The following is a 268828-nucleotide window of genomic DNA, read 5'->3' as shown; positions in this document are numbered from 1 at the left end:
AAAGTATACAAGACGACACGAACTTTCTTATAAGCAAAGTTGCTTTATTCGCAAAGTTGTCGTGACGCATCAAGTTTTTTAATATTCTAAATTAACTTTGTTCTAGACAAGGTAGAATTTTTCCAGGTAGATTTTGATCTTATAAGAGCTGAAACTTACATTGGCTTTCCTGAAATAAAATTCCCTCTTTGAATTTCTATTTTCAGGTTTGGATTTTGCAAATTCCCTATATTTTATCTAAGTAAAAAGTCTTAGCTTCGAAGCTAGACTTTTTGGAAATCAAATAACTTTGAACACATGCAGAACTTTATTTTATCTATTTGAAAACCTAAGCAAAATTTTTGTATCTTTCGTTAATTTTTGAGAATAATACCGTAAATCCTGATTTCGAAACACAGAAGTTCCGATTTTTTTCTAAAATTAAAACCTGTACTGTTTTATATCTGATTAGGAACTGTGCAATAAGCTTTTTACTTAAACTTAGTCAAAACAAACTATGTGCATGCAGATTGTCAAAAGGGCGTATTTCAAGAATAGATTTGGGTATTAAGATGGAACTTTCAGAGAATCAATTGACAAAAAGGTAATATGTGCATGCCACTACTACCACTGCTAGTTTTACTAATACTACTACTACTACTAGTAATGCTGTTACTAAACTACTCTAACTACTACTCCAATTGCAACAACTTGTAAGGCTTAGAGTATTAAGATGAAAAGGGTGTCAAACGGGGGTCAAAACGGCACATCAGCAATATTTTTGGAACGGCTTACCGTATCAAGGCAAAACTTCCGGGTTATCCTGAGGGGGATGTTCAACTGACCAAAAATCAACATGTACATGCTACTACTGTTATTAATACTGCTGTTACTACTTCTATTAATACAACATTAATACTGCTTCTACTTCTACTACCACCACAACTACTGCGATACTAGTACTATTAAGTCTAAGTCTATGAAGGTGAAAATTTGAGAGAACACTGAGAGCAAATTTGAAATAAGTCAAAAGGCACTATGCACATTCAGATGGTCAAAAGGGCGTGTACCAAGAATGGATTTGGGTGTTAATTTGGAGCTTTCGGAGAATGGTGAAATGGGAAGATCAATTGACCAAATGGCGATATGCGCACGCTACTGCTAATACTACTACCACTGCTACATTTACTAGTTCTACTACTGCTTTTACTATTGCTCCAGTTCTAGCTGTAAGATTAAGAGCATTAAGATGAAAATTTCAAGAAGCATGTGAATATACAGGTTATCAAAAGGACATATCGACAATGTCGTAGCAACGGCAAATTGTATTAAGTTGAAACTTCCAGGATATGATGAAAGGGATCTTCAACTGACCAAAAGGCAATATGTTAATACTGCTGCTGCTCTTAATACTATTGCTATTAATACTACTACTAGTACTGCTAATACTAATACTACTAGTGTGACTACTATTACAACTATGCCTAAGAGTATTAAGGTGAAATTTTCAGAGAATTTTTAGAGGGAAGGGTAAACTGATACACAAGACGCCGTCTGTATGCAGATTGTCAAAATGGCATATCAGCAATATCTTAGGAGTAGTTATGTGTGTGAAGCTGAAACTTACAGGGCTTGTTGCTAGGGATGATAAACTAACCAAAAGATAATATTTGCATCCTAATGCTACTGCTTCTGCTCATACTACTGTCAGTATTATTGCTACAGCTACTAAAGCTAAGGCTACTACTTCTATTACTACCGGTGCTGCTACTACTGCTACTAAAGCTAAGATTATTAAGGCAAATATTTCGGGCAATATTAAAACTGTATTGAACTGAATCGAAACACATTATGTCCACACTGTCAATAGGACATATCGGCAATGCCTCAGGAACGGTTGATGGTAGTAAGTTGAAACTTTGATCGTGCGTTGAAGGGGATGTAGAAGAAAGCCAAAGGTGCTATGTGCATACTGCTACTGCAACTATTGCTTCTACACAAGCTAAAGGTATTAAGTTGAAGCTTTCAAGGAATATTTAGGCGGATGTCGAACTAAATCCTAACGAACTACGAGCATGTAGATTGTCAAAGGTTTGACAAAGGAATTTAACAAGAACGGCTTACATTATTAAGTTAGACCTCTCAGGGTAAGTTAAACGAAAAGACTGCATGCATACAGGTTTTCAAAAGGCCATATAAACTATATCATAGTAAGTGCTGCTCTATCATAGCTAGTAATATCAGTGAAAATTTTAAAGGAGCTAATTCGATTAAAAATTAAAAGTTCTAGTTCTTTCGTTAAGAGTCAAAAGGGATTGGAGGGCAAGCAACCCACCTCCTTAGCCCATAATTTTGTAAGCACTTCCTGTCAAAATTTTGAGACAACCATTTTGTTCAGTATAATTGAACAATCCAGTAACTATGTCTCTAGGGATATTGGGTATATCAACCCCTACAGTTATGTAATTTGCCCATTATGTTTTAAAAGTAAATGTTGCTTTAAATTCAAATCAAAAGGCACTGTGTGTATACAGGTTGCCAACAAGACATCTCAGCAATATCCCAAGAACGAGTGAGGGTATTAAGTTGACAATTAAACTAAATTAAAAGAATGTAAGCGTATCAAGGTTGTCAAAGAGCATAGACAGAATTTTTGGAGAATGGTATTAAGTTTTATGTTTGAGGTCTACTAGAGGAGGTATAAAACTAAATTAAACAATTCTATTTGTTTCAAGGTTTTCAAAAGGGTGTATTTTGTTAAAAATTATTGAAAAGTTTTTCCAACATACAAATAGTAAACCAAACTATGGATTCTTACATAAAAAAAAACAAAAAATGTAAAATATTATTTCTTTTTCCATGAAAAAGACCATGTCAATAAAAACAAACCGAAATTAATTTTAAAACTTTCCACAAATAAGTTTTTCAAAGAAAATTAAAGAAACTACATTGAACCAAAAACGAGCAGAAATAAAATCAAATAATTTTTCAAGCATAAAGTTACCATAATTTAATAAATAAATGAAACCCAAAACGATCAGAAATTACAATAAATAAGTCGATTTAAACTCAAAAGGAGCAGAAATAAAGAGGAGTAGGGCTGACGCCCCCCTGTCATTTTTAAAGACTAAAACATAATTTGCACTTTACTGAAAACGGTCCTTATTTCAAGCTATTTGTTTTTTATTTCTATTATATCGAAAGAAAAAAAAAAAAAAATCACCATTATAACCAAGAATGTGAATTAAAAACAATTGAATGTTTATTGGCAGTTTAATATATATATATATATATATATATATATATATATATATATATATATATATATATATATATATATATATATATATATATATATATATATATATATATATATATATATATATATATATATATATATATATATATATATATATATATATATATATATATACTAATATTCATTGCCGAAAGTCTTAGTAATGTTTGATCTATTAAATTTATTTTGTTTTCAGTAAAGTGTAAATTATATTTTCTTCTTTTTAACTAGATTTTTGCCTTTTTTTAAGAGAGGGGCTTGACTCACCGATATTGGGGTTATCTGCTATGCTGAATTAGTCTAGGCGCCAGGTGTTAAAAATGTGAAACATACCACAACAGAATGGAGCAGGAACGAGAATTAGCCTACCCCTCCCCCTAAATCGACCATGCTGATTCGTAAAATACCAATGACACTTGCCTGCGAGGGGTGGAACACTCTGGAACTTGACCTTTTATCATAATTTGGTGTTTCATGCAAGAAAATGCATCTTCCAAAAAGTTTGAGGTGCAGTTTTCCGCTTAAATACAAGATGGAAATGTCTAGAGGCTATAGAATATCTTCATAACAAACTAACACGATTAGTTAGAAAAAATCGCAGCAATGACGCAGGTAAAGAAACTAAACAAAGTCAGAATTAACAGTATTTATTTAATGCTCACATTCCCAAATTCATTACGGTTTTTTCCTAGTATCCCTCCATTTCAAGTCACGCACAATTATTCCTCGTCTGAATCAGCCTCGGCCTCGCAGCACTTCCCAAAACAAGAGCATAAAATACCGCAACACCTTTCTGCACATGGACATTTTTGTCCACTAGGTTTATAAGTGCAACATGGTAAATTTTTCTTAATAGTGAATGGCCAAGCATGAGTGGCTGATTTAATAGATACTATGCAATATGTCCTCCATCTCCTATACTAAATTAAGCGGAGGAAGGTACAAGGGGCGAGGCATAAGACCATGCAGCAGAATGGACAACTGGTAAATGCGCCTTTTCAAATGGAGGACAAAGAAGTCGTCAGTTGGAGACAGGTTCTTCAGTTTTATTCGGCGATGGAACAAGTGAACGCGGAGGTCATTCAAACACGAAAATTCCTCTGATTTTCTGTATGAGGCGATCAAAATCTCGCAACATAACTTCATAACATCATCCTCAAGTTCAACTACTCGGCCGATTTGTTCCAATATCTGTTCAGTGAGAGGAGATATTCGAGGTAACCACGGCACGACTACTCGAAGGATAGTACTTTTTCCTCTGGAGAAAATGAAGTTCACTGTATCAAATCATGTCACACAGTGTAAAAACGCAATTGCATCGACCAGAGACGGTGGGAGTCTATTTGCAAGTTTAATCGTCTTAAAAGACTGACACAAGATGACCACAATGTCTGTGTCATTTGCTTCCACGATTACATCCGTGCACCCCGTCCTGGCACAGATACCCATGAGAAGAGTGAAGCTGGTATCCGCTTCTTCATGTAGACTGCTTAGTTCATTGGCAAATCTTTCGCAGTCCTGATAGGTACACTGGAAAAGCAAGGACTTTGCAGTCAGTACCGGTCCAAAGGTCAAACATGCATTCTATAAGCTTTGCTTTACTTTCGATATCAAGCAGGATAGAGTCCCAGCTGTCGAGAACCATATTCGGTCGAATTGAAGAGGATTTTCCAGGCTTGTTTCCACGCCGTTCCTGGCAACCACTACTGTCTTCAAAGAAACGACTCCACAACCCTCAATGTCTTTAAATAGTCCATCATAATGGTCTGCTACAAGATGCAGCTGGGTTGTTTGTTTGGGAAGTTTCCCTATAAGAGTCGCAAAAGTCCTTTTAGCAAAGTCTACTAAAATTTCATTCCTCCTAGGAGTTTGGCCTCTTATAAAGAATATAAAATCAACAACAACTCCCACACTTGCTGCCTCTTGGAAACTCAGTACTTCAGCTGGCCACTTTTCAATGGTAAGAGAGTCGAAATTGTAATAAAGCACACTTACTGCCAGTTCTTAAGACAGTGCTTCCACTTTGCGTAACCTTAAACAGTGCCGGTGGATATGAAACAAGTTCATGACTTAATTATTTCTGCAACATATCGGTGCCTGAGCCCTGGTCAGTGCCAAAAGCGACCATAATCCGTTTGTACACATCTAATTCTGTGTTTGGGGCCAGGCTACAAGGTTGTGGGTGGGGTGGCTTAGGCCCCAAATTCTGAGAAAGCTGAAAATTAGAACGACATCAGGCATTTTAAATTCCGGTAACTTAAAATTCCAGAATTTTCTAAATCGTGTGAAACGATTATTGTATTCAGATGGAGGATTAAATTATGAATCACATAGTCTGTTTATTTCATATCTATCACGCTATCGCCTGACTGGATGCAATCCATGCAGTGTATAGGAAAATCCTTTCAACTGAGATTCATGACCAACTTTGTCACCTTTGTGTCAGTTCTGATGCCTGGCAAGCAAGTGCCAAAAATGTAGCTATTGGTTTGCCAATCAAAATGGTTTGGACATAGATTAAAAGAGCAAGAGCAAACTGACATGATATGAACCTTAAACATAGAGAACTGTAATATCAGCTTCAGAGGAATACTGTTTCACTCAATACTTTTTGGTTAATAAGGAAATTACCCAATGAGACCATGTGATGACATACAAAAAAGGTCTTACTCACAAATGAAGTCACAAGCTATGCAGCCTCCACTGAATTAGCCAAAAACTATCGCCAGGAACTTCTTTCTCCAGTTCTGTTGTCTTGATTCGATTTTGATACTAAAACTACAGCAGTCAAGCCAACACCAATCTTGTTTTTTTCTTCTAAAGGACACCGGAAAATGACGTCTAAAACCGGCGTTCGCGGCTTTTGCTCGCTATATAGCGCTTTTCGGGAAATCTGAAGTTCAGATCCAAATTTAACAGATCCCCCCCTTGTTTTAAAGTGCCGTTTCTATTTTCGGTATCTGCGTTTTTAGGCTATCTTTTGGTATATCTTTCATAATAACCCCATTCCGTCGTAACCCCTTCTTGAAATAAGGGAGATAGCCGAGCTCGGCGCCCTGATTAAATTTGATTTTGGGAATTTGTTTCTAAATGAATGTTTCGGTTCTACATTTAAGAGTCGCTTTCACCATAACATATATAAATATAAAATAAGACTTGAAATAAAATATGTGACCATCAAACTTGACTGAAAAATAAACACGAAACAAAGCAATTCATTCAGATAAAAAAAAAACAAATCAGGAGCATGTTTTTAACGCAATTCTTGCTTTTTTTGCAGCTAAGCAGAAGGGCTTTTTATTAAAAGCTTATCGGCATTAGCTACTGGTTTTGCAATGTAATATATTAAATCATTTTTAATTAAATTAGCGTAAAATGAGTTAAGTAAATACTCTCCCGAATTTATATTTAAATAAGTGCTATTATTTACCTTTAATTTCTGCGCACGTAACGAATTTGAAGCTACCGCAGCCGAATAGGACACTAAGCGATTTTGCAAGCGTAACTTATCAATTTTATGCTCTGTTGCCAATGCTTTCAGATAAATTGTAATAGTTTTCCGACTAAAATTGTGTATAGCCATATTAAATCTGATAGTTAAGGCTCTTATGCAACTTTTTTCTTCAAAAACAGTACAAGCTGCTTATCAGTTACCGTAATCAATGGTCATTCTGTTTATAGTTAACATTGATAACTAAGATGCAATGCAAATAGTGTGAGACTTGGAGCCTGTAACCTTCATGTTGAAAAGTTATACGACAGTAATCGTTATCTACGTTAATTTACGTTATTACCTTGAGAGTTTGAAGCATTCTAAAAGACCCAAAGCAAAATATCAACAATTATGATAGGTTGAACCGTTTCAACAAATATCTAAATTAGACGCACTAAATAATGCAGACACAGAAGACATTAATTTTTTTTAAGGTGTCCCAAATTTGGCTAAAATCCTGTGTTCTGCTCTTTAACATAAGACATTCCCATCTTCAAAGACCAAACTTTAGCCTTGTGAGCTTATAGTGGAAAACTAATATTTGTTTATCCTAAAGTTGAATGTGTAAAACTAAAGCTAAAAATTTGAACACGTCATTTTGACGAAAAGACGTTTATGGAGTGATAAGCACAGCAATAGATCCAGAGACGTTAAATTCGTAAAACCTCTAAAAGCTCATTCATTTTGCCCACACTTTCATCCAGGATGCTTAAACCATCAGTATAATCTAAGCCCAGAAAATTGTTCCTCATTTGATTCCATGTTCTCCCATTGCCTTTGCTGTCCATCAGAATGATCCATATAAATGGGGATAGAACGCAACCCTGCTTAACTCGCAATTTAATACGAAACCACGCATTAACCTCATTTTCTACCTTAACTGCAGTTGTGTTATTCTCGTATGTAGCGCTGATCACTTTAATGTATTTGTCTTGTATCATCGGCAGCGCGCTAGCGCTGCCTAAGTAAAGAACGATGTGGGCACAATGTGTTGTTTTTTTTTTTTTGTTTTTCTCCATACGCGGGCACTTCGTATCGAAGGAGTCGTCACAGAAACTTCGAAAAGGGCTCATTCAATTGGAAATTGGAGTGGCTAGTGTCCTTTTCAATAGTCGAAAGTGATTGGAGGGCAACTAGCCCCCCCCACGCCAATCATTCCCCCAAACACATCAAATCAAAATTTTGAGATAGCCAATTTGTTCAGCGTAGTTGATTTCCAGATAGAAAATATGTTTTTAAGAAGCAAACTCCCCCACAACCCTCAGGGCAACGGTTTTAAGCTATGCCCTGAGGACCTATAATGTTTTTACAGAAGGCGTTGTCATAGAAACTTCAAAACAGGCTCATTTGTTTGGAAATTTAAAGGGCTAGCACCCTTTTTAATAGTCGAAAGTGATTGGAGGGCAACTAGCCCCCCCACGCCCTTCATTCCCTCAAATACATCCAATCAAAATTTTGAGATAGCCACTTTGTTCAGTTTTTTTCCAGATAGAAAATATGTTTTTGAGGAGGACACGCCCCACAACCGTCAGGGCAAGGGTTTTGAGTTATGCCTTGAGGGCATATATAAGGTTTCTATAGAAGGCGCTGTCGTAGAAACTTCAAAACTGGCCCATTCGACTGGAAATTCAAAGGGATAGTGCCCTTTTTAATAGTCGAAAGTGATTGGACCGCAACTAGCGCCCCCCACGCCCATCATTCCCCCAGACACATCCAATCTAAATTTTGAGATAGCCATTTAGTTAAGCGTACTTGATTTCCAGATAGAAAATATGTTTTTGAGGAGGACACTCCCCCACAACCATCAGGGCAAGGGTTTTAAGTTATGTCCTGGGGGCATATAAGGTTTTTTTTATAGAAGGCGTTGTCGTAGAAACTTCAAAACAGGCTCCTTCGATTGGAAATTCAAAGGGCTAGTACCCTTTTAATTAGTCGAAAGTGATTGGAGGGCAACTAGCCCCCCCCCCCCACGCCCTTCATTCAGAAATTAAAAGGTTATCTTTTCAAGCTGTTCTTTCAACTGATCTAGAAAAACTAATTGCATCTTAATTTATACTGAAAAAACATGTTTTAAAGGCCTCCGGGCCAAAACTAGTATCCTAGGCAGCGCCCTAGCGCTGCCTAAGTAAAGAACGATGTGGGCACAATGTGTTTTTTTTCTCCATACCCGTGCACTTCGTACCGTAGGAGTTGTCGTAGAAAGTTCGAAAAGGGCTAATTCGATCGCAAATTGTAGTGGCTAATGCCCTTTTTAATAGTCGAAAGTTATTGGAGGGCAACTAGCCCCCCACCACGCCAATCATTCCCCCAAACTCATCCAATCAAAATTTTGAGATAGCCATTTTGTTCAGCGTAGTTGATTTCCTCATAGAAAATATCTTTTTGACGAGGACACTCCCCCACAACCCTCGGGGCAAGAGTTTTAAGTTATGCCCTGGGGGCATACAAAGGTTTTATAGAAGGCGTTGTAGTAGAAACTTCAAAAAGGGCTCATTCAATTGGAATTTCAAAGGGTTAGTGTCCTTTTTAATATTCGGAAGAGATTTGAGGGCAACTAGCCCCCTCCCCCACGCCTAGCCTTCCCCCCAACACAACCCATCAAAATTTTCAGATATCCATTTTGTTCAGCGTAGTTGATTTGTAGATAAAAAGTATCTTTTTGATGAGGACACTCCCCCACAACCCACGGGGCAAGGGTTTTAAGTTATGCCCTGGGGGCATATAAGGTTTTTATAGAAGGCATTGTCGTAGAAACTTCAAAAAAGGCTCTATCGATTGGAAAATCGAAGGGCTAGTGCCCGTTTTAATAGTCGAAAGGGATCGGAGGGCAACTAGCCCCCCCCCCGCGCCCATCATTCCCCCAAACACATCCAATCAAAATTTTGAGATATCCATTTTTTTCAGCGTAGTGGATTACCAGTTAGAAATTATAGTTTTGAGGAGGACACTCCCCCACAACCCCTGGGGCCATGGCTTTTATTTGTGCCCTAGGTGTAAGTAAGATTTTTTATAGTCGGATTTGCTACAGACACTTCGAAAAAGGCTGATTTGATTGTAAATTCAAAGGGCTATTGTCCTTTTTAATAGTCCAAAGTGACTAGAGGGCAACTAGCCCCCCCCTCGCCCATCATTTCCCCAAACACATCCAATCAAAATTTTGAGATAGCCATTTTGTTCAGCGTAGTTGATTTCCAATAAGAAAATATGTTTTTGAGGAGGACACTCCCCCACAAACCTCGGGGCAAGGGTTGTAAGCTATGCCCTGGGGGCATATAAGGTTTTTATAGAAGGCGTTGTCATAGAAACTTTAAAAAAGGATCGTTCCATTGGAAATTAAAAGGGCTACAGCCCTTTTTAATATCCGAAAGGAACTAAAGGACAAAAAATCCTCCACTCATACCTACTATTTCTCCAAGCATATCCAATCAAAATCCTGATATAACCATTTTGCTGTACGTAGTTTAAAGTACTAAAGATTAGGTCTTTGAGGAAGACAACCCCCCCACAGCCTTCAGGGCAAGGATTATAAACTAGGTCCTGGGGGCATTTAAGGTTTTTATTGAAAACATCGCCACAGGAACTTCAAAAATGGCTCGTGCTCTTTTTAATAGTCGAAAGTAATTGGAAGGCAACTAACACCCCTTCCACGCCCACGATTTCCCCAAACACATCCAATCAAAATTTTGAAATAGCCATTTTGTTCCACACAGTTAAAGCTCAGGAAATTATAACTTTGAGCAGGATACTCCTCCCACAGTCTTCGGGGCAAGGGTTATTAGTTATGCCCTGGGGGCATATAAGTTTTTATTGAAATCTTTGTTGTAGAAACTTGAAAAAGGGTTCATTCGATTGGAAATTCAAAGGTCTAGTGCCCTTTTTAATAGTCGAAAGTGATTTTAGGGCAACTAGCCCCCTTCTCTCGCCCACCTTTTCCCCAAACACATCCAATCAAAATTTTTAGATAGCCATTTTGTTCAGTGTTGTGGATTTCCAGATATAAATTATGTTTTTGAGGAGGACACTCCCCCACAGGGCAAGGGTTGTAAGTTATGCCCTGGGGGCTTAGAAGGTTTTTACTGAACGCATTGTCGTAGAAACTTCAAAAAGGGCTCATTCGATTAGAAATTCAAATGGCTAGTGCCCTTTTTAATAATCAAAAGTGATTGGAAGGCAACTAACACCCCTTCCACGCCCATTATTTCCCCAAACATATCCAATCAAAATTTTAGATAGTCATTTTGTTCCACTCAGTTTAAAGTTCAGGAAATTATACCTTTGAGCTGGACAATCCCCCCCAAAGTCTTCACGGCAAGTGTTATAAGTTATGCCCTGAGGGCATATAGTTTTTATTGAAATGTTTGTCGTAGAAACTTGAAAAAGGGCTCATTCGATTGGAAATTCAAAGGGCTAGTGCCCTTTTTAATAGTCAAAAGTGATTTGAGGGCAACTAACCCCCTCTCATGCCCACCTTTCCCCCAAACATATCCAATCAAAAGTTTTAGATATCCATTTTATTCAACGCAGTTGAAAATTTTGGAAATTAGGTATTTAAGGATGACAACCCATCCCCCCCACACCCCTCAGAGCAAGGGTTTTAAGTTATGCCCTGGTAGCATATAAGGTGTTTATTGAAATTGATGCTGTAAAAACATTCAAAATGGCTCACTCAATTGAAATCTGAAAGAGCTATTGTCCTTTTAATAGTCGAAAGTGATTGAAGGGCAACTAACCCCCCTCTCACGCCTACCATTACCCCAAGCCCATCCAATCAAAATTTTGAGATATCCATTTTGTTCAACGTATTTGAAAGATCTTGAAATTAGGTCTTTTAGGATGATAACCCCATCAGAGCTTTCAGTGCAAGAGTTGCAAGTTATGCCCTGGGGGCATATAAGGTTTATATAGAAAGTTGCTGTGGAAATTTCAAAAAGGGCTCATTTCATTGGAAATTGAAATTGCCCTTTTTAATAGTTGAAAGTGAGTGGAGAGTAATTAACCCCCCTCTTACGCCCTCCATTTCCCCGAAAACATGCAATGAAAGTTTAGAGATAGCCATTTTGTTCAACATAGTTGAAAGTTCTGAAAATTATGTATTTAAGGATGACACACTCCCCAGAATCCCCTGGGTGAAGTTGTAAGTTATGTCCTGGGGGCATATAAGTTTTTTAATGATAGAGACTCTATGATAAAAACTTCAAAAGGGGCTCATTCAATTGGAAATTGAGAGGGCTAGTGCCCTTTTTAATAGTCGAAACTGATTGGAGGGCAACTAGCCCCCCCCCCCACGCCCACCATTCCCCCAAACACATCCAATCAAAATTTTGAGATATCCATTTTGTTCAACGTATTTGAAAGATCTTGAAATTAGGTCTTTTAGGATGATAACCCCATCAGAGCTTTCAGTGCAAGAGTTGTAAGTTATGCCCTGGGGGCATATAAGGTTTATATAGAAAGTTGTCGTAGAAATTTCATAAAGGGCTCATTTGATTGGAAATTGAAATTGCCCTTTCTAATAGTTGAAAGTGAGTGGAGAGTAATTAACCCCCCTCTTACGCCCTCCATTTCCCCAAACACATTCCATCAAAGTTTAGAGACAGCCATTTTGTTCAACGTAGTTGAAAGTTCTGGAAATTATGTATTTAAGGATGACAAACCTCCCAGAGTCCCCAGGGTGAAGGTTGTAAGTTATGTCCTGGGGGCATATAAGGTTTTTAATGATAGAGACTCTATGATAAAAACTTCAAAAGGGGCTCATTCAATTGGAAATTGAGAGGGCTAGTGCCCTTTTTAATAGTCGAAACTGATTGGAGGGCAACTAGCCCCCCCCCCTACGCCCACCATTCCCCCAAACACATCCAATCAAAATTTTGAGATATCCATTTTGTTCAACGTATTCGAAAGTTAGATCTTTTAGGGTGATTACCCCATCAGAGCTTTCAGTGCAAGAGTTGTAAGTTATGCCCTGGGGGCATATAAGGTTTATATAGAAAGTTGCTGTAGAAATTTCAAAAGGGGCTCATTTCATTGGAAATTGAAATTGCCCTTTTTAATAGTTGAAAGTGAGTGGAGAGTAATTAACCCCCCTTTTACGCTCACCGTTTCCCCAAACCCATTCCATAAAAGCTTAGAGATAGCGATTTTGTTCAACGTAGTTGAAAGTTCTGGAAATTATGTATTTGAGGATGACAAACCCCCAGAGTCCCAATGGTGACGGTTGAAAGTTATGTCCTGGGGGCATATAAGGTTTTTAATGATAGAGACTCTATGATAAAAACTTCAAAAGGGGCTCATTCAATTGGAAATTGAGAGGGCTAGTGCCCTTTTTAATAGTCGAAACTGATTGGAGGGCAACTAGCCCCCCCCTACGCCCACCATTCCCCCAAACACATCCCATCAAAATTTTCAGATAGCCATTTTGTCCAACGTAGTAGAAATTTCTGGAAATTTGGTCTATGAGGATGACAACCCCCCCCCCCAGCCCTCAGGACGAGGGTTGTAAGTTATCTCCTGCGGACATATAAGGTTTTTATTGAAAGCGCTGTCGTATAAACTTCAAAAGGGCTCATTTGATTGGAAATTGAAAGGGCTAGTGCCTCTTTTAATAGTTGAAAATGATTAGAGAAAGACTAACACCGACCATTTTCCCAGACTCATCCAATCAAAATTTTGAGATAGCCATTTTGTTTAACGTAGTTGAAAGTTCAGGAAATTAGGTCTTAGAGGATGACAACCACCCTCACAGCCCTTAGGGTAAGAGTTGTAATCTATACCCTGGGGGCATATAAGGTGTTTATAGGAAGTGTTGTCGTAGAAACTCAAAAAGGGCTCATTGGATTGGAAATCCAAAGGCCTAGTGCCCTTTTTAATAGTCGAAAGTGATTGGAAGGCTTGACATTTTTATAGTAAAGATCGATGTGGGTATAATGTATTATTTTTTTTTGTTGTTGTTGTTTAGACCCGGGCACTTTGTATCGAAGGAGTGTGTCACTTCGAAAAGGGCTCATTCGATTGAAAATAGAAAGGGCTGATGCCCTTTTTAATAGTCGAAAGTGATTGGAGGGAAACTAATCCCCCTCCCACGCCCACCCTCTCATTTGACTTTATGTTTAAAAACTAAATATTGCCACAAGATTAAATCAAAAGGCACTGTGTTAATGTTGATTCCCAATAGGGCTTCTCAGCAGTATCCCAAGAACGACAGAGGGTTTTATTTTCAAACCTTTGGGGCTGCTTCTGCTATTAATATTGAACCAAATCAAAATAGCGTAAGTGTATCCATGCTATCAAAGAAAGTATACAGAATTTTTTGCGAATGGTATCAAGTTTTCCATTTCAGGTCAACTAGACGAAGTATGAAACTAAATTAAACGCTTCTATTTTTGTCCAGATTTTTAAGAGGGTGTATTTTGTTAAAAATTTCTGACAATTTTTCTCCAGCATACAAATAGCAGGCCAAACTATAAATCTTTTAAAAAACGAAAAGGTTTAAAGTATTATTTTCTTTTTCTCTGAAAAGACTTTGTCAATATAAAACGAACAGAAATTAATTAAAAAAACTTTTTCCACAAAATAAGCATTTCAGAGAAAAGTAAAGAACTCCACTAAACAAAAAATGAGCAAAAATAAAATAAAATAATCTACCAAGCGTCAAATTACCACAAATCAGCATTGATTAATAAATGAAACTCAAAACGAACAGAAATTACAAAAAATAACCGAGTCAAACTCAAAACGAGCAGAAATTAACATAAGTTGGGCTCAAAAGCTCTATGCCTTCCCAGGGCCAGAACATAATTTGCACTTTACTGAAAAAAAATACAAATGAATGTGTATTGTCAGTTTAAATACGTATACTTATATTTAGTAATCAAAATATCAATATTATTTGATTTATTGAACTTATAAAACTAAAAAAATTATATTTTTTCAGTAAAGTGCAAATTTTGTTCTGGCCGTGGGAAGGCATAGGGGTTTTGAGCCCAACTTAAGTTAATTTTTGCTCGTTTTGAGTTTGACTTGATTAATTATTGTAATTTATGTACGTTTTCGGATTCATTTATTTACCAATGCTGATTCGTGGTTGTTTCACGGTTGGTAGATTATTTGATTTTATTTTTGCTCATTTTTTGTTTAATGGAGTTCTTTACTTTTCTTTTAAAAACTTATTTTGTGGAAAAAGTTTTTTTTTAATTAATACCATACAAGGATAAGACTTTACTAAAGCTCTTCTATCAGTAAAATCGACCGCTTTTTTATAATCTATAAAACTGAGGACTAAAGATGTTTGATTACTCACGCACTTCTCAATTATTAACCTAAGAGTGAACATTTGGTCGACACATCCTCTACCCTTCCTAAAACCGTTCTGTTCTTCTCTTAAAACTTTGTCAACAGCTTCTCTAAGTCTAAAAAGAATTATAATATTAAGGAGTTTGCTACCTGCAGAAACTAGGATCATGTTTTTAAAATTAACTTACTCACTATTATCACCTATCTTATACAGGGTTTTAATTACAGTTGGCCTAAAATTGCTAGATACTTCATCTTTTTCAAAATCATATTCATAATCTCCAGCAACTTATTTCTAACCTTATAGCCACAATATTTAAGAAACTCCTTTATCAAACTATCAGCACCTGGGGCCTTATTATTTTTTAATCATTTGGTACTGTCACTAATTCTTCCTCACAAAATAAAATCTTCTTTCACATCCAAGAAGTCACAAACTTTTTCATTTTCCTCTATTTCTTTTCCTGTAACTCTATCCCGGGTCAGCACATTCTCAAAGCGTTCTATCCATCTCGCTTTAACTCTTTCCTTATCACTAATTTTGACCCTACTCTTATTTATATGTAGTAAAAATTCTAATTCAATGCTCCATCTCGTTTAGCTGACATTCCAGTACAATATTTTACTATTATGCCGTCTAGCTGCATCCCCCCGGCAATTTTATCCATGGTCTCCAGTTCAGACCTCCTCAGTTCATATTTTAATGCTTTCTCCACTATCTTTGCAATTATATTATTTTCATATTATCGATCATGGGCGCCCATAGACTGAATTTCAGGGGGGGGGGCTTACCTGGTCTAATCAACACTCCCAATGCTGTATAACATGGGCGCCCATATGGGGGGCAGGGGGGGCTCTTGCCCCCCCCCTGGCTGAATGATGCTGCCTTATTTTTATATTTTTGTTCTGAGATTTCTATTACGAGTATATAGCATTAAAAGTAGCAATTAGTCGAAGTTTGCCCCCCCCTGGAATTCAGCTTATGGGCGCCCATGCTGTATAATAGGAATCTCAAAATAAAATATGATAGGCAGCATGATAGTGTTGCCTAAGTAAAGAGCGATTTGGCCGCAATATATTATTTATTTTGATTTTTTAGACTGGGCACTTCTTATAGGAAGAAATGTCACAGAAATTTCAAAAAGAGCTCATGGAGGGCACCCAGTCCCCCCCCCACCTCAATCATTTCCCCAAACACATCCAATCGCAATTTTGAGAAATCCATCTTGTTCTGCGTAGTTTAAAGGTCTGGAAATTATGAGTTTGAGAATGGCAACCCTCCGGGCAAGGGTTATAAGTTAGGCCCTGGGAGGATGTAAGGTTTTAATAGAAAGAGTTGTCGTATAAACCTCGGAGGGGGCTCATTTGATCGGTAATCAGAAGTTCTACTAACCTTTTTAACAGTCAAAACTGATTGGAGGTCAACCAGCCCCACCCCCCTCTGCACCAATCATTTTCCCAAACAAATCCAATCAGAATTTTCAAGATAGCCAGTTTGTTCAGCGTAGTTGAAAGGTCCAGAAATTATGTCTTTGAGGATAATCCCCCCCCAATAGCCCTCAGGGCAAGGGTTGTAAGTTACGCCCTGGGGGCATATAATGTTCTTATTGAAATGGTGGTCGTATTGGTAATCCTAAGTTATAGTACTCTTTTCAAGAGTCAAAGTGATCAGAGCCAGATACACCTCTTCCCCCCCCCCCCAACACGCACACGCGTCGTATTTTCCCGAAACACATCTGATAGAAATTTTAAGATGGCCATTTGTTGCTGTAGAAACTTCGAAAAGAGCTCATTCGGTTTGAAATTGAAAGGTACCCTCTTTAATAGTCAAAGGTGACTAGAGGGCAACTATCCCCCCTCACGCCCATCATTTCCCCAAATACTTCCAATCGAAATTTCGAGATAGTTATTCAGTTTGACGTAGTTTAAAGTTCAGAAATTATGTCTTTGAGGATGAGACCCCCTCCCTACAGTCCTCAGGGCAAGGATTGTACGTTATGCCCCGAGGGCATATAAGATTTTCATGGAAACGGTGGTCGTATAAACTTCGGACGGGGCTCATTGGATTGGAAATCTGAAGTTTAAGTGCCATTTTAAGAGTAAAATTTACAGGAGGGTAGCTATACCCCCCCCCCCCCCACGTCATATTCTCCCCAAATACATCCGATAGAAGTTTTGACATAGCCATTTGTTCAAAAATCTTCCAAAGATCTCATAACATGACCTTTGGAGTTGACACAACCCCCCAGAATATGGGGGTAAGGGTAGTAAGTTAGTAGAAAGGCCCCTATTGATCGTGACCCCACACCATATATGGGCATAGAATCCCTCGAGGGGAGAGAATTTCTGAGAAATTGATTGCGTAATCGAAGGGGAAGTGAATTTCTGAGAACTTGATTACATAATCGGTAGAACCCTATCAGGAGGTCGTGACGGGAGTCCATATATGGGCATAGAATGACGTAATCGACTAGGACAAATGAATTTCTGAGAAACTGATTACATAATCGGTAGAACCCTATCAAGAGGTCGTGACGGGAGTCCATATATGGGCATAGAATGACGTAATCGAATAGGACAAATGGATTTCTGAGAAATTGATTGCATAATCGGTAGAACCCTATCAGGAGGTCGTGACGGGAGTCCATATATGGGCATAGAATCCCTCGAGGGGAGAGGATTTCTGAGAAATTGATTGCGTAATCGAAGGGGAAGCGAATTTCTGAGAAATTGATTACATAATCGGTAGAACCCTATCAGGAGGTCGTGACGGGAGTCAATATATGGGCATAGAATGACGTAATCGACTAGGACAAATGGATTTCTGAGAAATTGATTACATAATCGGTAGAACCCTGTCAGGAGGTCGTGATGGGAGTCCATATATGGGCAAAGAATCCCTCGAGGGGAGAGGATTTCCGAGAAATTGATTGCGTAATTGAAGGGGAAGCGAATTTCTGAGAACTTGATTACTTAATCAGTAGAACCCTATCAGGAGGTCGTGACGGGAGTCCATATATGGGCATAGAATGACGTAATCGACTAGGGCAAATGGATTTCTGAGAAATCCATTGCCCTAGGGCATGGAATGGCATAGGCATAGAATACGTAATTGACTAGGACAAATGGATTTCTGAGAAATCGATTACATAATCGGCAGAACCCTATCAGGAGGTCGTGACGGGAGTCCATATATGGGTATAGAATGACGTAATTGACTAGGACAAATGGATTTATGAGAAATTGATTACATAATCGGTAGAACCCTATCACAAGGTCCGAACGGGAGTCCAAATATGGGCATAGAATCCCTCGAGGGGAGAGAATTTCCGAGAAATTGATTAAGTAATCGAAGGGGAAGTGAATTTCTGAGAACTTGCTTACATAATCGGTAGAACCATATCAGGAGGTCGTGACGGGAGTCCATATATAGGCATAGAATGACGCAATCGACTGGGAAAAATGGATTTCTGAGAAATTGACTACATAATCGGTAGAACCCTATCAGGAGGTCGTGACGGGAGTCCATATATGGGCATAGAATGACGTAATCGACTAGGAAAAATGGATTTCTGAGAAATTGATTACATAATAGGTAGAACCCTATCAGGAGGTCGTCACGAGAGTCCATATATGGGCATGGAATGACGTAATCGACTAAGACAAATGGATTTTTGAGAAATTGATTACATAATCGATAGAACCCTATCAGGAGGTCGTGACGGGAGTCCATATATGGCCATAGAATACTGACAGGACATAATTTATTCAAGGATTATCGATCAAGTCTAATGAGGTCAAGGTCAATTGATTTGTTGTTGTTTGTCCAAGTGTAATGACACTGGGGTGATTTACATAATCAGTGTGGAATGTATTGATATAGGACAAGTGAATTTCCGAGAAATTGATTGCGTAATCGACTAGAACAAATGGATTTCTGAGAAATTGATTTCATAATTGGTGGGGAATGTATTGATCTGGGACTCGACTAGGACAAATGAATTTCCGAGAAATTTATTTCCGAGAATACTTAATCGGTGGGGAATGTATTGATCTGGGACTCGACTAGGACAAGTGAATTTCCGAGAAATTGAATTACATAATCGGTCGGGAATGTGTTCATCTAGGTTTGAATGTCTAAAGTGTCTGTCTTTCTCTGTTTGTGTGTCTGATTCTATTTGTTTGCATGTCTGGGTTAGTGTTTGCAAGACCAAGTATTTGTCTTTTTTGGTTCGAATGTCTAAAGTGTCTGTCTTTTTCTGTTTGTGTGTCTGATTCTATTTGTTTGCATGTCTGGGTTGGTGTTTGCAAGTCCAAGTATTTGTCTTTGCTGGTTTGAATGCCTAAAGTGTCTGTCTTTCTCTGTTTGTGTGCCCGAATCTATTTGTTTGCATGGCTGAATTGGTGTTTACATGCCCAAGTATTTGTCTTTGTTGGTTTGAATGTCTAAAGTGTCTGCCTTTCTCTGTTTGTGTGTCTGATTCTACTTGTTTGAATGTCTGGGTCGGTGTTTGCAAGTCCAAGAATTTGTCTTTGTTGGTTTGAATGTCTAAAGTGTATGTCTTTCTCTGTTTGTGTGTCTGATTCTATTTGTTTGCATGTCTGGGTTGATGTTTGCAAGTCCAATAATTTGTCTTTGTTGGTTTGAATGTCTAAAGTGTCTGTCTTTCTCTGTTTGTGCGTCTGATTCTATTGGTTTGCATGTCAGGGTTGATGTTTGCAAGTCCAAGAATTTGTTTTTGTTGGTTTGAATGTCTAAAATGTATGTCTTTCTCTGTTTGTGTGTCTGATTCTATTTGTTTGCATGTCTGGGTTGATGTTTGCGAGTCCAAGAATTTGTCTTTGTTGGTTTGAATGCCTAAAGTGACTGTCTTTCTCTGTTTGTGTGTCTGATTCTATTTTTTTGCATGTCTGGGTTGATGTTTGCAAGCCCAAGAATCTGTCTTTGTTGGTTTGAGTGTCTAAAGTGTCTGTCTCTCTCTGTTTGGTTGTTTAATTCTATTTGTTTGCATGTCTGGTCTGGTGTTTGCAAGTCCAAGTATTTGTATTTTATAGTTTGAATGTCTAAAGTATCTTTCATTCTCTGTTTATGTGTCTGAATCTAATTGTTTTCATGTCGGTGTTAGTGGTTGCAAGTCCAAGAATATGTCTTTGTTTGTTTGAATGCCAACAGTGTCTGTGTTTCTCTGCTTGTGTGTCTGATTCTATTTGTTGGCATGTCAGGGTTGGTGTTTGCAAGTCCAAGTATTTGTCTTTGTTGATTTGAATGTCTAAAGTGTCTGTCTTTCTCTGTTTGTGTGTCTGATTCTATTTGTTTGCAAGTCAGGGTTGATGTTTGCAAGTCCAAGAATTTGTTTTTGTTGGTTTGAATGTCTAAAGTGTATGTCTTTCTCTGTTTGTGTGTCTGATTCTATTTGTTTGCATGTCTGAGTTGGTGTTTGCAAGTCCAAAAATTTGTCTTTGTTGGTTTGAATGTCTGTCTTTCTCTGTTTGCGTGTCTGATTCTATTTGTTGGCGTGTCTGGGTTGGTGTTTGCAAGTCCAAGAATTTGTCTTTGATGGTTTGAATGTCTAAAGTGTCTTCCTTTCTCTGTTTGTGTGTCTGATTCTATTTGTTGGCATGTCAGGGTTGGTGTTTGCAAGTCCAAGAATTTGTCTTTGTTGGTTTGAATGTCTAAAGTGTCTGTCTTTCTCTGTTTTTGTGTCTGATTCTATTGGTTTGCACGTCAGGGTTGATGTTTGCAAGTCCAAGAATTTGTCTTTGTTGGTTTGAATGTCTAAAATGTATGTCTTTCTCTGTTTGTGTGTCTGATTCTATTATTTTGCATGTCTGGGTTGATGTTTGCAAGTCCAAAAATTTGTCTCTGTTGGTTTGAATGCCTAAAGTTACTGTCTTTCTCTGTTTGTGTGTCTGATTCTATTTTTTTGCTTGTCTGGGTTGATGTTTGCAAGCCCAAGAATCTGTCTTTGTTTGTTTAAGTGCCTAAAGTGTCTGTCTCTCTCTGTTTGGGTGTTTGATTCTATTTGTTCGAATGTCTAGGTTGTTGTTTGCAAGTCCAAGAATTTTTCTTTGTTTGTTTGAATGTCTAAAGTATCTGTCATTCTCTGTTTGTGTGTCTGATTCTATTTGTTTGCATGTCTGTGTTGATGTTTGCAAGTCCAAGAATATACCTTTTTTGGTTTGAATTCCTTAAATGTCTGTGTTTTTCTGTTTAGGTGTCTGATTCTATTTGTTTGCATGTCTGGGTTGATGTTTGCAAGTCCAAGTATTTGTCTTTTTGGTTTGAATGTCTAAAGTGTCTGTCTTTCTCTGTTTGTGGGTCTGATTCTGTTTGTTTGCATATCTGAGTTGGTGTTTGCAAGTCCAAGAATGTGTCTTTGTTGGTTTGAATGTCTAAAGTGTCTGTCTTTCTCTGTTTGTGTGTCTAGTAGAAAGGCCCGCATTGATCGTGACCCCACACCATATATGGGCATAGAATCCCTCGAGGGGAGAGAGATTTCCGAGAAATTGAATGCGTAATCGAAGGAGAAGTGAATTTCTGAGAACTTGATTACATAATCGGTAGAACCCTATCAGGAGGTCGTGACGGGAGTCCATATATGGGCATAGAATGACGTAATCGGCTAGGATAAATGGATTTCTGAGAAACTGATTACATAATCGGTAGAACCCTATCAGGAGGTCGTGACGGGAGTCCATATATGGGCATAGAATGACGCAATCGACTAGGAAAAATGGATTTCTGAGAAATTGATTGCATAATCGGTAGAACCCTATCAGGAGGTCGTGAAGGGAGTCCATATATGGGCAAAGAATCCCTAGAGGGGAGAGGATTTCAGAGAAATTGGTTGCATAATCGAAGGGGAAGCGAATTTCTGAGAAATTGATTACATAATCGGTAGAACCCTATCAGGAGGTCGTGACGGGAGTCAATATATGGGCATAGAATGACGTAATCGACTAGGACAAATGGATTTCTGAGAAATTGATTGCATAATCGGTAGAACCCTGTCAGGAGGTCGTGACGGGAGTCCATATATGGGCAAAGAATCCCTCGAGGGGAGAGGATTTCCGAGAAATTGATTGCTTAATTGAAGGGATGGTGAATTTCTGAGAACTTGATTACGTAATCGGTAGAACCCTATCAGGAGGTCGTGACGGGAGTCCATATATGGGCATAGAATGACGTAATCGACTAGGGCAAATGGATTTCTGAGAACTTGATTACGTAATCGGTAGAACCCTATCAGGAGGCCGTGACGGGAGTCCATATATGGGCATAGAATGACGTAATCGACTAGGACAAATGGATTTATGAGAAATTCATTACATAATCGGTAGAACCCTATCATAAGGTCCGAACGGGAGTCCATATATGGGTATAGAATCCCTCGAGGGGAGAGGATTTCCGAGAAAATGATTGCGTAATCGAAGGGGAAGTGTATTTCTGAGAAATTGATTACATAATTAGTAGAACCCTATAAGGAGGTCGTGACGGGAGTCCATATATGGGCATAGAATGACGTAATCGACTAGGACAAATGGATTTCTGAGAAATTGATTACATAATCGGTAGAACCCTATCAGGAGGTCGTGACGGGAGTCCATATATGGGCATTGAATGACGTAATCGACTAGGACAAATGGATTTCTGAGAACTTGATTACATAATCGGTAGAACCATATCAGGAGGTCGTGACGGGAGTCCATATATGGGCATAGAATGACGTAATCGACTAGGACAAATGGATTTCTGAGAAATTGATTACATAATCGGTAGAACCCTATCAGGAGGTCGTGACGGGAGTCAATATATGGGCATAGAATGACGTAATTGACTAGGGCAAATGGATTTCTGAGAAATTGATTACATAATCGGTAGATTTCTATCAGGAGGCCGTGACGGGAGTCCATATATGGGCATAGAATGACGTAATCGACTAGGACAAATGGATTTATGAGAAATTCATTACATAATCGGTAGAACCCTATCATAAGGTCCGAACGGGAGTCCATATATGGGCATAGAATCCCTCGAGGGGAGAGGATTTCCGAGAAAATGATTGCGTAATCGAAGGGGAAATGAATTTCTAAGAAATTGATTACATAATCGGTAGAACCATATCAGGAGGTCGTGACGGGAGTCCATATATGGGCATAGAATGACGTAATCGACTAGGACACATGGATTTCTGAGAAATTGATTACATAATCGGTAGAACCCTATCAGGAGTTCGTGACGGGAGTCCATATATGGGCATAGAATGACGTAATCGACTAGGACAAATGGATTTCTGAGAAATGGATTACATAATCGGTAGAACCCTATCAGGAGAGGTCCTGACGGGAGTCCATATATGGGCATAGAATGATGTAATCGACTAGGACAAATGGATTTCTGAGAAATTGATTTCATAATCGGTGGGGAATGTATTGATCTCGGACTCGACTAGGACAAATGAATTTCCGAGAAATTGATTTCCGAGAAATTGATTGCGTAATCGACTAGAACAAATGGATTTCTGAGACATTGATTACATAATCGGTAGGGAATGTGTTGATCTAGATCTCGACTAGGACAAGTGAATTTCCGAGAAATGGAATTACATAATCGGTGGGGAATGTATTGATCTAGGTTTGAATGTCTAAAGCGTCTGTCTTTATCTGTTTGTGTGTCTGATTCTATTTGTTTGCATGTCTGGGTTGGTGTTTGCAAGTCCAAAAATTTGTCTTTGTTGGTTTGAATGTCTAAAGTGTCTGTCTTTCTTTGTTTGTGTGTCTGATTCTATTTGTTTGCATGTCTGAGCTGGTGTTTGCAAGTCCAATTATTTGTCTTTGTTGGTTTGAATGTCTAAAGTGTTTGTCTTTCTTTGTTTGTGTGTCTGATTCTATTTGTTTACATGTCTGGGTTGGTGTTTGCAAGTCCAAGGATTTGTCTTTGTTGGTTTGAATGTCTAAAGTGTTCCTTTCTCTGTTTGTGTGTCTGATTCTATTTGTTTGCATGTTTGTTTCGGTGTTTGCAAGTCCAAGAATTTGTCTTTGTTGGTTTGAATGTCTAAAGTGTCTGTCTTTCTCTGTTTGTGTGTCTGGTTCTATTTCCATGCATGTCTGGGTTGATGTTTGCAAGTCCAAAAATTTGTCTTTGTTGGTTTGAATGCCTAAAGTGACTGTCTTTCTTTGTTTGTGTGTCTGATTCTATTTGTTGGCATGTCTGAGTTGGTATTTGCAAGTCCAAGAATTTGTCTTTGTTGATTTGAATGTCTAAAGTGTCTGTCATTCTCTGTTTGTTTGTTTGATTCTATTTGTTTCCATGTCTGGGTTGGTGTTTGCAAGTCCAAGAATTTGTCTTTGTTGGTTTGAATGTCTAAAGTGTCTGTCTTTCTCTGTTTGTGTGTCTGAATCTATTTGTTTGCACGTCTGGGATGGTGTTTGCAATTCCAAGAATTTGTCTTTGATGGTTTGAAAGTCTAAAGTGTCTGTCTTTCTCTGTTTGTGTGTCTGATTCTATTTGTTGGCATGTTTGAGTTGGTGTTTGCAAGTCCAAGTATTTGTCTTTGGGGGTTTGAATGTCTAAAGTGTCTTTCTTTCTCTGCGTGTGTGTCTGATTTTCTTTGTTTGCATGTCAGGGTTGGTGTTTGCAAGTCCAAGTATTTGTCTTTGTTGATTTGAATGTCTAAAGTGTCTGTCTTTCTCTGTTTGTGTGTCTGATTCTATTTGTTTGCACGTCTGGGTTGATGTTTGCAAGTCCAAGAATTTGTTTTTGTTGGTTTGAATGTCTAAAGTGTCTTTCTTTCTCTGTTTGTGTGTCTGATTCTATTTGTTTGCATGTCTGGGTTGGTGTTAGCAAGTCCAAGAATTTGTCTTTGTTGGTTTGAATGTCTAAAGTTTCTGTCTTTCTCTGTTTTCGTGTCTGATTCTATTTGTTGGCATGTCTGGGTTGGTGTTTGCAAGTCCAAGAATTTGTCTTTGATGGTTTGAATGTCTAAAGTGTCTTCCTTTCTCTGTTTGTGTGTCTGATTCTATTTGTTGGCATGTCAGGGTTGGTGTTTGCAAGTCCAAGAATTTGTCTTTGTTGGTTTGAATGTCTAAAGTGTCTGTCTTTCTCTGTTTGTGTGTCTGATTTTATTTGTTTGCATGTCAGGGTTGAGGTTTGCAAGTCCAAGAATTTGTTTTTGTTGGTTTGAATGTCTAAAGTATATGTCTTTCTCTGTTTGTGTGTCTGATTCTATTTGTTTGCATGTCTGGGTTGATGTTTGCAAGTCCAAGAATATGTCTTTGGTGGTTTGAATGCCTAAAGTGACTGTCTTTCTCTATTTGTGTGTCTGATTGTATTTGTTGGCATGTCTGGGCTGATGTTTGCAAGCCCAAGAATCTGTCTTTATTGGTTTGAATGCCTAAAGTATCCGTCATTCTCTGTTTTTGTGTCTGATTCTATTTGTTTGCATGTCTGAGTTGGTGTTTGCAAGTCCAAGTATTTGTCTTTGTTGGTTTGAATGTCTAAAGTGTCAGTCATTCTCTGTTTGTCTGTCTGATTCTATTTGTTTGCATGTCTGGGTTGATGTTTGCAAGTCCAAGTATTTGTCTTTTTGGTTTGAATGTCTAAAGTGTCTGTCTTTCTCTGTTTGTGTGTCTGATTCTATTTGTTTGCATGTCTGGGTTGATGTTTGCAAGTCTAAAAATTTGTCTTTATTGGTTGGAATGTCTAAAGTGTCTGCCTTTCTCTGTTTGTGTGTCTGATTCTATTTGTTTGCATGTCTGGGTTGGTCTTTGCAAGTCCAAGACTTTGTCTTTGTTGGTTTGAATGTCTAGAGTGTCTGTCTTTCTCTGTTTGTGTGTCTGATTCTATTTGTTTGCATGTCTGGATTGATGTTTGCAAGTCCAAGAATTTGTCTTTATTGGTTTGAATATCTAAAGTGTCTGTCTTTAACTGTTTGTGTGTCTGATTCTATTTGTTTGCATGTCTGGGTGGTGTTTGCAAGTCCAAGAATTTGTCCTTGTTGGTTTGAATGTCTAAACTGTCTGTCTTTCTCTGTTTGTGTGTCTGATTCTATTTGTTTGCATGTCTGGGTTGATGTTTACAAGTCCAAGAATTTATCTTTATTGGTTGGAATATCTAAAGCGTCTGTCTTTAACTGTTTGTGTGTCTGATTCTATTTGTTTGCATGTCTGGGTTGGTGTTTGCAAGTCCAAGAATTTGTCTTTGTTGGTTCAAATGTCTAAAGTGTCTGTCTTTCTCTGTTTGTGTGTCTGATTCTATTTGTTTGCAAGTCTGGGTTGGTGTTTGCCTGTCCAAGTATTTGTCTTTGTTGGTTTGAATGTCTAAAGTGTCTGTCATTCTCTGTTTGTGTATCTGATTCTATTTGTTTGCATGTCTGGGTTGGTGTTTGCAAGTCCAAGAATTTGTCATTGTTGGTTTGAATGTCTAAAGTGTCTGTCTTTCTCTGTTTGTGTGCCTGATTCTATTTGTTTGGATGTCTGGTTTGGTGTTTGCAAGTCCAAGAATTTGCCTTTGTTGTTAAGGTAAGGTTAGGTGTTTGGTAAGGTTAGGTTAGGCTAAGTTAGGTTAGGTTAGCTAAGTTAGACTAGGTTAGCTAGTAAACATTTCTCCATGTTTAATTTAGGTTAGGTTGGGCTAGATTAAGTTAGGTTAGGTTAAGTTAGGTTAGGACACACAAACAGAGAAGGACAGACACTTTAGATATTCAAACATCAAAGACAAATTCATGGACTTGTAAACACCAACCCAGACATGCAAGCAAATAGAATCAGACACATAAACAGAGAAAGACAGACACTTTAGACATTCAAACCAACAAAGACAAATACTTGGACTTGCAAACACCAACCAAGACATGCAAACAAATACAATCAGATACACAAACAGAGAAATACAGACACTTTATACATTAAAAACACAAAACGACAAATTCTTGGACTTGCAAACACCAACCCAGACATGCAAACAAATAGAATCAAACACAAAAACAGTGAAAGACAAACACTTTAGACATTCAAACCAACAAAGACAAATATTTGGACTTGCAAACACTAACCCAAGCATGCCAACAAATAGAATCAGAAACACAAACAGAGAAAGACAGACACTTTAGACATTCAAACCAATAAAGACAAATTCTTGGACTTGCAAACATCAACCCAGATATGTAAACAAATAGAATCATACACACAAACAGAGAAAGACAGACACTTTAGACATTCAAACCATCAAAGACAAATTCTTGGACTTGTAAACACCAGCCCAGACATGCAAACAAATAGAATCAGACACACAAACAGAGAAAGACAGACACATTAGACATTCCAACCAATAAAGAAAAATTCTTGGACTTGCAAACACCAACCCAGAAATGCAAACAAATAGAATCAGACACACAAACAGAGAAAGACTAAAACTTAAGACATTCAAACCAACAAAGCCAAATTCTTGGACTTGCAAACACCAACCCAGACATTCAAACAAATAGAATCACAAACAAAAAAAGTGAAGGACAAACACTTTAGACATTCAAACCGACAAAGACAAATTATTGGACTTGCAAACATCAACTCAGACATGTAAACAAATAGAATCAGACACACAAACAGAGAAAGACAGACACTTTAGACATTCAAACCACAAAAGGACAAATTCTTGGACTTGCAAACACCAACCCAGACATGCAAACAAATAGAATCAAACACAAAAACAGTGAAAGACAAACACTTTAGACATTCAAACCAACAAAGACAAATATTTGGACTTGCAAAAACCAACCCAGACATGCAAACAAATAGAATCAGACAAACAAACAGAGAAAGACTGACACTTCAGACATTCAAACAAAAAAAGACAAATTCTTGGACTTGCAAACATCAACCCAGACATGCAAACAAATAGAATCAGACACACAAGTAGAGAAAGACAGACACTTTAGACATTCAAACCAAAAAAGACAAATTCTTGGACATTCAAACACCATCCGAGACATTAATACAAATAGAAGCTGGCACATATACAGAGAATGACAGACACTTAAGATATTCAAACCAACAAAGACAAATACTTAGACATGCAAAAACCAACCAAGACATGCAAACAAATTGAATCAGACACAAAAACAGATAAAGACAGATACTTTAGACAATAAAACCAAGAGACAAATTCTTGGACTTTCAAACACCAACCCAGACATGCAAACAAATATAATAAAACAACCAAACAGAGAAAGACAGACACTTTAGACATACAAACCAACAAAGCCAGATTCTTGGGCTTGCAAACACCAACCCAGACATGCCAACAAATAGAAACAGACCCACAAACAGGGTTAGGGTTAGTGTTTGCAAGTCCAAATATTTGTCTTTGTTCGTTTGAATATCTAAAGTGTTTGTCTTTCACTGTTTATGTGTGTGATTCTATTTGTTTGCATGTCTGGGTTGGTGTTTGCAAGTCCAAGAATTTGTCATTTGTTGGATTCAATGTCTAAAGTTTATGTCTTTCTCTGTTTGTGTGTCTGATTCTATTTGTTTGCATGTCTGGGTTGGTGTTTGCAAGTCCAAGTATTTGTCTTTGTTGGTTTGAATGTCTAAAATGTCTGACTTTCTCTGTATGTTTGTCTGATTCTATTTGTTTGCATGTCTGGGTTGGTGTTTGCAAGTCCAAGAATTTGTCTTTGTTGGTTTGAATGTCTAAAGTGTCTGTCTTTCTCTGTTTGTGTGTCTGATTCTATTGTTTGCATGTCTGGGTTGATGTTTGCAGGTCCAAGAATTTGTCTTTGTTGGTTTGAAAGCCTAAAGTGTCTGTCTTTCTCTGTTTGTGTGTCTGTTTCTATTTGTTGGCATGTCTGGGTTGTTGTTTGCAAGCCCAAGAATCTGTCTTTGTTGGTTTGAATGTCTAAAGTGTCTGTCTTTCTCTGTTTGGATGTTTGATTCTATTTGTTTGCATGTCTGGGTTGGTGTTTGCAAGTCCAAGAATTTGTCTGTTGGTTTGAATGCCTAAAGTGTGTTTCATTCTCTGTTTGTGTGTCTGATTCTATTTGTTTGCATGTCTTGGTTGGTTTTTGCAAGTCAAAGAATTTGTGTTTTTTGGTTTGAATGTCTAAAGTGTCTGTCTTTCTCTGTTTGTTTGTCTGTTTCTATTTGCTTAAATGTCTGGGTTGGTGTTTACATGTCTAAGAATTTGTCTTCGTTGGTTTGAATGTCTAAAGTGTCTGTCTTTCTCTACTTGCGTGTCTGATTCTATTTGTTTCCATGTCTGGGTTGATGTTTGCAAGTCTAAGAATTTGTCTTTATTGGTTTGAATGTCTGAAGTGTATGTCATTCTCGGTTTGTATGTCTGAATCTATTTGTTTGCATGTCTGGGTTGGTGTTTGCAAGTCCAAATATTTGTATTTGTTGGTTTGAATGTCTAAAGTGTTTGAATGTCTGATGTTGGTTTGATTCTATTTGTTTGCATGTATGGGTTGGTGTTTGGAAGTCCATGAATTTTTCTTTGTTGGTTTGAATGTCTAAAGTGTCTGTCTTTCTCTGTTTGTGTCTCTGATTCTATCTGTTGACATGTCTGGGCTGGTGTTTGCAAGTCCAAGAATTTGTCTTTGTTGGTTTGAATGTCTAAATTGTCTGTCTTTCTCTGTGTGGGTGTTTGATTCTATTTGTTTGCATGTCTGGGTTGGTGTTTGCAAGTCCAAGAATTTGTCTTTGTTGGTTTGAATGTCTGAAGTGTGTGTCTTTCTCTGTTTGTGTGTCTGATTCTATTTGTTTGCATGTCTGGGTTGCTGTTTGCAAGTCCAAGAATTTGTCTTTATTGGTAGGAATGTCTAAAGTGTCTGTCTTTCTCTGTTTGGGTGTTTGATTCTATTTGTTTGCATGTCTGGGCTGGTGTTTACAAGTCCAAGAATTTGTCTTTGTTGGTTTGAATGTCTAAAATGTCTGTCTTTCTCTGTTTGTGTGTCTGATTCTATTTGTTTGCATGTCTTGGTTGATGTTTGCAGGTCCAAAAATTTGTCTTTATTGGTTGGAATGTCTAAAGTGTCTGTCTTTCTCTGTTTGTGTGTCTGATTCTATTTGTTGGCATGCTTGGGTTGGTGTTTGCAAGTCCAAATATTTGTCTTTGTTGGTTTGAATATCTAAAGTGTTTGTCTTTCACTGTTTATGTGTTTGATTCTATTTGTTTGCATGTCTGGGTTGGTGTTTGCAAGTCCAAGAATTTGTCATTTTTTGGTTTGAATGTCTAAAGTGTCTGTCTTTCTCTGTTTGTGTGTCTGATTTTATTTGTTTGCATGTCTTGGTTGGTGTTTGCAAGTCCAAGTATTTGTCTTTCTTGATTTGAATGACTATAGTGTCTGTCTTTCTCAGTTTATGTGTCTGATTCTATTTGTTTGCATGTCTGGGTTGGTGTTTACAAGTCCATGAATTTGTCTTTGATGTTTGAATATCTAAAGTGTCTGTCCTTCTCTGTTTGTGTGTCCTAACCTAACTTAACCTAACCTAACTTAATCTAGCCCAACCTAACCTAAATTAAACATGGAGAAATGTTTACTAGCTAACCTAGTCTAACTTAGCTAACCTAACCTAACTTAGCCTAACCTAACCTTACCAAACACCTAACCTTACCTTAACAACAAAGGCAAATTCTTGGACTTGCAAACACCAAACCAGACATGCAAACAAATAGAATCAGGCACACAAACAGAGAAAGACAGACACTTTAGACATTCAAACCAACAAAGACAAATTCTTGGACTTGCAAACACCAACCCAGACATGCAAACAAATAGAATCAGGTACACAAACAGAGAATGACAGACACTTTAGACATTCAAACCAACAAAGACAAATACTTGGACAGGCAAACACCAACCCAGACGTGCAAACAAATAGAATCAGATACACAAACAGAGAAGGACAGACACTTTAGACTTTCAAACCATCAAAGACAAATTCTTGGACTTGCAAACACCAGCCCAGACATGCAAACAAATAGAATATAACACACAAACAGAGAGAGATAGACACTTTAGGCATTCATACCAATAAAGACAAATTCTTGGACTTGCAAACATCAACCCAGACATGCCAACAAATAGAATCAGACACACAAACAGAGAAAGACATACACTTCAGACATTCAAACCAACAAAGCCAAATTCTTGGACTTGCAAACACCAACCCAGACATGCAAACAAATAGAATCAAACACCCAAACAGAGAAAGACAGACACTTTAGACATTCAAACCAACAAAGACAAATTCTTGGACTTGCAAACACCAGCCCAGACATGTCAACAAATAGAATCAGATACACAAACAGACAAAGACAGACACTTTAGACATTCAAAACACCAAAGGACAAATTCTTGGACTTCCAAACACCAACCCAGACATGCAAACAAATAGAATCAAACCAACATAAACAGTGAAAGACAAACAATTTAGACATTCAAACCAACAAAGACAAATATTTGGACTTGCAAACACCAACCCAGACATGCAAACAAATAGAATCAGACACACAAACAGAGAAAGACTGACACTTTAGACATTCAAACAAATAAAGACAAATTCTTGGAGTTGCAAACACCAACCTAGAAATGCAAACAAATAGAATCAGACACACAAATAGAGAAAGACAGACACTTTAGACATTCAAACCAACAAAGACAAATTCTTAGACTTGCAAACACCAGCCCAGACATGCAAACAAATAGAATCAGACACACAAACAGAGAAAGACAGACACTTTAGACATTCAAACCAACAAAGACAAATACTTGGACTTGCAAAAACCAACCAAGACATGCAAACAAATAGAATCAGACACACAAACAGAGAAAGACAGACTCTTTAGGCATTCAAACCAAGAGACAAATTCTTTGACTTGCAAACACCAACCCAGACATGCAAACAAATAGAATCAAACATCCAAACAGAGAAAGACAGACACTTTAGACATTCAAACCAACAAAGACAGATTCTTGGGCTTGCAAACAACAACCCAGACATGCCAACAAATAGAAACAGACCCACAAACAGAGAAAGACAGTCACTTTAGGCTTTCAAACCAACAAAGACAAATTCTTGGACCTGCAAACATCAACCCAGACATGCAAACAATAGAATCAGACACACAAACAGAGAAAGACAGACACTTTAGACATTCAAACCAACAAAGCCAAATTCTTGGACTTGCAAACACCAACTCAGACATGCAAACAAATAGAATCAGACACACAAACAGAGAATGGCAGACACTTTAGACATTCAAACCAACAAAGACAAATACTTGGACATGCAAACACCAACCCAGACATGCAAACAAATAGAATCAGACACACAAACAGAGAAAGACAGACACTTTAGACATTCAAGCCACCAAAGGACAAATTCTTGGACTTGCAAACACCAACCCAGACATGCAAACAAATAGAATCAAACACATAAACAGTGAAAGACAAACACTTTAGATATTCAAACGAACAAAGACAAATATTTGGACTTGCAAACACTAACCCAAGCATGCCAACAAATAGAATCAGAAACACAAACAGAGAAAGACAGACACTTTAGACATTCAAACCAATAAAGACAAATTCTTGGACTTGCAAACATCAACCCAGACATGAAAACAAATAGAATCATACACAAAAGCAGAGAAAGATAGACATTATAGACATTCAAACCAACAAAGACAAATTCTTTGGCTTGTAAATACCAGCCCACACATGCAAAAAAACAGATTCAGACACGCAAACGGAGAAAGACCGACAATTTAGACATTCAAACCAATAAAGACAAATTCTTGGAATTGCAAACAACAACCCAGAAATGCAAACAAATAGAATCAGACACACAAACAGAGAAAGACACACACTTAAGACATTCAAACCAACAAAGCCAAATTCTTGGACTTGCAAACACCAACCCAGACATGCAAACAAATAGAATCATACACCCAAACAGAGAAAGACAGACAATTTAGACATTCAAACCAACAAAGACAAATTCTTGGACTTGCAAACACCAACCCAGACATGTCAACAAATAGAATCAGATACACAAACAGAGAAAGACAGACACTTTAGACATTCAAACCACAAAAAGACAAATTCTTGGACTTCCAAACACCAACCCATACATGCAAACAAATAGAATCAAACCAACATAAACATTGAAAGACAAACACTTTAGACATTCAAACCAACAAAGACAAATATTTGGACTTGCAAACACCAACCCAGACATGCAAACAAATAGAATCAGACAAACAAACAGAGAAAGACTGACACTTTAGACATTCAAACCAATAAAGAAAAATTCTTGGAGTTGCAAACATCAACCCAGACATGCAAACAAATAGAATCAGACACACAAGTAGAGAAAGACAGACACTTTAGACATTCAAACCAACAAAGACAAATTCTTAGACTTGCAAACACCAGCCGAGACATGTCAACAAATAGAATCAGACACACAAACAGAGAGAGACAGACACTTTAGGCATTCAAACCAACAAAGAGAGATTCTTGGGCTTGCAAACACCAACCAAGACATGCAAACAAATAGAATCAGACACTGAAACAGAGAAAGACAGACAATTTAGGCATTCAAACCAAGAGACAAATTCTTGGACTTGCAAACAACAACCCAGACATGCAAACAAATAGAATCAAACATCCAAACAGAGAAAGACAGACACTTTAGACATTCAAACCAACAAAGACAGATTCTTGGTCTTGCAAACAACAACCCAGACATGCCAACAAATAGAAACAGACCCACAAACAGAGAAAGACAGTCACTTTAGGCTTTCAAACCAACAAAGACAAATTCTTGGACATGCAAACATCAACCCAGACATGCAAACAATAGAATCAGACACACAAACAGAGAAAGACAGACACTTTAGACATTCAAACCAACAAAGCCAAATTCTTGGACTTGCAAACACCAACTCAGACATGCAAACAAATAGAATCAGACACACAAACAAAGAAAGACAGACACGTTAGACATTCAAACCCAAAAACACAAATACTTGGACTTGCAAATATCAACCCAGACATGCAAACAAATAGAATAAGACACACAAACAGAGAAATACAGACACTTTAGACATTCAAACCAACAAAGACAAATACTTGGACTTGCAAACACCAACTCAGACATGCAAACAGATAGAATCAGACACACAAACAGAGACACAAACATAGAAAGGCACAAACAAATAGAATAAGACACACAAACAGAGAAAGACAGACACTTTAGACATTCAAACCAACAAAGACAAATACTTGGACTTGCAAACACCAACCCAGACATGCAAACAAATAGAATCAAACAACCAAACAGAGAAAGAGAGACCCTTTAGACATTCAAACCAACAAAGACAAATTCTTGGGCTTGCAAACATCAACCCGGACATGCCAACAAATAGAATCAGACACACAAACAGAGAAAGATAGTCACTTCAGTCATTCAAACCAACAAAGACAAATTTTTGAACTTGAAAACATCTACCCAGAAATGCAAACCAATAGAATCAGACACAAGCGCAGAGAAATACATATACTATAGAAATTCAAACAAACAAAGACAAATTCTTGGACTTGCAAACACCAGCTCAGAGATGCAAACAAATAGAATCAGACACACAAACAGAGAATGGCAGAAACTTTAGGCATTCAAACCAACAAAGACAAATTCTTGGAATTGCAAACACCAACCCAGACATGTAAACAAATAGAATCAAACACCCAAACAGAGAGAGATAGACACTTTAGTCATTCAAACAAACAAAGACAGATTCTTGGGCTTGAAAACATCGACCCAGACATGCAAACAGATAGAATCAGACACATAAACAGAGAAAGACAGTCACTTTAGTCATTTAAACCAACAAATACAGATTCTTGGACTTGCAAACATCAACCCAGACATGCAAAAAAATAGAATCAGACACACAAACAGAGAAAGACAGACACTTTAGACATTCAAACCAACAAAGTCAAATTCTTGGACTTGCAAACACCAACCCAGACATGCAAATAAATTGAATCGGACACACAAACAGTGAAAGACATGCACTTTAAATATTCAAACCATCAAAGGCAAATTCTCGGACTTGCAAACATTAACCTAGACGTGCAAACAAATAGAATCAGAAACAAAAACAGAGAAAGACAGCCACTTTAGACATTCAAACCAACAAAGATAAATACTTGGAATTGCAAAAACCAACCCAGACATGCAAACAAATAGAATCAGACACAAACAGAGAAAGACAGACACTTTAGACATTCAAACCAGCAAAGACAAATACTTGGACTTGCAAACACCAGCTCAGACATGTAAACAAATAGATTCAGGCATACAAACAGAGAAAGACATATACTTTAGACATTCAAACCAACAAAGACAAATTTTTGGACTTGCAAAAATCAACCCTGACATGCAAACAAATAGAATCAGACACACAAACCGAGAAAGACAGTCACTTTGGGCAGTCAAACCAACAAAGACAAATTTTTGGACTTGCAAACATCAACCCAGACATGCAAACAAATAGAATCAGACACACAAACAGAGAAAGACAGACACTTTAGACATTCAAACCAACAAAGACAAATACTTGGACTTGCAAACACCAGCTCAGACATGCAAACAAATAGAATCAGACACGCAAACAGAGAAAGGCAGACACTTTAGAAATTCCAACCAATAAAGACAAATGCTTGGACTTGCAAACACCAATCCAGAAATGCAAACAAATAGAATCAAACACCCAAAAAGAGAGAGACAGACACTTTAGGCATTCAAACCAACAAAGACAGATTCTTGGGCTTGCGAACATCAACCCAGACATGCAGACAAATAGAATCAGACACACAAACAGAGAAAGACAGTCACTTTAGGCATTCAAACCAACAAAGACAAATTCTTGGACTTGCAAACATCAACCCAGACATGCAAACAAATAGAATCAGACACACAAACAGAGAAAGACATATACTTTAGACATTCAAACCAACAAAGGCAAATTCTTGGACTTGCAAACATCAACCCTGACATGCAAACAAATAGAATCAGACACACAAACAGAGAAAGACAGACACTTTAGACATTCAAACGAACAAAGACAAATACTTGGACTTGCAAAAACCAACCAAGACATGCAAACAAATAGAATCAGACACACAAACAGAGAATGAAAGACACTTTAGGCATTCAAACCAACAGACAAATTCTTGGACTTGCAAACACCAACCGAGACATGCAAACAAATAGAATCAAACATCCAAACAGAGAAAGACAGACACTTTAGACATTCAAACCAACAAAGACAGATTCTTGGGCTTGCAAACATCAACCCAGACATGCCAACAAATAGAAACAGACCCACAAACAGAGAAAGACAGTGACTTTAGGCTTTCAAACCAACAAAGACAAATTCTTGGACTTGCAAACATCAACCCAGACATGCAAACAATAGAATCAGACACACAAACAGAGAAAGACAGACACTTTAGACATTCAAACCAACCAAGACAATTTCTTGGACTTGTAAACACCAACTCAGACATGCAAACAAATAGAATGAGACACACAAACAAAGAAAGACAGACACAAAGAAAAACAAAAAAAAGACAGACATTCAAACCATAAAACACAAATACTTGGACTTGCAAACATCAACCCTGACCTGCAAACAAATAGAATAAGACACACAAACAGAGAAAGACACACACTTTAGACATTCAAACCAACAAAAACAAATTCTTGGATTTGCAAACATCAACCCAGACATGCAAACAAATAGAATCAGACACACAAACAGAGAAAGACAGACACTTTAGACATTCAAACCAACAAAGACAAATACTTGGACTTGCAAACACCAACCCAGACATGCAAACAAATAGAATCAGACATGCAAACAGAGAAAGACAGACACTTTAGGCATTCAAACCAACAAATACAAATACTTGGACTTGCAAACACCAATCCAGAAATGCAAACAAATAGAATCAAACACCCAAACAGAGAGAGATAGACACTTTAGGCATTCAAACCAACAAAGACAGATTCTTGGGCTTGCAAACGTCGACCCAGACATGCAAACAAATAGAATCAGACACACAAACAGAGAGTGACAGACACTTTAGGTATTCAAAACAACAAAGACAAATTCTTGGACTTGCAAACATCAACCCAGACATGCAAACAAATAGAATCAGACACACAAACAGAGAAAGACAGACACTTTAGACATTCAAACCACCAAAGAAAAATTCTTGGACTTGCAAACACTAACCCAGACATTCAAACAAATAGAATCAGACACACAAACAGAGAATGACAGACACTTTAGACATTCAAATCAACAAAGACAAATTCTTGGACTTGCAAACATCAACTCAGACATGCCAACAAATAGAATCAGACACACAAACAGAGAAAGACAGTCACTTTAGGCATTCAAACCAACAAAGACGAATTCTTGGACTTGCAAACATCAACCCAGACATGCATACAAATAGAATCAGACACACAAACAGAGAAAGACAGACACTATAGACATTCAAACCAACAAAGACAAATTCTTGGACTTGCAAACACAGACCCAAACATACAAACAAATAGAATCAGACTCTCAAACAGAGAAAGGCAGACACTTAGACATTCAAACCAACAAAGACAAATTCTTGGAATTGCAAACACCAACCCAGACATGTAAACAAATAGAATCAGACACAAAAACAAAGAAAGACCGACACTTTAGACATTCAAACCAACAAAGATAAATACTTGGACTTGCAAACACCAACCCAGACATGCAAACAAAAAGAATCAGACACACAAACAGAGAAAGACAGACACTTTAGACATTCAAACCAACAAAGACAAATACTTGAACTTGCAATCACCAAACCAGACATGCAAACAAATAGATTCAGAAACACAAACAGAGAAAGACAGACACTTTAAACATTCAAACCAACAAAGACAAATAGTTGGACTTGCAAACACCAACTCAGACATGCAAACAAATAGAATCAGACAAGCGAACAGAGAAAGACAGAAACCTTAGACCTTCAAACTATCAAAAACAAATTCTTGGAATTGCAAACACCATCCCAGACATGCAAACAAATAGAATCAGACACACAAACAGAGAAAAAAAGACACTTTAGACATTCAAACCAACAAAGATAAATTCTTGGACTTGCAAACACCAACCCAGACATGCAAACAAATAGAATTTGACGCACGAACAGAGAATGACAGACACTTTAGACATTCAAATCAACAAACACAAATTCTTGGACTTGCAAACACCAACTCAGACATGCCAACAAATAGAATCAGACACACAAACAGAGAATGACAGTCACTTTAGGCATTCAAACAAACAAAGACAAATTCTTGGACTTGCAAACATCAACCCAGACATGCAAACAAATAGAATCAGACACACAAACAGAGAAAGACAGACACTTTAGTCATTCAAACCAACAAAGACAAATACTTGGACTTGCAAACACCGATCCAAACATGCAAACAAATAGAATCAGACACACAAACAGAGAAAGGCAGACACTTTAGACATTCAAACTAACAAACACAAATACTTGGACTTGCAAACACCAACTCAGACATGCAAACAAATAGAATCAGACACACAAAAAGAGAATGACAGAAACTTTAGACATTAAAACCAACAAAGACAAATTCTTGGACTTGCAATCACCAACCCAGACATCTAAACAAATAGAATCAGACACACAAACAGAGAAAGACAGACACTTTATACATTCAAACTAACAAACACAAATACTTGGACTTGCAAACACCAACTCAGACATGAAAACAAATAGAATCAGACACACAAATGGAGAATGACAGATACTTTAGACATTCAAAACAACAAAGACAAATACTTGGACTTGCAATTACCAACCCAGACATCTAAACAAATAGAATCAGACACACAAATAGAGAAAGAAAGACACTTTAGGCATTCAAACCAACAAAGACAAATAGTTGGACTTGCAAACAGCAACCCAGACATGCAAACAAATAGAATCAGACACACAAACAGAGAAAGGCAGACACTTTAGACATTCAAACTAACAAACACAAATACTTGGACTTGCAAACACCAACTCAGACATGCAAACAAATAGAATCAGACACACAAACAGAGAATAACAGAAACTTTAGACATTAAAACCAACAAAGACAAAGTCTTGGACTTGCAATCACCAACCCAGACATCAAAACAAATAGAATCAGACACACAAACAGAGAAAGACAGACTCTTTAAACATTCAAACTAACAAACACAAATACTTGGACTTGCAAACACCAACTCAGACATGCAAACAAATAGAATCAGACACACAAATGGAGAATGACAGATACTTTAGACATTCAAAACAACAAAGACAAATACTTGGACTTGCAATTACCAACCCAGACATCTAAACAAATAGAATCAGACACACAAATAGAGAAAGAAAGACACTTTAGGCATTCAAACCAACAAAGACAAATAGTTGGACTTGCAAACAGCAACCCAGACATGCAAACAAATAGAATCAGACACACAAACAGAGAAAGACAGACACTTTAGACATTCAAACCTAGATCAATACATTCCCTACCGATTATATAATTCAATTTCTCGGAAATTCACTTGGCCTAGTCGAGTCCCAGATCAATTCATCACCCACCGATTATGTAATAAATTTCTCAGAAATCCATTTGTCCTAGTCGATTAAGCAATCAATTTCTCGGAAATTCATTTGTCCTAGTCGAGTCTCAGATCAATACATTCCCCACCGATTATGTAATCAATTTCTCAAAAACCCATTTGTCCTAGTCGATTACGCAATCAGTTTCTCGGAAATCTAGTTCCCAGTCGATTACGCAATCAATTTCTTGGAAATTCACTTGTCCTAGATCAATACATTCCACACTGATTATGTAAATCACCCCAGTGTCATTACACCTGGACAAAAAACAACAAATCAATTGACCTTGACCTCATTAGACTCGATCGATAATCCTTGAATAAATTATGTCCTGTCAGTATTCTATGCCCATATATGGACTCCCGTCACGACCTCCTGATAGGGCTCTACCGATTATGTAATCAATTTCTCAGAAATCCTTTTGTCCTAGTCGATTACGTCATTCTATGCCCATATATGGACTCCCGTCAGGACCTTCTGATACGGTTCTACCGATTATGTAATCAATTTCTCAGAAATTCATTTGTCCTAGTCGATTACGTCATTCTATGCCCATATATGGACTCCCGTCACGACCTCCTGATAGGGTTCTACCGATTATGTAATTAATTTCTCAGAAATCCATTTGTACTAGATGATTACGTCATTCTTTGCCCATATATGGACTCCCGTCACGACCTCCTGATATGGTTATACCAATTATGTAATCAAGTTCTCAGAAATTCACTTCCCCTTCGATTACGCAATCAATTTCTCGGAATTCCTCTCCCCTCGAGGGATTCTATGCCTATATATGGACTCCCATTCGGACCTCATGATAGGGTTCTACCGATTATGCAATCAATTTCTCAGAAATCCATTTGTCCTTGTCGATTACTTCATTCTATGCCCATATATGGACTCCCTTCACGACCTCCTGATAGGGTTCTACCGGTTATGTAATCAATTTCTCGGAAGTCCATTTGTCCTAGTCGATTAGGTCATTCTAAGCCCATATATGGACTTTCGTCACGACCTCCTGATAGGGTTCTACCGATTATGTAATCAATTTCTCAGAAATCCATTTGTCCTAGTCGATTACGTCATTCTATGCCCATATATGGACTCCCCTCACAACCTCATGACAGGGTTCTACCGATTATGTAACCAATTTCTCAGAAATCCATTTGTCCTAGTCGATTACGTTATTTTATGCCCATATATGGACTCCCGTCACGACCTCCTGATAGGGTTCTACCGATTATGTAATCAAGTTCTCAGAAATTCACTTCCCCTTCGATTATGCAAACAATTGCTCGGAAATCCGCTCCCCTCGAGGGATTCTATGCCCATATATGGACTCCCGTCACGACCTCCTGATAGGGTTCTACCGATTATGTAATCAATTTCTCAGAAATCCATTTGTCCTAGTCGATTACGTCATTCTATGCCCATATATGGACTCCCGTCACGACCTCCTGATATGGGTCTACCAATTATGTAATCAAGTTCTCAGAAATTCACTTCCCCTTCGATTACGCAATCAATTTCTCGGAAATCCTCTCCCCTCGAGAGATTCTATGCCCATATATGGACTCCCATTCGGACCTCATGATAGGGTTCTACCGATTATGCAATCAATTTCTCAGAAATCCATTTGTCCTAGTCGATTACGTCATTCCATGCCCATATATGGACTCCCTTCACGACCTCCTGATAGGGTTCTACCGGTTATGTAATCATTTTCTCAGAAATCCATTTGTCCTAGTCGATTAGGTCATTCTAAGCCCATATATGGACTCCCGTCACGACCTCCTGATAGGGTTCTACCGATTATGTAATAAATTTCTCAGAAATCCATTTGTCCTAGTCGATTACGTCATTCTATGCTCATATATGGACTCCCATCACAACCTCCTGATAGGGTTCTACCGATTATGTAACCAATTTCTCAGAAATCCATTTGTCCTAGTTAATTACGTTATTCTATGCCCATATATGGACTCCCGTCACGACCTCCTGATAGGGTTCTACCGATTATGTAATCAAGTTCTCAGAAATTCACTTCCCCTTCGATTATGCAAACAATTGCTCGGAAATCCGCTCCAATCGAGGGATTCTATGCCCATATATGGACTCCCGTCACGACCTCCTGATAGGGTTCTACCGTTTATGTAATCAATTTCTCAGAAATCCATTTGTCCTAGTCGATTACGTCATTGTATGCCCATATATGGACTCCCGTCACGACCTCCTGATAGGGTTCTACCGATTATGTAATCAATTTCTCAGAAATCCATTTGTCCTAGTCGATTACGTCTTTCTATGCCCATATATGGACTCTCGTCACGACCTCCTGATAGGGTTCTACCGATTATGTAATCAAGTTCTCAGAAATTCACTTCCCCTTCGATTACGCAATCAATTCCTCGGAAATCCTCTCCCCTCGAGGGATTCTAAGCCCATATATGATGTGGGGTCACGATCAATTCTACTTAAGTTACGCCTCGGGGGAATGTAGGGTTTTTATGAAGGGGTGGTCTTGTGAACTCTACAGGACACTCATTTGATTGGAAATATATAGTCCTAGTTCTATTTTAAGAGTCAAGCATGATGGAGAGAAAAAAGCCCACCCCCTCCCTGATATCCTCCTTTCCCCAAACACATTCGATCGAAATTGTTAGATAGCCATTTTGTAACCAATAGTCCAAAGAGAATATCTTTCTTTCCTAAGATGCAACTCTTAGGAAGTGTTTAGGGGGAGTTCCAGTTAAACGAAAAAACTCTATGCATGCAGGTTTTCAAAAAGACATATAAGCAATATCGTAGACAGCATTACTCTATAACAGCTAGAAATATCATTGAAACATTTAAAGAAGCTAATTCGATTCAAAATTAAGAGTTCTAGTGTCCTTTCTAAGAGTAAAATGAGATTAGAGGGTAATCAGGCCATCTCTGAAGCCGATTTATTTCGCAAACACATCCAGTCAAAATTTTGAGACAACTATTTTGTTCAACATAATAGAAAGGTCCAGCAACTATATCTTTAGGGGTATTGGGCATGTCAACCCCCCCCCCCAATTATACAATTGACCCATTATGCTATATAAATACTCGTAAATGCTTCTTTAAAACTAAATTAAAAGGCATTTTGTTTGCGGTTTCCAATAAGACACTTCAGCAATATATCGAAAACGGCTTGGGGTATCAGGTTTAAGCTTTCGGGGCTACTACTATTACTACTTCTGCTCTTACAATTTAAATTTATGTGAAGAGTGCAAGCGTTTCCAGGATGTTAAATAGCCTAGAAAGAAACTTTTGGGACTCATTTTAAGTTTTATTTTTTCAGGCCAACTTAAGAGGCTATAAAATTAAATTAAGAAATACTATTTGTATCAGGATTAAAAATTGTTAAAAAAGTTTCTCCCAGGATACAAATAGCAAGCCAAACTATGGATTCTTATAGAAAAAAAAACAAAAATATATAAAATGTTAACTTTTTTTCATGAAAATAACTATGTCAGTAAAAACGAACAGAAATTAATTAAAAAAAAATTTTTCCACAAAACAAGTTTTCCAAGGAAAGTAAAGAGCTTTATTAAGCCAAAAATGGGCAGAAATGAAGTCAAGTAATCGTCCAAGTGTAAAACTACCACAAATCACTATTAATAAATAAATGAAACTCCAAACAAACAGAAATTAGAATAAATAGCCGAGTCAGTCTCACAACGAACAAAAATCAACATTAGTAGGGCTGATAATCCCCATGCCTTCTCAAGACTAGAACATAATCTGCGCTTTACTGATAACAAAATACATTTAAATGCTTTTACTTTTTGTACTTAAATAAATACCATTAATTTAAGACTTTAAGGAATAAATATCAGTATGGGTATATTAAACTGACAATCCACATTCATTTGTTGTTGTTTTTTTTCAGTAAAGCGTAAATTATTTTCTGGTCTTGAGAAGCCATATGGGTGTTGTCAACACTAGTAATGCTAATTTTTGCTTGTTTCGAGTTTGACTCAGCTATTTATTCTAATTTCTGTTCGTTTTGAGTTTCATTTATTTGTTGATAGTGATTTGTGTTTTTTTATGCTTGGAAGATTATTTGACTTTATTTCTGCCAATTTTTGGCATAATGGAGCTCTTTACTTTTCTTTGAAAAACTTATTCTGAGGAAAAAGCTTTTTTAAATTAATACAAATATAAGTAGCATCATTCAGCCAGAGGGGGGGGTGTCTGGAGCACCCTGCCCCCCCTCCCCCCATTATGGGCGCCCATGTTATCGATCACTCAGATAATTCTTGTTCAAGCCCTTCTTCTCTCTATTCAATATAAAGCCTTTTTCATTAATATTCCTAGCTAACATTCGCAAGCCTTCTATCCTGATATCAGTAGTAATCTATGTGCTGGTTCAGGACGAACAGCGGGACGAACATGTCTTATCACGGGCAGGCATCTCTATATCTGACAAGTGATTGCGTAATATGCCTTACCACGGTCATTCATCTATTAGCACGACCGGTATATGCCTTAGTAGACGGGTTTCTGGGCCAACACTCATTTTTTGGGCCAATCAGAGATGTATAAGGAATTACACTAGAATACGTGTATAGTTTCACGGGTTCATGCCCTACCATGGTTATCTATATATTTCACAACTATATGTCTTGTCAGAAACGTTTTTCTGGGTTCAACAGTCAAAATTAAACTTCCTCATATTATGTATTCAAAGATGGTCTCTTTTTTAAAATACTGGTTTCACCTGGAGGGCATATACTCATGCTTTTTCAGTATAAATAAAGATGGAATTAGTCTTTCTGGATCAGTTGAAAAAAAACTTAGCCCTTTTATCGTTAAATTTAGTCATTTTCAATGGAAAATTCTAAACGGTTCTTGATGGTAAGTAAATATATATTATTCTTGAATTATCATAAAAAACAGACCTTTTTTCGTATAGTTACATTTAACTATCATATCATACTGATTTTCGGATTGACAACAGGCTACATGACCAATACATAATTCAAGTGCTTTGTGCCAGCTGTTCTGGTATTTTGACTAAAAGGGTTCTTAACTAGCTTGCAAAATATCCCATACGTTCGTAATTGAAAAAACATCATTTTTCTTTTATCCTGTGTTGGGCTTTGATATTGTGGAGTGAGGGAACGGGGACTCCCCATTTCTATTCTGAATAAATAACAAACGGACCTAATAATCAAAATTGTGTTTTTTTTATGCATCGTATTTAAAATATATCTGGCTTAGGCTCCACCTAGGACTGTCGTTCCTTTTTAAGAGTTTAAGCAGACTTAAATTTTAGCCTATAAAATTTAAAACCGTGACATACATATTTGAAAAAGACGTACATTTTTCTTTTATCCTGTTGGGTTTTGATATTGTGGAGTGAGGGAACGGGGACTCCCCATTAATATTCTGAATAAATAAAAAACGGACTAAATAATCAAAATTGTGTTATTTTTTTATGCATTGTATTTAAAATATATCTAGCTTAGGCTCAATCTTTTTTACTTTTATGCATCGTATTTTAAAATATAGATACTTTAAGCTCCAAGTATGAATGGCGTTCTTTTTTTTATGTGTTTTAAGATGATTGTAAATTCAAGCCTATAAGGTTATAAGTTACCTAGCGAAAAAAAACAGAAAATTAATTTTTATTCTAGGACATTGATGGTCAAAGTCCCAAGCAAAAGTGATGAAAGTTAGATGCCGGCTCTGACAACACTGACAGGGATCTAATACGATCGTTGAACTTGATGAGGCAAAGTGTGATCTGTTACGCTCCACATTCAGATGGACAAGGGATTTCTAGTGAACTACCTGCAATTTCTAGCGTAAGTGCATTTATCAAATAATCCCATTTTTTATTTAGTTTATCACTCACTTAAAATTTTGCAAATTCCTTTTTTAAACAAGTTGTATATTGTTTAAATTTCAAGCCTTGATTAATCATAGATGGCCTACATGTGACAAAGTTAAAAAATAATACTAAAACCAAATTAACGCTTCTTTTTGGCCTAATCAAATACAGAATGCTTCAAGGTATAACTCTTTTTAATTGTTCAGGTGGTGGGACAAAGGTTTTTTATTTTAAACGGTACGGTAGGAATTGATGACAGCTTTTGTTTCTTTTAATTGTTAAGGTGGTGGGACAAAAACTTCTTCCTTTGCCTCGGCTTGTCTTTTGTCATTATGAAAGACATACCGCCGTAACTTTGTTTCTTTTAATTATTCAGGTGGTGGGACAAAAACTTCTTTTTTTTTCAACGATTCTTTTAGCCCAGGTCTTTTATTTTAAAAGGTATGGTAGGAATTGATGACCTCATTTGTTTAGTTTAATTGTTCAGGTGGTGGGACAAAAACTTCTTCTTTTTGTCTTTTGTCATTATGAAAGTCATATCGCCTTAACTTTGTTTCTTTTAATTGTTCAGGCAGTGGGACAAAAAAACTTCTTTTTCTTCCAACGATTTATTCAGTCCAGTTCTTTTATTTTAAAAGGTATGGTTTTAATTGATGACCACTTTTGTTTCTTTTAATTGTTCTGGTGGTGGGACAAAAACTTCTTCTTTTACCTCGGCTTTTCTTTTGTCATTATGAAAGACATATTGCCGTAATTTTGTTTCTTTTAATTGTTCAGAGGGTGGCGCAAAAACTTCTTTTTCTTCCAACGATTTATTTAGTCCAGTTCTTTTATTTTAAAAGGTATGGTAGGAATTGATGACCACTTTTGTTTCTTTTAATTGTTCAGGTGGTGGGACAAAAAATTCTTCTTTCACATCGGCTTTTCTTTTGTCATTATGAAAGACATATCGCCGTAATTTTGTTTCTTTTAATCTTTCAGGTGGTGGCACAAATACTTCTTTTTCTTCCAACGATTTATTTAGTCTAGGTTTGTTATTTTAAAAAGTATGGTAGGAATTGATGAGCACATTTGTTTCCTTTAATTGTTCAGGTAGTGGGACAAAAAATTCTTCTTTTACCCCGGTTTTTCTTTTGTCATTATGAAAGACATATCGCTATAACTTTGTTTGTTTTAATTGTTCAGGTGGTGGGACAAAAACTTCTTTTTCTTCCAACGATTTATTTAGTCCAGGTTTTTTATTTTAAAAGGTATGGCAGGAATTGATGACCTATTTTGTTTATTTTAATTGTTCAGATGGTGAGACAAAACTTCTCCTTTTGCCTCGGCTTGTCTTATGTCATTATGAAAGACATATCGCCGTAACTTTGTTTTTGAAATTGTTCTTGTGGTGGGACAAAAACTTCTTTTTCTTACAACGATTTATTTAGTCCAGGTTTACTGCCACCACCACCACCATACCCTTCAAGCCTCAGAAAAAATACGAATAGTTGAATTAAAAACACCTACACCAGTATCCGATGTATGGGCTACCTCACCACTAACCGAGGCTGAAGAGGTGCGTTTCATAGATCATACGACTTCAGTTGAAAGATGGCATAGTTTCATTGAGAGTTGGGACCACCAGGCACAATGTTTTGAGTTAGATCCCTATTATGCCTTTTCATTTTAAATCTTGTTCTTGATCTGAGTAAAACCAATACCGTTATACATCATTTTTTTGTTCTAACTTAAGTTGTAAGAATAAGGCTTCTAAAATAAGGTTAAAAGAATAAGGCTTCATTTCCCTGACTAAACCATTTTATTCAACTCTACAAAAGCTTCTTCTTTCGCCTCGGGTTTTCTTTTGTCATTATGAAAGACATATCGCCATAACTTTGTTTCTTTTAATTGTTCAGGTGGTGGGGCAAAAACCTCTTTTTCTTCCAACAATTTGTTTAGTCCAGGTCTTTTATTTTAAAGGGTATGGCAGCAATTGATGACCTCTTTTTGTTTCTTTTAATTGTTCAGGTGGTGGGACAAAAACTTATTTTTCTTCCAACGATTTATTTAGTCCAGGTCTACCTTGGCTTGTCTTTCTTCATTATGAAATACATTTTGCCAAAAATTTTCTTAAACAAAGGAATGGTAGGCATTGATGTCTCTTTGGCTACTTTATATTATTGAAGTGTGCAAGTATTTAGCCAATATAATGCTAGGAGGGAAATTAAGTTTTTACGGGGAGGAGAATTGGCATAGTTTTTGACTTTATAAAATAGTGGATATTTCAAATGGAAAATAAACCCTGTTTTTTATAGATTAAGATCAGTGAATTACCACCCCCACCGTCAGCTCAAGAAGCACTTATTTGCAGTGAGCCTACGGCAATCATTACACAGCCAATGGACTTTAGGGATGATGATACTTCAGTTCTTTATAATATGGAATGACAGAGGGGGTTTTTAAATAAATGTTTGACTTTACACCACGGGCAACTAATGCAATTGAACAGACTGGGGTGGTGCTATTGACGACTCTATGCCACCCCCACCATTGAGGTTGACGAAAGTAGTAGTAGTAGTGAAACATTACCCACACCAACATTTACACTTCCAGATTTTTTCCTTTCTAACTCTGCCTTGCACCATACAAATTTTACTGCGCAAAATTCGGTGACCTTTTTAACTCTTTAATGTCGGGGGATATAATAACACATCCCCTGGATATTACTCATTCCTATGTTAACAAGATTCGAGCCCTTCTTGAACAGCAGATGGGGGTGTGGAGAGGGAGGGACAGTTTAAAAGCATCAATAGCACTAAAATATTTTTTTAAATGAAAATGCGAGCGAGCTCTATTCAAAATACTTGCATACAGAGATGTTAGAAATTCGCCCGCATTTATCAAATTTCGATTTTTTTTAGATTGGGTAAGCAGTATTGTAACGAAACTAGACAATTATAACGAGGGGGTAGTGGGTCAGTTGTTTTACTTATTGAAAGTATAAAAATTAACATCTGAAGATTTAAAAAAGATTTTATTTTAAGAGCTGGGGCTGGGGGAGTAGGGTCGCGTTCTATAGTTATAAAAGACCATTCAGATTTAGAGGGTAGTAAAGGAATACAACGAATCTGTTTCGACGCGAGGCTACAGTGTTTCAAGTATGCATTTTTAATTGCCGCCTTTAGACCCCTATTGAAGGATGCCTCCAAGAAAAATTTGGACGAATTAGCAGTTAATAAGGATGGGTCAAAGTTTCCTAAAGTAGATTTTAATTGTTTAAATGGTCAACTTCCCGTAACATTAAGGGGGATAGACATTTTTGAGCGGGCTAATGCACATTTAAAGATTGGTGTTACGGTGTTACAGTATGAAACAGAATTTGAGGAGGGCCAGCCTTCAGATAAAAAGGGGATTTTATTTCCAGTGAGTGCTCCGTCCATTGAGTCAGTGGAGCATTGGGTCTGGCTTCTATACACACCACCCTCAGAGCCTGATTCAATAGGACATTTCAATCCAATTAAGGATATTAGTAGGGTTTTAAGTGAGGGTAAAAACCATTGAGGTACGTTATTATTGTCCAACATATCTGTCCCGATTTTGGACTACTTTAAAGTTAAAGCATCACATGAGACACTGTAAACGTCATGGATAGCATGCTGTGGAAACGGTAAGTGGAGGTGAGCGACCTTACGTTTTAAGAACTTCCAGAACACGCTCCTGCAGAGCAATAAGATCGCTTTGGATTGCGAAGCGAAACTCACAGACGTGTACTATTCGTCAAATCCAAATCGTGTTAAAATACTGTAAGCCATAGGGGTCTCTTACGCTCAAGCACAACAAGATTCCAGTAATACCATGCAAGTGTTGGATGTAGTTGAGTCGTTGGGGGGTGAAGACTTCATGCGCTCGGAATTGACAAGTCTAATTAAAACAGCAAATGCTGCAATTTCACGCCTTCGCTACATAAACTATCCTATGCCCCTATCCCCAGATGACAGATTGGCTATTAAAAATCGTAAAATATGTTGGGTTTGCAAGGGAGAATTTGATGATAATGTTGGGAATGGGGGAAGGAGAAAAGTGATCGACCATGACCATTTATGGCAGGAAATTACATCTGGAGGGAGTAGCCTTAGAGGGGTTGCACATCAATCGTGCAATTTAAACGTTAGATAGCAATATTTCGTACCTGTTTTTATGCACAATTCCAATTACGATTTAAATTTTATTTTACCGGCGTTGGCCCGCATTGCCAAGGGAGAAGTTGCAGATAATGCATAGATAGATGGTTCTTTTTCATATAATATCATACCCAAATCATCAGAGAAGCTACTGCAGCTAGGATTTACGTGGTAAACAGTTGACAAGGGTAACACGTGCCTGAATAAGATCCATTTCTTATACTCATTTAGTTTCTTCCCCAAGTTCTTAAGTCAATTGATTTAGATACAGAAGAGCGAGAATTTTGAAAGTTTCCCTCTACTTAAAGAGCGCTTCTCCGATGATGAAATGTATGATTTATTAACATTTAAGGGCATATATGCATATGATTACTACAAATCTGCCCCGAGGCTAGATGAGGTGTCATTACGGCCAATCGAAGCTTTTTACAATTCTCTTACTGAGAGTCAGTGCACCACTAGCGACTATGAATTTGCTAAGAGGGTTTGGGCAAAGAGTGGGTGTAAAAATGGGTGGGATTACTGTAAACTATACTCGGCCAGTGATGTACTGACTTTTCTGGACACTGTGCAAAAATACGGATAAAATCTATGGGGACTTTGGGTTGGATTTAGGGTATTATGCCGACATGCATCAGCATCTGTTTGTAGAGAGATCAATGAGGGGTGGGTATGTTTTTCACGGGGACCGTATCATGAAAACTGATCTGACCGGACAGCACACCGATGAAAAGTCAGACGCAGTTTTTTGGATATGAATTCCCTTTATTCATCGGATATGTCTCACTACTGTTTGCCGTGTGGGAATTATAAATGGCTTAACAATCCATGTGCTTCGAATTTCCCCAACATTGCTACCGTTGAAGAGAATGGGGCACAGGGATGGTTTTTTGAAATTGACGGTGAAATACCCATGGAAGTCTATGACTCGGTAAAAGAATTTGTTTTCCCGTTCATAAATAGGCCTGTGGGTAGGGACTCTCTGAGTCCCTATAATTTTGCTTTAGTAGAGGAAGGGAGTATGCAGTGGGTGCCTTCAAAGCAAAAAATTATTGCCAACCTCAACCCGAAACAGAATATCGTTGTACATCACGTGCTATTGAAATGGATGGTATCCAATGGTTTCAAAGTCATAAAGATTCATAGAGCCCTCCGATTTGACCAAAAGCCTTACATGAAAGCGTTTATTGACACCTTTGTCAGTAAACGTTCACAAGCGAAAACGAAGGATAAGAAGGAAATCTATAAACTCATTTTAGACTCAGCCTTCGGTAAAATGTGTGAAAGTGTACGAAACAGGAGTCGATGTGACGTTGTGACCAACCCCAAAGATTGTGCTCGAATCATTGCGGATCCAAACTTCACATCGTTCACAATCATAGACTCTGATATGCTGCTCCTAAATCGTAAGAAAAAACATCATTAATAAAAATATTTCAGGCGGGAGTGCAATAACAGAAATATAAAAAAAACTCATTTTGTCATTTCATTATAATGTATGCAAGGTACAATAGCCGATTGAGGAGCAAGTCAAGTATATTACGGGGACACTGATTCACTCCTGTTAAAGTTTAAAATTGAAAATTTGTTGAATGATTTGGAAAATGGAGAGTACATTAGCTAACCAATGGACTACACCAACTGGAATGAATTCCTCTACCCATAGCTAGTGAAACGCCAGGGCCCAAACCAATTGTTAATGTTAAAATCTGAAACGGGAAGTGATCTGATTTCGAGTGGTGTGTTTTCTGGGCCGAAGGTATGCTGTGTGAAAACGCAAAAGAAGGATATCAAACAAGTTTGCAAGTCGGTGCCTACACACTTTGTAAAAAAATTTCGATATGAGTGTCTATAGAAACTTGGTGGAACGTAGTTTAGTCCAAAGAGGGAAAGTCATGGCGATTCACTCATTACAATTTAAAAACTACACAGGTAGAGTTGAGAGAAACGCCATGTCGGCCATATCAGACAAAGTTTATGTACTTGAGGATGGTGTGAAGGTACTACCACACGGTCACTATCTAATCTCAGACTGAGTTTAATGTGTAGAGTATAGAAAACAGCTCGGTCTGAAAAAATTAACTTAAATTCTTTAATAGTACAAGGTGGGTGGTGGGTGTTTAAATTTTTTTTAATCAAAATTAATAAATTTTCAATATGTGTGCAAGGCAGAGCAGATACTTCTTCATAATTCCACTATACATTGTTATTTAATGCCCCCTCCGACCCCGGCCCGGCTCACCGCAGTGGGCCCGCCGCGCTTCCCGGCCTTTGCAGTGGCCGCCTCGGCCTTCGGCCACCGCAGAGGACGCCCCTGGGGGGGCGGGGGGACCCCATTTAAAATAAAAAATGCTGAAAATAAAAAATACAATATTTTTTTAAGTGTTTTTTTCCTAGTGCCTATTTAAAATAAATGTTGTATTTTTTGTTATAAATAAAAAAAGAAGTGTATTTATTAAATATAAAGTTCTTTTTTTTCCTAGTGCTTATTTAAAATAAATGTTTATGTTTATGTTTTTCTTTATTTTCACTTTTTTCATTTTGACTTTATTGAATATGAACACACCAATAAAACACAATTCCAGGGACTGATCAATGATCCCTAGGGCCTAAATATAGTCCCTGGAGAACTCGAATAATCACACAAATACTATCACTAATTATTGAAAAACAGCAAATTGACAAACAAATAAACTTTGAAAAAAAAGACTGATCAATGATCTCTAGGGCCTAGGTGTAATCCCTGGAGAACTCGAATATTCATACAAATACTATCACTAATTATTGACAAGCAACAAATTGACAAACAAATCAACTTTGAAAAAAAAAAAAAGACACTATACACAACATGAAAACCAGAGAATCCTCCTAAATACTATTTATTTGTAATAGTTGAATGAATATATTTATTATAATTATATTTAAATGATGGAACTGAAATAGAATCTTTTATTTCCAGCGTATACTGTTCCATAATTTTACTCCAACGTATTTGATAGAAAAAGCGGCTCTTTGCGTGTGACAAATATCCAAGATAAGAGAAAAATGTGTAGATGACGACGTTGGATAAGCATTATAATATGACGATAAATGAAAAAGGAAAAGTTGTGTTAGTCCTGGGAGTGCTATATTATTCAAGTATTTATACATGAAAACAGCAGTTTGCAGCTGAAAAATTTGTCTCACTGTTAGCAACTGAGATTTAAGAAAAACTTCTTTAGTATTAAGTCTATCAAAATAAATTGACATTGCAGCTCTATTTTGTAAAATTTGAAATCTCTTTAAGTTATAACAAAAAGAATTAGCCCAAACGTAACAACAGTAATGCATATAAGGATAAACAAGAGTAAAATAAAGGGTTCGCAAAACTTTTCGTGGAAGCAAATTTTTAAGTCTATACAAAATCCCAGCTCTTATAAATAAATAAAAAAAATCTTAAGTGTATTTTTCTTGTTTAATGTGCTTTTTCTAATTGCATTATTTATAATTGCTGCTACTTTTATGTTTATAATAAAAGAAAATATAATTCGTTATTGATTTTGTCCTTCTTCTCATTATTCTTGAACGGAGTAGTAATAGGGAAACTATTTAGTCATTAGACATCTATAGTCTACAGTTAGTTATAAGTGAGCTGTTGAAGGGAATAGCAATATGTATTAATTTAAAACACCATTCAGATCGTTTCTGTGTGGTCCATCAATGTCAAGCAAAACGACACTCTTAAATAAAATAATAAAAAATTGTGATAAAATGCATATGGAAAAGCCGAAAAAAATTTACTATTGTTACAGTATTTGGCAGGAGTCATATGATAAAATAAAAGTAATTGCTATATCTGGCGTGCAGATACAATTCATGCAGGGACTAGATATTTTCGACATTATTAAACCAAATCCTTGGCTGATTATTGATGATTAGCTGAATCCATTGCACATTGGTCCCAAAAAAAACTACAATTGTGCAATCTTTGCTGACGTCATGAATGTCTCTTCTCTACTCTGGGTTTGTAAAAGATCGTTCATCAAAGAAAATGTATGCTAACACTTGCTTTGAACTGTACCTGCTATATCATCTACAGAGTTTTTCGTGATTCTAGCTCGCTAATAACTCTCAATAAACAAATATACCCTGGCGCCCCCAAATTTCTACTTTCAGCGTACAATCAGGCAACTAATACACCCTACGGCTACATCCTATTGGATCTTAATCAAAATACACCCGAGGATTTATATGTAGTCACAGATACTTTTGACAATGGAATTGCAGTATATCTCCCCGTGAACAGTAAAAAAGGCTATTAGTTGCCATCATGACATTGAAGAAACTACATGAAAATAGAAATATATTTTCCATTCTAGGTACTTCGAACCCCCCACTTAGGAAAGCCGCACTTAAACATGGTATTGACAACGATTTCATTATTCTAATATCTGAAGTTTGTTTAAATTTAACCGAGGGCAATGTTCAACTGCCAGAAGTAGTTAAGCATTAGGCAAAGCAACATCGTTCCATTGTACTTGCATTGGCCTGTAAAAAGAAAGGAAAGAATTTTAAAAGAAAACGTCTTCTTCAAGCGGGCACTAGCTTTTTTTACACTTTTACTGCCAATAATTGCGAGACTTGTAAACATTTTTCTCTAAATGGCTAAACCCTATAGAGTGACCCCAATATAACTGGCTCTTTCACCCGTGGAACACTTTGAGGACAATCTGAGTAAATTCATTGACAATGAGAATATTGACGATGATAAAAAATTACTTTTACTTCAAGATGCACTTCGCAGAGTGGACAAACATAAGCCCTATCGTGCGAGAGCCAGTGGCAATGTGAGTGCCATTGATCACAAAAAAGAACCATCTCCTCAGGATTCTACTGCTGCTGCTGCTGCTGCTGCTGCTGCAATACAATTAAAGACGGTGTAATTGGATTAAATTTTGTCTAGCTGTGTAAATATAATGCCGCACTCATATCGTGAACAAAGTAAACGACTCTTAACATACCTCATAGAAAGTGGCCAAGATAATATTAAAGTTGATAGCAACGGGAAAGGCAACTTATAATTCAAAGGAAAAGCTACAATCTACTTGATATAATTTATTACATGGTTAGAAATCGTAAAGGACTTTTATCATTTGACAGTCATCTAGACAACTTTCTAGATACATTAAAGTTCCCCAAAAGCCTTATTAGCCATAGGCAAATTCTAAAAAAATTAAATGAACATGGTCCCTCATCGTCAAAAACATTAAAACACGAAGAAGAAGAAGCTTTTAAATCAATCTTGTTTAATACTAGCACGCCTAGTAGAAACATTAATTTGACAACGAGAAAGCGGAGCACACCACTGATAGTTAGACAAAAGCGAAGACATATCAAGTCAACGTCACCACCATCATCACCCAGTAGTATACAAAAGGTTAGTGGACATTACACTACCTGTTTACGTTCAAAATTGTTGAAGTTCTGAAACGTGTTTATGAAAATATTGGTGAAGTGGGAAATTTAAGTTCCCCCGCCACTCTTTCCAAAGTCACTTGTGTTGACATTAAAAGTGTACAAGACCATCTACAAAATTAATCAAGTTACAATCTACATCGAAATCATAGGGTTCGTTCTAATCATTATCGAAAAACTAAAGCATTTTTTCCCCTACATATAATGCAAGCAGATCTCTTAACTCTAGATGAGATTCAAAGGCATATCAATACACCCTACAAATATATTCTACATGCAATTAGTGTCTTTAGTCGTTGTGCATTTGCTATTATATTGCGGTCAAAGAGAGGTGTTGAAGTTGCTCAGGCTATAGAAAGTATTCTCGAACAAGATTCATATAAAAAAGTTCAAACAGATCGCGGTAATAAATTTGTTAATCCACATGTTGAAAAAGTCCTATAAAGGCTGCATTGGCCGAACGATTGATAAGAACTATTCAACTTTTTCAGTTCAGTTCAGTTCATTTTATTTAACATCAAAATACATTTAACAAATATGCCAATACCCGCCCCAAGAAAGATACCAAAAAGCACTTGCGACTGGGCGGGTACATACAACTCATTTAATAATTAATGATTAACTATAAAAAAAAAACTTAATAATAATAAAAAAACAAAAAACACTAAAAAACTAAAAAATCAATCTCTCATCAATTCATTTAATAATAATAATAATAATAATAAAGAAAAAAAAACTATGAACCTTGACCTAACAAATATTTTTTCAAATTATTTTTAAATAACCCCAGGTGCTCAGCCACCCGAATGCTCTCGGGAATAGAGTTCCACACATTAGGTCCTGAAAATCTAGTATGGAAGCCGGCCCTGGTTCCACTTCTATTCGGAACAATGAAATCACTAGCATGACCAGTTTCATAATGGTGCAAAGACCTATTGTCATTAAAATAATCACGAAAAACCTCTGGACTAACATCATTCCAGCATTGATAAGCAAAAATTCCAACTTGGTAGTCTCGTAGCTGTCCTACATTCAACACTTGCAACTTGTTGAAGCAAGCTGAAGTGTTATTTACACCTTCAACATACCCACCAATAAGACGCATCGCTCTGTTTTGAAGAGTCTGAACACGTTGAAAATTCTCATAAAAATTACTTGCCATAACATACAGCCATACGAAGCATATGGGTGGATCAAAGCATGGTATAAAAGCAATAAAACTCTCTGAGGTAGGAAATTTTTAAAACGACGAATCGCTCCAAGGCCACGTGCAACCTTTGTGGCAACAACATCACTGTGACGTTTCCACGAAAAATTACAATCAATGTAAAAACCTAAGTGCCGGATTTCTTGAACTTGAACTACAGGCTTAATATTAAACAGAATTCTACCATCAATATCACTGGGCTTACCTATTCTAGAATATACAACAAAATTAGTCTTAGTAACAATTACTGATAACAAACTCAAACTAGTAAAAACATGGAAATTTCTCAAAACACAATTCACTTTCGACACAAGACTATCCAAACAACGACTAGAAAATGTAACAGCAGTGTCATCAGCGAATGACGTTAAGCAACAATCTGGAAGATAAAACCTCATGCTATCTACATAAACCAGGATACAGAAGTGGACCAAGGACCGATCCCTGTGGCACACCACACGACACTTGATAAGGGGAAGAAAAAGCATCATCAATCATCACTTTAATAGACCTCCCACACAAATAACTTTCAAACCACTTCAAACTCACTCCTTTAACACCTAAGCATTCTAATCTTTGCAATAAAATTTTAAAATCTACCGTGTCAAATGCTTTCCTAAAATCAAAAAATACTTTTAGGGGGATTTCACCTTTTACTAAACAATTATTTACAAAATCAACAAGATAAATGGCAGTATGGCTAGTGGAATGACCTTTTCGGAACCCGAATTGGGTGTCACTGAGTAGGCTATGTTTCGAGACATGGTCATATAGACGGCGATGAATCACTGTTTCTAAAATTTTTTACAATAAAGGGAGCATCGATATTGGTCTCCAGTTACCGGCATCTGACCTGGCACCCCCTCTGTAAAGCGGGATAACTTTAGCTTGCTTCAACGCTTCTGGAAAGGTACCCGTTTCCATAGATAAATTAATAATATGGAGAATACATGGTAGTATAAACATTAACACAGCTTTAAAACTTCTCAGATTCACGCCATCTATCCCAGCAGAATTCGATTTTATATTTTTCACTATTTTAATCACTTCATCACTTGTACACTTTTCAAACTGGAACTCAACAGTATCTCCACGAGAGTCCACAAATTCCTCGCTAAGAAAATTTTCCCTGTCACACCTTACACTCTCTTGAACAGACGAGCCAACCTGAGAAAAAAACTGGCCAAAATGATTCGCGACTACATTTTTATCACTCACATAACTTCCGTTTATATCAATGCAAGGCGACTGACTACTTTTCTGATTTCCCATAAACTCATTAATAACCTGCCATGTGGCTTTGGTATCTCCCTTACTATCAGAAAACATTTTTTCAAAATACTTCTTCTTTGCTTGCCTTCTCATAGTGGTCACCGTATTTCTAACTCGCTTGAACTCTGCAAAATCTGCGTCATCCTGTATATTAAGATATTCCTCATATAACAAGTTCCTTTTTTTTATCATGTCTATTATTGCCTCCGTAATCCACGGCTTGCGGGGATCGTCCCTCTTTTGTTTGGTCAAGCGCAAGGGGCATGTTTTCTCATAAATCGGTTGGAAAATATACATGAACTGATTGTACGCTAGAGAAGATTCACCAGAAATCCCCAGGACCGAGTCCCACTTGATACAGCTCAACTCCTCGGCAAAGCTATTCAAATTTTGCTTTTTCAGCTCACGTGTCAGTATTTTTTTAGCTGGGATACGTCGTTTTCTAAGACACGTCACATGAGCAATTACCGGAAGATGATCTGAGCCTGGATATACTATCACATCTGAAAAGCTTTGACTCAAATAGCCAGGTCCCCCGATAACTTTATCAATTAAAGTCGCAGAATGAGTAGAGATTCGGGTAGGTACACAAGTTAAAGGGTAAAGGTCACTTGAAACCATATAATTAAAAAAATCAAAATTATCACCTGAAAGATCTAAAAGATTATAGTTAAAATCACCCATACAAAAAAAAATTCATGCTTGTAGACGAAACAAACCTCATAAACTCCTCAAAACCTGCTGCAAATTCATCCAGGTGAGTACTGTGGTGCTCATACACCACACTAATTAAGAATTTCCTTTTTCCAATTTCTAATTCTAGACAAAAACTTTCAATATTACCTTCTATCCATACACCCAAATCCTCCCTCACCATATACTTCATATTTTTTTTAATCGAAAATCCCAGGCCTCCTCGGTTCATAGTTGATCGGTTCCTTACCTCAAAATCATATCCTAGAAAAGACAAAAGCCGAGAGAGATTGGTCAGAACTCAAAAAAGTTTCACAAATACCCATTATATCAAATTTTGAAGAAGATATCTCAATCATCTGCAGAACATCTAAATATGCCGTAGTAAGGTGGCAATTCCACCTGCAAAGACACAGCGACATGTCTCCACTAATTTGCGACGGCAATATATAAGAACTCTCACGAAGAGGCTTTGAATTAATAATAGGCAAATCATCACTTCCAATTTGAGCCTCTAAATGATCTTCAATACGGAGCGGATAAATCTATTCAATGAAGAAAAATCCTTCAACATAAGTAAGGAAATAAAATAGTTTCTCTTTTCTAAAAAAAAAAAAAAAAAAAAAAAAAAAAAAAAAAAAAGAAAAAAGAGTAAAAAAAGAAAGAAAAAACAAATAAAACAAACAAAAAACACAAATAATTAACTTTTACTAAAACACTAAAGAGTGTCAACAAGTGAGCAGATTCGTGTTGGGTGGCTATCACCCTGCTCACGTTTGTAAACACGGCGACGATCAGACCACACGTTTTTTACACCATATCTGTTTCTCGCACCTTCAAAAATCGCTTTTTGCATTTTCGTAAGATATTCAGTGACGAACACACCTGATTTCGCCAGCTTTGATTTCGCTCTGAAAATATTATACGCCGTATCTTTAGTTGCAAATTTAACGAGAACTGGCGCAACAGTCGTAGGTGTCTGGATATTCCGGGCAGCGTTCGGAAGTCTAAAACGGTTCACAGACAACAACTGTTCTTTCTGGACATTTACACTCATTATCTTCACTATATCAAGAACAGCAGTACCCAGGTCGTTTCCGGGGTCCTGCTTCACTCCGAAAAAAAAACAAAGAATCAAGAAAACGCTCCTGTTCGTAATCGTCCAGATTTTCATCAATATTAGCCACTCGAAGCTCTAATGACTGAATCTGGCTATCCAGCGATGAAAACAGTTTTTCTATTTTCTCAAACTTTACGTTGTATTCTAGCGTGATCGAATCATATATTTCCGAAACAATCAGTTCAGGGTTCAGAGCAGCTTGTTGCGATGAGCCTGCTACTCCTGTCACGGAAACAACTTTTTCCTGAACTTTTTTCTCTATTTTTTAACTAGGCCAAATTTAAGCTTTGTAACTTCATCTTGTGCTAAAGTAAGCTGATTTAGGATTGCACATGTTTCGCTCGAAGCAGTTAAATCAGCACCCGTGCCTTTCGCAGTTTTCTTTTTCAGAAACTGATAGTAAAGATCAGGAGAAGATTCACACTCACGGAAAGCATGATTTACGCCCTTAGCCGTTTTTTTCGAAGCTTCCGCATAATTTCCACTACATGAAAGAAGATTCGCTTCTACCACGGTCTGAAAGTCATGGGACCCGTAGCAAAAAACAATGAATTTTGGCGTAGACTCTTTTTGGTTAGTTATGTTAACAATCCGGACTGGCCAGAGTGGATATCCCTTGAACTGAGCTACCGCCAAGTCTCCCTTCTGAAACTGTACCACGATGAAAATAATAATCCAATAAATCGAAAGTTGACTTATCTTTAGTGGACACGATCTTCCAAAACTATTATGTTAAAAATTAAGAGCAGGAAAGCTAAAAATTACTCGCAAGGGGGCAATTAAATCCCACCCGCTTTCCAACAATGTCTTGCAATAATCACGTCCGCCAATGCCATAATTATGAAGTGATATCCAATTAAAAAGTCACTTGTAACTTTAATCCTTTACAGTATTGTGACACTTCCGTAATCACTGAGTTAATGATATTTTCAAGCTCAAAGAAACCAGTTCAAATATGTGTTCACGCTTTGAAATCCAGATAGCAACTTTTAATTCCAAGATATTGTACATTGAAAAATACACCTGCTTTTATTAATGATTTAGATAAAATTATGTTGATTTATAATCAACGACCCCATCGATCATTATCAAAGTCAATCCCAACGGTAGTTCGTCATTCTGATCATAATACATTTGATACTTTACTTAAACAATTTTCCATTGAAACAATTGTGAAGAAAAAATTCAATTTTGGTGGTACTGTTTGAATTAATACAACAACGAATGTTTTTAAAAGGGGAATTATTTGTGGTCCACTGAACTTTTTAAATTGGCAGAAATCCTAGACACCAAACCCATAACTTATCGTCTGCAAGATACCAAACATGAAGAGATTCTCGGGGGTTTTTATGACTAAGAACTACAAAAAGTTAAAAATAATAGTGAAATCTATCAAATTGAAAATATATTAAAGACTCGTACTCGCAAGGGTAAGAAATAGATGCTTGTTCGGTGGCTATGACACAACTCTGATTTTGATTCTTGGATCAGTGTTAATGATATTGACAATGCCCAATGATTTCTATGTAACGTTTATGTCCAACGTCCCCGATTCTCTCTACAATGATTTGAATAAAACAAGTGATTTTTGGACGAAACCCTCCCCAGCCATCAAATTTGATGAAGGAAAGTGTGAAGTTGCTCTTGTCAACTATATTCTCAAAAATATATATGATATCCTGAGAAAGGATCGTGTGTATGATATAAAAGTTATTCCATTTGACTGGCCACACTTTTTCGAGTATGAATGGGTTGAAGCACTTAAATCTAGTGAATATCCCCATGTCACATTGAAGAATAAAGAATACAATTCTATGAAGGATTTGTGTCGCGCAATCAATAGAAAAAGCTTTTATTGTCGTATTAATTCATTCTAATTCAATAATATAGTAGAACACGATTGGGTACTAATCATCTAATCTATTGAAAATGGAATGAAACATACTAAATATAATCAGATAGATTATCTCTGCTTCAAAGAGAATAAGATCAGTGGTAAAAACGCTGGCATTCGTAGTGGGATGGATCATGCTATTTTTGCTGATTATCCACCTGGTTTCGCCTCGGACTCTTGCATATTTCTTTATGCATCCTCTGTGGAAACATCGAGAGTTGGTAATTCAAATGCCCCCCTCCTACGTATTCTTGAACGAAAAACAACCCATGAACATGTTCATCACTGTAATATAAAGCATCTTCAGTATGTTCCTGTAAACACTTCGTATTTGGAACTCTGTCAGTTAACACTAAGAAGTGAATTGAGTGATCCTCTAGCAATAACAAAAGGTTTAGCTGTGATTACATGTCATTTTCGACCCATCGTCACTGCCTAAAATGAACAATAGAAGAAATGCATTTTCTGTCCTGATATTGACTACTGTGTTGGTGCTCTGAGTCCTCATAAAATAGGTCATGGGTTGGACTAATACAAAGGGCTTACAAAAATGTCTGGCTGTGGTCTTGGTAGCTGGTTTGGTTGGATATTTCGTTCTGCACTACCCCTTCCCAGAAAATATCTTGTACCTGCTGCATCAAATTTTGCTGCATCTACACTACAGGACTGGGGGTCGGGTAAAAATTTCAATGAGAGTGTTAAAGAAAATATTAGATCTTCACCAAGAGCCGTTGATGAGCAATTAAAATCTCGGCAAAATGGGAAGGGGTTAAAAAGGGTGCGTGGACATCATTCACTCATCAGTCTCTACCCAGGCGGGAAGCGAAGTACATCAACAACGACTTTGAGGAATGAAACAAAGAATACCAATAAGCAGAAGAAGAAGAAAGATATTTTAAGATCAAAGAAGGATTTCTTCTCTTAATATGACCTATCTCCCCCACAAAGAATCGTATCCATAAATCAGCTCCTCATTTAATCTATTCAATACTGAAAATGTTGATGTCAGTGTCAGATATGGCTACTATGAACAATTTCATCCTCAACAACCCCTCTTGGAAAATATACACTTTCAGATATTTTCCAATGAAGACTATTTCATTGATTTATCATAAAAATTTATTGATTTAAATGTTGCGGCGAAGAAAAAGTCAGACAATGCAACTGCAACTGCTGCTGATGGTCTGTCCTGTGAATTTACACGGGTTGCATAATCTTCACTTTTCATCAGACTCATCAATCATTGTACAATTTTCACATGATTACCAGCTGCCCAGTGTATACATGCATAGTGGACATGTATGGAACATTTTTTCATGTGTTGACACTCTCACCGCCAAAATGAAACTGAGCTACGATCAACAAATTGAGTGGGATAGATAGGGAGGAGTAAATCCTCCTTGAACAACATCTTTCTCGTGAAAAAAATCTTCAATTTCTAAGCTAGTGTGTGTTTAAAAGCATATCCACTATGTAATTTTGTCCTGTCGTGATTAATATGTCAATAGATTGTGTAAATGCCTTTTGACCACGACGTAAAAGCTTCATGCAATAGTCGAATGACGGAGAATCAGTTTTCATTATATTGATAAGTATTCCTCGTGAAAATATCTTCGTTTGAACTGATAGCTCTAGAAAATCATCATCTAGAATCAAACGTTTTTTCATAAACACAATATTCCCTATGATTTTCTCTTTCTCATATATATCCATGTTTAGAGTCCTAACACTCTCACAACCAACTTCAGACTAACGAGGATTCTTTTTTTACTCTAAAAAATATACGCTAACCTACTATAGAAAAAAATGACGGAGAATCAGTTTTCATTATATTGATAAGTATTCCTCGTGAAAGTATCTTCGTTTGAACTGATAGCTCTAGAAAATCATCATCTAGAATCAAACATTTTTCCATAAACACAAGATTCCCTGTGATTTTCTCTTTCTCAAATATATCCGTGTTTAGAGTCCTAACACTCTCACAACCAACTTCAGACTAACGAGGATTCTTTTTCTACTCTAAAAAAATATATGGTAACCTACTATAGAAAAAAAATCTTCGACTTAGAAACAATATTATTGAATATAATTACAACAATAATAATCACTGATTCAATTTATTTTCCTCAATATATTCCAATAGTACATCTTATGCAGCTTGAAGTCTATTTATATGCACAATGTTCAGTTTCACTGCAAAGCATAATTGCTCCTCCAATTTAAAATTGCTCAAAGATATCACATATCTAGCATACATACTGTCCCATTCAAGGCTTAGTCTACATACTCGTGTTATTTCCACTGCCACGTTTGATACTCTCACCTTTGTATCATTGCTGCTGCTACCTGCCCCACCATCAACCTCGAATAGTGTAAACTTACCAGTCATTTTCTTTAGTAATATCGTCTCAAATAAACTCCTCTCTCTGAATTCAATTCTCTTACTAATATGAACCATAATGAAAATCACTCCTTATATTTGAATCCGATTACTAATCAAGTTACCGATATGGAGTACCCTCTGTATCCGCTCTCTCTGATTGGCCCAGAAAATGGATGTTGGCCCAGAAACCTGTCTGCTAAGGCATATACCGGTCGTGGTAATAGATGAATGACCGTGGTAAGGCATATTACGCAATCACTTGTCGGATATATAGATGCCTGTCCGTGGTAAGACATGTTCGTCCCACTGTTCGTCCTGGACCAGCATATAGATTACTACTGATATCACATAACCTTCACACGGTTCTTTGGACTTCGGATGATCGTCATTTCCTTTCAGCATTACTTTTTATTTCAATTTTCCAACCCTGGAGCTGCCAACCCCTTATTCGCTATTGGCTTATGCCTATCCCATTCTATTTTAAATTTTCTTTCCTGACTTTCTTTCCTAAGCTACCATCAGCAACTTAACAAATTATTTTCCTAAAATTATTCCATCTATCGTTTACATTGTCAAATTGTGAACTCTCCATTTTAGCATTGTACTGTTCCTGGAAAGGTTCTCTGAAATTCTCATCCTGGGTTCTACCAACGTCGTAACTTTCATAAAGGTAGTTACCCTTCCGATATTTCAGCTTTAAATTTACCCTAGACACTACTAGATTGTGATCTTTACTTTTAACGCCAATAACAGCACTTCTATATACTCTAGTATCTTTTATTGATTCTGACGGTCTTCGGTTTACAATAACATAATCAATAAGGTTAGCTGTCTTGCCATCATGTGAATACCATGTTAACCTATGGGTCATTCTATGAAGAAATACTGTATTGGTTATAACTAGAGTGTTATACCTACAAAATTGCAACAGTCTGATGGAATTACTGTTTTCTTTTACTACACCAATTTATCTAGGTTAGGACAACATCTATTCAGGAGTGCATCCAGGATTTTTTTTTTTTTGGGGGGGGGATGGCTTACAAAAAAAAACTTAAAAAGCATATCAAAAATTTTTTTATATTCATTTTTGCTACGCTTTAATGAGTCAAACAAACATTCGGGGGGGGGGGGGGTAAATACCCTTCCCACCCCCTGGACACGGGCTTGCTCCATCCCTATTTCTACCGACTTGGGCGTTAAAGTCTCCTAATAAAAACACCATATTTCTACCTGGGACCCAATCTATCTGCTCCTGTAACTGTAAGTAAAATTCATCCTAGTCACTACCATCTACGTCAGTCGGTTCTACGGGGGCAATTACTACTATGACTGATACCATGCACTTTTTAGTCATAAAATGAGCGATTAGTATTCTATTATTAATACCTTCCCAGCCTAAACAAGACTTAGCAGCTTCCTTATTCATCATGAACCATTCTCCCTGCCTATGTACCCTATCCTTAATTCCTGAGTAAATAATTTCTATTTCACCTAATTTCATTGCTATATCACCTAATTTGTTATATTACCTAATGTTATATCACCTAATTAGATTGTTACAGCTAAAAAAAAATTGCCGCTGTCTGTAGCCATTAATATTGTACTATTACTTTGAAGCCATTACTATTACTATTGTAGCCATTGACCTTTTTTGTAGGGGATTAATCCATGCTCAAAGACATAGTCATTAGATTTTTTGACTATGCTGAACAAAATGACTATCTCAAAATTTTGATCGGGTGACTTTGACGAAAAAATGAACGCGGCAGGGGGCCTAGTTACCCTCCAATTTTTTTGTCACTTAAAAATGGTACTAGAACCTTTAATTTTCGTTTCAATGAGCCCTCTCGCGATATTCTAAGACCACTGGGTCGATACAATCACCCCTGGGAAAAAAACAAACACGCATCCGTGGTCTTTTCTCTGGCAAAAAATGCAAAATTCCACATTTTTGCAGACAGGAGCTTGCAACCTCTACAGTAGGGTTCTCTAATATGCTGAATCTGATGATGTGATTGTAATTAAGATTCTATGACTTTTAGGGGGTGTTTTTCCCTTTTTTCGAAAATAAGGCACATTTTCTCAGGCTCTTAACTTTTAATGGGTATGACTAAACTTGATGAAACTTATTTATTTGAAATCAGCATAAAATCCAATTCTTTTGATATAGGCTATCTATTGGTATCAAAACTTTGTTTTTAGACTTTCGGTTACTATTGAGCCGGGTCGCTTGTTTCTTACAGTTCGTTACCACCACAGTATATATAATAATCATATTATATATAATATAATTATATAAACTGTAACCTAATTATATAAACTGTGGTTACCACGAACTGTTTGATTTACAACTTGCTGGAAGCCCAGCAATAGGTTGATTAGTTAAGGAGCTCGTTCCAGGTCAATTTTGAAATTGAACTTGCTCAGAGCCCAATTTAAGTTGTTCCTGTGCTCTAACTTATTCAAATGCCTATTTCGCAAAATTATTAAAATTCAACTTAAAAAATTAATTTAGCTGTGAAAAATAAGATAGAAGAGAAGGTTTACCAATCATCAGATTCATCACCAGAGTGTGATTTTCTTAGGTACAAAACTGAATTGTAAACTGCACCCTTATTTTTCAACTTTTCAGGGTTACAGTCCCCTCCCTCAAACGTAAAAACGAAGCCGATCATCTCACGACACAAAATAATACAAATAAATAGAGCATAGAACATAAATATGCGTTTTGTAAACAACGCCTAAGCATAGCATCAATTAAAGTTCCATCCATTTTTCAGAATTTTTATCTATGCATTGGCATTTATATTTGTTTTAAATCTATAAGTTGATAAACAAAGAACTCTAACATATAAGCATTTTCTTTTAATGCGACCCCCTTGCTTATGGAACCCTGATCTCAAAGGTTGTTAAACCCTGGCCTAAACAATCTACATATTTTTGTCATTAACACTATCACAACAAGTTTTATGCTATTTATGTTTACATGCACCATAATATTAATCTAAAACAACATGTAGGCCTACACGGGTTAGAGTGTTTCCACTTCAACCTTTTCAAAATCCCTATAACCCAAGTAAAAAAATCCTAGAAAATCTCATTTTCATTACCAAATCCCTAAAAGCCCCCATTTTCTGAATTCTTTCCAAATCGTTAATAAACACTCGCTATGCAGAATTTAAAAATCATAATTCAAGACAACTTATTCCTAACTTGAAAACCAGTTACTTGAGCCAAAGTATCTTGACATTTTAAACAATTCTTTTAATTGACGACTGGTTTTAACTGGGCTTGATTGATAGATTCCTGCGCCATACTCCAGAATCTGGATCATATGAAGGTGAGTGATTTGTTCATAGATCTGTCAAAATGGAACAGAAAATATGAACTTTAAGAATAAAAGTTGCTTGAGGTGTCAATCTAACAATCAATGACAAGATGGCTTGAAAAAACTAATGAAAATAAACTGAATATTTAATATAAAATTATATTAATGCCTATCAATTTTAGCAATTCAAGATGTTATTTAACTCCAATGCTTGAAACCTCTAGCTTGAAACCTCTACAGTAGGGTTTTCTGATGCGGTGAATATGAAGGTTTGATTTTCATTAAGATTCTATCACTTTTAGGGGGATTTTCTCCCTTTTTTTAAAAATAAGGCAATTTTTTTCAGGCTCGTAACTTTTGATGGGTAATACTAAACTTGATGAAACTAAATCCGCATAAAAATCTCATTATTTTGATGTGTCTACTGGTATCAAAATTCCGTTTTTTAGAGTGTTGGTTACTATTGAGCCGGATCACTCCTTACTTACAGTTCGTTACCACGAACTGTTTTATTAACGCATGTAAAAACCTTGTGCAATCACCACAGGAGACGTATTTTTGAAATGCGCCACAATATTCTCTTTTTATAAAAGTTAATTCCTTTTCCTATGGTTGATTCTTTTATTTCGGAAACAGTCCAGTTCTTGGAGTATGCGTCTTTTAAAACAACAAAATATGATTTAGAGGTTTTAGCGCTAGAACAGGGAAAGGGGAGGTAGAAGACATTTAGTTTCCTTCATTTGAGTTTTGAATTTAAGTTTAAATTATAGATATTTATTGGTCTTGAGTTTAAGTACCGAGAGCACGGACTTCGAAAGTCTGGTATGAATTCGATTCCTGCTTCCTGTTAATGCATCAAAGAATCATCAATTTTACAGGATTTGCTTTCCTCTGGGACTGAACCTCTTCTTAATGTCATGGCGCCACCATAGGCTCGATACAACCACCCAGGGAAAAATACAAATTCTTCCTCAAAGTTGTGACCTATTTAGAACGTTTTTGTGGCCAGATATGTCAACATGCCGGTAAAAAAAAAAATATGTAGCTGATTTTGAGGCCGGGCACTCGGCCACGGCTGGATTGGCTTGTGCATATTGGTTCTCGTTGTCCCTTGTCTTCTAACTGCCGACAATGTGAACTTCTTCTTGATATCATGGCTTTAGGTTAGGTTCGATGCAACCACCCAAGGAGAAATGCTAAAAAGGTATATAATTCTAACAAAACGATGTTTTAAATAAATGCACAGCTGCTCATTTAAAGGGATTAGATATACATTCCTTATTCTTTGGTTTTAAGTCATAAGGTGTTAAATAAGAAGTAACAATTAAGTCATGAGGTGTGATACAATTGAACTAAGATTCCTGCTTTCTGTTAATACATCATGCATCAAAGAATCATCTATTTTATAGGATTTGTTTTCTTCTGGGACTGAGCCTCTTCTTGATGTCATGACGTTCCCATAGATTCGATGCAAACACCCTGGGAAAAATATGAATTCTCTCTTAAATATGTGACCTATTTAGATCGTTTTTATGGCCAGAAATGTCAAAATGCCAGTTTTAAGAAAAAAGTAAAGTTTACTTTATAAACATCTTTTGAGAGATAAGTTCTGATATTGCAATTTACATTCCATTGAATGCCTAAACTCAAAACAATAAAGACAATTTTGAATTTAGTTCAACAGCCTTTGAAAGTTTCCTTCCAATAAGTCCATTCAATCTTGAAATATCATTTGTAAATTTCTAATGGCTGTGTCTTCTTTGGGTTCACAGTAATCTAAATTTCGAATCATTGCAACAGTGTAAATTTTCAACTGGTCTGAAGCATTCAAAACCAAATAACAGGTACCTCCAGGAGCAATAGATGCCAACCCCTTGCCCCCAATGATGACTAAGGGATGAGAACGGATTGAAAAGTAATAAATATTGACTTTGTTATTAGTTTCAGTCCCTCAAAGATAAGGTGCAGTAACAGTGATATTATTTGTAAATTTGTTTATTAATAAATGTTTGTGCGAACAAAAAACAGTTAAAATGTATATAATGAACAGTAACAAGTAAACCAATTAAGAAGAAGTATAAGCCAGTCACTATCATAGCCGAATGTCATTTTTAAAACTTTGAAATTGTCAAAGACTTTAAATTCAAATTCTTTCTTTTAATGTCTGTGTCAAAACTGAAGTTGTGAGCCCCTCAAATCGAAATATTACCATTGCTACTACTAAGATGTCACTGCAGCACAAAGCTTCCTGAAACCAGTACAACTATGCATCCTCTTCCACAATCCATAATGTCACTGCTACATAGCTATCCTAATTTGGCCTATTTTTCGTACCATTTGAACTGATGAACAGTTGATACCGTGGATGTTATTATTATTTGAGATTTTTTTTTTGCCTGTGTTCTTGTTGTTGAAGTATTGGGACCTCTTTTATTATTAAAATTTTGCTTGTTATTTCCTGTTTTGTTCACTATCTAATATGGATTTTTTCCTGTTTTCTACTTTTTCATTTGTTCAATTTGTATTTCGCTTTCGATTTGTGGGTTTCTTCCGGTAGAACCAACATTGGTTTAAGAGACCCGTTTCAAACACTCAAACATCGCATATACAGATAAGTTTGAAAGCCAAAAACTGCTCACGTCTCGCATAAAGAGAGATGTGACTGATGCCGTGTGGGTATACCTTGTACAATACGAACTCAATTGATGCACATCTCAAATTTATTACTTCCATAGGTAAATATTCTCCAACAGTATTTTGAAATATATCAGCACATTTTTTCAATTTTGTTTCTTTTACTCGTATATCCTAAATCCCCATTTAAAACATACAGAAAATGTATTGCAATTAGAGTTTTTATTCTGGAAAGTTGGAATTTTTCGAAGATATGCATACGAGAACCGTGGAGTGAATATTGAAATAGATTTGGGTGGAGGAGTGTTCAGTTGTGCTAGTAGAAAGCTATCTTATAGTCCGATCCCTCACCCCTGCGACCATCAGCGACCTTTTTAATAGTCCATTCCATTGCCCTGTTGTCGTGGGCCAAGAGTATTAACATAGCAGTCAATATCAGGACAAGTGAATACCACTTTTTTATTAGACATCTTGTTGTTGTTGTTGAACGATGGGCCAAAAAAGGCATGTAATCACAGCCAAACCTTTTGAAATTGCTATGGGATCACCCAATTCAGTTCGTAGTGTTAACTGACAGAGTTCCAAATAGGAAGTGTTTACAGGAATATAATGAAGATGCTTTATATTTTAGTGGTGAATATGTTCTCGATTGGTTTTTCGTTCAAGAACTCGTAGGAGGGGTTTCTGGCACTTTTACCGTTGATTATATTGAGCTTAAAGCCAAGAACATCCTTTAGGTCATCATTGAGAATAACCTTTTTATTGGCAATAGGTGAACTAATATAGATCTTGCCCTCCTCCTTTGAATAATTGAAATGAAAAGCTCCTTTTTTACGAGCGGAAATTCTTTTATTAATAGAACGACATAAATCATTCATACAGGTGAGTTCCTCGTAGGGTAATTCAATATATGGATAATCAATCTAATTGATTTTTTGAATTTGATATTGATCACCTGAGGGTGGTGGAGGCCAATCATAGGGTCTAATTTTTATTTCATATTTACAATCCTTTCTCAGGATGTCGTAGGTATTTTTGAGAATACAGTCGACAAGAGCCACTTCATACGCGCCCTCAAATTTGATGGTGGGGGAGAGTTTCGTCCAAAAATCACTTGTTCTATTCAAGTCATTGTAAAGAGGATCAGAAACATTGGACTTGAAAGTCATATAGAAATAATTGGGCATTGTTAATATCTTCAGCACTGACCCAAGAATCAAAATCTGAGTTGTATCCTAGCCAGCAAACAAGCAACTGTCTCTTGCCCCTATGAGTACGACTCTTTAATATCTTTTCAATTTGATAAATTTCACTAGTGCTTCTAACTTTTTGCAATTCATATTCATAAAAACCGACGAGAATCTCATCATCTTTGGTGTCTCGCAGTCGATATGTTGTGGGTTCGGTGTCCAGGATTTTGGACACTTTAAAAAGTTCAGCGCTCCATAGATAATTCCCATTTTCAAAAATATTGGTGGTTCTATTAATTCAAACAGTATCACCAACATTGAATTTCTTCTTCACATTTTTTTTTCTTTTTCACCATTGGAGTATTGCTTTAGAAAATCACCAAATGTATTTTCACTGTAATGAACTTCCCGAGGGCTTGAGTTGGACAGAGATCGATGTGGTCGATTGTTGTATATCCGCATAATTGTATCTAAATCATGAATAAAAGTAGATGTGTTTTTCAGTGTACAATATCTTGAAATTAATAGACGAATCGTTCTTATTAATCGTTCAGCCAATGCAGCCTTTATCGGACTGTGACTATGATAAAGTGTTGTATTATATTTCAATAGAACCTTTTGCACATGGGGATTAACAAATTCACTACCACGATCCGATTAAATTTTTCTATAGCAATTCTGTTCAAGAATACTTTCAATGGCCTGAGCAACTTAAACACCTCTCTTTGACCGTAATGAAATGGCATAGGCATAGTGACTAAAGACACTGATCGCCACCAGAATATATTTGTTGGGTGCATTGTGATGCCGTTGAACTGCGTCCAAAGTTAAAAAATCCGTTTGCATTATATGCAGAGGGAAAAAGGCTTTAGTTTGTCTATATTGTTTGCCTCGAAGCCTGTGATTCCGATGCAGTGTGTAACTCGGTTCATTCTCTAGATACTCTTTTGATTTTTTTAATATGCTGCCAGAGGCATCTTTAAAAAGTGTTTTGGTAGAACTTAAACTTCCTGCTTCTCCAATATTTTCATGGACGCCTCTCAGAACTTCATCTATTTTTAGCGCAAACACGTAGTGTGATATCTACCCCCCTTTTGCGCACTGGAGGGTGAATCAATTCGTCTTCGCTTTTGACTAGCAGCCAAAGGTGTTGTAACATCATTGCTGCTGCTGCTGCTGCTGCTGCTGCTGCTGCTGCTGCTGCTGCTGCTGCTGCTGCTAGTATTTTCAAATATTGAATCTTCTTCTTCTTTTTTAAATGGTGTTGGTGTTGGCGCTGGTGTTGTTGGAGGACTATATTCTCTTAGTTTCTTAAGAATTTACTTATTGCCAATAATACTTTTGGGAAAGTTTGATACACTTAGAAAGGTGCATAGATTATTGTCAAATGATAAAAGTCCTTTACGATTTGTCACCATATCACAAATTAAATCAACTAGATTATAACTTTTTCCCTGAATTATAATTCGTTTCCCTGTGCTGTCGACTTGAACTTGATGATCACCACCAGTTTCGAACATGAGATATGATAATACTCTTTTACTCTTTTCTCGATAGGTCATTGGCAATAAATTTCCAATTTTCAATACAATTGAATTCAATTCCTTCTCCTTTGATTGCACTGCTGCTGCAGAATCTTGAGGAGATGATTCTCTTTTGGTGGGATCTGTGATAGTGACAGCGGTTGGTTTTTCACGATAAAGTTTACGTTTTGCCACACGTTGCAATGCATCTTGAAGTAAAAGTAGTTTTTTTTTAACAACAATATTCTTATCATTAATGAAATTTCTCAGATTATCTTCAAAAGGTTCGACGGGCGAGAGGACAAATTCAAATGGTGTCAATCTATAGGGTTTAGCCATACTCTAGAGAAAACTTTTTACAAGTCCTTCCATTATTGGTAGTAAAAGTGTAAAAAAGCTACCGCCTGTATGAGGAAGATATTTTCTTCGTAAATAGTTTTCCATGTTTTTAAATTACAAGGTTTGTAAAGCGCAGATATGTTACTTCGTCTGTTGTCTAACACCTTCTGGTAGTTCAACATCACCCTCGGTCAAATTTAAACACAGCTCAGATATTAGATTAATGAAATTATTGTCAGCACAATGTCAGGATATGGCTTTTCTGCGTCGAGGTTTAGAAGTGCTTAAAACAGAAAATAAATGCCGTTGTTCCTGTATTTTCTTCTGTTTCATAACGCCAACTTAGAACCTTTTCTACTCTTCACCAGAAGATATACTGTAATTTCTTTGTTGAAAATGTCTGTGACTACACTCAGATCCTCGGGCGTGCTCTGATTAAGATCCAGCAAAATGTAACCATAGGTTTTATTAGTCACCTGATTGTATGCTGAGAACAGAAATTTAGGAGCGGCTGGGTATATCTGTTTATTGACAGTTATTAGCGAGCTAGAATCACGAACGACTCGATATATAATATAGATGGTGCAATTCAATGCAAGGGTTCGCATACATTTGCTCTGATGAAACAGATTGTGCAGAACTAGGGTTATGGAAATGTGTTCATGATGGGAGCGAACGGTGAGCAGCTGTAGCATTTCCTGTGAGAACTGTTCAACGGATTCAGCCAAATCATCAATAATCAGCCACGAGTTCGGTTCAATACTATTGAAAACATCAAGTCCTCGTATGAATTGTATTGGTATGGTTGCGGCAATAGCCTTTATTTGATCGTAGGACTCCTGCCAAATACTATAGCAATAATAATTTTTTTTTGGTATTTCCGAAAACATTTTCTGACAATTTTGAATTATTTTAGTTAAAAGTGTGCTTTCCCCGACATTGATGGACCACACAAAAACTATCTGAAGGGTGTTTTACATCGATATATGCTACTGCTGCTGCTGTTGATAAATGTAGGACTACAACTAACTGTAAATCATACGTGTCCAGAGAATAAGTAGTAATAATAATTTTCCCATTGATCTATCCAGTACAAGAACAACAAAAACATATTTTCATGGTCATTTATCCAACATGAAAACTCTATTTGTTCAACATGAACAACAACATAAGATCAACACTTGTGCAACAAGAACAACAATAGTTCATGGTCATTTATTCAACATGAAAACTCTATTTGTTCAACATGAACAACAACATAAAAATGTTGTACTTTACGTACAACATAAATAAAAAACAATTTTTTACATGAACATGAACAGCAAGAATAACTACAACAACACTTATTCTCTTAAAAAAACACTTTTTGTCCAGCAAGAGCACTTTATGTACATTAGCACAGTAGCACACTTTTTTCACAACAGCACTTGAAAACAACAACAAAAAAAACACTTGGAACATGAACTAGCAAAGTTGAACATTATGAATTTAATGGGCCCCCCCGGGGGCCGCGGGGCCGAAGGCCGGCCGCGGGGGGGGGGACCCCCCACCCCCCGGGAGTGGCCGCGGGAAGGGCCCTCTACCCCCCGGGGCCGTGGAGGCGAAACAGTACAATAGTTGTCGTCACTGCTGCAGGTTAGGTTGGGTTGGGTCAGTGGTTAGTTGAGGTTGGGTTAGGTTAGTTAATTTATGAAAGGTTAGTGGTTGGGTTAGTTAATTTATGAAAGGTTGGTGGTGGTTAGGTTAGGTTAGGTTAGGTTAATTTATCCAGACCAAGTTGATTGCGATAGTCTATGCATTCAAATCGGTCTTAAAAGAGATTGTGGTCATGTGGCAGTAGACTTACACCATTCTCGAACATATAGGCTTTGTCAGATATACACGACATTGCATTCTTTTCCACTCTTACAGTATAATTTTTTATACTGTAGAGAGCGAATTGCAAGCACTTGTGCTCTCGGCACTAGGATACTTTTTACACAGTCTTTGTACACGCTCATTTTGAAATTGCTCTTTAAAAAATGTGTTGGCACCCCTTTACAAGCCTGCATTACATCCCTATTAGGTGTTTCAACGGAATAGTCTTTGGTGCCCGGGAACACCTCCCATGAGATCACTTGAGTCTCCGCCTCTGATTTTAGCATTAGTACTCGGCCGAGGGACCGATATTCCAACCACTCGGGATAGAAGGATAGCGTTCATTTGGTAAAATTTATCTACAAGCTGATATACTCTTTATTTTCTAGATCACGCAATAAATCTTTGGTTTTTACCTTTAGCAGAAGAGAATTTGTATCCCCATAGTAAACTTGAACCTCCCCGTCCTGTGGCCATTGCACCTTGCACACATTTTAAAAAAACGACAACATGAGCTTTTTGGAAATTTCAATTACTGAACTACCTCCTGCTATATTCTTGTTCAGTACCACATTTCGCTTTTTCCTGTGTAGAAGAACCATGCAAGCCTCTATGCTCGTGAACGATGTAAAATTAGGGTTGAAAATAATCGATGCAAACTCTAGAGGGTCAGTCACGACGTCGCACCGAGATCTGTTGCGTATGCTTTCACACATTTTGCCAAACGCTGAATTTAGAATGAGTTTGTACATTTCCTTCTCTACTTTGGAGTTTGCCCTAGAGCGTTTATCAACAAAAGGGTCGATAAACGTTTTCAAATATGGTTTCTGATTGAATTGCAGGACCCTATGTATTTTGGTGATCTTGAAACCATTGTTCACCATCCAGTGCAAAAGCACATGGTGAACAACGATATTCTCCTTAGGGTCCAAATCAGCAATCAGTTTTTTTTTAGAGGGGGTCCAGTGCATCCCCATATCCTCAATCAATGATCGATTGTAGGGGCTCAGTGAGTCCCTGCTCACGGGTTGATTGATACAGGGAAAAACAAATCTCTGACTGAATCATGAAGCGTCAGTGGAATATGCCCGTCAATTTCAAAGAACCATCCTTGTGGCCCATTGTCCTCGATGGTAGTAATGTCGGGGAACTCACAAGGATTCTAAAGCCATTGATAGTTCCCACACGGCAAAGAGTAGTGAGACATTGCCGAGGGGTACAACGAGTTCATGTCCAAGAACCCTGCATTTGACTTTGCACCGGTGTTGCTGTTTATTCCGTTCGGATCGGTTGACAAGACGTGATCCCCATGAAAAATATACCCTACCCTCATTGAAAGCTCTACAAAAAGGTGCTTATCTACATCGGTGATTAGGCCTATTTCCTCCCTACTAATTTTAAAAATCAAGTCCATCACCAAATGTGGTGTGGAAAAATAATAGCCTATATGTAGCCCGAACTCTGAATAGATTTGGTCTGTGTTCTTGCAGACTATGTCTAACAGAGTTAAAACGTCTATGGCCAAGTACAGTCTTCAATAATCCCACCCATTTTTACAATTTCCCTTAGCAAAAACCTTCTTGGAAAACTCAAAGCTCTTGGCTGATTATTAACTGCTGGCAATTGAAATGTAGAAATCATTAAATGGAGATAGTTACTTCTCGCTTAAGAAAACGTCAGAAGTTCAATAATTGTAAGAATTGCACCTTTGCTTGTCAATAGGTCATGCATTTCACTGCCTGGAAAGTACTGTATAAGCAAAGGAAAACTATCAAAATTGTCGCTTTTCTGCACTTGAAACAATTGACTCAATGCCTTGGGAAAAAAACTAAAGGAATCTAAAAACCTGATTTTATTCCAACACTTATGCCCATTATTTACTACCTGCCATTTCAGCTCGAGAAGCAACAGCTTCACGGCCGATTTGGGAATGATGTTATAGGTAAATGAATTATTTACCCATGGACTGTATACTCCCCCTCCCTCTATTTGCATACGTGCCAGTGTCGGTAAAATAAATTTTAAATCATAATTTGAGTTGTGGATAAAAACTGGGATAAAAAACTGCTGACTCACATTTAAGTTACACGATTGATTCGGTACCCGTCTAAAATTCCTACCCCCCGACGCTATTTCCTGCCACAGGTGATTATGGTCTCTGACGTTTCCCTTCCCCCCTCTTTTCCCGCTAGTCCCTTTCCCCTTATCCTCCTCTTCAAACTCCCCCGTACAAACCCAGCATATTTTTGATTTTTAATCGCGAGACAATCCTCTGCAGACAACACCATTGGATAATGCGTATTTCTCAAACGAAAAATAGCGCCATTAGCTGTGCTAATTAATTTAATCAGTGCCTTGATCATGCACTCTCCCTCATCCAATGTTTCTACTATTTCTAACAACCGCTTTATGTTAGAACTGCCTCTCTGGGCGTGGAGAAACGACACTACCATAACTTAATATTCCTTTACTTGAATTGGATATTGAAGATCGTTCACAACCACCAGTCTCGCTTCACAATTTAAAGATATTTTGTTGAACTGGAGGAGGGTATTTTGAAAATTTTTGAAACGTAAAATGGCCCTATCCCCTGAAACCGTTTCCACTGACTGAAAACCATGCCGTCTACAGTGCTTCATATGATTTTGCAACTTTAATTCTGTCCAAAATCTAGACAGGCATGTCGGACAGTAGAAAAGTACCCCCTTATTCTTACCCTCCCCCAGAACTCTACTGATGTCTGTGATTGGATTAAAATGGCCAATTGAATTGGCAAGGTCACTAGATGGTGGTGTGTACAACAACCAAACCCAGTGTTTAACCAAATCAATCGACGGGCCCCTTACAGGGAAAACCACCCCCTTCTTTTTTGAACGAACCCCATCTTCAAATTCAGTTTCATACTGAACCACAGTGACGCCGATATTTAAATGGACATTGGCCCTTTCAAAAATATTAATGGATCTAAGCGTTACTGGGTATTTTGCCTCTAAACAAGTGAAATATATAATGGGAAAATTGGACCCCTCCTTCCCATGTACAGCCAAATTGTCTAAATTTGTCTTGGTAGCGTCACGTGCTAGAGGCTCGAATGCTGATATGAGGAAAACGTGCTTGAAACATTTATGATCTGTTTCAAAACAGATCCGTTGGACACCTTGACAACCCTCTAAATCTGAATTATATTTTTAAACTGTATCCCTATCATACCCCCCACCTGCCCCCCTCTTAAAATAAAATCTTTCTTAAATTTACAAATGTTAACACTTAAATTTTCGACATAAAGAACTACCGACCCACTTCCGTTTTCGTTATAATTCTCGAGATTCGCAATAATATGACCTATCCAGTCGGAAAAGGCACCCTCAAAATTCTCTAAATTTGGATAGATCACACGCATCTCGGTATGTACATAATGGTGGTAAACTTCACTTTTCCCCTCATTTAAATAAAACACCTGTAAAACAATAGAAACCTTAATTGAATCCCTCCCCTCCCTATAATTGAATTTGGTTCTCCAGCAGTGCACGAATTCTATCTACATAGTCATGCACAATTTCTACGGGGTCAAACACAAAATTACCATACAAAAGTGAATTAAATGGGTCACCAAAGCTTGCAGTGTAGACAACTATTGCATTTAAAATTGTATTTGATAGCTGAAATTCAGGGAATGATGTAAATTGGTTATTACCCCCCTCCTCTCCTTCCCCCTCTTGTATATTATTAACACCCTCTCCCCCTCCGCATTGTTCAATAATAGGGGTATGGGAAGCCACTTCATTCGATTGAAGTGGAAGTAGGTTATTGGGGGCTAGAGGAGGAGGATTCCCTGTTAATTCCCGGGTAAAATCATCTAAAAGCTGTTTGGGCTCAGCAAAGGTAAGTCCCCCTGCCCAACTGTACTATTATCAACATTAAAAAAATCACCTAAAAACTCATCAATATTATCTGGAATATCGTTAATGATACCGTCCCATGTTGAATTGTTGAGGAAGTCCACAGGCGTGTCCTCTCCGTCTCCAACTGACGAGCAGGGGGGAGATGGTGAATATGGGACCAAAGCAACCTATAAATGAAAAATAGCTTATTATCAAAGTCTCTAAATCACCCCTACTTTTTTTTTTTAATTGGATTATTATTTAAAACAAGCTTAATAGCAGTAGCATATACGCTACTCAATATCTTCTGAAAGTTCCAACTTAACTAAAATCTAAAACATGACATAGAAGGTTTTGATTTTGTTCAAACAACTCCCCCCCCCCCTCAATTTCCATTATTTAATGCTCCCCTCCGAGCCGGCCCAGCGGGCCACCGCAGCACTTCCGGGACCCCTGCGGCGCTCCCCGACCCACGGCGCTTCCCGGACCCACTGGCGCTTCCCTGACACCACAGCGACCGCCCCCCCTGTATACGATAAACTATAATATTCAATTGCGAAAAACAGCATTTTGAGATAAAAAGAATTAGTTCTATCAGTAATTCAGGCTAGAACTTAAAGAAAAATATTATTAATAGATAACGAAGAGATAGCGAAAATGCCTACAGTGGGAACAGAGAAAATTGGAAAGATTACAAAAAAAGAGTGGTTTTCTTTGACAAAGCAACAACAAAAAAAAATATATTATATTTAGATATCTCTCAGGGAGGGGGGGAGCAGAGAAATTTAAAACATTGGTTGGGGCGGGGGGTTAATATTTTAATATCTCTGAGACACACACACACTTATACACCGCGATGAAAAATGGGTTTGTTTAGATATTTCTATAAGTTATGTAAAAAAAAATGCTCACATTTTTATATCCCGGCTGCAGTTGGGTGCCTGAAGGCCCAGGTGAAGAATGCTGGAGTACCACCTCCTGACCTTGTGTAGATGGGGCAGCTCTTGAAGGGAACGCATGATGGAGAGTGAACGGGCCGACGGCGTTACATTCTTGCTCCGATGTGTCAGCAGGATTCTCCAACCAGTGGCTGGCGTGCTGTGGGGCCACCTCACCCTCCCTTGCTCTATTTACAGGTGGAGGGGCAATATATTCTTCATAATTTGCCTTCAAAGAAGAGAAAAAGTTAGTATTGAAATAATTTTCCCCTTTTTCACAGAAGGAAAATTATTACGCCCATAACCTAACATAGCCATAATTTTTCCTAAAAAACATTTATCACAATGAAGTCCCCCTCCCCCCTTTTCAGCATGTCCTAAAAATATATTGTTTGCAATTATTTTTGGGAAATAACTCGTTTCACTCCTCCAAATACAGGTTGCGTAGGCCTGCGCTTCGTGGCCGCCACAGCGGTCGCCCCCCTGTATACGATAAACTATAATATTCTAGCGAAAAACAGCATTTTGAGATAAAAGAATCTAGTTCTATAAATAAATGACCAGAACTTAAAAAAAAATATTATTATTAGATATCGAAGAGATATCGAAAATGCCTACAGTGGGGCTAGAGAAGATTGCAAAGATTAGAAAAAAAGAGTGGTTTTCTTTGAAAAAGCAAAAACAAAAAAAAACATTATATTTAGATATCTCTCAGTGAGGGGGGGGGCAGAGAAATTTAAAGCAATGGTTGGGGCGGGGGGTTAATATTTTAATATCTCGGAGACACACACACACTTTTACAGCACGATGAAAAATGGGTTTGTTTAGATATTTCTATAAGTTATGTAAAAAAAAATGCTCACATTTTTATATCCCGGCTGCAGTTGGGTGCTTGAAGGCCCAGGTGAAGCATGCTGGAGTGCCACCTCCTAACCTTGTGGGGCAGCTCTTGAAGGCAACGCATGATGGAGAGTGAACGGGCCGACGGCGTTACATTCTTGCTCCGATGTGGCAGCAGGGTTCTCCAACCAGTGGCTGGCGTGCTGTGGGGCCGCCTCACCCTCCCTTGCTCTCTTTACAGGTGGAGAGGCAATATATTCTTCATAATTTGCCTTCAAAGAAGAGAAAAAAGTTAGTATTGAAATAATTTTCCCCTTTTTCACAGAAGGAAAATTATTACACCCATAACCTAACATAGCCATAATTTTTTCTAAAAAACATTTATCACAATGAAGTCCCCCTCCCCCCTTTTCAGCAATGTCCTAAAAATATGTTGTTAGCAATTATATTTGGAAAATAACTCGTTTCACTCCTCCAAATACAGGTTGCGTAGGCCTGCGCTTCCTGGCCGCCACAGCGGTCGCCCCCCTGTATACGATAAACTATAATATTCTAGCGAAAAATAGCATTTTGAGATAAAAAGAATCTAGTTCTATAAGTAATTGACTAGAAATTAACGAAAAATATTATTAATAGATATCGAAGAGATAGCGAAAATGCCTACAGTGGGGCCAGAGAAAATAGGAAAGATTAGAAAAAAAAGAGTGGTTTTCTTTGACAAAGCAAAAACAAAAAAATTACATTATATTTAGATATCTCTCAGGGAGGGGGGGAGCAGAGAAATTAAAAACAATGGCTGGGGCGGGGGGTTAATATTTTAATATTTCTGAGACACACACACACAATTTACAGTGTTGAAAAAAAGCGAAAAGAAAAGGCCTAAAAAGATGGAAGAAATAGGTAGAAACTAGAGGTGAAAATGCTCACATTTGCAAATTCCGGGTGTATTTGGGTACCGAATGGTCCTGGCATAGCATGCTGGACCCCCTGACCTAGCGTAGGTGGGGCAGCTTTTAAAGGTCCATGGAGAGCAGCCATCCACTCGCTCTTTAATTTTCTACCTGGCTGCATTGGAGCCTGCGTGGATGGGACTTGGACAGTCAACACTTGTTTGGAGGGCTTCGACCCGTTACCATATTGCTTAACTGTCACCTTCGCAGGGGCTGCCTCGTCCTCTCTTGCTCTCTTTACAGGTGGAGGGGTAATACATTCTTCACAATTTGACTTAAAAGAAGAGAAAAAATTTAGCATTGTACTAATTTCCCCCTTCTTTACAGAATGAAAATTAGTACGCCCATAACCAAACCTAGCCATAATTTTGTCTAAAAAGCACTTATCACAATGAAGTCCCCCCCTTTTCAGCAATGTCATAAAAATATTTGTTAGCAATTATTTTTGAAAATAACTCGTTTCTCTCCTCCAAATACAGGTTGTTTAGGCCTAGCTTAATTAACAGTAATATCTTTCTGCGTGAAACTGTTTTAATTTGACGGAGAAAAACAATCCCTTTGACTAAACTGCTATTGTAAACTCACAGGAAAAGGGAGGCCAAACTAATTATAACCTTGTGCGGAGCTTTATGTCAAAACAGAGCGGCTTAAGGACAACAGAGCGACGGATGTCAGTTGTCTCTTTTGCTAGGATACAGAAAGGTGCATTGAAAATGCAGACAGGTGAAAAAGTCACCTTTTTTGAGAAATAGAATTATTTCTATTGCGAGAATTACAGTCATAAACAGAGGGGGGTTTAGGTGGTAAAAAGAACATATTTTACGTTTTCTAGTGAGTATAAAGATAACATAGTGGAGTTTGTATTAGAGTGGGAGGGGGGAGGGGATTTACCTGAATATACTGGAGGATGACCAAGGAAAATAATTTTATTTTGAGAATAAAAATGAAAATGTACTCACATTGTTAATCATTGTAGACGAAGTTTCCTTATCAATAATATTCATTGATGTATCCATTGTGTCACAATACTTTCTCATAATTTAATCACAATGCATGTCCGTTATATATGAAATCTCAAGGGCGAATTGCGATGTAATGGGGAAAACCAAAATGTAACCAGCCTTCTGATTGGCTTAGAAGGAGACACGTGATCCTGTTTCCTATTCCTGGATCATAACATTCTCCCTAGCGTGCACCTGGACGAACAACAACAACAAATCAATTGATCCTGAAAGAGGTGTTATTGACCCTGTCCCCGTTAGACTCAATAATCCAGCAATTGTTGATGTGAACTCTTGTTGGCATCCAAGAAAACATAGGATAGGTTACGCAATCAATTTCACGGAAACCTGTTCTCCCTGGGGATTCCATGCCCATATATGGTGTGGGATCGGGACTGACAGCACAGGTGTTCTCCCTAGGGACTCTATGCCCATATATGGATCCCCGTCGGCATTAAACTAAATTGTAGATGGCAGCGGGGGTGAGGGATCGGACTATAGGATAGCTTTCTACTTGTGCTGACCTCAGGGGGCTTGCTGTTGCACTGGGTTGTTACACGGGTGGATCTACAGCAAAATTTTTGGCAGGGGGGCAATGAAGCAAGGGCGCCAATAAGCAAAATATTTGGGGAGGGCAATTTGACGAGGGCGCCAATAATCGATCAAGCTGACAAATTCATTTAAAAAACAGTGAAAAACAGAAAAACAAAGGAAATGAGGACACCAGAAAAAATGAGGGCACTAGAAAAAGTTTTTTATTGTTTAAAAAGAAAATAAGATTTGTGAGAAAGTCAATCTTTAGCGTAAAGAGCAAGGCGTTGAGGAGGGGACAGCCCCTTTAATATACAGAATAATTTCTGTTCGTTTTAAGTTTTAACGTCGTTCCTTACTTTCAGTTAAAAAACTTGTGTTTTTTTATTTAATTTTTGAACGTTTTTGAATTAATGCAGGTTTTGATTTTGGCTCACCGTACATGAATAATTAAAACAAAATTTGCATATCAATTTTACTTTTATTTGGTTAAATGGCTTTCTCGAAACTTGTTTAATTTTATTTACGAACGTTTGTATTAGTAATAAATATACGTAACTTACGAATTAACTTACGTAACAAACTTCTATATTCATATATTTTTAATACGTATATTAGGGAGTTAGCCCCCTATTCAATACCTCGCTCTTTAAGCTTAAGTTCGAATTTCGTTCCAATTCTCCAAAAATGACCTATTATTCATAAAGGCCGCTATTTAGAATAAATAGCTCTTATGAGAGCAACAAGAAATATTTGGCTTAAATAGCGAGGTATTGACTAGGGGGTGAACCCAATCATACTCGTAATATTTTTTGTTCGTTTTAAGTTTTGATGTTACCCCTTATTTTCAGTTGGAAAACTTGTTTTTGTTATATTTAATTTCTGATCCTTTTTTAAATAATGCTGGGAAATCCGGCGCCCCCTTCTTAGCAATGTCCCTTCCCGCATGAAAACTTCCTTCATGGAAAGATCTTCCCACATAACCCCCGACCCACCCACCCCCCTACTACCAGAAAAAACTCCCCCTGAAAACGTCTGTATACTTCCTAATAACCAATCCTATATGTTAACATTGGGTAAAGTCCAGAACTTTCAGCCCTCCCCCCCGGCGACTTTAGGGGATTAAGTCATCCTAAGAGACATAGTTACCATATTTTCAACCCTGCTGAACAAAATGGCTATCTCAAAATTTTGATAAGGTGAGTTTGGGAAAAAATACCGTGGGAGGGGGCCTAGTTGCCCTCCATGTTTTTGGTCACTTAAAAAGGGCACTAGAACTTTTAATTTCCGTTCCAATGAGTCCTCCCACGATATTCTAGGATCACTGGGTCGATACGATCACACCTGGAAAAAAAAAATTAATAAATAAATAAACACGCATCCGTGATCCTTCTTCTGGCAAAAAATACAAAATTCCCCAATTTTGTAGACAGGAGCTTGAAACCTCTACAGTAGGTTTTTCTGATATGCTGAATCTGATGGTGGGATTTTCATTAAGGTTCTATCACTTTTAGGGGGTGTTTCCCCCTTTTTTCGAAAATCAGCCAAGTTTTCTCAGGCGCATAACTTTTCATGGGTAGGACTAAACTTGATGAAAGTTATATATTTTAATTCAGCATTGAAATCTAATTCTTTTGATGTATCTATTGGTATCAAAAACCCGTTTTCTACAGTTTCGCTTACCATTGAGCCGGGTCGCTCCTTACTTACAGTTCGTTACCACGAACTGTTTGAAGAAAATAGTCAGTGCACTTTTTGAAAGTGGTGGGGCTATAGGGTCAAGGATTTAGGAGTTTACCATCGATTTCTGAAAGATCTTCTGTAATAACAAAGGATGAACATTTTGCCTAGCCCATTCGGGTCGAACATACTTCAAACTATGGTGAATTAATTACCGCAGGAATGTATTTTTTCAAAAAAATGATACGAATATATGTTTGCATATATTTATTTATTTTCACCTAAATCGGTAAGCATATTGTGTGAAAAAAGTACAAGGAGGTTCCAAAGAGGTTCAAAGGGGAAATATCTTTTCCCCTTTGTTATCTTTTCCCCAGGCAATATTTCCCAAATTCAGGGTGAAATGGTCATACAGTAATGATGATAAAATAATAAGAATTTAAACTAAAACAGTAAACAAGATTAGTTTATGATTTAGTGATAAGAAATCCTTCAAATTCCCTATCTCTTATCTAAATATTTAAATAATGTATTTTAATCGCTTATCAAATTTTAGTTTAATGACGGCTACTGGTAGTTAAGTTAAAACCTGTTGAATATCTGTTAAGCCTTAACTGGAGTCATTTTCCAATTTTTTTTTACTTGTGAGTGAAAGTGTTGAAAAGCATTCTGAGGAAGGCATAACAAAACAGCGAAACAATGCTAGGATTGTTTGATTCAGCAAAATCATCTTTGCTCAAACTAGAAACAGTAACAACTGACAATCCTGTTTTTCGCTTACATTACAAGGTGACATTCGCTATACTCGTAACTTTTACGATTCTTGTTACGTCAAAACAGTATATTGGGGATCCAATTGATTGCATCGTCGAAGGAATAAGTCCTGATATAATGGACACATATTGCTGGATTCACTCAACGTTCACGGTCCCTGAAGCTACTAAAGTTGGACAAGCAGTTGCTCACCCTGGTAAGGAACTTTTAAACCCTTACCGTTATTGTCCACACCCTCTAAGATAAGATAAGATAACGTGTATTTCAAGCCAAAATGTGGCCATGTACACAAATAACATACAAGATTAACAAATTACAGCACTCGTCACAATAATAAAGAAAAAAAAATATAAGCTACTCTCTTCTTTTTGCAAAATTCTCATCAAGATATCTTCGCACTAGACAAATAAAGTGTGCCGACGTACTTTTCAAGACATCAGGAAGCAGCACTCCATCATTCCTAAATAAATTTTCCCTTGCCACGAAAAGACCTCGACAACGACTCAGACAAGGCTCCAAATTTTCCTCCTCTTCTTGGCAAAGAGGGCAAGCAACCCTACCGTCCGGGATACTTTTCTCCTTTGAAAAACGTTCAATCTTGAAAAAATCGGATGGCAATTAGATTGTAGCTGCATTCAATATGTAAGGTATCTGGACGGTAAATTTAACTTAAAGTAAAATTCCTGACCAAAAATAATATTAACCTCATTAAAATACCTTAAAGTTGCCATATTGTTAATTTCCTCACCCCAGTTCTGCATCGTCTGGTCCTCCAGCACTCGCTTAATTTCCTTGTCCAACTGTAATTGTTGACTAGTTGGTCCAAGGCCATCATTCCATGCGAAAGAAAAACCTGTCTTATCCAATACCTCTTTAACTTTAAAAGGCTAAGATCTTTTCCTATTTAGCTGAAGTAACTCATCATATGCAGCCTTCAGTAACCTATCACTGGGTAACTGTACAACCCTTAGCCAAAATTTTATCATTTGGACTGTCCTATAACTTTTAAGAGACCACAGTCCAAGGTCTCCTTTAAGAAACTGGGTATGGGTCATTCTCTGCAACCCGTACAATCTCTTAAAATAACCCAGCTGAATACTTTCTAACTCGGCAGCGTTCTCAAGTCCCCAAATTTATGCCCCATAATGGAGAATCGTCATAATCTTAGATAAAAAAAAAAACCTCCTATATATAGACAAATTATTTATTCCACTAATTTTAGTCCGGAGAAGTGAAAATTCTGCAGCTTTTCCTTTTTTAACACTTTTTCAGTATGAGAATTCAATCCACCATTACTTTGGAAGATATAACCAAGATACTTTATTTTTCTAACTACTTCTAATTGTTGTCCTCCAAATACAAATATATTATCTATTTTTTCATTCCTTTTACTGAAAACAACCACTTTAGTTTTCATAACGTTCAGCTGTAACTTTTTCATTTGTAAGTATTCCTCAATTAAACCCAGTAACATCTGAAGCTCCCTTGCCGACTTCGCCACCAATTCAGTGTCATCTGCAAATAATAACACTGAAAAATTAGTTTTTCCAAGACACAGCTTTGGAGCCCATTTTTTTCCAGAAACACCATATCATTCAAAAACAAACCGAACAGTCTCGGGGACATGGCGCTGCCCTGCTTAACTCCTTTCTTAAGGTCAAATAACCTGGAAAATCCCGAACCTGCAACCCTGACCATAGATTTAGTCCCAGAATACATACCAACAAATAAACGAATAAAACTTAAAGATAGACCTACATCTCTTAAACACTCTTCAAGGAGAGCTCTATCTACATTGTCGAATGCCTTTCTTAAGTCTAGAAACGCAACATACAGCTTTTCAAACATTGTCGAATGCCTTTCTTAAGTCTAGAAACGCAACATACAGCTTTTCAACAGGGTTCAAACCGGGTAACCCCCCCCTGGATACGGCCTTGAATAGAGGTACCATAATCGATACTTTCCATAGGGAAGGCCATACACCACTACTTATAATTCTATTAAAAATATTCACTAAAACTAGCAAAAAAACATCAAGAAACCTCTTTAACAAAACTGCTGGTATACCATCTATTCCTGGCCCTGATCCTCCCTTCATCTTCTTAACTACTTTCCTAACTTCATCTGAGGTCCTTCACTATCCTTCACTAACTCATAATCTTTTTCTTTCATCGGAAACTGTGGAGCAACCCTTGATTCTTCACTATCAAGGCAACTAGAATCTTCATCTATACTCTCAAGAAAACTAGGCCAAGTATCGGCTTCAGGGATTTGTAATTGGCGTTTTCGTTGTTTATTCTCCTGCGTTATTCCTGCCCGAAATTGCTTTGTATCCCCTACCATAAAAGCCTTCTATATCTCTTTCTGGTCAACTTTAATGTTCTACCGTTTTTTTCTCTGTTTTAGACTATTATATTCCCTTCTCCTTTCCTTAAACCGTAAAAACAAACTCTGCCTTTATTTCTCTACAGAGCAAGCATTTACCAAATCTAATAACTCCTCCAACTCCTTTTTAAAGGAACTACATTCATCATCAAAAAAAAATATTTTTCCTTTTTGTATTTGGTTTCTCTAACACACGAGCACACTCATAAATCACAAAACCCAAATCTTCCAAAATTTCATCTATGTCTCTTGTTTCATCATGCAGACTCTCAACTTTCTCAATTATTTCAGGCCTCAAAAACCCCTCTTTCACCAACTCCAGCTCCTCTTTACTTCATCCACTCTTCAAGAACTTCCCTGAAAAACAAAGATCTTTGTAACCCTCCTAGTAGGACTATCACCTTTTTTATTCCTTGGAACTCCTCTTCCAAGGCAAAGCTTAATCTCAACTGGTAAGTGGTTACGGCCTACGACCTTAAGAACCTATACTTCGACTTTCAGGTTCACGAGCTTATTACCAACCTAAATATAATCAATTACTCTAGGGTTTTTCATCGACAGACAGGTAAACTCACCCTCCTCCCCATCCTTCCCAAATCTTCCATTTCCAATCACTAATGCATTGTCTGAACACAGCATTGTCTGAACACAGTCTTATAAATATCAGGTATCAGGTCCGGCGTATCAACAAAAGAAACTTGATTAATCTCCTTACATATTCCCGTATAAGCATTTAAGTCCCCCACCACCAAAATAATCCTTATCAAAACGTGATCGCAATTGCCTAAGCTCCTCCTCTCATAAATCCCATGTCACTTCTACTACATACGAACTATTCTGGGGGGCAATATACACGTTACCTAAAAACAAACTTTTACCACTAACAAGATGAATCCGAACCCATATAATATTCTCCGATACACTAGAAATTCGAGAATGTTTACGGAAACGACCTTGCTTAATTAACAAAAAAATACCTCCATAATGTCTCATATTCTTTGCTGGTTTATGCGCCACATTTTCTACCCAGTATCCTTCAAAATAAGGCACTGCATAGTCACTATGCCACGACTCCAAAAGAGCAATAATATCAAAAACCCCTAGGTCCTTCAGTACTTGTTCAATCTTATTTCTCATACCCTGGACATTCCATATGATTACTCGCATAGGGTGAACAGGGCCACACTGTCCCTTTTCCCTTAGAAGAAGCTGGTCATGTGTCGGCAGGACAAAGGGCGTTTCTGGCTTATTAGGTAAGCATGAAAGTCTATGATAATCTTTTGATGACGCAGCTCTGATGCTCCTCGACTGACCTCTATAGTTAGCTCTTCCGCCGCCAGATCTAGAGTTCTTTCTTGCAACATTACGGGCATCAATACGATTTTGATCATCCGGGATTATGACCTCCCAGGCTTTTCGCTTTTCAGTATTTTTCGCAGCTATTGGAGAATTCCGGACAGGACGCGGAGCCCCTTTCGAGAAATTCGGTTTCGGATCACGTATATTAAATTTGATCATCGTCTCGATATCACTCTCGGCTTGACTATCACTCTCAGAGCTTTCAGACACCACTCTGCCAGCGACGGAAATGTTCGTTTTTTCGCTAGCAGGTTCTTTAGATAGTTCGACTTCTCTTGTTTCTGCTAACCTGTCTCGAGGAGGCCCCTGTTTGTTCATTTCACTGGAGATGGTGGTTACTTCCTTAACAGATTCCGAAGGAAAGTCATAAACAAACACTCTGCCGTCGATGTATAACTTTTCACCCCTAAGCCTATCTTGGTGGTGTTTCGACAAAGCGTACTCTAAGACCGGTTTAAGGTTTTTACGGGCTTCTCTTTGCCTGGCACTATAATCAGGGGCAGCCGACAACCCATTCCTCTTCAAAAGGGGATTAGACTTAAGAATTATCCCGCGAAATTCAACAGAGTTCATCTTTAGAAAGACTGGTCCCGCACGCATTCTGAACACGTCTTTGACGTCACAAAGGTTCAGATTTAAATCTAGTATAAACTTGTAAAGAAACATATTTATTTCTTGCTTCAGTGTACATATATCAGGATTAATAGGTTCGAAGTTATATAAGACAACGTTGCATCTTCTCAGTTCTTCCTTAAATGCATAATCCTGCATGATAACTGTTCGTAAATTCTTCCAAAATGTCTCAATTTCTCCTTTCATCTCTTCAAAAGCTTTGACATTTTCAGATAGTTTTTGGTTCAAAGAAGAAAACTAGTTTTCAACTGATGTAACCTTCACTAAAACGTCCGGCAAAGTCTTTTCAGTAGCCTCAATTAATCGTGGTATCAGATCTAGCTTTAAATTAATTTCCCGTAAAAACTGAGCACTGGCTGTACCCACGGGTATAGCCTCAGTTGAGGCTATAGTCGCTCCGCTTGAGTTATTCATTTTTCGAAAATTTCAATCCTCCCACACACTGCTTACGTATTCCTGCTTCAGTAATCCAAATCACGATCAATAATCATACATAAATAACAGTCCAGAGATATTATCACAAGAGTTTAAATTCTATTTCGTGTTTCACTTGCAAGCAACGCTGAATGAAAACAGATTTTCATTCAGAGAAATGATTCATACTTATTTCCGAAATGTCACATTAAATACCAATTGCATAGTTAAGTATCTGGTTTCAAGGTTATCCGTATGAAAAATATATATATAAAAATCCTCAATTACTGATTTAAATTTCAAGACATATACACACTGCTTACGTATTCCTGCTTCAGTAATCCAAATCACGATCAATAATCATATATAAATAACAGTCCTGAGATATTATCACAAGAGTCTAAATTCTATTTCGTATTTCACTTGCAAGCAAAGCTCACCGAGGCGATGTTCATCAGACGAGCGCTGAATGAAAACTGCCCTCTTTACTTGAGACCCGCTTTATTAAGAAAACCCCCGAAAGGTTTGTTTGATTCGCGAAAACGTAATAAAAACGCATCAAAACACCTTTGCGTTTTTTAAAGTTTTTTTTGTATCCCCCCCCCCGGAAAGAATCCTGGGTACGGCCCTGTTGTTAAATTTAGTCAACCATAAGAGAACATCCAATTTATTTTGTTTAGATTTATCAAGGAACGATTCCTACCTTATCCAACCAAAATGAAGAATTGTAAAAACTTGATACAGTCCCAAGTTCATATCTTTCCTCAACTTAGACAGGGAAAGAATCATTCTTTAATAAAACATGGGAAGTCTGCCAATTCCTTTCTGTTTAACTAAAGTACTCATCATTCCCTAATCAAGCATGGAAACAATGGTAAGTGAAGAATGAACTGGAATAACGTTTTCTTAATAAAACAGATCTTTGGTATTTGTGAAAGATGCGTCAAATAAACTATGGAACGGCGTTGCTAAGCGACTTGTAACAATAGTTTCTTATAACAGTACTTCAGGTAGCAGCTAATCTTCACTAAAAAAATAAAAATAAAATAAAAATAAAAATTGCCATAGTAGGATTCAGTCGGGTTGCAGAATAAAACTAATGCTTTATTTTCTTTTTGTCTGTGGTTCAGTAACTGTGAGATCGAAGCATTTAGAGCATTCAATTGAAATCCGAAAATCAGACTGTAATGGGGACCGTCAAGCGGAAAAAAATATTTCATCTAAGTTTGTGAAAACCTACAGCAACCTTTAAGGAAAAAAGTTCTGAGCTCTAGTGAGACCTATTCACGAAAATTTATGTTCCCCTTCAAATGACACTGTTACTAACCTCCAGGGACAAGGCCACAAATAATGCAAATTGCCAATTGCTAATAGATTTGAAATTGGGAGGACGGGGGGGAGGCTGTTTGATTTTGGGTGTCCGTTTGGCTCAAATTTTTCAGGGACTATTCTTTAGGCCAAGGGGATCATGGGCTCTGGAAAGGTCAAAGAAACCTTTTGTTCTTGGTCAGTTTGTAACTTACAGCAGCAAGTCCTTGGCCCAAGAGGTGCCTTATGTACAAAACAGGAAGAGACCCCTAAGTCTAGGACCCAAAAACTATTTTTATGATCTATTTGAAGCTTGCATCCTTAAATCCTGGTCTAGGGAAGCCCAAGTCCAGAAGGAAAAATAGGCAAAATACTGGTGCCCCTGAAAATGGGGCCTAAAAAGGGCCAAAAAGGACAAAACAGTTTTTTCCGGAGCGTCTTGAAATTTCAAATGTAAGTTCCTAGAGCCGATAGGACTCAAATATACCAAAAAATTTAATGTTGGACTCCGTCCCAAGAATGTATCCCTGATTTTGTTTCGGGGGGGGGGAGTTAAAAAAAACGTATCAAAAATGCATTTATATTCATTTTTGTTACGTTTATTCGAGTCGAATAAATATTTTTTGTTTACCAACCCCCTGGATATGGCCTTGGTCCCGGCCCTGCCAAAATATCGTTCAAAAGAGCAAATTCCTCCCGTTTGACTTGAAACTTGTCTCCTTTAGTCTTTGGGCCACGGGAACTCAAAAACAAAAGAAAAACATTGAAAAGAAAAACAGGTCCCCCCAAAAAATAGGGTTTGAAGAAGCGGTAAATCCCTGGACCAAGAGAATCTCTATCTAAAAAAATTAGTACTGGGGTACAATCTTCTCCAAATATAGAATCCAAAAATGACCTAAGACTTGTTTTTCTGATCGGCACGAAACGTATACTCTCAAGTCCATGGATCAAAAGGACATCAATACCCAACAAAAAGAGTAACGTTCATATTAACTCCCTGGAAAAAGGTAGAAACTTTGTTTTCTCCGAATGGCTTTAAACTTACGCCCGTCAATTTCTGGGCCAAGGTATCTTTTGCGCACAAAAATAACTTAGGCTGGAGCACTGATCCCCTAAACTAAGGCTAGAAAATGTTTATTCGACTGGCTTGGAACATATCTAAAATCCCTCGGATGAAAATCCCTCGGATGAAAAGAAATTTTGATTTGCCTGTCAATGTGGTCTTAAACGAGTTTCTAGCAAAACAGTTTTCCCAAGCTATCACCTCATGGGCATCCATCAAATGTCAAATCATTGAATTATTAAATGACTTTAAGGATTTTCCTAAGCACATAAATTAGTTATCTGAGTATCCAATTTTAGATGCAAGCTTTGAATTTCTTGAGCACCGAAGCTAAGGGAAGTCCATAGAGACCTGGCCCTGGTACCAAAGTATTGGCTTTAGTTTTACTGAAATTTGTCAGTTTCGCAGTGTACTTTCAGGCAAATAATTTTTTATGAATTGGGGGTTCCCATTACCCAAGAAAATTCAGATATAAGATTCAAGCCAATCGAAAAAATAGTTTGTTGTCCCAGACTAAGTTTCAAGCTGGAACTGGACCAAGGGGACCCTACTGTAAATAAAAATTGAAGGCACTGGCCGACTAAAAATAGGCCAAAAAATAACTTTCTTTGATTGGCTTGAAACTTATATCTAAAATTTTCTAATTTCAAAGCTTATATCTGAAACCTGGCCGGCAATTTTGAATTTTGGAAATTGATTTAAAAGTATCTACGATTGAAGATTCTGACTGCTCAGGGAAATCCTTAAAATAGTGTTTATAACATGATAGTACTTCTGGTGGGTACCGAAGAGATCATTAATTGAGAAAACTGTTTTTCTAGGCAAACATAAGTCAATTATTCAGATCGAAGAAAAAGGGAAAAACATGTCAATTTATTTAATACCTTCACCAGTCTACCCAAAGAGTCAAAAATGTAAAGCCAAGAGAATAAAATATTTATGCATGCATGAAAGTATCTGTGGCTGCTCCAAATAAGGAACAAATCGGCCCATCCCTTGGAACTCAATTAGAAAAATTACCAGAACTGAAATCAGATTTATTGAATATCTTAGGGTAACGGAATTGGTAAGATCCATATCCCAACTTTCGAAAGTTTTGGGTCCCGGAATTAACAAACTGTACACCAACTTCAAATCCCAAACATCAATGACCCTGCTACCGGAGACATGATCAAACAGTTCGTGGTAACCAACTGTAAGTAAGGAGCGACCCAGCTAAATAGTAACCGAAACTCTAAAAAACGGAATTTTGATACTAATAGATACATCAAAAGAATCAGTTTTTAATATTGATTTAAAATATATAAATTTCATCAAGTTTAATCTTATACATCAAAAGTTACATCCCTTAGAAAATTTGCCTGATTTTCGAAAAAAGGGAGAAACACCCCCTAAAAGCAATAGAACCTTAATGAAAATCACACCATTAGATGGTGTGATTTTCGTAGAGGTTGTAGAGGTTTCTAGCTCCTATCTGCAAAAATGTGGGATTTTGTATTTTTTGCCAGAAGAAAGATCCCGGATGCATGTTTATTTGTTTTTTTTTTTTTTCTACATTAAACCAGTGGTCCTAACATTAAACCAGTGGTCCTAACATATCGTTTGAGGGTTCATTTGAACGGTGCCTTTTATAAGGGGTTCATTTAAAAGTTCTAGTGCCCTTTTTAAGTGACCAAAAAATAGAGGGCAACTAGGCCCCCTCCCACGCTCTTTTTTCCCAAATTCACCCCATCAAAATTTTGAGATAGCCATTTTGTTCAGCATGATCGAAAATATAGTAAATATGTCTTTTAGGATGACTTAATCCCCCAAAGTCCCTGGGGGAGGGCTGAAAGTTATGAACTTTACCCAATGTTTACATATAGTATTGGTTATTGGGAAGTATACAGACTTTCGCAGGGGGAATTTTCCTGATAGCGGGGGGGAGGTTGGGGGTTAGATGGGAGGATCTTTCCTCGGAAGGAGTTTTCATGGGGGAAGGGACATTCCTATGAAGGGAGCGCAGGATTTCCCAGCATTATTTAAAATACGATCAGAAATTAAATATAAAACAAGTTTTTCAACTGAAAATAAGGAGCAATATTAAAAATTAAAAAGAACAGAAATTATTACATATATGATTGGGTTCACCCCCTAGTCAATACATCGCACTTTACGCTAAAGATTTTTTAGTACTTTATAAGAGCTATTTATTCTAATTAACGGCCTTTGTGATTAAGTGGTCATTTTTAAAGAATTGGAACAAAATTCGAACTTTAGCGTAAAGAGCGAGGTATTGACTAGGGGCGATCCCCTAATATGCGTACTAAAAATATATGAATATAGAAGTTTGTTACGTAAGTTAATTCCTAAGTTACGTATATTTATTACTAATGAAAACGTTCGTAAATAAAATTAAACAACTTCTGAGGAAGCCATTTAACCAAATAAATGTAAAATTAGTATGCAAATTGTGTTTTAATTATTCATTTACGGTGAGCCAAAATCAAAACTTGTACTAATTCAAAACGTTCAAAAATTAAATTTAAAAAAAACAAGTTTTTTTTAACTGAAAGTAAAGAGCAACATTAAAACTTAAAACGAATAGAAATTATTCCGTGGATGAAAGGGGCTGTCCCCTCCTCAACGCCTCTCTTCTTACGCTAAAGTTTTTTATTGGTCTAAAAAATAAAGTTGTGAGATAGAGTCAAACTTTAGCGTAAAGCGCGAGGCGTTGTGGAGGTGACAGCCCCTTTCATATACGGAATAATTTCTGTTCGTTTTAAGTTTTAATGTTGCTCCTTACTTTCAGTAAAAAAAACTTGTTTTTCTTTATTTAATTCCAGATAGAGCTAACAAGCTTGCTTGTGCGTGAGTCCTCTCCTTTCCTCCTATAATTCAGAATAGTTTCCCGGCATTACTATAACTAATCGTCAATTATTTTTCATCCCAAAGAGTTGCCTTGGCAGAGAGCAATTTCGTCAATAATTTTTTATATTTCTTTTAGGAGTCAAGCAACACGATGAGGAGGAGGTGGTATATCACAAGTACTATCAATGGGTAGTTTTCATGTTGTTCTTCCAAGCAATGATGTTCTACGTACCACGTTATATCTGGAAGACTGCCGAAAAGGGACGTTTAAGCATTATGACGTTTTCTTTGACGGTACCAATTGTCGATGAAAAGACTAAAACTGAGCGCCTAAAGCTACTACGGGAATACTATGTAGGCAATTTGGGGAAATACAATATGTATGGGTTAAAATTTGCTTTCTGCGAATTCTTAAATTTTGCTAATGTTGTTTTTCAAATTTATTTTACGGATGTATTTCTCGGTGGGCATTTTAGAAACTACGCACCATATGTATTCTCATTCCAAAGGAATGAAACAGATTATAATCATTTTGCAAAAATTTTCCCAATAGTTAGCAAATGCACTTTCCATAGATTTGGGGCTTCTGGTACAATTCAGCGTATTGATGGGCTTTGTGTTCTTCCAGTGAATATATTGAACGAAAAGATATACTTGTTTCTGTGGATCTGGTTTGTAACACTCTCAATAATATCTGGGCTGGCTTTAATTTATAGATTAATAACACTGATATCCCCAGGAGTGCGCTTGTCTATTTTGCAGGCAATAGCCCCATTGGCAGATAAAAAGGAGCTACGCGGAATTAACCAACGTTGCCAATTTGGAGATTGGTTCATCCTAAACAGATTAGCAAAAAATTTAGATTCCCATATTTACAGAGAGTTTGTTTCAAATTTATATGAGCAAATTATTGGGATTAAAGCTTGAAAATTACATTCATGATTTCAAAATGCGTGTCAGACATTAACACCGAATTTTGATTTATTATAACAGTAAAAAGGCTAAGTATAAAGAACATAGACCTTTAAATTTACACATCAATTAAACACGAACTGTGTATATGAGTTAGAAATTTTAGTTTTGTCTTTTTCTAAGCGTTATACTGATTGTTCCTCAATATTATTAGTCCCTTCCCCTCCCGCTGTAAAGACATAATTTCTATGGAAAACCAGCTTCACGGGGCTAAGAAGTTTGAGCCACTCGTTCCTTTATTAAGGCATCCCTAGCATTGATAACACAAAACATGTAAAATGAACTTAGAACCATTTATTAAAATTACTCAAGTATGTCATTAGTCAGTCATAATATTTCATGCATTTGGTCTTAAAAACTTCACTTATTTTTTCTATCTTTTATTAAAACTATAGACGCACAGCCCTGAGATAATACAATTAACAAATGTTTTGGGCACTGGAAGTTCATCAGGGGGTACATATTTGGAAGTCATACCTGCATGGGACTATGCTTGTCAAGAAATGGGGGGGGGGGGGTTAAAAGTATTAAAAACATATTGACCCTCCCTGCCAATGCGCAATAAATTCAACAATTGATCATTTTACTGTTAGTATTAGTTTTGTAGGATTATTGAAGCAACTAGAGCTATTAGAAAGAAAACAACTTTCTTTAGTCCATTCCAAATAACTGTGTCTAACTAGTTGTGTCTATTTGAACTTTATGTTAAATGTTTTTCTTCTTTTATGAATAAATGAACTTGTTTTATTATTTACTTTTTAGTTAAGGATATAAAAGAAATAGGAGAGTTATTTTATACTTACAGCCTCTAGTTGGGTCGTGAACGAACTGGTTCAACCCATTCATAGGAAAATAAAAACATATCTTAAGTTTCTTGGGCATGCCCTCTGGACGGAAAAAGACAGTCAACATAATAGCGAAGAAGAAGGTTGAAATATGGCCAGGCCCTCAAGTTAGATTGGAATAAGAACAAAAATAATTATTTGAAATCGTTGGTAATTTTTCGGAAGGTGGCTAACACAAAAATATTGAAGAGATATTGATTAGAATATTCTGCAGGGAGGAGTATTCTCTCTTAGGCAAGTTAGTACTCTAAGTATGTTTCTTTTAATAGGCAGTGTATGTTTCAGAGTTCAGAGTTTCGGAGTTTTTATTCCACAATACATACACAATCCAATCACAACACTCCCAATCCCCCTCGAAAGGCTCCATGGCCAGGGATACAAGGGGGAATGAGAAAAAAATACAATATATCCAAACAACCATAAAAAAGAAATCAATCGCCAAACAACATATAAAATTAAAAAGAGACCATACCTGAGGCCTGGCAGTCATAGCGCAGAGAAGACCACCATATAACAAAACTTTTCTCTTCAAAGTGGCCCAATTACTAAACATACTATTGTTGACATATTTTCTTCTAATAACAGCCCTTAAGGGTTATGAAACCCTTTTTGGAAGCCCTTCAGTTTCAAACACAGACTGACAATACTTATTACCATACTGTTTGTCAGCAGAACTTTGTTCAATAGTCAGTCTTCAACGGGGGGTGGTGTTCAATGGGGGGTGGCGGCTATTTAAGAGAAAATAGAACGTAATGTTCATAAAAACCCCTAGAGTATGGACTTCAAGTTTCTTTTAGGTCGTGACGTTAACTATGTAGCTCAGATTAAAGGCATATCTAAAGCTGAATTTTACGAGCACTTGGACTCAACCCACTCCAAATCATCGTATTAGCTGAGGGTAGAAACCAGATTTAAGCGTCTGATTTGGGAATTAGTCAATGCCCTATATTTTTTCACAACCTCGGAAAATATCAACCAATGAAAATTTCCTGAAGAACATTCTTATTAATCAGCCTAAGATAGGCTTAAGTCAATCTGACTTCGGCTTTAGCTAATTCTTCCTCAAACCCTGTCGTGAATGGGTTTGGATTCGCCTATTTTAAAAAACTAGCATCAGCTTAATCCTGACGCTAGCAAAATCCCATTGCCAGCGCTGCCAGTTGACGAGTAAGTAAGCAAGTAGGTTTATTGACCAATAAATATAGATTTAAAATGCAATACTTTTATTACCCCTCGAGAGGCTCCATGGCCAGGGATACAACTACAACAGTGACAAAAGCAAAATAAGGAACAACTGAAAAAAACTATACGCTGACAAAACAATAGGTTTACCTAAAAAAATTATTTTTGCCTTATATAACGATAATGTGACTTATAATTTACGTCAATTTCAGAAGTACTAGTTTATAATACACGCTCTAAAAGTCTCAAAAGTTTATCAATTCTACTTAAATAGTTTTGCCATCTAATATCAAAATCAAATCGAAGTAACACATTTTATGAAAGTTGGATACATGTTATATGCTTTAATGAATATCAATGAATACCAAATGAATGCCAAAATCAACGGTAAATTACACATAAAAATCACAAATACTTCAATATGCTCTCCCCCGTAAGGCTCTATGACCAGGAAAAAAAGGGGAGAAACAAAACTAAAAAAAAAACAAATATTCATCCAACATTTTCAAAATAATAAATTCATATCACCAAACCAAACAGTACCCCCCCCACCCCAAAAAAAAAATCCGAGCTAGGCATGTAATACATGAATCCACCCTCAAGAATAAATTACAGAATCAATCCAGAGACATCAACTCATCGGATAACGGGAAAAAATTAATTGTTTGCAAGAAAATCTCTAACATACTTTTGAAGATACCAAACGAGTGGTTCCAAATCATATTACAAGCTATCAGAGGGTTAAAGTCAGACTGCATTGACGGAGTATAAGGTATTTGCAAGCTATTGGAAGTGCGGAAATAGGGCAGCAGGAAGCTGACCATGTAACCTAAAAAAAATTAAAAGAAAAAGAGATCTGAAGTCAAGGAAGGGAACAGTAGTATCAAGGGGGGAACAGTTAGTATCATGTATAAGAGACCTTGCTTTATAATAGTTTTGAAAGTGGCTTCAGTGATGAGAGAAAAATTGACATCCAGATAATAGAACAGTATGAAACATAAGGCTAAGCTAGGCTGTAGAATGAGAGTCTAAGTATTGACCCTGGAAAAATGTGTTTCAATTTTTGAAGGATCCCGAGGCTTCTGGAGACTCTCATTTTAATGAGGTAAATATGAGGCTTGAAGGAGGGATTTTAATCAAGCAAGACGCCTAGAAATCGAACATAACGATCCTTAGACCCATTAAGGGAACCCCTCGATGCACGTATTTCATTTAAACCAGAACAAGCCCTTGAAACTCTTGAGAAAAGAAGAAAACATGACTTTCCAACATTTAACGCAAGATAATTAACATCAAACCACTGAGTAACTCTTTCAAGAAAGGGCAATCATGTTTGAACCGAGATCAGACTCAGTCCTACCAGCTGTGCCAAGAGTACTCTCATCCGCAAAGGCTATAACTGTATTAGAGAAGGACGAACACTTGTCACAATTATTGACAGTTGCAGGTTTACAATGAGGACAGCAAGTGGTAGGTTTTAGATTTTTAACCGCATTTATAAGGACATTAACATAAATTAAAAAGTGTATCGGCCCTATCACAAATCCTTGTTGAACACCAAACTCTATTTCAGACGGGTTGGAAAGAGAGATGATCAACCGAAATAACTCGACGAGATAAATATGATAGAAACCAAGAATAGGTACTCCATATGATACCAATATGGGATAGTTTTCAAAAAAGAATCTTGTGTGTTATTGAATCAAATGCTTTTCGTTCAGCGAGAAAAAGAGCAGCAAGTATTAGACCAGAGTCGAGAAATGTATGTATATAATTCAAAAGATTCACACATGCATGCATAGTTGCACTCAACTGAGGGCAAAGCCAAACCAGGGAATCATGAAAAAAATGTTTAGAATTAAGAAAATCAAGAAGTCGAGAAAGCTTTGCTTTCTCCCTCGCACTTCCTCGTATTCCAATATGGGACAGTTTCCAAAGAAGAATCTTGTGTTTTATTGAATCAAATGCTTTCATGCTCATTTGATTGCTTTGCCCTAAAGCTAAACTAGGAATCATGAAAAAAATGTTTGGAATTAAGAAAATCAAGAAGTTGAGAAAGCAGAGTTTTTTCAAAAATTTAAATAAACGCTGATTAGAGATATATAAGACGATAACAAGCAGAGTCGTTCCATGATCCAAACTTAAAAAGTATAATAACACGAGCATGCTTTAAAGCACTTGGGAATACACCCTTTTCAAAAGACATATTGACAAGTCTCGTAAGAGCAGAAACGATGACAGGAAGAATGAACTTGACTACCTTAGTAGAAGTACAGTCTGGATCAAAAGATGAAGAACCCTTCAAATCATTAACAATTCTGGCTATTTCAACTTCATAGATAGGCTCCAAATCCATTGATTTAAGACAAGGAGACCTAAAATCAATTTAAGGAGACGAAGGACCAACAGAAGAGGCTCTAATTTTCTCGACATTAGGAAAGTAATAAGTAAGTGCGTCTTGCACTCTTAAATCCCCCTCAACGATTTTACCATCAATCAAAACACTTGAAAGGACAGAAGGGGAGCGAAAAGATGGCCTGTATCAGAATTGTTTACTTGCCAAGTTTTCTTAATGTCATTGCCCGCATCCAGAGAATTTACTATGGTAAAATGACGATTTGGCCCTCCGGCTAACCGAATTATAAACCCTTCTATAAGCTTTAAAAATTTGAAATCGATAATCGCGCGAAGATGGCTTAGAGGACCTGTAAGCCTTCCAAAGATGTTTTTTTCCTCCAACTTCTAATAAGTCCAGGAGTCATCTGAGGATTCAAAGGGGTTGTTTTCTTCGATCCCAGATTAAACCGGAACGCATAACAATCATTCAATATAATATTTTCAAAGAGTCATAAATAGAATTAAAAAGCGAATCTACATCACATTCATTTTCAAAAATACCCCACGAATGATCTGCCAACCGCTATCTAAGAAGACCCAACTCCTGATCATTAAATTTTAAAGATAAAAAACCAGCTCCCTGGTGCCTCCTAGGTAAGGAGTCAGAAAAATTATACACGGAAGAAATAGGTAAATGGTTCGAGATATCACTCATCAATACAGAATTTTGCACCAAAGTCAACGATGAAAGAATATTATCAAGCAAAGAAGCAGCAGTATCAGTTATGCGAGCTGGAATACATGCTGAAGGTAATGTGCCATTAGGAATCATGTCTGAGAGAAAATCCAAGGAAGAAGATGACCTCCGATCACACAAATTAATATTGAAGTCACCCATAATGACAAGTTCCCATGAATGTTGCTGGATTGTTTCCAAAACCTCATAAAGAATCTGAAGGAAAGAGGGAACAGACCCACTAGGAGACCGGTGCATATTACCATCAATCAGGGATTTAGTTTGGGTTTTAATCTCAGTAAACATGGATTCAAAAATCCCTTCTTCATTTCTTGACAGGTCATGTCAAACAGTGTACTGAAGATAATCCGAAACATAAACAGCAAGGCCCTTGCTGTTTATGTTTCGTTCTGACCCTTGTTTATGTTCTGACCCTTAGCCATCCTATTACGGTTCAAATACTCCTTCTTATAACCAGGAATATGCAATAGAGATTCAGTTTTCGAATCGAGGTCTCACATAGACCAAGGTCTCACGAAGACCAATAAAATCGGGGTGGCCACTACGTACTATTTGTTTTAACTCATGAAATGAAGAGCAAATACCTTGAACATTTAGCTGAATTACAGAAAAGCTACCACTTCGTTTGGTAACTTCATCTAAATTAAAAATATACTTACTAACAGCTGAAGAATGGGGATTTGATGTATATTTATTATACCGACCAATTGAATTATTTATTAAACTAAGAACATTAATTGTATTTTTTTGAAGCTGAAGTAGTCGCTCACCCAAGGAGAGGATGTCACCGGAGCTAAAGTGAAACAAATTTAAATTACCATCAAAGTAGGAGTCATCACGCATACTCGCATACTACTACGATTACGGGAATAGAAAGAATACCCTTAAACTTCAAAAAAAATATAGGAGATACATCAGTTATAAAAGTTTCTGTCAAGCCTATTATGTCAAAAGTAAAATTTGACTCGATTAGCGTTTTGTAAACAGACTGTCCATAGCTGTTTCTAGCTCTTGAATATTGTAATTGTCAATTGTTTGCGTATTGGGCCATTTTGCGACGCGGATATCACTGGGTTTCACGTACTTGATTTCTTGGGATTTAAAACTCAAATGCAAATGTCCATTTTCGTTGCGCACCTCATTGCATAGACTGGGAATATTCAAACTCGATAGGTTAAGAAACTGCGACTCTGGTTGTTTAAGTCTATCCATTTTTAATTTTAAAGCAGCACTATGATCAGAACCTTTATCCTATCATGTTGACGCTAGGAACCGCAAAAGATCAGGGTAGCAATAGTACTTGGGCCAAATTTCCAACTAGCATAACATTTTCACTTATCTTCACAAAAACACAGCATTGGCTAGACCAAGCATTTCTGGTTCCAACAGTATCGTTTGAGGCCTGTAACATTGCTTGACGTCGCTTTGTTAAACTTTCTGTTACTAAGTACGCGTGTCGCGAAGTTTTGACCGGTTTTTTTATTATTTCCCTGGCATGTGAGGGGATTTTGAAGGTTACTTCGACCGGAGGAATATAATCACCATTCGGCTTCCCAGGCATTTTAACACTGGTGGCATCAGCTTGTCCTATTTGAGCCCCAAGCTGCCTCGTAGCAAGATTTAAAACACCCTCAGTTAGAGTTTGGTTTGAGGTCTGGTTGTTCACTTTTAGCCCATGTAAGTTATAGATGATGACAGACGAAGATTATTATTTTGTTTGATTAGATCGATTTCCTCCTTTTCTTTTTGCAATTCCGCTTTTTAGGAATTCATTTTTTTCGAGAGCACTAAGACGACAAATTACTTTATCCAGAACTACCTTAACTTCTTGCATAACCGATGAATAAACAGTCTGAGTAATATTTTCAAGTTCAGTCTGAGTTTGCTTTACTTTCGAAAGTTCTTTTGCGATGTTACTTTTGACTAAAGCGCTGGTTGATCCGCTTATAGATTGTATGTCGCTTCTAAGGGTTCCATTTCAACCATTATTTCAGGTTATAAACCGAGAGTTACCGCAGTCTGTTTGAAACGACCCGGACTGTTAACAAGATCTGTCATAGCCCGTTTTATAGACGGATGTTTGTTTGCACGGATGTGTGCGAACGTAAAATCACCTTCTTTCATTCTCCAAATTGCCTCGACCAAAGCCACCAGACCAAAAACTCATTTTAGGTACAGTTTTTTTTTCTATATCTCTTTTTCCTTCAAAATTGTCAATTAAAATTCAAATTAAGTCCTTTATTAACTTATCCGTTTATGAAGCAAACCAGTCAGACAAGTTTTATTTAAAACTGCCAACTATAAAAGATAATCCGTTTGTAAATGAAAAACTCTGAATAAATTATATCCTTACTGAAAGTATGCTCTTAGGCAATAGTTTAATGTGAAACAATATATCTAATTTAATCAAGATGTTTGCCCATCGAACTCTGATCTGAATCAATACTGACGACGCCAGGGTTGCCACCCGACTGAAATTCAGTTAACTAAAATCGGAAACTTTTTTTTTACTAAATTTTACTAAGTCTCCCAAAATAACTAAATTTCTAGTTCCCGGATTTTTGAATTTCTTCTGTGATAGTACGATTGAAAATCTCGGAAACATATAAATTCAAAAATCCCTTTTTTCGGATTAAGTGAATGTACTATTGGATAGGCTTTATATTCCAGATGAGGTGTGTGCAAGACGTCAAACAAAAGTCTGGAAGTCTGGATTCTGGAAATTCTGGTGGTGAAGCCTGGCTTTAAATTTGTCAATAGTCTTCAGGTCGTAAAATTCAGATATACTGAAAAAGTAAAAAACAATCAACAAAAAAAAGTTTTGAGGTATGTCCGAATGTGACTGCTTTTGAAATTTGTCACCCAGTTTCCGTCTGTAGGTTTGAAATCTATACTCTTCAATATTGCATTCTTAAGTGGAAATTCGATGTCAGTTTTGAAACACGAATATTAATCTTGAAAAAAATTGGATTTCTTTCAGTACAATGCACTGAAAAAAGCTAGCAAGTGTCCAATAAAGCTTAATGTCTAATATAAACTGCACTGGTTGTTTTGGTAACAACCCCTATAGGTGCTTATAGACTGGAAACGTGAGCACTCTTGAGTTGTTGAAATAAGATAATTTTGTGCTTTTTAGTGCTTTAATAAAGCTTTTTGTTCCAATTGAAGGGCCATTATGTTTCATCAGTCGTTCCTAAAAAATTGGGACAAAATGTCAAACTTTAACTTAAACATCAAGGGGCTGAAATAGGGACAGCCCCAACTCCAAATATACGAAATAATTTCTGTTTCTTTTAGTTTTAATATTGCTCTTTTCTTTCAGTTAATTAAACTGTTGTTTTTTTTATTCAATTATCTGATTATTTTTCAAATCATACCTGGACATTAATCCCTCCCTGGAAAACCATCCCCTGGAAAATCTCCCCACCTGAAGATTCACCCCCATGGAGCGTTCCCCTCCCTCAGAAAATTACTTATCCACTGAAAATTCTCACCGAACAATTCCTCCGAAAAAGTTTCCCCTCGTATGTAAAATTGAGGAGCTAAAGATAAAGTAAGACAAATAAAAAGCAAGGCATTTCCCATGGAAAATTCACTAATACCACGAAAAACTCTACCTCTCCATAAAATATTCCAACCACAACAATTCCCCACTGGGAAATTTTCCTTACATGTAAAATTGAGCAACTAAAGAGACAGTAAGACAAATAAAAATAATTCTATATGAATTGAGAAAATATATATATATATATATATATATATATATATATATATATATATATATATATATATATATATATATATATATATATATATATATATATATATATATATATATATATATATATATATATATATATATATATATATATATATATATATATATATATATATATATATATATCGTTCTTTACTTTCATTTGAAAAAAAATTTAATTATTAAAGTATAAATCATCTAAAATGGGCACATTAAATGGCTTCATTAAACGGCAATTGCCTGAATAAGGGGTTTTCTGTTATACCCTCGTTTTGCTTGAAATGGAGGCCGTCGGGAGTCAATAAAATGGGTTTTTCAATAACAACAAGCATGCCACTTAGAAATTAGTGAAAATAAACTTGAATCGTATGGATCACTTCAAGACTAGATTAACTTATTTAAGAATTTATTACCAACAATATGCTGTCGTGTCCCAGGAACATGTGGTAGACGGCACAATTAAAATTCGAACTAAGAAAATTTGGCTTGATTTTTCTAAAGCACTTTAGACTTAGACATGTAGAGTAGTGGATACTAAGCATGAGGAAATGACAATCCATTTATCATTAATTTATTTTATAATAGCAGCAAATATGCAGACAGTGTTCATGATTGATGTATATTACTGCAAAGAGATAGCCCGAGGTTAACGAACAAAGTATGACTCAAGAAAGATTGCTAAGAAAAGGGAGAAAACATCCGTTTAAGATAACAAAAGCAAATGACATTTGCTCTGAAGTTCTTTCACATTGAATGACATCATGATAGTTCAGTGCACCAAAAAGAATATACTCAAAAGGAGCCGTAAAAAGATCAATGGCATTTGCTCCGAAGTTCTTTCACATTGAATGACATCATGATAGGTAAGTGCACCAAAAAAAATATACTAAAAAGGAACCGTAAAAAGATCAATGACATTTGCTCCGAAGTTCTTTCACATTGAATGACATCATGATAGTTAAGTGAACCAAAAAGAATATACTAAAAATGAGCCGTAAAAAGATCAACAAGAATCGTCTCATCCTTTTTTCCTCTTTTTCCTGGGTGACCGTATTTAGCCGATGGTTTTAGGAATTTATATCTTTTTGCGACTCTGTAGTCTCTGACTAGTTTCGCAGTTGTTTTTTTTTTTTTTTACACCCAGATTAACCGTTTTCTGGTGGATGAGAGGACAGAGATTGCATGTTGGGACAACAATTTTAGAAACTTTGGAAGTGTGGTGAACAATACGTCATTGTGGTGCAAGGTTCACAGCAAGAACGCCAGCTGGAGTTCAAAACACCAGGGACCGGTTTAAAAAATCCTCCCGCTAGTCCACCAGAGGGCTGCCAAAGCAAGAGAGTATTTCCAGCAGCTCTATGTGGCGAATTATCCACAGTCATTGAATCCATATCTGTACAAAGTTCATATTCTTCAAGCGCAATATCAAGCCAACAGAACGGAACGCTACGAGTTTGGCGAAACGATAAACGAGCGTACTGAGAGCAGGCAATACTTTGCAGGTGACCTATTAATCTCAAAAGGGAGGGAAAAATCATGACCAGCCCATGCCCCAGATCCGTATCTGCTAAACTACTTGCTCCAGGAATACCTAGAGGAGAGTTTACGAGGGCAATCCTCAAGACGCAACTGATAGGTAGAAAGAAAACATAAAGAGAGAAAAGGTAGGATAATTCCAGAGGCATGTAGGGAGAGTTTTGAATTCCCTAATGGCCAAATGGTGAACGCCATTCAGCAACAAGGTTCCTGGATCAAGCTTGTGATCAGTCAGCTATCACAGTGTCTAAACTTTTATCAACTGAAAAAATAACAACTTTTTTTTACAAGTATACTTTTGTTCTTCTTTTTGTACCCCACTCGGTATGTCAAGATATGTCACCATTTGCTTTAAAACAGTACCAAAAATCATATACAACCTCTTTGAATATATTTTCAGATTTATTTCTACATGGGGGGGGGGGGATAAAATTTGGAAAAATTGCTTTTCCAGGCAACCATCTTTCAGTTTCTCCAGGGGAAATTATTCAATTCTTCTATCTCAGGGGGAATCATTAGTAGACCTTACTCAGGGCAGAAATGTTCTTCAATAGTCAGTGTTGCTTGTTTCAGAAGAGAGGTCATTGCAGGTAAAATGAAACACTTTAATAAAAATCTTCAGTAAGTCTGTATCAAATTTACCAAGTGCTATTTGAGTAATTTTTTAGAACAGCTCTCACCTTAAAATGATACTTAACTGGTTGCACCTACCCACCATATTTAGGTGATTGTCCTCCTTCAGAGGAAAGGATGAAAGATCTTGCAATTCAACGACAATTTAAGAGCAACAGATGGTGCTTAAAAAATTGTTTTTGCAAATACTCACTGGCACAGGTAAATGACTTTGGTCATACATTAGAATAAGGGATGCAAAATAATAATAATAAAAAATGGAAAAGGCAAAAGTACAGGCAAAGGAATAACCAAAAACTGAACTGTGTCAAGAAATACGGTGATAACCAACTGAAAACAATATACAATGTCATCCAAATCTGATTTGTTAGCGATAAGGAAAATAAAACAATGGAGGAAAACATGACTAGCAATTTATTTCAGTCCATTCCCTTCCTATGCCCACAAACACCTATATCTATTAATATTTCGGCGCATGATTATGGATGGAAGTATTATATAGATATGGTATGTACTATATAATAAAATTGGCAACTACTGTGTTATCTTTCATCAAGGTTGACCAAAATATCCGTTGGCGTGGTCCTCGTCCGTTGGGTGTTCCTCTGTCACATGGGACCGGTCACTTTTGAAAATCTATTTGGTGGGCCCCGTCACGTCATGAACAACCATTGTACCATCATTATTTTATGTTCGTCTCTTAATAGGTTCCTTTCACAGTTTTTTAGTCTCGTTTATTATCAATTCTACTATTGATTAGACATCAACACTTTGACAATGTTTCCCAATTTTCGGCTTCCGTCCATTTTATCGTTTGTTTATAGTCTGTTGAAAAGGTTCTGAATTTACCTTGCAGGAATTTATGGTTTAAGTCAATTTTGCCTTACTTGACGCTTTCACATTTTAACTATTTTCTTTTTAGTTTTGTGGTCTCTTTTTTGTAAATATTTTTTTCTAGTGTCTGTTATACGAGTTTTAATTTTATTTTATTACTACACTGTTATTTCAGACCTAAAAATACAATTTAGCCTATCAGGCTTCGTAATATATTCATTTTGTTTACCTGTTTTAAGATTGTTTTATGCATGTACTTAGCCTCTGCAATCAACACAACATAATTGACAAATCGACATAGATTACCATAATAAACTAAAAACCTTATGGAGGCGGTTCCAGATGGATTTACAGAACCAAACAAGGGTATTTTCAAACACCCTTTCCCAGAGCCCCTCCCCACCCCCTAGGTAATATGAGCTGCCTCTCTGCCAACGTTTTTGTCTATCCTACTATCCTACGTTTTGTCTCACGCGTCACGTCAGCCTCTCTTTCATTTCTAGACTCAAGTTAGAGCTAAAACAAACAGCGGTGCCAATTCATGAAAATTTTGCTGGGTGGGAACAAAATGTATTTTTCAGAATCTAGGGGGAGAGGTTTTTTTTTATTTTTTACAATTAAAATACCAGAAGAGGTATTATTAAATCAAAACACATTTTTTAAACCTAGGGGGGAGGGAACAAAATTGGTAGTATTTCCTCCTGCCCCCACCAGTCGACGAAGTGAAACTGCTTACGATTACGCTATCATGAAAATTTCAACCCTGTTTAAGCCACCATTTAATCAAAAAGTACGAATATGTATTTTTTTTATAGTAAAACTGTTCCCCAGGCGGGAGGGGGGGGGGGTAGACCATTCATTCTCACTCTAAACCAATGTCTATATAATTGTAATGATATTAATCACATTTTAAGATTGCGTCGATCACAGGTAGCCTTCTCGAAAGGAAAAGCTGCTGAAGTTTTGATTAGGATATGTAAACAAAGATAAAGGTCATTTATCATTACAAGGATAATTTATTAATTGCTAAACTCTTATTGAATTTGCCAAAATTCCAAAGTTTATACTATGAAAAAATAACAAAGATAAGCGACAGTGGTAGGCATCAAATAATGAGACAAAAACGACTAACATAATATTCAGACAAATTTACTAGAATATCAAAAATTAACATGACTGTAGTTCTATTTCTATCAAACAGTTGGTGGTAACAAACTGTAAGTAAGGAGTGACCCGGCTCAATGGTAACCGAAACTCTAAAAAACGGAATTTTGATACCAATAGATACATCAAAAGAATCAGATTTCAACGTTGATTTCTAATATATAAGTTTCATCAAGTTTATTCTTACCCATCAAAAGTTACGCGCCTGAGAAAATATGGCTGATTTTCAAAAAAGGGGGGAAACACACCCTAAAAGCTATAGAACCTTAATAAAAATCACACCATCATATTCTGCGTATAAGAGAACCCTACTGTAGAGGTTTCAAGCACCTATCTACGAAAATGCGGAATTTTGCATTTTTTGCCAGAAGAAAGATCACGGATGAGTGTTTGTTTTTTTGTTTTTTTTTTCCAGGGGTGATCGTATCGACCCAGTGGTCTTAGAATATCGTGGGAGAGCTTATTGGAACGGAAATTAAAAGTTCTAGTGCCCTTTTTAAGTGACCAAAAAAATGGAGGGTAACTAGGCCCCCTCCAACGCTCATTTTTTTTCCAAAGTCACCCGATCGAAATTTTGAGATAGCCATTTTGTTCAGCATGGGCGAAAATATTATAAGTATGTCTTTTAGTATGTCTTAATCCCCCGAAATTCCCGGAGGGAGGGCTGAAAGTTATGAACTTCACCCAATGTTAACATCACAGTATATATAATTATCCAGTAGGATCATTCCCTATCTCACCCATTATAAAAACCCGGACCATGCGAGTGCTCCAGAGAACGTTTTTGCAGATAGAAACATAAGCGGAATCAGATATTTTCACAGGTAGACAATTCAGACTGTGATCTAATCGGAAACAAGTGGAAACCCGCTATTACGAATAATACACTTTGTTGAAAACAATCGGAAACAGACTAACCCGCTAATGCAGAAAGAAGTGGGAGGAGCTTTTTGTTCGTACCGAGAATGAAGACCCAAAATGATCTGCGATAAACTTACTGGATAATTATATAAACTGTGGTTAACATATAGTATTGGTTATTAGTAAGTATACAGACGTTTTCAGTGGGGTAGATAATTTCGGAGACCACACTGCCTTTCCATGACGATAAATAAAAGTTCAAATAGGGATAAAAATCCTTTTAATAGACAGTGATGATGATAACAGTGATAGAAATTCACAAAAATACCAGATATTTCGGTCACATATACAGTGGCCGTCCAAGCCAAAGATTTTTTAGTACTTTCGTAAGAGCTATTAATTCTAATTAACGGCCTTTGTGGTTAAGGGGTCATTTTTAAAGAATTGGAACAAAATTCGAACTTTAGCTTAAAGAGCAAGGTATTGACTAGGGGGTGAACCCCCTAATATACATATTGAAAATCTATGAATATAGAAGTTCGTTACGTAAGTTAATTAGTAAGTTACGTATATTTATTACAAATAAAAACGTTCGTAAATAAAATTAAACAAGTTTCGAGAAAGCCATTTAACCAAATAAAAGTAAAGCTAATATGCAATTTTTTTAATTATTCATGTACGGTAAGCCAAAATCAAAACCTCCATTAATTCAAAAACGTTCAAAAATTAAATTAAAAAAAACAAGTTTTTTTTAACTGAAAGTAAGGAACGACGTTAAAACTTAAAACGAACAAAAATTATTCCTTATATGAAAGGGGCTGTCCCCTCCTCAACGCCTCGCTCTTTACGCTAAAGTTTAACCTTCTCACAACTCTATTTTCTTATACAATAAAAAACTTTAGCGTAAAGAGCGAGGCGTTGAGGAGGGGACAGCCCCTTTCATATACGGAATACTTTCTGTTCATTTTAAGTTTTAACGTCGTTCCTTACTTTCAGTAAAAAAAAACTTTTTTTTTTATTTAATTACTGACAAAGAAGCGATATGAACATTACAGTAGAAGAAACCTTATGTAGCCCGGAGTCAAGCCATCTGAGGCCAATCCATATGTGCATGGACTTCATTCGCCTCAATCCTTATATCTTTTATGAAGCTCATATTCCCTTTTGAATATTTTTCCTGTGACATACTTCCGTCCAATTCAAAGACATGGGGCGTTTTATTGAGCCCCAGATGGATTGGCGAACGGACGATTTATAAAAACCTACCTCGTATCATTCTTCATTCATAAAACGTGACATAGCCGTCTTAAACTTTCTTTCATTATAACCCTAGTCAGCAGGATTCAATTATATTTTCCCTATGCTTGTTTTCAGAAGCATTTTTAGGGACGGGGTGGGGGGGGGTAAAGGGGTACTTGCCCAGGGAGCAGAAATTTTAGGGACACAAATTTCAAATAAACAATCTAACAGTTATAATCATTTTGTAATCTTAAGAATTATATTTTTATTAAAATAAAGTAGAGGGTGCAGCTAATAAATTATTAACTAATTAAAAAATAAAACGTAATAAAATAATAATAATTAAATAATTTAAGCAACAGATTAAAAAACAATAAAAATTAATTAACGAATAAATTGAAAATAATTTTGTTAATAACTGAAAATAATTTTAAATTTTGGCCGTAAAATATTGTAAGAAACACAGGGTGGAGGTGCTAATCAAGATTTTTCCCCGGGCGCAAGCGTGACCAGAACTGCTACTGCTTGTTTGACACACAAACGCTGAAAGTGGCTAAGACTTTCCTCAGCCAATTCATCCAAGAAACATCAAGCATATTCTCCTCTACTTTTCCAAGCACCCACATTTCAGAAGAGTACTACACAACTTCCTTAACCGTAGATTCTAACATCCTAATGTTAGTTCTGAGACTTGTCAATCCAGTACATTCTAACTTTTTTCCGACTAAAGCAAAGTGTCCTGTGCCTTGGCTAAACTCTATGCTATCTATCTATCGCATCCTTCACAGTGGCGCCGATTCACGAAAATGTAGGGGGGAAGGGCAAGGATGTTTTTCTCTTTTTATATGAAGGAAAAAAAACAGAACAGAGTTGAGCAAATGTACCTAGAATAGGGGGTAACGATAGACCTTAATTCTCTTAATTAGTAGCTACCGCGGCATCCAGGATTTACTAGGTTGCAGCTACCGCTGCAACAACGATTAGGTACTATCCCATTTTGCGGGCCTCTTCAAAAAGTCAAGTTTGGTTAATGCTGATGAAATAAAATAAAATGGGATGACTATATAATAGTTTAGAAACAAATTTGGGCTATATACTTGCACAACAGGGGTGTGGGGGGTGTGTTGGCAAAGCAGTGCATATATTAAATACGTAACCTAACCTAGGTACCTTTTTCCCCATTTAAACTCCAAAAACAGCACTTTAAATTCTTAAAACCACGCTATACAATGTATTTCTCTCAGTAGTGTCTTGAATCATCTTGTAAAAACGGGTTTTTCAAAGGGTCTCTTCCGTTTGACTGTAGCATCTCTTGCTGGACTTCTTTAGAGAGGCCCGCAAAATGGGATTGTACCAACGATTACAATTATTTCTAAAAAATAATCTTTGTTGATTACAAAAGGCACTATATGTAGCAATTTCCTCATAAAATAAGCTATTAAACAGCTCTCTATGATGTTTTAGTGCCCCGCTAGCTGCGGAGAAGTAGAAACAGAAAAGAAGATGCTTTCGATGCAGAATATCGTGGTTGCACCCACTTTCCTTGTTGTTTAAGTCAAGGGACTATAAGTTTCCACTAAAGGGTTTTCGGACAAGGCGGTTCTAATAGCGTTCTTTGTGTTTCGATCTCACACCATCTTGGGAATTTTAGGAGTACAGTGCTATTTAATAGCTGTGAAAATAAAAGAAGTACAGGGGTGACAAATAAAAACGACCAGTTAGCCAATCTCGCTATGGCACATAGCTAAAATAGAAAAAAGCTATGAAGTAGAAATAAGAAGGTATTTTTCAAAGTCTAGGGGGTATCCCCCCTAATTGACGCACCTGATCCTTCATCCTTACTAGCAATGCTATTTAGGTAGGTGAAGCAACCCTTTTTATTATTAATTAAAAAACACTTTCCGAAAAAGATGTTTTTCAAAGAAAAGTAAAAGGCCATTTTAAACTTAAGATCAGCAGATACAAATACCTATTAAAATTAAAACTCAAAATGACCAGATATTGCTATTAAAGAATAAATTAAACCCAAAACGAACAGAAATTAAATAAACAATCATACCAAAAAAATATACAACAAGTAATAATATAGATGAATAAATAAATCTTAGATCGAGTACTTCTTAAATTGAATATGCAAATAAAGCTTAAAACGAAAAAAAAATATTTTGCTATTGAAGTATAAATAAAACCCAAAACGAACAAAATTAAATAAACAGTCAACGCAAATAAACATACAATAGATACTAATGTAAATGAATAAATAAATCTTAAAACGAGTGAAACTTATATTTAATGTGCAAATCAAGCTGGAAACGAACAAAAATCGCTACAAACAAGAGTTTGGGTATCGTCCCCTTCTCTCACTGTAAAAGTCTAAAACCTACTGCGTCATTGGTGCTTTACTGAAAATGAATTGTATTACAAATATTTTTTTGTACTTAATATTGAAAATAAACATTAAAATTACAGTAAAATTTTGAACTGATGAGCTTTCAGCAATTAATATCATTATACATTAAATATTCAGTTTAATTTATTAGCCCTTTCAAAAATTGGTTAAGAGTTTGGATACTGAACCCTTCCTTAACTGTAAAACCTAAAGCCTACTGCGTCATTTAGCACTTCACTGAAAACGAATTATATTACAAATATTTACTTTTCCATTTCTTACAGGATTGAAAATGAAAATAAAATTACAGTGAAATAATATATTGAACTGATGGATCGTTTAATAATTAATATCATTATATATCAAATATTCAATTGGATTTTGTTTATAATTTCCAAGACTGTTCAAGACACATATAGTTTTTTTGGACACCGGAGTTTTTGTTATCTGACCTTTGAACTATTTCTAACAAAAGGGCTATCAGAAAATTTTTATTGGTTGCATTTGAGCGAAAAGGGCCGTGGCGGGGGGATAGTTGCCCTTTGATCTCTTTCGACTCTTAAAAACTGATCTAGAACTTTCAATTTCCAATCAAATGAGCCCTCTCTCAAGCCTATACGATCATCTTTTCCAAAACAACTATATATGACCCCCGGGCATAACTTAAAACGCTTAACCCGGGCCCTGAAGTATTGTGTCGACCCTGGAGTTTTTGTTATATGATCTTTGAACCATTTTGAAAAATGGCTCTCTCAGAGTTCTTATGGGATGGTTTTGAGGAAAATAGGACGTTGAGGGAGGGAGGGAGGCTAAATGCCCTCTGATCTCTTTTTACTCCTAAAAAGTGAACGAGAACATCCATTTTCCAATCAAATTAGGCCCTCTCAGAAGTTTACACAAGCATCCCTTCCATAAGAACGATATATGCCCCCAGTGCATTACTTAAAATGCCTGCCCCCGGGCCCTGGGGTGTTGTATCAATAAAAGAGTTTTTCTTATCTGACCTTTGAACTATTTTTAACGAAATGGTTGTCTCAAAATTTTTTGGGCGAATAAAGGGTGTGTGTGTGGGGGGGGCTATTTGCCCTCGGATATCTTTTGACTCTTAAAAAGTGAGCTAGAACTTTCAATTTCCAATCAAATGAGCCCCCTCCAAAGTTTATGCGATGACCCCTTTCATATGAAGCGCCTCTAGAAAAAAAAACACGTTGGAGCCGTATGGCTATTACTATAGCCAACGCTATGGCGTTGACTCTGATATTAATTTCTAATTTGTACATTTCAATTTCCTCAAAATATTTGTTTTATACCTCTTCGTGCACGTTAGACGATTAAAAATTTTAAAATTAATGTGTTTCATGGACACCTACCTAACGGGGATAAGAGATAACCACGCTTAGCTCCTGATTCCATCCCGGATCAACTAATAAACAAATACCAGTTCATAATCAACACAACTCAGGGCTAAAGCGGTTTGATTCAGGAGCTTCCAAATTTTAATTTAAGAAAGCGCACCCTCTCCCTTCCCAAAGCCTGATAAGTATAATGATGCTAAGCAGTTTACTTTTTACTGAAATCAAACTAAAACTTCGAATAATTGCTTCACTCACTCTTATCAGCTTTATTATAAAGGGGTTTAAATAAATTTGTCGCTTTAATTGGGATGAGTAAAACAGTCCCATGGAAAGCGTTTTATAGAGACATCCGGCTCCTCCAGTTTAAGGAAAACACTATTCTATTTCACAAAGCAATTACACCAACATACACCTTACACTCGCAGCATTGTTATACGAAAAATAAAATTCATTAATAAGAAGGAGGAAGGGGTTAAGTAAGACAGTATTCCCCTTATATTTAGGATGGTCCTATATATGATACAAAAGCAAACAGATATTGTCCTACTTCAAATCGTGGTTGTCCTTTATGGGCAACTTAGTAAAGAACGAACTCTAGCTCAGAGTAACCAAAAATTTAAAAAATCGTTTTGCAAAACAAATACAAAAAAAACTATGAAGTGAGGAAGAGTCACCGTTTGAAACTGAATTAGGAATGGCAACAATGATATCAATCAATTTTAACGGTTTAAGTTAATCGCGAAAGTAAATCTATGAGAATTTTAAAAAACAGCCCCCCCCCAAAAAAAATGGTGTTAAATCGAGATGAAAACTGTACCATAGAAATCTCCATAACCAAAAACCTCAATTAGCAGCAGTAGACTCCTGCATCTTCAATAACAAGGAAAAATCGCTATTTCGCATGGGAAATGTCTCTTTTTTATTTTCTTGCTTCTTCTTCGTTTTTTTAGTCGCTGCTGGTGGGGCGCTGAAACGTCATAAAGAGATGCTTAAGGACTTATTTGAAAGAAAATTACTATGTCGTTGCTATACCTACGTTTTAAAAGTAACATGAAGGTAAAGGCCTTCATGTTTTTTTCCTCCATAAAAGATATCCGAGCTCCCCTCTCAGCGTATTTTCAGTATTTGAGATTTTTACTTTATTTGTCACCATGGTATAATAATAGAAAATTGGGCACAATTTTAATGCTCCAGATAGAAGGTGAAAAGTGGCCCTGTTACATGAAGAGGTGTCCGAGTGTGCTATTTCAAAGTTTCAGGTATTTCATGGTATTATCCCATATTTTTGTTCTAGTTGACTTTATTTTGGCCTCTTTTGTTTCTTTTGTAATTCATTACCCCACTTTTGTCTTGTTGTTTATAGTGGGTTAAAAATAAATTATTATTAAAACCTGATATGAGAAAATATCAATCTATAGGGGGAACTTCAATTTACCCCTCCCAACCCTTTACGTTAAACGTTGATGTTTTTATCTCACAGGTTCAAAAATGAATGCTTTGGTCAAACAACAACATGATTTTTTTTTTTTTAAATAAAATACTCCAAGAATGAAAGCACTTGTTTAGTAGTATTTGTTTCAAACAATAAAATATTTGTCCAAATTTTTTTGCAAGGCATTAATAATAATATTATTAGGGCTTATTAACAAATAATAGGGATTTGAATCAACTTCGTTTTTATTTGTCACCCCTGTGCTTCTTTTTTTCACAGCTATTAAATAGCATGGTACTCCTAAAAATTGGTGTCAGATCAAAACCCAAAGAACATCATTAGAACCGCCTCGTCCGAACGGTGGCTATAACGGAAACCTAAAGTCCTTTGGGCTGAACAACAATGAAATTTCATTGGCTTGAAAAACAAGGGAAGTGGCTGAAACCACGATATTCCGCATCGGAAGCATCTCTTTTTTTCCAGTTTTCCTTCTCTGCAGCTATCGGGGCACTGAAACATCATAGAGCTGCTTAATAGCTCATTTTAAAGGAAATTGCTACATACAGTGCCTTTTGTAATTAACAAAAATTAATTTTTAGAAATAATTTTAACTTTTGCTGCAGCGGTAGCTGCAATCTAGTAAATCCTAGTTGCTGCGGTAGCTACTAATTAAGAGAATTAAGATGTACTCCCTGTTTTAAGTATATTTGCTCATTGTTGTTCTATTTTTGTCTTTATAAAAAAAAAGAAAAAAATCCTCGCTCCCCCCCTCTACATTTTCTTGAATCAGCGTCACTGTGAAATATGCGGTGGATAACATAGTTTAGCCAAGGCACAGGGCACTTTACTTAAGTTGGAAAAAAGTTAGAACCTATTGGATAGACAAGTCTTAGAAGAAACATTAGGAAAAATTGTTAGCGCTCGGTAGAAAAAAAAAGTTTTTGTTTTTAGTAAAAATTCTTATAAGAATCCAAAGTTAAGAGTCAGTGAAGCGCTTAGACCAAAATATAAAAAAAATTAAAAGTTTTGATCATTTTGTCATTTTTGTTTCTGACCAGCTCGTATCAGTTAGGAAAAGTGGGAGAACCCAAAAAAGTCAAACTTTCAGACGAAGAAAGCCTTTTGGATTATTGATGAGAAAAATTAGTATCGGATGTTGTCTTACTCAGTCATAAAAGAAGACAACATTTACATTAAAACTAAAACTTATAAATTAAATTGATTAAGGTTTATGCTCCCTGTAGACGTTTTGGGTATTTATTTTTTCTGCAGTCCTACGGTGGGTAATTTGTTACCATCCGATAACTGAAAGTAAGTTCAATCTCCTTACCAAATTACACTTTTCAAATTTGTTTTGCATATATTATTATATTAAAAAATAGGTTGAAAAGGCATAAAAAATATACAAAATTTGAACGTTTCCCCACTTTGCGAGCTAGTTGCAAGAATAATTCTCTATAAAAAAGTATCTTTCTCGCTCAGCGAATGGATCGATTTGATGCACTATGGATACAAATAGAATTAACGCACCATTTTGGTGCAAGTCAAAGTTGTGGGCATATCACAAAATTCCATGTTTCACCGGGAACGTACACCCACCTTGACACTAAGAATTGAACATATAGTTATTCTACAACAAAAATAGTGCAAATGAAGATGTGACCGTCTAATATAGTTGAAACACAGAGAAACAGAGTTTACTGGCAAGAAATATTGTGACTCAAAAAATTTCATTTACTGGTTTATAACATGGTGCAAAAGAACCAATCAAGTTCTTCTTCTTCTTCTTCAATCTTTTTATGGGCTAGGTGGATACCATCTAGCAGACTTCCTTTCAGCCCTTCGTTTGGAAGTTTTCAGCTAATGTGGTTGGTACGAGACAATCTGTCATTGGGGTAGAGATTACTTTCTTATCTTTGAGACAAAATTTCTGAGTGGAAAAAATTTGCATTGTAACAATGGGAAAAAATGTGGGGTTATGTGGCTTTCCTTTCTGACATACTCCTAAGGAGTTATGTGATCGACTGGTAAAAATACGTCATAAAAAATAAACGAAAACAACTTAAGTGCACTCCTTAACACGGAAAGACAAGACAGTAATCACTCTTTGGTTCAAATGCCATTTTTATAGCAAATCAGCTGTAGTGACTCAGTTACAACGGTAATTACGGACCATACATTTTAAATGAAAGTAAATACTTCAAAAGTATTCTTTTGATTTTTAGCTTTTATTAGGAATAAATTATTTGTACAAGGAAGGTTTTTCAGACATCCAATTTGCAATTATTCAACTTCAGTATTAAAAGCTCTATTCCTATATGTATGAGAAATTTAATAGATTTTGGATAAACGGAACTTTTAAATCTATTGTGAACCAAACAAGATAAGAGAAAATGGTTTTGATAAAAAACCATTGTAAAAAACCGGTGCAACTTATTATTTTACTCTATCTTTTTTTTTCATTTATTGACTCATTATTGATATACAATATTACGATTTATCAATTATGGACATGATTTAAAATTATTTCATTTTCAATCAAACTTGCCTCTTTGCCACAGATTGCAACTGTGGAGTAAAAGTAGTAGCATTAATAAAAAGGCAGGGGCACAGGGGGGGGGGGGGTCTTCTGACTTGTACTCCCAAAAATACCTCAAGATTTGTATGATTCCCTTATAGTTTCTTACATTTTTCATGTAACTCACCCATTTGTATGGATTCAGTGCACCATTCCCCCCCCCAAAGTTGATATTTACATTATTTCTGCATTAATTATATAGTTAACCGAATTTTGCATTGTTTTCGAGGTTATACCCAATACTGATATTTCGGGCCCCTAAACAAATTCCCGCGCATGAGCCAAGAACTACACACTAGATCCTACAAAACACTTCTTAAAGCAAACTTGATTGTTTCAAAAAAGATCCTTTCTTTTCTTGTTCCAAATACCTAAAAAGCAAAATAAGGCCTGTAACACTGGTTGTAGGTTTAATATTTCGTGTAATCAATCCAAAAATTCAATCAGTTTCGTAGCCAACACCTAGATTCAGCGTTATCTTCATTCGAACTTAGTTTTTTTTTTTTTTTTGCAAAAAATAGGATTTTGACTTTTTATGGAATGAATATCTCATATTTTAGTTTTTCACCCAAAAAAGTTTAATTCTGTTCCTCAGTTAGATTATACCAACAATATCCAGTCTAAAGATAGGTTCAACACATAGGAATTTCACAAAAACTACCATGGACGCTTCAAACAACTATCATGGTTGCAGCGTCAGACGCAACCTAGTACAGAAGGAACTCTAGCCCATAGTAACCGAAAATTTAAAAACGTGTTTAAAAAAACAACAACAACAAAAAAAACACGGGATCAGCCTTCACAGAGTGACGTATTGCTTCTCGGCACCAAACAAATAGGTTTTTTTTTTCTAATGTTGTTCGTACAAAGACAAGATGAGAAACTAATAAATTAAACGGTTTAGAATTAATTCGATATATCACGAGGTCAATTTTGCTATTGTATTGCTAAAAGATGAAAGAACCTATAATATTCACTTGTTTCTTACACTTTTTAAAAATCTGACGTCGGCCTAATTACAAAAAAAAACAACTTTTATAAGGCATTGGGTTTAATTCCAATATTTCAAATAAATGAAATAAATACTAAATTAATTTATATTATGTATATCAAATAAAAAGAAATTTATATTAAATATAAAGTTAAAATTAATATAAATATAATAATAATAACTATAATAAATAAAATAATATAATACTATAATATAAATATATATTTAAATATAGTATAAAATAAAATAAAATCTAAAAAAAATAATTATATTAAAATTAAATATAAATCTTCAAATATTTAAAATAAATAATTTCAATATTTTTATATTCACTCGTCGCAGAAAGGCTTGAATAAAAAATATTGACTCTTAACACAATCTCCGTAGTCCGTAAAGAGCCAAAAGACACCTTAAAAAAAAAAATTATATGGCAACCGTGACAGCAGATTGCTGCCTGAACACTTTATAAGTTTGCTCCTATCATTCCAGTTCCTTTTCCTTGAAAAAATAGGCTATTTGCGTGCCAAATAAGAAACCAAAACCAATATTAGGACGAAGTTCTTTGCAATAAATAAGGTCACTAAGTAGTTCGTCACTATTATTGGAAAACTAAAATTAGCAAAAAAAGGGTTATTACAAGACTAGAAAATCGTAATTTTAATATTATAAGTTCCATACAAAATAAAAGCAAAATTCGAATACAAAATTTTTGTTATCACGTTTTTAACATATTCAACATTTATTATTCAACTTAAAAATTTAGATTTTAACTACTATGACAGAAGGATTTAATTTGCCTCATTCTTAACTGACGAAAATATGACATCTTAATTTAAGCTTTCCACAAGGAAATTACTTTTGTATATATGAAATCCAAAACTGGGCAATTCTCGAAATCCAAAGCTGGGCAATTCCAATAGCAACAACAATTCTCAAAATTAAAAGGCAAAACTATGTGGAAGAAGAAGAAATAAAACAAGTACATGGAAAAAAATTTCAGCAAGGAATTTTCAATGATGTCATATTTCCTTTTGAAATTTATAACTTCAGTACACTAACTAATTTAGGTATCTTTTGCACTTTTTCGCTTGACAAGAACATGGAATTTTGTCTTCTTCAATCGGAAATTTGTAATTATATGTCAACTCTTCTCCCTTGAAAATTTTGCGAAGAGCGAAAATAATTATATGCTTTCTTCCAAAAATGTCCACTATCTTCGAAAAACAATTGGGCTGGAAGAAAAACAAGAAAAAAAATCACTATTAAATTTACACCTTAGTATATAAAATTCAGTTAGAAAAAGCATTTAATAAGAATAGTCACTTATATAATTATACAGTAATTGTGGTTTCACATATTCAAAACAATAAATATCCAGAAGCTTACAAACATTTTGGATTCATTATTGAAGTGCGTCGAGTCCTTTTTTTACATTTTCAAAGTACCAATGCCCCAATATAGCAAAAGAATCGATATTCTCACAATCAAATTTTCAATTCCTGCTTTGGCCCAGTTACATCATTAGTGAGAAATTGCTTTAGTAGTAGCGCATTTATTCAATTATTGTCTTGAAGTACTGAGAATAAAACCCAAACTTAATAGTATAAGAAGGGAGGGGTGGTTTGGGGATGAAAGGGGCCAAAGTCCACCTCATATACAAGATAATTTCTTTTCGTTCCAAATTTTAATATCACGTGTTATTTTCATCGAAAAAAACAGTATTTTCCCTTAACTACTTTAGCTAGATATTCAGGATTATCCTGAACACGAAGGGGACTCTCATCCTTCAACTCTCCACTCTTTGACCTACCCAGCTGTCTACATCTGGATCTAATTTTGCATAATAGCACTTCGAAACATATGTTAATTTCAGAAAAATCCTATTCCATAAAATATTTATATAGGGAAGAGTTCTAAAATGTCAAAATGAAATTTTGGATTATAATTTTCAAGAAAATAATCTGATAGAATAATCCCTTCCTCTCTTTCCTTCTATACATGGAGGCAAGTGAATGCAATATTTTATTTACTATCCAAACATTTTAACATCATTCCGGGAGCAGCACCTTGCAGCACCCATACCTTGCAGCACCCATATTGCACACTTATTCGAAATATATTCCTCGAAATAATAGGAGATTAAGGGGGATACTCTCTCCCTCACCTCTTTATTTGTATGAATGCTCTCTGACTTAAATCTAAAAACCTAGGGCCTGCACCTTTTGAGGCTTCAGACCCCTTTCCTACAAAGGAAAGATCCAGAAACCTCCCCCTAAAAGCTGAGGCACAACCATGCTGCACTGTGCATAAAACAATCAAGTCTAGAACAAACACGGTTAAATCTTGCTTATGTTTGCTTTCCCAGGCCATAGAGCCTCGCGGGCAATAATGTGGTGTTTGTTCTGTTTTAAAATTATTTTTGGCCATAAGACATTCGCTTACCGTTTAAATTTTGTACCATTTTCATTTTTTTAACTAATTTGTTCTTCGTTTTTTACTGACATGACTCAGAACGGTTTTCACCCTTAAAAGAGCTCTAAAACTTTTGATCTGTGACTAAATTAGCCCTCTCAAAAGTTACTACAGCCTTTGTTCTATATGACATGGTAAAAAACCAAAGAAACATAAGACACGTCGCTCGTTACTTTTCAGAGCTATTGCATTAACTAGGAAAGGCGTTTAAGCTATTGGCACATATTAAATACAAATGAAGTTCAGCAAACAAAATTTAGTAATCTGAATCTAGTATTATCTAAAATAAATCTAATAGGCTTCGATTTCGCAATTTGCTAAATACTGACGCAATCAGAAGATTGTAATTATGACTAACGTGACGCTACATAATTCAAACTTGGTCTTCAGGTCCCACCAACCAGCACGTTACATAGGAAAACTTCAGGAGAAATTTTGCAATGATTCTCAAGACAAAAAAAATTTTCTGTCCTCGTAAACGTGAGCACATTTTATGAAAAATTGTTAGACCAAATGTAGATAGTTTACCAGATACAAAGTAATGGGAAAAATAATGCATAAATGAACTGCAGCAAGGAGAATGTAATTAGTTCAACAGATACAAATTAAAGAGATAAATAATGTACAAAAACTGAAGTAATTCAAAAGTTGTTAATGTTCTCTGTGTAAATTTTTGGTATATTCCTTTTCTACGGTATTCATTTTTATTAATTTATTTTATATATATTTATACATTTTTCCAGCCAAGACGACAATCTTATCTTTTTAGCGAATCACATTTTGAAATTGATTCTCGATTATATTTTATTTATTTTTCTTTACGTTGAAAAAAGGCATTGAAGATAAGGAAAGTTTCCCTTTAGATCAATTCCTAAAAAGTCTAAATGATGTCCTAATTGTGGTCTGGCGAATGGATAGATTTGAAACTAATGAACCCAATGATATATGTATCTTGTCTTTTCAGTATAATTTATAAATGTAGGCTTGTCGTAAAATCATTTTACAGGGAACGTAATCTTTAAGTTACACCAAACCAGAGCAGCAGAAAAAATTCATCAAAAAATGACTTCCAGGTTTTTCGGCTGAATCAAATCATGATTAAATAGTAAGAAAAACAAATTAGAGGGTGTCTAGACAAAACGGGAATATTTCGGAATTCAAGAGATTTAATTTCTAACTAAACACACAAATTAGAAAAGCAGATAAGATTTTTTCCCAAAAATCTTCAAGATCTTGAGAATTAAACCAGATAATAAAAATCCAAAAGTTACTTTGAAAAATTATATTGGAAACATTTTCTTAAATTAATTTCTATTCTTGATTTACTTCTTGATTTAAATTAGAAAAAGCAGATAAGATTTTTTTTTCAAAAATCTTCAAAATCTTGAGAATTAAATTACATACTAAAAATCCACAAGTTATTATGAAAATTTTTTTTAGAAACATTTTTCTTATATTAATTTTTATTATTGATTGAATTGACATGGTTCTATTAAGAGTTAATTGTAGGAATATTTTTGAATTTGTTAGTTCACTACGTAAGAACTAAAATGTTGGATGGTGATTGATATTTCCAAACAAAATTTATATCTCTAGTTAATATTTGATCAGCCCTAGTTTTGTGCAATAATCTTATAATAGTGTTTTTGCATAAAATTGCGGTTGAATGGAGATCTTTCAGGATATGAATTGAAAATCTGCATAGTTTTTCCATTCTATAGGCCTGAAGTCATCCCGACCTGGCTAATGTCATCCAGACCCCCATCCTGTGAAAATCCTTGGGTTAACACGTATCTTAACCCAATTTATCAAGGGCTCTTTTTCAAGCTCTTTTTTTGTTGCAACCATTTTTTTTTAATTTCAATTAACACGCAATGTGAAGAAATATTAGAAAAAGCTTTTCCGTCTTAAAAAAAAATAAATAAAAAAAAGTCACGAAAAGTTCCATATTCACCAAAATTCTTTAGGCCCATTCTACACATCCTGAAAAAAAAAATCTGCATTTCAAGTAGATAAGTAAAAAAAAACACTACGGATTGATGCAACCTAATTTTTCTTCCATTTTTTTTTGTTCTAATTTAGACTAGAGAAATCAGATTTTTCATAGGATGTTCTGATGGCTGAAAAATTCTATGAGAAATCTGATCCGCTTAAATTAGCAATAATTAAATCTCTGTATTAGTAAATCTCATTCTGAATGGGCATTTCTCAAAAGGTTTCACACCAATTGGAGAAAAACATACTTGGGCCAATTTTAATCAAAAGGCAACCTTTCTTTAATCCAGCTAACTACATGCCTTGAAAAAACAAAATTTTTCGGTCTAGTCTCAGGTGTCACTTATTGACACAACCAAGCGTAAAAAAATACTTAATCTTCATTGAGGTCTAAGTGGCCCTATTAACATGTCCTGGTGTTTCAAGCCTATCAGAGACGAAACGAATTTTGGTCCAATTTTCGGGCGTCAAGAATCGATATATCCAGAATTTGCTTGAATTTTTTCTTCATAGATGTTCACCTTGCCCAAGAACTTATGAACCTACGAATTTCCTGTCAGTGTGTAGCCTATCAGAGACGAAACAAATTTTCAAGCCTCACGAACCGATATAGCCAAATGGGATTCAATTTCTCTCTTGCATATGGGTCCACCTCGCCCCAGAACTTTTCAATTTAATTTTCAGTGAAAAACATTAAAGTTCAGTAAAGATAGGAAAACTATGGCCCAGATTTTGGGTTTCACGAATATTTTAGTCTTTTGGTCCGGGATTATAAAAACATTCAAAGTCCAGCAGCTCCTTTTGGTCTGAATTGAAGAATATATTATGAGTCATGGTCAATCGAAAAACAAGGAACCATTTTCTAGCAAATTACTTAGTATGATGATGCTTTTAGACTTATAAATGTTGTAGATAAAGTTTTAAGAGAAAAATACCGTGGTTTTAGGAAGGGTATAGGATGCCTCAACCAAATTTTAGATTAATAATTGAGAAGTGCCTCAGTCATCAAACACCATTAGTCCTCACTTTTATAGATTATGAGCAAGATTCAGCTGATAGAAGAGCTTTAGCGAAGGTCCTATCCTTGTATGGTATACCGGACAAACACATTAAAGTGATTAGGTAGAAAATGAGGTTAATAGCCACTTTCTTAATAAGTTGGGAGTTAGTACAGTTACGCTATATCCCCATTATTACGAGTCATCTGGATGGACTTTCTCCTGAGGACAACATCAAAGGCAATGGGAGAACACGGAATCAAATGGAGAAGTGAAACTTTTCTGGACTTTGGTGATGCCTGATGATTTAAGCATCCTAGTTGAAAATCTTAGCAAAATGAATGAACTTATAGAGATTTTGCGAGTTCGGGTGCAAGAATAGGTTTGAACATTAATGTTAAGAAGACTACGTCGCTAAGACTAGAAATAGGTGCAAGTGAAAAGGTGATGTAGGTATTTTCAAAGACCACACTGCCTTTCCATGATGTACAAATAACAGCTTAATAGGGACAAATCCTTTCATTTGACAGTGAAACAACAACAACAAATCTGGATATTTCGGTCACACATACAGCGACCGTCTTCAGCAGATAAGTTTTATCTGCTGAAGACGGATAATAGGGACGGATTTGTACCTATTGAACTGTTATTTGTATAAAAAAAAAGTGATGTTGGGTAATAAGAAGATCTATCAAGTGGACAGCTTCACACACCTAGGTGGTATTATTAGTAAAGACAGTGGTGCAGTGAAGATATTAAAAGTAGAAGAGAAAAGACCCAGTGTGTTTTTCTACAGTTGAAAAAAAGCCGCAACATTAAGAAGATAAGTGTGCAAACCAAGACTAGAGTATTGGAAGCTAAAGTGATGACAGCGGTCAAGTAGGCTTCTGAAGCTTGGGCGCTCCAAAAACGGAGGAGGATTCGCTACATGTTTTCAAGAGATATTGCCTACGGATTGTTCTGGATACCCGGCTGACTGACCGTATTTCAAACAGAAAGTGTACAAAAAGTGTGGTTCAATCCCGCTTTCTAGGGCTATAATAAGATAAAGGTTGATATGGCTAGGGCACGTTCTACAGATGAAAAACGGCGGATTGCCAGAGATTTCGTTGTCGGCCATCCATCTAGGGCCAAACGAAAAGCAGGTCGTGCTGGAATGGGGTGTTAGGATGTCGTAATGAAGGTGTTTAGGGAAATGGGAACTTCATGGGAGGGTTGTAAAGAAGGAGGCTTTGAGCTGATTGGGATGGAGGAGGAGCGTGCGTAGCTAGGTTGGCCTCAGGCGGTTTGGTGCTGCTGTGAGTTGTTAGTAGTAGTATTGTCGGACAAAGAAAAATAATTTTCAAGTTCTTTCCGTCCATAAGAGTCCACTTGACCAGAAAGGTATAAGTTTAAGCTATTCAGAAAAAAAATTGTTGGCTCCTTTTGTGAAAACCAATCTGTAAGAGACAAAATTGTTTTGGCTCTCTCTCCTCCATCTTAAAAAAAAAAAAAAAAAAAGGCTCGTCTCTCTCCTCTATCTTAAAAAAAAAGAAAAAAAGGCTCGTCTCTCTCCTCTATCTTAAAAAAAAAAAAAAAAAAAAAAAAAAAAAAAACAAACAAACTAACTCGGACGTCGCAAATCAATTAAACCAGATTTGTTTCGGAAATTTTAGCATTCACTGCGTTTCCCTGGACTCTACCTAGATGTCCTGAAAAAAAAAAAAAAAAAAAAAAAAAAAAAAAAAAAAAAAAAAAAACACATTTCAGGCTAATCAGTGTAAAAAAAAAAGCGCCACAGATCGATGTAACCTAATATTTCTTCCCAATTGTTTCCTCATTTAGGTCCATTTGGTACGGCTTACTTACCCTGAAAGTTTCACGGCAACCGGGGAACAACAATGTTTGGCCCATTTTAGGGTATCAAGCACTAATATAACCCATTCTTTCTTTTCAAAATAGTTTCTACCGTTAGGTTTTAGTTGCGGAAATAATCTTCAGGCTCTTTAGAAAAAAATTGTTTGCTCTAATTCTGGACCCCTTTTGGGTGAATCAATATGACAGAGAAAATAATGTCTTAGCCCAACATCCCCTCCTTCTAAGATAATTAAAATTCCCCTTACCCCACCACTCCTTGAGAGTTTAAACTTGATTCCCAAGTCATTCCCAAGACATTGCAGGTATGTTATTTTCATGGCCTGGGTGCACATATTGTCTTTTGATTTACATCGCTTCTTCATTTTGAGTAGATTCTAGTTCCAGAGGAACTTATAGTGCCAAAACTTTTAGACAATTGAAAACACAAATGTTTACCCTTCCCCCAGCACTGATTAAAAGTTTCAACCTGATCTCCCAAACCATTCCCACCATATTCCGAATGCGCCACTTCGATAACCCAGCACCAAATCCATTAGCCTTGATTGGCCACTCCTGTACATAGAATTTGGATAGAGTATAAGACCCTAGAAACAGGGCTTGGAGTCTACTTGCACGTCTCTCATCAAGACTCTGAAAGGATGTATCTACAATATCTCAGGACAGGCTAAGAGTATTAAGTTGAAACTTTGAGAGCATGTTGAACTAAGTCAAAAGACACTATCTGCATACAGGTGGTCAAAAGAACGAATCTGCGATGTCTCAGGAACGGCTAAGGGTATTAAGTTGAAAGTTTCAGAGCCTGTTGAGGGGGATGTTGAACTAACACAAAAGACTATGTACAACCAAGGTTGTCAAAACGATGTAGCTACAGTATCTCAGAAACGCCTAAGGGCATTAAGTTGAAACTTCCAGAGAATGTTGAAACAGCCGCTGAACTAAATCAAAACATATTATGTGTAAACAGGCTACCAAAAGGGTTTATTTACAATATCCCAGCAACGGCCAACGAAGTTAAAAATTTCACAGAATGTTGAGGGGAACGTTGAACTAAATCAAAGAACAATATGTGCATCAAGGTTTCCAAAAGGGTGTATCTGCCATATTTCAGACGCGGCTAAGGATATTAAGTTGAAGTTTTTAAGGAATACAAAGGAGAATCTTGAACTAAATCAAAAGACACTATATGCATCCAGGGTTTAAAAAGAGGGTATCTGCAATATACAAGGAACGACTAATTACTAGACCGAACAGTTGTTCCTTAGTAGGATGAAATAAAATAGATCCCAGTATTTACAAAGGGTAAATAGTTAATGATGTGAGTATTTTATACGAACTATGTAAAACATTTTGAACACTGAGGAATGAAAACACACAATTATGAAGACCGTAGGTGAGAAACGACAAAAAAAATTATTGCATGAATTGCCAAAGACAAAAAACGTTAAAATAAAAATAACTAGAAAAAAGTTTTTCTGCAGATATACTACAAAGTGAATTTTTTCCTTGCTACTAGCAAAAATTGAAGTTAAAAAAAAAAAAAAAAATGAATGTTCGAGGCGGCGATGACATCTCACAATATTTTCAAGATTTCTTTTATGTCATGACTGCCCCAAGCTTGAATTTGTTGTTAACATTCCAAGTTTTTCTGACAGCAAACAGTTTTTTCCAATGTTTTTACTACATTTTGAGATAAAAGCTTTCCTTTCCTTAAATGGGACAAAATACCCTCCAGTGTTGAGCTAGCCACAAGTTTCTGCACGCTGTACAACAATGTAACAAAGCTTGATAATATAACTTAATCTTTCAACTTTGAACCAATTTGCTTTAATTACCCATGTTTTATTCTTCATCTTTTTTTTTCAGTATCACTTTAATTTTTTTTTTGGTCCTTAACAAGTTCTCTCCTAGGATCTTTATTGTTATTGATGTTTGTGTTATGTTCTTATTCGAATAATAAATTGAAATTGAAATCATTTTAAACGTTTTCATTTCTTGCTCAAATAATAGTTAAAAAAATCTTCTATATTCAAAATTATTTTTTTCGTCTTTTGAATACCTCAAAGAAAATATTTTTTTCCAAGCAACAGACATTTATTAATCTTAAAAAAAAACACAACACTTTTTTCGGTTTTACCGTCTCCAACAAAATGACTGTTGTACCACATACCTTTAAATTCGTAGTCGAGATATGAGTGATACTACCTAGCAATCCTAATATAGCAAGCGATAGTTCACTCCGAATTCATAGCTTAAGAAACTTTTATCAACATAACGTTAAGAAACGTTAAGGTTAACATTAAGAAACGTATTACAGAAAAGGTAATGCAACTTTACGTGTCAACGTAAAAGCTCCAATTTTCCTGGCTCCGACTCTGACAGCAGAAACATAAGTGCTAATTTGACTCCTCGGCTTTGATAAAGATAAAAACACAATTTAAGAATGCAACAGAAAAGAATACTCACTTCACATGAATGATTAATAAACCTTGCTGCATTTCCATGCATTGTCGCATCAACAACAATATTGTCATCAATCCTAAACATGTAACAGCCAATTCCTTTTGATTCGTACAATTTCTCACGAACGTCTGTTACTGAGCTTCTAATAACTTCACCGGCATATTCTATCACCATTTCACCAGCCTCAACGTCACGTTTGCAAAATAAACCACGTCCGTGAATTGTGGACCTATAAATTGAATTAAATGGAAATCAGGATTGAAACCACACTTATTGGTTTAAAAGTCTGGAGCTTGGTGAGTTTTATTTATATTTTTTATTTTTTTTCTAAATCACTGTGCAACTTTACTATTCCAATTTACTTTTACAAAAGGTGGTGATGATGTGGGTGAAACTTGAGATTTCGCCGAAACTTTCTGAATACGACAACAAGTTACAGAGCAAATAGGAGTCTTCTTCAAATTTCATTGGGAAGGATGTTTACATTCCAAGATGAGGTTTGATCCAAACTGCTCTAGATTTTTTTTTTTTTTTTTTTTTTTTTTTTTTTTTTTTTTTTTTGTGTGAAAGGCGGTAAAAAAATATACCACATAGAAAATTTTTGAATGCAGTAGCCTGTGTTGTGCCCTTGCGGACTTCATTAAAAAACTGCATAATTCGTGATTTGTGTGATTCTTTTTTGTGAATGCGCCCGTTTTGTAAAAACCAATTTTGATTCATTAAAAAAACGTAAGTGATTTTCAAGTGGGATAGCCCCAAATAAAATATGCTGAAAGGAGAGGGTTATTTATCTTTAAACATTAGCCTACCCAAAATTATTTTTCCCATGTGAAGAGGGGTAGAAAAGTCACCAAAAAATATTTTCAGCTACATCTTACCCATGATTTCCGTGAATGACGATTTGATTTCCTAACACTGCGCAAATATAGGATTTCGTTCTTCTCTCCACTCTTTCCAGAGACGGAATTACGGGTTTTAAAAAAAAGCAGAATATGGTTAAGGTTTTTAAGAAAAACTTAAAAAACGCATAAAAAATTCGTTCACATACATTTTTGTTACGTTTTCACCTGAGAATTCTATTTTAGCCCCCTCCCCCTCCATTAATCAAAATAAATAAAGGTCAATTATAAAACTAAAGGCGATTGTCATGTATACTAAACAACTGTAGGGAAGAGTTCTAATGATCTATATTTCATCAATAACCCTTTTTAAAAACTAGCAAAATACAAAAAAGATAGACCAATCAAATGTAAGAACAAGCATCCATGATGGACCGATAAACACATTATGAATGTCTTAAATGTCGATTGCGTTGATTGGGGTGAAGAAAAAGCGTTAAGGAGAAAAGAGATTCCAAATTTAAGTTGCAATTCAGTTGTAAGAAAGATGGAATATAGCAAGGAAATTTTTGGATAGTTTTGAAGTGAATCAGCATTTACTGGCTAGAATAATAGAAGGTATCAAAAGTGCTGACAAATAGCAAGGCTCAGGACATGGCAAATGAGCTTTTGAAACAGGGTGGATATGAAATTAGACATGTAAGAGTGAAAACTATAAATAAAATCTTTGAGATAGGTGAAGTATTTATTGATTTAAGGAAAACTGAAATCAATAGCTCAAAGCTCGAGATACGACGACGACGGTAGCTGTTCATATTTAGGAAAAAATTAGAACAGCATTTGAGTCCGTAACACGACCACGTGGTATTTATCGTTGATACTTTAATTTTTCCTTTTTAGTGCAGTGGCCCTACCGCATGTTCTTCAACCCTGTCATCGTTGTCGTAATTTTAGAATCTACGATTATTTTTTTTTCAGTTTTTGCTACTACTAACAACTCAACGCAGAACCAAGCCGCCTAAGGCCAACACAGCTACGCACACTCCTCCTCTATCCCAATTTATTCAAAGCCTCCCTCTTTACACCCTCCCAGAAAGTTTTCATTTCCCTTACATCTTTCCTTATGACGTTCTTCCGACCGAACCGAGGACGACCTGCTTTCTGTTTAGCCAAAAACGGTAGGTCGAAAAGGACAATCTTTGGCAATCTGTCATTCTTCATTCGAAACACGTGCCCTAGCCATCTCACCCTTTCTTTCATTATAGCCGTAGAAAGCGGGATTGAACCATACTTTTTGTATAGCCTACTGGTTGAAACACGGTCGGTCAGACGACACCAGCACTCGAATCCGTGTCCTCACGGAAACCATTGATGAAAGGGATTTAAAAAATTAGTTAAAGATAGCTAAGTATAAAACTGGTAATTTCTACCGTACATCTAAGGATATTCTCTCCATCAATAGCCTTTTCCCCTTTTTCCAGAATATAATCAGCGCTTTATTTTTGGTCATATTTTTCTAGGTCTACTGTGTTGTTCTTATGTGGGTGTTTTTTTTTTTCCGCAAATGGTTGCTTTGTTTGATTTGTCATTGTTTTTGTAATATTATCTACTTATCTGAAATTCTTCGACTTAGAGGTAAATAAGTGACAGTTTCAGGAAAGAACAGAGTAGCTATAAAAAACGAAGTGCAGTTTCAGAACCCTTTATTCCCAAGTTGTATAGTTTGTGAACACACATTCTATTAAGTAGATAGAAAAACTTCGGCGAAGGTTTTATCGATGCATGAATAGATGCAGCAAGGTTCAATCTTTTGGGCTGGGTGGAATCAAAATAATAAGTCCTAGGGGAGGTATCAAAAAAGTACCCTTTTAGACTATTAATTTTTTACTTTTTGATAGGAGGGGTAGTAACGTCAATTGGAGGAGAGGGGAGGGGTTCTTTGCCTTCACCCTAAAAATTTTAATGCAACCCCTCTAGATTTCGGAAAGTACCTTTTTTGGTGTATTTTCATTTAAAAATGTCCTATTTTGATATTTTCAATGAAAAATGACAAATTTTCCCCCTCCCCAAAGATACTGAAAAATAGATTCGCCCCCCTCCTAAATTCTCGAGAATTGATGTCAGCCACTGGAGAGGGAGTCTCCTTTAGACGAAACTCAGGTGAGTCCCATAGGTGTACTACCCTACCACCAAAGTGCGCAGGCGTGATTATATGGCATACTAGATAAGTAGTGTACGAAAGTAATATTGCTGAGGTTAAGGTAGGAGCCACTATTATTTAGTTCGGACTTCGACCCCAAGGTGTAAGAATAGTTAAAGGGTTGGGAAGACTACGTCTCTTAAATGAGAAACGTACGGGAACAAAGAATGTTGGATCAACCGAAAAGATTGAGGCCAAGGTAGTATTAATGGTGTGGAAAATGGACGTATTGAACGTCTAATAACTAGAATAGCCAAGATATAGTGTGTATTTTTTCGCCGTTGATGAAAACTGAAAGAATAGAAAGGTAAGTCTTAAAATTAAGGATATTCTACTAGGGGCTAGGGTAATGACAGAGGCAGGATTCTGAAACCTGGAAGCTTCAAATAATCGAAAAAGATAAGCTAAATTTTACCCAGAGGAATTTCTATGGATGTTTTCAAGAAGTCGTTTGAGTGACTGAATATCAAACGAGATGTGATACAAAAGTACGGTCGATCCAACTGTACAGGTAAATAGTACAAAACGGTTAAGACGCTCAAATGTTCACAGACTAAAGTCGTATCCAGAAGGGGGGGGGGAGGAGGTTAACCCCCCCCCCTCCCCGAAATGTTTGTCTGACTCGGAACAACGTTACAAAAATGAATATAAACAAATTCTTGGTGTATTTTTAAAGTTTTTTTGACCCCCCCCCCCCCCGAAAAAATCTTGGATACGACCCTGTTACAGACTTTAGGCTTTCAAAAAGTGTGCGCATCCAGCTGGGCCAAGCAGAAAAACAGGACGTTCTTGAATGGGATGGAAGGAGGCTATAAAAAAAAAGATATAAAAAGTGAGAGCTTCATGAGAAGGAGTAGAGAACGGAGCTCTGCGTGGAATGGGATGGAAGAGAAGCACGTTCAAGCGTGTACAGTCATTTCAAATAATTCAATAATAAAATATCACTTTCTTTCAGATGTTTACACAGGTTCAGTTTACTTCTCTCTGACAATTGTATTATTCAGCATCAACATTCTACATTTTTTGTATGTGAACATCCAGCCTCAAATACCTTCTACTATAGGTCAACTTCGTTGGTTTCACAGGAATGATCAAGCAACCAACAACTGCTTTCCGAGAGCCGCAGAAGCAAGCTAAATAGCTTTATAGACTTTGTAAACTTTTAACTATGTAAAAGCAAATTTATGAGCGTCGTGTGATTGGCCGAATAAAGATTCGCTTGTTTCACGTTTGCTTCTTACATCTTAATTGAAGGCTTTGAAATTTGGCTCTCATGGATGCGTCGTAAAAAGCTCAACAAGAGTCAAACTAATGGAAGACATCCTCACGTTGTTCCTATAACGAAACGGCTCATTTCACTTTTTTCTTTAACAGGTTACGAAAGTGACAAGGATTTTATTCGAAAAATTTCTTCGCAAGCCTCAGTCGTAGACATATTTGTTTCATAGGAAGGAGGGGAGACGAGCCATAATTGGTATAAATATTTTTTTTAACAAACTCGACCTCAAAGACTATTAATTATAATTCTACATATCAAAATGCAGCCACTTTATTAAGTAATTATATATTTTTTGCTAAAATAACCTTGCCCCCCAAAAAGTTAAAAAACTTATCTTAAAACTCCTGTAACATTATGAAAAATGTGAGATACGTCCTATTGTTTTGCGCACGACAGTAAGTTAAGAATATAAACAGACAATTTCCTCCTTTTGTTTCATACTTCATAGAGAAATTAACGGTTTGATTTTCACATTCCTTAATCCCGAACTTTGGAACTCGATTTCGGCTTTTCTGAAACCAAAAATTTTCAGCAATTGATAAAATTGGAGAAACACAGGCACTTAATAGCTACCAAAATCTTTCGGTATCAGAAAACCCAAAAGCAAGTTCCAGAACACAATACCTAGTTGGCCTTTTATGTATTTTCTAATTCTACAGTTTACCCCCGAACGTAAATCTTGGCTTCATTATTTGACACTCGTCTATTATAAAACAAATAACGGCGAAATAAGGCAAAAACATAAACCAGTAATCAAGGGCATATCCAGGATTTTTTTTCGGGGCGGTACAAAAAAACTTTAAAAAACGCCTCCAAAGCTTGTTTTATATGAATTTTTATTGCGTTTTTACGAGTCGAGGAAAAATTTCAGGGGTTTAAGCCCGGTAACACCCCCCTCCCTTATCCCTGGGTACGGCATTACCAGTACTCCAATATTTGCATCTAGATGTAAGCGTGGTTTTCTTATGAAACACATCTAATACCCACTTCAGAGCATAGAATTATTCAAAGAGGAAAAAAACGAAATGGATGAAAAAATTGTATAAGCGAAATACCTGAAAACTCCCACTATATCTTTGACTGTTTGCCGCAACTGTCTATATCTCATTGACATCGGTAGGTCGTTGTTAATGCTGACAGCCAGTCTCCTAAAAGAACGTTAAATTCAAGCAATGAATAGAAAAAAGAAGAAGGATATTCATTTACGTAGTAGAGTTAAGTAAACATAAGAATGTAAAATACCAAACAATTAAACGAAATCACTTATCCACCTGAGGATGGAGCTTGTATTTACACGAGGGATATTCGAAAAGTAATTCCCGTCAATATACTTCCCGAGCAGTCGTACCAATTTCCAAAAATGGAAGGGGGGGGGGGGCAAAGAGTTTTTTTTTTTTAATGGATATAGAAGTTATTTTTTTCAAAATCTAAGGGGGGAGAGGCTTTTTCAATTAAAAAATGAAGATACAGAAAAGGTTTTGTTCAAAATCAAGGGGGAGGGGCTTCAAGAACCACAAGAAGTATTAAGGGTAACATAGTAATTAATGTGGCAGGAGATATAGCAGGTTAATAGGCACTTTTAGTGAAGCCATAATGCGTCTGATTCATCTGTAGCATTTTCTAAAATGTATCATTCACCTTCATCCCTCTTCTGCATGATAATATAAATAATCCATCCTGTAGAAATATCACTGTAAATAGCTCTGATGATGAGCTTGGCACTGAATCGGAGACATCCGCCAGCTGCCACCGGATCAATCTCTATCAAAGCCTTTCTCAAAACTGCTCACAGACCGTTCCACGGTGGATTGGCTCGCTGAGTGAAACGATTACTAGACCCTCTACTGCAGAAGAATATTTCTCACCACGGAAGTAAGACGTCAAACGGGAATAAGAAATCCTGTCAAATATGCGGCTGCGATAAGATTTTATGGGTAAAGTACGTACGACAGAGGTAACATTTGAATGAAATTTGCGTTCCAAACAGATAAAACATCAATGATAAAGGAATTAGCATATTGCATCAATACGTTACGTGTTGAAAAATGCTTCTGGATAACCATAGTTTTTTTTTTGTTTTTTTTTTTAATAAAAAAAAAATACTGCAATTAGTTCATTAGTTACTTTAAATGGTAACAATCTTGTGAGTGGCCCTTTCTGAGCTAAAGACTATAAAACAAAGCAATAGTATCATTTAACACCCCTCCCGAATATATTTGTCACTACCACGAATTTGCAAACTAGCCACCCTCCCCTGATAGGGCCACATACAGCCCTAGGCCAAATAGAGAACTTCCTGATTCTGTTGGTTTGAATTATTTTTTGTATTCATTGCTCATCAACAGCTGGTTCATAGAGCGAAAAAGAATGTCAATAAATAAATTAAGAAAAACAGAATCAGCAAAACTTTGTATATACCCTAGGGCTATATATCGCCATTAGAGAGAGGGGCTAGGACACAATTTCCATACTAGGGAAATAATGTTCGATGGGGATTGGCTGGTACTATTTTTTGTTATTTTAGCTTAAATGTTTCATTTCCGTACTAGGGATTATTATGTATGAAATAATGGTCGATGGGGATTGACTGGTACTATTTTTTAGTTATTTTAGCGTAAATGTTTCATTTCAATTCCACAAGGGACCCCTCGCCCCTCTGTAGGCATGACTGGAGGAAAATATGGCAGTTATTCTTGTGGAGCATCTATAAGCCGAGTAACACATTACAGGTGAGCAACGAAGCGGCAAGTCATAACTAATGGGAGGAACAAAATTATAATCATATTGAATATTGTTTTTATTTTTAACCGCGTGGCTTGGATCAGTAGTTTTCACGAACCTTATAAAAATATGTATTTTTGAAAGGGGATAGCGCAAGAATACAGTAAGCTGGTGTCTCATAATTAATACAAAGAAGTTGTATAGATACACCCATTTTAAGTACTGCTAAACAGGGCTTACTCTCCCGAAGCTTATATTTTAAATTAAATGTATAAGCAAATTATAATCTTTTATAACGTAGTTTGTCTTTTACTATGAATTTTTCTCGACTAAACTTTAAATTTCAGGCTATGGAAAAATGCATGTTGTTTTTATTCTTCTTATTAATGTACACAAGAATATTCAGATAGCCATGTTATCGTCCGCAACTAATACCACGTAGTCATCTTATGAGGCTTATATCAGGATTAATGACTATTGCAATAAGAAATTTCGTCACTAAAATATTATCACGGTCCACGCTTTGCACTTGGCGAGATTTCTTATCACATCCCACAATTTCGAAGATTACTACAGATAAATGAGGTGGGCTATGACTTCATAAATGAAGTTGGGCTTATATAAAATAAAGCTAGATGTCTAAGAGCCTGCTATACCCACTGCCAGTAAAGTGTTACTGCTATCCATAGTACTAGATTGAAGTCTACTTATTTATTCAATCTATTCAATTTTACTTGTGTTAATTTTTTTTTGTGAGCAATGTTATCATCCTTATAATCTTTTTATTTAATGCTTTAATGGATTGTATGTCTCCTCCTCATTTACCAGCCTAGAAACGTTTGGGGGATTGATGCGTTGTATGCTTAACTAATTATGAAGAAAATTTATCTTTAAAAAAACGTCTAGTGCAGCACGTAAAAGAAAAAGGAAGTTTTTTCTAAGTAAGTTAAGGAAGCTAGACATTGAAGAGACTCGGATTCTTATCGCTTTAACAAGGCTCTTAACTAAAAATCAAAACGAAAAAACGATTGAATTTAAACATTAAAATTGAGATTAAAAATAATTATAATTAAAGATTACAAAAAAAGACAAATTCAAACCCCAAACAGGGTAGAGTATGAAAAATTCGATAAAAGGAGAAATAAAAGGAGCACTTTAACAGAGGTTTGATAAAATAAAAAATTATCAGCAGCACTGGCAGTACAGCATTACACAAAAGAACTTCGAAAAACTACCGTTTAATTTGGTACACAGAGTAACTGAAAAGTTACTCCATTTTAAGAATGCTCCGGTGTATTTATGAATCGATGCTTTAAAAAATTGACTATGAAAAAGGACGTGTAACGTGAGGCTTCATTTACCATTCAGTATACATATCAAATTTGGCTGCAGTTTCTCAAGCCCCGTATGATTCACATCAACTGATTTTCTCCAGAATTTTGGGGAATGTCAAACTTTGGCAGTGATTGGTATTGAAACTACATTATGTGTTTAAATTGTACCAACAAGAAACAGGTTTAAGCTACACAACCAAAGACTGATTCATCAAAGAGTCAGTCAAAGATACATATTCTTTTTTTTTCTTTTCGTTTTTTTTTTCTTGACTAATTTATTAAAATTTTATCCAAAGAATTTATCAAAAAGAGCAGTTTTTCTTTGTTTGTGCTGGAAACCATCCCATCCCATGCAGACCAATGAGAGCATCGTGCGTCAAAGATTCAGGGGTCTTAGGCACTGAGTGAGTGTTGGAGACATTAGAAGATTCAGGCGAATGAAGAAGTTGAGATACACCTCAACCAAAAACAGTAAATATGCGACGCAGGCAAACATACAATTTTTTTTTTTTTTTTGGGGGGGGGACAAGAACAAAAACACAAATTTTGGGATTTCAGGAGGGTAAGCGGGATCCTCCATGACAGAGACGAAAAGAGAGGCGAACATTGCAATGAAAAATGTTTATCTAATATCTCAAATCCTAGGAAACCATAAAATTAGATTGTCAGAAAAGTTATTCAATCAACAAAAGAATCGACGTCAATCTACAAAAGCAAAGGAAAACTGGAAAGACGACTACATGAAGTTACTTCTACCATCGCGCAGGGAAATCAATTGACGCAATTCCTGAGAGGCATAAAAAGCTTATGACGAAGCACATCGAATTTTAAATAAAGTCTCATGTTACGTGTTCTTTATTCATATTTATTATCTGAAAAATAGTGATTTGTAAACATATTCAAAGACTATTAAATAGGAAATGGCTTTAGCATTATAACTAGGATTGGTTAAGTATCAAGAACATAGGCTACTTTAAAAGAAAATCTAAACCCAAATACTTATTATATCTTTTTGACAAAATTGGTTCTTTTATTTTCAGCTCAGTACAAAGCTAAAAGAAAACATGAGAGAGAAAATATAATAAAAACACACCCAAAATTTTTAAAAACGGCTTTTATAATATGTCAAAGCAGGGGCGCAGGGGCAACTTCGCCTGAAAAGCCATAACAAAGACAAGATTGTACCAGTCAATTAAATTGTTGTTTTAGCTACGCTCAATTTTGCCCTCGCAGTTACGCAGTTTATATAATATTCACAAGGCCATGTCCAGGGGTGGGGGAGAGCAGGTTTGAACCCCCTTCCCCAAAATTTTGGCCCGACCCGTAAAAACGTAATACAAATGCACATAAACAAATCCTTGATGCGTTTTTTCAAAGTTTTTTTGTACACCTCCCCCCCCCCAAATAAAACCTTGGATACGCCCTTGAATATTTGACAAATACTTTCTGTGTTCTTACAAATATGCTACCTTAAGGCATGTCTGGAGGGGAATGGGCCCTTTAAAACTCTAAGATTCTTATATTTTTTCTGCAATTTCTTAAATTATCCACATAATTTGCCTATTTTTGGCAATATTTTCTAAGTTTTTCCAAAGAAGGGAGTCCTGACAAAATATGAGCAAAGGCTCTAGATTAGTGAAAGCAAATTAGAAAAAAAAATACTAGAGACACAAGCGATAACAATATTCCAGCGTTGTTTTCGCGTAAAGTTTAAAAAAGAAAAGAAAAGAAACAGAGCTACATACTTTCTATTTGGTAAGTACTCTCTATGTCTATGCAAAACTGGACTAGAACAACCAAACGCAAGTGTTTACCTTGAGACAGTTGCTTGAGCATCTTCAACTAGATAGTTGGGAGGTGGAGGTGGTTTGGGTCGGTGCTGAGACGTCAACCATCCAAACATGTCATGTGGATTTCGGCTTAGATAGGGTTGAGAACGAGCGCACCCATACTTATTCTCCACAAAGGACTCTTCCTTTTCTGGAGAATGGTATTTAAATTTATGATTCAAGCATTTTTTCGCCCCTAGAAAGTGAACCAATAGGTTTAACTTAAAAAAAAAGATAAAGGGCTAAAAGGGAAATAAGGAAGAAAAAATTAGAATAATAGGTACTTGTCTGTTATAGCGCCTATGTTAAGTTCTTCATCTATGTAGAACTTGTTTTTCTAACTAATCCTAATGAAAAATAACAAAATATGCTGCAAATATAATACTTCAGAAGCAAATTTGGGCTATATATTTGCATATTAGGAGGGGTGGGGGTAAAGTATAGCGGATCTGCATGCAAAATGTGTTGGGTAACAATTATTCTGCATATTATAAAGTACAAATTGTTTTCTAACTACACACAGTCCAAATACTTTACCTCCCACCCCCCCCAAAATGCGAATATATAGCCCGCATTTTATATTTTCCATCTATTCTGTCACTTCTCTTTGTCTTGTCTCAAGCTAAGCTGAAAGAAACTAACGAAGAAACCGGTTCTACAATGCGCCAATGGATGAAGAACTTAACAAAGGCGCTATAACAGACAAGTACTGAATAAAATACTGCGTTTTATCCTACTTTTTAAGAGGACACAAAACTATTTGGAGTTTTCAGCAAAATGTTTGACCGTTCAGATATTACATAGGAACTACTATTAGGGTCTAAAACAAAGTCATGTACTTTTAATTTTCATACTAAATTCAGTGCATGACAAATTAACATTATAATACATGATACAACAGAAAAGAAAATATTTGCAAGAAATAATAATAATAAAAAGAAATAATAATACAAACAAAAATACTCAAGATAAAGAGAAAATGAGAAACCAAGTTCAACTCGCAATCCACATTCAAAATCAAATCCTTAATATAGACAAACACTAGCATCGGCAACCATGATTTCATATTAATTCATAATTATTAATAGCTTTAATTAAATTTTTAAGTCAATTTTTGTTAGTTTATCTAAAGCAAAAATATATTCGCATTTGAGGTTAGTTATGTCTTTTGGTAACAAGAATACTGAGTTACTTTTGCTGTTTTTGATGTTCAAGATGAGAAGGCGGAAAAAGAAGTATGCACAAAATAATTTCAAACAAAATATTAGCCTAATCATAGAGAAGCCGAAGTTAATGCATTTCAAAGAGATAGACTCAAAAATGAAACCCCAATAAGAAGTCCGATCATTAAATTGTAATTGATGATTATTTATTTTCAATAATACAAACACTAAAGTGTAAACTACTCAGTATCTTAATGCCTAAAAAAAAAAATCACAAAAAAGATATCTCCCGTGGATTGTAAACTGTTGGTTGCGTTTATAGAAGAATATTTTCTTCAAGTAACGTTGCAAAGACTACTGAGACAAAAAGGCTTCAGAGCCTTTTGCTCAAAGACTATCAAAATAAATTATGCAATTTATACGAAAACGAAGCTCCCTTGGTCACAAAAACAGATTTTTAGATTTCTGCCATTTAAATCTGCAAATAAAAGCTATTCCCATGAAAATATTAAAACTCTTACTTTCACTATAATGAAGAATTGTAAAATTTTAGATGTAGCCTTTCATTTTTGCCACGACGATACCATGTATTCGAAACAAAGAAAGCAGGGATAAAAGTGAGAGAGGCAGAGAGGGAGGAGGAAAAGAAAGAGAGAGAGCAAGCGAGTGACAAACTATAATACGCAAATTGAATTGGTGCAAGCATATTTTATGAGTTTTTTATTAATTCGTACACTCCTTCCCCCCCAAAAAAAAAAAATATTTGAGATTTTTTTTTTATTTTTAATGACTATAATTTATGTTTATTCATTTAATTTGTTTATCCTTGTCCCCTAAATACCTTATACCTCTAAAAACGTAAATATACTTTGAGAAATAGCTTACACTACTACATTTACATTACATTTAAAAGCTGCCTATTTATTTCTTTATCCTTGAAAATATAGCCTTTTTATTTATGTCCATTTTAAAAAAAATCTTAGGAAACAGATCGGAATAGTCCTGTTCTGATAAGTAGTTTTTGATGACTGACAGGCCAATTTCTAGGGCTATAATGAGAGGAACCTTGAGGTGGCTAGGACAAGTCCTGCATATGGAGGATGACACATTGCCAATACTCGTTCTTTTCGGCCATCCATCTAAGGCGAAACGAAAAGTAAACCGTTCCCGAATGGAATGGGAAGAGGCCTTAAGAAAGCAATTAAAGGAAACTGGGATTTCTTAAAGGGGGAGGGGGAGGTGTGAAGAGGAAAGCTGTGAATTGCCTGGGATGGAAGAGGCGTATACAGCTGTGTTGGCCTCAGGTGGCTTGGTGCTGCGGTGAGTTGTTAGTAGTAGTAGTAGTAACTCGAATACTGGGTTTTAAATACCCATTTGAATGACCGAATGTCATACAACAAGCTGTACCAAGAACGTGGCTCGATCCCACTTCTAGAGCCAAAAATCGTTCTTTTCGGCCTTCCATCTAGGGCCAAATGTAAAGCAGAGAAACCCCGAATAGCGGTGGGAAGAGATCGTAAGGAAGGCTATAAAGGAAACTGGGACTTCTTGGGGGGTGCAAAGAGGCAAGCTTCGAAGACTGGGATGGAGTAGAGGCGTATACAGCTGTGTTGGCCTCAGGTGGCTTGGTGATGTAGTGAGTTGTTAGTAGTAGTAGTAGTAAATCGAAGACTGGGTTTTAGATACCCATTTAACTGACCGTATGTCATACAACGAGGTGTACCAAAAACGTGGTTCCCACTTCTAGAGTCAAAGATCGTTCTTTTCGGCCTTCCCTCTAGAGCCAAATGTAAAGCAGGGAAACCCCAAATTGGGATGGAAAGAGATCGTAAGGAAGGCTATAAAGGAAACTGGAAATTAGTGGGAGGGTAAAATATGAAGCTTTGATTAGGTTGTGGTAGAGGAGCATGCGCAGCTGTGTTGGCTTCAAGCGGCTTGGTGCTGCAGAGAGTTGTCAACAGTAGTATTAGTACTATGAAAAGACAAGGCCATCTCAAGTAATACTCAAAATTGTTTGCTAACTGACCTTGTAATTGTTCAGCAAGATACTGCACAGCCTTATGACTAACTCCAGTCATTCGGAGTCCATTCTTTTCAAACTTGTCTGAATTAGGCACCTGGGGCATATTATGAGCTCTCCTGGCTTCTTGCACGGCCAACAGCACTTGCCGCCACACCTATACACAAAAACAGACTTGATAAAATATTGACAAACAAAGGTATCAATTTCTTTTATTTACAAATTAGTTAAGATAAATTCTATAGCACAATATGTAGATGCTTATTAATTATTATGCTATTCTCTGTGCACTTTGATAGCTTTTTGTTTTGTATTTTTAAGGGATGAGTGGAACAAAAATTCATAAATCTTTAATCCAAAAACTAAGAACAAAGATTACAATAAAACTTACGTTTCCCACGAAAGAATTTCGTACGACCTATGGGTATCCTCAATTCCGCTTTATGCACTTCGTAAGAGCTTGTCACCATTAAAACATTCTAGATGAACAGCATTATTGAATTTTAGAGCATTCATGGATTCTATGAGCCACAGGTTTGCAAGTTACAACTTGCAATTAAAAAGGACAGTTTTACCCATACTTCCTTATAAAAACAAACTTTTTTCTTTTTTTATCAGAACTTTCCTTCCCTTGTAGAAATGATGGGGAATAGTTTTGGCCTCTGTGAACCATAAGTTTTTTTTTTCCCCAACACACAGCTCGTATCATTTTCTTATTTTTTAGTTTCTGAAAGGAATATTGTGATACATGCCACAACAGAGGATTTTCCTCCTTACCACAAACGTTAACACTTATCCTGTTGTTTAAATCGTAAACACGTGAGAGAAGAAGCAGAAAAAAAAAATTCTAGATTTTTTTTCTAGAATAATAAAAAAAATAATGTTAGGAGCCGTAGCTGCACTACATTAGGAAACAAGGTGATATTGAATTTCATTTTCAGTTTATTTGTGTCAGTGTATTTATGTTCTATTGTCTAGATTTAAAAGAAAGAAGAAAGAAAAAGCGAGCGTACAAGGGAAGAGCACCAAAGACATACACTTTAATTTTACACTTTTTAGTGCAGTTGTAAAAATTCATACATTTATGTGAAATCTTATGGGAAATTTGATGTTTTAGAAAAAGGTGCTCCTTTCGCGTTAATATCCACAAAAACAAGCCGTGTTTGAGCTACGCAAAACGGATAAAAAGATATCGATGGAAAAGATACACAGAAAAATGATAGTTAGTACATCTATTAAAAAATTTGAATAGCTTATGGAGTCTTCTCTGTAAGAAAAGATTCTTCTTAAATGTACCTATACTTCTCAGAATTCAGCAGTGACGTTAATTGAGGGGGAGGGCAGGTCCCCTCCCTAGATTTTAAAAACAATCTTTTCCTCAAGTTATTTTCATGGTCTTAAGATATTTGTCATTTTAAATAGTCTTATATTCAACTGTCTAGGTTGAGATACACGGGTTACATGGAGAGGTGTATCCTTTGAGGGAAGGGGATATAGAAACTGAATCCCATTGCAGAGGGCATTTGTGCTACAAATAAGTGTTCTTAATGCTGCACAAACAGTCGGTATTTAACTAACTGTTATTTTAATGCTTTTCCACAAAAAATACTAGAAATTTGCAATTCTAAATGTGTAACCGTGCATTTGATACAGATTTTATAACCTTTATTGCTTGAAAAATTCATATAATATAAATTTTTTTTAAAAATCCCCCCCCCCTTTTTTTTTAAAGGTACAACCTGAACGAAAAAGCCTATTGAATTGCACGACTTTCATTTCAATGGTTGACGATATATGATTACCTCATTTATATCATGGGACCTACAGAAGAACCCATCGGCAGATGTCACTTCGTAAACGATATGAGGGCCTTTAGGTACTGGGAGAGGACTTTTCTTTTCTAGTTTAGAAACGTCCACCGTCGGCACTTGCGCTAGCTTCTTGGCAAAATTCTCAACAACAGGAGCTACTAGCTTTTTATCCGCATCAGAAAAAACATCAGCTGAAGTACCAGGAGGAACAGACAGCTTGGCTTTAACCTGAAAGCAAAGGGAAGATAAGACATAAAACATTTAATCAAAAGCATGATTAGCCTACACCAACCAAAAACTATAGTTTTAATCTGAAAAGATGTAAATGAAAAAGACACAACACATGAACCGTTTAGAAGCCAAATTTATCAAACAAATTGAATAAACAGTAGAGATAACGCAATGAACCAGACGGATTGCTGGGTTTGATACGAATGTATTCATAATCTGATAGAAAAAAAACAAAAAAAAAAACAAGAAATCTATACAATTCCTTTGAGTGTGGAGAGTGGGCTTAAGAACATTTTAGTGTATGCCCAGTTAAATTCATACTTTAGAAAAAAAGAAGTAACTTGAAACTATCGCTAAAACATTTTTGTCATTTTTGGAGCTGATCTTCATTTTTAGAAATTCTTACAAAGCATCAAGTCAAGATTCAATCTAGGATTTTGAATGTTAAAACAAATAAAAAAGTAGAGAAGACCAGCATGTCTTCTAAAAAATTCATTTAAAAATACTTTTATTCACATTGATAACTCCCCCCCCCACACAAAACTGAGTGGCCACAGCTAAAGCAAAAAATACGTAGCTCAAAATACCGATCGGATGTCCTAGAAGTAATAAAAGGACCAGATATCAAAAATAGTTTTAGGAAAGGGGCTGCTTGGTCTCTTATCACTTTTGACTTAATAAAAAGGGCTAGAACTTTATTTTTCGTCCAAATGAGCCTCCTCCGAAGTTTCTAGGACCATGAGAGGGAGGTTGGGAATGAGGAAGGGACAGTCCCCCCTCCAATGTGGAATAAATCCTGCCAATTTTGGGGTTTAATGTTACCTTTTACTTTAATTAATTTAAAAAAATTTTTCCACAAAATAAGTTATTCAAAAAAAAAAAAAAAAATCCATTAAACAAAAAATGAGCAAAAATAAAATAAAACAATCTACCAATCGTGAAACTACCACAAATTAGCATCTATAAATAAGTGAAACCCAAAACGAACAGAAATTACAATAAATAACCGAGTCAAACTCAAAACAAGCAGAAATTAACATAAGTTGGGATCAAAACCCCTATGCCTTCCCAAGGCCAGAACAAAATTTGCACTTTCCTGAAAAAAAATATAAATGTTTTTACTTTTATAACTTTAATAAATCAACTAATATTAACATTTTGATTCCTCAATATCAGTATATATATATTAAACTGACAATGCACATTCATTTGTATTTTTTCAGTAAAGAGCAAATTTTGTTCTGGCCTTGGGAAGGCATAGGGGTTTTGAGCCCAACTTATGTTAATTTCTGCTCGTTTTGAGTTTGAATCGGTTATTTATTGTAATTTCTGTTCGTTTTGGGTTTCATTTATTTATTGATGTCGATTTTTGGTAGTTTCACGCTTGGTAGATTATTTGATTTTATTTTTGTTCATTTTGGTTTAATGGAGTTCTTTACTTTTCTTTGAAAAGCTTATTTTGTGGAAAAAGTTTCTTTAATTAATTTATATTCGTTTTATATTTACATAGTCTTTTCAGGGACAAAGAAAATAATATTTTAAATCTTTTCTTTTTTTAAGACTTATAGTTTGGCCTACTATTTGTACGCTGGAGAAAAATTTTCAGTAATTTTTAACAACATACACCCTTTTAAAAATCTGGAAACAAATAGTTGTGTTTAATTTAGTTTCATACCTCCTCTTGTTGACCTGAAATGGAAAACTTGATATCATTCGCAAAAAAATCTGTTTAATTTCTTTGATAGCTTGGATACACTTACGCTATTTTGATTTGGTTAAATTTTAAGAATAGAAGAAGCCCCGAAAGTTTGAACATAATACCCTCAGTCTGTCTTGGGATATTACTTAGATGCCTTATTGGGAATTAGCATAAACATTGTGCATTTTTGTTTAACCTTACGGAAACATTTATTTTTTAAACATATTGGGCAGATGGGAGGGTGAGAAAGGGAGGGGAATTAGTTGCCCTCCAATCACTTTCGACTATTAAAAAGGGCATCAGCCCTTTCTATTTTCAATTGACTGAGCCCTTTTCGAAGTTACCAAGACAACTCCTTCGATACGAAGTACCCTGGTTTAAACAACAACAACAACAAAAAAAAAATAATACATTATACCTACATCGATCTTTACTCTCAAAATTTTGATTGGATGTGTTTGGGGAAATGGTGGGCGTGAGAGGGGCGTTATTCGCTCTCCAATCACTTTCAACTATTAAAAATGGCACTAGCCCTTTCAATTTCTAACCATATGAGCCCCTTTTGAAGTTTCTACAACAACACTTTCAATGAAAACCTTATATGCACCCAGGGCATAACTTACAACCCTTGCCCTGAGGGCTGGGGGTTGTTATTCTCAAATACCTAATTTCCAGAACTTTCTACTACGTTGAACAAAATGGCTATCTCAAAATTTTGATTGGATGTGTTTGGAGGAATCGTGGGATTGAGGAGGGTTAGTTACCCTCCAATCACTTTCGACTATTAAAAAGGACACTAGCCCTCTCAATTTCCAATTGAATGGGCCCTTTTTAAATTTTTACGACAATCTATCTATAAAAAACCTTATATGCCCCCAGGCCAGAACTTAATACCTTTGCCCTGGGGGCTCTGGGGGGTTTGTCATCCTTAAATACATAATTTCCAGAACTTTCAACTACGTTGAACAAAATGGCTATCTCTAAACTATGATTGAATGTTTTTGGGGAAATGGTGGGCGTTCGAGGGGGGTTAATTACTGTCCACTCACTTTCGACTATGAAAAAGGGCAATTTCAATTTCCATGATCCCAGAAATCAAGAAGGATTACATATCAATTTCTAACTCCCCCCCCCCTCAGCCCCTTTCTTAGAACTAATTCTGTATTTACCCAAAGGCTCAATGAGAGCTGGGTTGTTTTGGCATTAAAATGCACTTTTTGAGGCATCTACCCCCTCCAAAGTTTATACCAACAACCTTCCAATAAAAACCTTATATCTTAATAATGGAAAACTTGTATGGCTTAAACCCCTTAACCCGGCGGCTGAAAGGACGGTTGTCAAACCCGGAGGCATGTTTATTTGACCCTTGGACTATTTTGAACAAAATGACTATCTCAAAACTTTGATCAGTTGGGTTTGGGGAAAATGAAGAGGGGGCGGGAATATCCAGAGGGGGGGGGGAAACGTCTAGACCCGCTTAAAAGATCTACATCGAGTTCTGTAAAAAGCAAAGGAAGGAAAAGTAAAATATGGTCTCACTCGGTGAGGCTATTACATAAAGATATCACTCAGGTTGCTCTAGAATAGAGACAATTTTTTCCCCAGTCAAAGCTACAGATATGTGGATTCTTTAGTCGTTTAACGTATTTTACGTTTTTCTTTCTAAAATAAAAATGTTGTGAGGTATATTCCAAAACGTAAAACCTAGAACTTTTTATCTTACATTAACTTGTAAAATCGAAGCTGTGCGACGAAGCTTCATATATGACTCTGATATAATAGATATTTGCCTTAAATGTTAAGGCAGTTTTTCATGTTCTTCAAAAGCCTGTTATAAGTAGAAATTCCAATTATATGCTCACTATAGGAACAGAGGAATCATTATTCAATCGAATACTGCAACACAGGGGCTCTTCTTGAAAAAAGAAATGTTTACTATCCAGCTAATAAATTGCAGTACTCTTTTAAAGTGAACAAATCGTTATTAACATAAAAAAATATTATAAATTTAGCCAAGTGCATTTTTCCTACTTAGGATACTAGAAAACGCTATGCACAACAATAGTGTATAGGCATTAGCGGCGATTCTGGCCTCTCTTGCGCCAAGGCCATATCTTGGTTAATGCCCAGCCCCCCACCCTGTCTTTAAAAACACTTCAGGCCAACATTTAATAAAATTTCCATTGAATAACAAAATTTAATCAACTGCGCCCTCTACTTTATTTTAATAGAATAAAATTAAAAAATTACAAAATCGTTAGATTGTTTATTTAAAATTTTGCACCCCTAAAATTCCTGCGCTCGGGGTAAGTGCCCCCTCTGTCTCCCCTTTAATTCTGCCTCTGATATGCATGCTGTCTTGGTCAATATCAGCATAGAGATTGCAACTATCACAATTTCGCAAAATTAATATAATGAAAATGCTGCGGGAAGCAGAAAAACCTTTTTGCAACTGCTCATTTAAAATAGTAATTTATTTTAGTATTATAAAGTGACGCCTCTCGATCTTCGAACCGAAGGATCAATTTTCACAATGAATGCATAAGACAGCATTGAAATTTTTCACTTGATAGGGTGCCTAGAGATCAATAATGTCTCAAAATAGTAAAATATGTTAATAAATCTTACAGCTTGTGACGCCACCAAACATAGAAACTGAACCCAGCAGAGTGGTCTAGGTTAAAATGTTTTTGTAGTGTCACTCCATCATAATGAGAAAAAAACTTAATTATTTGTTCACAAGTGATTAAAAAGAACACAAAAAAAAAGTCACCTGGAATGACTTTGTTCTTGACTCTGTGCTTGGCTTCACTGCATCTATCTTCTCTTTGCTCTCTTGCTTCTGTACATCAGCACAAGTTTTGCTATCCGTAGATGAATCAGCTTGAGACACTTGGTAGGCAGGTTTTTCACCAGCCTTTTGAAGCACCATTTTGTATCTTGGTTTTTCACTATTGGTGGCCTTTAACTGTTGCGATGCTTTCATTTTTGCCGCATACTCCAGGTAACTATAGGTTGGACGAGGTTTCTTCCGATCAGGCTCCGTGTTCTTTTTGTTAGTGACTTCTTTCGGTATGTCTTTTGGCAAAGGTAAGGAAACACGCTTATCAGTAAACAACAAAGATGATTGAACAGATTCTTTATGAGCATTTATTTTAGGGGAAGTTGTTGGAATAGGCTTATCTACTACTTTATCTGCTAAGTCACTAGATCCAGATGATAAAGACGTGGTATTGCATCTTATTGGCACAGGGGATGTAACATCACTAGAGGTGTTTTCTAGGGGTAGAGGTGCAGTAGCAATGGGATCTGGTACACTAGTGCTATCAGGACAAGATGAAGAAACAATATTATCACATGAAAGCGGCCGCTTGGAATTATTACACTTTTGCATAATTTTAGCACTATCTTCTACACTGTTAAAATCATTCCCTATTTGAGGAACAATTTGAGTATCATTTAAGTTGCTTGTTAATGCTTCTTGATTTTCATTTCCTTTTGAACTAAAATCACCACAAGAGATAGAATCATCACAGAAAAAGTCATCAAAAGCATCAGAAAAAGTTGAAGACTCTACAAGAGCCCTCTGTAATAGATCAGTGCTTGGATTACTAACATTTTGTACTTGACTAGCTGATGGCAGACTGTTGATTAAATTACACACACCAGTCTGATTATACGATGGTTCACTAGCACGAAAAGTAAATGCGTCTGCCCGAGAAACAAAATCCTGACATGTAGTTGCTGCAAAGTCAGGTTTGTTTATAGTGGACGGTTGAAATGACAATCGATTCAGTTTTTCCTTTCTTTCGTTACTATAGCTAATACTGCTGTTACTTACATCACTAACACTAATATTTTGTGAGGTGGTGAAAGTGGAGCACACATGTTTTTGAGTTTTACTAGGATAAACTTGAGGTGTTCTTGATGTACCGACATTGTACCCTGGTTGGATTAATTCACTCTCTCCAGAACAAACAGATTGAATCAGTGGTCCTTTTGGATTTTGAAAGATTAATTCTGCCTGAGGTAGAGCCTTCGCTTGGATAGCGGATTGCTGATGCTGTATTTGAAGCAGAGTGCCTGAAAGTTGCAAATGATATGTAGTACAGGAATGTAATTCCACCATTTTATGATAAAAAAAAGCTTTCGTTTCTATCTATGCATACCTTTGTTAGAAAATTCCGAGCAAAAATTGAGCTTGAGGAAGGGGGAGTACCAAACCCACAAATACAGGCCTAGGGATGGATTAGGATCATGCTTAAATGGTTTCTATCATTTGTTGCCCAATTAAATAGTTAAAAAGAAAAAATAATGCACAATGCAAGTTTTTTTCAGCTGAAATAAAAAACTAGGGTCCTAACTCAGGCCCTTCCCTACAACAAAATTCCAGAATACACTTTTGTTTTGCTCTCCCTTTTTTTAGCCTAGGGGGTTAAAGTCATTATCTTTTTTGTTGCCTTCTTTGTCAAGATGTTATATAGTACCTTTGAAAAAAGAAGTTTTGGTGCAAAACCAGCATTATGCGCGTTTGGAAGAGGAATCGAGTTCCGTAGTCAAACTCTTTACACAAGATTTGATAGCTTTTGCACAAATACCGTAACAAAACTTCTGATAAATGAAAGAATTTCAAAAAAAGTTGAGTGATAATATCAGGATCACCATTAGAGGGATTCCAACTGGCTCTTTGTGACTTGCACAAAAAAATCCAGGGTAACACGCAAGGGAAGGAAATTTTACCCCGAGTTCTCACAATACTTCAAACTCTTTATGAGCACGCTCAAGTTACTCTATTCAAACAAAACCTCTAGAGATTGCAAGCAGGTATGGAAAAAGTTCCAAAGCTGCCAGTAGCAGAATTTGACAGAATTTGACAAGATGCCGACACTTTAGCAGCACAACTTGCGTTTTTTACAGCTTTTCTTTGAGCAAAAAGTACTTTTTAATGTAAAAATGGCATTTTCAGACAACATGTATAAGCATTATTACTTAACTTTTAATTCTTATTGGCAGGTTTGGCAGTCACACAATATAGGTACGAATTTTTAGATTGGGACCAGCCAATGAATAGAACAATATGAGTAAACAAAAGTTTTTGGCAAGGTAAACTAGCTCAGGTGTAATAATTGGGATTAAAAATAGATGAGGGTTTTGTTAAAGAAAAGAAATATAAAATTGTTTCATAAAAAAAACGAAAAAAAGAACAACAAAAAAAAACACTGATCATATTTCATTGTATAATCCAAAAAATTGTAGGACAATATCAAACATATTCGTGCGATCAAAAAATAGCGGTAGCATTAACATTTTATTGTCATGAATGAGAAAGCAAATTGAATGAATTTCAGCCTCCCATTTAGTATCCATTAAATGAGATATTTCTGGTGATAATATTATAAAACAGACTAACTCATTCTTCAATAAACAGGGTGTCCGTTCAGTCTGGACATACAAAATAGTTGAATATTTGGGGTATATAGTTAACATATAGCTTTAGACATTAAAATGAAATATTTGTTACCCTCTGCCTCCATCTTAGGTGAATTTCGATTATTTTCTTTTGGTTATTACACAACTATTAAGATTTTTTCGAAGAGTAAATTCCTTGCTTTGTTGCCACACTTGAACAGAAACAAGCGGAAACTTTCCTTATTTACAAATAGACCCAACCAAACGTTTACAACACTGATTTATCCGCAATTGATCGTCAAGTTTTTTATATTTTTATTCATAAATTATTAATTTGAATTCAGTTATTTATTTATCTATTTTTTCATATATATAGGTTATAGTTTATTTATTTTTGGTTTGTTTATAATATGAGGTTTAAGTAAATCGTCGAGTTAATAAGTAAGTAGTTACATGGACTTTCGCGCGACCGCAAACCCTCATAGGTTTCCTTCAGCGCGAAACTGTTGTTTAATTTATTTGTTTGTGAATTTGGAATAATAAACTTATGAACTAAGTAATACAACAATCAATAAGGTGATATAGCCGGGCTAAACATGGACTAGAAGGAATGTTAAAAAAATTAAGTAACAACAGAGATATTTTTAAATCAGAAGAAAATAAGGATTCTATTGGCGTTTCAATAGTCAATTAAGGGGATGCATATAACAGATCAGGGTGGTCCAATTAGTTTTTCTAAAAATATGGTTTGTGGGTAAGTTAATTAACAAATAATTTTAAGTCTTTAACCTTTAATAATTTCAATAATGTCGATATTACTCCATAGCTTAGATTTATAGCAGTGTTTTTCTTTTGCCAAGCATATTTTCTTATTTTTAAACTTGGCACCCGCAACCGCATGCGCAGTGACCTCCACTGCGCATGGAGGTCATTTTCATTACAAATAAAATTCCCGATTTTCCTATTTACAGACGTATATGGATGTCTAACTCCTAATTTAAACAAATTAAAAGAATCTGGTTTTGTTTTTAGTGCTTCTGGTGCTTTAAAAATTCATTGTTCAATGACGTCTATTTGAAATTACATTATATTTTTTAAAATAACATCCTCATCAACTGCATTAATTACGACTACATAATAACTGAAATTACATCATCCATTAAATAACACCATATTTTCATTAAAATAACATTTTCAATATGATCTCGATCATTCACAATGCAAATTTTAATACATTTCAACAAACTTGAATGGACTCGGCGGAATACTCGGCGGCATTGCCATCAATTTTGGTACATTCACTCGTTATTCGTAGAATCTGTGATTCATATTGAGTCCAGGCTTTATGGACACTCTGTACTTTAACATTTCTTGTAATTCTTAGGGCCAGGGAATCATACTCTCAGTATTTTGTTAGGCCTTTGTTGGTGCAAGTGCTGCTCGTATTTGTAGCAGCCTAAAATGCTTCCAGGAAAGCACAAGTCAAACTTAGCATAAAAAGCAGATCAGTTATAACTTCATTTTAGGTTTTCGTTCATACCAAAATTGGGCTTTCTCTCATTATAGTCTATCTGATGGAAATGAATATGAAGTCAGAGCAGTTTCAAAAAGAGCCCTTGAAACTATTCTTAAAGTTTAATTACCTTACGATTATTTTTTTTTAAAGAAGACAGGTTTTAATCCCAAAATGAGGTGCTTTGCAGTACCTTTGCCTTAAATGCACTAATTAGTTTCCTGATACTATAATTATCGCCTTAATTCTCTCATTACCTAACCTGACGACCTACTGCAAAATACTTGATAACTTCAATAAGGCCTCGACCGAGTCCGTTGATTTTGAATTGAAGTTAAAAAGTATTTTGCAGTAGGCTGTGCAGGTTGCATCAAGACATGGCTAATTGTAGACAGAGAAAAGCCAAGACAGATAGTCCAAGTAATTGAGAGGCAAATGTTTAAATGGCTGGGGCACGGGTAAATGGCGGGAGTAAGGTAAACGGGTAAGGCTATTTATTAACTAATAACTAATTTATAAATTGAGTAAATAGGCTTCCCTCACAACCCAATAAAATTTCACCTTCCAAGAAAAAACTAAAAAAAAAAAAAAAAAAAATCAAAACACTCACTTAGAATTATAATAATATGGAAAGGAATTAACAGTTCAGAATAGTATTTGTTTCAGCTGTTAATTATTGGGATTAATTAAGAGCTTTCTTAAATTTATCTTTTAATATATTTATCTCTTTTCAATATGTTCATTTTATTTGGGCTGTTTTATCTTACTGGGTTTTTTTTTTAATATTTTTCCATATCAATATCTACTTAATGACCTTTTTCTACTTAATGCAATTTCTACTCAATTTACTAATTTGGCCGACTGGGTTTAAACCGAGTCTTAAATTTGTTGATCTTGTCCAGTAAATCATTTTAGGAATTATCAAAAGTACCGAGGATATCAAAATAAAAACATTTCCTCCCCTCGATCCCTGTTAGGTCTACTGACTTCCTAAGATTTTTCTCTTGATTGTTTCAAAATTATGAAGTTTATAGGGAAAAGTCAAATTGTCGTCAGTGTTGCCACGTTGAACCGTAAAAATAAATTAGCAAAACTAATTAGTTAAATTTGACAACACTTTCCGGCCGTAAAAATTCCAACTTGAAATCTTTGTTTCCCAAATACAACTGCATCTTCAACAAATAGCAACATAGTCAAGGCCGTACCCGGGGGGGGGGGTTGGGGGGGTTTGAACCCCTCCCAAAATGTTTTTTGACTCGTAAACACGTAACAAAAATGGATATAAACAAATTTTGTATGCGTTTTTGAGTTTTTTTTGTGTGTAACCCCCCCCCCAAAAAAAAACAAAAATCTTTGAGTAAAACCCCCTCCGAAAAAAAAAATCATGGGTACGGCCTTGAACATATATGAAAGCGGTTTGGTGCCATATATATTTAATGTATTTTCTACCGATTGTTCAGCCACGTTTATTTTTTCATTAATTTGTTACCATCTTCTACCCAAAACAATATAACTGCCCATAGAGGCCTTTTTTTTTAATTACAAATCGAATTCTCGATGTGCCCTAAATTTTAAGATATATATATTCGTGCAAGTTTCCACTGAACCAATCCAAAGAATGAATTTTCATATTGAGTGTCCTCTGTACATTGACATTACTTGATAAAACTTATATTACAGTAGAAAATGACAAATCTTCATCCTCAAATCAAAATCTCTACGATTGACTAAGATTCCAACAAGAGCAATCTAGTAATCTACAATTTTGAGTTACAATCCTATTGTATGCGTACCCCAATGCACTCCTAAACTAGTTTTTAATGAATTACTTTTTGATAATACATCAAACTAAGGTTTTCTTAACGACACAAATTTGACATTACGGGTCCAATTAGAGATTGATTTCTCCGAAAATAAAGAATTATGAACTGGATCATCTTGTTCACACTACACGCTCATGGGTGTCAGAGGTAGAATTGGAGGAGCAATAACTAGGGCAGGATACACAAAGTCATGTAAAACCTTTGACAGACAGTTTATAACCCATCACAATTAGATTTAGGAACTCTGACAAAAAAGAGAAAATGTAAGACGATTAATATGTGTGTTTTCATGCTTATTTTGATTCCATGGAGGTTAATATATTAATTTCTTTCGCAACAGTTCTGGACTTCCTCGCATTTCAATAAGAATTTCCTTTTTTAAGAGGTTTCTAAGAAGGGCTAAATCCTTTCTGATGTATTTGCTATTGATTTATTTGTTCTTTATCAACTGATTGATATTAAAATATCCCGAGACTTGTTTGTTTTTGCTACCCAGACCAGGTGGATGGTAGTACCAGTTTCGATTTAAACAATGCAACATCTACTTTGTTGTAACATACTAATATTATTTCTTCAAGTACATTTTTGGAAAAAAAAATTGTGAAGTCTGAAAAATGCTAACTTAGTGAACTTTCGGCCCCCCTTTCTCTCACATAGATACACGCCTGTGCCCTCTTACCTCCTCCCTCAGATCCTGCAACGCTTGGTGCACACTGCATGCCTGGTTTAACGATACGTATAAAAAATACAAAAGCTTAGAGAAAACTATATAGGTAGATAAACAATAATAAACTGAATAGTGGATACATACCATCAGGCTGAAGGACATATGCCGGCATGTTTGGCTGAATTTCATTAACTGGTTGTGGAGTTGCCATTTGGGTCTGAAGATTCAATGTAGGTAATACGGATGTTGGAAAGGTTCCTAAATACTGAAAGACAGGGTTTGGCTGCTGCAGAGGCATCATAGGTTGAATGATTTGGGATTGGCTTTCAGATGGAATGATGTATAATTGCTGGCCATTTGGACCTATGCCAGTATGAAGTATTGTTGGCTGTTGAAGCATCGACATTGGTTGAACAATAGAATGCTGCATTACCAATGATTGTGGTTGGATAACCTGAAGAGATTGAAGTATTTACTGATAAGAGCATGATGCGTATATAACAACACTATGAAGATTTTGTATTAAATTGGATGAAGTCCAGAAATACTAACTTTTCTAGATATGGACTTCTAGGTTTAATTAGCTAAAACTGAATCCCTTACTTAATGTTGTAATTGTGTAAGATAGGTAAACAATTATAAGAAAAACTTAATATGATAATAACTATCCAGTAATACAAATGATGAACTAAACAAAGTTACATGAGTAAGCTCACAGTTGCTAATATTGTACCAATGACGATGCGCAGTCTCATTGCTTAGAGGAGCATTTTTCCTAGTGTACTACACTCATGCACTTTGGACTGAATTCTCTTTTTATGTCTAAGTGTTGTTTTTTAATAAAGAAATTTTATTAAAACCACGAAAAAGGGCTTATTTAAATCTTCTTTTATAATTTCTCCTTCTTCTAGCTTTCCAGTAAGATTTTCTTTATCACTTTTAAAGTAGGACATCATTACAGACATTAAGGATATGCCTTTCTAAATTAGCACAAAATTTATTCTAAATTTTCAGCAATACGGCCTTTTTCTTCTTAAGTTTGCGCAAAATTTGTTTTAAATTTTCAGCAATGCGTCTTTTTGACTTATTTGTTTTTCCTTTCTAAATTAGTGCAAAATTTTAAGCTGAATTTTCAACAATGCGGCATTTTGTTACTAATTTAATATTTTGTAGCTTATGTTTTGTTTTTACCGCAAATTGAATCCAGCCTGGAAAATAAGACCAAATTAAAAATCTGTCTTCTTCTTTTTTCTAAACTTATTTTGTTTTGGAATTATTATACGAGTATTGCTTTCGTTTTTGGGGCAGACTCAACTTAGCTAAATCGAAATTCAGGCAAAGAATTGCTGTAGAAACTCAGTCAATGCAGTTAATTAATCTGCACAAATTATTATCCATCTAGACTAAATATTTATAGAAGTTTCACTTTTTGTTTGAAACTAAAGAAAACATAAAAAATACTCTAAATATTCAATTTGCTCTAGCACATTCTCTAGAAACAAGTACCAGGCCATCATTTGGCGAATATTGACCCTTCAGACAAGAACTGCATTTGGGCTAATGTACGGTTATTCAAGTTTGAAACTACTGCGGACTATTGTTGGGTTCTTGAACAAGAGCTTGGGTATAATGTTATCTGCAGTATACAAGAAAATACACAGGCCTTATTATCTTTTATAAATTGAACCAATAAAAAAAATAAATAAAAAAAAATCCAACTGCATGGTGATCGCTACTACTACTACTAACAACTCACTGCAGCACCAAGCCACCTGAAGCCAACACAGCTACATACGCTCCTCCTCCATCCTAATCTATGAAAGCCTTCCTCTTCACACCCTCTGAAGAAGTCTCCATTTCCTTTAAATCTGTCCTCACGACATTCTCCCACCCCCTTCGGGGGAAGACTTGGTTTTCGTTTGACCCTAGACAGTTGGGTGACAAGGACGATATTTGAAAATCTATAATCCTTCATCCAAATAATGTGCCCTAGCCATCTTTCAGTCACCGCTTTCTTTCCCAAAAAGCGGTGACTGAACCACATTTTTTGTACAGCTTACTGTCTGCGATATCGTTTGTCAGTCGGGTACCCAAAAAAATCCATAGGCAATTTCTCTAGAAAACATCAAGCAAATCCTCCTCCGTCTTTCGAAGAACCGGCGCTTCGGAACCATGCTTGACCACTGTCACCAATATAGCCCCCAATGTTCTAATCTTGGTTTGTTAACTTCACCGAACAGATATGCGAAGCTGCCCACTTGATTGATCTTCTCATTACCCAATATCACCTATTCCCCTTCACCTATTCCCAGTCTTAGCGACTTAGTCATCTTAACATTAATTTGAAACTAATTCTTATATCCCTGAACTCTCAAAACGTCAAAAAATTCATTCATTTGTTAACATTTTCATCTAGGATTCTCAGATCATCAGCATAATCTAAGTTTTACTTCCCTATTTGATTCCTTGTTCTTCTATAGCCTTTGTTGTGGTCCTTAGAAAAAATCCATCAAAATGATTCACATAAATGAGGATAGGACACCACACTGCTTAACTCCTGATCTAATACGAAAACCAAGTACTAACCTCATTTCCTACCACAACCACAGCAATACTTTTCTTTTACATATCATTAATCACTTTAATGTATTTATCTGGTATACCCTACAAGACTAAGACCTTCGCTAAAGCTCTGCTATCAGCTGAATTGAACGCTAAGGTCATAATCTATGAAACTGAGGACTAAAGTGTTTGAGGGGTTTGATGACTCAGGCACTTTTCAATTATTAATCAAGAGTGAAAATTTGGTCGACGCATCCTCTCCCCTTCCTAAAACCTCACTATTCTTCTCTTAAAATTTTATTCCTAAAAATACCAAGCTAATTCCTTTACAATTACCACACTCATTCTCGTCACCTTTTTTATAGAGGGGCTTAATCAGTTTTCCTAAAAATTGCTAGGCAATTCTTCTTTTTAAAAAATTACATTCATAATCTTTAGTAGTTTATCTCTAACTTCACAACCACCATATTTGAAAAACTCTTTACCACACTGTCATACTTGGGGCCTTATTGTTTTTTAATCCTTTCATTCAACTCTTTCCGTATCACTAATTGTGGCCCCGTTCCTATCTTTTATTAATAAAAAAAACCTTTTGCACAAAATAAGTTTTTCAAAAAAAGTGCAGAACTCCATTGAACCAAAAATGAACAAAAATAAAATCAAATAATTTACCAAGCATACAACTACCACAAATCAGTATCAATAAATAAATGATACCCAAAACAAACAGAAATTAAAATAAGTTAGACACAAAACGAGCAGTAATTAATCTCAAGAGGGCTCCTAAACCCTATGCTTTCTCAAGTCTAGAGTGTGATTTGTAACTTGCTGAAAAAAATTCCAAGTGACTTACTGAAAAAAATCTAAACTGTTAGTTTAATATGTACGTGCCGATATTTATTTCTTAAAATATTATTCCAATTTTATTTTCTTAAAGTTATAAAAATGAAAACATTTAAAAGAATTTTTTCAGTAAAGTATAAACTATATTCTGGCTTTTAGAAAGCATAAGGTCTAGAACCAGCCTCAGATTAATTTCTGTTCGTTTTTAGTTTGACTTATTTCAATTTCTGTTTGTTTTGGGTTTCGTTTATTTGTTGATACTGACTTGTGGTAGTTGCATGCTTGGTAAATTATAGTTTTTTATCATATATGTATATATATATATATATATATATATATATATTATATATATATATATATATATATATATATATATATATATATATATATATATTATATATATATATATATATATATATATATATATATATATATATATATATATATATATATATATATATATATATATATTATCTTGACCCACTAACATTATAAAAAAGTGGAGTAACAAAAGAAAGTAAGAGAAAAGAGACATACAAAACAATATAAAATATAAAAAAAAAACAACAATGCAAATCAGAATCGCACGAGAGGATGAAAAGGACCTAATAATAATTTATTTCTGACCCACTAATACGGAGGTAAAAAAAAAGAAAAAGTAAAAAACAATATTAAATATACAAAAAAAAAAAAAAAGTGGAGTAACAAAAGAAAGTAAGAGTAAAAGAGACATACAAAACAATATCAAATATAAAAAAACAAACAATGCAAATCAGAATCGCACGAGAGGATGAAAAGGACCTAATAATAATTTATTTCTGACCCACTAATACGGAGGTAAAAAAAAAAAAAAAAAAAAAAAAAAAAAAAAAAAAAAAAATGCAAACCAGAATAATCACACCAGAAGATGAAAAAGACCTAATAATATTATAATTTATTTCTGACCCACTCATACGGTGGTAAAGTGGAGTAACGAAAACGAAAGAAAAAAGAACAAATAAAAAAAAAAAAAAAAACTATTATTTATTTCCTATGCTACTTTATATATATATATATATATATATATATATATATATATATATATATATATATATATATATATATATATATATATAAAGTAGCAAAGTAGCATCATTGACAGTACAGTGATGCCCAACAAACTAGAAAACTTAAATGAGCCAAGAAACTTTCATTAAAATTCAAGAGCGAATGCAAAGGAGTAGAGTGGAGTATAAGTGGAAAAGTAAAAGCAAAAACAAGAGGTGAGAATTAAGTAAAGACTCTAGCGCCTTTACCTAATGTCAAATGTAAAGTCAATAGCACTGTAATGCAGGTTTGTTTCAATAAATAACCCTTATTTGGCACTATTTCAACTCAGCACATTCAAGTTAATACTAACTAATTATAATTATTTTAAAAGCTTATTTTTGATTCCCAATATGTTCTCTATTATTTGTAATTGGACCTTTTTAACTTTATATTATTCCAACAATACTCTATTCCCAACCTCTTAAAACAAATGTGAAAATTGACAAAACTGTCAGCTTTATCAAGCAAAGTTGGCAAAATACGGAGTGCCGATTTCTGGCAAAATCGGAAAATCAGTTGCACTGTGAAATAAAACAATTAGAAATGAAACTATGGCCCGAAAAAGGACAAAGCGAGGTGCTTTCAAATTCTGTATCTCTAGCACTTTCCCCTCCAGATCAGTGGCCTGATGAACCCTGAAAATTGTTGTTCTACATGGTGAACCTTTGAGGAATGGATGAATGGACCTATGGCCAAAATTATGGTCTGAGAAGATGCTTTCAAGCTCCTCCCTTTAACCTTTTTCTACTTGAAAGGTGGGAAAGATTTTATGTAAATAGATCAATGATAGTCCTAAATCTAAAAAAAAGAAAAAAAGTCTGGCTCAAAATCCAGCTTAAATTCTCAAAGCCAACCTTCTCAGGCTTATATAGAGACAGGGAGGAACCGACTCTAAGCCAAGTTTACTTTCATTACCATAATATTTTGTTTAATAGTTAGAAACTGTCTTCACAAAATGCTTCAAGCCCTAAAAGTAGTGAAGTGGCAAACATAAGCCCCTGAAAGCAAATTTTTGGGCTTTAGCCTGGGTCTTGGATCATTTCCTGAAAGTTTTATTTGCATAGTATCATATTTTTAAAACCATTTGCTCTGAATATTTTCAAAATTTTTACTCTTCAACTATTACTCTAAGCATTGAGAAAAAAACCTGTTGTATGATGGTGGGATGTTGAAGTACTTGCTGGAACGGTGGTTGGTATGTTTGTTGAATAAGTGGAAAAGGACGATTCGTGTACCGATTAGCCATAAAATCGTCGTTTCGTTTTTTCCTCTGATTTGACCTAGAAGCAGCCTTTTTGGATGGCCTAAAAAAAAAAACTCATGAAATAAGTAAATCTCGAACAATTTCGATTTCAATTAAACTATATTAAGCCAATGTGCTCCTACAGAAAATATTTCTACTGGGAGCAGACTGAGTTCAATGCCCAATTTGTCCCTCCTTGATGGGCCAATGGTAAGTCACCGCTATTCATGTAGAAAATACACATAAACTGACTTTAAGTGCTATATATATACATAAATACATATATATATATATATATATATATATATATATATATATATATATATATATATATATATATATATATATATATATATATATATATATATATATATATATATATATATATATATATATATATATATATATATATATATATATATATATATACTAGTATGTGCTTAGTATTTTTCGTCGTTCGGTGAGGGACAACATTCCCCACAAGAGCAACATTTACCGTCTTGGCCCAACACATGTATGATAACCCGCACCGCATCATTTTGTTTAAAAAAAATGATTTTAAATGAAAAACAACTTTACATTGAAACAAACATCAATCAATCAATCTATCAAGCTATTTATAACGCCAAAATATCCAAAAGAATAGCACTAGCATGTCAAAAAAAAGAAAAAAAAGAAAAAAAAAACATTAAAAAAAGACATGGGATCACTCTCACTTTATACACTTGAAACTTGCATGAACATAAGAACAGGTAGCTTCAGAATGGTGGTTAGAAACCAGTTTGCATAAACATTTACATTAATTTAATTCTAAATTAGTCCCTTGGGCAACTCATCAGGTATACATAAACCTTTACAGGCTAAAGAACAGCCATGGAAGTGTGGTGAGGGGAGGCAATACACCTCTTTTCAGACACAATCAGTACCAGTCAAAAACTAAAAAGTGTCTAGCACCAGCTTTGCGCATATCAAGAAGGTGTATCCATTCAATTTGTACATACACAACTGGATTAACTTACAAAAAACCACGATAATTTTTCTTCTGTATTCTTTAACTAGATGTGGAAAAACGAACAAATTCTATTGATTCAAAAAATAAAGTTATCAATCGGCTATTGTTTGTTGCCGGAAGACAGTATCTGTTGCTAACTTGAGTAGAAGCTCTTACAGACTGGATTAGATGGTCAATGAAATTGAAGTACCTCAATTTTATATTCAAAAAGAGAGCCAAAATTATAATTCAAGTGTTTTCTTTCATTAGACATAATAAGTCCAATACATTTACAAATCCAGTAAAACGCTTTAACAAATTCATTTTATTCCAAAGATAAGTTTGCCAGAGAGCTGAAATCAGAGGATACAATTACTCCATAACTTCATCTGACTTCTGTTTTCTTTCTAACACTGAAACACAATTCTCTGATATTAAAAACAGATGTAGAATTACTAGCTTGCTTTCTGGCTAACTATTCTTGAAATAAGCCATAATTAAAGATTAGCCATAAATTAAATATTCTTGAAATAAGCCACATAAGCCATAAATTGAAGGTGTTTGTATATATAAATAATAACAATGCTTATACACAGGAAAGGAGGGGGGGTACCCTCGTGGTAGACATAAAGAAGGGCCCAATGGAAAAAAATAATCTTAAAACACAGTTTTTGCTTTTATTCTGTCCATTTACAAAATACCTTTACCCCCCCCCCCCCCAATTCCGCTGCAAAATCTGGACTGGCAAAGCCCAATTCAGCTTGGATTAGAAAATACACAACCAATGTAAATGAAAAACTGCATGTTATTTATTTATACCTATTCAAGAGTAAAATTAGAAAAACTAATACTTATGCATGGAAATGCTTACATTACGTTTTAGACATGTATGCACTTCAATGCTGCAGTTGAAATTCCGGCTTTTTATTAAATATACCAATAAAATATACCTACGTTTATTAAAGTACCAAGAACTTGGGCTTCTCCAACTGCAGTTCAGGCATGTGGATATTCTAGATATTTATTTCTACCTTGAAAACACCCTTCTGCAGATGCATTTAAACTGACTGTAAAGACAAATCTTGTCTATAGAAAAATGATGCTTCTTGACAAAAAAAGGTCCAAGCATTGGCCCTGTAGCAGCTTGGATTGAACCCTGGGCCCTGAGTTGTCAAGCAAGGATCAGTCCAATATACCACCACAGACATGTATTAACATTACTTCTCAATAGAATATTAGTATTTGGACACGTTTTTGTAGGCTGTTGTCCCCAGCGTTATTTGTAATTGATGCTGACTTCTTATTTTCAACCTTATTAGTTAGAAGATGAGATTCCAGATGGAGTAGATTGCCACAGACTAACAGTTTAAAAACTTCAGTAGTTTCTCTCCTTGCTTTTGGTTTCTGCTGGGTTCAATTTCACATTTGTGTGATGGCAGTTATACAGTTAACAAACTTTTATTTACGTCTAATCTTTGTCATTCGCATTTTATGCCAGCCACTTTAGCCCAAAAACATACTGCTGTTGTGTGTTTCATCCATCTGGACATTTTTACCGTGTGTGCAACAGCTCTCACCTCGCTTGAGTGTTTCATTTGGTATAATTCTGAATCTTTTTGTTTATATAGATTAAACTACAACTCAAAACGCTTCACAGAATTTAATTAATTATTTAATGAGCCTGCTCAGTACTATTGCATTTATATCAATATTTTCATATAATTAGTTGTGTTTTGAAACCTGAGACTCTAAATAACTATGCTGCAAGAGACATTTTCATAATATTTATTTTGTGCCTCAGCTTTTGTAATGTGATTATGACAATTTGCTGAGAAGTTGGCACCCTTTGTTTTCATGAGGAGATTTTCAATTTTATTTAGAGACCATGCCTTAAGGATGGGTTTGCAGGTAAAAATAGCCTTAGACCATGAGAGTTAAAGGTGGACAAACGTTTACCCAGAACAGCAGGAGGAGGCTGGTCTAAAGGCTTGAAACTGCTGAAGAACTTATTCCCCTTGTATGTACAAACTATTTACAGAAAACAGTTATAATTCATTACATAGCTCAAAGAATCTCAGTACAATAAATACTGTTCCAACTTCTCTTTTCACAGTTCAAGTGGTTGCAGTTCCACTAACCTTTGAAAACCTTAGTAAAATTGTAATTAATGGCTTTTTAATATTTCGAGGAAATGCAAAGATAGCTGAATGAAACTTTCAGAAATGGGCATGAAAACCAAATATGGGCCAGGGAAGGTTTTTTTTGTTATCCTGTTTTCTTTTGTGTTTTTTTTTTTTTAGTTTTGTTTGAGCATCTGCTTCTTATGGGCTGCAGGTTTTGGAAAAGTGGTTCCCAAGATCTAATCTGGTTTGTAAGTCAAACTTTAATATTATATCAAAATTAGAACCAACTTGCAAAAAAAATTTCAAATCTGATGAGTAAGGAAGCAGTGAATGTTAAAAATGTCTTCCCAGATCCTTAGTTGCACTTCAAATCAATTTTTGAAGTTTTATGGGACAGCATTTTCCTGACTTCTTATATAAATCAGTATGAAGAAGGGAGGGAAGGAGTGGAGATGGACACATGAAAAAAGGCTTTTCATGCACAAATTTCAGCCGTGACCTCCTTCCTAAGATCTTTATTCATTTGGCTCAAGTGCTTTCTGAGTAACTATAGTTAAACTATAGTTAAACCTGTTAAACTATATTTTTGCTAAACCTTCAGCAGAACTAAGGGTTCCAGGGGTCCCTCTAAGAGAAGCCTTATGGTATCCTACATGATATTTGGTGTATTTGCTTGTATCAATATATCTTCTGCACTCCCTTGCCAGTGTAGTAGCGCCATGTCTGGCTCTGCACCCCAGTGACTCCATCTTTCTCCCAGAGATTATTTAATCATTTTAGCAGCAACATTCCCCCTAAAATACTAACATCACTGATTATATTCCTTAATTTTTTTGCTCACTTGATTTGTATCCCCCCTTGTGGCATCTACACTAATAAAAAGAATGCACTCTCTCTGGGTGCAAGTCAAAATAAAACTGAATGGAAGAACATTTCTATGTTAAGCTACATAGAAAAGTTTTAGGTGATGATTAGGCAATTTTTTGATGTTTGGATTAATTTACTAGTTAAAATATGAGCATACCACTCACTGCACCTTTAATACTCTTTCCAAATATATTAATTCCTACAATAATTACAAATTTCTCATTGAGCTGTAAATTAAAATGAGAGTTCTTAAATATTTTTTTTGTAGAACTATGCAATCAGATAGAAAAAGAGAAAGGCTCTGTTTTATTCTCTATTCAATGCTCTTTCTAAAAATAATTATTGTTGTTGTTGTAACTGTGATCCAGCCCCCTTCCTAAAAAGGTCAGATACAGCCCTAGGCTGCATGCAAGAGTTTTCTAATTTTATTGTTTTTATTTCAAATGAACTTTATGATCAACTGCTGATGATGACTGCTGATCAGCAAGCTTATGTATATAGCCAATCTGGCTCCATTTGGGGGTTGGTTGGGGGTGCAATTCTGATGGCAATTATTATCATATTTGGAAAGAGTATTAAATGGTATATTGCTTCTTTTTTTCTCAGGTTTTATTATCAGACGTGTGTTATTATCTAACACAAGGAATCATCACTATGCACTTTGATACTTACTTTAGGTCTCAAAATAGATTTATCTAGCAAATTGAATCAAGCATTAACAAAATTTAACAGTTTTAAAATGACAACAACATTACACAGTAGCATTGCAGGACAGCAACTTTTCTGGAGGAGACACAATCATAACAAAATAAGAGCGCCATTCAATCCCCCAATCAACAATTTTTTTAATATGATATTTGTTAATTTGCAAGAAATACCTCCATAATGGTCCCAAATATAGCCCTATGATGCATACGAAAGAAAAGAAATCACATCCAATAGCATTTTCACTTTACAATACATGGCAAGTTCCTATGAATCAGATTTTCATCTATCTTTCCATTTTCATCTATTTTTTTAAGTCATTTTTTTTAATACAATTTTTTTTCAAATTCATAAAAATCTCATTGACCAGAGTAAAAAATTGTTCTAAACTCGTCTTTTTCTTTCCACATCTCCTGAAAAAAGACAACTCTAGCTATAGAGAGCAATAGAACTGTTTACTACATCACCACAATTAGGCAATGGTCCAATACATGACCACACCTAAGGGAAACCCTATAGAATTCTGAAAACTACTTTAAAATCTCACCCCTACCCCTTGACGGAGGCATATATAGCCCAAATCATAGGTTTTGTCTACCATTCAAACTCAAAATATTAGCTAAAAAAATCTAAATAATTACATTATTGTCATCCAAGCAAAACTGTTACCTAACTTTGCTAGAGAATTCCCCTAACAAATTGGATCATTATTGGATAAAATTGTTGGTGAATATGCTTATAACATTGTCAGTGAATATACTTATAACAAGTGTTGGTGAATATGCTTATAACAGAAACAACTAGTTTCTATGCTTACAACATTGGTAGAGACTTCAGGGCTGGTAATATTTCTTACATTTAGGGGTACCCTCTGCACATATTTTTTATTCCTGCCTTGAAGTCCTCTTGGCCCCATAAACAACCCCTGAAATTTTCAATTTTTTTTAACCTTTTGATGTTTAAATTATCTGCCCAATTATTATGTTTCTACAATTTGTGTTAACTAACAATATTGTTAACTAACAATAATTATTTTAAAGCACATAAAAGTAGTTTTCCAAATTCTACAGGGTTTTCTTTAGACACAGTCCTTTATAGACAGTTACAAAGATTGAAACAAATTTAATGAAGTTACATTATCAAAAAATGACTTTAAAACACTTCGAAAAAAGAAAAGAAAGATGAAAATTAGTAGAAACTAATCCCACCTTGTAAAGTATAGGTTTCATTAGTAGTATTTTCTGTTAGGTTTTTTGGTGCAAGCCAAGAATTGGGGCAGTTGAGAAGAAAATATGCTAAGACAACATTTCTAATTTTATAATATACGGAATAATTGTAGTTAACACATTTTGACTGTAATTCTACTATACTTTACCCCTACCCCTCCTTAATGTGCAAATATATAGCCGAAATACCCCTCCAAGGCCTCACCCCCCCCCCTCAGCTGAAATTTAGTTTCTTCAAAAATCTTGTCAAATCTAAGACAAGCCTGCATAATTTAAGCATCACCAGAAACAGACCAGTTTTCTTTACTGTATATTTACATTTTTAGTCCTATGAAATATCTTTATAGTACTTACATAGTACCAAATACTCATTTTTTGGTTTTCACTTGATTTGGGAAAATTGGCTCCAGCTTTGCCCCCAGGATTTTAACAAAATTACGCCACTGAACTTAACCTATCCTTTCTAATGTTAACTAAATATATAGCCCATATTATATATTTCCCATCAATTTATTGATTACACTGAAGGGTGAGGGTGTACTTTTATCAGAGAAAGAACATTATTTGGGGAATCAAATGGTGTTTTTATTTGTAATTCTTGTGCTACCTTCAGAAGAGTTACTCTCCTGCAGTTTTATTCTTGCATGCTTAACTGATAAACCTAGGCTAACATGGGTAAATTTACAGTTGACATAATATAGCTAGGATGAAAGTGAAAACATCACTTGGTGCCTTTTTTTTATGCTCTTCCATAATTCAATATTGCTTATGGGGCTAATTGCATCTGGAACCTTTAAAGGGGCCCCAAAGGTGTTTCATTTTTGTAACCACACAGATAAATTATCAACACTAGTTAAGGTTTTGGAAAGTGATTAAAACATATCACTGGTTGTTCAAAAGTAAGTTGTTCAAAAGTAATATATTCCAAAAATACTTATTTATAACAATTCAAACCTCATTTATTAGGCCACTGAAATAAACCTGTTTTCCTACCATTCCAGTTTAAGTGTGCATTTTCTAAATGCCATCAACTAAAAATAGAGTACTTGTCTATTATATAAAACATACTTGAGAGGTAAAGTTTGGTTTATGATAATAAAAGAAAACGTGATGAAAATAGAATACTTTATAGTCATCTGTGAATTACTAAATTGGGATGTTTGGCATTGGCTGGCCATCTCAAAGACAAAGAAAAGTTCATTAGTAATGTAATTCTTGACCTAGATCATTTTAGTTCATTATTAACACAATTCTTGGGGACACCAGTAAGTTTGCTTTGACTAGTGATAGAATATAGTGTCTCACCATGGATGTTCAAATTAAGATTTGGGATTTGCCAAGGACCAAAGAACAGGCAATTACATTTTTCCAGGATAATTTGTTGCCCAAAACAAAACAATGCATCAAGGGACATACCATGACCTTTTACTTTTACAAGAAGCAACATTTTTGGAAGTGTAACACTAGGCCATGTTTGAAAAGTGTCCATTTGCATGTCAATATGTGGTTTTCTAAAAGTGAAATACCATTTCTTACTGTAGTTTGTTTCATTTATTTCTAGATTAACAGGTTGTGCTGTGGCCTGGGGTCAACAAGTGCTAGGCATTTCTAAACAAAGGTTGTTGATTGGAGTAACTACCTCCATGAAGTATGCGTGTTTTCTGTGCAACAGAAAAATTGTGGGAGAATTGGAGGAATTGGTCATATAGTGGAAATAGATGAATCCTTGTTTACAAAAAGGAAAAATAATGCAGGAAGAATCTTACTACAACAGTGAGTGTCTGGTAGAGTGTGCTGGGAAAACAGTGAAAGACTTAGTCCCCAACCAAGGAGTTGGGGACAAAGTTACTTAGTACTCCAACAAATTAAGCTTAACATAGAGCCAGGATCAAGAATCATTTCAGTTGTTGGAAGGGCTACAACACAACTGAGCTTGAACAAGCAGGTTTCACTCATCTGGAAGTGAACCACAAAAATAATTTTGTCGACCCAGAAACCAAAAAGTAGAGAGAATGTGGGGTTCTACAAAGTGGAGGAACAAACAGTATCAAGGTACATCCTACCATCATTTACATTCATACTTAGTAGAGTACATGTGGTGAGTAGCAGTATAGACAGAGTTCATTTTAATCCAAATATTGAGGATATTTCTGTGTTCTGGGTGCATATTTCCAAGCTTTAGTTTTCATGATTTTACTAATGAAGTATTATATTTTCATCATATTTTGTTTTACTTAATTAGCATTAACCAAACTTCACTTCTTGAGTGTGTTTATTATGATAGACAAGCATCAAAAATAGCACTGAATTTTGCAATTTGAAACTTTGCTGTCAATAATTCAGGGTATATATTTGCACATTAAGGGGAGGTGAAGTTCATGGTAAATTTGCAATGAGCTATATAATTTAGCTAGGATGAAAAAGAAAACATCCTTTGATGCTTTTTTATGCTCTTTCATAATTCATATAAAATACTTTTTGGTCCCCAGTGGTGGATCCAAGGGGGCCTGCACTCCCCTAACATAGTCTAAAGTAGTGTAATTTACTTAATTAATGCAAGATTGCATTAATTAAACTTGGGTAAAGTTCTACCAAATCATATTATTGAGTTAGGAATAAAGTGAATACACCATTTGATGCCTTTTTTTATGCTGATTATGAATATAATAATCATTTCTATTGGAAATGAATTTCAGCCTCCCTCCTATATATGCCAATTCAGGGTATATATTTCTACATTAGGGGGTGGGGGTAAAGTTTAAACTTACCTCCCATTTACATCAGAAACAAAATTTGCCCCTACCCCCCCCCCCCTATTGTAGAAATATATACCCTGAATTGGCATATATAGGGGGGGGGGCTGAAATTCATTTATGATAGAAATGATTACTATAGGGTAAGACACCCAGTAGTTGGCCACCTGCCTATTCTTGGACAGAATGTAACTTACAGGGAACCTACCTCTAGGCTAATGTGCTTAGAAAGTTTTAATACATAGCTGGTTTCCCTGGTCACTAAGCACATTAGCCTAGAGGTAGTCCATACGGATATCTAATAGTGACCAGGGAAACCAGCTATGTATAAAAACTTTCTAAGCAAATTAGCCTAGAGGTAGATTCCCTGTTAGTTACATTCTGTCCAAGAATAGGCAGGTGGCCAACTACTGGGTGTCTTACCCTATTCATAATCAGCATAAAAAAATGCATTGAGTGGTATATTCACTTTATGCGTAAGTCAATAATATGATTTGGTAGAACTTTACCTAAACTTGCTCCTAACACAAGTTTATTGGATAAACCTATTTTACAACCCCTCCCCCCTAAAAAAATCCTGGATATGCCCCTTTAAGGGCTCAAGATGCAATTAGCCCCAGAAGCAATTAGGCTATTGAATTATGAAAGAACATAAAAAAGACATCAAATGGTGTTTTCATGTCATCCTAGCTAAATTATATAGCCAACTACAAATTTAAGCCTACCCTAGGCTACAAGAATTGTAGGGATTCTAGCCTAGGTCTGTATTTGGTCCCTAATGACTCTATTTTCAAAGTACTAGATCAGCTAGACTAAAATTCAAGGTAAATGTTTTTTCCTATCTTGAAAAGCACACTTAATTATGTGAATGAAACTTTTATGGCTGGATCCAGAGCCTAAATTATGCCCCATGTTTTGAAGTTTGACTGAGGAGTCAAATCTCTAAATCATTAGTCGACTTACCAGAAACATTTATCATCATTTGTTTAACCTAAAGGCCATACTAGATACTGAGACTTAGGCTGTTTACGGTGAATTTCCAAGAACATTTTGTTTAATGATTTATGGTTATTTCATGACAAAAATGTCAAACATGCTTTCATGCAGCGCAAATTCAATATTCCGCTAAAAAATGCCATCTACAGTGAAAAGGAAAAGAACCCCGCATTCACCCATGTTATATATTATAAAAAAAAAAAACAGCTTAATTTCGTCAGACGATGCCAGCACAGCTAGCAAACTATTTCGATACTATTCCCATCCCCTCTCATTAGAATTATAAAGCAAGGAGCCTTTAAACTTTGCGCAAACAATGAGAATAAAATGACTATTTCTTAAAAAAAAAGATCTCTACTTTGTTTTATATTCATTATTTTCCCCTCTTTTCTGAAGATTATCATCAATTTAAATTGCAAACTGTGATTGGTGACAGGCAAATAACATTTATTTAAGTTTTTTTTTTCTTTGGCATTGCTATTTAAAACTTCTTAAAAGTGATCATATTCGTCAAATAATATCAAAAATGCATAGAAGAAATTCTATAGAATAGCTTAAAACTGTAAACAGTTAAAAGTAATGAAACATAATATCAAAAACTCAATAAAGAGACTTAAATTATAACTAGAGACCTGAAAATAATTTTGCTCTCCAGAAATTCACTCCATAGCCTAGTGCACGTAAACAAATACATCTAGCACTTAGTACATGCTTAAGAACACCTGCAAACTGACCTAAAATGTTCTATCAAACATTTCTAAAGAATATTTGAACAAAGATTATGCGTTTAAAATAACTTTTAATACTTATAGTTTCAGTCTATAAAAATACAACTGCCTTCACTGAGCGCTTAACTAGCAATACTAAGATGAAAACCCGCGTTTATGTTTTTGAATTGGAAACGCCCAGCTTTCCTCAAAACATTTAAGGTTAAATCTCTTCTGTAAAATTCTTTAATATCTACACAAATTTTATTTATTAATTCTTACCCCCTGCTACGAATACCTCAAATTAACATTAAAGGTACTTTTTTTTACTTTTAAACCACGTTTGCAGTTTTGTGTGCGATAAGATAATTTTCTTTTTGTTAGAAATCTTTCCAAAGTGAGCTCCAATTAAAAAAGGGTTTCAATTTTTAGGATAAAATTTTCCGTATGTACATCTAAGGTCGCTGACACAATTCGCAAACATGTCCACAAGTTCAAAAGCTTATGCGCTACACTCGGTTTCCTTAAAAAAAACTTCTTTGTCTGAAGTAGAGTTATGAGACCTTTAAGATAACCCAAGAGCCCCCCCCCCCAAGAAAAGAATTGTTCAAATTTAATTAACTGAGAAAAATCTAGATTGACTCGAAGCTTGTAGTGCGAATAAAGGGGTACAAGATCACTCTGTCTGTGAAGCAAGAAATAATGTATTAGGTGATTTTGATGTACGTCTTTAAGATTCCCTAAGAACTTCATTAAAAAACAACCTGTATAAGCTAAAAAAAAGTTAATGAGTAATCTTCTTGTTAATTCTAAGCATAGCCGGGGACTTAAATTTAATCATAAAATCGTCAGCTCAAAATAAACATTACATATGGAGAGAGCCAAAACACAAAAGAATCGAATGGGCAATTACGTATAGGATTCGATTTTTTCTTCTCTAATATCAAGAAATTTCCCATATCGAGTGATTTTTTCTGAGTGATATTATTCCATAAGCAAGGCAATACAAATTTTAAGCTGTTCATGAGACCGCAGGAGATAACACTGGCTTCTAAAATATATTTAACGGACGGGGAACATTCATAAGGATAATCTACGGACGCTGGTAACCGTAACTCCTAATTTCCTATTTATCTTGTTCCTTTTATGTTTTTCTTGTTAAAATAAAAGAATAGCGACTCTAAAGAAGAAGATATACTGAAACAAAAATAGAGGAATTTTTAGATTTCTAATTGTATGCTCTTTTTTGGTTAAAGATGCATTTGTGACTATTCATCCCCAGCCCCCATCCCACCCAACCCTATATAGCCCTAGGCTATATACAAAACTATCATAAAATAAAACGGTACCATCAGATTCTTTACTTTTTGCTCCACAATTACTTCACAATTTACTTTAGAAATTGTGCTGAATATTGGATAAACATACTATTTTGAATAAGTTAAAAATACGAATAATAGTAGAATGAAACATGATAATGTGATTAATATTAATATGCTGAATATCATGTAGTAAGAATTTCATTGTTGTAGTTTTTTTTCGTTGGATGCATATAAATTTAAGACTATATCTGGGACCATCAGTGGGAGGGAGCATTGCCAAAAAATGTGATTTTAACCGTAAAAAACAAAAAAAAACATTAAACTAGAAATCTAAAAATGTCTGTTTTTTGTTCTAGCATGTCTCCTTCTCAAGAGCCGCTATTCTGTGATTTTATTTTTTTCTTTTTACATGGGATATACAAACGTTCTCCCAGAGGGACGTGGGGGAATCCGTTCCCTTAAAATTGCCTAAAGGATGCCCTCCTAGAAAAATATGGCCTAAAAAGCAGTTTACCCATATTATTCGCTCAACTAATTTACACAATGTAAGTGAAAACTACACCCAAGTCACGGAGAGGATGGTCAACCCTTCTCCTTCTAATAGCTATAAGAAAGAGCAACAAAAAACAATATAGATTTAGGGGGAGGGCGATAGTCATTAGAACTTGATAACTTTTCCTTGCTGAAGTTTGTTTGGTAGCTTTTCGATGTAAGTTCATGCTTGGTGCACTTCGAAGGCGGTCAGGTACATTTAACTCCATCGGCTAGCCAGTTTCTTTCTTTAGTTTTAACGTTGTTGCGAACAAAGTTTCCCAAAATTAAACTTATGAAAAATTATTAGCAGAGCTATATACAAATGGCACTTGGCTAGTGCCAAGTGCCATAAAGTGCCAAGTAATCAACTCCAAGTATTCCAAATTTCTTAATAGTAGTGCGCACTCTTCTTGATTATTCATATTACTTGGTACCAGAATTTCAAGCTCTGATCTTAACTCAACAAACGCAAGAGTTCAAACGCTAACGCTATCTTGAAAACCTACAAGCAACATTTTCTACAAGATACCAGAAATACCGGTTTTTGGTTCTATAGATTAGCACAAATGTTTTTGTAGTCTCTGTTAGCGCATTCCCGAAAATGAGCTCACATTAATCCCCCAAGCGTTTCAAAGCTTCACCGTCACATATTTTGTTTCTAATGCAAACAGAAAACTTTGATGTTCATACAACATTCGCAGTGTTGAGAGATTATTAGTGGAAAGTCCAAATACACTCCCTGCAAAATTGGGCTTTGACTTAGATGCATCATATATAGTTATTATTTGAAAAAAAACTACGTTTTCTAAAGAGTTAAAGAGGCTGAGTTACAAGGTCGAACCTTAAAACGTACAGGGATTAGGAGGCACAGTTGGGGGGCTGCCGCCCCCAAACCCCGCTTTTGCAGCCTTTAAATAAAAAAAAGAAAAGTTTTTGAAACTGAAAGTAAGGAGCGACATTAAATCTTAAAACGAACAGAAATTATTCCGTATATGAAAGAGGCTGTGCCCTCCTCAACGCCTCGCTCTTTACGCTAAAGTTTTTATTGTTTAAAAAAAGAGTTGTGAGAAAGTCAAACTTTAGCGTAAAGAGCGAGGCGTTGAGGAGGGCACAGCCTCTTTCATATACGGAATAATTTCTGTTCGTTTTAAGATTTAATGTCGCTCCTTACTTTCAGTTTAAAAAACTTTTTTTTATTTAAAGGCTGCGAAAGCGGGGGTTTGGGGCGGCAGCCCCCCAACTGTGCCTCCTAATCCCTGTACGTTTTAAGGTTCGACCTTGTAACTCAGACTCTTTAACTCTTTAGAAAACGTAGTTTTTTTCAAATAATTTCTGCACGTTTTTGTACAGTTTATTACTTATTATTGCTCCTTGTAACTCAGCCTCTTTAACTCTTTAGAAAACGTAATTTTTTTCAAATAATTTAATAAAGAAACTGGGTTTCTTTTTAAAGTTTGAATTCAGTATTAAAAAAATTGCTCTGATGGTGAATCAAACTCGGGTTTTCCTCCTGAAAGTCTGGAGTGTAACCGCTAGACTATACAGACACAACAGTAATTGTTTTTTAGTATATGTAAGCTATTTTCGACGCAAGCAAATTCCCAAAAAACTTGATATTAGGTTTTTGGAAAGGAAGGAGTGATCAGATTGAGCTGAAATTTCGAGGATAAGCTTCCAGGCCCCAGGAAAGATTATCCTCCAAATTTCAGCCCGATCAGACAACGTTAAAGGGGGGTTGTGGTCGGAAAAATTAACATGGGCTAATATAGGAAAACAAGGTTTTTCGTAAATGTAAATTCGGGGGATAATTTTTTCGGTCTGAAAATATCAACAGACCCTAACAGGTCGAATTCTGCTTCGAATGAGTCCTCATTCAACCGGATCCGTTGCCAACTGTGGCCTGTAGGCGTGGCTAAGAAAAAAAAAAAAATGAATTTTAAGTGGCTATATTTGTTTTTTTTGAAAACGGAAGGAGTGATCGGATTGAGCTGAAATTTCGAGGACAAGTTCCCGGGCCCTAGTAAAGCTGACCCTCTAAATTTCAGCCAAATCGAACAACTTTAAAGGGGGGCTATGGTGGGAGGGTCCAAAATTCCGGCCCAGTTTACCCCATGAAGATAAAGTCGGAGGAAGATGAAATTTTGCAAGTTTCTTAGTTTGAGCTTGGGCTACAAAATGCGATTACCGCCGTCTCTCTGCGACCTCTAGGACCTGAAATCGCTTAACATTGTGGTGGGTCGCCTCTTTATAGAGGCACAACTGTGCCTCCTTGATCAACCCAGCCATGTCGATTGGTAATGTTTGTGAAATTACTACGTCTCCTTAGTTCTTTATTTCAGTGCAAAACGTAATTTTTCATCACTTTCCGTTCAGTCTTGCAGCTACAAAATGTAATTTATCAAAACTGATTATATGCAGTCTGCTAATCAAGTTTGTATAGATTCTGGGAGAGCATCATATCATTAGATTCTAGGATTTGGTAGGGTCATATCTTTCTTGGGATACGATCAGTTCGTACTTACTATAGCGCTCCACAGTCAAGAGAAACATCGCAATGCTTATGGCTAGATATGGTGTGCAGGTACAGGCGTCAACATTTTACTTCTAGTAACGATGTAATGGTAAACATCTAATATCTATTTCTTAAGCATAATTTAAGGTTGCGCCAGGGTACTATTATCAATAAATAAGCTTAAAAGAATGTATTTTTCAGAACAATGCATTAAAGTTTTCTTAAATGTTTCAAACACAAAATTCCAAATGGTCCTCGGCGACAACAACTATACCAGGTAAACGATGTAAAAATAAGCTAACAATAAACAGAAAACCATAAAGAGCTGCTAAATGGAACCTTGCAAAATAAAAGCTCTGTCAAAACAATTGAAATTGTAGGAACCTCAAATATGGAAATAAAACACACAAAAAAATAGGAACAAAAACAATTATTCCATAGAGGTGTTTTTTTTTTTTTTCAAATGCCCAATTTTGTTTTGGTAATCAATGATAAAAAGTAAAACACAACAAAGAACTTCTGTCAAAATCCATGACAGTGATAAACGTCTTATTTGAAACTCAAAGAGCCGAATAATAGAAAACAAAACTGAGGAGACGCTTTATCATTACCTTAGTTCCCACTTTGGAGCGATTATAACGTCCAAAATGGATATGTTCTGATCCATGTTGATGACTGATTGGCAAAACAATATCAGGAGAAATCATTACTCTGAACACAGTTTCAGAGACTGGGGGAATGCAAAAAAGTTGTTCTTTGATTGCTATGGAGAAGTTCACTCATATTTTAATAGTTTGCTGTTCCTTTTTACATCTAATCCTAACTTGAGTTCTGTAGCACTTATAGTGCCCATTCCTCCTTCTTTCGACATGAACAGGAGGATAGAGAAAAATCCACAAAGAGCAAAGGTGCACAGAGTTTGACTCTTTTCTTGGGGCGAAAGAAATTATTTCCAGGGGGAGGGGATAAATGTTTTCAATTTTAATTTTGATTTCAAATTTTCCCCAATTTCCCAGGTGGTCCTTCAGATCAATGCCAGGGACAATTCTAGCACAGACGCATCCGTATCTGTAAGAGAACTACTTCGAAATATTGACATCTATAGAAGAAAAGTAAGAGAGAGAAGGAGAAAGCCGAAAAAACAATGTTGACACAGCCAGAACACTTAACTTGAAGCTTAAAAGAAGTGCAGCTTCGAAGGTCAAACAAGAAAACAATAAGTAACATACCTGGCTGCAGTTCTTGCTTGTACTTCTTTCTTTGGCTTTTCTGGAGAAGGTGGTATTAACTTTGCAAGACATTGAAGGGTAGACTCTTTAGCTGGACTAGCAGGAACAAATGAAATATTCATTTCTGCTGGGGTGAGATTCTTAGCCTCGGTATGTGTCTTTAACTCATCAGCTTCGTTAGTTGTTGAGCTTTCTTCTGTTTCTGCATCAGATTCACTGGTCAAAATTTCGTAATTGCAGACTCGTAGATGTCTTTCATAGCTTTCCATTGTTCTATAGACGCGTTTACATCTGGAACATTTCACTAGACCATCCTCTGTTTTCAAAGCGCGAGGAGGAGAGGTCGCCGTTTGTTGTTGAGGAGTATCGTCAGGCGAATCCACAGTTCCATCAAGCTACATAACGATAAAGGCTAGCAAATCAAATTAGCTACAGACAAGTTTAAAATAAGCTACGTAACACCTAAGAAATTTACTATGGATTAAAATCCTCAGAGAAAATATCCGTTTCTCACTAGAATAGTGGGAAATACATTCAATAAGCATACAAAGAATTCATAAGTGCATGGATTCAGTCCTTAGTGAGGAAGAAGTCCAAATTATTTCCTCTGGGCAGGGGGGGGGATGCAACAAGGGAAATATTTTTTATATATTTGCCATTGGGTAGACCTCAGGACCAATTTCAGCGTTGCAGAGTCCACCCAAAATTCCCTGTGTCCATATGTATTCCAGCTACTATTTATAAAAGATGTCCCCTTTTCACGATTGAAACAAACATTTTTGAAGTTAATGCGCTTTCAATAAATCAACCGGCTAATGTATAGTTTTTACAATTGTACAATTACCCATTTTTGTGTTTTAATATGTAACAAATATTGCTGTACAAATTGCAAAATTATTGACTTAACATATTTCAATTTCGGACAGACGTAGGGAGACGTTGTCTATCAGAGGAGAAAGTACATATTATGACATAAATGACAATGTGTCACTCTTTGGCATCCTTTAAAATATAGGCACCAGCATTGGGAGGGGGGATGACATAAATACAATTTAGAAATAGGAAAATGAAAAATATTTCCGCTTAAACATTCGTAAAAACAAAGTTCCTGGCAGCAGTTGATCCCTTGCGAAACTTCCTAGTGGGGCTCATACACTAGGAACGGACAAAAGGTAGCTGCTTACTATTTTAAACATTTTAACTTTAAATTTTACCAGTTTGGTACGTAATGAAGAACATACAGTAGTGGAGCAGGAATGGACAGGAATAGCAGGATTTAATTAGGAGCAATATTAGTTAAGGAGCTAAAATTTACCGATTTGATAGGTAATAAAGAGCTTCCGGTAATGGAGCACGAATTTAGAAACAGTTGAACTACCACTTGACTTTATATATTTTCTCCGTGTCCAGCTTTGGCTAACTCCTAAATAAGTTCAACCGGCTGTACATTCTCAACCGTTGTTTGAATAATGAAAAGAACATGTATGTCCTCTCACCTTTGAAAGCACAACTATATCCATGACGTGGATCGGAAGTATCAAAAGATATATTAGTGTGGAAATAATAACGAGGAAATAGGACAACATACGAAAACCCCCTTCAAACTTCATACTACACAAAGAACCCTGATTAAAATTCAAAATTAGGAAAAAACTGCATCCTGTGTTAGCTAATCCCCTCTCTGTCCCCTAAAGAGACGAAGGAGCATAGCTACAAATATGTACAATAGATAGGAAGGGGGTAAAATCCCTCTGAAACTCCCTCCCCTCATTGTCCACAAGTGTAATCGAACGTAGTAAATGTGGCGTTCTGTCGACGAACAACAGACTTCCAACCAATCATTGTTGATGAAAATGTCCACAACTGAATATGCTGGCCAAATTAAGCACGAAGTTTCAAAATTAGCATAGTATTGAATGGGAATATGTTGAGAATCACCTATCTAGATATTTGTTTGAAGGTGGGAGGGGGGGTATTTTTAGTAATGGATTGGTGTTCTGAAATTAGAAAACGCATGGAATTGAATCGAAAGGAGGCTGGGAGTCACTGCCCTCCATAACTCTGCTTTGTAGGGGTAGGGGTGGTAGTGGTGGTATTGTTGTTATTGATAGGAGCGGAAGCGATTTTTTTCAAGTTCTTCTACTTCTCTGAATAGAAATGTAAAAATATACCTGTGGTATGGTTTCGTAGCTTTCATTATGCATTAACTGAGCTATCTCTTCACAATATTCATCAGCTGAATCATTTGAAGATTCATCAGCGTCATCGTCATCACAGAAAGAAACCAAAGATTTGTCACTATATGAAAAAGACTCGTTTACATCTTCTTCATCTGAGTCAGAAACAAAGGCTCTTCCATTTATCAGAGTATAAGAGCATTCTTCTTCGGAATCCGAGTCAATAGTCCCATCTAATTGCGGAATCACAGTCGACCAGCTTCTCGAGAAATGACTAACAGGCGGTTTTGGAAGAGTCGGATCTTCCCTATATGACACATCACATATCTTTTTTAACTTGGGCGAAAGCTGAGGCAGTATTTTCTTATCAGTCGATAAATTCAAGTTCCGTTTCATCGACTTCATGCTATCAATTTCAGGTAACTGTTTTTCACACGCTTGTAAGGACTTAATAATTTCTGTAATTTCAATTTGGTTAACCTGGAAATCTGTATTTTGGTCAAGAAGTTCTTCTAAATTACTGTATTCATCAAAATCTATTTTTTCACTAGAACGAATTTTTATATCCTTTGAGGATGAAATATTTTCTGCTTCCAATTCAGATAGAAATGCTTGGATTTCATCAGTTTCTCCAAAACTTATAATTTTGCTTTCTCGTAAAGGCACCGGATCATGACTAATAGTCAAATTATTTTCCACTGATTTTTGATCATCGAATGGCTGACTGATATATGTTTGACATGTATAAACAATCCGTCTTAAGGGGTTCCTCGTGGACCAAAACACCCTTTGGCTCTTAAAAAGGATAGGAACTAAGAAACTGAATACTGAGGATAAGTCCTGAAGAATCCCAAAACTCTGAATTTTTAAGCTGCCAATACTAAGTCTTAATTGGTTTGAATTCACAGATTTGAATTTTTTGCGCTCACTTTCCAGATCAACATAAACAGATCTTCGAACTTCAAAACACAATTGTTTGGGACGTTTTGAAGTAAGTTCTCTATGACTGTAGCAGTAAACAGACTTGTCTTCAAGGAACGTGCACCCGCACGAGCGAGCACAGTGAAAATGATAAACAGTTCCACATCCACGAGCGCAACATCCAACACTAGCTCCTTTCAAAGAGCAGACAGCACATTTTAACTGCTTCACTCGATGAATAGCACTATGAATATTTTGTAGACTTCCGTCAATCTCTTCATAGACTTCATTAGACCACAAAGCACAATTGACGTGAACCCATTCGTTTTGACCACAGTAAAGAATACGTCCTCGATCATAAGGAGGACTTTCACCACTTTGTTGACAAAGGGCACAACGTCGCGTATCAAGACGAACGTCGTATGCAGCCGGAGTTTTAACGTTATCTAAAGGTGTGTCAAAAGGAGTACGATATGGTCTCTTCTTTGGCGAAGGAGTTGCATTCCGAAACGGCAAAATTTTATCTAAAGCGCAATTTTCAGCCGTTATATGATCAAACCACGGAAAGGAGCCTCGAACACTTTTTTGTAGCACAGTTAGCAAATGGCTTTTCTTATCGTCACATGTAGTCGCTCTACTTAGCGAAGTTTTCAAGTCTAAGAAAAAAGCAACCACTGAACTGTAACTACCTTCGCTCAGTCTTTCCGCCAATAGTTTAAAGTTGGGCCCATCACAGTTTATGAGTCCAATCGGCTCTGGACAAGTTTCACTATCACTGTCAGCTGATGATTCGAATAGTTCCCGTATACCTTTGGTTCTTGACAGTGCTGTCAATATTGTTTGGTATGCCTTGAGCTGAAAGTTTTCGATGGCTTTCATCCAAGGTTTCCCATCAGATGGCGAACATCGCCTGCAAAGAAAAGGGAATCAGAGCTTTTTAAACTTTTCTAGAATATTTTCAATATATTTTGACCTTCTGGAAAATGTATCTAATTTCAAACAAATTCTTCCATTACTTCATTCAATTAGTCATGAGTATCCACTATCAATGTAGTACAGACTTCGTACCCGAAAAGAGCCCAATCTAGGTTAAATGTAAAAAAAAAAATCATTAACAAGGGTTTTAGCTCTAATTTTTATCTTTGTTAACTCCTATTTGTCTTGTTTTAGTGTTTGGGGTTAAATTTATTACTTAGCTATCCAAATATATTAAATAATACTTTAGAATTCGTTGTGCAAAGAGAGAATATGATTAGTATCTTTATTTGATTTAACAACCAATTGTTTTAACATCATATTTTACGAAAGATTACCAGCTTGAACAACACTCGTTCCCTAAATGCTTCTACAAGACAAATGTAGATATAAAAAAATCTGAGATTTCATTTTATGAAACCCTAGGGCCATGGAGATCCTTCCCTTTGAAAGAATTACAGGATAATGATGTAAGGGAATTATAAAAAAAAAAAAAAATATTAAATGTGGACGATTCCTGGTCATCCTTACCTCCTCTGGACTCCCATTGAATAGAGCAAAAAACGCCAGCCCTTCCAAATATAAAATAAAATTTTGCAACCTAAGCTATTTAGACTGTTCTTGGTAACGAATGTTAAGTAACAAAAACCTTAAAAACTGGTATTCCAAAAATAATGTATACATCAGTGGTGATTCTAAACATGTAAAATTTGTTGAATATAAAGTCAACAGTCTTAAGTCATTAGCCTAAGAGAATTTGCATAGATTTGAACAAAGGGGACAAAGTGATCATGAAACTACTTCATCAATTTAACTCAGTTGAGAGCCTTAGAACTACCGTCAATTTGCAAAAACCTCAAATATTTTCCTTGAGAAGGACTGTCACAGATGTAAATTGATTTTTGTTGTTTTTTCTTCCCAAACAAGCCAATCGAACCAGTCGTCGCTTCGGTCAGTTTAATACATCGAAAACTCTTGTAGGAAACCTCCCACGGGCTGCCCCCCCTTAACCCCCTCATTCTTTGTGTTAACATGCAGCTTGTGTTTTATTGAAAGAATAGTGGAATATTACAAACACAACCAATTGGGAATGACAAGTAGGCGTAAGGTACACGAATCAAATATGCCATTTTATTTGTCTGTTGGCTCAGATACCTTTCAGTTGAAATGTTTTGATGAAATGAAAAACACCATAATGATCACTTTCACTCGCGAAGATTGGCAAAAAAAGTTGAACTCAGCGTAAAGAGCGGAGCAATTGAGCAGGGCAGCCTCCCTTATATTTAGGGTAATTTCGACCACATTCCATGGCGAGGGAATTCCAAACAAAGATGCCCTGAGAGGAGGAGGTGTGGGGGCTTCCACCTTTTTTTTTTATTTTTTTTTAGGAGACAGGCTTCAGTGGGCAAATATTAATGACAAGTATCGAAGGGCCAAGTTTTATTCGCAAGTAATTTTAAAGGGAGCACATTGAGCTTGGCTTTCGTTGGGGCAAGTTATCTTGGTGCAGATTTTTGTAAATCTTGGTACAAAGATATCCGTTAATAAGTTTTTCAGGACAATTTTCCATGGGTAAATTTTGCTTCTAGTAGGATTAGAAGGGGGAAGTTTCCTGGGGGGAATTTGTCATAGGATTTTTCTTTTTTGTTCGTGAGTACATCTTCTATCTTATCTACTTTACACATTTTTTCATACAAATGGCGGGGGGGGGGGGTCCGATAACAAAAAAACGTAGAATTAGACCCGCAAACTAAAACCTGGCATGGTCAAGGCATTCTGGTAGTTTTCTTTTCATTTACTTGGACCCTTCATCTGGCAGATTCCTCCTTTGTCCGGTACTTGTACAAAGAACCAGTAAAATATATAGGCTTATGTATAAAAAGCTAGGTTGGTTATCCTTATATATTATAAAAATATAGGACCAATTTGTAGGGAGGGGGGTCTGACATTTTAAAGGAATGCAGATCCACAAACAAGATCTTTGAACCTTTTAAAATATTTTCACTGTATTTTTCTGGAACTTGGACCTTGTATTTGGGGGATTTCTCTTTGTCCAATACTTGTACAAAGATGAAGTGAAATATATAGCCTACGAATAAAGATCATATTTGCTTATAGGGAGAAAAATCTTATACTTTGAGAGGATTCATTTTCAGAACCGTAAGCAAGAGCTTTGTAGCTTTAATAGGAATAGGATACTCCTACACAATGAAGTGAAATGCAATTGAATAAAAGGCAATAGGAAGTGTTATTATACGCATGCTTTTTTTTCAGAAAGGAAAGAGGGTACAACCCATAATCGGGGGGGGGGCTCTTCTTTTGTCCGATACTTATGCGAAGATGAAGCAAAATATATATATAGCTCAAAAGTAATTGAGACTATTCAAATTTCAGGAGTATTTTCATCCATTCCTCCCAAATCCATGAGAGTAAATTACTAAAATGAAGAAAATACCTCTAAATCCACATATACAATAAGCTTCAAATGTCAATTCTACAAAAGCGTCAAATCAACACTGTATGTTGTAGGGAACTGACAAATGTTAGGAACACGTCAACAAAGGTGTTGAACACAGAAGGGAGGTATCATTTCTCAAATGGAAACAAGTAGCAGATACGGTGGGATTGTAAATTTGTTTTTATTGTTTAAGGTTGAAAGATGAATTGTTTTATTAGTCGTAAACTGCAGTACGGCCTCAATCAATATTGCAGACAAGTCAATTTAGAGCCAGTTTTTAAAAGACTAGATAGTCCAGACACAAAAGAAATGTATTAATTGGTTTTTTAGTTAGGTTCTGCAATTTCAATAACATATAATATACCAATAACTTTTTTTTTTTTTTTATATCTAATGTAGGCTAAAGCAACCCTAAGACTACCCAATTATTGTCATTAATTTAGCAATTGCACATAGCATAGCTTGAAAACTGTTGGGGTACAAGATTAAATCTACCCATGATTGAATCGTACCAAACAAGTACTTAAGCTAGCTACGAGAAAATTGATGAGTTGATGACAATGATATGGCTAGTGCAGAGGCCGATTTAACTTTCATTATTGCTTATTATCTATAAGATCCTTGGATGACAAACATGAGGTGTTTCTTTCACTTTGAGGTGTCCCATTAGATCCCAACATGTCATTTATTTATTGGGCCATTTAAAGAAGATTTATGTTACTTTTGATTTCGGTTCATTATTTTTGTACTCAAAAGGGTGAGCTTGTTATATGCACTAACAACAGAGAAAAGTCTCGCTCAAAGATGCTACTACAATTTTTTACATGGGAAGGAGGAAGCGAATGCCAAAGAAATGTTCCTTGGGGAAAGACAAGAAAATAGCGAAAAGCTGTTTTCGCTAATTTTTCAGAAATTTCCATCTTTACGGTATGTTACAAGTGTTTTGATTCATGAAAGGAGTCCGGCCCTGCAACAAATGGGGTCCTTAATTTCACATTACTATGCCACATGCACTCCTTGGTAAAAACCAAGTTTTAACAGTGCGAACTTATCGCTAGTGTTTAGCCATACGTATTTTTTTGGCATCTAGCCTTTTTTTTGAATTAATTAAAAAAAAACCATTTCCGCAAAATACGTTTTTTATAGATAATTCAAAAGCCCCGTTAAACAAAAATGAGCAAAAATAAAAATCAACTAACCTGTCTATTGTAGAACTTCAACAAGCCAGCAATGATAATAATTGGAATCACACAACGAAATTATATTATAATAAATACACAAGTAAAACTCAAAACGAGCAAAAATTAACATAAGTTGGGCGCCAAACCCCTATGCCTTCCCAAGGCCAGAACAAAAATTTTCACTTTACTGAAAAAAAATAAATGTTTTTAATATTATAACTTTAATAAATCAAATAATATTAACGTTTTGATCACTAAATATCTGTATATGTATATTAAACTGACCATGCACATTCATTTGTGTTTTTTCAGTACAGTGCAAATTATGTTCTGGCCTTGGGAAGGCATAGGGGTTTTGCACCCAACTCATGTTAATTTCTCTCGTTTTGAGTTTGACTCGGTTATTTATTGTAATTTATGTTCGTTTTGGGTTTCATTTATTTATCGATGCTGATTTGTGGTGGTTCACGCTTGGTAGATTATTTGATTTTATTTTTGCTCATTTTTGTTTAATGGAGTCCTTTACTTTTCTTTGAAAAACTTATTTTGTGAAAAGTTTTTTTTAATTAAATTCTTTTCGTTTTATGTTGACATAGTCTTTCCAGGGAAAAAGAAGATAATACTTTAAATCTTTTTGTTTTTTAAGACTTTATAGTTTGGCCTGCTATTTCTTAGCTGGAGAAAAATTTTCAGCAATTTTTAACAGCATGCACCCTTTTAAAAATCTGGACACAAATAGTACTGTTTAATTTAGTTTCATACCTCCTCTAGTTGACCTGAAATAAAAAACTTGCTACAAATCGCAAAAAAAAATATGTTCACTTTCTTTGTTAGGTTAGGTACACTGATAGTTTTTTGATTTGCTTAAATTTTAAGAGCAGAAGTAGCCCCGAAAGTTTGAACATAATACCCTCAGTCGTTTATGGGATACTGCTGAGCTGCCTTATTGGGAATTAGCCTTAACACAGTGCATTTTGATTTAATCTTAAGGCAACATTTAGTTTTTAAACATAAATGGGAAAATGGAGGGGGGTGGGCGTGGGAGGGTATTAGTTGCCCTCCAATCACTTTCGACTATTAAAAAGGGCATCAGCCCTTTCTATTTTCAATCGAATGAGCCCTTTTCGAAGTTCCTACGACAACTCCTTCGATATGAAGTGCCCTGGTCTAAACAGCAACAAAAAAAAAAAAATAATAATAATACATTATACCCACATCGATCTTTACTATAAATTATTTGAAAAAACCTACGTTTTCTAAAGAGTTAAAGAGGCTGAGTTACAAGGTCAAACCTTAAAACGTTCCGGGATTTGGAGGTACAGTTGGGGGGCTGCCGCCCCCCCAAACCCCACACTTTCACAGCATTTCAATCTAAAAAAAGCTTTTTAAACTGAAAGTAAGGAGCGACATTAAAACTTAAAACGAACAGAAATTATTCCGTATATGAAAGGGGCTGTGCCCTCCTCAACGCCTCGCTCTTTACGCTAAAGTTTGACTTTCTCACAACTCTTTTTTTTAAACAATAAAAACTTTAGCGTAAAGAGCGAGGCAATACGAAGTGCCCTGGTCTAGAACCAAGAAAAAAAAAATTAATAATACATTGTGCCAACATCGTTCTTTACTTAGGCAGCGCTATTGCGCTGCCTATGATAAGAAGGTTGAAATTAGACCCCGGCGTTACGCCGGCGCATCGACCGAACGCCACTAACGAGAGGCCCGGTTGACCGCCGCCGATGTATTGTAACGCCGCCGGCGAGCCACACACGCGCCGCCGCCGATAGAGGCGGCGGCGTTTGGCTGGCTAAATTAATTTTGCGGCAATTCTTTATTGCGTCAACCGCAAAGTCGGAGTGTTTCTTTTCTCGTGTGGTTAAGTATTTCGATTTTCCTGATTAGAAGTCAAGCAGGGTACTATTCTAGAATTTTCAGGCATTTCGCCGAAATCTATGTGTCACCCCCCAAAAAATTGATTCCCCGAACCCCCAAAAATCACCCAATCAAGGTGCCACCCCTAGTGACTTATCACTAGTGACTATCCCTGCCAATTATTATTTTGCAAACCATTACTCTTCACTACTCTCTTGTTCGTTAATTTTCGTCTCTTGTATAACTTGGCATATAAACCAGACAGATACAATTGCAAAATACACGATTCTTCATATGTTGACAAAAGTATCGTCTTTATGAAATTCAATAAAAACAAAGTTTTTTTTAATGAAAGTAAGGAGCGACATTAAAACTTAAAATGAACAGCAATTGTTCCGTATATGAAAGGGGCTGTCCCCTCCTCAACACCTCGCTCTTTACGCTAAAGTCTTTATTGTTTTAAAAAGCGGAGTGGTGAAAAAGAGTCAAACTTTAGCCTAAAGAGCAAGGCGTTGAGGAGAGGACAGCCCCTTTCATATACGGAATAGTTGCTGTTCGTTTTAAGTTTTAATGTCGCTCCTTACTTTCAGTTTAAAAAAGATTTTTTTTTTTTTTTTTAATTTCTGAACGTTTTTTCACTACTGCAGGTTCGATTTTGGCTCACCGTGCATGAAAAATTAAAACATAATTTGCATATTAATTTGGCAGATTTATCCCGGATATGAAGAGTTGCCCCCTCCTCAATACCTTGTTCTTTACACTAAAGCTGTTAGCACTTTAAAAAAATCTCTATTCTAAGTAAACAGCCCCTGTGTTTCAATGTTAGTAAACAGTCAAACTTTAGCGTAAAGAATAAGGTATTAAGGAGGGGACAACCCTTCATATATAGCATAATTTCTGTTCGTTTTCCAAATAATGTAGGTAAATCTGGCTCACCCTCTATGAAATATACCCTTCCTCCTCACGGAAAACTCCTTCGTGGAAATTTCTTCCAATGTAAAGTGCCACCCCCCGTCAAATTCCCTCCAGACGGTTCCTTCCTCGATTGGAATCCCCTCCTCTCTGTAAAATTGCTTGTGGACGATTCACCCTGAAAAATTTTCCTTAGCATTTTTTCATTGGAATAAGACTGTAATTCCTAATTGGCTTATCGATCACTCCAGAAATGCCCCCTTCTGTGGAGATTACATCCCGAAAATCAAAATACATGGATAAAAGCCCCCGGATGATTCTCGCGGAATTTCGTAACATGAACAACATGGCAAAGAGAATGTAAGACAATTCAAAAGAATTTCTTACAGTATTTCTGTAAAGTCTCCTCAGGGTAACATTTCCCTGGAATATTTAGTTATCATAAATTTCCCTCCCAAAGGAAGATTATCCCCTTGGAAATCCACCTGAAGACCCCCCCCCCCAAAAAAATAGCTGTATACTTCCCAATAGCAAATACTAAATGTAAACAATAGGCAAAGTTCACAACTTGCAGCCCTTCCCCCAACGACTGTAGCGGGTCATTTTACACCTAAAGATACGGTTATTAGATTTTTCGACTATGCTGAACAAAATGGCTATCTGAAAATGTCAATCCGGTGACTTTGGGAAAAAATGAGCGTGGGAGGGGGCCTACTTACCCTCCAATTGTTTGGTCACTTAAAAAAGGTACTAGAACTTTTGATTTCGTTTCAAATGAGCCCTCTCGCGATATTTTAGGACCACTGGGTCGATGTGATCACCCCTGGGAAGAAAAAAAAAAGACAAAACAAATAAACACGCATCCGTGATCTTTATTCTAGCAAAAAAAAAAAAAAATCCACATATTTGCATATATGATCTTTAAATCTCCACAAAAGGGTTATCTGATACGCTGAATCTGACTGTGTGATTTTCATTAAGATTCTATGACTTTTAGAGGGTATTTTCCCCCTTTATCGAAAAAAGGCGAATATTCTCCGGCTCGCAACTTTTGATGGGTAACACTAAACTTGATGAAAATTATATTTGAAGTCAGCATAAAAATCCGATTCTTTTGATGTAGGCTATCTATTGGTATCAAAATTGATATCCGTTTTTTTTAGAGTTTCGGTTACTATTGAGCCGGTCGCTCCTTATTTACCGTTCGTTACCACGAACTATTTGATGAAATTAAACCATTTTGAATACACTTCCCCAATTGCTTTAAAATGTTTACATCATTCGAAGTTAAGAATTTTATTTTTAAGTTGAACGGAACGCACACACCTATACAGGTTCAGTTGGATTTTGGAATTGATAGCCAACAGATTATTGCGACAGCTGAATCGTAAGTTTGTAGAATTTTGTTTTCTTTTACTGTTTTCATATACACTTTCTTTATGTTTAATATAAAATTATTGAACGCCTGACAGATTAAAGAAAATACAATCTTCTTTCTGAAAAATCTTTATCCCCACCCCACCCAAAAAAACCTTCTATTGAGACAAAATTTAGCTATAGACTACGTACAAGGTTGGGGAATTGAAGATTGGAACGGAAGTGACCCCAAAAATATGATTTATAATTTTTTTATGTTATTGCCTATAGGGGGGGGGGTCATTTTTAAATGATAATACCTCAATTTTTTTATTTATTTATTTTTTTTAATTGAAAGCAGGGATGCGAAAAAGCTATTTTTTTCATTTAAAGCGGAGACGGAAGAAAATGATATCAAATTCCTTGGGAAGCCATAGAAATATTTTGATAGACCCAGGGCCCCCTTTGGGACTTTTTCCTTGTCTTGGGTATTTTTGAATTTCTCATAGGCTACTGGCCTAATTTTGCTTTTATGTGTGTTTTCTTTTAATTAGATTCCTTGGATCTTATTGAATGCCATGGCGAATCTATTATCTATTATTTCAACTATTATGCAAGGGTTCTGAAACACCACAGCCGTTTCGTTTCTACCATATTTTTACTTTTCTTGATGAATAACGAAGAAGACCAGCGTCCAGCCAGCGACTTGCGAAGTTTTTAACTCATGAATAGGCCCGAATCTGTTGTAAATTCAAGCTTGGATTTGAGAGAGACTAATGAAAGCATTAATGTTTGCAGTAAGCATTGATCGCTCCGGCGGCGCACCGCCGACATCTCACCGGCGGCGGCGCGAAAAAACATCGGCGGCGCGCCGCAGCTGCTATTTTTGGCCCCGCCGCCGCCGGTCTTCCCTTATCGGCGCGGCACCGGGGTCTAGTTGAAATATTACAATCTACTTGTGCTATAAGTTATGGGGGGGGGGACACATTATAGCAGTTGCAGCTTAGGTTTAAATTAGGGTATGGTTGCATAGGGCAATTGCCACCCGTATTAAGCTTTAGCCAAACTCCATTTAAAAAAAAAAAAAAAAAAAAAAAATTCATAAGCTGTTAAAGCTGAATAAGAGATTATTTATCAATTTGGTCGCTTTCAATAATTTAGTCTTTAATTTGGGATACTGGATAGATGTAATGACAGGAGGAGGCTAACGAGACTCGAAAATTGTTAGAAAAAAAGTACAATGATAATGATTTTCAAATGGACACGTAGAGATTCATAGCAATTAGTCAAAAATCAAAAAAGGTAAACAGGTCCATCCTTCCCTACAAGGTTAGCTGAAACAAGAATATTCTGCACTTGGGTTTACTGAGAAAATTGACATCTCCGCACATATTGCTGTGTCCAAAACGAAAGGGTGTGTCTCATGTGTCTCATCTTTTCATTACTTGACAAAAGAGTAAACAGAAGGGGTACAAGGAAGCCGGCAGAAAATTGCCCAGGGGGGGGGGCAAACACCAAAATATCAAGGGTGGCGGCGTTAAAGATACTATATCTCAGGAATTTTTTTCGTATGCATTGGCTTATTTTTAAGTATTTTTAAGAAAAATTTCTCAAATAAATATAACAATTAAATTGCATGGAAAATGAAACAAAATACAGTAAATTTTACACCGCAAGGATTCCTTGCAAGGGATCAATTTGTTTAATCAATAATATATTTAATTATTATGCATTTGATCTTAAAAAAATAAAACTCAAACCAAAATTACAGAAATATTGCTTTCGTAGATTATAACAGATGTAGAATTGTCTTTATACAATTTCCTATGCCTTAGAATAGTTTACACAAGGAGTAAAGATACTCAAAAATCATCCTGCCTGCATAGATACCACGTTTTGGTTTTATAACGATCAAGTAAAATATATCTCTTTCATAACAGAACAATTCTTCTACTCGAATTTAAATCCGTTATATATTCATACATTAAAAAAAAACAAAAAACAATTGAATATCGAAAAAAAAAACGTAAACTTACTGTCCAGCTGTCAAATTGACGCCTTTTCTTTTTATTGTCCTATTCAACTAAGTAAAATGAACAGTTTCAAAAAAAATTTCGTCACAAGAGAATCTTATCAAATGGTTTATGATAAAAAAAAAACTGGAAGTAAAAAGTTACTTGGACCAATATTCACCAAAACTAAAAATGATGTTGTCATGGCAATTGCTACACCGGCAGTATTGGCTTTTTATGCTAATTCTAAATATTTAAAATTCTTTCAGTCTATTGTTACCCACCCAAAACCAAAAATCTGAAAAAAATGTCGTTATTTTTGAAAAAAAGGACCCCCCCCCCCAAAAAAAAAACAAAAAAAAAACAAGCGATCTTATTGAAAATCTCTTTATTAGATACATCATATCAGAGAACCCTATTGTAGAGGTTTTGAGCGAGGTATTGAGGAGGGGGAGACCCCCCTCATATACGTAATAGTTTCTGTTCGTTTTGAGTTTTAATTTTGTTTCTTACTTTCAGTTGAAAAAACTTTTTTTTATTTAATGAAGCTTAGCCACCAACAATTCTCTAAAGTTAATGAAAAAAGTATGCCGATTAAAATAAAACTTCAGGAAAATAGAAAAAGCAATTAATTTAAAGAAATACAAAAAACAATATCTTACTTACAAAAACTAAGATATAAACTCCAGCATTCAGTCCTGTTGAGCAATGCCGAAGCATTGGACGGATATCTTTTAATAATATCGACAGTTTTGAACTTGGTTATCAAACACCAAAATAAGTTTGTTCAAAGTTTTTTTTAAGTTTGTTTAAGTAGTTTGTTCCAAGTAAAACACTAAAACTAAGATTAAGAAAATCAAATAAAAATTTTTAATTCAATATTTTTAATCAAATTTTGAATGCCAAAAAGCCAGTATATTTGACACCTTTATACTTCATAACTGTAAAAAATTAAATCTTTTTCAAAGTGACAACCGACAAATAGCTAAATACAATTACTCCTGGAAAAATAAATAAATGATAATAAAACACAAGAAACGTATCTGTTCAGAGGGAAAATGCAGAAATTCCCAGCATTCCGTTCCAGGGAAACATTTCTGATTATAATGGCTGCATATATCAGCTCAAGGGTACTCTGGCAATGCAAGCAAAAGTTGACGGCATATTTTTATCGAAATTGGCCCTTATTAAGTTGGTTTCCTTGTGTTTTCTTTAATTATGCTAACTTTCTTGTGTACTAATAACCACACTAATTACTAATAAACAAAAACATATTTAGGATCACTATAAAAAGCTGATTCTTTGATTGAATATTATCAATAGTTAGGCTCCAGCACTTTAGTTATAGGGTCAAAATCTATTGGTAGACAGTCAAGAAGGGGGTAACACACATTTTTTCCACGGTTTTTCCATATTCTGCCTTTTCTCTTTTCGTTTCCTTATAATTAATTTATAGTCCCAAATTCACAGGGGGGCCATGCCCCCCCCCTCCTCTCCCGGCGCCCATGAAGGCATAGGCTATTATGCTTTCCGGGGCAATAGCTTTTTGTCAAAAGATTCAAATGATAATTTTTTTTAAAGTAGATGAACATCGTTTGGTATTATTTATCAGGAACATGAAGGCATAGGCAATTATGCTTTCCGGGGCAATAGCTTTTTGTCAAAAGATTCAAATGATAATTTTTTTTAAAGTAGATGAACATCGTTTGGAATTATTTATCAGGAACATGAAGGCATAGGCAATTATGCTTTCCGGGGCAATAGCTTTTTGTCAAAAGATTCAAATGATAATTTTTTTTAAAGTAGATGAACATCGTTTGGAATTATTTATCAGGAACATGAAGGCATAGGCTATTATGCTTTCCGGGGCAATAGCTTTTTTGTCAAAAGATTCAAATGATAATTTTTTTTAAAGTAGATGAACATCGTTTGGAATTATTTATCAGGAACATGAAGGCATAGGCTATTATGCTTTCCGGGGCAATAGCTTTTTTGTCAAAAGATTCAAATGATAATTTTTTTTAAAGTAGATGAACATCGTTTGGAATTATTTATCAGGAACATGAAGGCATAGGCTATTATGCTTTCCGGGGCAATAGCTTTTTTGTCAAAAGATTCAAATGATAATTTTTTTTAAAGTAGATGAACAACGTTTGGTATTATTTATCAGGAACATGAAGGCATAGGCTATTATGCTTTCCGGGGCAATAGCTTTTTTGTCAAAAGATTCAAATGATAATTTTTTTAAAGTAGATGAACATCGTTTGGTATTATTTATCAGGAACATAAACACATTTTATCCCAATCAATGGTCCATCTCATCTACTTCTTCTAAAGAAAATACACCACTCCGAATACAGGCATTGGATAAAGACCCAAAGGCCCACCAATGTTTCTCGCTTTCTAACTCAATTTAGAAGAAAAATACGAACCATGCTTTTTCGCTTAGAGCATGATGATGCCGAGTCAAGATAAAGTGGTCGTAAAAAGGCGTAATAAAGCAAAGAATATAGGCTAAAAGAGTATATTACACTAAATAAAAAAATCTCATATTAGACATTAAAAGACATTTTCGGGGAGACAAATGGAAAAGAAAAGGGAATGGGCCATGGGGTAGTCTACAAACAAATATTTAGAAACAAATATCTAAAGCAACAAGAAAAGCACTGACTGATATACTATTTAATAATAACTAAAGCATGTGGCTCTTCAATCTAAGGATACTTCTGATATTTTTTGTTACGCCAAGTTCACTCATGCAAACATCTAACCAATGTCCGTACCACATTATAGTCACACTTGTCGATAAAATCAAAATTACGCACGACTACAGCGCCAATTACGTTCGTCGTTCGTAATTTCTTGAGCTGAACATTGTTCAACTTTCAAACATAAATTTCTTAACTGACCAATCAGAGTCAAGGTTTAAGGTATAATTTTTAAAACTAGAAAAGATGGAAACTTAGAACAGCGGTTTTTATATCTGAGAGAGGTGCACCAAATTACTGTTGGTGCAAACTCTTTAAACTAATTTCTTGCAATTTTAATTTTTTACTTTTTAAATACAAGAGTGGCGCTAAAATAAAAAAAATTGACATGTCATTCATGATATTTGGCTTTCTTTATCGATATATGTGACTATGATGTGGCACGGACATAAGTCTTACTTTTGCTTACATAAGCAACCCATATTTTAAGCAAACCTCAATTACTGAAATTTATCTAAACGTGTAATCTGTTGTCCATAACCTATCCCAGATATAATCTGTTCTGAGGTGAGCGATCCCATGTTTCAATAAGCGGAGCAGTGTCGCAAAATTTGTACAAATTGGTGCCCAAAATATACAATTTCCCTGACAATATACATTAATAAAATCTTACGGTGCTGTTTAAGAAAGATTAAATAAAACGCAAGTTTTTTCAACTGAAAGTAAGGAGCAACAGTAAAACTTAAAACGAACAGAAATTATTCCGGATATGAGGGGGGTTGCCCCCGTTTTTTAGTGCCTTTAAAAAAGCTTCTTATTGTTCTAGTTAACCAACCCTTGTTTTTCTGGAGTCGTTCTAGAAGAACTTTTAAGTTTTAACGTTGCTACTTACTTTCAGTTGAATTTTTTTTTTTATTCATTTAATTTCAAATCGTTTTTTAAATAATACCGAGTCATCCGACTCCTCCAATGAAAGATCCTCTAGACAATTCGATCCTAGTGAAAACTTATACCGGACAATTACCATTAACATCTTTACATGTAAAATTAATTCGGCAAAGAGAAAGTAAGACAAATAAAAAGAATTTCGTTTAGGAACTCTGGCAAATTCCCCCAGTGCAAAATTTTCCCTGAAAAACTCACCTTCGGATATTTCACTCCCCATGGAAAAGTCTCCCCGTGGAAAATCCCCCAGCGAAAAGTTCAGCCCCCAGGCCAAAAATTGTATGCATACGCCCCAATAACAAATACTATACGTAAACAATGGGCAAATTTCTTAGCTTAAAGACCTTTCCCCACGGGTTGTGGGGTGTCATGTTATCTCCAGACATAATTATTGGACCTTTCAACTATTCTAAGCAAAATGGCTATCTCAAAATTTAATTTCAGTTCAAATGAGCCCTCTCCCGATATTCTGACACCACTGGTTCGACACAACCACCCCAGGAAAAGAAAGCAAAAAAGGCAAACAAAAAAACACGCATCCGTGATCCTTTTTTTTGGCAAAGCATGCAAAATTCAACATTTTGAAGATTTGAGCTTGAAAACTTAAACAGTCGGATTCTCTGGCACGCTGAAACTGATGGCGTGATGTTTATTAAGATTCATTGACTTTTGGGGGGTTTCCCCCTTTTTTCGAAAATCAGGCTCGTAGCTTTCGATTGCTAAAACTTAATGAATCTTATATATTTGGAATCAGCATAATAAGCCAATTCTTTTGATATATCTATTGATTTCAAAATTCCATTTTTTAGAGTTTCGAGTTCTTACCACGAACTGATTGATACAGAAGAAACAGTCATTGGATTTAATTGGATAACGCTTCCACCCACGGTTGGATTGGAAAGCGCTCCACTCACGCTTGGATTGGATAACGCTTCACCCACTCAATGTCATTGGATATCATCAACATTTAGGAACCAAATCGTCTGATCCGATGGCTTTTGATGTTCGCAAAAATATTGAAGTTAGAAATCTGTGTAAGCATCAACAATCTGTGTTCCAACAAAGAGTGCCAATTTTCAAGCATAAGGGCTAGAGAGGAACAACGCTTCCTTTATGAGTTTCACTATCCTCCTAAATTATGCTTTTCCTGCTTCTATTTAAATGTAAAAATTATAGAGCATTGTATTGAATGACTGAGTTCAATAAATATTACTTAATATTTTATGGTTTTCTTCAGAAGCGCCGCAACATTAAAATCTTACCCTGATTTATATGGTTTGATTTATAAGGAGGATACAAAGTCAAACCATAATATGTATTTGGAAAACCCTCCCTAGGTTAAAGAATTGGAATGATAATAATAAACTAAATAAAAGTTAAATGATCTGAAGTTGAATACTTGGACCTAAACTACTTTTTCTCAAGCGCCAAAGGCTTGAACTTATTCTTAAGGAAAAAAATCCTCCATCCTCTCTCACACTCATTTTTTGGCCTAAGTACTTATACAAATACTAAAACATTAAGAAAAACTAAATTCTGGCGAAATCCTAAACAATTAGCAGAATTTCGAAAGTCAAATTATCCAAGAATAAACAAATATTTATGTAGATTCTTTATTTAAAATCAAGGATGATCCCTGAGAGGACCAAGAAGAGTGGATCATAAAAATGAACTAACCTGCAAATATATTCAACGGCCGACTCTGGCATAAAGCTCAGGATCTGGTAGAAATCATCGTTGATTTTTTCACAATGGGCATGAACCCAAGACTGGCACAATGCACACTCCATCATCTATAATAAAATAAGAAAGAATAATAATAAGCATACGACAGCCTACTCGTTTTCCCAAAGTTAAGAAAGTAACTTCATATGTGACATGACAACAACGAAGGAATTGCGGGCACGACTTTTATACTACAGCCTTGCCATCGTCACACTTGCAAGAAAAAAAATATATAAATGAAATCTGCTTCCTTTGATTTTTAGCACCAGACTTGTGCTACAGAAGCGTAAAATTGGAGTTACAAGAAAATATTATGAAAAGCCACTGTCAACACTAATTTGTTCCCTAGTGTTGCCTACTAATACTATCTATTTGCAGTCTTCACCACATTTATCATACAGATAAGAAAATTGCTGTTTCCAGCTTTCATTTCAATATTACAGCTTACACTTGGAAGTTGAACATTGTTCAAATCAACAAACAATTGTAATTGTGGCCGTACTTGACTTAGATTTTAACCATAAGTGTGACCATAATGTAATCCGAGCGTTAGTCGTCCTACTTATACAGTCACTTATACGATACCAATGATAAGACGACAATAGTTGGTTCCCTGGAGAGGGAGTTTAAAAGGCCCATTTTACTTTTTCCTTTTTCTTTTTTTTGCTTTCCGTTTACATTTTTACCTATGCATGTTTCTATGAATAAATCACATCAATAAATAAAGGCATACACACAAATAAAATATTTATAAGCGAGACACATACAAAGACACATATAAGCGGACTGGACAAATTATTCATAGGTACGAAAAAGGAAATATGTTTTTCAATTTTATTATGTTTCTTTTTCATTTTCAATGATTTTTTCTTTTTCCTATCTGTTCAGGTACTAATTTCAATGTTCGGTCATTACTTTGACAACCTGAGTACTTTTGGAAGTAAAGAAATATGTAAGGTAATAGCGGAAAGGACGTAATGGTTCTGTTCAATACTACAGTTTTTGTTACTTTTCTTTTCTTTTTTTAAACTTAAATCCTTTTCTATTAAAATACCACAAATAAAAATCAAACAAAACTGTCTTAGATCCCAGACTAAACTTCATAGGTATAAAGTCATGTCAGACCATTCGGGAGTCTTGTCAATTGGTCACCTACCGGAGGAGGTTGTCAGGCCTCAACCGAACTTAATATTCCAACCAAACAAAGCTGGAGCTAAGGGTAAGTGTCCTAGTTTTGCCTTTTGGGAGGCCTATCCGGTTTTGATCTCTAAGAAGGGGGGAGGACATCCCTAATATATTGCAATCACCGTATCCATCAGAAAGAACTGTTAGTTTTGACAAAACTTAGGTTGAAAGTGAGAATAGGTGCCATACCTCTGCCTTTTGTAAGTTCACACCAATCGAGCATATGTGGGGAGAGGCATTCCCAAATTCTCGTCATCAGGACAGGGACTGTACGAAAAGGGGGAGTTAGATCTTAATGAAACTTAATGAGAAGTAAGAACTTATGTCCTAATTATGTGTTTTGGGGACCAGGACCCGATCCGAACTGTTTAGAGCATAGAGCGAGACCCATAAATTCATGTCAATAACCAAAACAACAACTAAAAGGTTCGTCGGGTCTCAACCAAACTTAATCAGATGTCACAGTTAATGTTTTCGCTTTTGATACAAGAGACCAAATTGACCTGTTGGTCTTCCAAATAGACCAATAGACCGAGTCCAAATCGACTAACGCTTTACTGAAAACTAAGCCTTCTCGAGTTTTATAAAAAGTTAAAATCGTGTCGTAAAAGTTATTGATTTCATGGCTGGTAAGACTATTGAAAGCTTTACGATTTATTCATTTAGTTTCTGAAGGCGACTTGGGGTTTTTCTGTTTAATTTCTGTTTTGTCGCGTTAGTTTTTTTGTCTTCAGTAAAGCGCTAGTTTTTCAAAGTTCTACAATTATAGGAAAATATCGCGAGCCAGGTTATTTGCAACAGTTTTTCAAAAATAATTTTGCATAAACCACAAAGCAGTAATTTATATTGGTTTTAAGTTTCTATTGGTGACTATTGGTCTCTTGGTTCGATTGGCCTATTGTTAATAATTTCTATTGGTCTATTGGTTACTTTCAGCAGCAAAACTTTTTTTTTTTTAAGAATTTTTCAAAATGAGATTTTACTATTATCGAGATTTAACCAGTGATAACTTAAGTCAATTGTATTTTTCATAAAATTTCCTGATCGGCTGAAAAATGAACAGTCGCTGACACTAGAGCTAGTTAAATCTCAGCATTAGTAAAACCTCATTGTGAATGGGCTTTTAGGAAAACCAGGATGGGGACCAATGTGACCACCATCAGGTCACTGACCCTGTGAAGACATACAGTCAAAATTTATAGGATAAACCATTTTAGACTTTGGAAGTATTAAGATACCCTCCTTTTACACCTAACTTATTAGATTTTTGCTTTCTGAACTAGCAATAAAAAACAGATTTCGAAATATTTTTCAATAATGTATCGTCATGACAGAAGGCAAAACAAGACGAAATAAAAATTTAGTTTTTTACAAAATGTGTTTTTGGAAGAAGGCACTTAATTGAATACTAGATTAAATTCAACGAGAGGTTAATATTTTATTACAAAAAACCTACTAAGGAAATCTACTCGCAAAAATTTTGGAACTTAAAACCAAACTTAATGAAAAAGTCAGAATATATGGAACCTGACGGAATTAACAAAAATATCCACTAACTCCTCTACTCTAATCACTATAGCCAAGTTACTCCTAGCCTACCCAAAATCAGCGAGCAGGGCCGTGTTCAGGTGAAGGGTTACCTGGTTTCAACCCCTCTTCCATGGCAATTTTGTTTGACTCGTAAAGAAGTAATAAAATTAGATGTGAACATTTTTTTTGCATTTTGTACAGATTTTTTGTACCTCCTCCCCCTAGAAAGCGGGATTGAACCACACCTTTCATACAGTCTGCTGTTGGAAATACGGTCAGTCAGTCGGGTACCTAAAACAATATGTAGGCACTTTCTCTAGAATACATATAGCAAATCTTCCTCCGTTTTTCGGAGCGCCCATGCTTCACAACCATATTTGACCACCGTCATCACAGTAGCTTCCAATATTCTAATCTTGGTTCGCAGGCTTATTATCTTCCTATTCATCCAAACTTTTTTCGACTGGGAAAGAACACTCTGGGCCTTGAATATTCTACTATTAACACATTCACTGCACCCACCGTCTTTACTAATAATGCTACGAAGGTAAGTGAAGCTGTCCACTTGATCGACCTTTTCGTTACCCAACGTCACCTTTTCATCTTCACTTATTCCTTGCCTTAGCGACTTAATCTTCTTAACATTAATTTTCGAACCTATTCTAGCACCCTGAACTCGCAAAACCTCCAAAAGTTCATTCATTTTGCTTACACGTTCAGCTAGGATGCTAAAATCATTAGCATAATAGAAGTCCAGGAAAGTTTAACTTCCCACTTGATTCCATGTTCTCCCATTGCCTTTCTTGTCCTTAAGAAAAAAAATTCCTAAAAACGATCCATACGTAATGGTGAATCAATTACGAATTGAGATCGTCTAGCACCCTAATGCCTGTTAAATCGAACATCCTGTATATTAATGAAATGTATAAATATATTCTTAATACAGATGCACCTAAAGGTTTTATATGACGAAAACTAATACAAATTGTATTAATTTCTGTTCAGGTTAATGTACACATTCAAAACTTTAACTGAGTAATTGAACATAAAAGACATCCAAAAATCAAGTAGCCTATAACAAAAACAAGACCACAAAAAATGCTCAATAAAGATCTAGAAAGAAAAGTGTTTAGAAAAGTCAACAGAACATGTAACATTCCAAAACAAACATAATTACCTTTTTCAACACCCGCTTTCGCTAGGAAAAAAAGTCGAGTTACTCAAAAGTCAAGCAAAAAGTAATAGCACACAAGAATCATTGATTTACGGCCTAACAATCCTATTCCTATAAATAGCAGGCGAGTTTCAACATTAAAAATTCAATATTAATAATTAAAATGTTTTATGAAACAATTAATATAACTTATAATATTCATATAATGATAATTATATTAAAATATACTAATACAGTAAAAAGGTTTTTATTTTATCAAAATTTTTAATGTTAAGGGGAAAATCTTAGTCTGTCATTATAATTGACTAGATGTTTGGAATCTTGAATTATTTCGCTTCTTTATTTTCAATTCGCTATTCATGTTGGATTCAATATTCGTGGTTAATTTGAAATTCGCATTTACTTAAAATCAATTTAGACAAAAAATTCAATGTCAGATCGTATATTAATTCCTTACTATCAAGTTAACCATATGCGCTCTAAACATTGCGATTTGTCAATAAAAAAAACACACTAAAAAGAATTTCCATGTATTTTAAACTATTATAATTCTTTGAATTCCAACACATGCCCGAATATACCTGAAATCGGGAAGACTCCCATAAAAAGAATTTGACGACCTATCCTTCCTCCTAAGACAGGATATAAGGGAATGACTTGATCCAACTTCTGAATAAAAAAAAATGACGTAACATGCACAATATTGAATAATTGTCAATTACCTGATAATACACCATTAACAACGTCCCATAGCCATTCCTGAAATACTGAAGTGAAATACTGAAATACTGACCTATTGACAACCTGAATGTACAGTCTCTTTTGGTTAGGCCATCATCCCCCTCAACAACCCTGAAAGTTTTAACTTAATGCCCTTAGCTGTTTCTGAGAAATGTTGAAGTAGATGAGGAGTCTTTGATTTAGTTGTCTAGGTCTCTAGTGTCTTTCAATTTAGTTTTAAATCCTCATCAAACTAGCTTTAAATTTTCAACTTAATACCCTTAGCCTTTTCGGAGACATTGCAGATATTCTCTTTTGATAACATGGATGTACATAGTATCTTTTGGTTAGGCCAACATCCCCCTCAACAAGCCCCGAAAGTTTCAACTTAATGCCCTTAGCTGTTCCTGAGAAATGTTGAAGTAGATGAGGAGTCTTTGATTTAGTTGTCTAGGTCTCTAGTGTCTTTCGATTTAGTTTTAAATCCTCATGAAACTAGCTTTAAATTTTCAACTTAATACCCTTAGCCTTTTCGGAGATATTGAAGATATTCTCTTTTGACAACACGGATGTACATAGTGTCTTTTGGTCAGTTCATTATTCCGCTCAACATGCTCTGAAAATTTCAACTTAATGCCATTAGGTGTTCCTAAGATTTTGTAGATATGCCCCTTCGACAACCTGGATACACATAGTTTATTATGAATTAGTCTAACATCCCCTCAACATTTCCCTAAATTTCACCTTGATACAACCTTAGACTTTTCGGACACACCAGGATCAAGATGGACCTAAAAGGCAATTCAACAATCAATTTATCGCCTGGAATGGATTAACCCCTATCAAGAAAGTATTGAGAAAAACGACTAAGCTTGAAGAAATGGATGTCTTAAAGATACCATACACCAATAAATTCTCCAACCCCCCCTTCAATATTTATATCTTTACACCTTTGTTCAGGAAGATTCAAGACAATACATTTTCAAAACACTTTCTTTCTTTTCTTATTTTATTAATCATGAATAAATCACTTGCTATACTGAACCCAAATTGATAAAATTATGAAGCTAAAAAAACAGGGATTTTTAAATTTCATTTACAACACAGTTTAAAGGTAAGCGGATAAAATATTAATCAATCTCAAATAAACAATTAAATATTTACTTACATAATTTCTTTTGGAATTTTCACCATGTCGTTCCACATAACGCTCTTTTTGTCTTTTTGTCCCTGATATGTCTAGAAATTTTAGGTATTTTCTAAGATAATTTTGATGTGAAATCTACTTTATTTATTTTTAAACTAGTTTAAACATATTATTCTTATTACACATACAGATAAAACTAATACATGATTATGACTATCATAAAAATTATGATCTGTTTGGTCAGGATTGTTTTTTTGTTTTTTTTCGTTTTAAACTAAGATACAAAAATAGTATGTCTCAATATCTAGGAGGTGGGAAGCTTATTTTACGATGATAATAGCAAAAAAGGATTTTTTTAAATATAGGGAGAAATAAGATATAGGGGGTTAGTTATCCCCGTGCCCCTAATTCGGCCCTCTTACCTCAACAGACCTAACATTAAACACTTTTCCAGAGTATCCATGTTTACTATTTTGACTTTTAACGATATTTTCTCGCGTTAATTACATATGAATTACAAAATATGCTAAAAAAAATGATATTCATCATTAAAGAAATAAAAAAACTTGTATAGATGGAAGAAAACTGGGGATAAATCTACGTTAACGCAGAACCTACACCCCTCCCCTCTAAAGAATCAGGAATATAAGGTCTTAAGAATTACAAATTTATTTTTACTAAAAAGTATCCATGGCTATTCTACGTTTCTCATAAATCAGTTTCAACAGAGGCGTGACCTGGGGAACATCAAGTCACTCATTTAATTTTAACCAGCCTTTGTGAATACTTCTAGGTATTCCTTTAGGTGACGGCCTCTAGGAAACTAAGGAAAATCAGTGCTTTTATTATTCCTTACATCCTAACGGCTGAGTAAAAATAAAAATTTTCGCAACATTGTTTTTGGCCGCTCTTAGAGAATCCTTTTCCATGGCAGGTACCTCGAGACAATCTGTTTTCTTGAATAACGCTTTTCTTGTTAAATGTCTGAATTCATAAAAAAGGCTTTGGGTTTCGAGTTACGTAGAATAGGGTGAAAGACGGCAAATAAAAATATGTAGCGGAGATGACACGAATGGTATTTAGTAAACTAATTTTAGAAACAAATTAACGCGGCACACTTTATTTTTAAAATAGATTTCCAGAATATATTCCTAACGCCGGGCGTTGCCCAAGCCACGCAAATCTAGTTTCGTCTAGCTTCTAATATTACATACAATTTTGAGTTGACTAGAACGGCTAGGGAAAACACTAATCATGGAGGTCGTGGAAGGGATTCAGTCAAATTCTTGGAGTAAATATTCAGCAGCTTCTAGGAGACCTTGACAACAGTAAAAGAAGGCGGAGACCAAGCGAATTTTTATAAGCCGGCCTCTGACTGAGTCTGAAAAAGAGCTATTCGCTAAATAAGCTATTTCGAAAAATTGGAACAGTTTGTACGAAAACTGCAATGTCAACGACATGTATAGAATATTTTCCACTGAAATACGGATAGCTTATGATGTGTATTTTCCAGAGAAGACAGTCACAGTAAACTCAGCTGACAAACCCTGGGTCAATTCGCGCCTGAAAAGGCTGATACACAAACGCAACAGGCTCCATAAAAAGGGAAAGATAGGCGAAGCTTCCGAGCTGAGAAATCAAGTGGTCTATGAATGTAGATTGGCTGAGAAGTCCTACGGTTCAAAAATGAACGAGCTCATGACCACAAACCCAGCAGGTTATAATAAAGGAATACGGCTTCTCACTGGCTCCTCTGTAGGGCAAAGTGTAAGCGTATACGACGAACCTGGGAATAAGCTAGACGCAAACGCTATTAATATGTATTTTGCTAGTATTTGCAGAAGCAATCCACCAATTTCCAGTGTTCCCTCCTTGGCTGTTCCATCTGAAATACCTGTGATTTTCTCTCACGAAGTTGCAAAGGTTCTTGAGAGACTTGACCTCAATAAGGCAACTTACCCTGGAGACATGCCAGCAACCTTGTATAAAGGAAATGCAGCCTTTCTAGCTGAACCACTGACTGGCTTTTTAAACCATTCTATTTTGAGAGGTACCTTTCTGGATGATTTAAAAAAAGCAGTTGTAACGCAAATGCCTAAAGCTTCGAATCCAAAAGGGGTGAGTGTCCTATGACCTATATCTTAGACCCCTATTGTATCTAAAGTTTTCGAACATTTTCTAAAGAAATAGTTACTAGAAGAAGTCTGTGATGAAATAGATCCCTGTGAGTATGGATTTGTCAAAGAGTTTAGCACAGTGCATTATCTAATTAAAATTATGGAAGAAGTCCTGGAGCATCTAGAAAATAAAGATGCATTTGTAGAAATATTGCAAGCAAACTAAGAAAAGGCTTTCGACAAATCAAGCCATCTGGATATTCTTGAGTCAATGACAGATTTTTAGATCTTTTTTAATTCGGATAGTTTATTACACGGACGGCAACAGTGTGTTAGTGCTGATGGGGTACAATCGGATTTTCTTGAGGTTTTCTGTGGAATACCCCAAGGTACCCTAACGGGACATGTTTTATTTGTAATACTGTGTAACAAAATTGCGACTTGGCATGAAAACAGAGTGAAGTTTGCAGACGATTTGTCATTGCTGATACTTCATAAGCTAGGATCCATGATTAGTACAGATGGCATAATTCGCCGTTTGGGGGCTGACTGTGAAGAAAAACGACTTTCAATTAATAGGAAAAAGTCAGCACTTATGAAAAAAAAAATTTAAAAAAATAAATAAATAAATAAAAAATTCTCGTTTTTGAAAAAAAAGTTCCGAGTCAAAATGATATAAATGTGCCAATTGTAAATAATATGACAATTTTAGTTGTGACTTTTAACTCAAAAATGTCATGGATGGATCACGTAAATAATTGTACTAAGAAGGCGAATATAGTGTTGCGTAATCTAGTTACAATTCGGCGATTCGGTTTTAGTCGTTTTTCACTGTTGAATTTTTATAAACTGTACATTCTGAGTATTTTAGAGTACGCTTGTCCTGCGTGGCATCTGGGGCTAAGTAAAGAGCAGAGAAATGACCTTGAGAATGTGCAGAAACGAGCCACCCGTGTAATATTAGGTCCGGAATTAACGAATTACAATGATAGTCATAAAATCCTAGGCCTAGATGGACTTGATGCCAGGCGACACCAGCTTACAATGACCTTTGGACAGAAGCTTTTGGAGTCAAGCAGGCATCGAGATTTGCTCCCTGAACCGGCAAGAACAGGGTGTAATACAAGGCACCAGAATAAACTCGAGCCTTGTAAGCCCGTGACAACCAACCGATACAGATTGTCTTTACGACAGTATTTTGTCTCATTTTAATAAGTAAGTGACAAGGAAGAGTGATTATTTAAATTATATTGTGTCTCATTTAATTCTTGTTATTTGACATAATAAATTCGTATCGTAGATGTAAGCTTTTTTCTTCAAATCACTATAATTGAATGTATTTAAATAAATACATTGGCAAATAATAAAACAAAATCTTTTTACCATTTAAACTACTTACAGAATTTTACTTTCATATCTGAATATAGAAAGATAAGGGAGAACTCCTTTACAGCTAAAAAGTAAAGCTAAACTTGATTTTTGGAAAACATATATTAATGACCGCGAAAGTCTGAAAATTTAAAGCTATACAACCACCTTTCTTGAGGCACTTCACGTCCACCTTTCGATTGTAAATTTTTCTGAAGCCCCAAAAGATTTTGAATGCGTGTAATTATTTAGAAACCGTACAAAACAACATAGAAAAATCTTTTTAGGCAGGGGAGGGAAAATCTTTGAAAATTTATGTTTTTAAAATTAAACAGATGGACGCTAACAAATTTCAACGTTCTTTCTATAAATTCTAATCGGTTTTTAACGACCCGTGAAGCATGGGAATTGTTACTGTCTCTCCTCTGCAGGTTTCACGTTCTTTCTATAAATTCTAATCGGTTTTTAACGACCCATGAAGCATGGGAATTGTTACTGTCTCTCCTCTGCAGGTTTCACGTTCTTTCTATAAATTCTAATCGGTTTTTAACGACCCATGAAGCATGGGAATTGTTACTGTCTCTCCTCTGCAGGTTTCACGTTCTTTTCTCTACAACTTACAAGTAAAGCAAAAAACCTTAATTTTTTTTATCTTAGTTTTATTTGTTGAGCGTTCGTTAAATATTTACCCGGAACCTTCCAAATACCAAAACTCTAACATTGTGTACAAAGCTAGTAAACTGTTGCGGAGAAAACGAGTTGTACCTTAGAATTGAAATCATCATCTTGATAACACTGCTCACAAATTGGGCAAAAATTCCCTTTTTGATGCAGACTATAACATATATTGCACAGAAGGCGGTTGCCAACATGAAATTTGGCGCCAGGTGCACCGCAACTTTTGCAACGGCAACATTGTGGACAAGCCTAAAAAAACAAAAATGTTTATATGAATTTGGGATTGACAACTATTGTCAGGACAACAGCTATTATATTGAGAAAAAAAAACATAAAATAAGTAATAAAATGGTACTACTTTTATTATATCAACATGTTTGATCATTTTGGCTGCAGTTGAAGTCTCTCCCAATATACGCCTCTGATAAGAGAAAAGGTGGAGATCAAAATTTAGCAGAAATTACTTGTTAAAAAAAAAGATTTAACGGTGGAATAATTTCATTTAACTAAACTTTGTTAAAATTAATTAAACCAGAAGTTTCTGTTCGCTTTAAATTTGTCCTTTACTTTTATCACTTGAAGGTTTACAATCAATGGCACAGATTGTCAGCAGTTTTACGGTTTTTTTCACAATATTCTGGAGCTTTTGATGAAATCTAGAGGGGTTGGACTTCTAGAGTTTATCAAACACTTGAGCATCAAATTCCTTTTTACATTTCTTTATTTCAAGACCTATGGTATTGGCAGCTTTTTTTTTTTAGCTTAATCTCCAAACCCCAATTTATAGAGCTCATTTCAGGATTTAACGAGATCCGTGGCCGATTCTGTGAATTTATAAGGATTGACTTTTCAGGAAAAGTTACTTTATGTTCATGGAAATGCAGAGCAGTGACCTCTTGCTTCATATTGCTACTGTTTTTCACAACAAAGACTATCGACCAGTTTTTCCTTGCGAGCCTCGCGTGGTAAGACTGGAGTACTTCTTAAGTAAGTGGACGTAGATGAACCTTTATTAATAGTAAGTCGAAAGTACTTAACCATTGACTGGGATCTGTCAGAAGGTTTCCTGCTGGGCTTCCACATTACAGTAAGGTAGTCAATACTACCAATAGCGGGGAGAATGTAACGGGATTTTAGAATTCCTCAATATTGGTAAATAAAATGTCTAGTACTTTTTCTCTGCGTGTTGGGACTTCGACAATTTGCGTAAGTGAAAGCTAACGTGATATCCAGCTAGCCTTCAAACCATTAAGGTTGGTTGAATTTTTTGGCTGCCATGGTCATATTTGGGGGGAGGGGGGTTCACTAAAAGTCATATTTTGAAAGAAAAAAAAATAGGAGAGACAAGCTACTACAAATATTGTAATCATCAATTGTAACTTGTTTTTAATGAGGTTTAGAAAAATATCCGATTCAGGAAAAGACATACAATCACAAAGCCTTTCCGTTTCATGAAGAGTGAGTTACACGTAAAGCTTCAATGAACACCTGTCTTTGATAAGAACTTGCACAAAATGATAAGGAGTTAAATAGGGAAACAAAACTACTTTGGTAAGGATGAGTAGGCAGGTAAGGATAAGAGAAGAATACGACATAAACCAAAAATCCGCTTTGCACAATATATAAGAGAGCAAATTAAAACATATCCATTATTACAATATATGCGTTTTTTGATGTACCAGGAACAGCAAAATTCTACCAGCATTTTCTGAGATTTTACCAGAATTTTAACATATGCCACTTGGATTTTCCTAGGTTTTACTGAGAATTCTCCATAGGACCTTATCTCCAGGTATTTCATTATACTCTTATATGCTGACTTTGATTACGCAGAGTCAACAAAAATTGGCCTAAGAGGATGGTCACTTAAAACTTAGATGTCTTCGACCTTGAACTTATCCATTAGTTTGTCACATGTTTGACATTTTTGTTTGTTCATATCTAGGGACAGCAATTAGAAGGGGGCAGCTGACTCCATCCTATATATTGAAACAAAACTTTTTTGGTATTTTTAAACAGTTCGTGGTAACAAACTATAAATAAGGACCGACCCGGCTCAATAGTAACCGAAACTCTAAAATTTTGATATCAATAGATTCATCAAAAGAATCGGATTTTTATGCTGATTTCAAATATATAAGCATCATCAAGTTTAGTTTTACCCATCAAAAGTTACGAGCCTGAGAATATTTGGCTTATTTTAGAAAAAGGGGAAACACCCCCTAAAATTCATAGAATCTTAATGAAAATCACACCATCAGATTCAGCGTATAATAGAGCCTTACTGTAGAGGTTCCAAGCTCCTATCTGCAAAAATATGGAATTTTGTATTTTTTTGCCAGAAGAAAGATCATGGATGCGTGTTTATTTATTTTCTTTTTTTCAGGGGCGATCGTATCGACCCGGTGGTCCTAGAATATTGCGAGAGGCCTCATTCGAACGGAAATTAAAAGTTCTAGTGGCCTTTTTAAGTGACCAAAAACATTGGAGGGCAACTGGGCCCCCTCCCACGCTCATTTTTTCCCCAAAGTCACTGGATCAAAGTTTTGAGATGACCATTTTGTTCAGCATGGTCGAAAAATCTAATAACCATATCATTGAGGATGACTTAATCCCTCACAGTCCCCGGAGGAAGGGCTGCAAGTTCTGAACTTTGCCCATTGTTTACATATAGTATTGGTTATTGGAAAATCTAAAGACGTTTTCAGGGGGGATTTTTTCCAGTGGTGGGGTCGAGACGGGGGGAGAAGGTTACGTCAAATCAAATCAAAATCTTCTTTATTTCAAAACGCTTAAACGGTCGGGCCGATTCTTGTTGTTTTTTTTCGTCAAGACAATAGCAAATAACGGTCAAAACAAATACAATTTTAACAACACTTACACGGTCGACAAAATTAAAAAGACCAATAAAATAAAAGGCATCTATATATAAAATTAGGAATCAAAGTTATAAAGGCGAACAAACCCAGGCACAAAACTTTGTTCATATCTTGCATGGGTTGTAAATACTGGTTGAATTTTTGGTATAGGTTCAGCAACAGACCTTTGCAACCTTTGTTTACAAGGGGAAAAATCAGGAGGAAGTATATCACGGAGGTTGGGATTTTTCAAGATACCCTTTTCCAACTTGAGACTAAGTTGTTGCCTTCTTTTTTCAAGGGTAAAAAGTTAAAATTCTTGGAGGAGCGATATATAGGGGACTTTAGGATTTTTCGACGCCACAAGCAGGGCACGGTGCTGAACTCGCTCCAATGTCTCCGACTGGTCATGAGTAAGGGAGAAATGCCATACTACTACTACTACTACTAACAACTCACCGCAGCACCAAGCCGCCTGAGGCCAAGACAGCTACGCACGCTTCTCCTCCATCCCAATCTATTCAAAGCCTCCCTTTTTACACCCTCCCACGAAGTTCCCATTTCCTTTAAATCTTTCTTTATGACGTCCTCCCACCCCAGACGGGGACGACCTGCTTTCCGTTTAGCCCTAGATGGTTGGCCGAAAAGAGCAACCTTCGGCAATCTGTCATCCTTCATCCGCACAACGTGCCCTAGCCACCTCAAAATTTCTTTCATTATAGCCCTCGAGTGTGGTATTGAACCACATTTTTCGTATAGCCTATTGTTTGAAATACGGTCAGTCAGCCGGGTACCCAGAACAATCCTTAAGCAATTTCTCTGGAAAACATCTAGCAAATCTTCATCCGCTTTTCGGAGCGCCCATGCTTCAGAGCCATATTTGACCACTGTCATCACTGTAGCTTCTAATATTCTAATCTTGGTTTGCAGACTTATCTTCCTATTCTTCCAGACTTTTTTTAACTGTGAAAAAACGCCCTGAGCCTTGGCTATTCTATTTTTAACATCTTCACTGCTCCCACCATCTTTACTAATAATACTACCAAGGTAAGTGAAGCTGCCCACCTGATCAATCTTTTCATTACCCAACGTCACCTTTTCATCTTCACTTATTCCTAGCCTTCATGACTTAGTCTTCCTAACATTAATTTTCAAACCAATACTAGAACCCTGAACTCGCAGAACCTCTAAAACTTCATTCATTTTGCTCACACTTTCATCTAGGATGCTTAAATCATCAGCATAATCCAAGTCCAGGAGACTTTTTCCTCCCCATTTGATTCCGTGGTCTCTCATTCCCTTTTATGTGCTCCTTAAAACAAAGTCCATCAAAATAATCCATATAAAGGGGGATAGAACACAGCCCTGCTTAACTCCTGATTTAATACAAAACCAGCTGCTAACCTCATTTCCTACCTTAACCGCAGCAGTGTTACGAAATAGCAACTTCATAGCAGAGATACCCATATTTCCACGTTTGACTCTGCTTCCTACTTCTTTGTCCCATATCATACCTGATGAAATATAGACGCCTAGCAGCTTAATTACGGTCACCATGTTCTGTTGGTGTAGCGGAGGATAATAGGTTGAATCGGTCTTTAAGAAAGAAATTGGAAGCACAACAGATTTGTCCATATTCACTACCACGTCGTTAATGGTAATCTGGTTCTTAATGTCTTCGATGATACCATACGCGTTGCTTGGGGAGTCCTTGTGGCAAATTTTAGTTAATGACAGATCATCGACTGACTTCCAACTTTCTGGATAGGACTCTGCCAGCTCGTTGACCATGCCAAGAAACAAAAGAGGATCTAGGATTGTTCCTTGTGGCACTCCACAGTGGATTTGAACCTTGGTTGAGTACGCGCTCTTATATTTAGTGCTTTGCTTTCGATCCGAGAGGAAGCTGGCAATGATTCGAACTGAGGCAGGGGTGATACTATACATTGTAAGTAACTGTTTGATGAGTTTGCTATGGTTGATGAGGTCGAAAGCTTTTTTTCCGATCTATTGCTATGAGGTTTATCCAATAGCTGGGGTTGTCTCGAATCTTGAGGATTTTTTCCAGGAGGCTTACCAAATAGTGAGCTGTTGAGGTCTTGGGAAGACTACCAAATTCCTTTTGATCCACCATGCTGATGATTTTTTCCTTTAGCCAGGATGAGAGGAATTGCTCGTAGACTTTGCTAAATACCGGTGTAAGAGTGATTGGTCGAACTCCAGTGAAGTCATTAGGTGCGTCTTTTTTAGGTATCGGTGTCACATGTCCTTTTTTCCTTGCCCTGATGGTCTGGAGGTGGCTGTGGTACCTCATCTGGGCGCAAGGGAGGTAGGGTTTGTACAATACTAGCCAGGTGGGCGTTAAGTTGGTTGGCCAATTCGTTATCTGTATCATCCAAGTTGAAATCGACACGCATAGTTTCTTTTCCTACGAGTTTTTAAACTTCTTTATACCACTGTTGGGGTTTGGAGTGGAACAAATCCTTTACTTTACCTTGATAGTAGTCTTTTGCCGCCTGGCGTGTCAGTTTGCCAATTTTGTTCTTCAAAAGAATTGCTTGTTGCCGTTTCTTTGAACAATCTTCGTTTCTCAGCTATCAGCTTTTTAACATCCTTCGAAATGTACGGGCAGTCGGCGGAGAAGGACTTGATTAACGTCGGAGGATTTTTCCATGGAGGAATTTTTCATGGGGGAAGGAAATTTTTCGTGAAGGGGTTGCCAGATTTCCCAGCATTATTTGAAAAATGATCAGAAATTAAATAAAAGAAAACAAGTTTTTTCAACTGAAAGTAAGGAGCAACATTAAAACTTAAACGAACAAAAAATATTACGTATTATATAAGGGGGTTGCCTCTCCTCAATAGCTTGCTCTTATGCTAAGGTTTTTTTTTAACTTTTAGAAGAGGTTATTATTCTAATTAAACAGCCTTTGTGATTCAGAAGTCATTCTTAAATAGCTGGAACAGACATCAAACTTAGGTTATTATAAGGTTATTATTAGTTTAAAAAAAAAGTTAAATTAATATGCAAATTTTGTTTTAACTATTTTTGTACGGTGAACATTCTTCAAAACCTGCATTAACTAAAAAACGTTCAGAAGTTAAATAAAAAAACAAGTTTATTTTAACTGAAAGTAAGGAGCGACATTAAAACTTAAAACGAACGGAAATAATTCCAAATACGAACGGGGCTGTCCCCCCTCAACGCTCCGCTTTTTACGCTAAAGTTTTTTATTGTTTTAAAAAGTAGAGCTGTGAGAAAGAGCCAAACTTTCGCGTAAAGAGCAGGGCGTTGAGGAGGTGACCGCCCCTTTCAAATACGGAATAATTTCTGTTCGTTTTCAGTTTTAATGTCGCTCCTTACTTCCAGTTAAAAAAAACTTACTTTTTTTATTTAATCACTTAAAAGGAACGAAAAAAATACACCCCCTAGGTTTTGAAGAACATCTTTCTTGGTGTTTTCAATAAAAAAAAAAAATCTTCGCGCAACAATACATTTTTGTTAATAGAAGCCCCTGTCTAGAACATATCTTATTCTAAATTCGTCAATTGGATTAGTTTCATAAATTATAATATTTATATATATTTATATTATATAAATTATATATAAATATTTATATTATATTATATGAATATTATATTATATAATATTATATGAATATTATATAAATATTTATCCTATATAAATTATAATTTATAATATAAATTATAAATTATAACATAGATTATAATATTAGTTTCATAAATTATAAGTAAAAGACACTGCCCAGTCACAGTTAAACAAAAGGAGTTCTTAGCCCATTTAGCTATAACACTTTAAAAATAAATTCTATTTACAGGTATGGCAGAGTGAGTGACGTCAATTAGAGGGGGGCACGTGCCACTACATTTGGAAAAATACTCTTTTCTCTGAAGACGGAGTATTTTCATCGAAAAATCTCTTATTTTGGTATTTTAAATCAAAATTGAAAAAATAAAACTAGAAATGTATTTTGAGAAATACAGTGGTACTTATATGAAATACCCAATAAAGCTCAAGTTGTTCATTCATTTGCGCATTGCAGAACCGTTTTTTGTTAATTTTTTCAGCTTAGCGTGAGACAAGACAAAGAGAAGTGACAAAATAGAAGGAAAATATAGAATTTGGGCTATATATTTGCACATTAGGGGGGGGGGTAAAGTATTTGGACAGTGTGAAGTTAGAAAACAATTCTTAGTACCTAATATTCAGAATAATTCTACCTAACACATTAGGCATGCAAACCCGCTATACTTTACCAGCACCCCCCCCCCCCCTAATGTCCAAATATGTATCCCAGATTTGTTTCTAAAGTATTAAATTTTTATCATAATTAGGTATATTTTAATAGGATTGAGCGTCAGAAAAACATATTAGAAGAATATTAAATAGGGGGTATTTCATACAAGTAACAATACATTTTTATCCCCTCCCCTCTAAATTACCGTGAACTGAAGCCACTAGCCTGAGTACCAGAAAACAGTAGCATACAAAGGGGCATGATATTGTGTTCAAAACACAGGAATTGTTCAAAATGTGTGTTCAAGATCTGCAACATTGATTTTGGACCCTGCTAAATATAATACACACGGCAAGAAGCATCAGCTATTTTCTTTTATCCTGAATTTTCAGGCTAAACGGATGACGGTAACAAAAATATATCTGCTATATTGATAACAGTGTGTTTTGGCCTTTGATCAAAAATGGCCCTTGGACAAATGAATCTAAATCGCTTAATCAATTGAAGAGTACTAGAATATATATCATATGTCAGTTATTATAATTTATAGTATGACAATGTAAAAGAAGCAGAAACTAACTTTTTATAATATGATAGCTTTCACTAATGCTGAGACTAATAATCAAAATCGGAGCAAGGCAGATTTTTTCACTGTTGCAAAGAAAAGGAAAGAAGTAGCCCTTCCTGCTCTTGAAAATAGTTGATGAAATGTATTTATACAATAAAAACTGTTGATGAACTTAGTTGATGCAACTGAATAGTGGTGAATCAATACACTGATGAATGTTGGTGAATGATAGATGTACTGGCAAGTGCTAAGGTTAAGCCAAGTTGAGAATCAGCAATTTGAATTTCAAAGAAATTGACTTCATCCACTCTAATACTAAACCCTTCAATTACTTTATTCCTTGAAATTAAAAAAAGTGAAAATTTTTTTTAATCTTACCCACTGGCAATCTCTTGAATTTTTTCCAATATCAGCACACTGGAAATGATACGAGTCCCCACAATGCTGGCATCTCATTTTATCCCCACCCGGTAGTTCACATTTGTTACAAATCGTACAGCGCTTACACAACCAGTCCCTTTGAGTAAATTTGAGCAGTTGTTGAGTAGCTTGAGCTGGGTTGCAGCATTGGCAGTTATGAGCATCAGGAAATTCAATTTCATCTAAAAGGCAGTATGGATGGAATGGCTCACAGCAGGAAGAACAATAAATTAACTGAAAAAAATAAATACTATAGAAAATATAAAAGACTAGAAACCATGAAGGACTTTCCAAGATTTTTTTTTTAATTTCTTGAAAAAATATACCAATAGAGTGACCAGATTGAGGCGGAGAAGGAGTGAGCGCAGCTGTGTTGGACTCAGGTGACATAGTGCTAGAGTGAATTGTTAGTAGTAGTAGCAGATTTTTCCAAAACGTAATATAAACTTACGCAATCTATATTCTATGAAGCGCTCATGTCTACTTGGTACTGTCTACATGACCGACAAAACTTGCTACTTAAGAGAACGAAACGGAAAATATGTTACGCTACAGCGAAAAGTTCAAATGCATAGTGTGAAAGAACCAAAGGCGCCCATAATAGGGGGCAGAGGGGGCGACAGCCCCCCCCCTGGCTGAATGATGCTGCCTTATTTTTATATTTTTGTTCTGAGATTCCTATTATATAGCATTAAAAGGGCCAATTGGACGAGGTTTGCCCCCCCCCCTAGAATTCATCTTATGGGCGCCCATGGAAAGAACCATTATATAGTATGGACATTTAGTTAAAAAGTAGTACATAAAAAAAGTAAAGAAAGAAGAGCTGTAAGCAATTAATAATTACAAGTAGAATCAGGAGTATGAAAGAATACATATAAGAAGACAAGTCTTTTTAAGATTTTTATGTTTATTTATTGAATAAGCATGAACATAAATAAAACTTTAGTCTTAGAAGTACTTAGGAAGCTAATTTCTTAAGTTAACCTGATTTTTGGAGAAAACAACAAAAAAATCTTCAGCTCTAAAATCACTAGGATTCCCATAAGCAAAGTATTCAAAATCTTAAGTGTGTGATAAATATGGACATCCAAGCTCTGATCAACCATAAAAAGATCTCCAGGAAAAGTTTATTAATTTATTTTTTTAATTTTCTTAATAGATTGAATAGATTGAGGTGGAGGAGCGTGCACAGCTAGGTTGGCCTCCATTATTGGATCATTGAGGAGAGCAGGTGAGAGCAGGTGAGGCTCTGAGAGACAATTAAGAGAAGTTCCTTAAGCTCGCCTGTAACTAGATTTTAAGGGCATCAACGTGTCATTATCAGGCTTGTTTGATCGACAAGAGAATTGTTGAATTTTTTTGGAATTTGAATAGAACTAATAATTTGAACTCAAACCTACTAATTATGTTAAATAATTTCCACCATTTTTAAGAAATGCCCATTGAACAGAAAAAATATTGAGGATAATTATTTTTATTAAAAAACAAATTATGGTTGTCCAGTTCAATCCCGTCATTTATGAAAAGAGGAGAAAGGGATATAGCCGTGCAGTTTTAGTTTCTGAAAGACTGGTAACAACAGTTAGCTTCAAGTGGCGACAGAAATACCAGGTGAGAACCACTTTGTCATCCTTATTTTCTTATTCGCTTTATAAGAAGGGACAGAAGCAAAACACTAGTTCTGGTTCGACGGTGGAAATTGGACGACGTAAAAATCATATGTGAACATAGCGGTAATTAAAATTACTTATTAATACAATATCGCCTATCGTAACAATTTTTGTTCTGAACCAAAAGAGCTTAAAAGTGGAAACTTCACTAGTATCAACACAAAACACCAACACCATCTAGTTTTTGGTGCTTCTTGACTTTCTTTAAGAATAATAATTAGATAATATTAGCGTATTTGGCACAGTTAGTGCAGCAATAAGTGTCTGATTTCAGTTTCTAATAATAAAAAAACGCAATTATGAAGTTTGAAAAAATCCAAAGAAACGTCAAAAGCTAGACGGTATATGTGCTTTTTTTGTCAAGACTAGTGTCAGTTTCCATTCTAAGACAGAAGCAGTTTAGTTGGGCAGCTTCTGAATGTAGCAAAGCTTAAATTTTAATTGATAACATGAAGACTAAAGCTTCCAGTTCAAATATGACAGTAAATAACAGTAAATCTTCTATTCTAACTATTTCATTTTTAAATTCTTCTGAACCAAATTGTCTACCAATTATCTCTGATTCGCTTAAAGTCAGGAAGATTAAACTCTTGGGAGTTATTATTACCAGTGATTTAAAATGGCAAGCAAACACATCTAGTCTAGTAAAAAGGGGTAATGCTAGGCCGCAGATGCTCAAGCTTATGTCGAAACATGGCGCCCCTCCAGATCATCTCCTCCGAATATTTACATCTTTTATTCGCTCAATTCTGGAATATGCAGCTCCTGTATGGCATTTTGGACCGACGGCTGAGCAAAGCGCCAGGCTTGAAATGTCGTATGAAGAGCTGCTGAAAAAGTTTAAAATGCAAACTCTGAAAAAAAGAAGGGCGAAACTCTGCATGGACTTCAGAAAAAAATCTCTGATCCACCCAATCCACAAAATCCCTTTCCCCCTCAATCCACAACAAAACGACTCCCGCGCAGGGTTGGAGTGCCTGTTGAGAAACTTCAGCCGGTACGCTGTTCCCATCAGCGGTTAGCGAAAAAGTTGTATACCTAGTTTTGTAAAAATGCGTAACGAAAATCAGGAGGATTGATTATTTTTTTTTTTTTTAATATGCAATTTTTAATGTGACGATAATGTGACTATGGTTGTATAATGTAATTAGTGCTTTTTAATGTGACTATACCAAAGAAATTTGGTAGTGCCATGAAGATTTTGGTGCAAATAAAAGTTTATCTATCTATGTATCTATACCAAAGAAATTGGCAGTGCCATGAAAATTTTGATGAAAATAAAAGTTTATCTATCTATCTAGCCTATCTATCTTCTGAACAATTTTGTTCTAAATATCCCAGGTCAACATCCTGACAACGCGGCTTCTACAGTTTTTACCAAACTTCAAGTGAAATTTAAAGGCATTTTTCCCACTTATAATAGCAATACTAGTCTTCAATGAATTTTCTAAACAAACAAAAAATGCGGAAGGAATGGAGGTAGGTACTTGAAAAGACCGCCCATGCCCCATTTTGGGCTGTAGAAATATCCCTTTCAGTTCCTTCACGTAGTAGAAGCAATCTCCTGAATCCACGACATGTCACTGTTGTCACAACAGCAATTCCTTTCAGTTCCTTCACGTAGTAGAAGCAATCTCCTGAATCCACCGACATGCCACTGTTGTGGGTTGAAGGAAGATGAACGTAGATAGAATGGTGAAAATACCTGTTAGTTTGGTGAGTAAATCAATTCCTGTATACTTGATTGACCTAGGACGCGACATGTCGAGAAGCCACTCAAACTCACTCTCAACATGTAAGCTATTCTTTTGAATAGAATAATATAGAAACAAAATTTTTTCTACAAATATGATTTATAGAAACCAACAATTTTTCTATAAATGAGAATTATAAAAACCAAAAATCAACAAATTACTTACTTCTTCCATACCAGCACTACCAAACAGGTAATATGGTTCATCTAGAACTATGTAACATAGTAGCATAGCAATATATTAACATGGTAATATAGTAAATCTATTTGATCAACAAATTACTTACTTCTTCCATACCAGCACTACCAAACAGGTAATATGGTTCATCTAGAACTATGTAACATAGAAGCATAGCAATATAGTAACATGGTAATATAGTAAATCTATTTGATCAACAAATTACTTACTTCTTCCATACCAGCACTACCAAACAGGTAATATGGTTCATCTAGAACTATGTAACATAGTAGTATAGCAATATAGTAACATGGTAATATAGTAAATCTATTTGATCAACAAATTACTTACTTCTTCCATACCAGCCCTACCAAACAGGTAATATGGTTCATCTAGAACTATGTAACATAGTAGTATAGCAATATAGTAACATGGTAATATAGTAAATCTATTTGATCAACAAATTACTTACTTCTTCCATACCAGCACTACCAAACAGGTAATATGGTTCATCTAGAACTATGTAACATAGAAGCAGAGCAATATAGTAACATGGTAATATAGTAAATCTATTTGATCAACAAATTACTTACTTCTTCCATACCAGCACTACCAAACAGGTAATATGGTTCATCTAGAACTATGTAACATAGTAGCATAGCAATATAGTAACATGGTAATATAGTAAATCTATTTGATCAACAAATTACTTACTTCTTCCATACCAGCACTACCAAACAGGTAATATGGTTCATCTAGAACTAAGTAACATAGTAGCAGAGCAATATAGTAACATGGTAATATAGTAAATCTATTTGATCAACAGATTACTTACTTCTTCCATAGCAGCAATACCAAACCGGTAATATGGTTCATCTAGAACTATGTAACATAGTAGCGTAGCAATATAGTACCATGGTAATATAGTAAATCTATTTGATCAACAAATTACTTACTTCTTCCATAGCAGCAATACCAAACCGGTAATATGGTTCATCTAGAACTATGTAACATAGTAGCATAGCAATATAGTAACATGGTAATATAGTAAATCTATTTGATCAACAAATTACTTACTTCTTCCATAGCAGCAATACCAAACCGGTAATATGGTTCATCTAGAACTATGTAACACAGTAGCATAGCAATATAGTACCATGGTAATATAGTAAATCTATTTGATCAACAAATTACTTACTTCTTCCATAGCAGCAATACCAAACCGGTAATATGGTTCATCTAGAACTATGTAACATAGTAGCATAGCAATATAGTAACATGGTAATATAGTAAATCTATTTGATCAACAAATTACTTACTTCTTCCATACCAGCACTACCACACAAGTAACATAGTTCCAAGTTCAATGGCAAATCGGCACCTATGAGTGAGAATCCCTGTTCCCAAACATTACAGATGTCATGAGGTTCCCAAAAGTCTACAGATAGTCCACCTTGTAGGACACTTGGTTTAGCTGTTGAGACAGGGGGAACTGATGACCCGCCAATATTAGCAGCAACCTTTAAAAAATAATCAATTTAAATGCTTAATCAAACCATTTTCAGTCCGTGAATCCAACCTGCCAAAAAAGATCCAATCTTTGGAAAAAAAATCCAACCTACCAAATTTTTTTGGACAAAAATTTTTTTGGAAAAAAATCCAACCTACCAAAAATTACTTTAATAGACAGACACTACCCCTTAATGATATACTTTGATTACAACTCGAAATTTCCCTGCTTCACAAAAGCATTGATATGCATATTTAATAGCACCGAAACCCAGATAAATACAAAGGGTTTTATTTCGCGACTGGAGACAGATAAAAAAGCAAAAAAAAACAAATTTAAAGAAAAATATAACATAATATGGAGAAAATCGTAAAACATCGAGGTTTCGAGGAATGTGAGAGGGCAGGAAAGAAGTCCTAAGGCCCCTCCCTCCAAACACATACCAGGTGATATGTTTTTAAGACTCCTCTTAATGTGTGTGTAACGTTCTATGAGGCCGAAATGGAAACTTTTTATCAGCAAAAAAGATACCTAGCATCTTTGTTTACATAAAATACAGGAGCGAGAATATAGCTTATGGCAGTCGTCATTTAAAATCGATCTTATCCTATTTTGAAATTTTAGTACTTGACTGGAAAAATTCTGAATTTAAATTTGTTAGTGTGGCGTTCTTGTGATACTAAACAATGGTTTGCTTTTAAAGTTTATGTCTCCTCTTTCAACATAATGTTTTTACTCTGGGTAACCAAGAGTCCAGCTCAATTTCAAGAAAACATTTTTTTTGTTTCGATTGATGTCTTTCTTTCATTTCCTTCGTAATTAAGTAGGCTTTCTTAAAAAAGAGACAGGATAAGGATCATTATCTTTATCCTGTTCTTTTCTTTTTTCTCAGTTTTTCTTTTCGGTTTTCTTTGCCTTTATATTTATATACATATACTGTTGGCATCTCTAGTTACACTGCAGACAGGCGAGAGGAGGTCTTTGCCAAAATGTTTGCATTGCTATAATTTCTGGATTTGAATTTTCCTTCTTTTTTCCTTTTTTGTTTGTTTAATAGAATAAATATTTTCCCCTAAAAGTCGCAATTTCAGGTTAACGCTTTTTAAATAAAGAAAAACATATTTTGAACAGATATATAAGTTCTAACAAAGGAAATTCAACCATTTCGTTATATATTAATTTCAAGTCATTAGTCAGTTATTTGTAATTTTTGGTGTGATTTATAAATAAGTTTTCGTAATTTTAATCAGGTTTTAAATTATACCTTTCTAGACGAGCAGATTCAAGCTTTCCGTCGAATGTACGTAAAATTTGTAATCTTTTTACGAATAAATGTAATTCTTAAGTGATTTGTAAATAAGTTTTAGTAATTTTATTCAGATTTTAAATTATACCTTTCTAGAGGAGAAGATTCAAGCTTTCCGTCGGATGTCCTTTGAGTTCGTAATTTTTTACGAATGAATTTAATTTTTTACGTAATCTATAAATAAGCTTTTCACAATTCTATTGTGAACAATTCCATTATAAGTTTTCGTAATTTGGATTTTCAATTAAACCTTTCTAAACGAGCAGATTCAAGATTTCCATCGAATTTATAATTTTTTACAAATAAACGTAATTTTTACTTGATTTGTAAATAAATTTTAGAAATTTTATTCAGATTTTAAATTATACCTTTCTAGAGGAGAAGATTCAAGCTTTTTATCGGATGTCCTTTGAGTTCGTAATTTTTTACGAATGAATTTAATTTTTTACGCAATCTATAAATAAGCTTTTCACAATTCTATTATGAACAATTCCATTATAAGTTTTCGTAATTTGGATTTTCAATTAAACCTTTCTAAACGAGCAAATTCAAGATTTCCATCAAATTTATAATTTTTTACAAATAAACGTAATTTTTACTTGATTCGTAAATATGTTTTAGTAATTTTATTCAGATTTTAAATTATACCTTTCTAGAGGAGAAGATTCAAGCTTTCTATCGGATGTCCTTTGAGTTCGCAATTTTTTACGAATGAATTTAATTTTTTACGTAATCTATAAATAAGCTTTTCACAATTCTATTGTGAACAATTCCATTATAAGTTTTTCGTAATTTGGATTTTCAATTAAACCTTTCTAAACGAACAGATTCAAGATTTCCATCGAATTTATAATTTTTTACGAATAAACGTAATTTTTGCTTGATTTGTAAATAAGTTTTAGAAATTTTATTCAGATTTTAAATTATACCTTTCTAGAGGAGAAGATTCAAGCTTTCCGTCGGATGTCCTTTGAGTTCGTAATTTTTTACGAATGAATTTAATTTTTTACGTAATCTATAAATAAGCTTTTCACAATTCTATTATGAACAATTCCATTATAAGTTTTCGTAATTTGGATTTTCAATTAAACCTTTCTCAACGAGCAGATTCAAGATTTCCATCGAATTTATAATTTTTTACGAATAAACGTAATTTTTGCTTGATTTGTAAATATGTTTTAGTAATTTTATTCAGATTTTAAATTATACCTTTCTAGACGAGAAGGTTCAAGCTTTCTGTCGGATGTCCGTCGAATTTGTAATTTTTTTACGAATTAATGTAATTTTTTACGTAATCTATAAATAAGTTTTTCACAATTCTATTGTGAACAATTCCATTATAAGTTTTTCGTAATTTGGATTTTCAGATTCAAACCTTTCTAAACGAGCATTAACTTCAAGATTTCCATCGAATTCATAATTTTTTACGAATAACACTGTAATTTTACTTGCATTTGTAAACGGTGAAGTTTTAGCAATTTTATTTCAGATTTATTAAATTATAACTGTCTAGAGGACGAAGATTCAAGCTTTCCATCGGATGTCCTTCTGAGTATACGTCAATTTTTTATCGACATGAATTTAATTTTTTACGTAATCTATACAATAAGCTTTTCACAATATCTATTGTGAACAATTCCATTATAAGTCTTTCGTAATTTGGATTTTCAATTGAAATCTTTCTCAAACGAAGGGCCAAATATCAAAAAGACGCATCTTGACTTTAGAAGGCTTTACGAATAGGCGGTAGTCCCTACTTGATTTGTAAATAAGTTTTAGTGATTTTATTCAGATTTTCAAATTATACCTTTCTAGACGAAAGGTTCAAGCTTTCTGTCGGATGTCTCGATTGTAATATATGTATATATATATATATATATATATATATATATATATATATATATATATATATATATATATATATATATATATATATATATATATATATATATATATATATATATATATATATATATATATATATATATATATATATATATATATATATATATATATATATATATATATATATATATATATATATATATATATATATATATATATATATATATATATATATATATATATATATATATATATATATATATATATATATATATATATATATATATATATATATATATATATATATATATATATATATATATATATATTATTTTATTTAGTTATATTCTTTTATATCTTAGGTTATAATAAATTTAGCTTCTCTATTCTTTTTCATTCTTTACTTTACTTTTCCTTTTAAGAAGATTTCCGAACATAAAAGTGGATTGCTTATTTTTTCCATGTCTTGATAAACAAGTTTTTCCGTCTTTACAAATTTTGTTTCTTTTCATTTGTCAATACTTTGGCTCAAATACTCTAGTATAATATTCTGACATACAATTTCTTTCTATTTCATTCTATTATAATACTTTTTATTTCTTAGGGTTTTTATTTCGCTTCTCAAAACTATAGTTTATTTATCTTTTACAAGATAAATAATATTTATTAATCTTTTACCACAATATGTTAATATATTGATCTTCTACCACAATAATATTAATAATCTTTTACCACCAGATAGCTTTGACAAGTTTTATCTTTTTCCACAGTACCACTTCTTTATTTTCGTATAAAAAGACCACTTACTTTATTACAAACAGCAGAATGTTTTTCATGCTTCTCTTTTGAATTGAATAACGTCACCTTTCTCCCAAAGGGTTTGGATCCAATATTTCTGTCAGAGGACCGAACGACCAACTTTACTTCCTCATTCGTTTTCTTAACAGTTGTTCGAGCCGTCTCGGCCTGAGCATTTGAAGTCCGAATATTCAAGGTATGAGTGGCACCCAAGGCTTCAACCTTGCGTTGTGGTTTTGGTGATGAGGCAGTCAACCGTTGATCATCCATAGTATCAGCAGGATCAACATACTCTGGTAGGATGTTAACTTCTGTCAAGGGAGCTAAGGGTTTTAAAGAGACAGTAGATAGAATTTTGCTTGTGTTTTTCTTGCTTCTGAAAAATATTCATTGGATTAATAAAGATCATTAAAAGAAAATGCCAAATAAGCTAATAGGTTTTTTAATTATATTATAAGAAAATGTCAATATATATATTTATGCGTATACTATATTTTGTTTATAAACCGCTAATAACAAAAATGTAAATAGCGGATAAAATACATAGAAAAAGAAAGAAAAGGATTAGCTGTGAAAAAGGTATACTTTCAAGACAATGGAATGGATGAAGTTTATTTTTTCTAATATCCGAAACCTTACTACTTAGCATGGCAATTTTACTAAATACATCATCCATCCCGAATTTCGACTGAATCTTCCCATTACGGTACCGTGGAGGAGAAAAAGAAGAAATTTACAATACCAATAATACTTAATACACAAAGAAGAAACATCATTTTTACTTAACAGAGGATAAAACCTGGAAAGATGCAGAACCAAAAAATCACAAAAAAGCAGAAAATAATTCCCATAAAGCCTTGCGATTATATTTACCTCTGTTTGCAATAATTCTCGAAAAACCAACCTAAATTTTTATCTTTTAGTTGAAAATCAGCTGGGAACAGAAAGATTGTAAATTGTTAATAATATTGATGCCCAACAACCTTAAAGACGCCACAGTTTCATATATTGATAGCTAACCCTTGAAAGTGGTACTGAAATGATCATCCCAAAAAGAAGTGCCAAATAGAAAGGTGAACTCCTTTCCCTTAAAGTAATAGGAAAAAAATCAAAATTTCGTGGGAGGGTGAGAAAAGTGAAGCTTAGAATAGACTGGGGAGGAGGAGGAGTCGTTGCAGCTATTTTAGCCTTAGGCAGCTCAGTGATACTGTGAGCAGTACTAGTAGTAGTTTACCCGTCTCTACGAAAGCAAAAAAATGTTGTTCTTTTAGAATCCATGAAAAAATATAACCTTTAACAGCCATTGAGCCAATGTAGTGTTATTTCCGACTTTCTAAACAACGTGATTTCACTATGTTCAGAAGTAGACCGCGGACTTGGAAACGATTGTCCATATATATTTAATAAGTGTTCTGTAGTATCGCACCCCCCCCCCTCCTGCCGAATCAAAATCTCAGGTACAGTTTTGATACATGCAAGTGACGAAATACTTATTTGAAATTAAATTTGATATTCTTCTTACCTATGTTTCTTGTTCGTTGATACAAGGTCAGAAATGGATCGAGAACACCCTCCACATTGCAATATTTCGTTTCGGCATTCATCACATTTGACTGGAATTTCAGTAGAATCTCCCGAAGCGTCGTCTGAAAATGGAAGAAGTCGTCATTAATGTTGAATATCACCAAGGGTTGACAGAATAACGCACTTATGGAAACAGATGAAGACCAGGAGTGGAATTATAAATCTAACAAACCCTAAAATATACTCAGAAATGCAATGAAAATAGGATCGCACCAACTTGGCAAAATGTAGGCATCAAATACTGAATTTTTCGTATTGGAGAATTTAATATATAAGCCTGATTTGGGGAACCAAGCAATAGAAAACTAGACTAATCAGAAAATAATGAAAAACACAAGAAGTTGGTAATGGGTGAGACATTCGAGGTATTTACCGAACAAATTGGGATGGTTCATAACTCAAAGCGATTGTGGGAATATCTAGAAACGAGGTCATGTCTCATTTATTAACTCTATAGAAACAGATATATTTGATAGAATATAAACCAGGCTCATATGCAAGGGGGAGACGATGGAGCCCCTCTCCCCGTTCTCAAATCAGAAAATGTTTCCATTTTGTATTATATTACCCAAAACACTTACGATTTTTGTTGCCTTTTTGAATTTGTGCCCCCTCCTAAAAAAAAGGATAAAATACTGGATAAGCGTAGACTTATATTTTACACGGAAAAACAAAAAAAAAACACCTAACTTAATTTTGTTTCTAAATGTGGTAGAGACGTCTAAACATTAGTGTATACAAGCAAAACCAAAGACTACAGGAATCTATTAAGATCAGAAGTTCGGGTCAGTCTCTTAAAGCAAAAACACCAACCCAACTTGATTCTCAAGTAACGCTGTACTGCGCTGTCTATGGTTGCAACATAATTAAAATGAAAAGAAAAATTAGAAAAACAACTAAAACTTTTAATAAAACGGTGAACTTTATAAGAAAAAAAAAACAGTACACATAATAAATAAAAGTCTGAATTTTTACTTGGATAAATGTACACTATTTGTGCAAAATTTTGTACATCTGTCTCAATCAATCAATACTTCGAGAATGCTTTCCGGAAATTCCATAACTGAGACTTAAAGAATATATCTTTTCGAAAGGGGTTCCCTATTAGATTCTCTTAGGAAGAGAGGCATAAGATTTATACCAAGGTATTCAAAAACCAAATTATTAACATTTTTAATATATCACCACTCGTTAAATCTTTTGAGAAATATAGACAACAATATTGTTAAGAGCGGAAAACAAACACTATTTAGAATCTAGATTTTATACTGTCTGTTTAGTTTAAATGTTGTTACACTAAATTCATAACTGTAAAATCCGCCCCCCCCCCAAAAAAAAACAAAATAAATAATAATACTTTTCGCAAGCTTGGATTAATTTTCACGGCTATGATATATATTTCCGTGGAGTGTCTCTGTCTATGACTGTTGACCGGTTTCTAACTTTGATACTAGAGTGTTCAATTTATTTTTATTTATATTTCAGAGCCATCTGTGATTAATAACAAAGGTACTTCCAGCTTGATAATACTGTACTTGTTAATACTTGTCAATCATGACACTATAGCCATGACTAAATTGTCTTTTTCAATTAAGTTACCGGAGAGATTAGGCCGTATTCAGGGGAAGAGGGGGGGATACCGGTTTTGAACCCGTGTCTAACCAAAAACCGGGGTGAACCCTATCCATCGATGGATCCTATCCCTGTCAAGGCGCATTTTTGCTGGTACTTGATTCTGCTGTCACTATTCTAGATCGGTGAAAAACGGCAAAGAACAAGGCCAAATATGATTAACTGGGGCATGTGGAAAAATCAAGATTACGCACGCTTACATTGTCAATAATATATCTTGTGATAATTTAGTGAGTTGGGCTATGTTCAACTTAAAAGCGTATTTTTTTAGATTGATCAGTCGAAGTGAAAATTTAAGGTTTATTTTTTCTTTTTCTTTTTTTTAAAGATGGAAACTTACCTATCTGTAATGATGAATTCGACGAAAGATACAAAGATAGAGTATCAGTAGATTCATGCCCCATCTACAAATTAGTCACATCTGTCCATACAAAAAGGAGCCAAAACTCATGAAAGATATGCATTTTTTGGTGAATTAACACCATACTTGTACTACAGAAGCGGGAAAATAAAAACAGCAAGAAATTGGTTTGGAAACCCTGCAGCAACGCTAATTCGTTCTCAACTATTGACAACTAATACTATCTTTGCATAAAGTCTTTGTATTTGGGATACTCTCTTTGTATTTTGCAAGATCCACTATACAGATGTGAAAAGAATTTTCCCAATCTAGCACATTTTCTAATTTCAAAATATCTTGCCGTAAATCTTCACTCTGATTGATGAAATTTTACGCTTGAAATTTGAACACGGCTCAATCTGCTAAATTACGCAGGGGATAGCGTTCAAAAATGGACAAGCAATTTTATCCACAAATGTGACAATAATCTGATTAATAGAAAATGTCTCCATATTATAAAGTAAGAATTGGATTGCTATAATGTTTTCTTGTAGTTTTGTATTCAGCCTAAGGCTATACCTGCCCCTACTGCGGCAGGGGGAAATTTTCACGGTAGCAATCATTACATTTTGAAATAATGTTTATTGGGGAGTCGAATGGTATTACTCTTTTCTATTTTAGTGTTTCATTCAGAAGAGCCCATAGTACAGAGAGTTACCCTAAATTCGCATAATAGTAAATTAAGACAACAAGAAAAGCATGAAAATAAACAAATGATTGCAGATGATTTTAAGTGATTTTGAAAGACTGCTGGATGGCTATTGAACGTTCACTAAATCAATAGAGCAGGAAGAGTTAGTCTTTGAATTTGAACTGCTGAATGAAGTAAATTATAAATTATAAGGATCACCTTAAAAAAAAAACCTAAAAAAATATTCCTAATTATCAATAGGAGTATTGTTGCAGATGATTGAAATGATAGTAATAAAACAATTACAAATAATGCAGAGAAAATGACAAATTATGCTGAAGATATCAGTAATTCAAAATCCTTATAAAAGGGGGTGGCAATGAAGATATCATAGCCACCCTCTCGGACAAGTTTTTCTACTTCTCGGGGTAGCTGTTAATACTGATGTTGTTTTCTTTGGTTTAATAAATTTAATTCTCTCTAATTAATTGGCTTACGTATGTTTCTTTCAATTAAAAATACGCATTTGCGAGGATCTATATTTGATTCCAAATAAATATTTAAAATTCAAGCAGGTATTTGTATGCAACTATTGGCAAACGCCAGCTGCAAAAACTAGGCATCAAATTTGGAGAAGCTCCAAGATTTCAGTAACTATAACATTTATCATATATAAGCTGTTTCATCTAGAGACAAATCTTTGTGTTAACATTGGCAAAATAGTATTGTCCACTGACACTGGATCACTTGCGTTTTATGATTAAGACATCACGGGAGTCGGGGTTTACCCCCCCCCCCCCTTCCCAGAAACTAAATAAAGAAAAATCAGTTAACCCCATTGTAGAGGTTAAAAGCCCTTATGTGGAAATGTTTGGAATTGTAAAAAAGAGGGAATGTATTTAAGACAGTGAAATTTGTATAGACTTTAAAAATAAAATACAAAAACTTTAAAAACAAAATGTGATATTTATATTTAATCCCTCTTGATATTTGGGAATATTTCTGGTCTACGCTGTTATTATGAAAGTAAAGAGCAACATTTTACCCCAAATTGAGCAGAATTTATCCCGTATAAGAGTGGGACTGCCAATTCCTCATCCATAGCAGCATTTTTTATTTTTAGATTTGATGTGATTATTCAGTTTAATTTCTACTCGTTTTGGGTTCCATTTATTCATTCACAATAATTTCTGTTCATTTTAAGTTTCGACTCTCATGTAACTTAAAAAAGCCCGTTTCACCATGCTCTGATTGGAAAGATTTTCTTAAATGACGATGAGGGATTGCCCACTTCCCGCCACCTGGTTTACATCTAGGAACGCCAGTGCGCAGCACAGTTCCATCCCAGTTGGCACAGTTTCGAAAACGTATGGCAGAGTTCCACCAAGCTTGGTCCGTGTCAGCAGTTGTACTTGAATTCTGAGAGGGGAGCACCTCTCGAACGACGACTTCTTAGACTGCACTATTTGAAAGATTACAATAATACCTTTATTCGTAAAATATTTTGAAGGGAATATTTTGCAAAGAAAACTAACAGTATCAGCGATTTTGGAGACAATACATAATTAAGTACTACGTAAATGTTATGGGCCACTAATATAGGGTCAATAAGGTCCAACTAAGTCATTCACACAATATCAAAAGCACCCTTGCAAACTATCATGAAGTATTTTTTCCACTCAAAAGAAATTTTTCCCAATAAAGTTAATTTCTTAAATTACAGCTTTTTAACACATGAATTTACGCTTAATTAACGTTTCAGTTAATTTTTCCTTGATATAACTAAAAAAAATCCAATGACCAAATGCATAGAAGCTTGAAGCGAAAATTTCAGATATGCACAAGGCCGTATCCAGGATTTTTTTGGGGGGAGGGGAAGGGTTTACAAAAAACTTTGAAAACGTATTAAATATGTTGTGCATTTTGTTGCGTTTGTTACGAGTCTGACAAATTTTTCGGGGGGGTGGGGGGATTATGCACCCCCCCCCCCCCTGCATACGGCCTTGGATGCGCATGAGAGTTGTCGAATCTTGAAATCGAGTAAGTAATTGTTTCCTTTTATAGAGATAAGTACACCAAATGTATCTAATCATCCGGAACATTTGAAATTCTTCTCTATCGTCAATTTCATGATGAAAATGACGAATTCAAATTATTTGCTACGGGAAATCGTCCTTCAGGCAATAAGTTACAATTTTCGTGGAAAGTTGACATACTTTCCCTACAAGCTAAATCCTAACAAATACTTCATTAACTTTAAGAACGTCACACAAACGCTAAAACTTTACGAGACGGCTGTGACGCGTTGTATGAGACCTTGAGGTACAGCACCCCTGATATGGAAAAGATTAAAGAAAAGCATGAACAATGAGGATTAAGGGAAGGGGTTGTCAATCAGATTCTCCATGACTTCCCATTTTCAAGTAATTCACCAGTGTTTTTTTTACAAATATTCCCCAAGAACAAGAATCACTTCGCATACCCCTTGATAAAGAAGTATATGCTTTTTAATAAACAACGTTATGAAATACAAGAAAAATAAAACAGGAGATGCAAATTTACCTCGAAATAATGCAGTAATTATTTTATTTCATGCAGAGTCGTAATTTGTAATGAGTCCAGCATATTTCCAAATTTATGGAAATCCTACAAATTCCGCAATTAGCCCAAATACGGACCTTCATAGGCATCCTCTCTCCAATTCGTCTACTGGTCACGTATGTTCCGTATAATTCGTAGACAGGAATATATTCCAAGAGAGGAATTTATTGCGCATCTTCCTGTAATTACCTTCTTTGAACACCCCCATTTTCTTTCATGCAGAGTCACAATTTGTAGCCAATCCATACCATTTCTGCATTTATCCGACGCCAATTGGTTTTGAGTTATTACTGACTCAATTTGCCCGCAGTGCGGTGGTAGCGAAGCATCATAAGGCCCCACCAAAACTTCATTTTGTTGATACCAAGACCTTGGTTGACTAAACTCTAGAGGTCGGTAAAACTACATTAAAATATCGAGGTTGATTTAGATCTTCAACCCAGAGAACGTTTTACCTCATAACTTGGTGTCCATATGGGTCTAGGGGTTCACCCCCTCCCCCGGAAAATACACCTCGCGGTTAAACCACCTGAGGCTCTAGGCGGGCGGGCCTATTAGGCTTAGGTCGCTTGTTCGCCTGCGAGTCCAGGCAACTTGATAGTCATCTGTCATAAAATTCGGTCTATCGCCTGAGACTCTAGGCGGGCGTGCCTATCCAGAAGCAAATACACAAAAGTCAGTTACTCCCACCCTTTACTCAAACAGTATGAAAAATACAGGTTGCCCCGCTCGCCTGCAAGTCCAGGGGACTTGTCAGACACGTGTTAACTTTTTTTATAGATAGTCATCAATCCATCCTAAGGCAGAACTAAGGCAAATAGGGTAATTCAAAGTGTGATTGACTGTAAAGTAGAGTGAGGGTAATTCAAATAGTCTATCAGTTCTGTGAGCCATTTGAAAACAATTGGAGACCCCCATAAAATGATTCAAAGATTTATGCCTGACCATGCCAACAGGACTTGCAGGCCATTGGGCAACTGACATTGTTCATATGCAATAGGGATCACCGAGATTTTCGGGCTGAGTCATGGCAGGACAATGTCCAATGGACATGTAGGTAAAACGGGGGACCGAAATCGCCTGGACTCGCAGGCGAACGAGCAACCTAAGCCTAATATGCCCACCCGCCTTGATTCTCAGGCGGGTGACCCGCGGGGGGAGGGAGTGAACACTGGTTCCTAAGGCCCAGGTGTATATCAAAGCCAGAGGGTATTTTTTCACAGTTGAAAAAAGCTTGGAAGAAAAGGAAGACAAGTCTGCGAACCAAGATTAGAATACTGGAAGCTAGGGTGATGACAGTGGCCAAGCATAGTTCTGAAGTGTGGGCTCTTCAAAAAAGGGAAGAGGAGTTTCTGGATGTTTTCCAGAGAAATTGCCTACGGATTGTTTTGGGTACATCACTGACTGACCGTATCCCAAATAGTAAGCTCTGCAAAAAATGTGGCTCAATCTTTATTTTTATTGCTATAATGAGAGAAAGGTTGACATTGTTATGATACTTTCAGCGGCCGACGGATGACAGGTTGCCAAAGATTGTCCCTGTTGCCCAACCGTTTAGGACCCAACAAAAAGCAGGTCGTCCCCTAATTGGGTGGGAGGATATCGTAAGGAAAAATTTCAGGGAAATGGGAACTTCTTTGGAGAGTGTAAATGGGAGGCTTTGAATAGATTGGGATGGGAAAGGAGCGTGGGTAGCTGTGTTGGCCTCAGGCGGCTTGATGCTGCAGTGAGTTGTTAGTAGTATTATGCTAAGCTCTTCGGTTTGTACATCAAATGAACGTAGTTCTACTTTGTACATTTTTCTGAATGCATCAACAGTTGCTGAAGTGCCAAAGACATTTTTTTTTTTGGTTTAGAGATTTGTTGACCCCATAAAACCAATAGCCAAGGAAATAACAAAGAACATTCGCGCTAGTTCTTACTAAAGTACACCAACTATTTGGTGTTAAAATGCTTCTTTTTTTTATAATGTCTTCGAATAGTGAGATCATGTTTAAGTATATTTGAACAAGGAGTTAGTCAATCTCATTTTAGATACGGTTAACATCCAATACTAAAACTATTCTATAAGTTAGAGACATTCACGAGGGAGGGGTTACCCAGTTCCCCCCCCCCTGGAAATCCAATACGACTCATACAAAAGTAACGGAAATACATTCAAACGATTTTTTTGTTTTTTTTACACCCCCCCCCCACCCCAACTGAACAAAAAAAAAAACAACGAACAAAAATTCTGGATACGGTCCTGCATGTGAATATTAATCCTTATCATAATTAACAAAATTTAAAAAGCCAATTATGAGTCAATTATGCCCTTTGACAATTATGGGGGAGAGGGGTAAAATATATTTTTCTAAATTTAGGTGGGGGGGGGGGGGTATATTTGTCGTTTTTCAATTTCTCACTAAGAATACAAAAAAAAATTAATGAAATTACTCCCCCACTTCCCACCAAGAAAAATAATTATTAATATCTATTGAAGGTAAAAACGGGTTCACACGCCCCCCCTCCCGCCAATTGTAGCCACTGGAGCAATGAGAGATTGGTTCAAAAGAAATTTTCCAGAGAAATTGCCTACGGATTGTTTTGGATAACCGACAGACTGACCGTATCTCAAACAGTAAGCTGTACAAAAAATGTGGTTCAATCCTGCTGGGAGAAATGTTGAGATGGCTAGGACACGTTCTGCGGCCGACGCATGACAGGTTGCCAAAGATTGTCCCTGTTGCCCAACCGTTTAGGACCCAACAAAAAGCAGGTCGTCCCCTAATTGGGTGGGAGGATATCGTAAGGAAAAATTTCAGGGAAATGGGAACTTCTTTGGAGAGTGTAAATGGGAGGCTTTGAATAGATTGGGATGGGAAAGGAGCGTGGGTAGCTGTGTTGGCCTCAGGCGGCTTGATGCTGCAGTGAGTTGTTAGTAGTATTATGCTAAGCTCTTCGGTTTGTACATCAAATGAACGTAGTTCTACTTTGTACACTTTTCTGAATGCATCAACAGTTGCTGAAGTGCCAAAGACATTTTTTTTTTGGTTTAGAGATTTGTTGACCCCATAAAACCAATAGCCAAGGAAATAACAAAGAACATTCAAGCTAGTTCTTACTAAAGTACACCAACTAGTTGGTGTTAAAATGCTTCTTTTTTTTATAATGTCTTCGAATGTTGAGATCATGTTTAAGTATATTTGAACAAGGAGTTAGTCAATCTCATTTTAGATACGGTTAACATCCAATACTAAAACTATTCTATAAGTTAGAGACATTCACGAGGGAGGGGTTACCCAGTTTGACCTCCCTGGAAATCCAATATGACTCATACAAAAGTAACGGAAATACATTCAAACGATTTTTTGGCTTTTTTCACACACACCCCCTCCACCACCTGAACAAAAAAAAAACATCGAACAAAAATTCTGGATACGGTCCTGCATGGGAATATTAATCCTTATCATAATTAACAAAATTTAAAAAGCCAATTATGAGTCAATTATGCCCTTTGACAATTATGGGGGAGGGGTAAAATATATTTTTATAAATTTAGGTGGGGGGGGGGGGGTATATTTGTCGTTTTTCAATTTTTCACTAAGAATACAGAAAAAATTAATGAAATTACTCCCCCACTTCCCCCCAAGAAAAATAATTATTAATATCTATTGAAGGTAAAAACGGGTTCACACGCCCGCCCCCCCCGCCAATTGTAGCCGCTGGAGCAATGAGAGATTGGTTCAAAAGAAATTTTGGGTCTAAAAAACGCCTTTTCCTTGTTTTAGAAGCCTTACACCCTTCTGACACATAAACTCTTCTAGCATGACCCACCTCCTCCTACACCTACGCATAATGCTCAAAAACGTGTGTCTATGTTACTGAAGATGCAGGAAGTACTTGGTTATTCTTGAACAAACACTATTAAAACAAGGTTAAATTCTAGATAATCAGATATGAATATATGCTTCCCATCATAAGAATACAGACAGGAAATGAAATTAGCAACTTTCATAAATTCTTGAAATATTCTGTTGCAATTCGTCAATATATGCACTCATTTTTAGAATAGTTTACACACTATCTGTGCAGATTATCTTCTTAATTATCGCAGGAATGCTTCAGAATTAGGCACAGCTAGTCAGAAAGAATACAATCCGAGAAAAGTCAATATTTTAGGAACGTAAAAGAGAATCTTGCCTCTTTAACCCCTTCTTAGAGTTATATAAAAACTAACCATTCCATCCCCTGAAATGACAATTTTTTTTCAATTGTCTCCCCAATCTCCAATAATTTTCAAATGGCTCATATTTTATTGCGGTTCTGCAGAATCTACCCCTCCATCCACCTTGAGATAAATGTCTGGATGCGTGTTTGGCCTGATTCATAAAATCAGGCAGAACTTCAAAAATTAATAACATTTTAACGCAGGTTCAATTTGGTTGATTTCTTTCTTACCGCACCTAAAAATCGTATCTGACATTTTCTCACTTCTGAAATAATTTCCAAAAGCAGATTGTTAAGCCGTTCTCATAGAAAGGATCCGCCGAACAATTTATGCTCAATTGCACTTTGGTTCAGAGTATGGGTAACTTATATATTTGTATTATTTTTATTTTATATTTATTTTACAAATTGCACTAATAAAGTAAATTAATCATTCCTATTATTACACTGAAAAAATGCCAAATGCTAGATGGCGCTGAGTTTTTTTTTTTATCGACACTAGCTCCAGTTCCCACTCTTATAAGTTACCTTTGCTTTGCTTTTCTACTCTTTGCTTTGATCCTCTTGATGTACATGTTACCTTGTTATCAGTGACGTAATTTCGTCCAAATTCTAAGGGAGTGGAGGGGGGCAAAGTTGGAGCCAATTTTCCAAAATCAAGTCAAAATGGCAGGAAAAACTAAAGAAAAGCCATTTGGTACCATAAAGGTACTATTTAGTACTACAAAAGTACTATAAAGGTACTTTATAGTACCATAAAGGTAAATAAGTTCAGGAAAGTTTTTCTTCCCCGCTTCATTCCGTGTTCTCCCATTGCCTTTCCTGTGCTTCTTAAGACAAAGTCCATGAAAATGATCTATATAAAGGGGGATAGAACATACCCCCCCCCCCCCCCGAAAATAATTCGCTCTCCGTGACTGGTTGGTCTCCAATCAATTTCAACTTATAAAAAAGGACTAGAACTTTCAAAATCTGATTTAATGAGCACCCTCCGAAGTTTCTGCAACCATGAGGTGGAGGTGTGGATGGGGAAGGGCAATTCCCCCTCTTATACGGAATAGATTCTGCCCATTTTGAGGTTTAATGTTACTCTTTACTTTCGTAATAGCAGCTTAGACCAGAAATACTCCCAGAAATCATAAAGGAGTAGATATCAATTTAACACTTTTTTGTGCGTTTTTAAAGTTTCTTTGGTACTCCCCCTCCCCAAAAAAATACCCCCCCCCCAAACAAAAATCCTGGTTACGGCCCCAGGGATTATACATCATTCCCTGAAAACTAATTCTGTGTTTATGCCAAGGCTCAACGGAGCTGGGATGTTTTGGCGTTAAAATGCACCCTTTGAGCAATCTCCCTCCCTCCCTAACTACAAAACAATCAGAGAATACCATTGTAGAAGTTTAAATACCTTTTTAAAATTTGTAATCCGTCCATTGCTTACAGATAGTGTTTGTTATTGGTAAACATACGGACATTTTTCGCGGGGGAGTTTTCTGCAGGGGGAGGAGTTTGTCTGGGGGAATTTTCAGAGGGGAACAATTTTTTGGGAATAATTTCTTTTCAGCGGGGATGTATTTTCTTGGGGAGGGGGTTCCACGGAGGGGCATTTTCCGTGTATGGGGGGGGGGATTGACGCCTAGGATCGTTATTCTCATGCATAGCACTTATCACTTAAATGCATTTGTATGATATACCATACAAGAATAAGACCTTTGCTAAAGCTTTTCTATCAACAGAATCCAACGCTGCACTTCTCAATTATTAACCTAAGAGTGAAAATTTGGTTGACACATCCTCCACCCATGGGCGCAGGGAGGGGGCAGCTGCCCCCCCCCCTAGACCTTCAAATTTACATTAGATATGGCTGAAAAAGCAGATGGTTTGGAAAAAGCAGTTGATAAAACTCCATCACACTATCGACTGCCCCCCCCATAGACAATATGCTGCCTAATGCTGCCTCGACCATGCCTCCACCCTTCCTAAAACAGCTATGTTCTTCTCTTAGCACCCATAGCTAAGTTAGATATTTAATAGCCCCTCCCAAGGAAGTGTTTTTATTATTTTCGCATGTAATACCACATACTTTATTTAATAGTATCGAAGGTTGTTCCTCTAATAATTCCTTTTATATTAGTTTCATTTGTAGAGTCGTGTTGACTTAATCGAAAATAGTGGAGACCAGCCATGATGGAATTTAAATTAAGTTTCAGCATCTCTAACTCAAAGGCAGCCATGTGTACGTCACATCACATAAGGGCAAGTGTCAGCAATTCCTACCCAATCACTTGAGGTTAGACAATGGATAGCTGAAGACAGTATTTCTCCAGATTACTTTTACAACCCGAGTCCAGTTGGTTTTCGATTATTACAAGAGAGTAAACCCTGTTTTGACTTACGGCTGGGTAAAATAAAAGTAACAAGTAATGAATGTGGCATTGATTTTTCAATCCCTACCGGCGGTGCTAATCTCTGTGTCATGGCCCTTCAGCCAGGACGTACAATGGGGGTTTGAAGGCCAGCCATTCTGTGCTTTCCCACCCTTCCTGTTTACCTTCCCCATATTTCTCCAAGTACCCATTTAAACCTGGATCCACTCTGGCTGAGCTTACAGAGTCGGAGTAAGAGGGGGGGGGGTTATAAATTCATCTTTGAGGAAATGGGGCAAGTATTTTATCTCCGGTCCTCACAAAAGAGTATACGCAGCGTTTATTATGTCTCTCATCCGACACGCCTTTTTTGGCTAGGTTATATATATTCTTTGGCATAAATCCCCAGACAAAACCTAAATTCCTATGAAAAACTAATAAACCTTATTTTGGCTCTTTTAAAATGATGAAAATAGGAGCTTCTCTCTTTGGTTTTGTGAATAATGTTAACAACCTTGGATTGCCAATACCTCCCTCCAATATAAAAGGAACTACAAAGCCCAAATCAGGGAGTTTTTAATTCAAGAAAATTGATAATTAGTTTGAAAAACAGGAAGTTTGAATTTAAGCCTATTTTATAATTCATATTATCATACAATAAAATAAGATCTAAAGAAATAAGTTAGCATACTCCTAAATTCTTCTAGACAATAATATATTTATTTTTGAAGAAAACTTTTAATTAAAAAAAAAAAAAAAATACAAAACCGAAAATACAGACGTGAACAACTGAAACAATTTAAACTGTAATACAAATATCTATCGTATATTCCAAGATCAATTACGACAGTACAACATTTTGTCTTGGGATCCTTGATGGATAATACTCAAACTCCACAAAAAGTTTATATAAGGTACATCTGAATCTTAGGAGTCCCATATTTTACTACATGATTGATAAGTCATGCCCAAGGGCAAGGTCGTAACCAGGAAGGTAGGTTGAATCAACAGAAATATAAGAAATTATATATAAATTTACACCTCCAACTTATTTAATGAATAAAGAGACCTACAAACACCTTTCCCACAATCGAACCTCTATAAATTTTTGGTCAAAGAGGAGAGGGAGAATCCAGACGGGTATATATAAATATAGTATAACAATATATATATTTAAATATAATCATTGTAATCGGTTCTAAAATACCAGAATCACGCTTGTTCCACTAAACATACACCCTCCCAAGTTGTGGATAGAATGCATTTATAAATTTTGATGTAAAAATTGTTTAATGTACAAATTTGTCTGCAAAAATTGTGTCATTCAAGAAATCACAAGAGCTTCAGAGACAAATTATTTATCTCCGTGAGTCGATGTTTCTTTGTTGGTTTTTCTTTTCCTCTGTGCTCAGGTAGAGTTATTGAAGTGTAATTTCTTTTTTTCCTTTTCTTATTGTTAAAAGGGACACAACGAGTTGCCTCTCTGTCTCCTCTGTATAAAATTTGAATATATTGTTTTTGTTCAATGAAGTCAAGTTCAAGTCATGATTACGTTACAGATTTGTACAAAAACAAAACGGATGCCTTAACAAGATTTTGCAGATGGGATGACGGCCTAAAAAAAAGCAAACGAACGATTCATATTTTTCTGGCTATAAAAAAACTAAAATTTAGGGGCGTTTTTTTTTTACTTCAATTTGGGAGGGAGGAATTTTTTCAATCTCTCTCCTTCTACTATTCACTTTACGAGCAACCATTAGGGGACATACGTTTTACCTACCAAAGAGCGAAATTGAGAATTAGAAACGGATTTCCCCTAACAAAGTCCAATTTATATATTTATGCTAGAACATCATGTGTGCATTATATACCCCATGTACCCAATAATAGCAAGCACATGCAATTATAATACATAATCAACGTTTGGGTCGATACCCTTTAAACCGATTTTCCAGGGAGTAGCAGACCCTTCGTCATTTTGAAAAAGATCGTTTTCTTTTCTTAAGGATATTCCTTCAGGTATAACACTTGAACACCATGGATATATTCTTAGGAATGTACTTAAATATTATAAAGGATTTTGTTTCAGTTGGAGCGATTAAAATTTTTGAATACTATCGCAAACACGAGACATTATTGGAACGAGGTAGAAATGCTTATATTTTGGGGGAAGAGGGGGGCACTAGCCTGTAGCAGCTTTCCATGTATGCCCTGTGCCTGTAATGGTACATCTCGAAAGTTCTCATTTTAGTAAGCGGATCAGAAAATGCTAATTATGGCCTAAGACACAAAATAAAATATTTGCCTCCTTTTTAAAGGCCGTCGTTGATTTCAATTACAAGCTGACACTTTGTAAAAAGGTACAATCAAGCCAAAATTCAGTCGTAAGTAGTTACACAAAGTTCTAACCTTCAGAGTGTGGGGGGGGGGGTGCATACACAAATAATGAGAACATGTTGAATTGACTTCAGGTTGCAGCTGTAATTTCTCGACAAAGGAAACGAGCAATTCCCTTTGAAATAACTTCAAAACTGAAAAATTCCCAACTTTCACGTCCCAATTCTTACAAAAGTCAAGAATCAGATTGATTATGGAAAAACAATGGTTTTAGTGGGATCAAACTTAAACATTATGTTTGGGACACTTGCCAATTAACTTTGTTTTCAAGGATTAGCGCCAATCCCATTCACAACTCAAACAAGAATAAAAAAATATACCTTGGTTGCTAACAACGCAAGACAAAGATGTATCTAAACATAGGCTTAATTAGCCATATTCAAACTTAGTTTTCAACCAAACGGATAGGAAGCATTTATAGTGGATATATATACATATATATATAAAATATATATATATATATACATATATATAAAATATATATATATATATATATATATATATATATATATATATATATATATATATATATATATATATATATATATATATATATATATATATATATATATATATATATATATATATATATATATATATATATATATCATCATCATCATCATATATATATATATATATATATATATATATATATATATATATATATATATATATATATATATATATATATATATATATATATATATATATATATATATATATATATATATATATATATATATATATATATATATATATATATATATATATATATATATATATATATATATATATATATATATATATATATATATATATATATATATATATATATATATATATATATATATATATATATATATATATATATATATATATATATATATATATATATATATATATATATATATATATATATATATATATATATATATATATATATATATATATATATATATATATATATATATATATATATATATATATATATACATGTGTGTGTTACTGAAAGCAGATAAAGTTATGATAGCTATTTGATTTTTAAAATATTTTTTTTAATCTATTTAATATCCAGAAATGTAACACAACAATTTGAAAATTATGTAAGATCTTCGGCACCTTTCTTTTGAATAGTGCCTAGAGTAGACCTTGGTTATCCTAAAAGTTTGGACTACCAAGTTTGGATAATTCAATTCTTATCCCGTTAAAACTTTATTATAAAATACACAATCCTTTATCGCCGTATTTCTATAATTCTATTCATATACAAATATCAAAAACCGTTTGTTATAGTTTTAGCTTCCACTTAGCAATTAAAATTATGACAAGTTTTCACAAAAAAAAGAAAAAAGGCATACCTTTTGAACTCCTTTCGTTGGACTTCTTTAAATACCGACTGACCCTTCTAAGCTCAAGATTTGATTCTGTTTTATGAAACCGAGTTTTGAGGAAAATCGTGACAAAAAACAACCATTAAAAACTAAGCCGTTTTAACTAAAAATTATTTTTCAGGAGGTATAAAAAAATGGAGGGAGGCTCATTCAGATGTACCTCAAACATATTTTCTTAATAATTTTTGTTTTATGAATTATATCTTTATTCTTTCTACCAGACTTCTTACTTTGAGTTTTATTCACAGAAGGTGTCTTGTCAGGAGCTTGCGATGACGTATTCTTTTTGGTCGATTCAGGGAAGGAAGCCCGGGGGAGGCCAAATACAACTTGAGCACTTCTACAAACGTGTTTAACGCGTGGTCCATTCACTTTCAAAACTTGACGTAACGGCTCATCTGTAAATAAAACACAATAACAACAAGGAGCAACATTGTTCTTTAGTTTACTAAGTTTATAATATATGTAGAATATACTTGAAAATAATATATAATATACCCATATATAACATGTAAATATGTAAATTTAATTTACATATAAATTTATATATTTTAGGTATATTATATAATATACCTAAAAATCAATTCAGGCCAGAGCTATACATATCAATGGATAAAACGGGTTACTCAAGGCAGTTTTCTTTAATCTTACGAGCAAATGAATATTTTCGAAGTTCTACTCTACTACTGTAGGTACAATGCACTTTTCTTTTACAACATGAAGTCTTAAAACTGTTGCAACATTTTTCATATTTTTTCTTAGTATTCCTATCATTCCTTTTAATATCTCTATCCATAGGTAAATTGAAAATACTCTGAAGTCTGTGAAGTAAGGTGAAGACCAATAATATAGCAAGTGATCACAATCCTTCTTGAATAGAGAACTCTTATATGTCCCTACGTATCAGGTATTTAACTATAGAAAAAGGACATAAGAAGGCTGCACTTTGAAAAGGCTCATTTTGCTTTACTCCGATGTTCTGAATTAGTCTTTAAAACTAAATTTCTTTGCAAACGAAAATACTTAGGATGTTGGGTAGTTTGGAATAAATTATGAAGAGGTAAAATATAATAGAGGAATCTATGACAGTTCCTTTTTTATACAAGCTTGAAAGAATGAAAGCTCTTATTTTATTTGCAAGTTTTCAACTGAAAATCTAGCCAAAGGATCGCTTACTCACCGCCCTCTGCAATGTCTCTAGGAAAACTGATTTTTCTTTTATCAAAACTGGCACACTTCCACCACGCCAACCTCTTCACTCTACCCATGGCGTACTTTGTACCATGCATGAAACACTTCCACCATGCGTGTCATAGAACTCATGATGAGCACGACTTTTTTTTAAGTTGGCAACCCCTTGGAGATAGAATTCGCAATTCTTTAAAAGTGTCGGCTAGATTTCAGTTCTGTAAAACTGGCAAAAAAAATATATGTGCGTGTATTGTGTGTCTTCTCAAACAAGTTACTGCAGGCTGCTATTCTTTTAGCCACTTTTCTGATCTAAAAAGGCTTGCCAACTGAATTTGATAGTAGTATGTAAGTTGTAAAGTAGTATGTTGCCTGCAATCCTTACCTTATACAAATTTAAGAACTAAATAGTCGTTTTAAACAGTATTTGATCAATATACTAATCCTATGATCCCCCTCCCCCCCCCCCAGATCCACCAGTGGACTCTACAAAGAACTACTAGTCGAACTAAGGAACCAGAGACACTTTTCAGCTCTTCTTCGGTGGGGGAAGGGAGAAAGCCAAGGCTTTCCCAAGGCATAAAACAATTTACAAAAAAACTTCTTTTACCCAACTGAATGAAGTTGTCCTTTTTTGTCATGAAGTATATGAATTTTTAGCACAGAACTTTCCACAGAAATTTTGTTGAAAATTCAGACACGAAAAATATTAGTGAATATGCAAGAAGATGAATAGATTCAAATTGTTCTCTCTTATTCTTTTTCAAACAGTTCGTGGTAACGAACTGTAAATAAGAAGCAACCCGGCTCAATAGTAACCAAAACTCTAAAAAACGGAATTTCAATATCAATAGATACACACAAAGTATTGGGTTTTATGTTGATTTCAAATATATATGTTTCTTCAAGTTTAGTTTTACCCATCAAAAGTTACGAGCCTGAGAAAATAGGCTATATTTTCGAAAATAAAAACAACCCCTAAAAGTCATAAAATCTTAATGAAAGTCACACCAACAGATTCAGCGTATAAGAGAACCCTGTTGTATAGGTTTCAAGGTCATATCTGCAAAAACGGGGAATTTTTTATTTTTTTGCCAGAATAAAGATCACAGATGTGTGTTTATTTTTTTTTTTTTTTTTTTTTCAGGGGTGATCATATCGACCCAGTGGACCTAGAATATCGCGAGAGGGCTCATTCGAACGGAATTTAAAACTTCTAGTGCCCTTTTTAAGTGACCAAAAAATTGGAGGGCAACTAGGCCCCCTCCCACGCTCATTTTTTTTTCCCAGAGTCACCCAATCAAAATTTTGAGATAGCCATTTTTTTTTCAGCATAGTCGAAAAATCTAATAACAATGTCTCGGAGGAAAACTTAGTCCTCCACAGTCCCCGGGGGAAGGGCTTAACTTTGCCCATTGTTTAGATATAGTATTGGTTATTGGGAAGTATACAGACGTTTTCAGGGGGGGGGGGGTCCTGGTCGGGAGGGTCAGGGGGAGGGGTTTACGTGGGGGGATCTTTCCAAGGAGAAATTTGTCATGTGGGAAGGGAATTTTCCAGGAAGGGGGGCACTCGATTTCCCAGCATTATTTAAAAAACAATAAGAAATTAAATAAAAAAAACCAAGTCTTTTTTCAAATGAAAGTAAGGAGCAACATTAAAACTTAAAAAGAACAGAAATTATTACTCATATGAGGGGGTTCACCCCCTCGTCAATATCTCGCCTTTTACGTAAGTTTAAGTTTTTTTTAGCACTTTCTAAAGAGATTTTATTTGTTCTAATTAAACGGCCTTTGTGATTCAGGGGTCATTCTTACAGAATTGGAACAAAATTCGAACTTCAGCAAAATGCTTCTTTGTGTCTGCGGAAATGTCGGTTAGCACTATAAAAATATCGGCTGTTCCAACTTGAAGTGAAGAAGAATATCATTATCATATTAATAGTATTCTACAACACACAAATACCACATATTCCCTCTTTCAATCTCCTTAAAACTAAATGTCTTAAATCGTATTGTTTGAGAATTTTCTTTTCATTTCTATGCACAATTATTGAATACGTCAGCCCTGTTTGGCATCCTACCATCTCCAAGGAATTGTCCAACAGGCTAAATGATCTCAAAGAAAGTGCCCGAGCTCCCTTTTTGGAGAGCTAATTTGGTCACCATCAAGGAAAAGAAATCACAAATTTCTTTAGTCTTTCTACCAACACTGCCCTCCATAACTCCCGGACTAAGTCACTTTTGCCTAATCAATTTCCCTCCTATCGACTCCCTCTGTTGTAACAAAATCCTCCATTTTTCTCCTACTAAAATTTTCCGCAAAGACATAAGAATAAATCACTCCTCCTGACATATTTGCCATATCAAATAACAATGATGGACACTGATAATTATTTCGGTCGGCCGTGTTATTATGTTACAGTAAAAAGGTCTGTGGATTAGCATTATCGGTCTTGCTTTCAAATTTTTTATTAATTATAAAACACAATGTAAACACCCGACAAGGGCATTCAGTCAAAGAGCCAGGGCTACCAAACCGTGGCTTTTGTCGCCCGTCCACTGCGACTAGGCCTAGAGTAGGCTTTCGTCCAAAATTATCTCTCTGTCTCTCTTCAGCACCTATTGGCTTGCTAGGAAAGTATTCATGTTCTGACTACACAAGTCTGTCAATATCAGTCACGCCCAAGCGAAGAAAGACATAAAGACTACCTCCGTAGGTTCCACTGGTATTCGAGCCAGCCACCTACCAAGTTTCACTGGTAGGCAGCCACATTGCCATTGTGCCCAAGCAATTTATTCCATTTGAGATTTCTCAGAAAATCTACAAATGAAAAAGAAATTGCTATCTGACGCTGAAGATCCTAACCATTTTCTTTTCAACTCCTTGTAGCTATTTACTATTATTACTCTTATTATTTATCCACTATTATTCTATAGCTTTATTTTTATTTACTATTATTTAAAATTTTTTGTTTATAATAATTTATTTATTATTACTTATGTAGTATAATGTTTACTGATCTATTTACTACTGTATTATGATGTTTTATCCTTTACCATTATAGGCTATTATTTATATTAATATTATTTTAAATTTACTATAATTTACTATTGCTTTTATAAGAGCCAAAACATAAACATTTCATTTCCAAAACCAGTAGTTTAGCAGCTGATGTAAAACACAAGACCTACCAGTTTGCTTTTGCTTCTTAATTGTTTGTTTCTTGACTGGAGGATCCAAATGATTTGCTTCTATTGAGAAGCTAGCTGCAACAAATTGTTCTTCAATTTTAGCAATTCTTGGTGTAAGATGAAAGTTCAAAGTTGGATCGGCAGGTAGCTTTTTTTCGCACAGATATCTAAAAAAGAAACAAAAAATAAACTTAAGTCGTCAGTCACCAAACAATAGCTTTAGTGCAATAGGCTCAACATTATAAAAAATATATATATATATATATATATATATATATATATATATATATATGATATATATATATGGCATCGGACTATATATATATATGGCACCGGACTACAGCATTCGGCACGCGGCAGGCTTCTGTATATGGATTATCATTGCCGCTTGTCTTCCAACCGCAGACAATTTGTTGTCTTTTCATACTGCAGTCTTTTTAAAGATATTTGATTATCAAAGCAAGTCAGACTTCTAACAACGATATCTACTGAGCTTCAAACTTTTGGTTTTATTTTTAAAGGTATTTGAATTCCCTTGTTAAAATATATACACATATTTTTGCAATTATCAGTGTTTTGCTCTTTACGCAATTATAGGTTTTTTTCATACTGCAATCTATTCAAAGATATTTAATTATTAAGGGCAGTCCAATTTCTAACAACGATTTCAAACTTTTGATGTTCTTTTTTAAGGTTTTTGAATTGTTGTAACCCCTTGTCAAAATATATACAAAAATGTTTGCAATCACCAGTTTTTTGCTCTTAGCAAAAAATTGCTCCTTTTTTTTTTTTTGCTCAATTTAATGTAAACTTCTCCAGGAAAAATTGTTTCCACATAAGTGTTACAAGTGTGACAACGTCATTACAATACCTATGAATCCTATATAAAATGACGTCATCAACATAAATATTTTTCCCCAGAATTAAGGCTCTTAACGAATTTTCTCAAACTTCTATCCTATCTAGATCGTTTTTTAGGCCAGAAAATCCCAGGGTATCAATTTTCCCGAAAAAATATGAATCTGTTTTTGAGGAAAAATACATAATCACATACATAAATAAATACACAATTATTACTCACTTATAAAGATAATATATATATATATATATATATATATATATATATATATATATATATATATATATATATATATATATATATATATATATATATATATATATATATATATATATATATACATATATATATATATTCTATAAACGGGCAATAATTGTATATTTATTTATTTTTGCTCAAAAACGGCTCCATATTTTTTCGGGAAAATTGGTATCCTGAGATATTCTTGCCTAAAATAACGATCTAGATAGGTCAGAAGTTTGACAAAATTCGTTAAGATGTTACGAGCCTTAATTTTGGAAAAAAAGATTCATGTCAGTGACGTCGTTTTTGTTTACTATCATTGCAGTATTACAATGACGCTGTTATGATAATTGGATTTGGGATTTTGACATGGATAAGGTCATCAATGCTTACCACGCCTTTGTCAAAAAAATTAAGTTTTGGCTTAATTTTTAAAATTAAGATGATATATATCAAACAGTTCGTGGTAACGAACTGTTTAGTAAGAGCGACTCGTCTCAATAGTAACCGAAACTCCTCAGAAAATTTGCCTTATTTTCGAAAAAGGGGGAAACACCCCCTGAATTTTGTATTTTTTGCCAGAATGAAGATCATAGATGGGTGTATATTTGTTTGTTTTTTTTTCACCAGGGGTGATAGTATTGACCCAGTTGTCCTAGAATGTTGCAAGAGAGCTCATTCAAACGGAAATTAAAAGTTCTAGTGCCTTTTTTAATTATGAAAAAAAAAAAAATTAAAAATAGATGTTACAAAAAAACTGTATTTTTGATGTCTTTTCATGCTGCAATTTTTTCAAAGATATTTTATTTTTGAAGTAATAAGACAGTTCGTGGTAACGCATTGCATAGTAAGGGCGACTCGACTCAATAGCAACCGAGACTCTAAAAAACAGAATTTTCATACCAAAAGATACATCAAAAGAATCGGATTTTTATGATGATTTCTTATAGATACGTCAAGGCCGGGCAACAAAAATGACGTCATTTTCAATATATAACTTCTGCTTCCCCATGCAGAATCAATTATTTGAAAAAAAAAATATACTGAAGATGATACGACCAGAAAAAAGAGTTGAAAAAAGGATTTATTTCCAAAAATTCTTTACTCTGAGTTTTTAAAAGACCAATTTGATTACGCACAATTTCGACATCATTGTTGTATCAGGGAGGTTAAAAAAGTAACTTATGCTGTCAACAGAAACCTTATATCAAAATTCAACCAAAAGCAAACCGAATTTAGACAGAAGTACGGGAGTTCAGATCCAGATGCAGAATACATTCTGGCATTCCATTGGACACCAAGCCTTACAAGTGTTGAATCAATGCTTGAAAATAATTTTCAAGCCCAATATATAACGAGAGGTGTCAACCTCAATTTCCTTGCAACAATTGAGATTGAACCTGCCGACCATCGGTCAGAAGATGCAGCTTAATCCAATACGTCATCACAAGGTATTATTAACAATAATTCCTCTATAACTTTATTAATTTACTTTAATCAGTAATAATTTAATCAGGTTGCAGCGGTAGTCAAACAGTTCGTGGTAACGAACTGTATATACATCAAAAGAATCGGATTTATATGCTGATTTTAAATATTTAAGCTTCATCAAGTTTAGTCTTACTCATGAAAAGTTACGAGCCTGAGAAAATTTGCCCTTTTTTCGATAAAAGGGGAAAACACCCTCTAAAAGTAATAGAATCTTATAAAAAGAAACACCATCAGTTTCAACGTATCAGAGAACCTTATTGTAGAGGTTTCAAGCTCCTATCTGCAAAAATGTGGAATTTGGTATTTTTTGCCAGAAGAAAGATCACGGATGCGTGTTTATTTGTTTGTTTTTTCTTTTATCCAGGGGTGATCGTATCGACCCAGTGGTTCTAGAATGTCATGATAGGGCTTATTCAAACGGAAATTAAAAATTTGAGTGCTTTTTTAGTAAAAAAAAAATAGAATCACTTTTTACAAAAAAATTGCATTTTAGATGTGTTTTCATGCTGCTTCTTTTCAAAGATATTTGATTTTTGAAACAATCAAAAAGTTCGTGGTAACGAACTGTATAGTAAGAGCGACTCGTCTCAATAGCAACCGAAACTTTAAGTACATAAAGGATTGACAATGTACATAATAAATGGAGCCTATGCTACTTGCTGCGGATATAGCTAAAACCGAGTAAAGAACAAACCACGGCACACAGTAACTAAAAGCTAAGATAATAACATCATCTCTTAAATGCAAATTTGCTGCCTGACTCTTTCAGGGTCGTCTCTTACTAATCCAAGCAAGAAAAAGCCATAGTCTTTTTCCTGTTTGTAATTTTTTTTTCTTATGGTAAAGAATTGCACAAAGAGCAAAAACTGGTAATTGCACAAATAACTGTATATATTTTGAGAACGAACTCAAGCCCAAAGGAACTGAATCCTGTAGTTCCTTCTTATAATCTTCCTTATTTTAGCTAGGAGGTAACTAAAACGAGTTTATTTTTAAATTATTATATTTACATTAAGGAAGGAACGGTAGCCCATAGCAACTGAAGTAATAAAAGAATCATTATATACATGATTATTTTAATTATATTCCTTAAGAAATCATCATAAGTAAAAATTTCCCTTATCAAACAGTTCGTGGTAACGAACTGTATGGTAAGAGCAACTTGTCTATATAGTAACCGAAATTCTAAAAAAACGGAATTTTGATACCAATAGATACATCAAAAGAATCAGATTTTATGCTGATTTTAGTCTTACCCTTCAATTTTAGTCTTACCTTTCAAAAGTTACAAGCCTGAGAAAATTTGCCTTATTTTCGAAAAAAGGGGGAAACACCAACTAAAAGTCATAGAATCTTAATGAAAATCACAATATCAGATTCAGCATAGCTGAATTACAAACTAAAAGATGTCGACCCCTGGTAGCGTCGAACCACAAATCTTTTGGTTAACGGCCGATCATGCTAGTTACTTGCACTGTTACGTCATTAATTAAAGTTTAATTACATTAATTACAAAGGCGCTTATTCTAATTTAAGGTCATTTAGATTATTTAAGTGGTTGATGAAACTGAAGCACAGATATATATGATTAGAAAACTAGTGAAAGTGAAAATCGCAACAGCTAAAGAAAAAGGCATGGAAGGAGCGACAGCGATAACCACATTGAATTGCAAACGAAATTTGAACAGTGATCTGTGGTTGGAAATTGGAAAAGACGTATTTGTTATCAATAACGCATTAAGAAATTAAATGACATGATGCATGAATCTAAACTCCTAAAGCCAAAGGCGAGGATACAAATTTCTGAGGTAAAGATGAACAAAAACGGACAATATGCGGTTAGAAGACAAGCGACAATGAAAATCAATATATGAAAGCCTGCCACGTGCCGATATATATATATATATATATATATATATATATATATATATATATATATATATATATATATATATATATATATATATATATATATATATATATATATATATATATATATATATATATATATATATATATATATATATATATATATATATATATATATATATATATATATATATATATATATATATATATATATATATATATATATATATATATATATATATATATATTCAGGTTGCAGCGGTAGCTTGCAACCTAGTAAGAGACGATCACGTTCCATAGTAGAAAATAAAATAGCCCATAACTCCTTAAAATAGAGTCAAATCAAAAAATAAATTAAACTAATAAAACCATCTTGACGATATTCCTATATCGAAAATTAACAGTCACGATATTCCTTTATCGAAAATTAATGATAATCCTATATCGAAAACTAACAGGCTTGAACAACAAAGAAAATATGTTGGCTTGAAAAACAAGAAAAGTGCTTGAACTACGATATTTGGCATCGACGGTATCTTTTTTTCCGTTTTTTTTCTCCTCAGCTAGCTCGGCACTGGAAAATCACAGAGAGCTGCTTAATGGTTCATTTGATCGAAAATTGATGTATTTAAAAATCTTTCTTGATTAACAAAAATAATTTTTAAAAAAATTAGTTTTTTCACGAAAAACTGCATTTTCTATAGCTCTGTAATAGCAAATGTTAATTAGTATCTGCTGCAGGAGGCTCAGCGATAATGTTCAGCCTCCGCGTGCACTCGGCACGCTTCTATATATTGATTCTCATTGTCACTTGTCTTCCAACCGCAAATATTTGATTATTCAAGCAAGTCCGATTTCTACTAAGCTAAGAAAAAAGCTTTGTAGCCAATTTCAAGGCCGGGCCCCGGCACTTGGCATGCGGGAGGCTTGTATATATATTGATTTTCGTTTTAAGTAGTCAGTTATCCACTTTAATTTTTGACTCGTTCTGATTTTCACTGTCACTTGTCTTCTACCAGCACAATTTTTTGTTCTTCGCTTCATTTTTTACAGGTTCTAACGCTCGCTTTCTCGCAATCGCTTGTAATTCATGCTCTCGCTTATCTTCTAACGGCATATTTTTTGTTCTTGCAATGGCATATCTTTTAACCGAATATTTCTTTGCTCTTCACTTTCATTTTTAATTCATTCTACTCCTCCTTGTCGTGTGTCTTGTAGGTTGGATATTTTGTTGTTCTTCTTTTGATTCTGACTCTTTGTAATTGTCGCTGACGCAAGTTTCTAACTGTGTATTTATTTGTTCTTCATTTTCGTTTTTCATTTACTTTAGACATTTGATCAATGCCCTTTACCTTAGCTGCTTGGAATGTCTTGTCACATTTGATGGTCTAGGTTGTACAATACAATTCCTCGCTTTTTGAAAAGCTGTATGATGTTACGGAGAGCTGCGTCCAAGTCAATGGAAGATGCAGTCCTATATTCTCGATGAAGACTGGCGTCCGGCAAGGTTGCGCCGCCGCTCCGGAGCTCTTCAACTGTGTCATAGACCATGTTATGACCAGCACGACGAATCGCCTTCAGTTCGGAGACCGGCTACTCTCTATGCTGACTTCGCCGACGACATAGCGCTAGTTGCGGACACCGTCGAAAAGGTCACAAAAGCTCTCCAGGTGCTCTCAGAAGAGGCCTCGAAAGTTGAACTGAAGAAAACCGAAGTTATGCTCCTTGAGCCCCCCGCGTCCCGTTCTACCGTAAAGGAAGTCAATATCGGAAGCAACCGAGTAGATGTGGTTGAAGACTCCACTTACCTGGGATCTATTCTGTCCAGGGATGGCTTGATCACAAAAGAGCTTACATCTCGAATAGCCAAAGCGTCGGCACTTGTTGGGAGGTTGAACAGCATCTGGCAAAAGCCAAAGATAAGCCGCTTTAACAAAATGCGCATTTACAATGCGTCAGTCAGCACCATGCTGCTGTATGGAGCGGAGACGTTACCAGTTGCAAAATCTATCCTCAGCGCCGTCGATGTCGCACAGACGAAACATCTCCGAATCGAGAGACTTGACTGGACTGACTTTGTTAGCAGCCAGACCCTTCTGTCACGTACGGCACAAACTCCTTTCTTGACGCGGCTTGCCAAGCGTACTGTTCGGTAGTACAGCCACCTCCTTCGCATGTCAGGCGACGTCCCAGCACGGGTCGCATTCAACTTCGACTCCACCCTACACGGATGGAAGCGACCCAGAGGACCCCCCACTAGGTGGAAAGACAAAGCCGATGAATTCCTTGCCCAAGCCCACATCCCGGTGGAAGAAGCTGCGAGCCTGGCAAGCGATAGATCAACCTGGAGGCGCCTGGTCTCATCATTCTATACGCTGAACCCTCGGCAGGAGCCTTAAGTCACGTCAACTCAAGTTATACAATTTGTCCTCTAGGCATTATGAATCTGCTTCAAACACCGTTTTTAAATATCCTCATTCCACTTGGTATTTTATACTTATATATGTTCCTTTTGTAATTGTGCATGCGTCATAGATATTAAAACGATACGATCACTCCTGGGGAGGAGAGGAAATGATGAAGTTTATTCTTTTGAAATGTGCTCATAAAAATGACGTCAATCATAAAAAAAAAAATCAAAAATCAAACCTCCAAACGAACTTTTTCAAACTCGTAATAACGTTGTGAGCTCCAAAGTGCGTCTATAACTTTGAGCTTTGTTTCCGTGGAAAAAAAAATCATTTTATATGTACTATCTTTATATGTGAGTAATAATTGTATATTTTAGTTCTCAAAAATAGCTCCATGTTTTTTCGGAAAAATCAGTATCTTGGGATATTCTCGCATAAGAAAACGATATAGATAGGTCAGAAGTCTGGGAAAATTCGTTAAAAGCCTTAATTTTGGAAACAAACAAACTGTAATAATCAAACATCTTTTTTTAAATGGACTGCAGTAAGAAGACAAGCGATAATGAGAATCCATCAAAGACCTTGAAAAATAAAACCAAAAGTTTGAAGCTTAGTAGAAATCTACTGCTACTATTAATACTACTACTAAGACTACGGGTATGAAGGAGCAGTTTTCAGGAAATATTCAGGGGGATGTTATAACACATTAGAGCATTGATTTGAAACTTTCAGAGCGTGCTGAGAGGGATGTTGAGCTAACCAAAAGGCAGTCTATGCATACAGCTATTACTACCTCAGCTGCTACTTCTACTACTAATTCTACTAGTACTGCTGCAACTGGTATTACTACTGCTAATACAACAACTACTACAGCTACTGCTACTACGACTACTACTAGTAGTAGGCTTACTACTGAAGCTAAGGGTATTACTGTGAAACTTAAAGGGAATATTGAGGAGGGTATTGAACTAAATCGAAGCACACTCTGTCGAAGTAGGGTATTAAAAAGGCATAACAGCTACATCTCAGGAACAGCTTAGAGTACTAAGTTGAAACTTGCAGTATATGCTGAAGGGGATGTTGGATTGAACTGAAACGCGCTATGTGTATGCAGGCTGTCAAAGGGGCGTATCAGCAGTTTCTCAAGAACGGCTTAGAGTATTAGGATGAAACTTTCAGGGTATGTTGCGGGGTATGTAGAACTAATAAAAATACACTATGTACATACTACTATTAAAATTAGTAGTAGTAGTACTACTGATACTGCTATTATAACTACTATTACTAAGGCTAATAGTATTAATGTGGCACTTTCAACCCAACACCAGGGTTGGCTAAATCAAGACACACAACGTACATGCAGGTTATCAAAAGGACGCATCAATGGTATCTCAAAACTTTCAGGGAATGCTGAGGAGGGTGCTGAACTGAATCAAAACACACTAATACCCAGGGCATGTTTGATTTTGGGTCTCCAAAAGGCAAAACTTATTAAGGTAAAAATTTCAGGGCGTGTTGAGGGGAATACTAAATTAAATCAATATTCATTCCTGAAAGTCTTAATAATTTTGAATTTATTAAAGTTAAAAAAAAAGAAAAACCCAAATTTACAGGTTCCTACTTCACGCATGATTTTAGAGCTAACAGTGAACAAGTTTCAAGAATATTCAAGGAAAACATTTATAACTGTTAAATTTGCCAAAAAACCGGTTAAGTGTAGAAAGCAAAAGTTAGGGGAAAAGGTTACATGATAAATTCTAGGAAAGGACATGGGCGGGGGGGGGGGGGGGGGTGAGATACTGTAATCCCCTAAAAGCATATCCGTACCAAAAAATATTAAAGTCGTAAAAGAAAATCTTTATCGTGTACCTGGGTAAGGGGGGAGGAAGGGTTTATGAAACAAATTTTATATATAAGAAACAAAATAAGCAGCGCCATTGTGTTAGTGCTGCCTATTTTCCCTGTTTTCCGTACTTCGCATGGAACGAGGTGTCATTGTAAGAACTCCTAAGAGGGTTCATTCGATTAGAAATTGAAAGATTCGAAATGAGTTAAAAGTGATCAAAGGGCAACCTGACCCCCCTCCCCCAGACATCTGATAAAAATTTTGAAATAGCCATTTTGTTCAGAATTGCTAAAAGGTCAAATAACTATGCCCCCAGGGAAGACGAGGCCCACCCAGCCCATGGGGCAAGTGTTGTAAGTTATGTAAGTTGCCCATTGTTTACATATAGGTTTTCTTATTAGGAAAGCGGGGCATGTTTGATCCTGAGTCTCCAAAAAGGCGAAACATACTGAAGTGAAAATTTCAGGGTAAGTTGAGAAGAATACTAAAATAAATCAAAACACACGATGTGCATGCAGTTTGTCAAAAGGGCATATCATCAATATCTCAGGAACAGCTTAGGGTAAAAGTTGAGATTCTTAGAACATGTTGAACTAACCAAAGGACACTATAAACCTACTAATGCCTACTACAACAACCGTAACTACATGTAACTGCGATTACTTGTGCGTCTGGCTACATGTGACAGCAACTCCTTGCAACCTCAGCTACTTATAGCGGCAACTACGACTGCAATAGCTTGCAATGGCGACTACTTACAACTGCAACTACTTGTGACTCTGATTATTTGCGATTACAGCAACAACTATTTGCAAAGACCACTACTACTGCGATTGTGACTGCTGAATCTACTGCTACTGATACTACTACTACAGCTATCATAATAAATGAAAAGAGTTTAAATGCACCCAGGTTTTCAAAATGAAATAGATTCAATACCTCAGGAGCATAATAGAGCATTACGTTGAAACTTTCAGACAAAGTTCAGGGGTACGTGAACCAAAAATAAAAGATACTATGCATAAGAGATTGTCAAAAGGGCACCTGTACAGTGTCTTAGGAACATCTAAGAGTATTACGTTAGAAATTTCAGAGCATATTGTTGAAAGTGTTGAACTAAATTAAAAGACAGCACTAGCATCCAAGGTTTACAAGAGGAAATATGTGCAACATCTATGGAATGGCTGAGTTTGCTCAGTTGAAACTTTCATGACACGTTGAAGAGGATGTTAAACTAAATCAAAAGAAACCATGTGCATCGAGATTGTCTAATGGGCATATCTGTAATATTTCAGGGATGGCAAAGGGTGTTAAGTTGAACCTTTCAAGGCATATTGAGGGGGATTCTGAACTAAGTCAAAAGACATTAGGTACATCTAAAGTCTTCAAAAGAGTGATTCTTCTAATTATCTGGTTACTCCAAAGGGATTATGTTATGAGTTTCAGAGTATGGTGAGGGAATGGTTGGTCAACATTTGTCTGTACTCAAGGTTGTAATTTGATGGCGCTCAGAATGGCTTCAGCCCTGCAGAAACCCAAAGAATATGCAGACTTTAAATCTATTGATTTGAATGATATTCCACTTATCCATCCCTCCAAGTTTTACAGGGCAACTATCATTAAAATATGTTACAAAATGTTGTTCAAAATTTGAATATCAAGCCACACTTTAACAAAGTCAAATAGTAATTCAAGCGTAAAACAAACTTAAATCACTTTGACTAAGTAAATGAAACCCAAAGCAAACAGATATTATAATGAATAATCAAGTCAAACTTCAACAAACAGAAATTGCCACAAACAGGAGTAGGGCTAACGAAGACCATATTGCTTACAAAGACCATGACATTATCTGGAATTTGTTGGGAACAAAACAAATATAAACTTTTCTCTTGTGTAAAGTTACCAAATACAAAATTCTTGAGTAGACTCTCATTGAAATAGGTTTTTTCAGTAATACTGGTAATTTTCTTTTTTTTATGATGACAAGACAAATTAAAACACACTGCTTGAAATGAAAATTGTTCTCAGTAGAGCAAAAATGACATTCTAGTCTTTAGAAGCCATAGGGGGCATTAGCCCTAATCCTGTTTGTGGTAGTTCTCTTCGTTTTGAAGTTTGACTTGATATGCCCATATGACCATGGAAAATACTAAAGCTAGAGTTTTTAATCAACCACAAATAATACAATTCATGAAAGAGATGTCTCTTTAATGTCCTTTGTAGAGTTCATGAATAAGACTGAGCCAAAAGCATGGACATCATTTGTTAGTCATGAGCAATTTTTTTAGTTACTGCAAAGCTAAAAACAATGTTACGCTGGTAAAAAAGATGCTTATAAGTCTCAGAAATCTTGATTGTGATATGACCATTAAGTTTCACTATTTACATAGCTGCTTAACCTGTTTTCCAGAATATTTAGGTTTCATGAATAAAGAAAAAACATAAAAGATTTCACCAAGACATAAAGTTTATGGGAGATCGATAAAATGGAAGATGCAATACTCCTGTGACGACAGATTATTGTTGGAGCTTGAAAGGAGAATGTTCCAACAAAGTACATCCAACAGTGTCAAGCAGAAGAAGCTTCTTAAGTTTCAAGTAGTCTTGCATTATTAGCGTTTTAAGATTAAAATGTTACTGTGTATTTTGCTTGGTTTCTCAATGATTTATGTGGTTTTTCTTTTGTTTATTGTTTTTAAAATAAAAATAATGGTTTAAAATCAATTGTTTGTTTTTTCCACGTGATAGCCTACTTAGTTTTCATTAATATAATAAGTCTCATATCACACCCTATTCCCAAATCTTAAAAATTTCAGCTCCTAGCCAAAAACTATTGTTATATTTGAATTCATATCATTAAATACACATAAAATCCAGCACCAAAAGTGGTGGCGACAAAATTAACATTGCCTAATGTTATCAGTTTCACTCATATTAATTTTTATTTCCATTTTAATTCGCAGTTGTGATTACAACATTATACACATAAAAATGCAGATATTTTCCATCAAACAGATGATCCAATAAAATCCACCTTCTCCCTTTTATTGATTATGCAAAGGACTATAGGCCTCCATCTTTCTTTGGTTTTGTCAGATATTGATGTGACCTATTTTATATAGTCATACAGATTTAACCCTAGGATCCACCCTGCATTTGCTAAATAGTCTTGTTAGCTGGGAGGAAAACTAAATGAAAACAAAGTAACACAGGTATGAAAAGAAAAGAAAGGAACAGACCTGTCAAGGTCCAATTGAGATTGAAGAACTCTCCCATCTGGTGTACAGAGACGTGCATCCCATCTATGGTGCAATGATTTGCTTTTGTATCGACGAACATATTTTTTAGTCCAACCATTCTTCAGCTTCTGTCGAACGACTCGTGGAAGGATCTTCCCATTTATTTCAACAAACTCTCTACTCTTTTCTTTGAGTTTTTGGAAAGTTACACTCTTCAGCTTTTTTCCCGATTCTTCTGTATTGCTCTCATTATCAAAAGCACTAAGGTCCGATTCACTTATACCACTTGTTGAACTTAATAAGGCACAAGGAGATAGTGGTGACTTTGAAGGATCCACACAATCTTCGCCATTAAGCAATTGAGCAGGCAGTAAAAATGACTTCGAAACTTTAAGGCTTGAAGCCCCTTTTCCATCACCATCTTTTCTTTGTGATTGCAAATAAATTGCTGTTGTTTCTTGTTGTGAGTCATTCAGGCCAGGGTATTGATCACTTAAAAGTGTGATTTTACTATCACAAAATCTTTTATTTTTTCTTTTAGCAAGGCTAGTAGCAACAAATGCTAGTATTTCATTATCTTGACTAGCACCACCAGATTCAATTATAGAGTTGCAATCAAGTGTCCTTTTAAAAACTCTCTGCTTTTTACTGGGTGGTCCAGTTGATAAAACTGAAGAAGATTGTTTGTGCTTAATTAGACATTTTAGAGGTGGCCTATGTGCCCTTTCTTTGCTAAGCATTGTATCTTCAACATCTAAATTGGAACAATCTACTCTTTCTAAAGGCACAACAGCAGTTTTTATTGGGATATCACACAGTAATATGCTGGAATTGGAAAGACTGGTATGTTTCATACATTTTGTGTTGTTATTTTCATTATTTTTATGTTCAGACTGGCTTATGGAGTCTCTTACAGGTTCTTTTACAGACTCAAAGGCTTTGATGTTTTTTATAGTCTTTTCTTCCCTTTTTGTTAAGCTACTACTTTCAAAATTATCCAGAAACTTTCGATTCGGGATTATTTTCCTGGAAGATCTTGAGCTTCTTTCTGGCAAGGAAAACTGTTTAATATTTCGAATCTTTGGGATAGCATTATCCTGTTTAACTAGCACCGGATTATACGACGAAAAGTTTGCAGGAGCACTTTGGCTTATCTTTCCACAATCTACAGAAAGCTCATCTACAACTGCATAGCCTCTAGCAGTTTTTCCAACGGACTTTAATTTTACAGATCTTTTGATAGCTTTGTTTTCGTTCAATATTGTAGCTGCAGCAGACGTAACAGCAGACAACTGTACATCGAATTCAGAATTTAACGACTTAGCAAAAGAAGCATTGGCAACATAATTTTTTTCATCATAGCCAATTTTTTGAATTACTGACTTCTGTAAGAAAGAAAAAACAATTACATTTATCAGTATGGCAACTGAGGTATGATATTAACAAGACTGTATTCATAAACTTTGTATTGGGTTTTTGAAAGTACATACACTCCAACATATATATCACTTTTTAGAAAAGAGATACTGAGCCTTAACACTGTACTTTGAGTGTGACATTATTATCGAACTTTCAGTTGCGATAATAATGTCAATCCGTTTTAACTTTGATAAGTTGCTTGTTCTAATGTCCGATCATTTTAAACTTAATCTGTTCATTCATATCCCACCTGTCGTTTTAAAACTTGACTTGATTATTGATTTCGGTTTTCATTTGTATTTGGTTTTATTTGTTCATTCATAAGAATTGCTTAGTGCTTTAAGCCTGACTTACTACACGACTTCCTTTTTTCTTATTTGGGATTTTAATTTTACTCTTAACTTTTCATTTAAAAAAACATTTATTTAGAATAGTTTTTAATTCATTTCTGTTCTTATTTTGATCGAAATTGTTCGATTCTGATCAAACTATACGAGCATTATTAAAGCTTTTAAACATCTTGGCTTAAGAACTAAAATGTGTGGCAGGGTTTGCAGTTTAAATTTTGAGTCCTATTTTAAGAGGAGCTTCAAACATATCCTTGTTGTCTACTTTTTTAAACATTAGAATATTATGACCTTTATCATTGGTGACAAAAAGAAAGGAAATTTCAACTAATCACGAAAGTTTAGAATGGTAATCAGCATTTTCAGTTTTCATGTTCACAAACTTGCACCTTTTTAAGCCAAAAATACCTACAGGTTAGAGTCAGCTCAACAGCGCTGCCAAAGTAAAGAGCAATATGACTTCAGTATATTATTTACTTCTGTTTTTTTACCAGGTCACTGCGTATTGAAGGATTAATTGTAAAGATTTCGGAAGGCTCATTCTACTGGGCATTGAAAGTTCCAATATCCTTTGTAAGTGTCAAAAGTAATCGAGAGCAACTAGTATCCCTTCCACGCATATTTTAGCAATCCACCTGAACCTCCATAGACATATGATAAAATATTGGGTATTGGGACAGTCATTTTATTCAAAAAAGTAAAACGATCCAATAGCTATGTCTCCTGGCGCGACAAGTCCCTTGTGCAAGGCCTCTAAATTCTATGAGTTGTTAATTGTTAAAATATCGATTTTATTTTCTGGAAAGCGGACATGTTTGATCCTGGATGTCCAAAAGGGCTAAAGGTATTAAGGTGAAACCTTCAGGGAATACTGAGAGAAATGTTGAACTAATTCAAAAGGAACATACAGCTTGCCAAATAGGATTAGCTACAATTTTTAATAAGTGTTAAACTGAATCAATATACACTATGCTATTCCATATAGTCAAAGGGGTGGATCTGCAATATCTCAGGTACAAATTAGGCTATTATGTTCAAACTGTCTGGGGGGGGGGGGTGAACTAAATTAAAAGACACTTTATGTACCCAAGCTGTCGAAAGGACGTATCTGTAATGTCTCAAGAACAGCTAAGGGCATTAGGTTGAAATTTTCTAGGAATAACGAGGGGGTGTTGAATAAACTAATGGATACTATTTGTACCCATTTTGTCAAGAAGGCGTATCTACAATACTTTAGGGATGGCTAAGGGTATAAGTTCAAAATGTTTCAGGGGTTGAACTAAATCAAAAGACACAATGTACATCTAGCTTGGTAAATGAGCACATCAGCAATATCTCAGAAACAGCTAAGGACATAAAGTTAAAACTTTAATAGCACGTTTTAAGTAAATCAAAAGATATTTTGCTTATCCAGGTTGGCAAATAGGCTTATCTGCAACATCTCAGATGCTGCTAGGGGTATGAAGTTGAAACTTTCAGGGCATGTTCAACTTAATCAAAAGACCCTATGCTTATTAAGATTGTCAAAATGACGGATTTGCAATATCAGCTACAACAAAGAGTACTATATTAAAACTTTCAAGGGATGTTGAATTAGATCATTAATTAATTACAATTAGCCAGATCATTCTGTGGTCCACCTTCATATAAAACATTCACTCACATTGACTAAACATCATATGAACATTGACCTGGGGAAACTTGTATTTCCAAAAGATAGGTTTATAAGCTTCATTAATGGAGAAATGTTTGAAGGAAGAACAAACATGACTACTATAGTAGGAATAAATTCAGGGCTAGGCAACAAGGAATCTTTCAAATTATTGACAATCCTGGTAATTTTAACATCAGAAGTGAGATCCAATGCTATCGACTTGAGACAACACAGGCCAAGATTTGTAGTCTGGTTGCAATAGCAAAGACCTGACTGAAGATGCAGCAGTTTTCTCAATATTGGCAAAATGTAAAGTAAACCCTTCTTGAACAGATAGCTCAGCCTCAAAAACCACACCATCAACAACAAGACTTGGAGGGACAGAAGAAGGCCAAGAAGAAGAATTTAGAACAGAATTAGTTATCCTTACCTCATTCTGGATTTTTTTTTTTTTTTTTTTTTTTTTTTTTTTTAATAATAATAACAGGATTTGTCCTTCCAGAAAAGGGCATACCTAAAATATCTCAGGAAAAGGGAAGGGTATCAAGGGACTGTTGAACAAAATAATGAGATATTCTGTACATCCAGATTATCAAAATGATTTATCTGTAATACCTCATGATCACTTAACATTAATAAACTGAAAGTTTATGTGATTATTTCAGCAGATCCAAAATTTTAATTCTTAAGCTGAAAAAAAGCACAAAAAACCTGGAAAATATTGATTTCTTAACCAACAAAATACAATGTAAATTTAAAGTAAACAGAAATTAACTTAAAAAATATTTTTTCCAAAAAAAAAATCAAAGAAAAGAGCTAAATTAAACCAAGGACGCAGAAATAAAGTTGAACAATAATTCAAACTTAAAAGAAACAAAACTATTAACTAATAAATAAGACCCAAACCAAATAGGAATACGGAAAACGCCCTTAAGCTTTGTAAAATCCTGAGCATCATTTGCACTTTACTGAACATCAAATATATCTTAAACATATGGTCATCTACAACATTCACAAATCCAAAATTCGCAAGACCTCCAGGAATGAGTATCATTGAATATAAAGAGTCAATCTACTTTCATTAGTTCCTTTCAGTAATTTTGTTTATTATGGTGATTTTTTTTTTCTTTTTCTTTTCTTGCTGATGTTTAAACATATAAAAAACACACTATTCTAGAGACATATTGTTTTCAGTGTAGAGGAAATGACATTCAAGTCATTTAATATTTTGAGAGAGATGGAACAGAACATATAGCACTGCTTTAATTTGAAAACCATAATCAGTCTTGAGATATGTTTTTTTCTTGTATTGTTGTTGACAATTAAATGCACACTGATAGAAATAAAAAAAATTTAAAGTAAAGTTCAAACTTTGGAAGACTTAAAGGACTCTAATCCTGTTTGATGTAATTTCTATTCTTGTTGGGTGTCGATTTTTCGCTGACAGTGATCCCAGTTCATTTTAAGTTTGAATTTATTTCCACTTCTGTTTGGATAAATGCAACTTTTTCTTTTCTTAGAAAAACTGTTTATTTTTATTTAAATCACAAATAAATTAAACTGATGTGTTGTTTTTATAGAAAAATAAACTGAAAAATCTATTGAAATGCCAAAACTATATTTTTTTTTAAAAGAGCTAAAAAACATATGTTAGTCTGGAGTACCTTCATAAAAAAAACAACATTATAACGTTGATTCTTTGGCAACACAAAACAATGTTTTAGCAGATCAGTCAACTACATCACCTAATTGTCCAAAAATTGTAAAAGTTAAATCCTTTTCTTTCATTTTTGCCATCAAAATGTTTTAGCTTTAGTTCCTTGGTACCCCCAAAAGAAGAGTTTTAGCTAATCAAAGAAGCATCAGCAATCCTCCATTATTGGTTTTACTTTTTCAAAAACTTGTTCCTTCTTAAGTGTGAAATAAAAAATGCAATGAGATGATATTATTTTAAGCTGATGTAAAATTTTGTTCAAATATTTAAACATTAAGTTACTGTAAATTGGATTTATAGGAATATCTCCAGTACCTCTATTTAAAGTAAGGTCTTTTGTATTTTTAATTTCTTACTGCAATCTTTTAGGGAGACGATAGAAACTAAAAAATACATAAATAGAGATACTGGAGATATAAATATAAACTCAATTTACAATAACTTGGTATTTAAAGATTCAAATAACATATTCCTGCAGCTTAAATTAAGATCATCTGACTGCATGTTTAATGAAAATTGGGTCAGTAGACAAGCCAAGTTAATCGCCAGGCAAAGAATTCTGGCTCAATCTAATTAGTGAATGGTCTTTCATTTGTTCTGGGTTGATTTTTGTTTGTTTGATTCAGTTTCCTTTTTCTTCTCTTTTTTTAGTACTGAAGATGGCTTGGCAGACATCCTTGCTGAATTCTAAGCAATAACAAAAGTTCTAAATGAGGGGCCTCTTGCTATCTTGGAAAGTAGCTGATTTGCACAAAAAAAGTTTTAGAAATGAATCCAGGACCAAGCCACTATCTCTACCCTTTCCTCATTTCTAGGTTTTAGAAGGTTGCATACACGACAGGTCTATATCTATTTAAATTTTGACAAAACCCACTTTTGGTTAAGGTACACCACAAAGAACCATCCATCTAAACCATCTTAACAGAACTTGAGGTTGTAATTTTGAGTTTTCAGTCCCTTTTTCACAGGATCTAGCTTCTGAAAATAGAATTCCAATTGTTTCAGTAGGACTTTAAGCTGTATAAAAATATATTGTGGAGGGGCTTCTTGCTAGGTTATTTTGAATATCATCTGAGTTACATGACTAGGCTAAATCCATTATGATAAGGGGGGAGTGAGGAAGCAATTGTGACACAAGTGACTTTTATATTTCAAAAGTACAGAATGGGAAATTGCATGGCAAAAGGCTTGTTGTTGTTTCATCTATTTAGTTTAAGTCCTAGGGTATTATAGCTGCATTCCCTTCAATCCCATTCTCTAGAAAGAAACACAGTAAAATTCTGAAACCCATTTTAAAACAGTCTAAAATACTTACTTGGCTATAATGCTGCTTAAGGCATACCAATTAACTTTGGTAAAATTCTAGTTTAGAGGTTTCTTGCTATCCTAAAAAGTACTCGAGTTAGATGAATGAAACTTTTAGGAATGAATGCAGGGCCAAAACATACCCTAGGAATAAACTCCCAAGCTACTATACCTACCCTTGTTGGATATATAGAGCTTAGAAAGCTGCATATGTGAGAGGTTTATATTTATCTGAATTCTGACAAAAAAAAATATTACAGTGTACCTTAATTTTCAGTTTTCAATCTCTTTTTCTTTCCTTTAGTTTTTAAAAAAAACTGCTATAATTTTGAGCCACATTCAAAACTATTTCCCTTGATTTAAAAATTATATTTACACACCAATAAAACCTTATTGATCAGGATTGAGCAAATGTAAGAGGCACAAAACAGTTTTATTGTGTTCATTTGAGCTGAAGATCTATTCTGCAAGGTTTAACTTTTTAACACAAAGATTGTTAAAGTTCATCAAACATCAGTGCTGACTGGAGGGAAAAGGACTGGATGTAAACTAGAAGGCTGAAACTAAGACCTAAGGCATACCCTGAGAAGGTGTTGTCAAGCTACTATCTCTACTTATTTGCTATTTGAAGTACATAGAAGATAACAATCATGACATGTCTATTACCACTCTAAATTTTGACAAGACAAAAATACGTTAATTTAGGTTTTTAATTTATTTTTTATTGGTTTCATTTTTTTAATTATAATTCCTATTGTTTCAATAGAATTTTATGCCATTTCAAGAGTTTTTTCCCCCTATATTTAAGATACAGATTTACAAGTTTTAAAACATTTATAAATCAGAATTGAGCAGTAGATCTACTTCTCTAAGTTTTGTCTTCTCTAAGTACAGCAATATTACCAGTACTGGAAATATATCATAGCCTAGATTAAATAAACCAGATTAGGGCTATTTGCCTAGCCTATGTGTACCATTTACCATCTAAGAAATTCTATGGATTTAATTTCTAAGATAGCAAACAGCCTATCATCTGAGCATAAAATTTAATTATATTATGGTAGCCTACATTTGAGAATATTTCTGTTACATAGTTATGAATTAGGTGAACAAAACGTTTGGATGCTTTTTCAAATATAATTAGCCAATAACTTTACTTGGAAGTTCAATTCTAAGCCCTTTAGGGACCCTTATGCATATTAGCCAGTAAATTTCTAGGTGGTGCAATAAATTAACTATGATGAAAGTAAAAACATCATTTGATGCCTTTTTTTATGCTCTTCCATAATTCAATAATTGCTTATAGGGCTAATTGCATCTTGAGCCCTTAAAGGCGCCCCAAGGGTTTTTCATTTTTTGTAACCACACAAAGAAGTTATAACCTAACCTGCAAAATACTTGATTTTCAATTCAAATCATTTTCCTACTGTTTCAATTTTTCAAATGCTGTCAACAGTTTAGGGTATATATTTGCACATAGGGGGGTGGGGGGGGGGAGGGTAAAGTTCAATGTAAATTTGCAATGGGCCATATAATTTAGGATGAAAGTGAAAAAATTATTTGATGCATTTTTTATGCTCTTTCATAACTCATACAAAAGACCTTTGGGGCCCGTCTAAGGGCTGATGATGCAATTAGCCCCAGAAGCAATTATTGAATTATGAAAGAGCATAAAAAAGGCATCAAATGATGTTTTTACTTTCATCCTAGCTAAATTATTGAGCCAACTATAATTTATTAGCCTAGCCTATCTTTTTCTCTTAGGCTGTTCTTTGGCTATAAAAAAGGGCTAAGATATTGCTGAAAACTTACTATTTGATTATAATTCCATTGTGTTGAGGTTTTATAATCCACAGGTATTGAATCACCATGATCCAATTTTACAAACAGCTTATAAATATTAAAAAAAAACTGCTGTGTTAACTTTAAGCCATTAGTGTCACTCTTGTTTATACCCCTGTCCCTGTAAATTAAATCAACTGTGACAAAATCAAGAACCGTAAAGCACATGGGAAATGTATAATTTGGGCTAAGGCTATATATTTGCCAACAGGGGGAGGGGTTAAAGTGTGGTGGAGCTGTATTGGAAATGTGTTGGGACCTAGGCCCAGGAGCACCCAAGGCTCATTTCAATTGGGGGGGGGGGGGGTAAAGTTCATAAATTTTACAGAATTGCTACCTGATTTATGCCAAATTTTCTGCAGAAATCAAGAATTTTGCTAAATTTTGACTTATTTTGCCAAATTTCTGCAGTGAAAATTTTACCAATTACCAAAAAAAGGTTAATTTTCCCAATTCTTATTATTGACTTACAAATAAAGTAAACATACCACTCAATGCCTTTTTTTATTCTTTTCCCAAATATAATAATCATTTTTGTCAAAAATTAATTATACCCCCACCCCTATATAGGCTAGACTATATACAAATTCAGGGTATATATTTGCACATTAAGTGGGGGGATAAATTTTGTTTCTGATGTGAATGAGAGGTAAGTTTAAACTTTACCCCCTCCACCTTATGTACAAATATAGGTAAAGTTCTACAAAATCATATTATTGAGTTAGGACTAAAGTGAACACCAATTGATGCCTTTTTTATGCTGATTATGAATATAATAAGCATTTCTATTGGAAATGAATTTCAGCCCCCCCCTATATATGCCTATATAATTCAGGGTTAGGTATAGCCTATATCGGGGGGGGGGCTGAAATTCATTTCCGTTAGAAATGCTTATTATAGTCATAATCAGCATAAAAAAAAGGCATTGAATGGTGTATTCACTTTAGTCCTAACTCAATAATATGTTTTTGTAGAACTTTACCCAAATATATAGCCTACCCTGAATTGGTATATATAGAGGTGGGGGTAAAATTCCTTTCCAACAACAACGATTAGTCCTATTGTATTTGGAAAGAGCATAACAAAAGGCATCGAGTGGTATATTCACTTTATTCGTAGGTCAATAATATGAACTGCAAAAAATTTAACCAAAAAAGTTGAAGGGGGGCACATTCCTCCCTGTCCCCCTCCCTCTTGGGATGCCGTGCCTAGGCCTACTATAATTATTCTGCATAGGCTATGCCTATAATGAAGCAAAAATAGTTGTTATGAACCCTTTCATACAAGGAAAAACAAGATAGAAAAATTATCATTTTTAAGGATCCATATAAGGAATAAAATAGATTTTCTGAGTAGGCTAGCTGGTCAATATCTACCAAATCATATTATTGAGTTAGGAATAAAGTGAATACACCATTCAATGCCATTTTTTATGCTGATTATGAATATGATAATCATTTCTATCAGAAATGAATTTCAGCCCTCCCCCCCCTATAGGCTATAGGCCTACCTAGCCTAACCCTGAATTTGCATATGTAGGGGGGGGCTGAAATTCATTTCCGATAGAAATGCTTATTAGGCTATATTCGTAATCAGCATAAAAAAAAGGCATTGAATGGTGTATTCACTTTAGTCCTAACTCAATAATATGATTTGGTAGATATTGACTGGCTAGCCTAAATTCATTAGGCTATTAAAATTTGAAAGAGCATAAAAAAGGCGTTAGCCTACATGGTATATTCACCTAATTTGTAGCTTAGAAATAGAAATACCTCCAAATTTACCGTATCACTAACCCACCTTTATAGATGTTGATGAACACAAGATTCCAGTCTTCCCATGAGCTTCTTGCTCACTCCCTCCATTTAAACCACATAAATAAAGATTTGTTGAATCTCTACTGTTTAGCAAGTCCCTAGATAAATCACTGAAAAATTCTTTGTCATAAACTTTTGACAAAAATATTTTATTATTATCTTTATCCAGCCTCCCAGGGAATTTAGCTTTGGACATAGTTTATCATCACGGAATTGACTATCACATATGAATAATATGATGCAGTTAAATGGAAATGCGCGCTTTTTCTCATCAACGAAAACGGTAAAAGAAGCTGTCAAGTTGAAATACTAACAGGCCTCTTTTGCAAGCAAGAAAGTGAAGCCGGCTCAGCGGAAGAATGTACTTTCGTTAATTTTTGCTCCTTGTGCATAAACATTTAAGGGGACAACAAATTATTTGACAAAAAGTGTACAAAATGAGAAAACAGAAGTGCGAAAAAGTCGAGATTTGAAATTTGCAAGATACATCTAAAGGCCTCAACTCACAAACTGGAAAGTCAAGTCCAGAGCAGATATAAAGTTGTCTTATCTTTCCGTTGTCGAATCCTTTCAAGTTTTTACCCAAACGGACAGACACCGCGCCGATTTTTCGGAGATGCGCCACCAATGA

General features: G+C 35.5%; 2 protein-coding genes across 3 annotated transcripts; one reads left to right on the top strand and one right to left on the bottom strand.

Annotated features, from left to right (window-relative positions):
• Window positions 1–85116: 85116 nt before the first annotated feature.
• On the top strand, window positions 85117–97063 carry LOC148951415 (innexin inx2-like). The gene is made up of 2 exons (XM_089090870.1): window positions 85117–85525; window positions 95478–97063. The coding sequence occupies exons 1-2, from the start codon at window positions 85255–85257 to the stop codon at window positions 96266–96268; spliced, it is 1062 nt and encodes a 353-aa protein (XP_088946996.1). The 5' UTR covers window positions 85117–85254; the 3' UTR covers window positions 96269–97063.
• A 23782-nt stretch (window positions 97064–120845) lies between these two features.
• Window positions 120846–268440, bottom strand: trx (histone lysine N-methyltransferase trithorax). 2 transcript variants are annotated; one of them, XM_089090868.1, is made up of 22 exons: window positions 268181–268440; window positions 258100–259484; window positions 246139–246305; window positions 241987–242154; window positions 226068–226191; window positions 224555–224921; window positions 220406–220606; window positions 215444–215719; window positions 207468–207629; window positions 201354–201374; window positions 197414–197529; window positions 180397–182233; window positions 178226–178620; window positions 162165–162321; window positions 156668–156977; window positions 149885–151194; window positions 145173–145409; window positions 143377–143527; window positions 140173–140383; window positions 135359–135451; window positions 129989–130214; window positions 120846–121435 (listed from the first exon to the last, which is right to left on the bottom strand). In XM_089090868.1, exons 1-22 carry the CDS (start codon window positions 268391–268393, stop codon window positions 121262–121264), a joined length of 8301 nt encoding a protein of 2766 aa, XP_088946994.1. In that variant the 5' UTR covers window positions 268394–268440; the 3' UTR covers window positions 120846–121261. The 2 variants fall into 2 exon arrangements, with proteins under 2 accessions (XP_088946994.1, XP_088946995.1); XM_089090869.1 differs by lacking the exon at window positions 201354–201374.
• Window positions 268441–268828: the final 388 nt, after the last annotated feature.

Source organism: Artemia sp. Qi Xiang Cuo, chromosome 6 (genome assembly GCF_049724085.1).
Source record: "Artemia sp. Qi Xiang Cuo chromosome 6, ASM4972408v1, whole genome shotgun sequence".
Lineage (NCBI taxonomy): Eukaryota > Metazoa > Arthropoda > Branchiopoda > Anostraca > Artemiidae > Artemia > Artemia sp. Qi Xiang Cuo.
The sequence above is the reverse complement of the archived record's forward strand: the minus strand, read 5'-3'. Positions and strand labels throughout refer to the sequence as shown.

What these genes read in the sequence shown, in the direction of transcription:
- LOC148951415 (XM_089090870.1), top strand. Translation starts at nt 85,255, where the DNA reads ATGCTAGGATTGTTTGATTCAGCAAAATCATCTTTGCTCAAACTAGAA. An exon ending in ACAAGCAGTTGCTCACCCTG is followed by an intron (nt 85,526 to 95,477) that starts GTAAGGAACTTT and finishes TATTTCTTTTAG; the next exon opens with GAGTCAAGCAACACGATGAG.
- trx (XM_089090868.1), bottom strand. Translation starts at nt 268,393, where the DNA reads ATGTCCAAAGCTAAATTCCCTGGGAGGCTGGATAAAGATAATAATAAA. An exon ending in TCTTGCTGAACAATTACAAG is followed by an intron (nt 140,384 to 143,376) that starts GTCAGTTAGCAA and finishes TTCACTTTCTAG; the next exon opens with GGGCGAAAAAATGCTTGAAT. An exon ending in GATATAGTGGGAGTTTTCAG is followed by an intron (nt 130,215 to 135,358) that starts GTATTTCGCTTA and finishes TTCAATTTATAG; the next exon opens with GTCCACAATTCACGGACGTG.